This window comes from Brachyistius frenatus, unplaced genomic scaffold, assembly GCF_029030835.1.
Source record: "Brachyistius frenatus isolate BFR_SWC_R1_liver_20210118 unplaced genomic scaffold, ASM2903083v1 Contig_58, whole genome shotgun sequence".
Classification (NCBI taxonomy): Eukaryota; Metazoa; Chordata; class Actinopteri; family Embiotocidae; genus Brachyistius; species Brachyistius frenatus.
Genome location: NW_027210657.1, coordinates 2,213,968 through 2,457,947, shown reverse-complemented (window position 1 = coordinate 2,457,947; position 243,980 = coordinate 2,213,968). Strand labels below are relative to the sequence as shown.

At 40.9% G+C, this 243,980-nt stretch overlaps 14 protein-coding genes across 21 annotated transcripts; 5 read left to right on the top strand and 9 right to left on the bottom strand.

The window, feature by feature from the left end:
- Nucleotides 1-8,369: 8,369 nt before the first annotated feature.
- Nucleotides 8,370-10,938, bottom strand: LOC138625072 (RNA guanine-N7 methyltransferase activating subunit-like). Its single transcript, XM_069705754.1, has 3 exons — nucleotides 10,719-10,938; nucleotides 10,296-10,466; nucleotides 8,370-9,322 (listed from the first exon to the last, which is right to left on the bottom strand). Exons 2-3 carry the CDS (start codon nucleotides 10,463-10,465, stop codon nucleotides 8,995-8,997), a joined length of 498 nt encoding a protein of 165 aa, XP_069561855.1. The 5' UTR covers nucleotide 10,466; nucleotides 10,719-10,938; the 3' UTR covers nucleotides 8,370-8,994.
- Nucleotides 10,939-11,032: 94 nt separating this feature from the next.
- On the top strand, nucleotides 11,033-42,713 carry homer2 (homer scaffold protein 2). 3 transcript variants are annotated; one of them, XM_069705752.1, is made up of 9 exons: nucleotides 11,033-11,109; nucleotides 23,110-23,266; nucleotides 32,685-32,816; nucleotides 33,129-33,221; nucleotides 33,935-34,074; nucleotides 36,838-36,994; nucleotides 37,629-37,739; nucleotides 40,531-40,611; nucleotides 42,358-42,713. In XM_069705752.1, the coding sequence occupies exons 1-9, from the start codon at nucleotides 11,084-11,086 to the stop codon at nucleotides 42,544-42,546; spliced, it is 1,086 nt and encodes a 361-aa protein (XP_069561853.1). In that variant the 5' UTR covers nucleotides 11,033-11,083; the 3' UTR covers nucleotides 42,547-42,713. The 3 variants fall into 3 exon arrangements, with proteins under 3 accessions (XP_069561853.1, XP_069561854.1, XP_069561852.1); XM_069705753.1 differs by lacking the exon at nucleotides 11,033-11,109 and adding an exon at nucleotides 11,317-11,814; XM_069705751.1 differs by lacking the exon at nucleotides 11,033-11,109 and adding an exon at nucleotides 19,007-19,166.
- A 5,101-nt stretch (nucleotides 42,714-47,814) lies between these two features.
- LOC138625067 (WASP homolog-associated protein with actin, membranes and microtubules) lies at nucleotides 47,815-61,709 on the bottom strand. The gene is made up of 11 exons (XM_069705745.1): nucleotides 61,014-61,709; nucleotides 59,187-59,360; nucleotides 58,345-58,495; nucleotides 57,666-57,835; nucleotides 56,198-56,405; nucleotides 53,731-53,915; nucleotides 53,041-53,127; nucleotides 52,810-52,905; nucleotides 50,699-51,122; nucleotides 49,926-50,065; nucleotides 47,815-48,339 (listed from the first exon to the last, which is right to left on the bottom strand). The coding sequence occupies exons 1-11, from the start codon at nucleotides 61,593-61,595 to the stop codon at nucleotides 48,196-48,198; spliced, it is 2,361 nt and encodes a 786-aa protein (XP_069561846.1). The 5' UTR covers nucleotides 61,596-61,709; the 3' UTR covers nucleotides 47,815-48,195.
- Nucleotides 61,710-61,747: 38 nt separating this feature from the next.
- On the top strand, nucleotides 61,748-69,824 carry LOC138625068 (fibronectin type III and SPRY domain-containing protein 2). 2 transcript variants are annotated; one of them, XM_069705747.1, is made up of 13 exons: nucleotides 61,748-61,765; nucleotides 62,665-62,939; nucleotides 63,366-63,461; nucleotides 63,778-64,011; nucleotides 64,233-64,255; nucleotides 64,593-64,714; nucleotides 65,588-65,752; nucleotides 65,872-66,006; nucleotides 66,165-66,318; nucleotides 66,960-67,093; nucleotides 67,731-67,863; nucleotides 67,965-68,141; nucleotides 69,001-69,824. In XM_069705747.1, the coding sequence occupies exons 2-13, from the start codon at nucleotides 62,676-62,678 to the stop codon at nucleotides 69,248-69,250; spliced, it is 1,887 nt and encodes a 628-aa protein (XP_069561848.1). In that variant the 5' UTR covers nucleotides 61,748-61,765; nucleotides 62,665-62,675; the 3' UTR covers nucleotides 69,251-69,824. The 2 variants fall into 2 exon arrangements, with proteins under 2 accessions (XP_069561848.1, XP_069561847.1); XM_069705746.1 differs by lacking the exon at nucleotides 61,748-61,765 and adding an exon at nucleotides 62,379-62,473.
- LOC138625069 (KH homology domain-containing protein 4-like) lies at nucleotides 69,399-78,006 on the bottom strand. Its single transcript, XM_069705748.1, has 14 exons — nucleotides 77,889-78,006; nucleotides 76,733-77,006; nucleotides 76,524-76,643; nucleotides 76,339-76,412; nucleotides 75,962-76,014; nucleotides 75,607-75,812; nucleotides 74,755-74,963; nucleotides 74,492-74,552; nucleotides 74,150-74,207; nucleotides 73,691-73,926; nucleotides 73,222-73,326; nucleotides 71,655-71,740; nucleotides 71,442-71,560; nucleotides 69,399-70,988 (listed from the first exon to the last, which is right to left on the bottom strand). The coding sequence occupies exons 1-14, from the start codon at nucleotides 77,915-77,917 to the stop codon at nucleotides 70,858-70,860; spliced, it is 1,761 nt and encodes a 586-aa protein (XP_069561849.1). The 5' UTR covers nucleotides 77,918-78,006; the 3' UTR covers nucleotides 69,399-70,857.
- A 2,285-nt stretch (nucleotides 78,007-80,291) lies between these two features.
- pde8a (phosphodiesterase 8A) lies at nucleotides 80,292-126,645 on the bottom strand. The gene is made up of 22 exons (XM_069705744.1): nucleotides 125,150-126,645; nucleotides 103,903-103,959; nucleotides 100,709-100,899; nucleotides 99,459-99,515; nucleotides 99,216-99,270; nucleotides 98,926-99,014; nucleotides 98,681-98,759; nucleotides 97,772-97,912; nucleotides 96,995-97,083; nucleotides 96,796-96,847; nucleotides 96,658-96,700; nucleotides 94,314-94,391; nucleotides 94,019-94,089; nucleotides 91,193-91,357; nucleotides 87,670-87,718; nucleotides 87,323-87,458; nucleotides 87,014-87,212; nucleotides 85,430-85,647; nucleotides 84,280-84,412; nucleotides 83,276-83,440; nucleotides 83,010-83,139; nucleotides 80,292-82,432 (listed from the first exon to the last, which is right to left on the bottom strand). The coding sequence occupies exons 1-22, from the start codon at nucleotides 125,300-125,302 to the stop codon at nucleotides 82,326-82,328; spliced, it is 2,457 nt and encodes an 818-aa protein (XP_069561845.1). The 5' UTR covers nucleotides 125,303-126,645; the 3' UTR covers nucleotides 80,292-82,325.
- A 10,301-nt stretch (nucleotides 126,646-136,946) lies between these two features.
- On the bottom strand, nucleotides 136,947-140,804 carry gatm (glycine amidinotransferase (L-arginine:glycine amidinotransferase)). Its single transcript, XM_069705743.1, has 9 exons — nucleotides 140,652-140,804; nucleotides 139,545-139,763; nucleotides 139,221-139,416; nucleotides 138,911-139,101; nucleotides 138,380-138,517; nucleotides 137,777-137,941; nucleotides 137,588-137,651; nucleotides 137,375-137,491; nucleotides 136,947-137,171 (listed from the first exon to the last, which is right to left on the bottom strand). Exons 1-9 carry the CDS (start codon nucleotides 140,718-140,720, stop codon nucleotides 137,059-137,061), a joined length of 1,272 nt encoding a protein of 423 aa, XP_069561844.1. The 5' UTR covers nucleotides 140,721-140,804; the 3' UTR covers nucleotides 136,947-137,058.
- Nucleotides 140,805-144,758: 3,954 nt separating this feature from the next.
- On the top strand, nucleotides 144,759-153,554 carry LOC138625064 (long-chain fatty acid transport protein 2-like). Its single transcript, XM_069705741.1, has 10 exons — nucleotides 144,759-145,266; nucleotides 146,104-146,313; nucleotides 146,425-146,583; nucleotides 148,550-148,674; nucleotides 150,631-150,825; nucleotides 151,483-151,573; nucleotides 151,682-151,880; nucleotides 152,301-152,398; nucleotides 152,538-152,668; nucleotides 152,811-153,554. The coding sequence occupies exons 1-10, from the start codon at nucleotides 144,786-144,788 to the stop codon at nucleotides 152,985-152,987; spliced, it is 1,866 nt and encodes a 621-aa protein (XP_069561842.1). The 5' UTR covers nucleotides 144,759-144,785; the 3' UTR covers nucleotides 152,988-153,554.
- A 2,230-nt stretch (nucleotides 153,555-155,784) lies between these two features.
- On the top strand, nucleotides 155,785-160,319 carry LOC138625063 (long-chain fatty acid transport protein 2-like). The gene is made up of 10 exons (XM_069705740.1): nucleotides 155,785-156,405; nucleotides 157,095-157,304; nucleotides 157,439-157,597; nucleotides 157,817-157,941; nucleotides 158,161-158,355; nucleotides 158,537-158,627; nucleotides 158,705-158,903; nucleotides 159,293-159,390; nucleotides 159,709-159,839; nucleotides 159,920-160,319. The coding sequence occupies exons 1-10, from the start codon at nucleotides 155,940-155,942 to the stop codon at nucleotides 160,091-160,093; spliced, it is 1,848 nt and encodes a 615-aa protein (XP_069561841.1). The 5' UTR covers nucleotides 155,785-155,939; the 3' UTR covers nucleotides 160,094-160,319.
- Nucleotides 160,320-160,387: 68 nt separating this feature from the next.
- Nucleotides 160,388-164,897, bottom strand: hdc (histidine decarboxylase). The gene is made up of 12 exons (XM_069705739.1): nucleotides 164,870-164,897; nucleotides 164,547-164,719; nucleotides 164,301-164,414; nucleotides 164,082-164,204; nucleotides 163,835-163,972; nucleotides 163,601-163,744; nucleotides 162,531-162,597; nucleotides 162,230-162,392; nucleotides 161,997-162,087; nucleotides 161,803-161,901; nucleotides 161,561-161,662; nucleotides 160,388-161,232 (listed from the first exon to the last, which is right to left on the bottom strand). The coding sequence occupies exons 1-12, from the start codon at nucleotides 164,895-164,897 to the stop codon at nucleotides 160,465-160,467; spliced, it is 2,010 nt and encodes a 669-aa protein (XP_069561840.1). The 3' UTR covers nucleotides 160,388-160,464.
- A 6,568-nt stretch (nucleotides 164,898-171,465) lies between these two features.
- On the top strand, nucleotides 171,466-182,722 carry usp8 (ubiquitin specific peptidase 8). 3 transcript variants are annotated; one of them, XM_069705737.1, is made up of 19 exons: nucleotides 171,466-171,567; nucleotides 172,384-172,559; nucleotides 172,799-172,943; nucleotides 173,104-173,189; nucleotides 173,265-173,403; nucleotides 174,090-174,132; nucleotides 174,301-174,472; nucleotides 174,694-174,856; nucleotides 174,958-175,099; nucleotides 175,610-175,896; nucleotides 175,989-176,501; nucleotides 177,114-177,188; nucleotides 177,298-177,596; nucleotides 177,762-177,983; nucleotides 178,076-178,286; nucleotides 179,424-179,660; nucleotides 180,093-180,235; nucleotides 180,383-180,515; nucleotides 181,172-182,722. In XM_069705737.1, the coding sequence occupies exons 2-19, from the start codon at nucleotides 172,456-172,458 to the stop codon at nucleotides 181,328-181,330; spliced, it is 3,273 nt and encodes a 1,090-aa protein (XP_069561838.1). In that variant the 5' UTR covers nucleotides 171,466-171,567; nucleotides 172,384-172,455; the 3' UTR covers nucleotides 181,331-182,722. The 3 variants fall into 3 exon arrangements, with proteins under 3 accessions (XP_069561838.1, XP_069561836.1, XP_069561837.1); XM_069705735.1 differs by having other exon boundaries at nucleotides 178,076-178,289; XM_069705736.1 differs by having other exon boundaries at nucleotides 171,466-171,923; nucleotides 178,076-178,289.
- A 174-nt stretch (nucleotides 182,723-182,896) lies between these two features.
- On the bottom strand, nucleotides 182,897-187,924 carry LOC138625061 (uncharacterized). The gene is made up of 7 exons (XM_069705738.1): nucleotides 186,653-187,924; nucleotides 185,670-185,870; nucleotides 185,407-185,602; nucleotides 185,088-185,303; nucleotides 184,830-184,972; nucleotides 183,715-183,850; nucleotides 182,897-183,230 (listed from the first exon to the last, which is right to left on the bottom strand). Exons 1-7 carry the CDS (start codon nucleotides 187,906-187,908, stop codon nucleotides 183,042-183,044), a joined length of 2,337 nt encoding a protein of 778 aa, XP_069561839.1. The 5' UTR covers nucleotides 187,909-187,924; the 3' UTR covers nucleotides 182,897-183,041.
- A 9,088-nt stretch (nucleotides 187,925-197,012) lies between these two features.
- Nucleotides 197,013-211,889, bottom strand: mapk6 (mitogen-activated protein kinase 6). Of its 3 annotated transcripts, none has more exons than XM_069705732.1 (8): nucleotides 211,695-211,889; nucleotides 206,674-207,508; nucleotides 206,242-206,559; nucleotides 200,911-201,055; nucleotides 200,353-200,517; nucleotides 200,043-200,238; nucleotides 199,629-199,746; nucleotides 197,013-199,485 (listed from the first exon to the last, which is right to left on the bottom strand). In XM_069705732.1, exons 2-8 carry the CDS (start codon nucleotides 206,908-206,910, stop codon nucleotides 198,379-198,381), a joined length of 2,286 nt encoding a protein of 761 aa, XP_069561833.1. In that variant the 5' UTR covers nucleotides 206,911-207,508; nucleotides 211,695-211,889; the 3' UTR covers nucleotides 197,013-198,378. The 3 variants fall into 3 exon arrangements, with proteins under 3 accessions (XP_069561833.1, XP_069561834.1, XP_069561832.1); XM_069705733.1 differs by lacking the exon at nucleotides 211,695-211,889 and adding an exon at nucleotides 209,918-210,107; XM_069705731.1 differs by lacking the exon at nucleotides 211,695-211,889 and adding an exon at nucleotides 208,374-208,492.
- A 22,243-nt stretch (nucleotides 211,890-234,132) lies between these two features.
- leo1 (LEO1 homolog, Paf1/RNA polymerase II complex component) lies at nucleotides 234,133-242,793 on the bottom strand. The gene is made up of 14 exons (XM_069705730.1): nucleotides 242,699-242,793; nucleotides 241,511-241,659; nucleotides 240,557-240,846; nucleotides 240,000-240,208; nucleotides 239,593-239,697; nucleotides 239,339-239,433; nucleotides 238,923-239,071; nucleotides 238,631-238,715; nucleotides 238,408-238,502; nucleotides 238,192-238,326; nucleotides 236,392-236,527; nucleotides 234,943-235,135; nucleotides 234,749-234,846; nucleotides 234,133-234,449 (listed from the first exon to the last, which is right to left on the bottom strand). The coding sequence occupies exons 1-14, from the start codon at nucleotides 242,754-242,756 to the stop codon at nucleotides 234,336-234,338; spliced, it is 1,911 nt and encodes a 636-aa protein (XP_069561831.1). The 5' UTR covers nucleotides 242,757-242,793; the 3' UTR covers nucleotides 234,133-234,335.
- Between the last annotated feature and the right edge of the window lie 1,187 nt (nucleotides 242,794-243,980).

Genomic DNA, 243,980 nt, shown 5'->3' with positions numbered 1-243,980 from the left:
TTTCTCAGTTCTTATTCTGCCAGTGAAAAGAAACCTGCTGTATCTTAAAAGCAGCGTCTGCAGCCCAAAGATGAGGTCACCCTTAAATTGCATAATGTGCACATTCATCTGAGACAGGCGGTGGAAACGAGGCCACTTTAGACGGCTGTGAGTGGGCTTTGACGAGGAGAGTGATCCACGAAGGCTGTCAGGTGAGTCACCGGGACCTGAGAGCTTCTCCCGAATGACTGCCCACTTAGACAGCCCTTATAAAAGAAAAAAAACAAACAAGAAAATCACTTTGAGGCAGGGTTTTTTTTTTCCACCCACCACACAAAATGCTCAGAAACCAAGAGGACAGATAGTCTTATCTGTCTACCTGCGTAGTATAAAAGTATTTCAAGGTTTTCATATGAACCAATGGAAAAACCAATGAAAAACTAGCTCAATGAAAACTTGTAAGGTATTCAGAGGATAATAGAAGACAATTCCACTGAAAAATAGGCAAATAAGGAGCATATGGGGAATAACTCAATCATGTGGATGGATTCTTACAGATTACAGATCCATAACAGGGATTTGTGTTTCTGTCTGTCCGTATGTGTGTGGGCAGATATACGGCAGTAGAATGGGACGTCTTTCGCTGCGTGAGGCATGTATTTGAACACAGAGCAGAAGACAATATTCATGTCTCTGATGTTTTTGACAGCATATGACTGTACAGGACTGGAGTGTTCATGTCATACTGAAACAGACCTAAATTATCATAAGCAAAACAGAGAAATGTTTTTTAATCCTCAGTTTGCTTCTGAACAACCTGGTTTCTTCATGGAGATGAACTCTTCAGGTAAACTGGGTACTAAATGAATGCTTAGATCAAAAAGGCTCTACTACTGATATTTGTATGTTTTGTCTTGACTGGTGTTGTGGGTGATTGTGATGGTGTATAGGCAGTAATGCTTCCAGGGGCTCTAAATATGGTGGCCTCTAAGAGTGAAAAGTCGACCATCCAGGGAAAAATGATCCAAAAACGCAGTTGCCCTAATTGCACATTTTGCTTTCAAGGCAAAATGATCTTTTATACACATAGTAAAATGACAGACTATTGGGAAATTGTTTGAGATCCTCTTTCTACAGTTTACGTCTCAAGTTATTAAATGACAGCAAAATTTGAGACTATCAACATCTCAAAAGCAGCTGTGCTTAGCCGGTCTATTGGCAGCTAAAACTAGAAATATCGCCTCCAGGATGTTTGCCTCTGTCAATCAGTCAAATTGCATTTACATCCATGTCTGTCCATTCTCATATAGTGAAGACTTTGAAGAACATATGTGTTCACATGCTTGGCCATTAAAGCTGATTGACAGCAGACAATGCCTCAGAGGTTAGAGGTTGCAGCGACCTTGACCTCTGACCTTTGAAACCCCAAATCAACTCAGTTCCTCCTAAAGTCTGAGGGAATGTTTGTGCTAGGTTTGAAGAAATTTGCTCAAACTGTTTTTGAGATCCGACGAACAGACGGATGCACGTACGTGAGGACAACTCAGGAATTCATTACAGGAATTTTTTTACTTTGTATTTCAACTGTTCCTCTTTGTTGTACTGTTGTATTTTCATGCTTGCAATTAAAATGCCTTATTTATGCACTACCATGTGTCTGCAGTTGTTTAATTGTCTTCTTGCTGTGAACAATTTCAGGAGTGGACATTATGCAGTGGCGAGGATGCGTAGGTTATACAGTAATGGACCACAAGGAGATATGTCATCAATCAAATCAAACAAAAATTCTCACCCAAAAAAATGCTACACCAGATGGAAAAAGTGATCAACATTGTGTATTTAATTCCACACATACAATTTCTTTGTCAAAACTCTGAGCTTACATTACCCAATGTGCAACTTGACAGCCAACCCTCAACAAATCGGCTGTCAGGCTTGTTACGCCACAGCACTTATTTCAAACTTGAAGAAAATTTATATCACTTGAGGCAATTAATCAGCCTCATGCAGCTGCCTCTAGAAACTCAAAAGGCTTTTTAGAAACTTTTTTCACATCACTCTCTAAACAGACTTTGATGTGTAAAATTTATGGAGTTCCCCTTTAAGTTATTGCACTAAAAGCTCAAACCTATCTTGAATATTCATTTGCACCATATGAGACTATTTGTAGATTCCTTTTAGAAGTTGTTCCTCAAAATATTAGGTTAGTCATCCTGAAATTGAGGTTCAATGTGCAGCCAAACCTTCAATTCATCTTAACACTTGCATTTATTTAAAGATTCTGTAGTTAGTATGACACACCAGCAGTGGCTTTAATCCATGTAAAAACATTTCATACAGAATATTCTGGTGTGAGATCCACCTCTGGGTGTGTGTCCAGATCACTTCACAACAACATTAACCTACCGGGATGAGGGACTCTATGTGTGCGTGTGCGTGCGTGCGTGCGTGCGTGTGTGTGTGCGCATGGATGCGTGTGTGTGTGTGTGTGTGTGTGTGTGTGTGTGTGTGTCCCTACTTGTCCAGCCTGTGGAAGTTATGTAATCTGTATTCCAATGATGTAAAGACAGTTGGGTAATTAATTGCCACGTACATATATTGGACTGTGTGGTGAACATCACCACCCCTCTCGAGCCTCTGAATCACTGGGGTTAAGCTTTGTTAATGAAAACTGAAACCGCTGATCTGTGACCTCTCTCACTTTGTATTTCAGAAGAAGAAACAGAAGAGGAGGGTCACTACGGTTGTCTTGTCTCATGTTTTTTTTTTTTTTAAGAATACATGAGAATGTGACTAGAGTGACAGCAGAGATGGCAGAATGATGAAAAGTCCATGCTCACCTGGTGTGTGATAGATTCACTTCATATTGCCTGGTAAAATAATCTATTGTTCTTGTGTCTACATTCACAGGATTTGGGAGTTTTTTTAGTTTAGTTTTTTTAGTTATGCAGTTATTGATGTTGGAAACAAAAATATTCATGGTATCTAAGTAATGATAACCATATCAAAATAATGAGATAATAAGTCAAAATTTCTTGAAGTCTGACTTTGTAAATTATATGTTTGTCTTCATAAATCCAAATTTTGGCTTCACATGGACGTTTTTATTTAAAGGGTCATTTTAGGGATGACTTCTTGAAAAAGGACAATTACAGGTATTACAAATAAGATTAGCATTGGCTCTATTCTATTGAAGTTGAGTCAGTATGAACAAGACAAGGACCCTGAAACTGAAGGAGCAAAATGGAATTTGTCCATCATTCATTTTGTTATTTGTGGTAAAAAATAACCTGCCAGGAAGGATCAAATTAACAAACATTTGTTGAGGTCATCTTATTGGCAAAATGTGTTATATTCAAAGAAAATCTGAACCTGACTTTTGACTTGACTCTCTTCATATTAAAAAAAAAATTGTATAATGATGTCAGCTTGCTCCTGGGGCAAAGCGATGGACAGATATAATGTTTTAAAAGATGCTCCAGGTGATTGGAGCTTAATAGTCAAAGTTCTTTGTTTTAAAGATCGACCAGGATGTTTTGATGAAGTGAAAGACAGTATTTCTGGCAATATTCCCAGTGGTAGAAGTTTTGCACTTAAGTACATTTTTCAGGCATCTATCATTTTCACAAATGTTTACATTTCCTGATAGGACCAAAATATTGTTGTTTTTACTTCCCTACAACTTCCCTACAAGGGTGGTTAGTTATCAGCTTAAGTTCCTTCATTGCTTTAACTGCACATCATATTTTCATCTTATAAAATACAACAAATTGTCAGAATCTTTTTGTCTCGTGATTGCTTGCAAAAATCTGTGTTGATTGGATCTCTTGTTATGCTTCAGCAACTATAGCAGTTCGACTAATGAGACATTTTTCAGCTAAACTCCTCACACATGATTTCATTTAAATAACTGCTCAAAGTCAAATGAGGTAGAGGACAATAATGTAATATTTCACAAAAAGGGTGGCATGTATTTGCTCCTTCTTGCAAGAATAAATGTCCGATGTGTTTGATTTTGAACCAAGCCTCTTGAGTAATTTTTCTAATAACAACAATACATCAGTGATAGAGGACAAATTTCTGCAGAACATGTAAACTACTTTTAAAATTGGATACTCATTTTGCTGATAACTACTTTAACTTTATTTAATTTTTAACGTAGGACTTTGAATTGTGTATGTTTACATTTTGCTACCTAAAGACATGAATACTTCTTCTACCACTGAGAATATCTAGAGCCTGCCTGGATGTCCCAGTGGAGATACCACCAGATATAATCAGACTAACAAGCTCTCCTCAGCAGCAGAGTCCACTGTCTTTACATGGATGACCTGAGCAGCTGCATGATTAAGAGCTTGCAGTTGGATGAGCAGAGGACAAGATTTAATCAAACCTGATCTGCAGTAGCAATAATAAGGACCATATCTTAATTCCCAATTAAATGCATGTGCTTGGTTATTATATCTGCACGTGTGTGTTCGTGTGACAAGGTACAATTGTGAGCAGATTTGAATGCATCTAACGAAGCTGGGGGCATTTATCTCAACAAAAAGAGCAGGGGAAGAATACGCCGCCATTCACGCACGTCACACGCTACATGAACACTCTGCACTGTCTGCTGGGGGCTGGCTGGCCCAGGCCAACCTTAGCCCCTGTACTCTCCAACACCACATGTAGGTCGCTGAGTGCTGCAGGGGCTGGGGGAGGCGCTGTCTGTGTGTTTGTGTGTGTTAGTGGGGAGGCTTTAGTTTATTGTGCGCACATGTGTATGTGTATATGCACTTAGGAAGGGAGAGGGCAGAGTGATGATTGTAGTGGATGAGTTTATCATCAAGGACATGGCCCCCAGCACACTTTCTCCATTGCTGTCACATTGCATCGTCACAAACAGGCCACATGAAGCCTGACAGCACGGCAGACCAGACTGAGGGTATATTCTCATAGGTGCCTCGCTGTGCAGCTATCTATTGTTTTCCTTCTCTTAAACTCTCTGAGCCTCAAAATGTATTTCTAGTTCATTAATTAAAATCTAATAGGCGATGGACTTGATTAAAGGGGGCGCTGAAAAGGTCTGTGAGCTCCTCTCTAGCAAGTAAATTAATGAATCCTTAACTGAAACAATATTGGGGCTGAGGATTTTATTTTAATGTAGCAAAAATTAAAGAATCCAAAGGCTTTATACTTCGTCAATAAGATGAGAGCAATGAATCAGTAAGAGACAGTGAATAATCTGTGGCACCCAAAGGACAAGATTAACACATTGACCTCAGGATCAGTCTTTGCAGCTGTGTGAACTTTACACATGGTCTAGTGTCTGCACATTTCAGAGGCATGTTAATGCGTCTCAATCTAAAACAGCTGTTTTTATGTGAAATGTCACTTTTAGCACTGCACCAATTTCCTATACACACAAATTTGAAAAAGCAGGTTTGGAGCGTTCATACTGTGCTCACAGAGAACGTTTACAGCACCACTGCCTGTTGTTTTAACATTTCCTGAATAGTGATATTTCAATGTGGTTGTCTTTTATTCTATTTACTGTGATTGTAAAGTGTACTGAGACCACATTCCATCAGGTTTTGACACCATAGACAAAATTCATTGAAATATGATTTTAGCTGACCCTCATAGGAATAGCATGACAAGTCACAAAATGCACAAATACAGGGAAATACTGCATCCACTCAAGAAATATAACCCATAAATAAAGTATGTATTGTTTCTATACATTTGGTTTTAGTGTGGATTCAATGCTGGTATGCTCATATTGTTACCTTTTCATGGCAACGGCAGCTGTTTCTCCTTTTTTAGTCTATAACTCTCAACAAGAAAGCAAATGATCATATTTCCAAAAATGCTCAACAGTTTTGTTAACTGTTAATTTAAAAGTCATGTTTACAACATACACACTCTGTTCCCATGCCACCAAGTGTTATATTTTTATATTTTCTTTGCAAATAAATCCCTGTTTTACTTTCACTGCTGTCTATCCAGCATACCCCCCCCCCCCCCCCGGCCCTGTGAGGATGCAGCAATCTGGGGTGAAAATTCTCCAATCCAACCTGATTACAGTGGCGATGGCAGCGTTCTCCGCTGTGAGCCAGTTTCAGCACATCCCCCACACACTTCTGCCCTAACCTCCTTCCTCCCTCCCTCATCATCATAGCTGATTGCACTGCTGAAGTCCAAATGAACTGTTAACCCCGTCTTCAACACGGCCATAAATAGAAACCACAGCATCCATGCCGTGGTGAAACAATGCAGAGGGTTTATGCATGTGCTCTGCATCAGCGTGGCCAAAATGACTATTTGTCACTTAATTGAGATCCGCTGTGAACGGAGCGAGAAGCGCGAGCGCTGACTTCTTTAGGCAACGAGCTACATATGCCTTAGCCATTGATACATGTATCAATAATGCATTAATGATGCACGTAAATATTTTAGTTGCTTTTCACAACGTGAACCATTGATGTCGGGCCTCTTCTGTGTGATTTAGTGTGAATGCTGCTCTCCCTCCTCATACAGTACAGTTGATGAGGCCATCTGGTTCAATGTGTCATCCACTACACTGACACTACCGGCTGAATCTGATGAAATGAGGCTTCAGTAAATTCTTCAGTACTGAGCCTGCAGGGACAAACAATCATAATTACATCTTCAGGGAGAGAATTTGCTGATCCACACTTAATATATTTAGATGAGAGTTTAAGATTTGGAGATGGTTCAGTTAGGTCATTAGAACTTTATCAAAGCAGATTCAATGCTTGTCACAGCTTATCTAAATGTGCTTCATAAATAAATTGTTGCACCAGTAGTATAAGAGGGTACTCGTGGGCCTGATGGTCAGGTTATTTTCTCCGATGGGTGCCACTTGATGTTGGAAAAATCACCTCCAAGACATGGAAACCTGTTTTAACACGCTTCATTAAAATTTGATTGGAAACCTATTAAAAACCATGACTAAAGAAATGAAAGTCACAATGGCATCTGTGCAAGTTCATGAGCTTCGCAGTTAGTTACAGCTCACTAAATGTTAAATGAAACTTTTACAAAATAAAAGACTGGGGGGGAGGGGATACAAAAATTACGAGGCAGTTATAAATCTGAAACTGTAATAAATTGTCTTACAGACATTTTAATTTCAGACCTCTATTCTAAAGTAGTATGTCCAACTCTTCTTGTTGGCTCATGATCTACAGCATAACCACTGCTGGCACAACTGCTGCAGGGCACTCGGGCCCATACAGGGTTTCGACATGGGCCCTTTCACACACTGCCCATTTCTTGAAATGACCTTTTCCTTATCAGCATCAAAAATGACACCCAGCCTCTCAACAAGACAGTTTAACATAAAAAAAAAAAAAAAAAAAAATTGTGATATATATACCTTTGTGTATGTTTTATTTATTTTCTATTTTATGTATCTTTATTGAAATTTTCAAAAAACACGTTTTATGAGAAAATGAATATTATTTATACCCATCACTTGTACCTAATCAATTTGGATGCTTTGTTCTCAAAAGTTCCTAATGAGGAAAGCAGGCTGGGAAATGCTAATTCATTTGTGAAAGGACTTTACGCCTTGTAATTTGTGATAAGTCATGTGTGGGATGTTTTGGGATGAGGGGATGGTGCCAAGAAAAATATTTGCAGGAGGGCCAATCACAATTATATTACACAACAGCTTATAATCCTTTAAAACTAGTTTAATGTACATAAAACCCCATTTTCACAAGTAAGGCCATACTTTAAACATCTGTTGTGAAGAATTTGATTTTTCCTTTCATTTTAATTGAGAATTGTTTTGTCTTTTGAGTGAACAATATTTTAGAAAAAAAGGTGAACAATGAAAAAAGTCAAAAACATTCTACTTGATTTGTTTTTACCAGGGACATGTATCTGTTTATCTTTTATGCTTCTGAACATCTTAAGACCACCAACATTAGGAACCACTGCTATTAACTATCTAATAAATCTAAAGCTTGTGATGCACAAATCAAACTTTTCCTCCTGTCTACCAGGCACCTGATCCCATAAGAGTGCTCTCTTTTCCCCAAGTTTTAAATATATCTACACTTCATAATATTTACATTTTTATACATTGTAAAACAATGTCAGGGGCTCTGTGGCACTAAAACTTGAGTCACCAACCTACCTGGATTGAAATAATGAAAAATTAAGGGAAATCACCAAATTTCATAACAACTTACAGTAGACAAAAAACCCTATATTTAATGCAGATTGATGGTCAATACCTGATCCCCTTAATCAAATAAGTACTGATCCAGTATTTTTGATTAATGCATCCAATGCCTCATGTTACTCTGCAGCCTGGGATTAACATGGTTAAATATTGAACTGCATAATCTTACAAAATAGGAAACCTCCAATTAAAAAAATATATGTTTATTGACAGATGTTTTGTTCATATGTCCTTACATAGGATTTGGATGTAGAAAAATAAAGCTGCATTGAAAATTGATTTTAATTTAGAAATTCAGATTCACTGTTTGTTACAACACTGTATTTTGTAATTCATAACAACCTCATGTCAAAGCACGTAAATGTAGCGGCAACACTATCTGAACACGTAATAACTCTTTGGTGATATTTCATAATAATAATGTGATAACCACATATTAAAAAAAAATGACACAAACACCAAAAATGTTACCAGAAATAGTCAGAGTCCCAGCACTGAAAACTGCAAATATAGCATCATTAGGATTCTTAAAAATGGAATAATGAAATGTAATATGATTACACGGCAGAGCAATATGAACATATGTGGGAAAACATTACCATGTTTGAAAAAGTTAGGTGGACGTCCAACAGGAACTGCTAGTTTCCAATGTCATGTTCATTTGCTTGGTATTTTTTTTAAATTCAAATTACAATGACAGACAATACAGTCCTAACATTGGGCTACTGCTTAGCCCTTGCTTATGAGACTATGGCATTGAGAATAAAAAAATACAGTAAATATTGACAACAACTGAGAGTTTTGAGTAGAGATCAGTATCGGTCATGATGTGGTCTCTGATGATAGGAGTTGTATCCATGATGAGAGCCTGGAGGCCCTGATTGATTCCCACTTCCATGCCCCGAGTGCCTGTTTCTGTCTCCGTCTCTATCTCTGTCCCTCTCCCCGTCTCTGTCCCGGTCTCTGTCCCCGTCTCTGTCTCTGTCCCTCGCCCCGTCTCTGTCTCTGTTTCTGTCCCTGTCTCTGTCCCTGTCCTGCCATTGTTGCTGCCCACGATGGTCCCCTCTCCAACCGCGGTCCCCTCCCCAACCTCTGCCACCTCCCCACCCACGGCCTCCGTGTCCATGACGGTCCTGGTACCTTGATAGAAACAATAATTAGTATCAGTATGTTTAACAGCAGGCACTAATGTGTGCGTTACATGTGAAAAGGTAGATATAACTCAAGATGAGCTTATAAGAAATCACTTGTCACCAGAGTGAGCGCTCTAATCCTTATTAAAAGATAGCAGATTCCTCCTTTACACGATGGTAAACAGGTTTGTGGCCAAAGCCAATGACAACCTGGTTACCTGGCTATGAGCATGCAAAAGCAGTTCAGTAACTAAAGACTACTCTTTACATTTGTCCTTTCGTGTTGCTGCTCATGTTAATGTGCGTTTATATATATTGTTTATTTAAGAAGTATATTTGGAGATATATGGTTGTCCCAATTTTTTAGGCCCTATTGTTGTTAACAGAATTGTCTACAATTTTTTTTTATTGGTCAGGCTGTCATCAAAACCGTTTAACCTGTACCCCCTTAATGTGGCACACACACAAAAAAAAAAAAGCCTGTTTAAGAGGTCATGAGGAGTACAGCTCCTTTAGTTCTGGAGCAGCTTTTGTTAAAAGGTAAATGATGGTTTGTAACAACTCCAGTTTTATTTGAGTAGCCCTCGGTATTATGATGACATGATACTGACACTGTGAAAGCACAAACGGTCTACCAACAATACTCCAAGGTTAGTCTGACTTACAGTATTTGGAATAGAAAACAGGTTATTATCCGATCTGTCTCTTATAAAAAAAGATCTCCTTTTCGACCCAAATCTTCCACAACCTATGATACCAGAGGGACTATCTGCAAGCTCTCTTCATGCTGCAATACTTTTTTTTTTTTTTTGGATCAACATCAAACTACATTACATTGTTATTATTATGAAGTCAAATCACTTCTAAAATAATCACTTCGCTCTGCAAACGCTTACCACTACCATCATCACAGAGCATACACGCTCACTATGAAAACACGAGTAAACGTCAAGCTCATTAGCCCTTTACGACCTGGTTACCTGTTGTCCCTGCCTCTCTGGTTTCCTCCAGCACGACCCCTCCAGTCTTCGACGACGGGTGGAGTGTCGGCCGGGCGGTTCAGGTACTGCTGGTATTCATGATCCTCCGACGAAAACCTGTGGGCAAACAGCTCCTCGTATTTCTTCGTGTTTTCCGTGGCCTCGGTCATTCTGTCAGCACACAAAATATGTCACGGAAGCACCGGAAATCACGATAAAGCGCTTGCCAACACAGCTTTTACATGTTTTTATTCCGTTGTATGGGTCTCATTTGTGCTACGCTGCAAACCAAATACCACCCCCTCCCCCCCCGCCAATAAAAAAAAAAAAACGGAAGTCATCTAAATGCAATAGTCGTTAGTCGGGGATACAAACCAAATATAAACCACAACATCGTATTTACACACAGCTTTGAAAACGCACCTTGATGTGACAACAAAGTTGTTAGCTTTAGCTCCACGTTTATATCTGCTGCCGCGAAACGACCGTGCCGAAATTCCAGAAGTAGTACGTCGCTGAAATGCTTCCCCCGGAACAAATATAATGTAATAGGTCCGGGAGCGCGCGCACGTGCCGGTGATTGACGGCTGTTACCTGGCGGTCTGATAAAAAAAAAAAAAAAAAAAATGACCAACTGTCAATCTCAAACCTTTTAAATGCTCGTTACTGATACCAACTGTAGACTTTAAAGAGACGCACTTTGAGCTTAAAGTGCTCGAGAGTGACAAGCTAAATACATCGGAAAACAGTTATTTCGCTTAATTTGAGAGAAAGTGTCAACTGCTTCGATGCCGACCGAGTCGCGTAAAAACATGTAAGTGGAGCCGTTGGCTGTTTTTTTTATTTTTTATTTTTTTTAAATGTATGTTTTGCTCATTTTAATTTCCGGCTGAATTATTTAGTAGTTTCAGACCACAGTTTGGGTTTGAAGTCCGCCTGAAATTGCACACACACACACACACACACCGCGGACACCACAGGTTTAAAAAAAAAAAAAAAAAAGAGTGGGTGGCTGTGGAAGAAGCAGGTGGAAGCCGCTCCGTGTCGCTGCCGCCACTGCCCCTTTCATATGCAACGCAATCCCGCTTGGGGGAGGAAGAAAACTCCGCGCAGAGAGCCAACATTAACTTAATTCATCAGCGCCGATTGCTTGAAGACGGCGAGGAAGGAGCCATTCCGAAGTGGGATTTTTACTGTGCGGTGCGCGAAGAGGGAAAACAAACGAGGAAAGCGAAAAAACTTCCCGAATTAAACGGGGTTCTGCGAGACCGAGCGTGACAACCCGGCGAATCGAGTTTACGAAGAAGCGCTCTCGTATTTCAGTTGTCTCTCGGCAGCAAAGGGGGGGACTTGTTCGAAGCTGACGCACGGGGGGGTATGAACTCTTTGGACCACTAATCATCGGTGGACTTTTGACAGCGCTTTGAAACATTATTTCCCCCCCCTCCCCACCACCTCAACCAGCAGCCAATATAACCCACATTTAAAAGGAGTTGTTCCTCAAGTCCGCGGCAATGGGGTGAGTAATCCAGAGCGCGCTGCCCTTCAGAGCGCCTCTCATGACACCTGCACTGACTGAAATGTTATTTGTGTTTGTGCGGTGAAAACACGGCCAAAAAACAACAACAACAACAACAACCAACCTCCGCAGCTGCCTGGCTCACCTGTCAAGCCTCTGGATGAATTTAATTGTAACTGCCGCTGCTCCCGAGCGCTTGTCTTGTGCGTGAGGAAGAGCCCAATTTTATTGCCACATTATTTGGCAATATGGGGAATTCACGAGGACTCTTGCTGGACTGTGCTGTCTGTGTGAGATATTCAAATTGAATGTGTGAACATGCTTGATGCACATATTTCTTGTTATGAATTATTTATGATCCGAATTTCCGATGGATCCATGTAATTTCTATTTGAATGCTCCAGTTCTTCCTTATCCGCACGTATTGTGGTTTTGAGAGGGTTGTGATATGGAGGTGTCGGAGTCCAACACTGCCCACTAATAAGGAGAGATGGCACTTCTGGGAGAGTGTGTAGTTGTGCGTGTTGTCCACAGGGCTGGAGGTAGTACTCCCACAGTAGTTTGCAGGGTACAGTACATTATTTTGCCACCATAGTCTAGTGTGGTGTGAATGTTGACTCTGGCTCGATGCCATAGTTATGCAATCACAACCTCACTTCACATCTACATATTACAGAGTTTTGTTTCTGGGCTACCAGCTCCTGCTTACACACCTTTTATTTGACTTAGAAATAGCAATAATAAGAGCTCAATGAAATTTAATTTAATTCTGTATCAAACCTGCCTCTGAATAATGGAGCTCTACTTTAGGGACGTTTCCATTTGTGACATTGCGAAAACCTTGATTTATGAAAGGATTTGAGGCAAGGTGTGAATCATGAGCCGTCTTCGTGTTCAGTAATTAAGGAAAAAGTACCAACTCATGCCAGAGTGCTTGTTTTTCCAGCGTAGGCATGTTTTTTTTTGAATGGTGTAAGAAACCAGTTCAACAGTCCTGACTTCTCTCTCTCGTTTGGTGTACTCACCGAGCTGGTTTGAAAGGAGCTATGAAACCGAGCTAGTGGGTCAGCAGCAGCCAGACCGAGTCATGAGGTCACACCTACCGACAGAGACACAGCAACAAGTTTACTTTTTCCAGTTCCCTGGTTTCAGTCAGTGCCAACCAGTAGTATCACCTGACAGCTGAGTCCTGTCATGAGGGTGGAAACAAACGGCTCCTTTTGAAATTTCACCTGGCTCGCCAATCTCTGAACCCACAAACTGGCAGGGTTTCTTTCGGGATTGCAACTAATGATTTGCTTTTGTTACCCATCCGGTGTTTTCTTTCAGTGATCGTTTAAGTGCTCGTTCTGCAAATATGTTTGAATGTTTCATATCGCAAATTAGAGTCCACAGTGACGTCGCTAATGTTTTGTGTGACCTGCAGGCTAGAACATAAGGGTGCTTAATTTATTTAGCACAGAGGTATACAACCAACAATATGCACCTCTAGAATCTGAAACCTACAAATATTTAAAATTTTAGCTTAAGAAAGGATTTTAATTCATCTTGTATCAAAATTGTTGATTTATTTTGTTTGAATTGACAATTGTTGAAAATCGCTACAGACGTACCAGTTGGTTATAAATTGGCTAACTTGTCTGACCAGTTGACCAAAATGAAGACAGCTTTTACTCTCATAGAATATTTAAGTACGTAAATCAGAATTCTTTTTAACATAAAATCTACTTTTATGGAAGTAAAAAAAGTGCCGCCCAAAAGTTTTTGCACAGTGGTGCAGTGGTTAGCATTGTCGCCTCACAGCAAAAAGGTTCCGGGTTCGAATCCGGTCCTGGGCCTTTCTGTGCGGAGTTTGCATGTTCTCCCTGTGCTTGCGTGGGTTCTCTCCGGGTTCTCCGGCTTCCTCCCATCATCCAAAAACACGCACCTCAGTTCAGGTTACCTGGCGCCGCGCTAGTGGCAGCCTGCTGCAGCAGCTCCCCCCTGAGAGCCCCCCCCCCTGCTGTAGCGAAGAAATTTCCCCTCGGGGATTAATAAAGTGAAATTAAAAAAAGTAGCAAATTATTGCTTTAGAAATGATTTCATTTGTTTGAACTTTTCTATCATTGGACTGCTAATAAACTATTCATTAATAATAATTCAATGCAGATAAATCACTAATTAAATTGTTAGTTGTTAAATGTTTTGGGTTAATTAAGTGTCTTTAATTTCAGAAATTAGTTAAAAAAAAAGTCCTTTATGGTGTCCTAAAACCCGAGGTAATGTTATTAAATTGCTCATTGTTGCCTTATTCAAAAATTAATTTCAATTCAGTTAAAATTTGTTACAAAAACAAACAAACAGGAAATCTGCAGATTTTTGAAACTGAAACTTAATAATTGTTTTAAAGAATATAAACTTTTTAAAACGGGCTGAAAACGTTTCTGCAACTATCAGCTAACCAGTTAATTGTTTCACCTCTGATCATTTTAGCTTTGAATTTGTTTAACAATTTACATAAAAGAAAAGTGCAACTGAAGATAGAGTTCACACGCATGCCTAATTGTGCAATATTTTGCATCCGGATTACGCCTGGTACTTATGCAACGTGTAAATGACCAGTCGGTGCAGTTGACAGCGAGTCCGTGAGTGTGTTGGGGGGTTGGAGCTGTAGATCAGTTGTCATGTTGTTTGCACGAAAGCATGTCAAGGCCTCTTTGTTGCTGAAGCTCTGCGTTATAGATTAACTATAAATCACACGCGCACACACGCACACATGAACACCCTTAGTTTCCATCTTTCTTTGTCACTTTATTACCATAGGTATTTGATCATAATCTATAATTACCCTCCTGACCTTCAGACAGTTGTTATTGTTCCTGTCACTTTCAAATGATGTCCAATAAATCACATGTAATCAAGATTGCTGAATTAAAAGCAGGTGAGGAAATGTGGATAGTACCAGTGGAAAAGAAAGTGCCTCTAACTGTATTTTTAAGTACAGTTTTACAGTTTTACAGTTTAAGCATCCTTGGGAGTATTCCAAAATAAAGCTCAGATCTTCCGAAAGCCCCCTTACTGAATGGGCGGTCACACAGACGGCAATGCAATCAGCATATTGCTATTTAAAGTAAGCCACGCTGGGAGCAGCCCTAACACAGGGATAGATAATAATCTCCTGGCTGGCAAGAGAATGACATCTAAAGGCTTAACACTCATTGATTAGGCTCTGTGACATGTGACGTGGCAGTAGGTCTCTTGGCTGCCCGTGGCAGAAGAGGGGGCTGTAAGCCTGATCGGAGTGTGTGTGTTCCCTGTCTGCGTCTGAAGGCTGCAGTGGAGGGTTGTAGAGGTGTAGTAGGGGGACTAGAAGCAGGTCCTACTGTTAAACAATCCTGTATAAATGAAAGGGGACCGACTGATGGCGAATTGTACGTCTCCTCACCAGATGGTTGAAGCCTAGGAGGCCATCTGCTGCCGTGCTGCGCTTCTGTGGAGACGTCCTCACTTCCTTTTCCTCTGAGCCCTCAGATTAAGTTGGGCTCTGCATTCTCCCACCTCAGTGTGGTGGAGGCGGACCTGCGGTTACTGGTTTGAATCTGGCTGGCTGCCTTTGTGGCCTGGGACGCTGTATGATGCAAAAAAAAAAACTGGCACTAATTCTGAAGGTCACCTTTTAATGATGGCAGCTAAAATAGTGATTCAACAGAATTTACCACAGCAATATCAAATATGTCATGCAAAAGTAAAGTATGCATTATGACACGAACATAGTGAAACTAGAATAAAAATCAACTTATTGATTGTTGTTTTCTGATTAATCGCTTTGTCCAGTGATTGCTGGTCAAGGTTAAAGTTTCTGAACACTGCTGCCAAGTTTTCTGAGACCAGTGTAACTATGCTATAAACTTAAATCGTAAACGTTAATTGCCAAAGTGATGTATTTTACTACTGAATGCAACTAACCATTACAAAAAGTCCCAATTGTGTCTACTTAATTAAAAAAAGTTTGTCCTCAGACCTTCATGAAGTTTCCCTTACGGTGTTTCGGAAACTGGGAGAAATATTAATGCGAGAAAGGAACCAGTATCACTTATGCGAGTGTGAGGGATTTTTGTATGTGAAGGTTTTATCTGATACAGCTGTCAGTATAAGTTGTTCTCGCTAATGAAACAAAAATGCCTGAAAAACACATTTTGCAACAGCGATATCAGGTCAGCTGTGCACTTGGTCCTTACTGTATGTCGCATTTTGTTACTTTCAGATGATATTTTACCAATGGCTTTGCAGAGACCAGTAATTCTCCTGACAATAAACAATTAAAAACAACTAAAAAAAACAACAACAAAATAGAAATCTGTTTTTAAAGTGCTGCGGAGTTAAATTATGAAGAAAACATCAGATGGCAAAAAGAAGTAAAATGCGGTGGAACTGGATTCTTGCATTTTTGTTGGCCCGCACCAACGTTTCCTTCTCTCTGCACTACATGATGTAATAAATAAGAAATACCTTAAACACCCCTTTAATGGATGAATAATGCTCACCGTAACAACCTTCCCATTAAATCACTAACAGGATGAGGCACAATGCTCATGTCTGAAAATGTCAGGAGAGAAAGATAAAAGCTTCAGATAAAGCTGTCATTGTTGTTAAACCCATTAATGTCCGCCACACTCAGCAGGAAGGTTGGGAGTCCAGGTTATTGCGTACAGTATCTGAGGGCGAACTTGCCCTCCTTTGACCTCCTGCATCATTAGTAGAGCAGCGTGTTTATTGCAGTGAAAGCCCAGGTGGTGTTGTAGTAATGAACCCACAGAGCTTTCCTCTCCCGCCTGTTTTGCTCACTCGCAGACAAAACGCTGCTGTCACTAATAAGGCAGCCCTGCTCTCCAGCAGGCCTCGCAGGTACAAGTGACAGTGAGCCTCAACTGTCTCTGATATACGTATGAACAGCTTCACGCGCGCATGTGTTTGGTGTTTTGGCCTTATTTCAGACATTGTGTCGACAAACAGGAAATGGGGGGTGAAATGCAGTAAAGGTCCGGCTGGCTGGCGGTCAAACCGGGGACTTGCACCCATGTGGTATGTGCCACTATTGGTCATTTGGTATTTCATGTTCAACAATAAATTCTACTGGGTCATGAGACATTTGTTCCTAATTTTCCATTTTTATATTAGATTATATAGATTCACCTGATCAGTACCTTTTCTGACCCAGATAGGAGTTTCTCATTTTCTCTCTGACAGATATGGGAGATGTTATTCTGCCCCACTGAAAAGCCAATTGTAACTTAGTGCATTGCTGTCAAGGATAAATGCTCTCACTCAGTCTTCCTCCCCCTACTGCACTGTGGATTTTTGACAAGTGAATAATGCACCTTTTGTTACTGAAGTTCTTTGAGCAGACATAAATGCAAATTCTTTGTAGTTTTCAGTCCACGTACTGTAGATCCAAGGAAAGCATTTTAAACATATTCTGCTAGTGATATAATGATCTTAAATGACATGTATCCTGGTGATTGAGCTGCTTTATTGCCTGTCTTGTTGAGAAAACTGGATTGTCAGGAAACTGGTATAACAGCACTTGAAGTGGTTGAGTAATGTAATGTGCCCGCTGCCCTTACATTACACATGCTAGAAAGATGTCTACTGCTTCTGAAGTTGGGTTTTGTTAATACACTGTGTGTTTTGACCAGGCAACTTCCGACATTATGTATTGAAAGTGTTTGTGTGATTTACTAAAAGTTTTAGTTTTGCCTTTGTCTTCATAGAAAGATGAACTTCTTAAATCCCGGCGGCAGAGAGATTAGTGAAGATAATGTATTGTAGCTTAACAGACTCATTCAGGTCATTGTGCCCGTGGGTCTGCACCCAATAGTACCTGAATGCACAGTTGATTAGTTTAGTTTATTTATGCCGAGCCCATTTCACACTCCAAATGCGCTAGAACCCAGATATTGTGTTGATGCTGTCTCTCTGACCCATTTGGTGAGAGACTTGATAGCTTCCTTACAATACTGCAAGTTAAGAAAAAAAAAACATCCACCACGTACACACACCTACGATTTTGACTGCACAGCAGCAAGTCATGAAGTTATCTTACTTTATGTAAAAGTAACAAAGCTCGCACATATCTGCATAAATAAGCACATGTTTGGCTCTCTATAGTCCATTTACAAGCACTGCGTTGTCAGGTTCAACCTTTGCACACATTTAATGCGTAATTATACGTGTTGCCTTGTGTGTCGTGTCATACCACAAAGTTGAAGCCAGTTACATCATTTCTGTAGGAACGTGAGGAATGCAGTGCACATCTGAGGGAACCTGTCCATTTCTGTGAAACAGGCTACATGGCTGTTTTCTCTCTTATTAGACAGAGATGACTGTGATTGATGAGCCAAGTTGGTTTGGGGAATGAGCCCGGAGTGGATTCTTAAACTTGGGAATCTGGACATGGCTGTTTTCTCTTACGGAGGAAAGAAGAAGAAGAAAAAAAAAAAAACTCCAGGTGTAGCAGGGCACAAAGGCAATGTGACTGCAACCCTTTGCATTAGTATCACCATCCAAAGCCTTAGTCAAAGACAGAAGCTGCCTGCTGTTATTCACACTTCCTCTCAGGACATGGTGTCATCCCGCATCATCTTAAAATGTCTTCTTTTAGCAGCATGATAATCCTTCTCTGAGCAAACGCCACTAAACTAGTATATGGTGTTTTAGGTAAATCACAGGTAGTGATCAAACATTTTATAGTATTTAAGTAAGAAAGAGGCAGACGGGTGCAGTTGTTAGGTGTTTGTTAACTTTTTGTGATGTAGATTCATTTAACATCAGATTACATTTTGTTGATTTGCGGTTGAATGCAGAGCTTTGCCCTTCGTTTGACTCGGTCCTCAGATATCTGTCTGTATGCACATTCCTCCATTTTTTTTTTTTTTTTTTTTTTGCTGGTACACAATGCTATTGCTGCATCATCTGTGTGTACGGGCCTGAGGTGGGTGTGTAGGTGTACGTAGGCACAGACAGCGCGGACTAACGCAGACCTGCTCCCCCCACCCACACACACACACACACACACACACACACACACACACACGCACGCGCACACATGCACCTGTAAATTATTCAAAGCACCAGATGGGGACAGAGAGCACCCGACATTCAGCGGGACAAAGAAATCAGCGGTCATGAAGTCCCCAAATGTTGTCTTCTTTTTTTATCCAGTAAAATCAATCAACCTAATGCTTTTTATCTCAGAAAAGCAGATCACTGGATTCCACCAACAGTTGTGTGAGTGCATCCATGTGTTCAGCAGTGGCCTTTCACTTGTCTTCCTATGCCAGTGTGAGCTGGCTCCAGACACTGCCACAGCAAAGGTCAGCGTGTGTGTGTTTGTGTTTGTGTGTGTGTGTGTGTATATAAAGCGACAACAGTGATCTGTATAATGGGTTTTGTTGTTCCCAAAGCAGATGAAGACTGAGATTAGGCTTAAAGGGGACAGTGAATTTATTAGGCTTTCATTTCTGTGCGAACCATAATCCCAATGGAAGTAAAAGCTTTATTAGCTCATGAATATTTGCTGCCTGACTGTCTGACATTATTTTTGCCGGTATCTCCTTAGTAGTGCATTAAAGTAATACTGAAGTGAATATCCTCTAGACATGGCTCCATCTGTACCCTGTTAACAAAATGTCTAGTCATACAGGAGATATGTATGTGTCTGCAAGCTTTAACAGCCATTGTTTAAATTCATTTTGTGACTTTTTGTGTAACAATGGCTTTCAGATGACTTTGATTTGAGCACATCCCTGTGATCAAAAACTGCAATATTTGTAATGGTTTCTCTTGTGCACGAGTGTTTTTTGGCCGTGACAAGCAAAGTGTGGCTGTTCCACTGTGTCCAGCTCAGTACCTTTGTACGCATTTGACACATTTAGTTGATATCCTCTTGCTGTGAAAGTATTGGCAGACCAAGAAGACCGCATCGTGATTTCACAACAAAAATTGATGATGTAGGAAAATTGCTCGAAAATCTCTGTCCTAGCAGCATGTTTTTAACCGAGGGGGACGACTTTGTGGAGAGGAGATTAGTGATCTGTAAACATTTGTTTCAGTGGCCTCAGATCTAAAGCAAATGGGATTTTACAGAGCATGAGCCCAATAAATCATCAGTGGGAAAAATGATGGACAAAAACAGCATGCAAACAAAATACATCTCAACAAAACTAAACATTTATGGCGTGCATAGTATTACCAAGTCCACAGACGTGAAGGTTCATCGTGTAGGATTTACCTGGATCGATTGATTGAAATTTAATATATTATTCTGTATAATCACCCAAAACTAAGAATTGTTTATGTTTTCATTACCTTACTATGAGCTCGTAATATCTAGATGGGGAGCAGGTCCTCTTCCAGGCCCATGTTTCTACAGAAGCCCAAAGGGGACAAACCAAACAAGGCTTCTTTTTGGCCTTTTGTGATTTTACGTGGGTTTTGCAGTCACTGTAGATTCTCTTACACGCTTGGAAGGGAAGAGTGAGGGGAGCGGTGTTCAGATGGTTGTATTCTGCAAACTCATCTCTAATGCTACTAAATCCTCCTTTAAGGTCTGTTCAGATATCAGTGTTTTCAGCAGCAAAATTTTCGACCCCAAAGTGGTAATTTTCACAAAATCTTTGCAATCTCCTTCAAGAGGGAAAGTCAATACTTGGAGTGCTTCTAACCAAAATGCTTAATTTGGTAAAACTGTGGGTGCAACTCAGCCATGGATAGCAACATGTAGTTTCCACTAAGCATCCTGTTGCACCTGTTTTACAAGGACATGTGCATGAATTGCTCTGTGCTAATATTCAGTGTGAATCTGTACTCAAGGCACTAATATGCTTTCACTGTAGTGCTCTTCAGATGGTTGAACAGCATGTGAATCCCCCTCCCCCCCGCACCTCTCCGACGTCACCATGTTGTTGTTGCATCCAACAATTTTTTTTTCCTTTCCTGTCCTAAACCAACAATCTCACGAGCACACCCACTTAATGCAACGATTGATCAGTTGTAGATTTGAACTGTTCTCTGAGGCTCCTTTTTGTTTTTCTTCTTCTCATCCTTGACACAATTACTTCTATCACTTGTCACTTTTGGTCGGTACAACCAAGTGCAATGTGATTAATGCCTTTGAGGAAGGATTGTTCTAAAGTGTGTGCTATCGTCATTTGTACCATTCCTTACATCACACTCTATGATGAGTGGCTTTCTTTCTGTCTTTGAGTGTGTTTGTTTGGGGCATCTTTAACTCTTCTGCAATGAGATGTGTTGGATGACCCTTGGAAGACAACGAAAAACATCTTTTCAACGAAATAAAAAAATCATGGCAGTTGAACCAGCAATAAGTGCCAAGTCAAGCTGACAGAATATAAAGTAAAACTGCAAGACACCGAAGAGAAACTCAAGTGATATACTAACACTTCAAAGTAGGTACCAACAGTGAGAGACAAGTAAACTGTGCTCAGTCTGAAGGATGCCTTCACTTAATATTTTGATTCCCACCAAGATAAGTACCTCCCATCTGTCTCCCCCACCTGCATCCATTATTAAGCTCTTGAGGTATCCTCTGATCCCTCTCATCCAGCCACTCCACTTAATTATTCCTCACCTTTGGAACTTTGTTGAAGAGTGTTTCAACCCCCTGCGCTCACCTTTTGAAATAAGAAAGTCCAGTGGATAATTTAAACCTGCCAGGTCCAGTCCCTATAAAGCACTATCATTAAATAGAAGTCCAAGTGAAAAAGAAGTCCAGAGGTATGTCCAGGAAGGGAGGGAGGGAGGGAGGAGGAGCAGGAGGAGGAGCAGGAGCAGGGGGAGTGCTGTGTTTTCAGTCTGCAGTCATTCAAGTTTAACAGGCGGTCTGATCCTGCTCCTTCAACCTCATGGTTGATGCTCTTCCGAATCACAAGGGCAGCGAGCTGCTCATCTCCGGGGGGCAGATTACTTCACCCTCTCAAAGAAAGATGACGTGATTTTAAACCTTTCCCCTTCACAGTCGGTGTCGAGTTGGGTTTTGACAGCTAATTAAAAAAAATTTTCAGCTTTTCACTTGAAAATGATTGTAAGTTTATCCTTAATAGATTCTATAAGGGTTTCATACTGATTTGGCTTCAGAAAGATTAGATAGTAGAGGATGCCAAGACAACATGAGCGGTCATAGCAGTGAAACTTGGAGTCAGCTCAACTTGAGTCAGCTTGTGAATATTGTCTAAAATTGGTCACTTATGACTCAGAGAGAAGCTCAGCAAAGCTATTATCTACTCATAATTCCCATGATGGGTGGAAGGCATGTTAACACGGTGTTTCCCAGTACAATTGTAGACTGCTCTATAAAGGTGACTCCCTATTCGTTTTATATTTTTTAGGGTTTTAAATGAAAACTTTTCGAGAAAGGGGAAACGGTGTAAAGTAATTATTTACAACAAGGCTGATTAATATGGTTAATATTAACAACAGGATTATAGTTATGTTTTTCCAATATATAAATGGAGTATAACAATGGAAAATCTGTACAAAATCATATGGATATAATCCAATGGATCTTCAATTCACTGCATTTTGTTTCAGCTCATTGTGTTTGTCTTTAACTACAAATGTGATGAGTCAGAATAACATGTTGGCATTAATACAGTGCAGGGATTGTATAATTTCTGTGTTACTTTTGATAATATAATTATCTGTTTAGATCAATTTTACATCCAAATTATGTGCGTTAAAGAACTTTATCAAAAAGTGGAGATTTTGAAGTTAATATGTTTTTACAAGATGACAGTGAATCCTCTGTTGTTTGACTGTCTCACCACTGGTACATAAATATCTGCAATGTATTGGGTGAATTGGAGAAATCTTCCATCAGACAATAGATACAAGTGCGTGCACACACACACACACACACACACACACACACACACACACACACACACACACATGCGCGCGCGCACAAAAACACACCTAGATATGCGTTACTGACACCAGTGAGAGGGAAGAGGGTGATGATGTGCTAATGGCTTTTAGTTGCTATGAGGATTTAGGGTTTGTGTTACATTATCACCTGTCTGTGCTAAAGGCTCCCAGGGCTCGGCATCTCTGGAGACGCAGCACACAGTCTCTGCAGACATTTTGTGATAGAGATATGAGCTGAATTCACACTGCAACTGTGTGTGTGTGTGTGTTTGGCTTAATGTTTTGATATGTGGCTCGTTTATCAGCGGATGTTGACTTGATCTGTAGTTACATATCGTGTCTTACCTCTGATGTTGTTCCTGTGCTCTTCAGGGAGCAGCCAATCTACACTACCAGGGCCCATGTCTTCCAGATCGACCCGACCACCAAGAAGAACTGGGTGCCAGCCAGCAAGCAGGCAGTCACAGTCTCCTATTTCTACGACAGCACACGCAACAGCTACCGCATTATCAGCGTGGATGGATCCAAGGTATGTGCGTGTGTGTGTGTGTGTGTGTGTGTGTGTGCGTGTGTGTGTGTCTGTGTGTCTGTGTGTAACCACATCACGAAGAGATAATAGGAACTCTTTAGCTGCTCTCAGGAGGCACAGAACAGGAAAAGTGCAAAGCTAGAATTGAACAAAAGGAATTGTCAAGTGTATTAATGTTACACTTGCTGCTCCCACTGATCAGAATCAAGCTTACATGAGACCATCTAATATTTCTTGCACTCATCTCCATTTGTCTGGGTTCTTTAAGCATTATTTTCCCTCATCTCACTTTAATAAAATATAGGAGAGGGATCGCAGCTAAAGCGTCACATACAAAACAGCTGTATTCTAAATCTCCCTATTTAGCATTTAACAGTGTTATATAAACATTTAGGAAATAGTTTATTAGACACTATATTGTCTTGGTAAGCAGAAATAAACGTTTATTAATGTATTGGTTAAAGAAATATAACTGCTCCTGTGGGCACTTGTATGTGAAGGATAATGCAAGACACTGTTGTATTCATATGAAATATGTCCTCATAGAGTTTTATGTACATTGATAAGCACTGAAAAGCATCCTAGTGTGTTATAAACCCTGCTTGTTTTGACCAACAACCCCAAAATAGTTTTCACGTTGAAGAGACAACAATAGCCTGGGCTCGGCATTTTAGCTGCATAAAGGAGTTCAGCGATTTATTAACTATCAAGAATATTGTCAATTTAAAATTTGCTGATTAAACAGTCAATCATTTCAGTTGTAATTTCAACAGAAATTTGTACAATGACAATAGAGAAGTATTATAATCTTTACATACTAACGCTTGTTAAGTGATAATGAGTAACATTTAGCCCTCTTTGCATCTACATGCACAATACATGCAGTCAAAGTAGGAGTGTGAAGTATGTACTACACAAAAATTAGCCATATTTACCACTTACAATTTGCAAACGTGTACACGTATATTTATGTCGTTGCTCACCTTGGATCTGCTGCCGAGTTTAATTTGTGTCTATTGAGACAAGCATGGGTCAATGCAAGGCTTACAAATATGTGGAAATAACTAAAACAGTTGTCATGTAGGTTGAAATCAGAGTCTGCATCATATTAGCAAGCATCCTCTGGCAACTAAATAATAGCCAAGAGCCGCATACCTGTCGAGATGCAATTAAACTCGCTTATCTGTCATTTACTGTCATCAACAAACAGCACAATAGTCCTACTTAAAGAGCTGTAGAGGTATTAAAAAGTGGCCTCACTGGATTAACTTTTTCCTTTTTGCCAGTCGAATCCCGCAGCGCTGTTTTTTTAAACGACTTGATCTCTTTCTTTTAAACTCTGCTCCACCCATGTGTGTTGAAGGAGTTGCCTGATTCTAGACTATTTACTGTGTGTAACATTCTGAGTATCTTATGAGTTTAAACCCCCGATCCTCAAAAAGGATTTTGATTAGTCATCACGAGCATGATGTCGAGGTGAAATCCTACAAGTGATAAGAGACACCACACGAGTCTGCCTATATCCCACATACACACCCTTTTCTTCTGCTGAAACTGAAAGAGTAGATTATGTGTTTCCATGGCGATCAGAGTCTTCTCTGTGTGAGAACCGGAGGAGCATTATAACAGCGATATCCCTCTGACACTGTCAGACAATCAACCTTTCGCACAATCTTAAATCACAGTTTACCTGCAGAGCCTCCTGAGAGTCTGAATGGTTTGAAATTTGTTTGGATCCGTTTATGTCCTCAGAGCTGCACCCCTCTGTTTCGGTGAAGGGACTGTGGAGTTGGGATTACCAGCAGCTGACGGATGGGTTTCACAGGAACGCAGCATAGTATCTGAATGTAGAGAATTTGCACAGCAGGCATTTTCTACTTTCTTCTTAACAGTGATGAAAAGATGCAAACCACGTTTTGTATCTGTGGATATTTGAAAATCTACCTTGTAGATTTGAATAGGTTCGTATCTTTGATCATCTGGTTCAAATATAAAGTGCTTCAATTTTCAATTGATTCTTAGGTTGGGCATTCATATCTCTTTGCAGGGTAAAGCTTTCAGTACACTTTAAAATCCTTTGCTAAAGAGAAAATGCAATATTCCTCTATTCCAGTAACGCATTGTTGAGTCAAGCACTGTTAGCTTCAAAACAGCTCTCTTCCCACAGCTAAACAGGCAAGAGACTAATCTGTTATGTCATCAAGCAGCACTTATGCAGCTACAGGAATGACAATAACTGACAGATTACTGCAGATAAACTAAATCTACTCCTTCAAGTCACTTATAAAAAAAAAAAAACAACAACAACTGTTTTCTTTGGAAAAAAAAAAAAAAAAAAAGAGATGATTGAAATCTTCTTTATTTATGGTGGAATATATCTTATGTTTTTTGTATGCCATCTATATATTCAAGGTCAGGAGTTGTGTCTTTGCTCTCCTACTCCTGTCGTCCTCCCTGGCCTCCTGCATCTCCTCTCTCCTGTAACCTGAACAGAGCAGTGTGTGTCATAATATCTGCAGGCAACCACTACATGTGAGGTATGGGAATGAGAATTCATGAAATGCTATCTCCATTTAAACAGAGATGACTCCTGCTAATTTAGATTTGATCCTTGTTTCCAGTTAATTTAAGTAAATCAGAGTGACGTCGGTATGAGCAAAGTACCGAAAGCGAGAAAATGTTGAGTCATGTCAAATGGATGTTAAATATAGTTTCTAGTTTGTACATTAGCTGCAAGGGAGACAGGTCTGTCTGGAGCAATAGTCTGTGCCGCTGCACACACTAACTATGACAGACCGTCAACTTATATTCATCCATTCGTGATGGCCAGGCAACTCACTGATGATGATATGGCAAGCAGAGGAGCAGATCAGCAGTTTTGACTTTCGCTCATCCTGAATCGTGTTTCTCATCCAGAGATGTACTAGTGCTATGACAACACCATGAAAGGTTTCTTGCTATACTTTATGAATTATTCCAAATGTGATAACTTTGAGCTAACATGTTAAACACTGAATTTTTTATGTTTTTTTTTTTTTTTTTTTTTTTGCCTCATTTCTTCTCTCTTACAGCTCTAACTATCTTTTTTTTTTAAATTTTATTTTGTACTACTTCTGTCACAGCTCATGTCCAAAATTAATATTTTGATTCATGGTGAGCTTTGGGCCGTTGAGCTAAAAGACGTGTTTCTGCCAAGGATAAGAATTCAAATTCCCCCAAGTGACCTTTTTAAAACCCAGGATTGTTTTAGACTATTTTGCACCCTATTTTACGCCATGTGGGATTTGTTTTTCTTATTTTTTTTTTTTTCTAAATCAGGAACTTAAGTCTCTGTTTTTGATTGTCTGTAAGAGAACACTGGTTGGGTGTCTGGTTTAAGGTGCATACCACATACTGTAATTGTAATGTCTCTGGTCATATTCTCAGCCAGTGGAACCTTTTGTTGCATGTCATACCCTTCTCTCTCTGCCTTTGGTTCCTGTCTCGCTACACTAGTGACTGACAAATAAAGGCAGAATTGTCTAAAACGTAGAACATGTTATAGAGGGCAATTTGGTTTCTGTTTTTCAAATAATTTGAAAATGTCATATATTTACCTCAGCTGTCTCAACCCTGATCTGATAAACACAAAGTAGTTTTCCAGGCCAAATTTCTAATGGTCAACAGAAGATACTACAAATGCGCACTATCCTAGAATATGTTGGTATTCTGCTGCTTTGGCCAGAGCTGGAGAAAAGAAAGAAAAGGGAAGGCCAAGACATTGAAAAGCTGATAGGCGCTTTAAAATAATGTTTTAAAAATGCCTTAAAAGAGTAACGGTGGGTGAAAAACGGTCCATGCATTTGAGAGTTACATGTATTTGCAGGTATGCCAGGTTTTCAACTAGTTTAATGTACCTGCCAGTATTAAAACCAAACTTATCACCTATAATATTGCAACTGAACCCCGAGTACACCATACACCATGTTGTAGTTGCGTGCCATAACATTTTGTTCCCACTGGAAGAGGACATGGACTCTCTGCCCTTTAGTATCCGCTATGTTTGGGTAAATCATAAAAACAAGCTAGATTGGGTATTTTGTTGTATGCCCAGCTGTCAGGAGAGTGAATGCACTGGGCTGTTATAAGTCCCAAAACAATTATCTATTAGGATTATGGTGCAAAATCTGGTATGATAGTGTGAAGCTCCATCATCAGCAAATTATGGATTGTAAACAGCATTGTAACAACAAACTAGGACAGTAAATAACAATGTAATCGGAAGCATGATGTGTATTTATTAACTTCTACCAATTAAAAGGTTGCTCTGTCTCACCTGACTATCAAGACTTGAGCCTCGAAGGCAGAAGCATAATTCCAGCATGTATTGTATAATGTAATGTACTTATTGTCACTGATATTGCAAATACATTGTGTATTCAGTCTGGAGCTGGAATTATAGTTTTTGCAAAGGTCTCGGTACATCTCTGCCGGGAGGATCACCATGTGCACACACTTCAAATCTCATTGGAGCCTTGTGTGTCAAATAAACTCATTAGTTGATCCAACTTCCTATCAAGACAACATTTTCAGCCAGAAAACATGATGTGTTGTCCCACCACAGTTCAACCAAAATAACTGACCTGCTCCTTCAGGAACCCAAACGTGCGTCATTGCCACCACAGAACGGTGTTTTTGCAATCTAATATATGGTGAGATGAAATGCACCAGGTGATTAAAGCAGTTGGCAAACACACAAAAATATTTAACATTTCTTCATCTACATCACACCTCTGTCCAATGAGCAATCACATTTTTCCATTTTAGTTCAATGATAGAACACGGTGACCGTGATCTCGTCTTTTTTTTTTTTTTTTTTTTTTTTTTTTTTTTTTTTGGCTGCATTTCAGTTATAACACCACTGCCAGCTCCTCCTGCGCATCATCAGGACTTTCCATGCTGCTCATTTGTCATCATTATTTTTATTTTATATCCTGCAGGAACTACACTTTGCAAGTTACCCATGGCTATCTAGATAAGCAAGAGATTATCTTAAAAAAAAAAAAAAAAAAAAAAGCTACTATGCTGTGTGGCGGTTGTCATTTTTTTCCAACCATGACAAAACCTTCTGGTATTCAGTGCTTGACAAGTGACCACAGCTCTTTCCCTCCCATGTTCCACAGCTCCCATGTTATTTACTGACTCTGCAGATTCTGTGCAGTCTGCAGACACATAATCGGCCGCGGAAGCTTTCTCCTATAACCCCCTGGCTGTCTCTTGAGTTTCTAACTGACCCTCGGGCCATTAGCCAGCCGAGGCCTCCTGTGCCACTTGATCCGCAGCCCGGCTCCCCATCCGCACAGCTGCCAGCGTCACTCCACTCTCTCCTCCCCCTGGACTCCCCCCCTGATTCGCTTGCTCACCGAGTCGTACACTCATGCATGCCAACATGCAGTCATAGGGCCCAGGAAGATGGGGGTAACTTGAGTCCCGTATGTCAACTTGCAGATCTTTAGCTGCGATATTTACCTTGTTCCAATGATGTTTGTGACTCTATCTGCAGCTGTTCAACCATAATACAGGGTCAATGACCTGTTCAAAGAATTGTTATCAGTAAGACGGGGCTATATTGTTTTCTTTGTCAATATACACAACATACATATGTACATGTACAGCTGATGTCTTCGAATGATTTATTGTATCCAACCAACTGTTCAAAACTCCAAGATATTGAGTTTACGACCCTAAAAGACAATGGAAGGAAGAAAATCATTTATAGACCGTAATTAGGGAAAGTTTGGTGTGTTTAATCAAAATAAATGAATTAAATTACATCGGCTAACTAATCACTTGACTTCATTTGTTGCCACAACACATCAATCACAAATACCATGAAAAACCAAAAGTACAGGAATAAAGGTGACAGTTTTTCATAACAATTAGTTTAATTTTTTGTATTTAAAAATGAATAATAAAATAATAGCTCATTATCAATTAGGGCTGGGCAATATATCTGTAGTATTGATAACATAATATTAAACTAGATATGGTCTCATATTGGATATCATGTTATGGTGTTGTCTCTTCTTGGTTTTAAAGGCTGCATTCCATAAAAGAGGTATAATTTTCTGAACCTACCTGTCTGCTCTGGCTGTTCTATTGTCTTTAGCCTCTTAGTCATTGTATCTACATTACTTATGATCATTTATTAAAAGTTACATTGTGTGCATAGTTTGTAAAAGCACTAATACTAAATACTGTTAGAATATCAATATTTGGTAAAAAAAACCCGGTGATATTTGATTTTAGTCCGTATCGCCCAGCTTTATCTTTAATAATGAATTATTGTCCTGTCGTAGTTGTGAGTGATAATGTTACAGATTTGAATGAGCTTCAGGTGTTCAGGTCGGCAGTGTTTGGTTTCAGGGGTGTTAAGCTGATCATGCTGCTCATTATCCTATTACACATCACAAATAGAAGTGATCAGTTACATATTGTGGCTTTAGTTCCACCGATAGGTTCTTAAAACAAAGCTTATCCAGTCTATTTTACCAGTTTCACTCATTTTTTATAGGCGAGTATTTTACTCTCGGATGACGTTTCAGGGTGTCATATAATGTAGCAGCTCAGGTCGATCAGCCCAACAAGGTACTGGTGATTTCAGTTCAGTGATAAGTTGAAAATGACAAATCAGTCATCAGTTTGAAGAGGTAAAAATCCAAACAGAAGCTCTGAACATTGTACACAGAAAAGGATTTGAAAGGGTTTGTTGAGATGAAAAAAAGAGAAGACTGATTGGCTGAATGACAATACACTACAATAACTGATCAATTTCAAGGTGATCTGGCGTCGAGTCCATTTTTAAAAGGAAATGATGCATTTTTAATTATTATTAATTAATACATTTTTATTTGACATGTCATGTTTTCGTGGGCAAGCAGGGTAGCTTTAACGTCTGTTTACCTAATTCTTTCTTCTTCTTTTTTTTTCATCCTTCAGCAACGGTCCAGTTTTTCCATGATCATTAAAGTTTCATCTTATCTTAACAGTTCTCTTTGAGCCAGCGCGATGAGTTCTGTTAGATATTCTCTCCGTGGCATGGTGATGAGACGTGCGAGTGTTGTTGTTCAGTCTTCGCCCAGGTTCCTCTTCAGGTGGAAATTAGGTCACCTTTGTTTTGATGAAGCCTTTGAAAGAGTGATGATTTTACAATCCGATTAGCAGCACCTTGGTAATTTGCCACCCTCCTTCTAAACCCCTTAATGTTGAAAGGCTGCCTGAACCAGAGCTTGCAGTCGGGCAGTGTTTACAGTATATGACACTGCACATAAACAAAAAGCCCCTTCATCAGTGATCTCTGTCTTCAGGAGCCTTTAGCATTGTTCAGAATGGGACTCAAGCGTCCAAGAGAGTATTGATTGCCTGCTCATGTTCCTCATTCTGTTCGCTCAGTCTCTGCTTGTTGGGTCTCTGTGGCCAGTAATGATGCGGTGCAAAGTGGTTTAACACCTCAGCCACTGAAAAGATGGAGAGGGAGACAGTGGGGGCGTAGAAAAGGACACGAGTCTGTCAGCAGTTTGAATACTCAAATCCTGCGTTCAGAGCCATGTTGCTATGAAACAAGGGCTGCACTGTGATTAAACTGTCTTCTTTCGTTTCTTAATTGTTGGGTTAATTTGCATATGCCGTTTTAAAGTTCTATCTTGGTAGTGAGATTGGGTTTGTGTGTACGCAGTGATAAATTGTTGCTGCCTGTGTCTACATTCACCTGTAGCCGCTCATAAAGGATTAGACATGTCTGTACTTACAGCGACGCAATAAACACACATCAGTGAAGTCTGGCCAGGCTGAAATACTGTTCTACGAATTTATTGGTTTCTTCTGTCCCATGCCTCATGCACTAGTTACATTTTTAGACTGCAGCAGATGTTTTCTGGCATCTGACTCGCTGCATGGCCACAACAGGTGAATGTGTACCGCGGCAAATATAGAGACTGTAATTTGACTGCTTAGAGGTTAGTGGGTCAGCAGTCATCACTGCATAGTGTCTGTCCATTTGAGTGTGTCTTTGGTGCATAACAAACTGAGTGAGGTGTAATGCGTTGCGTTTCTCTGTTGCTGACCTATAAAGCTTAAGTGTAACTTGCACTGTAGGATGTTGCAAGTATTAAGCTGTGTAGTAAACAGCAGTAATACGATTGCTTGGAAGTACATCGGCTAAGATTGTGAGACAACAGCCGTCTTTGACTAAAATGATTTTGGCGGCTCGGATATTTCAAATGAGTATCATTGAATAGAAGGAAAGTCTTTTTGTGTGGTATGTCCTCACCTGTTGCTGAAAGTATTATTAGGGCCCGAGCACCGAAGGTGCGAAAGCCCTATTGTTATTCGTAAAAAACGAGTGGGCGTGGCCGAATGGCTCCCTAGCGCCCCCTAAAGAGATGCCCCGGCGGCCACATTTACCTACATGCACGAAATCCGGTGGACACGTGTATCACACCGAGATGTACAAAAAAGTTACATTGCACCATTACGTCAACTCGACAGGAAGTCCACCAATACGAGACAAAAACAGCAACTTTTAAGGGGGGATATGCGGTCCCTCGAGCGCTGCACGTTGGGGAACCGGCTTCAGGCTTATAATTTATTACATACTACAATTCTGAGTCTGTATTTTTTTTTCGTGTAAAACCAGGTGCCAGGGATTTAGTAAACTCTGTAACCAAATGCAAAACCCAGAAGCTGATGGTTTAGGTTAATTAGACTGTCGGTGTTTGTAGGTTGAAGATGGATTGTTTGATTTACAGGACACTGAAACTCACCCCAGAAAAATGTCATTCTGTTTCATGAATAGGTGTTTGTTTGTTTGGTTTTGTTTGCTTGTAATGTAGAAATTGCATGTTCCTCTCTATTTGAGCATAGTAAAGATAAAGAACTCTTTGAACAAGTTGTTTTTTGTTTAAACAATTGTGATGTATGACATTTAATTGCTTAGTACTGAAAAGCGGCTCTCAAACAGGCATATAAATCTGACTGTTTTTATGAAGTGGATCATTATAAGAAAAAAAATTGTAAATATGCTAATCATAATCAAAACTCGTCAGTGTGGGCAGAGGCTCGAGCAGCATATTACAAATTCCCTCTGGTATGACGGGAGCTTCAATAGACCATTGTCCTTCTGTTGAATTCGTGGAACTATTCATTATGTGGATTGAGCAGCTGGAAACTCCTTCTGTAATATGTCTCGGCTGAACAAGACACACAATACTCAAAAGTCAACAGCATCAAAAGCAGGCATGTTAGTGAGGAGGGTGTCCCAGTTAGATGGGCCCGCGAACGATGCTGCGGCTCTATACGCTACAATAACTCTACTCTATATTGATTACCAGCATGATCTCCCATAAGGCCAGAAAGTTAATAAGTTGTTTTATCCTAACAGGTGATCATCAACAGCACAATCACACCTAATATGACGTTCACCAAGACATCGCAGAAGTTCGGCCAGTGGGCAGACAGCAGGGCCAACACTGTGTTCGGACTGGGCTTCTCTTCGGAGCAGCAACTGGCAAAGGTGAGAGGAATCGTTTCTGTAACTCCCCATCATTTCACAGAGGCCTTCATACAGCTCAGAGACGGCTGATTTATGTATTTGTCCTGAAACTCAAGTGTGATGGTGCGCAATTTATTGGTGATCTAGCATCAGATGGGGAATTGAAGCAATCAGAAAATGATTTAGAAGTAGACCTGATCCCTGCTATCCTTGCTATTACGAGATAATTGGCTTCATGATTACCTAAAACATTTGAAGATGAAATATAAAACGGATGACATTTCAGCTTGTATTTCTACTAACAACGTTTCTATGTCTCTCTCTCATTTTTAGTTTGCGGAGAAGTTCCAGGAAGTAAAAGAAGCAGCAAAGCTTGCAAGGGACAAATCTCAAGAGAAGGGGGAGACCATGAGTAATCACTCCGAGGTAAATTATATCTACCTTCTGTCTGAAATTCTGAAGCAGTACAACACCTCTGCTGACCACGTGTTTCCTTTACAGACACAGTTGGCCTTGACAGAGAGAAGATTTGCTACTACGACAGAGAAAATAGGAAACGTTTCAGTTTAGCACATTTTTACCCACAAACACCAGAGGGTACAGAGTCTGTGTTTAGAAATAGCTTCTGGCATAATTAAGTATTCATATAAGTTCAAATATGAATCACCCTTGCGTTGAATATTGCATTTCAACTGAGCTCATTCATGCAGTGGTGTGAATTGTCATGAATGAAAGGTCAAAGGTCACCCTAAGCCACTCACTCCCTTCTACAGAGAAAATTTCAAAAAGGTAACTCTGTCAGCAAGTTAGCAGCATCGATTGAATATGTCCACGGTCACTGCTCGGTCACCCGCTGCCAGGCTTGGCTTCTGCTTGCACTCGTTCCAGATGGTAAAAATCCGACTCAGCCCTGAGACACACGAAGCTGCTGGGCCATATGACATGATAAATACTATCAACAGTTTTTCCTCACCCCTCCGCTGTCGTAGCTGACGTGTCCAGAGTGTTTACAGTGTTTCATCAAAAGACGCCCCGGGCTCTGTTCAAAGTGATAGCAGGATTTTTTTTTTAATTTTTTTTTTAGACATATTTCTGTATTTGAACCCATCAGAAACAAGTCTCCCTCTGTCCCCTATCAGGAGTCTGGACGTGAGACACCCTCGACCAACCAGGCGTCCAGCATCAACGGGACAGATGATGAGAAAATCTCCCACGTCGGCCCGGAGGCTGCTCTGCTGATGAGTGAGAACGAACGTCTCAAGAGCGCAGTAGAACAAAGGTAAGATTGAATTTAACGGAAACATCGAATATAACATACATTTGTTATTCATGTGTTTCTCCCTTTCTGATTAAATCCTGCTTTATATTTATTCACTATCAGCCTTCAGCCTCATGTCTATAGCTGCATCACAGTACTAAGATTAATGAAATATCTCCTGGTGTAGCTCTCCCACTCATCTTTCCATGTTTGCAGCAAAGCAATAAATATAATATTTTACTGACCTACTTAAAATTTAACACATTAAATCTTTTAAAAAAAAATAATATTTTTTGGTTATTATTATTATTATTATTGTCTTGAGAAAAATACTTCCCAGTAGATGATATCTATTTGCATCATGTCAGCCTCAATGTGAACAGCTGGTTCCTACAACTCCAGCTTTCATACTGTGTAACAGTAAACACTTTAAAACATTTTCTTGGCCATTTTCTGCTCTATTTTTTTCTCTTAGAATTGTTTCATCATGACCAAATAAATTAAAATAAGAGAAATTCACACTAATTAGTCTGCAGTGAACTGAATTAGATGCGTGAACTGTATAAACTTTTTTCTGGAGCAGCAAACTGAAATGTCCGTGTGTTTGGATTCTGCTTATGTAAATGGAAATGAGGAGAATTGTAATGTGTATTTAGCGATTTATAAATAAAATGTTTTTGAAAACAAGCGTAAATACGGTTCAGAGCCATGCTCTGCGCAATCACGGTGTCATCCAATCAAAATGCTCGGTCAGAATCTGTTATGCTGCACATAAAACATGCCATCATGTACATTTTAGAGTTAAAAGCTGGAGATCTGAACGTGTCGGCCCAACACATTTTTAAAGCCAAAAATTTGTACCCATGCATATTATTAATTTTACAAAAATGTCCAAATGTGTGTTAATCCCCATCAGGTTTTATAATCTCAAGCAAAACTGTATTCAAGAGGCATCATTACAATTTTAACTCCACACACAGCGGCTCTTGGTCACTTTCACACTTGTTCTGATTGTCTGGACATCAAACCGTGCTCACATGTTTTCCCTCCTCATTTTATTTCTGCTGGGATAATAACACACCCTCAACGGACTCGGAAATCATCTGATCTAATCTAAAGAGTGATGCTGCTCTGCTCCAACATTTGGTCATCTGGCCTTTTTAATCCAAATGCTGAATGTATAAATCAAACAGCAGATGTGACTCCAGATGGGATTGAAATAACCTCAGGAAATCAGAGTCAATTAAAAACTAGAGTAAATTTAGCCAGAATTAGTACTGCATAGCAAAAAAAAAAAAAAAAATCATTGACATATTTAAGCCAGATGGGAGAAAAGAAAACAATTAAAAGAAAGTCCCTGGAAATGTCTTAACACCGCAAACACACAGGTGCAGCATTTTGCAATAATTTTCCTAGAAAGGAGCGGATATCTAATTGTACATTTCAAGAAGGTTCCTGACCCGGTCAGGGAAATTTGGTACTAGTTATATGGAACACTGTTAGTGTAATCCAGAGAGGCTTTTCTAGTCATTACACAGCATGGGAAGTATACAATTATACACATATGGAGACGTTTCCAACAATAACTGATGAATGAATGAATAATTCATGGTTGGTTGGTTCCTCATATGCTGTGTATACATTTAAGCCTAATTGAACTTCATGAATTAAATTACTTTTTTCTCTAGTTGATTAAATCTTAGAGAAACAACATCTTTTCCTGTGTTTAATGGTGCACCGAGACCAAATATACTATATCTCAAATAAATAAAAAAAAAACATTTCTGTACTTATGCACACTCTCAAATACATAAATAATCAGAGTTTTATTTCAAATTGAATTAGGCGAAGCAGAAAATCTAAAGAACAAGGGTGTACAACTGTCCAAAAATGATGTTATAAAGTTTACATTCTGGAGAAGACATGGCGTTGCCGAATCGTCAGGTCAATAATCAAATCGACGCTGCACAAACGTCTCTGGAAAATGCTCCTCCCTTCTCGTACTTGTGCCATATCCACCTTTTGACCACTTCACTTCCTAAAATTCTTCTGAAAAACTAATGGAACTAAAGTGTCTTTCTTCGAGTTGGAAGGTCCTATCCAGGACATACCTTAAGAAATGATCAAGAAACTACAGACCTACTTTATGAAGATTATACTGTGTGTTTAATAAAACACAGACGAACCATTGCTGTTGAAGGAAAGACAGTCTTTTCATATCAGCGCATCAAGCTTTCAGGCATTGCCAAAGTTCTCCAGTTTTCTGGCGGCAAAATGCAATTTGGTCGGTCGCTTTCCCGTCTCTGTTGGCCTCCCTCGTGCCTTCACAACGCTTTGCGGTTTTTGTTTTGTGGAAGGAAGAGTGTCACAGCGGTGAAAGAGCGGAGGACTGCAGAATGCTGCAGTGCAAGTCTGTCCACATCTGACGGAGAGTAGAACACGTCAAACCAGCCATGCATAAAGAAGGAAACAGTGACGCATACTAAATATACATCACAACCTCGCCACCCTTATTGATGAGACAGAAACGCACGCTGCGGTATGAAAGGATAACAAACTGCAGGTTGGTATTTAGTTCATCAGGGCTTCAGCTCATTAGACCTTTAGGAATTTACCCATGTCGTCATTTTCTCCACTCTAAATATCTCCTCACAATGTCATGTACATACCAGCTAATTGAATAGCTATGACTGCAAGTGATTTTTGTCGCGTTGTGTGTCATGTCGGCGGGCGTGAGCCAATTTTTCTCCCACTAATAACTCTGCTCTGTCTCCTGTCTGGCAGCAACACCAACGCCAAGAAGTGGGAAACAGAGCTTCAGACTTTAAGAGAAAATAACGCCAGGCTGGTGGACGCACTGCAGGAGTCTTCAGCTAATGTAGAGAGCTGGAAGAAACAGCTTACTGCCTGCAAGGAGGAGAGTGACACGCTCAGGGGAAAGGTATTACAGTCGTGCACTCCTACTGTCGAGCTGTATAATGTACACAAACCAATCGATCCTGTCTGCAAAACGGGTGACGGGTCAGAAACTCTGCTGCCACTTCTATAAAAAGACAAAAACTGAATCGCAGCCGGCGCAAAATCATTCAATTCTTTGCTTAGTTAATAATTTATTTCAAATCTGTTCAATGGGATGAGTGATTCCCTTCCCAAGTTTTAATAAACCTGATGCAAATTTTTCAAATTCGAGTGAGCAGAGTCCTGTATTACTGCACATTTCATTATCTTCTGTGTTCCCTGCGCCAGAATCTGAGTCCACTATAAATAGAATCATTTTAGTTTCATAATCAGTGTGGGCTGCTTCTGCAGCTGGACTGGTGTTGCAACGGTACTCCTCAGTTTGTAACATGCTGCGTTTTTGTTTATTTGTTTGTTTGTTTATTTATTGCCAGTGGTGTTTTCAAGATGACGCCACTTTTTTTTTTTTTAAAAAAAAACTATACTCCACAAACACGCGTAAACAGATGTCTGATAGATAAACCAAATGGTAATATGCACAAAGAAATCTGTTGTCACGCTCGCCAATGACCACTTTTCACAGTAAAAACGTGCTTCTCTTGTCGCGCTGTGTCCAGATTGCGGAGCTCGAAGCCCAGTGCAATGAAGCCAACCAGGAGAAGGAGAAAAACGCTCAGCTGTCTGTTCGAGTGCAGGAACTGGAGGCTGAGCTACAGGACAAAGAGCAGGTGAGACTTGATCACATTTGTCTTGAAACAACAGGGCCGGTCTCCAGAGTTGGGTTGTCGGTAAGAGTTTATAAAACAATGCCTTTTTTGTTGTTGTTTTGTTTTTAATAATGGAGGTGGTTTGTTACTTTGTGACTCACTCAGTCCTCTTCATTCAAGTTTTGAGGTTAACTCTCCTCCCCTTCACGCCCTGAAGTTCCAGCAGCACTTGTCTCCCTCAAAAGGCGATTACGCCTCAGTAGGAAGTGATAGATTTTGTTGTGGGATTTTAGCTCGTGTACGGACTGGGCTTGTTTTTTGTTTTTTTTTTGCTTACCCAGCAAAACCCAGACCTTTATTCTTTATACAATTTACTTGTATGTAACTTTCTGTGCTGCTCATTTTCTTTTAATAACTTACTTGATATTTGTCCCATTTTGGTCCTGTTGAACTGCACTGTGAAAATAGTTCATCCTAGTCTCTCGTCGGAGAAGCAGGAAATGTTGGCACAAATACCACCAGCGCAATCACAAACGTCTGCTACATCAGTCATTAATAATCCAAACCAGCTGACTGTCGGCGCAGTGCAGCCTAATGATGCTGTTATTTCTAATGAGAACGAACCCTGTGCGGCCACGCACTCTTTTGACCTTCACTCATTTCTGGTTAAATGCTGTTTCTGACTGCGGACTAATGATGAGGACCGACTTCTGGAAACCTGAGAGTCTCCCTCCTCTACAGCAACTGCGTCTCAATACGACATGTGTGGAAACTAATTCGGTTACCATAAGAGAAAGAAATCTGCATATATTTCTGTATTTTTTTTTTCTGTTGTAAATACATGGGGGATATCTCTCCCAAGTCTTTTCAGATATAAGTAGGTAATTATTAGGAAGGTGAGCAGTAGACCCAATAGACCCGCCACATTCTGTCAGTCAAGATTTTGGTTACACTTGGTTAAACCTGGAAACTGCATCCAATCAAGCGTCACACTCTCAAACTCGTAACTCCCCCCCCCCCCCTCTCCTCTTCTCAAATAGCCTGTCCTTGAATGAATCGGTTTAAAAACTGGTAAAATAAGAGTCTCTCAGAATCTCTCAGAGCCTGAGGTGAAATCCTCACCAGGGTTTCAACTCAGGATTATTTTGATTGTTTGTTAATTTGCAGAATATTTTATGGTTTATTATATATATATATATATATATATATATATATATATATATATATATATATATATATATATATATATATATATATATATATATATATATATATATATATATATATATATATATATATATATATATATATATAAAAAGAACATCTCTGATATCGGCCAAGAAAAAAGTCAGAAAGTAATGGATGAACCGAGTCTCGATAATAGTTGCTAATTACTCCTCATAATGGTTGTTAAGTGTGAAACCAAACATGTTCACTTTACAGTCACGTTTGAACAGAGTAAATTAGTACTTCTGCACATTTCAGAAGCAAAAACAAGCAAACGTTTGATTTTTTTTTATTTGATTTTTTTTAAACTTTCAGTTGATTGTCTAATCAAGTAATTAATGAATCTTTGAGGTTGAATTCCACGGTGCTTATTACAGCTTTTCCCTGCTGCGTGAAGAGCTTTTCAGACTGAAGTAAACAGTGTCTAGGATATTCTAGTTTACCACCTGGCAGCTTGAGTATTAATAGAACATATACATCTTTTCCCAGACAGTGGTATATCTCGCTCTCTCTCAACCAAAGGAAGGAAGTACTTCAAAGAGCTGGAGCTGGTTTTGAAAGATTATAACGCAAAGAATCACACCCTCCGGGAGCACCATCATTTCCACTCCGTGCATCAGCCTCCACACACGGGCCGAGGGCCCCCCCCCCCCCACACACAGAAGAAGTCACACTGTTTGTTGAGCACCGATGCAGCAGAGAGCCCACAGAGGTTCAGTGACTCGCCGCCTTCTAGAAATGCACTTCCTCACCCCCCCCCCCCCTTCAAATTAAAAACGTGCCTATGAATTATTAAGCATTCACTGTGGCGTTGACCCACCGCGCTGGCCTGCCGTGAGCTAACGGAACAAAGCTGCCGCAGGTGCCTACAAAGGCTCGACCGATTATTGCTTGGCGTGGAAGTGCTCGTAACGGATGCTGCGAAACTGTACATGGTGCGTGCGTTTGGCTTAGAGCAACGGACGGATGAGATTTTCTCAACGATAACGGGCGATGAACTGAAGAAAACAAACGCGGAGGCGCAAGGCAGAAAAACAGAATCAAAGCTGTACAGCATCTCCAGTATTCACTCCAGTCTGCGACCTTTTTTCTTTACATTTGATCTCCTTGTAGCTGCTTTGTATTGCTGTCGTCTCTGTTTCGAGTTTGTTTATGTTTTGGGGACAGTGCACATGAATTAACAGCCATTAAAATCGTGTATGTGATTATGTTCCCAGGTTAGTGCTGGGTTTCAAACTTGGGTACTTTTTTTTGTTTTTTTGTTGTTGTTGTTGTTGGCACTACCAGAAATGTGTTTGCAGCCCAGTTACGTGTCTGGTATTACAAACTGTCAATCACTGATATAAAAAATAATTTTGCCCGTTTTATTTTTCACTTTTCAGTCTTCTCGTTTAACTCTCAGCAAAAAAAAGCGAATAAGTGTATGTCACTACATTTTGAACAAGACTATTTCAGATGCTCTCCAGTTAAATGATCCACAATGTTCTGAAGAAACTAACGTCAATTTTTTTTTTTTTTATTTTTTTTTTTTATACCGGATCTGATATTTGGATTAACTGGTTTCTAAACTTGTTATTTTCTCCAGGAACTGGAGAACCTCAGGAAGCAGGCAGAGATAATCCCTCAGCTCATGGCGGAGTGCGAGACCATCACCCAAAAACTGCAGGTACGTTTAAGGCCCCCCCCCCCCCAGAAATCCCACAACCCCCCCAGACGTCTCTCGGGTGATTTACAGCAGAGAGCTGTACAGACCTCGAACACACGTGAGGACACGATGGCCGAGACGGCGAGCTCACACACACACACACACACACACACACACACACACACACACACACACACACACACACACACACACACACACACACACACGAGCTCTGAGGCGTAAATAGCGCTTTCAGACGGAGGTAGAGAACGAAAGTTCCTGTTCGTCACTGCGCCCGAGGTCCGATGACACAACATTCCTATCACACGTCTCACTAACGCACATCGTAGTTAGTGTGTCTATTTAAAAAAAAAAATAAATAAATAAAAATAAGAGAAGCTCCGTCCCCTATTTGAAAAGGATTTTTTTTTTTTTTTTTTCGTCATCCGTGGAGCAGAGATACATCTCTGTCACGGCTTATTAGTTTCCCGGCGGTGCCGATTTCATCTGTTTCGCTTCGGAAACGGCGGCAGCGGTTTGAGCTCGGAGCTTTAATGAGCAGGTCTTCACGACGCGACCGCGGGCGCGTGGGCTGCATCGCCGAGACGACGTCGGAACAGCGCAGCTCCGCCTCGCGTCTTCTCCGCAACAAAGAGCAGCTGTTCTTCAAAGCTGATCCCTCATTGAGTAATATGAGACTTTCTGTCAAACCAGAAGTGCCAGGCTCTGTGAATGACTGTGTCCCCCCCCTGTCAGCGCCAAATCTGACATGAGCTGCGTTGATACCAACACTCATTTCAAACCTGCGCTGACTGACTCGGAGCAGGATTTGTTGGTTTTTTTTGTTTTTTTTTTTATCATCCAAGCTGTCGTGCATGTGCTGCCTGTCTGCCCCGGCGTGGAAGAGAACAAAACCAACAGCGGCATGCCTGAAGTTCCTGCGCTTTCACAAAGCTGGACGGCCTGGTTTGTTTCTGCAACAGCCAGCTGGATGAATGTCAGGGACAACAGAAATGGCTGAAGCAGGAGTTTATCTAGCCGGCTATCCAAACTGAGGAGAAGCGCAGACAAAAGGATTTCTCAAATTCCTTTTGTCTTTCCGTGAGGCCTAAAAACCAAAACTGAGCTGCTGCCCGTTTAGGCAGAAAAGCCCTTTTCCTGCCGGCCGTGTTCTTCCAATGACGAGTGTTTTCCGTGTTTTGTGGTCACGGCTGCCCTCTATTTAAAGACGACACCCCATGTGGAGATCAGGTTTCGGGAGTCAGCTGCAGGATACAGTCATGCAGGCGCAACACCCATTTAGCACTCCTATTTTAAACCCCTCCCTTCAATGGTATCTTCAGCATTAATGTGTCACTCTTGTTGCCTGCTAGTCTGAAAGACTTACTCAACCCTCCCATCGCCACACACACACACACACACACACACACACACACACACACACACACACACACACACAAACGGGTTTCCTGAAAGTAGAGATGTGGTTTGCAGATACGAAATTGTCCCCAAAAAAAAAATTCCTGCTGCATTTCGACATGTTTCTCAGAACTCAAATACGTTTGATTTTTTTTTTTTTTTTTAGTTGTACCACCATATGTTGAAGTTAAATGCTGAAAGGTAATTTAAACTGCAAGTGAAAAAAAGAATGTCTTTTTTGATTTGGCATCTCTGCCACCCGTCTTCATACAATCATTTCCTTGTATGGACACCATTTGACTTGTTTGCCGTTATGTAACGAGTTTCTTTCCTGCTACCCGTCCACAGGCTGCAGAGACGAACAACAAGGAACTGGAGGGGAGGATAGCGAGTCTGCAGATGGACATAGACGACAGCCGACAAAAGCAAGGACACGTGAAGGGCGAGCTGAAGAAGTTTATGGATATTCTGGATGGAAAGATAGACGAGCTGCATGAGTTCAGGCAGGGCCTCTCCAAACTCGGCGTTGATAACTGAGAAAAGTAGGACCGAGCTGAAAGGGTCAGGGGTCAGGTACGAAGGGTTCGCTACATGTATGTCCCCAGGGCAGGAACTATGTGGCACCCACTCCCCCAAGGTGACGTCCGTTCAAACTATCAGCTTTGGCTTCTAATAAACACTACCTTGTAAAAAAAAAAAAAAAAGATGTTTTGGATAGGGAGAGGGAGACTGGCAGAGTAAACGGAGGGAAGGCCAGCGGGCTCCAACCAAATGGCTCCATTTTGTGTGCTGGCATCGCGAAAACTCAATCAAGTCACACTTTGAGCTTACTTATCCGTTTCTGTGGGGGGGTGGGGGGGGGGGGGGTTAAAAAGCTGGTGGTGGGTTCTTAGATTCTGTCCATTGGTCTTTTTTTCTGAAGGCTGCAGCACTTCTACACAGGCAGTCTGATCTTAGAGTAGAAGAGGGGACTTAAAAGGGCTAAAATGAACAACACGCAAAGACAATGCTGCTCAGCATCCCTCCAGTAATAATTGGTGTTAATCCTTGTGGCCCCCTCAGAGAATTCGAGATGAAATCGTTCTATAAACTGTCCTCGCTGTTGCCTCTCGTCTATCTCAGGTGTGTTGGAAGACAGTTTGTCCTCATTAGATTATATGCACATATATATATATATATATATATATATATATATATATGACAAATGGCCGTGACACAAAGTGCCTCCAGGTGAGTCTAAACCTACCTGGCAAGGAGAACTGGCAAAGCGATGACCATCACCATAATAACAACTTGATTTTTTTGTTTGTTGTGACTATAAATAAACGTCCTCGCCCTAAAACCCGGTGAAAAGAAACCTCCTGCGGCCGTGTCCATCCTGCCGATGTTAAATCTGGTGAGGAATTCAAAGGACGAAGCAGGTGTTTGCATAAAAACAAGTCTTAGAAGGGAACTGCAGCCGGAATTCTTCCATCTCCCCCCGTGGGTGTTTTCAATAAAGTCCCTTTTGACTATATTTACATAAAGATGGGAAACTCTTTGTCGTCTCGGGAGCTTTTTCTTCAAAAACATCCAAAATATGAATAAAAGGAACCCCGTGTTGCCACGAGTGCAGTGTGGTGTTAAAGGACTTTGCGTGCGCAATAGTATCGCCGTTCATCCGTAGAACAAAAATGTCCCATCTCCGAGGCTGGTTGATGTGCTTCCGACACACTGGTTTTTGTTATGGTGGTGGTTATTTTTTGGGTGAGGGGACTTGGTGCTGCTCGATGGGTGACTTAATGTGAAAGTGTACTTTTCCGAAAACATTTAGACAGCATGGGCCTTTTCACTGAAACCCCGTCAGATTCTTGGTCTTTTCGTTTTTACACATGTATTTATTTTTGTTGTTGTTGTTGTTGTTGGTGCCTCTCTGCAAATAAGTGTTTCTAGAGCATACCAAGCAAATCAACCACAACCTAATGTCTCCACAGATGTACGATAATATATTCAAAATACCAAAACCGTCAGGATCCGGAGGTTTAATAATCGAGGATTTGCTTTCAGGATGGTGTCGCAGCTGCATTTGAAATCAAAGGCACGTGTTGTAGTGGCATATTTACTCTGTAATACTATGACGTTATAAGTCTACTTCTTTTTTTTTTTTTTTTTCTTCCATCACTGTTTGGATCTTGTCACAAGATTGCGATATCTCATGAAGGGAATTTTTTTTTTTTTTTTTTTTGCTTACCGTTCTCTCTCGTTTTGTCCGAACTCACCTGAATCCGGACAACGCGACGTATGATCCTTCCTTTTGAACCAATGCCTCTTGTGCACTTCTGTGACTCCTGTTCAATATTGTACAATAGAACTGACAATTGGTAAAAAAAAAATTTAGTTTAATTACAATGCTGAGTTAAGTGTCTTTTTTTTTTTTCTTTTCTTTTCTATTCAAGTAGTGGGCATGAGCTCCACAGAGGAGACCGGAGGTTTTCTTTAACCTCCACCTCACTATTGTGTATTCTGTGCAGAAAACTAAGACGTGGTTAAAGCTTACAAATATGCTGCCCGGCATCGTGAAAGTCTCGAGGCGTTTTTCCTGGATGAGAAGCCGAGAGAAGGAGGTGGGATGAACCTGCGAGCGCCAAAGCCGAGTCCCGTCGAGGCCCGAGTACAGAAGCTCCGCCACCGCACGTCTTTTTCCTCTGATGTTGATTTACACGGCACTAAATATAGCTGTAATCCTAACAAGAGGCGCACGTGAGCGAAGCAAATGAGGTGGGATTTAATCACAGTCGGAGACGTGTATCCATTTCCCGAGATCAGAACAAACGAAGCAGACAAACGTACGAGCTTGTTTGAGGACTGATTGGGGGAAGAAAAAGCAAAAAAAACCACAAAAAAAACACGCCTTAAACTCCAACATCCTCACGGCACTGAAGAAATAACTGCAGTACTGGATCAGAGGACATGTTGCCTTGGCAACTTAATCCCACTCGCTCCTTTCTTTTGTAAATAACTGTGTGAATGATGGGACGATGAGATGTTTAAAAGCAGGATTACCTTCCAACAGCTAATTTAAGTGATCTTTTTCCACCAAACAATGGGACTCTTGGAAACTGGTGTCAACAGGTTGACTGAGGTACGTCGAGGGTGGAAATGAATCAATGTGCAGCATTGCTGAACTGATTAGTTAACTGACCAATTAAGTCAATTGATTGGAAATGAACTGCTGCAGGACTGCAGCCATTTTACACTACACATGAATGTTTATTATGGTTTGATTAATCAGTTGGCCACTCTATAAAAAAAAAAAATATGGCTATCATGCAAAAAAGTCTGTAATATTTTCAAATGACTTTTTTTTTTTTTTTTTTTTTTGCTGGAACTTGACAAATTTATTCAAATGACTGGTTTTCAAAATAGTTCAATTTTTTTTAGATCAAGTTCTGGTTACAGTTTCCTTAATCTGAGGATCTTCTCTCTATTTCATACTTGTAATCTGAATGCTGACAATGACCTCCGATTGGATTCTCTACATCTTTCGGATTTGAAAACGACACTTTGGGCACCGAGAAACATTTTCTGGACCAAACAATGTAGATTAATTGATGACATTAAGAATCATTACTTGCAGCCCCTCTGAATATCTTTTTTTCTTTACTACAAAACAAAACAATAACGTTAAACTAACTTTAGGGATGGTACTGTCAGCCAGTAAAGTAAAAAATATCTCTCCACCTGTCGAATGGATTGCCCTTAAATTTTGTTCAGATGTTCTTGGTCCCTCTAGGATGAATCCTCCTCACTTTTGTCCCCCTCTTGACTTTTCATCTGGCGCCACCAGCAGGTCAGAATTTATCCAACACCTTGTTTCATCAACCAAATATCTGCATAACTGATACCGATCATTTAAGCTTCAGCTGTACTTTGTGTTTAGTGCCAATTAGCAAATGTTAGCAAGCCCACACCTCAAATAGTTCAACTGCATGTTAGCACGGCTGACTTTTTATAACCTTTAGCTCGAGGGACGCCTTCGTGAGGCTGCATTTCAACAGAGCTGTTGGCGTGACTGCGCGCTTTTATTCTCATCCAAGAAATCTATTTTTTTTTTTTTTTTTTTTTTTTTTTTGGCTGCACTGATAGGATGTCTTGTTTGAAGTTTTGGCTCTGGATCATGTCACTTTTTGGACATTTATATAATTAATTATGAATAAATAAAGTTAAGTTAAACGGGTGAAACGATAGTTAAATTAATCCTTACTCGTCTCGTATCGATTGTCACTCAAACTCCAATCGATACAATCACAGCAACAACAACAAAAAGCAGCAGCATTTCTCTCTCTGTCCATTCTCTGCTGCTCGTCGCCGTCTCCGACTCTCAGCGAGCCTCATTGTGTGTCTGTGATGAGTGGGCGAGTTGGTGAAACATCATTTTGAGAGAGAGAGAGAGAGAGAGAGAGAGAGAGAGGGGACTGCAGGCCACTACCACTGCGACTTCTTGTTGCCATAGTAACAGGCTGTGGTATTTCATGCCGACGCCGGACGGACAGGTCCTCCCCGAGGTGCGTGACCCGTCTTCCGCCTGAATCACCCGCCCGTCGCCCGCCGGACCGACGGCGGGCCGCCCCGCAAGCAGGACGGGGGACGTCTGGGAAAGTCGCTGCAGGAGAGAGGTGCGAGAGAGCGACGGTCTGCCGGCGCGGATATTACAATGTGACGCATCGTCGTGGGCTGGAAAGCAAACTCACCGGGGTTCAACCGGCGCAGATTTGATGAGACGCCTGCGAAGATGATGCGACTGTTTTGAAAAGAACAGAGGTTTCATTACGGGAACACAGCGAGCAGTCCAAACGGCAAAAAGATCTCACTCGGACGAAATTCAAATTAAAAAGATATCGTAAACCTTTTCATGTTGACGAACCGACACGCCTTCGTTTATTAAAGCACAGCAGTGCACGCGGCGTGTTTGAGCCGTCGAGCTCGTCCGTAACACGGCGGACGGGAAGTCATTCTGCAAACCGTTTAATGCTGCCGGCCACCGCGGCCGTCGTATCTTTTGAATTATACATTACAGTCGTGTGTATTTGAGAGGTTCAGGTCAGTTCAGTGCTCTGTCTCACGGGTTCGAAGGTCATAAGTATAAGGTTTGCCCTAAACAACAACAACAACAACAACCCGTCACCAAACTTCTCCAGATTCAACGACGATTGGAGACAGGCCTGGATAATTAATGGCATAATTACAAGGAAGTATTTATTTGCTAAAAAAAAAAAAAAACCTGAATCTAACATTCTTAATTTGTCACTTCATTTCTTATGGCATGATAGAGGAAGAAAAAAAAAAACCAACAAAAAAAAAAAACCAGACCAATTATAAATTTGCACCCAAACGGAGACGAATACATTCACACATTTGTGACACGAAAGGAAAAACAAGAAGCGAACAGCCTCTTAATACAAACAATAACAAAGACTTTCGACGTGTAGGCTGTACATAATGAACACTGCTGCACTGCCACGTAGCCCTCTCTTGGTTTAGTAATAACATGTAAAAAAGCTGTAGCTGTAGTGCTTGTGGGGGAGAGAGGGGGGGGGGGGAGGGGAGTGAAATAAAAGGGTTTGATCAGATTTAATTACATTCAAACTAACGAGTTAAGACGTCACAACGCGAGCTAAACGAGAACGCGTGCAGCGTCGTCGTCTGCGGCCCCGCAGCGCGGGGCTTCCCCTGCCGCGCGGCGGGCTCGCAAAAGGCCTTCAGACACAGTTGGGAGAAATTCAATCATTTACCGCGCCGCAGCAGTGCCGCTTCGCTTCACTTCGCTTCGCTTCGCTTCGTAGTGACGAGGGCCTCATTCGCCCAGTTTGGGATTTCTGCAAACCAGAAACTGCCCGAGAGGAGACCAGATCCTGATTCCGCCACGCACCGGGGTTAGTTGGACTGAGGCAGTTTTGGCATGTATTGCAACATCTCGGGGCTCCTTTGAAAAACACCCATTAGGATTACCGTGGAACTACTTCAACGAACTGCAATGTTTAAGCAAGAGTAGGCGTAATCCCGTCCTCGTCAAAGACGCAGCTCGTCGCGGAAAATTTGGCAGAAGCAATAAGCTGTAGCCGTGAAGAAGACAAGAGCGGGGGGGGGGGGGTACTGTAAGAGAGTGTGTGTGTGTGTGTGTGTGTGCGCGAGTGAGTGCGTGCGTCCTCAGCTGTCCCAGTCTGTACTCTGCGTCTCGTCCTCTTCGTCTGAGTCGGCCGCCACCTTCTTCATCCTCAACATGGCAGCTTTGATGCTGCGCTCCAGCTCGCTGTCGCTGCTGCTCGCGGCTTCCGCTCGTGCGGGAACCACCTACAGAAGCACAGGAGCCAGTTTCATACAGTTCAGGTTCCAGATCATCTCCCGCTGGTGGGATTTGTATTCAAAAAGAAAAAAAAAGCAGCAGACATTTTGACTTGGAAAAGAGAGGAGAAGAAGAAAAAAAAAAAAAAAGGCACCGGTTGTAACTAACAACATTAACACGGGCTCCGTTCTATCTAGGCCAGAATGTACCACCGCAACTAGAACAACTAAATGGATTACGGTCACTCCTAATGTTATTATTTACATAGATCTGTGTCTGCTGCTCTCTATATGGGACTTTTTTTTTTTTTTTTTTTTTTTAGTGCAGTTTCATCTACGTGCCATCGTGTACAGTATCGCCACAAACTTTGATCAAATGTGATCAAATGTGAAGCTTTAAGCGGTTTTTTTTTTTTTTTTTTTTGGACGTGCGGTACGAGGACCACATTTAGGGGAACTAATTGAGGCAAGGGCGGTTTTTCATTTTTTTTGCATTTTGCATTTGCAGAATAAAGTTGAACTTGCCAGGCCTATAACCGTGACCTTGTCCCCTAAAATGGTATTTCAACTTTATTCTCAACATTAAAATTGGATTATTAAGGTGCAAAATAAAAACATCCTCCTTTTATTTTGTTTTCTTTAATGTGGCCCTGATACACCATTCAAATTATTGCAGGAAAATGCGACAAAGATCATAAATGTTTATGACTTTTAATGGCGGCTCGCTCCTTGTCCCTAAATACCACAGATTTCAACAGTATTGTCTAAACTGACATCAGTGCAGTGAAACCGTAAACATCGCCGGGAATTTGATCATTATAAATAACTATGACTTAAAAAAAAAAAAAAAAAAACACAAATCAAACAACTTCTAATGTAACTTAAGCATCTGGTTCTGCATTATGTTCTCCGAAGAAATGCTGTCATATCCAAACATATCAGCCAACATATTAGCAGATACTGATATATCTGTGATAAGTTGATCCGGGCTGATGAAACTGACCAGCCGATTTGAGGTTGGGCTCTAATTTAGACGACTATAATGTGAAGTAAATGTAAAATTAAGCTGTTTTACGCTGGTTGTTTTCAGATGGGAGGAAACTTTGCCTAAATTGCTGAAAACATCTGCTTCATTTGTCTTTAAGATTCAATTTGGCTTCAGTTTTTCTCAATTACCAATAAAACCATCACTTGTCATCACGAGACGTCACACTTGATTCCCGCACTCGCATAAACCAGGAATAATCCAATCAAACTCTTCTCCTCAACGAGGCTGTTCATAGCTTCATATGTTTAAAAACACCTCGTCACTGTAGTCCGTCGTAAAGATGAATAAAACAGGAGGAACTGGCGACTATGTTCTCGACTATTTTCAGCTGCAGATGGATACCTTATGTTGGACCAACACATATTAATATTTGAGACACTGAGCAGGACATTTACTGTTGAAATATCAACGTAACCAGTGCTCTCAGGTGGACAAACTGTGTAATGGGCACAATATTTTTTTTTTAAATTGGTTTGGCTTTCCGTCATATTTACTGACACGACATATCTGCAACAAGTTAACATCCGTCGCTGTATGAATGTCTCACCTTCAGGGTGACTCCCTGTCGGATGGCAGACATCAGAGAGCTCCTGACGTCCTGAGCGGGGACCGCTGTCTTCGCAGCGGGGACCTTTCGAAGCTTAATCTGTCCACGCTGCAACGAGGCCAACACTTCGTCCATCGTTCCTACAGTAACACATCAGTACAAGAAAAAAAAAACACTCAACAATAATGGAAGAAGAAGCTGCACTGGAAGGAAAGAAAGTCCTCTGTAATTTTGTTGTTTTTGGTTTCACTTCTGATGGAGGGTCCAGACAAATTCACTACAAAGCAGAGTGCACAGAGCTTTCCCAACTTCTTACTGTTGTACAAAACATTAGTGTCTCCCTGGAGCTGAGAGTACATCAGCAGGACCACAGCTGAGGTAAAAGGCCTCCTCTGGCCTCCTGGGAGAAGTTGGGAATTTAGGACAGAACATGATGTGCAGGCAGGCAGGCGGGCACACACACACACACACACACACACACACACACACACACACACACACACACACACACACACACACACACACACACACTCTCTCTCTCTCTCTCACACACACACACACACACACACACACACACACACACACACACACACACACACACACACACACACACACACACACACACACACACACACACAACACTCTCTGGAACAAACAAACACAACCTTCCCTGCAGTCGAACAAATAAATGTGTCCTGCTCCATTTGTATTGCATTTTTCTTATTCATCGGCACATAATGAACTGAATTATACTTTACTTATTTTGGTCTCACCGATATTTTGTTTGAGCATGTTCTTGGCAGGAAAAGGAGGGTCCTCTTTTTCACTGAGAGGCATCGGTGTGTCCTCAGAGGAAGGCGAGGCTTTGACAGGTGGAGGCGGTATGGAAGGAGGCAGTGGTGGAGGAGGAGGAGGAGGAGGAGGCGGTGGTGGTGGAGGGGGCGGAGGAGGAGGTGCAGTCGGGCAGGTTGTTGCCGGAGGTGGCGGTGCAGAGTAGATTTGGACGGGGATGTCTTTAGGCTGCTGCTTCTTGGGTGTCTTATTGCGTGGCGTCGCAGGACGGACGGAGGAGGGAGGTTCTTCGGCGGAGGGGGAGGGGCCGAGGCTGATGATGGACAGGGGCTGTGAGGGACACGGGACTTCTGAGGAAAACATCCTGGATTGAGGGGTCTTCAGGATGTACTGGCCATGTCGCTTCTTGAAAAAGAAGGTAGAAGGAAGAGAGATAAAGGTGTTAGAAGTCAGGACGTTATCTTCTAAAATGTTCTGAGAGCGACGACGCCACCGACTACGGTTCTTTTCTTCTAAATCTCAGCGGCGCGAGATTAAAGTGACAGAAAGCACGCAAAACACATCGGTAAACCCTCCCAATCTGCCGCGGTGGGACGGTCTTATAAGACTTCAAAAGAAAACAGAAACAGATCAGAGATTCGATCGGCCGTCCACTCAGTGGTTCTTCTGTTCTGCATCAGTACGTTTTCATAGAAATCCATTTCAAAGTTCTTAGCGGCTCGTTTCAAATCCCCGATTTCTGAAATCGGGTTGCAGCCTTAAAACTCACAAGGTGTCTCCGATAGCAAAGATGCATGGCTCAGTGTTATGTGATAGCGGTTGCTAGGAAACGTCTGCGGTGTCGTCCAGACAAAGGCAGTGAAATGTGTAAAGGGTAAAGCTGTGTCCGAAGACCTTCCCTGTTTAGCGCTCACGGCCAAAAATACGGTTGTGCGACCGAACGTGGTGTCAGGAAACACGATGTTGTTGATAAGTCGGCGTCCAAATGTGCTGCTGACGAAACATGGGCACAGTACTGAAGTGTCCTTTATGAAGGGAGCAGTGAGCAACGTGATTTTGAAGCCAGCGAGTCACTAAAGCAAAGCAAGGTGCAACATTACTTTCTTTCTGCGGCTGAATTGAATTTGAGTGTCTTGACATTTCGAGGGATTAGACACCTTCACATTAACAATTTCATCATTTTCTCCCCGCAAAGAAAAACAACACTCAGCAGGCTGGACACATATTCATTCACAAAAAAAAATAAAAAGATATGTGAAGAAGTCACGATCTTTATCACCCAGTCGCTTCAGATGCAAGAGTCTCTTTCTGAGCCGTAAAATAAGATGCTAACTTGAACGTCTCTTCTTTTCTTTTTCAAACAATCATTTAAGTGGCAAATCATTCATAACCAACTTCTCAGTCACATCCTCCGAGTCTACAGCTGTAGCTCGCAAGCTCTCTCGGGCCGCACCGCGGCGCGCTGGCGTTTTCGGCTGAATACGTGCTCATGTTAAGCGGTTGTAATGTCTCCCAAGATCACCCTCGTAGTTTAGTGTGTTCGCACACCGATTAGCAATGAACACAATATCGAGGTGCAGCTGGTGAGAACGTCATTAGTCCTATGGGTCCCGGACAGATCGAAATATTGCCCTTTTTGCAGCGATGATAAAAAGTCGTTGGGTGGGTTGGTCGCAGTTGATCCTGCGGGGCAACACCAGCACGTCTCTGTCACAGGTCCGTAACAGCATCAGCATCCTTGCTACGAATGCCGGGCGTTTAACGTCAGCCGGTGACAGATCAGCTTGGATTTCCGAGAATCTCGGCAACAAACAGCTCGTACGCCGAACCGCCGCGTCAGTTAAAGGTTCTGGCAAAGCTCAAGTCCTCCCTGCGCCATTTAAAGCTCCGGTGTGAGCCAGGTCACGACAACGCCTGCCCACATCCGGAGCACATGGTCGGCCGGAGTTTCTCTGATGTCGAGGTTGAGTGGTTAATAACCCCAGTTTTAATTTTGAGATGACCTGTTAAATCAAGAGGGGATGAAGCAGGAGCCTCTGGGGTTTTATTAACCGAAGAGGTAAGCTGAGACGAGCCAATGAGAGAGCCTGACCTCTCTGAAGGATCGTAATCTGCTCAGAGTCTTCTCTCGCTCCTCGTCCACCCACAGTTTCCTCCTCTGCTCCTCCTCTTTCCTCTTCTCTCGTTTCTGCAGACAACAGAGGGAGACAGTGAGAGCTATTAGTGAGAGAGAGAGCGAGAGAGAGAGAGAGAACGAGAGAGAGAGTACACCCAAGTTTCACTTTGCATCTCTGTGGGCTGGCTTGTTGCCGTGGTGACGTACCAGCTGGACCTGATGATGCTGGTTGAAGACTATGGAGCTCTGCTTGGCTGCCAGCTGCTTCTGCTCATTGGCATCCATGCACTGATCCTAAAGACACACGCGAAAGTTACTGATTGTATCCTTAAAAAAACAACAACAACAACAACAACAAAAACATTTTTAAAAGCACGCCAGCAGTTTGACATGCAAACACGATATCAGAAATATGCTCTTCAAAGTTCATCAAAGTTAAGTAGGAGAGCATTTTCTTCGTTTCACAAATGTTTACAGGTGTATTGTTAAATATTCCCGGGCTCCTGCTCCCTGTGGATTACTGTAGGTGAGCCTCTAACTGGGGGTATTCTTCCCACTTTGCTTCGAGCAATGAAACCATTTTTTTTAATCAGACAAATAAGCATGCAGCCAGGAGTAGAACGAAATGCCAACTGCTTAAATGCCTCTGTCAGCTAAAAATAAAACAATCCAGTGAAATCATTTTTTTTTTTTTTTTTTTTTTTTAGAAACTCAGCAATAGGGGACATGAAGGGAGAGTGAAGACAATGGCACCATCTTCTTTCATTAACTTTTGCAATTATGCTTCACGGATCAATACAATCGCCCCGGAAAAGAACCAACATACCACAAAAGTGAATCGTTTTTAACGGGGCAGAGAGTGTGAAATACATCGCAGGCAGCGGCACGCGCTCACACCTTCTTGTTGCGCAGATAAGCTCGCCGGGCGCAGATGTTGCCTCTCTTGGTCTCCAAGGTCTGCAGGCGTTTTCTGAGGTGACCGACAGCTGGAGAGTTGGCATGTTGAGTACCCGTGTGGATCATGCTCCGCAGCTCCTCCGGGTCCTCGCACACGTCGTAGTACACCACCTCCTCCTTCAGCTCTGAAACACAAACGCAGCGCGCTCAGCCCGACACCCTCCTCACCTGTTCATCCCTTCAGCTCTATCGCGGTCGGCACGCAGCGCAGCGCGACGGCGTGACCCGGGTCTGACCCCGAGGTCAACCGCAGCTGTCGTGCGGCTTTCGTGAGCTTCAGAAATCGGATTATTCCCCGCTTTCGTGGTAAACATAGATCTGAAACCGCGCGCTAACAGGAAACCTAGTTTTCTTTATCGGGTTAACAGAAACCTCATTAAAATTGACTGCAATAAAAAAAAATTAAAAAAAATAGTCCTGGTCCACTTACCCGGGTTTCTAATGGCTTCTTGCGTGACGAAGACGCAGGTTGGAGAAACTATTTTTTTTGTCGCGGTATAAAGTACGTATCGATGGTAAAATGTCCTGCCTGACCAACGGTATATAATCTGGAGTTTTTGGAGTAATATGTGTAAATACGTGGCTTGTCATCCAAAAAAAAAAAAAAGTTGTGCATAACAATTTGTTTATGTCAATAGAAGAAACAAGGTGGTCTGCATTTTATGGTGCACCAGTGGTGCGTAAGAAAGAGCCTCGGCAACAACCAGAAGTCGGTTTCTAATCAAATAATTCATCTATTCAAACAAGGGCATTAGAGACATCCTGCGTCTCCTTCCCCACCGAGCACTTTGTTTCCATTATAGGCTCCATAAACTCAGAGGCCTCCTTTAATTTGCAGCATCTCATATTTCTCTTTGTCCTCCCACTTTCTTTACTGAATAGCACAGAGTAGAGGACATTCTTGCTTTTTAGTTGGGAAAATAAGACTTGAAATTCATAACGGTGAGGATACACACAGAGCAGTAGACAAGACAGCGTGTACATACGCACTCCTTGGAAACCAACATCCCATGTCCCAGGAGGAGCAATTAGGGAAATATTTACATGAACAAAATACAGTATTTCCCCAAAGTAAAGCCCTCGCGCAACATACTGAGTGACCATAAAAACAGAGGCCCCGCTACGTCGTAACGCAGTCCAACACATCGCGGTAAAAGCCGGGGAAATACTGGGTAACATGGATTTTTAAATCATATTTAACACGGTGACAAAAGGGTGTCGATGAATGAGTCAATTTCAGTAAGGAGGTCCAAATATCAGAGACACCTTTCAAGGTAACACGGTCTCATTAAAAACTACCACAAACAAATAGGTTAAGAAATCTGCCATTTTGCTGAGTCGACATCAAAATTGCAAGCATTTTAAATGGGCAATTCTTCAACTTGAGAGGGGAAAATCCTTCTCTAGCAGCAGTTTCTAAACCGTGAGACGTGGCTCCCCCGGAGGTTGGAGGGTTGGTGTGCGGACCGGAGATGTGAGGCAAAGATACTGTATCAGCTGAATAGGCAATTATTTGTAGTTTGACCCTCCTGTTAACACGGTCAGCAGTTGGAGCAAAATCAGTGGCTGAAACGCGCAGCTCATGGAGCCCATTGAAGAAGTTTGAAACCCTTGAAGCCAGATTGCTGTAATTTGCTGTAATTGTTCTTCTCACATTCTCAACTAAGTCAAATCTGAACCGAGTCGTGATACTCGTGGTTTTAGATTAAGTAGGATTTAAACAACGAACTGTAAATCAGTAGTTCTCAACTGGGGGAGGCGACTTTTATTTTGGAATCTACAGGAATTCTGCTGCAGTGCTTTTATTTTGAATATCGTCGTCACATCAGCAGTTAGCTCTGAATTTTTAAACTGCTTTAGGATTAAATAAGCCTGACTTTTTTTTTACTGCAAAAATAGGTCTTCGTATTTCATATTTACACACAGTTCAGTTTAGATTATTGATGGGCATCACCAGTTTAAACTCGTTTGATAAGAATACGTCTGCAGCTTGATTTAAGTGTCTTTTTATTTTAATGGGTTTTTAGCTATAGTTGCACTTTTTTTCATTTTTTTTCATGTTTTTAATATGAAGGCATTGCGTATTACTTTTGTGCATAACTGCACTTTTTTAGGAAAGCTATTATTTATCACAAAACTTTATACTGTTTGAGATGTTTTCATTTTCAGTCAATGTATCACTGCATAAATGAAAATACAGTGCTCAGATAAAGACAGGAATTTAAGTGAATTCCATTCACAGTCTTATTTCTCAAATATTTTGTACTTTAATCTTCTGTCCGATATTGTTATTATTCAATAAGCACTTTAAGTTCCGGAGTGATTCAAAGAGCTTTAAGTGAATGCTGCTCAAGTTTTTCAGTGGACTGAGATCATTGTTCAGCACTTCAATGTACTGTGAATATACCTTTAATCTGCCGCCGCAGAGTGTCAATCTGAGCCACCAGCAGCTGCTCCTCATTCTTCAGAACCTCGAACTTGGCGTCATACAGTTCTAGTTGAATTTCATAGAACTGCAGTTCCAGCTGGTCGACCGTGTCCTGCTGCCGGTCATCCTCGAACGCAGACCTGGGATCAGCTCTCTGGCCCTGCGCTCTGCCTGACAGGCTTCTTAGCTGCAGGAGGAAAATGTATAGTCAGCCCCTTTTAAAGGATCCTACTGGTGGCTTTGTGGGGGGAAAAAAGAAGAAGAAGAAGAAAAAAAAATCTTTTATGTATATACTGTAGATACGCTTTGACACAACTGCTTTTGAATACAATGCTTTTTGACAGCTAACTCAAATTCTGGATGCACGAGGGTCCTTGAACATGATGATAAAAATAGGCTTTGCTTTCTGCAGCTTTACAAAGAGGAAAAACAAAATCTGACGTAAAAATATAGAATTGGGATGGATAACCCGTTTTAATCTCGGAGAGCTTTCACACTGTGATGAAATGAGCTGAAACCTGTAGCTGCAGTTAATGAGCTGACACATTCAAAGCAAACTGATGTCCTTAAAGGCTCTGACTTATGTCAAAAATGAATACACACACTCGCTGGAGATGACACAAGAGCGGCAGAGATTGAAGTGATATATATACACACACACACACACACACACTAAATGTAAAGGTGTCACACTGTGACATCTGCAGGCACGCCGCTGCACTCTACACAGTCAGTGAGTTATGCCACCGGCACAAGAGTTTGCGCAGGTAGAGCTCACTGATCTCATTATAAACATTTTCACACTGCTGTCTTTGCAAAAGCCCGTGTTGATTTCACAGTGGTAGATAGTGCCAGCACCTTCAAACCTGATTTTTAAAAAGCCTAATCGGATGAATAATGCAGCAACGTGAAAGTGAAGGTGCTGAAAGTGTTTTCTTTTCTCTTCCAAGACCTCAAATGCACAGTGTGACGCCCTACAGCAAGCAATTCATTCATTCCCCCAAAAATACTGCGATCCTGACGTTAGAAGTATAAAGCCCATGTACTCACAGACACTTATAAACAGTAGCTGACACGTTCTGAGTACGTATATACACACAGACACGCTCACTTATTCATACATGCCGGTTTTTGGGGTTGTATCAAAGGGATTCTCTGTGTTTTTAGAGAGGCTTCATAAATAGATCAAAGGACTATAGCAGCCAGAGATTCACATCAGACTGGAATACCAAGTGAACGATACACCAGAGCAGGCAAGCACTGTGTCACATCTCTGCAGACTTACAACCACTACAGGAGCAGAGCTGGCCTTGGCACCGAGATCAAGGTCTGAATGATTAGTAAAGCCTTACAACGGCGACAGACTCCGATGTGCCATTATGGGAAACGCTGAATAATGTCAGAACTGCAGAAAAAGCTGTTCATGATGAGGGGAAAAAATACACACCCTCTCTCTGATGCTGTCTTTCTTGCGGCTGAGGCACATCTCTGTAGCTCTCATGTGCTGCAGGGTCTCTTTGGCCATAAGGAAGCGGAGTTTCTCCAGCCTGGGAGCCGCGGACGCCCAGGCGGCAGGTCCAAAGTGACACTTATCCTCCTCCATCTGTTTCAACATACCTGCACATGTATACGTGGATCTGTTATGTCTGTCCGCATCACACAAAAGCACATGCAGTCTATATTAAGACAAAAAACAAAATGTTAAGTTTAAGTGATGTTTGCTGTTACACTCTAAACCTTGTGTTTCTAACTTCGACTTAAACTTTTAAGAAATGGTTCTGAATGTGGAGATTCCTCAAATAAGGTGGAAAAATGCCAAAAAGAAAGATGGCTAAATTTTGATTTAATTTAAATGAAAAGAAAGGCAGTCAAATCTGTATGGCTTCACTTGTTTTTCTTGCATTCTTAGAGTCCATGTTTATGAACTCATCTGAAGTGATTCTTAACACTCGATCTCCTTTTAAAATAACAATCTGCATTTGTTTTGAATATTTAAATACTACTTAATATCATTAACATGTTTTTGTGTAGCTGCAGTGCTGCACTTTTCCCCCGGAGTGACACATTAAAGTCATTCATAAAAACATTCCTCCATAAATAAAAGAAATAAACACAGCAGTTTTTACCAGCCAGAGCCTTTGAAGTTTGTGCAAAGTAGCTGACGGTGATGTCCTGAATTGAGGCGACTGCGTCTTCCGCTTTCGTTCTCCAGTCTTCCGCCTCCTTCTCCAGAGCTGCGATTCTCTTGGGACCCAACTCCTCAAACTCCAAAGACTTCTGCAGAGCGCCGCGGTGAGAAACACGGCGGACAGATTTAAACTCGGGTATTTAATGCACACAGATGACCAGCATACAGCTGAGGTTTAGTCAAATTTAGTTTCGTCAAAAAATAACATTTGAACTCCCATTTGTACAGACTGACAATTGAATTGTGGGGGATCGCTCCAACAGAAGGTGATGATTACTGACCATCCAATGAAAATACAGTACATACAAATACTGCATTTTTACTAACAAAGAAGGCTACAAGTTAGTGATTATGCATGTTTACGCACTGTTTTTTCACTTTGGTTAAAAACTTACATTTCTGATGAGAGTTTATTAACATTTTGATATCAAAACAAATTGCAGACTGCATCCTATTACCACTGACTTTGAATAAAGTATCTATCTATCTATCTATCTATCTATCTATCTATCTATCTATCTATCTATCTATCTATCTATCTATCTATCTATCTATAACAGCAGGCAGCAAGAGACATGATTGCTTTGTTCTTTTGTTTGCTTGATGGTTGGGATAAATACATCAATGGCGACAGCGAATCTTCTGACTCCGTAAACCCTTTACCGAGGTGAATAATTGGCCCTTTAGATTTATGTTTAAGTTAGTTGTTGTTTTGAAGCTACCAGTAGCCACTCCACCAACCAAACACAGCTCCTAAATACACTGTATGTCTGTATTTACCAGGATATCCATCTTGTAAAGGCAGGCCAGCTCTCTCATGTCCCTGAAAGGTTGCAGCAGGTAGTGGAAGAATGTGGTGGCGACAGTGACCAGGTGCTGGTAGGCCTCGTCTTCTTCCTCGTAGATGCTGAGCAGCGCAACCATTCGGTCATTACTGCCGTGGCTCTGCAGCAGCTGTAAAACATGGAAGACATAAACACCGTTACATGGGCTCGCTCTTGAGTGCACAGCCTCGTTTTTGCTCTGCAAGACTGTTCAGACCTCAGATGGAAATACACAGAAGTTCTTACAGGGAACTGAATCTGAGTCCTTCCACAGGACTTCCTGCTGCAGGTAGTAGGCTTGTGAAGCCACTTCAAAATGAGGTTGGTGGTTCAATACCTCAGGGATTCCTGGAGTCACTTCTGTAACACTGACTGCTGAGTTCAAACCAATTTGTCTCCTTTGGATATCAACAAACACTTTCATGCGAAAGAGTTTCAAGCGGTCACACTTTCAAACCACAAATCTTTGACGTCAGCCTGATCAATATCTGAAAGGTGGTTATTTGAGGAAGAGGTTGGTTGAGGGAAAAAAATGTGAGCGAAATTGACATGGGGCAGACACAACTAAGATTGACCAGGTTGACTCCCTGCTGTGTTTCTGAACAATGTTTAAAAGATGTGATGTAAATTCAGTACAACACCACAAACTGCTCTCTGACAGTTGTTGTTTTTTCAGACATCTCTAGCTTTCTCTCTCCCTCTCTCTCCGGTTGTCATTATTCTGTGAAGTATTTCTCAACATGTTATTTACTTGTCAAACAAACAACTGGAGGGTCGAGTCACAAGTCTGTGCTCAGATCACTTCAATTCAAACAGCCGAGGCAAAATTCCCCGGCTGAAAAGCAAACATTCACGCCGGTAGTGTTGCGACATCTAAAGCTTCGACCGTAGCGCACAAGCAGCAAAGGTTTGCTGCGTCATGGTGGGTCTACTTGTTCGACTCTCACCACCACTGTGTGGTGCTGCTCCTGCAGACTACAGATGAGAAGTGTAGAAGAAGATAAGAGACGAGCCAAACGTTGCTGAGATTTATTTTGGAAGTGCTGTTCAAGACCACACACCTGTTCCTCTTACATGTAAACACCAGGCTTACACGGGTGAGCCTGCAACAAATCCTCCCCTCATGAAGATTGCAGTGGTCAAGGGTTTGTTGAAACGATTACAACCTCCCTTCATCAGTATAAATAGGGATGCGAGAACATTTTAGACTTTCAATAAAAAAAAAAAATTCACTAATAATGGCTTTAAAATTGAATATTAACAACAAAATGAACATTTCATGCCAATAAAAATGATGTTTTAATTATGAACGCTCGAAGTGTTTGAAATGAACAGCGAAGTTTCTATTTGAAATGATTGTCTCAGGGAGAGCACCCAGGGAGAATAAATCTATAAAAAATGAAATATAATAAACTGAAGTTGTTTTCTTATTTTGCCTTGTGAATGTGTAAATGTATATATATTAAAAAAAAAAAAAAAGCACAGTATTCACAGGAGTAATTTGTTTATTCCACTACAGATGACTACAGATTGTTGTTGTTTGTAGGTGAGGAGAAAAGAAAATGATATGTATGTATCAGTGTCGGCAGGAGTTGAAAGATATTGATATATCAGATATATATATAAAAAAAAAAAATTAATATCATGCAGACCTAATTATGAACGAAGTGCATTGATTTCATTCTCGGTGTGACTAATCAATCAAGAGTATACTTCATAGACCCATGACCCTCGCTCATTGCCAAGCTGATTGCGGGTACTTGCAGCTTGTCGCCCCCCTCACCTGTCTCAGGTGACCCTTGGCCCTCGACACCTCGTCCTGCATGGTCTTCCTTTTGAACTCCTGTAGGTTTTCGAAGTACTCCTCCACGTCCCGCTCGTCTTGGGTGAATAAAGTATCGAGAACAATCTTCCGTCCACAGATGTCGATGGCTGTGCTGAAATATTTCTCCAGTTTCCTGCACGGCGTTTCAAGATCCCTCTCGTCGTCCTCCTCGGGACCCACTGACCTCCTCCGACTCAGGAAGAGCAGGTCCCAAATGTTGCCCTCCTCGAACTCCGACAGCTCCGGGAAGCAGGCTCCCAGGACGTCGCCCACCCCGGTGAACTGCTGATGGACGTGTTTGAGGTCGCTGACGGAGAAGAGTCCGGCCCAACTCACCTGCGAGTCGTCGACGGCAACTTCGGCTTTGCGTTTCTGCCGCTGTAACGTCCGGTTGTGGCAGGTGACGGCGAACTTACACTCGATGACGCTCCACTGCACGATGAAGCCCAGTTTGAACGTCTCATTTTCCTCGAATATGTTGCTTTTGACCGCCACCCAGCCCTCCAGACTGTCTAACCGCTCGTACTCGATGCTGTTCATCTTAAAAAGAGATGTTTCACGTTGGCCTCCGAGAAGCTGTTGGCTCTGTTTACAACGTCCGCCATTTGTGTGACGTCAGCTGCCTTCACGTGCCTCATAAATATTCGGGACCTTTAAAAACTGAAACGCAACGGTTTCACACGGGGATAAATTAACAAATAAACACAAATGTAAGTACATGTTGTAACTTTGTGACATCATCTGGCAAATAAATTAAGCGTCCTACCACCTCTTGTTATTGCCACTACGCATTTTCTCCTCGGTATTCTTCCTCCTCCAAGTACACAACACGTCGATGCTGCTTAATTTTTTTTCCTTTAAATTAGTCATCGCTACAAAGCAAAAGCCTCTATTTTAGTTTGATGAGTTCCTGAGAAAACAGGCAAGTCACGATTCATATATTTCTAATCAAAAGGGTCCGAAAATGTGACATTTGGAATTTTACAAGGAGCCTTGAAGGTACCACAATATGACTCCCTGATACTGCGTTCAACTTTTACCTTTGAGTCACATGCTCGGGAATTTCCACCTATTAATATCAAAGAATGTAATACTTCTGAGACTGGAATTAGGCGTGCCCTGTCTTTTTTACAGTGTTATCAAAACTCTGATTTTGTCCAAATTGTGTGTTTCATCGACAAATAATAAATATCCTGCATGGATGTCTGACATGCCTGTGACATCTGAGCCATCTGAGTCCCATCTATTTTTGTCACAGCCTCCGGTTGAGGGTTGGGCTCTTTACAGAGTTGACTTGTCAGACACCACTATTGGTCTGAAATGGTTGTGTAGAACAGACAGGCTTCCTGACTTATCCAGGTCAAGTTATCATCAGCTGCTCATTCACTACTATTTAATCAACTGATTGCTCTGCACAGGCAAGTTACTTTGATTATATGAAGTATGAAGAGCGGAGTTCTCATGCTGCTGTGCTTGTTATGCAGCTTTTGTAAATGATTTAAAATGGTTATTGATTTATATCATCGAGAACAGACGGGGTTGATTTGTATTGGGTTGATATGTATACGAAGCTTGAATCATAAATGACTAAATGTCTATCCTCCCACAGTCACTGTCCTCATGGACCTGCATGGCTGGCTGGATGTGATTGCAGAGGAAGCTGAGCACCAGGATTTAAGCAGAGAGTTGACCACCATGGAGACCTACAATGTGGTTTCAGACAGAGGAGGGAGGACGCCCCGAGACGTTTCCACCTTCCAGAGGTTCTCCGTCGACACCAACGAGTCCCTTCGTTTTGATCCAGTTGAGGACAGCTCTCTGTCCTCAACTGGAGCAGAAGATGGAGATGATGATGATGATGTGTTTAAGAAAGGAGACACCGAGGTGGGGACACACCAACGCAGCTTCAGCCCCTGATGTGTGAATGAAACATTTTATATTTTCTCATTTAATTTGACTTCTGTTTAGTCACTTTAGTTTTTGTAGTCATTGCATTAAATTCACTTTTTCAAGAGTTTTGGTGGAAAAAAATTGCAGCAAAAATAAAAGAACCAACATCCCTAAAAATACCAAAACAATCCTAAAAGAAACACTCAATGTCTTTGTCTTTCAATGTCTGCTAAAGTCTGCTGCAGTTTCACATTTGTTATTGCTAAGTCCCAGAAGATGGAGCTGTCCACATGAAAGCTTTGTCTAACAAGTCTCAGACATGTTCAGAAAGACATGGCAGCAGAGGCGAAATGATTGCTTATATAGTTGTTTTGAATAAAAACGTAAGAGGGCTGATGATTGACTTTCTATTGTCTTCAGAGTGAGGTCGTCTCGATCAGGAATCGGCTGCAGGGGAAAGTTGCTGAGATGGAGAACTTTGCAGGTCATCTGGAGGAAATCTTTCTCACTGTCGAGGTAATACTCAAAAGTCTACTTTAGTGACAGATGGGATTTATTTTTATTAGTTCACTATTTTAAGGTTGTGTGAGTGTTTAGGTATACTTTTTTTTTTTTTACTCAAAGACGGAAATAAAGTTGTCAGATTTCCTTTTTGTAACTTAAAACTCCGTGTGCCTCCTTGAGGGCCTCAAATTAAGAATTAAATACACCCATTTGATTCATTGCTTCTTTTGATATCATCCTTTCGCTTCTTCCTCCTCTGCCCATGTGTTGACTACCGTCTAACAAATGTATAAATCCGTAACTGCACCACATATAAATGCATGTGCAGGAGAACTTTGGCCGCCAGGAGCAGCACTTGGAGCAGCACTACAATGACGTGCTGCAGACGTTGTCCCAGCGATACGACGAGAGGGCGGCTGGACTGGAGGAGGAGAAGAAGGCCAAGCTGGAGGCCCTGTACTCTCAGCTGCTGGCTTGTGGTCAGGCGCTGGATACCTCCAAGGAGCGCATTGAGACCGCCCAGGAGATCTACCGCAGCCAGGACAAGAGGCTTTTCCTGAAGGTGTCCTCATTTGGTTTCCATTGTGTTTACTTAAGCCACTCATAGAAAACGGGCAGTTTATAGTTACATACATGACGATAAATGATGCCAGGAGAGGATTTTGCTGCCGCAGTGTTGCAGCAGGTGAAAAACTAACATGCTTGTTGATATGAAATATTGATTCGTATTCCTACATTTATTTACTTTGCGGTTTAATTGCTTTCTTTGATTTTTATTGACAGACAGTTATGCCCACCATCAAAAGGTAATGACGATGCTGCTCACTGAGCATGCATGGTGTGACAGTGACTGCAGTGATACTTCAAAAGACTAACTATTACTGGCACGGGGATATGTTCAATGTTTCTAAGTCTTTTTTCTGTAGTTCAGGACTAATATTATGTTAGTAGAAAAATGTATAGTGTGAAGGTAAATTCTGGGCCTGCTTTGTCATAGAAATCCTCACTCAAGGTCCACTTACTAGGTTTTTGCAGATTCACACAGAATCATTTTTAAGTGATCCAGGTGGCACAACATAAGCTGCTTTAGTTCAGTGTTAAATCTTACAATTCAGCGCTTATTTTTGTTTTGTAATATGTTAGAATCGAGGAGTTTGCCAAAGAGGAGGTTGACCTCACGTTGGCTACAAGTCTTAAATTCAACACGCCACTCGCTGACCTGTCAGATGTCAAAACCATGATGGACTCCATCAATGTTGTTCCAGGTCTGATTTACAAACTGTTCACCCACCGCACACTGGTAAATGACTGTCAGTACGACACATACTTTTCTTGTCTATATATGCACAGTTGTGCTTTTCGACGCGTTTGACTGTCTATAAATACAAGATAGAGAAGTTTCTAGTATGGTGGTTGCCCAGAGACCATTAACTAGCAATCTACTAGTTTTGTGGTTTTATACAGTGACAGAGAGTCAATAATCAAGCGATGTTCTCAGTGAGCAAGCAGGCAGTGTTACAACCCATGTAGTGATTTTAAAAACTGTTCAATAATTAGAGATCATTTGGAAGAATATAAAAAAATAACATGGAGATTAGAAGCACCTTCATTCAGTGTAGGCCCACATGATAGGACAGAAATAGGACAGGAAATCCCTGGTCTACACGCTGGAGGTGATGGAGTCAAGTCAGCAGGTGGATGATGCTCGAAACTTTCCCTAAACACCCTGGTAGTCGTGGTGATGGGGAGGAGGCGGGTTGCACAGTACTCAGTCTGAAAGATAGAATTACAGTCATGTTAAGGACCCGAATCTGAGCTGAAATATAATCGATCAGATATAATTAAATCATAATTGTGGATGTTGTAAGTTTGACAGCATTTAAAAGCAGAAGTGACACAGACAGCAAGAAGAAACAGCAGAAATTCACCTTCATAGGAATGATTGAGTTGTGCTTTCACGAAAGGAAGGATCAACTCAGATGTTGGGAATAAATATTCAATTTCAAAGTCACTTTCCTGTGGATGAGAATCATTATCAATAAAAGCAAAAAGGTGACCGTATTGAAGTACAACAAGCTGCTACAACATGCGCTTTTTATGCATAAATAATGAATAACGTTTCTCCAATATAAAAACAGCTCCATCTGCCCCGGTAATCAACCCGCAGATGCCCAACTCTGCCACCCAGACGTCCCTGCGTGTGTGCTGGAGCTTGTTCTCTGATGACACGGTGGAGTATTATGAGCTCTACTACAGACCGGTGCTGGAGGACACACCAGCAGACAGCACCTGCGCGCCACATGGTACAACACAGGCGCTGGCTGCAGATTCATAATGCCTCATAACACCATCTGCAGTCTCAAATTTCTCTGAACATGTCATGATCGAAACAGCCGCAACTAAATTTGAGCTCTCTCTTCAGAGAGCAAGGTACAAGTGAAGGAGACCCACTGCACTGTGACAGATCTGCTGCCCAACGCTCAGTATGAGCTCTCGGTGACGGCTACCAACACCACAGGCATTAGCCCAGCGAGCGAGAAAGCCTTATACATGACAGGTAATAAATGTCACGCTCCTCCAGCTACACGAAGAGCCATTAAACTTGTGACACATAAAGTAATTGTTCTGTTGTCTGCAAAAATCACTTTGTAAGCACCCCAGACTCTCACGGTTGACATTAGAGAGAATAGGTCTGAAACATTCCTCTCTCCCCAGTGCCGTCGCCTCCGGTGATCAAGCAGAGGGAGTGTACAAGCTGTCCAGAGGCCTCGCTGATCCGCTGGGAGTCAGGAAACACCAACCCTGTAGACTCGTACACCGTGGAGCTCAGTGAGATTAGCACTGATGGCACAGAGAGCAGTACCACCGAGTAAGAACTGGGCTATTAACACACACCTGCAGTTCAACATGGCAACAAGCTCAATATTTAATGAAGATTTCCTTGAAATTTGTCATGTTTCTTTTTAAAAGAGGTCACGCACAAAGATCAAGTTAAAATTGCTCAGTAAAAATAGAACTTCTCCGCTGGATATGCAGAGCTTCAAAGGTGCAGCACCCCATGATATTTGTCTTTGCTGGCCTTCCCTTTAACAAGGCTTTTGCTTCAATACTTCCATAAACAAGTCAGTGTTAGTGCTTGCCTGGGATTTCTGAGGTCCCATGGTTATAGAGCTGCTGAATCAAGACACACTCTGTCCTAGAAAATCTATTCTTAGCTTCAGCTCCTGCAGCACTGTTAGCCTCAACCAGAATGCTGTCCTCACATTTGGGGCAGTTTTCATTTTTCATCCGGTCACTTCAGAGAGCAGTCAAACCATTCATCTGAATAATTTTGGCAAAGCAGAACCGAAATTGTCTCAACTGAAATGGGCCCAATTTACCCAGAGAAAAGTTATGAGGCAAGATGTTGTTTCAAGGCTTTACACTTGGGAGGAGGTATGGAAAGAAAAGCCATGTCATCATGAAAAGGAAGTGATATCAGCCCTCTTGTCACATTGGTTAATCCCCCAGGTCTATAGTAGCCGTGCCCACCTGTCAGTGTCTGATCCAGCTGCAGGCGGGACGACGTTACCTCATCTCTGTGAGAGCAGTCAACATCGGCGGCCCCAGTGACAGGAGTGAAGTTATTACTGTCTCCACAACAGGTGAGAAATGTCACGGATCAGACTGTTCATGGCACTTTTGGCCAGAGGTTGAAGAAGTATTTAGATTATTTAGTTTAGAGTTGCACCACCAATTTATAAAAATATCCAATTATCAGTACAAGTCTTGTATTCAAAATTCTACTTGGTAGGGGCAGAAATATCAGAAGCAAAAGTTCTCACACAACATGGCTTCTATTAGTGTCATTTACTCAATCATTTGTTTCATGACCTCTTAACACAAATTATTCACCTCTGTAATTTAAAGCACATTCTCAATCCAGTTTTCTTCCTGCCTGTAATTGCTTTCACCGAGCCTGTACGTTGTATGTTGTTGAATTTCTAGTTTTATTCATGTCAATCTTTTAACTTTAACGCTGTAAAAGAGCAAATATAGCAGCCAAGATAGTCAAGTCTAAACAAAGGTTAAGTAATCATAAATAAGGGAACCACCGCATTTGACGGTGTAGTTTTATCTGTAACACTTCATTCTCGTTCTGAATTTATTTTCAAAAATAAAGACTTAACATGAGATGTAACAAACTATAGCGATTAAATAGCTTTTGTGCGTTTTCCTACTTTCTACCAGCACTTTGAGCACATTCATATTATGCCAAACAGTGTTTGTTTACCTGTGCAGGTACGTTCTTCTACCTCCTGGAGGACACGGCCCATCCATGCATGTCCATCTCTGAAGACGGCTTCACCATATTTTATGGAGATGAGGAACTGCCGATCAGTGCTATGGCCTTGGATGACAACACTTTTACCAGGTGGAGTACACAGCGGCTGCTCGTGTGACAGAATATGAGGGACTTTTAAGATGGAACATTTGTGAGTGCAGGTATGTAGCGCGTGTTTGTTATATGTATAGATGTGTGGCCGTCCTGGGGGATCTGATTCCAGTGCGAGGCAGACACTACTGGGAAGTGGAGGTGGATCATGGGACGGAGTTTCGTATAGGAGTTGCATACGAGGACACGGAGAGAAACTCGTACCTCGGGGCCAACAGCAGCTCCTGGTGTATGAGACACATTCTCAGCCCGTCCAGGTGACTGCACCACCGTTCGCATTCAAACAGCAGCACGGCACGTTATTACCCTCCAGACTGGTGTCCCGGAGACACTGGGCCCTCTTTGGTAGTTCAAAAACATACTGGAGATGGTTGCAACAGCTTAATACTTTAGAAGTGCTCCCGTATGTGACTTTGAACAGATGAGTGACGACATTCTTCAGATGTCTGCTAGTTTTGTTTTTGTTTTTTTAAACAAAACACGAGTTAAAGTAGCCTTGTTATTTCTCCTCACATTTTTCAAATGCACTTATTCCCATTTGTTGCACAAGCCAGGGAAAAGAAACTGGATTAAACTGAATTTTCAGCCAATCTGATACCAGAATTACCACGCTGATCCTGAGGGACTGCTGTTGCAGTTCACGGAAACTGGGCCAAGACTGTATTTTTAGCATTCTGAAATTTTCCTTTCCTAAGCAAAAAATTGTGCATCCGCTTGGTGCAAAACGAAGCCCACTGAAGGCAGAAAAAGCCCACAGTTGAATATCTGTTACTTTATAAGTGTTTCTATGGCAACTCGTCTCGCAACAAAGCAGGACAGATGAATTATCACATTTAGCGAATCATTTGTTGCGGTGTATCACACAAGGCCTGAATGTGGTTCCCCATTGTGGGAATCTTCTCGTTGATTCTGCCTACGCGTAATTTAACAAATCACATTTTTCATTTTCTTTAATCTGCAGCCATTTAAAATCCTGCTGCTGCTTCATTATTTTGCATCTGCTTTCCTAATGGCTGACAGAGTGGGAAAAGGATCCCAACAGGATGCAAAAACAAGCTTTCTGATTCTGTATAGCACAGATGTTCTAAATATAATGCCGCCTTCCTCTTCTTTTAGGCATAAATACGAGTTCCTGCACAACGGTTGGAGTCCTGATTTGAGGATTACAGTGAACCCAGTGCGGATCGGAGTGGCCCTCGACTACGAGAGGGGGACTCTGTCCTTCTTTAATGTAAATCTGGAACAACATCTGCACACCTTCCACTGTAACTTCCGAAATTACGTCCACCCCTGCTTTAGCCTGGACAACCCAGGAGCGCTGACTGTGCACAACGGCATAGAGGCTCCCGAGCATACGTTCATCTGATGCCTGGTTTCCCTTCTAGGATTAACATGTAATAAACCCTGGGTTATTAGGACGTGAATTAATTTTGTTTTCAATACTTACCACAGTGCTGAGTGACATCCTCAATATAACAACATTGTGAACACCCGACTTCATAAAGTCAATAAGGGATTTTCAGTTGTTTTTATTATAGTATTCCATGGGAACAGGCATACACCATTTTCCAAGATAAGAAAAGGTTTCACTGAATTGTACAATGATTCTAAACTATCTGTAGCTGCAGCAGACCAGGTGTTGAAATTAAAAAAGGGAAAATAAGGAGCTTGTTTTTATTTAACAAAAGATGCATTGGGGGAAAAAAAAAAAAAAAAAAAAATCCCAAGAAAAATAAACAAATCATTTGTAGTTCTTATACAACTGTATTCACATCCCAAGAAGGAAAAGTCCACCCTGAATTCTTCTACACTGTTGTGATGTGCTTTATTTGTCTGGATCTAGTTCGTTTAATGGTTGACGTTAACAGATTTTTGCTGTTATTTAAAAGATTGTGCACAACTTAAGAGTCAGACAAAAGAAAAAAAGAAAAGATTAAAAAGTGGCTTGTCTCAAGACAGCAATAACAGGTGAAAAAAACACTGAAAAAAAAATAAAAATGCAATTTTCTAAAACCCCACCCTCTAAATTCCTAAAGGAGATGTAGCCACAAGATGTGTTTCATTTTAAGTCATGTGGCTATAAACAAAAACGCATCACCGCATTAAACTAGTTGGTGTCTGTCTATATTTCTATTTTTACACTTGCTATACATGTGGGCATAAATTTAAATATCCTCACCTTTGACTTAGACCAACTGGTTTATGCACCTTGTTTTGGGGTTTACAGAAAGAAATTGTGGGAGAAGCATTAAAAAAGAAAAAAAAAAAAAAAAAGAGGAAAAAGTGAAACCTAACCACACAAAGCAAAACCTACAAAAGGGACAAGAAAATAAAAACCATCTGTCCTTAAGAGTCAACCAGAAATTTCCCCAGAAATCGAAAGACTATACGAGTATTTATTGCACATTCAGACTGTTTACTATTCATCTATAGAATCTCTTGAAAGAATAATTGTGATTTAATTAGCTTAGAACGAGCCCTTCACATCTACATGAGGAGCGGGCCCCTCTTTTGTGGAGCCCGCCATGTTTCTACAGTTGCCCAGAAGGGACAAACCAAACACTGGCTGCAGTTTCACATTCTTCATGGCCAAAGGAGGTCGTCCTGCACACTTGAAAGGGGAGGGTGTCAAGTTGGTTGCAATCTTAGATTTTGCCACTAGATCCTACACAATGCTCTTTAAAGTCGTAAAGTAGATCTTAATATTTAAAGTGGTGTCATTTTGAAGAAGTGTCATTGTAGAAAAGCTTTAAAGTAAGGCATTTTGCTTGGGAAACTATTAGCAATAACATATTTGTCCTTTGTAGTAAAGGGGAAAAATAGCAAAAACACTGGTTTAGTCCTGAAACAGTGTATGACAATGCAAATGTGGACTTTTCCTCTCATGGGGTTTGAGTTTGAGAGGTGTGTTGATTTTACTGAATACTTTGGATGTGTAAAATCCAGGACAGTGGGGATAGGACTGGGCAGAGGTTATGAGTTATCGGTCTTACTGCTGCGTGTCCTCTCCTCCTCTTCATCGGAGGAATCTCCTCCGTAGGGCACTAGCCCTGATGTATCTTCCTCCACTTTGGAAATCTTTCGGCACACCGCCTCCTGAACACCTGTGAGGGGACACAAAAAATGTAGACAAGAGAAAAGTAGAAGGAAGGTGGGAGACAGAGACAGGCGGAAGAGAGAGGGGTGAGGGGGTGGGGGGAGACAAAGAGAGAGAAGAAGACAAAAAGGAAACCCATTGAGGAGCCCCATATTAGCGATGGTTTTTCAGTTCGTTTGATCCACAGCCAGGGGAGGGAAGATATCAAATGAAACGGCAGCAGAGCACACATCCATAACAGGCAGGTCCGGGGACACATGTTGAGAGAGAAAACAAGGGAAAGACAAAAAACATATACAAGAAGAGCATGTTAGTGAGTTCCACCAGTGGAGAGATTCACACAGGTCTCCACTCCTTCCCCATTGCTCCGTGGGGGGAGATGCCATTTCATGCAACAGACAACTCCACAGAAGAAATGTCTGAGTGCTCTCAGAATGTTAAGAAATACAGAAATACATACCCATTGATGCGGTGCTGCTGGGCAAACTAGCTGTCTCGTCTGTCACTGCATCTCTCAGCCTTTTGCGTGATACAGGAGCAGGAGCCACAAAGGGAGGTGGCGGTGGAGGCATCAGGATCCTGGAGAGAGAATAACATTAATATCCACACCACACAAGACTGTGTGATATTCAGGGGGAATAAAATGACGGGGATATAGGATGTATTATCAGACCTTTCTACTACTTTCTCCTCTCCAACACTGGATTGAGGAAGGGTGGACTCCTGATGAGCAGGACCCTCTGGAGAGCTGCTGGCAGGCTAAACAAGAAAGTACAGAACATTCAAGACTTATCAAAACTTTACTGTGTAAAGAAAAGCTTTGCCTCACAGCAAAACAAAAAAACAAAAAAACATTTTAGCAGGTAAAAACCTTACCAAACAGAGCTGGTTTTTTTTTTTTTTTTTTTTACTAATTATGTTTATTCTCTCACATACTCGCAACCAGAGGCCCGTCTTTTAACATCAGCTAACAGTGTCCTTGAGGCTAAATCTGTCATATGTGAAGAGGCAGTTATCCAGCAACAAGTGAAGCAAGGCAACAATAAAACTATTTTGAACACCTGAATGAAAATTATTTTAATTCAAACCTCTTCAGATGTGCCTCATAAAACTCAAAGATATGAATCTATCAGAGGAACAGTTACTTTCAGTTCTTTTTGTTGATGTCAGAAACTTCCAGATTAACAGTGACGCAGCTGAAACACATGCCTGTGATCTACAACACTGCCAGGCTTTGTTTAGTGGCCGTTAGTATTAGGGATGGTAATTTCATGTTTTAACAACACTTAATCTAACTGCTCACCCAGTCTAAAAAGAGGCTAGAGCAAAAGAGGACAGCATGTATGCATGAAAAATTAAACAAACTTGAATTGTTTTCATACAATAGTTTTGCGGAATATAATTATGTGTAATTCTGTTCAATTTTTGTGGTCTAGCAGTGATGCCGGAAGTTTGTCTGTGAACGGTGACCAGGCAGTTAAACTATTAACAGCAACTCAAACAGATCAGTTATCGAGTCACAGACATGTTAACACTAAAATGGCCTGAATATGTTACCAGTTTTCTACGGGGGACCGTTTCGTCTTCTGCACAGCTTCATACTCCAACAGGAGCGTTTCAGACGACAAGCGTTTTGTCTGCCCATTTTATTTTTTTAAATTTCATTTGTCTTAATATTTGTGTTGAATGGTTTCTTTTTTTTGTTGTTGTTGTCCGTTTTGTTTTTAATGTTGTTATTTCATACATTGGTGTGTGAAATACAAAGTTAATAGTTTGCTCTTAACTGTAATAATTTGCTTAATACAGTTTTAGTCATCAAAGAACATTTCTCCTTTGTAACTATTTCACATACAGTGCCTGTAACGGGAGATTGTATTTTTCCAGGGGGTTTAAAATTGATGTAATGATGTGATATACAATTGGGAGCCTGCACAGGGCGTTTTATTTTTTTGAAATTGACTGAATAATCGATGCCGTTCCTGTCCCGGCTTCCTGGCAAGTTGATATGCAGTGTACAGCTTGACGTGACATCCGTCCAACGTTCATCAAAAATAGACATCACGTAATTTTTTACTGAAGGGGAGCGGTGAGCTGCTTTTGACACGCTGCTGATGCGCCGCAGCACGTTTTCGTGGGATACGTTTTTTTTTTTCGAGAACGGCAGCAATCAGCTCAGGTGGTCAAATGGAAGCTGAAACACGAGATAGCTGGTTCTGGTGCAAAATAACCTTTAATCTAACCTGTTCATCCTTAGCCGCCTCCTGGAAATGACATTTGGGACTTCCTGAGTGAGGCGGCGAGTTTAAAGCTCCTTCAGGCTCCACTGTCTCACTGCTGCCTGGATCCTTAAGCAGGGCAAACCAACACAAATATACACTGATGCAGCCACAGGATTTAAAAAAAAAACTTAAAAAAAAAAAAACTCCTTAAAGGCTTCAACAGGTTTCATGTTTTGTGATGCTTGTTGTGTAAACTACCACTGAGACTGTGAACCTTTGCTGGTTACCATTTAAAAATATTTTACCTGCTTTTCTTGCTTCATATCATAAAATGAATATTTGAGGTTTATGGTGGTTGATCAGATTGAGAAAAAAAAAAATTACTATGGTGTGAAAAAAAAAAAAAGATTCACAGTTTAAAACAACTGTCAAACTCATACAGGAACATTGAAAGCATCAAGCGGTGGCAGCTTTCATTTTGGGCAATTACCTGGACAAGATAGGGATGTGGTTTCCTAGGACACACCGGATACTGAACCATTGCCTGAGAAGATGGAGGGTTTGTCGACATGTTAGAATGACTTGGGGGACCATTTGCATTACTCCAATAACCACCGGCTCCTGGGTACGCTGAATAGCCGCCAGCATACCCATTTGCTGGGTAGTTATACCAGGACCCCTGGCTAGAGTAATTGCTATTAGCTGGAAATCCTTGTGCTGCGTATGCTGAAATGAAAGTATAGAACGCTCAGTTAATAGCATATATCACATGGAGGAATAACAGGGTGTTTTGACAACTCTGACCTACTACTTCAACCTATTGTTGCGCCACTAAAGACGTCAAAGGAGGATTAATTACCACAAGAAGAATGCAGTCAGTCAGTACCTGACATTTGGTCACCCTGTTGGAATTTGCCTGTTTAGTTACCAGGTATAAATGAATACTCACATTGTGTTGAGCCTGTGGCCGTGTACACCGACACCATTTGGGTATGTTCGTCTCTCACCTGGAGAATGAGACAAAACAATAACTATATTATGAGGGACACAATTCCACAAATGCTGCATTGATTTATTGTCAGCGATGGCGTTGTGGGTAGGTGCAGAGCACTCCTAATCTATCTCTGGAGATCGGGTGGTTCACGCTACCACTTTCACTTTTGGAGGTGGGTATCAGAGAAAACAATATGCTTTTATAGTTTCACTTTCTTACACCTCCCATTAGACTGTCATTCAATTCAGATTAACTCCATAACTTTAATCATTTATGGAGACAATATTATGAGCTTACAGTTTCCAGCAGACTCTCAGTGAGTTTCTTGGCTGAGTCCAATCCAACTGCATTTGGGTGGCTGTAACACACAAAGGACCATTGTTAAACGGGATGAAGCAGACTCAGGACAGAAAAATAGGTTTTAGCATGTATATGCAAAGAGTGCTCTTAAATGGCCGTTTTTAGTCACAAATGAATCAAAACTGATACCACACAACATGGATTTAAATTTGCGTTTGCTTCATTCAATAAGACAAATAACTTCCTCATATAGAACATACCTGATGTAGACATAAAGAGGCTCAAAAGACTCCCGTTTTGACGCCTGTTCAATGTAGCCAGAACCTTTTCCCCTGAGGAACACTCGAGCGCCCGTCTCCGTCTGGATGTGACTCAGGTAGGATCCTCCCGGACCCTCGACCTTTTCATTTACGTTGAATGAAGGCAGCGCCTGGTCCACACCCACAAAAATCTTTGTGTGCACAAAACTCTGAGGATAAATAAAGACACGTGATTTAGTGATTTACCCCACACGTTCAGGTTGTTCACTGAAATTTAAAAGGAGTTTGACTGGGGGTCGAACAGCTCTGTAAGCAGATGCAGTCATCCAAGGCTTTTCACTGTAGACCAGGGATGTTATCACTGCTACTTAATTTTGGAGGCGGGTATCAGTGAAGGCAACATAGTCTTCGTTTGCATCACTTTCTTAACCTCCCTGTGTAAAATCCTGACACAGACACAATTAAAGCCAAATGCAACAATGATGAACACAGACAACATTGTCTGTATAAATAACTTTATACAAAATAATCCTTGTCTTATTTTGGGTGTTGACCCACGCTCACATACAATCCACAGGTACGCTGTTTGACTAGAAAACCTTTCATGGAATATCTTCCAACTGTTATGTGTCTCTGTCCCATGTTTCACATAACAAAGAATATGAGCAAAGCCAGCTGACAACAAACAGTATGACACTGAGTATGGACAGACCTGTTCATAAGGCAGTTTATGCAACACTGGAATGAATAGTACACCATAGCAGTTGGTGTTTAACTGCCAGAAAACCGTAGACATGTTTCATTACTGTTTGTATAAGCTTTAGTTTCAACATGGACATCACGTCTGCCTACCCCTGAATAAGGAGCTGCAGGCCGATGTCCCTGGCCCGGCACTGAGCTGGTGTTTGGCATCCGTGGTACAGAAAGGGGGTTGACGGGCCGAGGAGGCTGAGGGTAGAGTGTGAGCGCCGGCATGACAGGCACATGTTGTCCTCCTGATGCTACTGTGGCCCTCAACAAGTCCTCGGAGATGATCTCCTTTATTCTGATCACAGCCTCTAATGTTGCAGAAAAATTAACAATGTTTGGATATCTGCCATATTCAATTTCTTGCCAGACACAGAACGCTTACAACATGTATGATTAACATTAGACGAAGACAATCTCAAACTGCATGCTGAGCAGATAAAAGAAAAGTGCTACTTACTATTGACGTGCTCTTGGGATTTTCCCACGACATGCAAATATAACGGTCTTTGTCTAAAAGACAACAAATCATACATGTCAAGGACAACATTGAACTTGTGCACTCTTTCCACATTATCGCCGTAAAACTCAATTTATGTCAAATGATCGATTCTTATTACATGGACTCTGCACTCCTGAGAAATATGTTGAGATTTTCTTAGTATTTAAAAAGGGGGAAAAAAAAAAAAAAATCAATGTCTTACAAATCTTTACTATGTGTGTCGTATCCCATATGACATCAACTTTGCCCCTCTTAAACAAGTGATGTTAAACTTTAACATGTAAAATACTACTTTTGCAGGAAGAAGGCATTAAGACATGAGCGTTAATACATACCCTGCTTTTCCCTTTTCGGTGCCATTCATGTAATGACCTTTTGTTGAGACAACGGCTCCACTAAACTGTCGAATCTGAAAGAGATAAAGACATTTTAAGAGAATGTGTTTACTTAAAGCTGTTAAAGACTTCTTTCTCTCTCTCATTCTCTACTTTCTAAACGAGCGTGGTGTGTTTCCACTTACTTCCTCCTGTGTTTTGCCTTTCGTAAGAAGGTCCCTGCAGGTTAGTGGTACATCGTTGATGTCAACCTCTGTGACCACCATCTCCTCTGTAGTGGTTGACACAGGCACACTAGAAGAGGTCTAAAAGACGTGAAATAAGAAAGAAAACTATAAGTCTTCAGGGAACTGCTAAAACGCAGTTAATTGCTACAGCTTTCGAAAATGTGTACCTTTGCAAGTAACGGTGGAGGAGTCAACAGCTTTCCTTTTGCCATCAACATGGCATTTATCTTAGCTGCCATTGCTGCAGCCATTTCCACACCTCCCTGAGGCGCTGGCTTTTCTCCTGGTCCTGGTGGCTGGGAAACTGCGCTGTTTGAACGAGCAGCGCTGACGACTCCTGGTAAAGACACAGGGTGGGCTGCATTTTCACTCCTTCTCTGCTGCTGTACATCTACAGTCTGTTTAGGCTGCGCTGGCTGGTCCCAACGGCTGTTTAGGCACCTGAGAATAAAACGAAAACAAACAAAAAAATGAATATTAGATGAACATATTTGTAACAATTCAGGTGTACATAACTGCTGCTTTCACAAAACATTTCCATAATGCTATTTTTGATCAATAACCACCAGTAATGTAGACATAATGACTAAATTGTAAATTGCAAATAATCCAATAGCTCCAAGTTAAGGCTGTAAAAAAAAAAAAAAAAAATATGACAACACTTAGTGGATAATATTTCTTATCTAAAACGATATTGATTAGATTAGACTTTATTAATCCCACAGTGGGGAAATGTACTCATCGCAGCAACACGGAGAAGACAAAAAAAGTGCACGCAATATGAACAAATTGACAAAATACTTAACGTTTGTGGGGATTTTTTTTTTTTAAGCGTAAATTGCGTAACTAAACAAAAATATCTTACATGTATATTTTAGTGTTTTAAATGTCTCTCGTTGATAAAGTCTGTGTTTTGATTAAACCAGCAGTATTATCGTGTTTGTACCAAATAATAATAATAATAATAATAATAATTCTAAAGATAACATTAGGCTGTGGTTGTTGATGCTAAGGCTGAGCTCGCTAATTTATCAAGTTACGATGCAATATTTAGATGTTCGTAATAACAATACATCAATTTAAGACTGTGAGGAAATCCAGTGTTTAAGTATTCTGGTGAAATAAACCCGGTTCGTCCAACTTGTGGAGCTCTTTTAGTGTGTAAATAACGCGAGCTAACTTTTACTAGCAGGCCAGAATCGTGTCCGCTAGTTGTTTGTAAATCAGCGTTAGCTTAGCTGGTTAGCTTAGCTGTTCGGTGAAAATATGCAGCGTGGAGTTAAAAAAAAAAACCAACAACAACAAACTACACGAGCAACTTACGGTGTTTGTCCAGTCATTCCCGAAGACATAGCACCACTCCACTAAATCTGAAGTAAAAATTAAAATAGTTTCTAATGGAGTTGACGCTGAACGACGGTCGCCATCGGTCTTGCTCGTCTCCGGCGCCGGCGAGTTCTTCTGACGACTTTTGTCGCAAAGTGTGACGTAGCGGAAGAGGAGCCGTTATCGTGTTACGCGGACGAGTCCGACAGGTGGGCGAATTGTACGTCAAATATAAAAAAATATAAAAAAGCAAAGGCCACCGAGTTTATTGAACATAAAATAAGGTATAAAGTATTGAATTTATACTTTCATTTAAAATATTTGGTTAAAAAAAAAAAAAAAAAAATCCCCAAGTTTAAGGCTCACATTTTCTCTAGTTCAGGACCATGGCTGGATTTTTTTATTTATTTATTTATTTTTATTTATTTATTTATTTATTTTATACACTTTATTAATCCCCGAGGGGAAATTTCTATGTGTGTGTGTACAATGTGTGTGTGTGTGTGGAGGGGGGGGGTGTCTAAATGTCACATTAGTCTAATTGTTTTTAACTACAAACATGATGGCTGTGTGTTTTGAGCATTGGTTGCCCATGTCCTCTGAAGTTTACGCGTGTCTGCAAGATGCAATCCGCACATGAATGGAATGGGTAGTGTGAGGATGTGACAGGGTCGGTGAACACAAAAAGCAATGCTGCAACAACAAATCATGGCTACAGTCTGGAGGGAAACATTGACTAAGTTTGCGGTTACCCGTGTCTGTGCAAGGTGTCATCGCCGCTGCACAGCGACAGATATGCTGGTCAGAATAGCTGTTGTTAGAGTAGTAAACTACCATTTTAGAAATTGACCTGGAAACCTGCAAAAATGAACGTCATCAGACGGCTTAGCTGTCCACGCAATTTTATCAGCCACCGCTCACTGAGACAATTTTACGCAAAATAATGCTTATTGTTTACATCATTCAAATCTACAAGTGTCACTGATATCTTAAGTTCTGTGGTGTGCCCTCATAAGCAGGTATGTGTAATGTTTACAACACAGCTGGTTGTGTACGTGAACCTGAGGCCTAAAAGCAAGTAGACTACATCTCACCCTCATTCTTTCACTCTCTCTCACTTAGTCCTCCATTCACTTCAACAGTAGACAATACAGGGAATGAATGAAGCATGTGTTTTCTCTTTCTGTGCAGTCTCATATTTTAATATATTTATGAAATCCAACATATCAGTCATGGATTGCATGACAAAGTCCTGCAGCAGCTAATAGATTACAGACTAACTAATTCGTTGTTTATAAATGTTATTTTTCTTTTAACCCCAATATTTTGGACAACACTAGAAATGTACTATTTGTATCAGTCTGTTAATTTGTAATTATGAGGAAAGAAAGTCGTATGAAAAATTAAAAGTATTGTTTGTTGAAATGCTTAAAAAGGCTTATGTTTATGTTTACCTGACGAGGAGCTCTTGCAGCAGTGTGACTTAATGTCTCTTGTCTTGTGCAAAACCTCGAAGGTAGGAGGTTGTGGTGGATAGATGGGTCGACCAAGTGATTTTGATATGGGAGAACCATATTCTATTTCTATCTTCGTCCATGACCACAATTGTTTCTAAACCTCACTAAAGTCTTTTTCACTTTAAAAACCAAATCAGCATCTTTCCCACCCAAAGTTGTTTTTGTGTCCACTACTACCTAAACCTTAAAGACAGATTATGTAATTTTTGAAAGAAGAAATTAGACATTACCTTATTTTACATCTTTACAATGTTTAGCCACAGCCTCTCCTGTTAAACCCAAGTTTCATAGTGTTTCTTCATATGTGGCAGATTGAAAAACTGAATCATTTATCTAACTGTCATGTGTAACTGTTTGGAGGGCACTGATATCATTTGTTATGTTGCCATTCAGAGCTGTCTCAAAACTTGGAACAACAGGGAGTAGTAGCAGTCAGATTATGCTTCTCCGTATTCTTAAAAAAAAATATCCTTAAATAGTATGGCTACTCCTACGACTTGTTCTCTCCCCCAATTGAGAGCTGGTAACACTCGGTGTTGAAACTGGACAGATTCAGCGATCCATTTCCCTTGTTACAGTAGATGTAGTTGATCTCCAAGCCAGCGTCTCAGCCAGCCGCCACGTAGTTCGAGATGCATCTTTTGCTTCCATTCACAAAAACTGAAAAACTTGGATTCAAACTTGGTCCTTTCTTATCTCTCTACAAATGAAGATCATTCATAGTAACAAAACTAACTTAAAGAGGTAGGCAGACAAACTGTGTGCACATATTCAATAATTTGTAAATCTTATTCTTGGCTAATAAAGAAAGAGTGGAAAAAGATGGGAAGATAACGGACAAGAGGGTAGACATTGAATTATTGCGGGAAGTAGACTGCAAACATATAATTGACATTATTTTATTTTTCATTGAATAGTTTCTAATTTATTTTTTCCGTGCCTTCAGCCCAAAATGTGAATCAGAAGGAACAAACAAATCCCCTGATTGAGTGTACATTTCTGTCATAAGAGAGAAACAAAGATAATTGTGGTCAATACCTCTTATTAACCACCATTTGCTTAGCTGTTATGGCATTTATATACTGTTTAAAGAGGAAATATTCTTAATAAGCAACAATCTTTAACACATATATTAGTATCCTAATCTGAATCCAACCTCGAACAAAAAGCCGTTCCCTGGGTCTGTGCATAAGGATGTTGGACAAGTGGCCAAAATAGAATGATGTTTGATCAGAAATCAATGCAAGCTGGCCTCTAGGAGACTGCTTAAAGACAGTGATAGACAACTCTGCGATCCACATCCTTCTTAACCATTTAGTTCTCTGTATACATGCTCTGTGTGACCATCCCATTCACAGGTATTCAGATAGCTATCATGGTTTGATCTCATTTGCTGCAAATCCAGTGTAAAATTCATTGTCTATAAAAATATTGAGATTTACTTGAACATAACCTTCGGACTATGTCATAATAAAAACTCCAGATGTCTGTTGCAGTTGCACAGTGGGATGTACTGTATAAATATTGTATAAAATAAGGCAGTCTTTTTCAGTAGGATAAACCAGATACAAAAATTTCTGGGAGAAAAATTTTTCAAGTCCAAAATGTTTTCACATATTTCTGCTGTTGTCAAATGTCAAGCGGTTTACAGCATTAAACCAAGAGTAAGGGATTGTTGCAACAATGAATACACTCACACACTCACACCAACAACCAAACCGCACCCCCCCCCCCACACACACACACACGCACACACACATACGCACACACGCGCCCAGACACGTTAACTCCTGATGATCAACAATAACAGCTTATTCTCCAATGCAACATCCCATCCCTGGACAAATCACTGAGACGTAGACATTTCTAATATTGTTTACAGTGCAATACAAAAGTGTTCATTCAAACTGGTACTGTACTTTTGATAAGAAAATAAAAATGTTTAATATGGTAATGCTTCATATGAATAATAATTGTGAATTTTTGAGAGTTATAGTAGTATTTGTCTTCATTAGCTTTGGCTTTTCGCTCTCTTTTTAAATTCATTTTGTTCTTATTTTGTCAACTAATTCATTTATGAATTTTAATATAGAAAATATGGAACATCTAAGAAAAATTAACATACCAAATCATCTGTAATTAGATACCTATAATCATGATGTTGAGGTTGTTGTCTCTCAGTAGTGGCCTAAGATAAAGGTCCACTCCATGACCCATGAAGAAAGCATCCCCTCTCACATGTCGGATATGACACCTACGTGTCAGCTTGGATGTGTTTCTGAAGGACACGTGAAAATATTGCCCAAAAACAAACAAATAAACAAAACAACAACAAAAAAAAGCAGTGAAGTGTTCTTTCACGGTGTGGCCTTCAGGGGCTGAAGGAGAGGTCCTGCCTTGCTGCGAGCACAGGGATGGAGGTCTGAAGTGATTATATGGCCTGACGTGGACCGAACACCTTCATATCCAGATCACACTTCCATCCACTCCTTCAGTAAACAAGCAGTTTTTACTCAAACAGGCAGAAGGGAGTGCCCACGTGGTAATCAAGAGGACGAATGCTTTGCCAGGAGACCTGTAAGGACCCTCTCTCAGTCATGTCACTTGACCGGCTACACTGCGAATGCCTGAGAGGCACGAGAAGTTCATAGGGATTCTGTGTGTCCGTGTCTGTTTGTCACAGTTCTCATCTGACGGGCTTGTAAAGCCGGCAGCATTACTGCTGCAACTGCCTGTCAGGAAGTCCTTCTGTGGTTTCTGTAAGGACGGACATGTGGACGCTCGGCGTGCTACAGAAGCAGGAGAGTGAAGGCGAGGAGGCCCTTTGGCTGGCTGGGCGGGCAGGGAGAGAGACGCCCCAGCAGGAGAGAGGAGGTCTACCCCGGACATCGGAGTCCCGGGGCCGAACACTAGCAGCCTACTCTGGAGGTGGTCGCAGGCTGTGCAGCTTTCTCTCATCCAGACCTTTCCAGTACTTGAAGTTGTTGTCCAAGTGCTGCATAAGATTGGGGAGGTCTGCAAAAGCTGGAGAAGACAAAAAAAAGTGGAACTTATTATGAGATTTTATTGGAGAATTATTTGATTGGCCTTTAAAGACCTCTAAAGAATTGGAATGGAAGCATCGAGCCATAGCGGGATATCTGCTGATACCAAATACAGATTGCCAATACCAGAATAATACCAGTAATCAGTTTTTTCCCAATCTGAAAATTGTATAGCTCACTGTGTACAAGTCATTGGATTCATTTTTATATTAGGGATCACCAAGACAGGGACTGATGTGGCACCAAAAACTGAGTTGGTGGTTCACTGTAAGCTACCCGATTGGATGTAACGGCTTAATTTTACAATGAAACAGACATAGAAATGCTATCTAATGTAACTTGGACAGTCTATTGATCAACTTCATAATTGGTACAGGTATTGATCCAATCTATCAAACTGGTGCATCGTTAAGACTTGTCGATATAAAAATCTATTATGAAACATTATAAAACGATGATACTTTATTCGGTCATTAATTTAAAAACTGTTGTAAATGACACAATCAGCAGCGCATGTATGTACAGTATCTCATGTTTGTCATGCTGTGCGGTCTTACCATCCCATGCATCAAACATGTCCGTAATGAAGTAGTCTATGAAGGAAATCTGGGACTTTGGGATGCTACACGTGTTTCTGTCAAACACAGGCATAACCACTGGTAGACCTTGTCTCTTCTCCTCGTCCGTCTGTACCAGAGACGAGAGTACAAGTGATCATCAAGCACAATAAATACAGAAATGACAACAACAACAAAAAAAATCCACAGTGCAGCTGCTGTCTGCTGGATCCATCTCCACACACCATGTTATTTTTTCTAATTACCTGTGCAAAATACTCCTCTGAGATGCGTCCGGCCCATTCTATACAGAGCTCCTGAGGCCTGCATGGATTGGAGATGTCTGCACACTTAATCAGCATCCGCTTGACAAGGATGCGATTCTCAGGGGATGTCAGGATGCTTTTAGCAGATTCCTCATCATTGTTTCCCTTAAAAAAAACAACAACAAAAAAAAAACACAGACTATTAGTAGAAAGAAAATTCAAGTTCTACTTATTAGTATTAGTAGTAAACTGGGGGATAAAGTGTAGGACTGTCAGCTGATAAAGGGTTTAGTTTTCTTTAAGGAGGAGAAGTATTCAGTTATATTAGTATTAGTTACACGTAAATGAGCAGCATGAAGTCACATGACTTTCAGGCTAGTTCAATTCACTTACAATTATGTTTGACAAAAGAACAGAAAGCCTGTTTTGCTGAGCCAAAATAAGTGATGGATTTATTTTAGACCTTCAGGTCTTAAAATTAATTTTACAATTAAATGATTTGCACAAATGTGATAAAAATAAAAAAAATTCCCCAAAGCATTTGTAACATCTTTTATGAACTAAACTTAACCTCCATATCATTTTATACCAAGAACTCAAATGTACAAAGTGTCGAAGATCATTTATTGGTATCACTCCTGCCTTTAAAAGACAAGATAACTTTTAAGTGTCTGTGTTGAGCATTCCACACGAGGACGAGAAAGATGGTACCAAGTTGTAAAATTCTCTCCCCACAAAGATATCTGTACCGAGGCAACAACAAGCAGCATGTCTCCTGAACCAGTATCATCATCTCCCAAGCTCTCAAACTATTGTTGCCCTCATGCTGTTAGATAATGATTCTTCAACGCTGTGTGACAGAATGAGATTACAATAGCTGTGTTGATCCTGTGTGATTTATTTAGAAAAAAAAATGCTAAAATTAGAACTACTATTTCTACACAAGTATGACATTGAACAAAACATTTAAAAGTGTTTCAGCATGATTGAATTTTTAATCTCACCCCGTTTTCCTCCAGAGCAGCCAGTGGCTTGTTGATGCTGTTGACAAATTTGTTGACGTGTTCAAAGTGTTTGGTCATCTCAGTTGCGAGCACCATATCAATGATGGCCTGTCGTAATGTTCGATATTCATTTCTAGAGAAAGAGACAGAAATCGCATGGGTGAAGGAGGGAAAGGCACAGAGAGGAGAAAAAGAGAGAACCGGGAGAGAGATTGAGATGACAGTGTGGTAAATAGAATGGAAACCCGTATGAACAGTTTTCCCCTTCTGACTGCAGTGACAGTAGCGATGAATAGATGCTTTGTTCACCTTCCCCCTCTGAGGAGACCAGCACATGTGAGCTATTCTGTTTTGGGACTGAAATCACATTACTACCCTGCTGCTGTCAACACACACACACACACACACACACACACACACACACACACACACACACACACACACACACACACACACACACACACACACACACACACACACACACACACACACACACACACACACACACACACACACAGTCCTGCTCTCATCAACACATACGCAGACTGAGCATATCCCCGATGACACTTTGGGTCATGTCTTTATCACAAAGTATTTCTATGCATTAAATATAACGCCTCCTAATTTTACATATTGATACATACAAATATATTCTGTATATCAGACAATATTTGTTTATCTAATATCATAGAGTTTCCTAGCTTAATGGCTCAAATTGCACAAAAAGTCAGCAAAAAGACCTAACTTGGAATAAATTAAAGGAATGATTCAAACAAAAATGGAAATACAGAAACCATTTTTGCAACCCAGTGTGAGCAAAAGCTCACTATTTTCCACTATTTTTGGAGGCACAGAGTTAAATATTGGTCTTTTGAGCACACAGTGCACTTTTTTGATTGAAAATTTAATTAGATTTATAGCTTCTTTTTTTTTTTTTTAAACGATGGGTATTTTGGTCTTTGTCATACTTGTAGCTACATACTGAAACTATATCCACTTTATTTTTATAGTTAAGGAAAATGGTTAGTTTAACGAAAGGCACTACATTTACAGTATGTTTGGTGATCATGTGATCTTCAGCTGAGCTATGAACAGCCGAGCCATAAACATATTTTGCGGTTATCTCGTCCATGTGTAATCAATCTCCTACCTTTCTATGTTTTTGAAGATGTTGCACTTATCATCTCTGGTGGTGATCTGGAAGGCCAGCGCAGCATGGTGACTCTCTAGCACAGCTGTGTCATTGTAGAGGATGGCCAGCTCGCTTCCTGCGTTGCACAGGAAGCTGTTGGTGCGGCCTGGGTGGTCCACATCGTGCACAGTCGCAGCAATCAGGGCAGCCACCTCGTCAATGGGATCCAAACTTTGCTGTTGTGGCAAGCGACACGAAAAACATATGAAGGTTGATCTAATACTGGTCATCAAATTTAAAGTTTATTATATAATAAGGAGTTAAGTTTGGTAGTTTTTTTTTAATGATAAATTAAGTCAAAAGCCTGTACAGTATATATAACCTTTTTACCATATGTGGTTAAGCCTGCAGGTTGGATTAGGAAGTAGCTCTACACTATGAAAGACAGTGGAGTTAGTGATTTATTAATAGATTAATAACATTTAATGTTCATCTTAATTTAGCCCTCCCAAGATAACAACATACATGCAACGTGACCGACATTGATATATACATATTTCTATTGCCACCCAAAACACTGAAAATCCTTTATTTTGTTGAATGTCTGCAGAACTATTGTAGATTTATTTTAATTTTGAACCCATTTTGGTTCTGGGATCGAATCCGGTCCTGGGCCTTTCTGTGCAGAGTTTGCATGTTCTCCCTGTGCCTGTGTGGGTTCTCTCCTGGTACTCTGGCTTCCTCCCACCATCCAAAAACATGCACCTCAGGTTAATTGGTGGTTCTAGAAATTGCCCTTAGGTGTGAATGAGAGCATGAATGGTCTTTACGACTGTCTATAAGTGGCCCTGTGATGGACTGCCGATCTGTCCAGGGTGTAACACTACCTTCGCCCAATGTGAGCTGGGATAGGCTCCAGCCCCCCCGTGATCCTGTTCAGGATAAAGCGGCTATAGATAATGGATGGATGGAACCCATTTTGGACACTTATTTTAAAATACTAACTTAACAAAAAGCTGAGCTCAACTACTTGTAATATAAGGCATCATATTTAAGATGTATGCTATTCTAAAGTACACAGATATTTAATATAATTCCTCATTTAAAAATGTATTTGCAACATAACAGACCCACTAACCTGTTTGCAGGGACTCATTAACATTGGGTGATGTAACTTTAACACAGTTCACTGGCTAAGCCAATGAGAGCATTCCAGTAAGATCAGAAATAGTTGGTTTGGTAATCAGCTTAACCGGTCCGTGCCCTCGACCAGCCACTGAGCCACTGACACACTTGGGCAAAATCTTGACTTTCTAGGATAGAGTCGGCTCAGATGGGACACTTGACACCCATGACTGTGCACAGAGTTGTTCTTGATTGTACAAAATTTCAACATTTAGATACTGTTGTTGTTTTGGGTCCACAACCAAAGCAACAGTAAACTCTTATAAGCTCTCTTTATAAAAGGATGGCAGCCTCCGACCACATATTGAAGTGTTCAGCGATGCAATTTCACGTCAGAATCTTTGTTTTTTTTCTCAGGCTAAACATTATACTTCAATTATTTAGAAAGCATCAGTTTCAGTTATCATGTAATTTTACCTTGACCCTCTCCTTGCACAGAAAATAAGCCGTCGCATGCAACACATCCGCTGCATGGCTAGAGTTGTGGTAGGAGTTAGTGGAGTGGTAGTTAGCCTCAATCACTTGGAGCCAGGAGCGCAAAGTGGCTTCGGGGCAGTTGAGGAACTCGCAGACCCCAAAGCGGGAGAAGATCTTCATACCTAAGTAGGTCAAAGGCCTGTGGGAGGATTCAGCATTAACACACACTCTCATCTCAAGCTCTCTTTCCACACTGAAAATAAATAATAAACATCCTTCTGGTAAGCTTTAACTGTGTTATTGTCTCACCGTTTCATGGTTGCAGCTTCCAAGTTGACGATGTCAAAGTCCCAAGAGTCCTCGTTCTCCATGGTCTGGGCAATACGAGGGGGGATGTCATTGATTGACAGAGGGGTTGTCAGCTGACTGGGGAGGTGGTGGGGCTCTGTGAGCAAAAGGAGGAGACACGAAAGAAGGCATTCAGATAAAGAGCAGGAGCTTGGAAACTTGTTTTTCTCTACTTCTGGATGAACCCAAGGAAGAAAAAAATTATTTTAGTTTTTAATGACAACGGAGCTAGTAAAAATGAGAATAACTTTACATCTATAGCATAGGAGTTTATGACATAGCCTGCTGTATACTTTCTGTAAACTTACGTTTTGTGGAAAAGATGTATTCATTTCCTGACAATCTCCGTAAACCATCCTGTGAGCAAAAAAGACAGAAACAGAATGAGAACGTGATGAGGAAGCATAAAAATAAATAAATAAATCATTCATCCTTTTTTTAAACTCAGCTGAGTGTTGGGAGCATCAGCGTCACTTCTGTCACAAAACTACGAGGGCCTTCAAAATATGTGAAATTGTTTGGTTGTATTGGATTTACTTCTTTGATTGAGACATTTACTCTTACATCTATTCTAATATAAAAGTAATCTGTGCCACAAAGAGCACCAACACAAATACAAACATTAGCTTGGACTTAAAAGAAAGCTGAGTGAGTTTCTGTGACCTGAACATCAATATCCACCATCACAAATCTTCAATGAATCACAAAACAAGATGAATGACAGATCAGATTTAAACACAAGTCAGGGGGAATCTCTATCAGAAAAGGCGACAAGAAAATATGTTTGAGTATCTCATAACACCAGGAGAATCTAGACAACCTAATTGGCAGCTTAGTTTGTTTTTATAAATACTACGGCAGCCTGAAAAAAATTATGCCATAACTAGAGGTTCAGTTGTTCATTTTCAAATGGTTTTCCAAAAAACAGAGAACAGGTAATCGTATTCATCATTTGTCAATGTGATTTAAAGAAAGAAACAGGAATTGGATTATGTATCTGTCTCAGTGCGTCATTACTCCTTTTTGACAAAGTTATGGAAGAAAATGTATTTTGACTGAGGTGAGAGAATAAGAATGCACACAGACCTGGATTTTCCTGATTTTCCATATTAACACCTTTATAAATATTCTTCCATCTGTGCTATGACAATTTTTTGGAAGCCATATTATGCTGACACCTCATATCGTTTCCCCATCAGCTCACAGAGGAAGTGGAGGGATGAGGAAACCAATGTGCAGTTCAAAAGATAATTACCATATTTATGAACTGTAATAGTTCTGTCAGAAATGACACCACGATAATGTATGTACATATGTCAGATAATCTAGAATAAATGATTTCATAATGACATTTGTCTTCCCCTGGGCATCGCTGCATGCTGTGACAGCAAATGGGGCTTATGGGGTAATGGGGTAACACTTCATCACCCAAATAATCAAACACGAGGTGAGAAGTCTAATGATCTAGCTATTCGAGGACTGTGATTTGTACCAGCTGTGTATGACAGACTGCGTGTTAAGAATTTGAAAGGACAAATATTTTAACAGCCATGGGATGGATTGCCATGAGATATAGATATTCATGTTCTCCAGAGGATGAATAACACTGGTGATCCCGCTGCCTTTCCTTGCCAGGTCAAAACATTTATTATTATTAAAAATGCATTTAGCAAGACGGCGAAGGTGGCTACCTGCTAAACATCAGCATGTTAGCATTGTCACAGAGGTGTAAATCTTCACCAACTTCACAATTAGATTTAATTATGATTCACCTGTCAACGATTTGATAGCACCATAATCTGTATATAAAAATTGACGTAGCTTCTGGGCCTTACAAATGAGGCCAATGTGGAAGTGACTTAAATTGCAAGAGCATCAAGGGCCACTAGGGGTTGACTCCAAAAAGGGTTTGGCTCCACAGACTCTATTTAACTTGTCTAATGAAATATAAAGTCAATATATTTTTTTCTATGAAGCATGGTGTCATTTACGTAAATCACTTCTTCTTGTGAGTTTTCTGGCAATCCAGCTTTAAATAATTCCATCATTAATTAACTATATATTAGGACTCAAAAATTAATTTTGGGGGCGTGTCTGTTTGATTGACAGGCCTGTGGTACACTGTTGGTTGCCGCTTGTATTGCATAATGCATCTAGTTGCACCTTGATGTAGTTTAGAGTTCCCTTGTGGAGCTACAATTTACAGATGTCCTCTAAATGCCTCACATGCAGGCTATCGGAATAGACTACAGTTAACTAATGTTCCCTATCGGTAGACGCTAGGTAGGAAGTGAGGATCCAGTGGCCACTCAGTTACTCACTAATCAGAGAAGTGTGTGGCCAAAAAATGTTTTATTTGACAAGAGAAATATAAAACATTCTAGGTGAGCCACCCAGGTAGAATCTACATGCAAAATGCTGGGTAATAATTGTATGTGATTATATTCCATCACTGCATTAATGTTAATCTTCCACGTATGTATTACGATGCATCCTAAGATCAAAATATTTCTGCACCTCATGTTAGCAGGTTGATGCTAGCATGTAGCTCTAACACAGCGTCACAGAACCACAAGCATCTTAGTTCTGTTTTATGTCTAAATTGATCTCTCAAAGAATGACAGTCAGAAAGCAACACTTTCTATATATATATACATGCATACATATATACACACATATATATACACACACACATATATATATATATATATATATATATACACACACACACACATACATACACACACACACACACACACACACACACACACACACACACACACACACACACACACACACACACACACACACACACACACACACACACACACACACACACACACACACACACACACACACACACACATATGTATATATATATATATATATATATATAGGTTGTTGGTGAGAACATGGGTGTGTCACAGAGTGAAATGTTTACTTCACAAGTGCAAAGGAAGAGGAGACTGGCTCATCTTTGACCCGAGCATTGTCTCATGGTAGCACTGCCTCTGTACACACTGGCTATTTTAAGACTTTCTCCCCGAAAGATGACAGCTCCTCTCTTAATGTTCACTGGGTCTCCTGAGTTTGGACCCAGCAGCCTTTCAACAAACTGGAAACCAATGCCAGGAAAATACAAATTCAACTGGGCACCTCATAAACATATATGAGCGTACATAAATAATCACTGAAACCCAGATGAACAGTTCATGGCTTTCTGGTTCCATCAACCTTCATCACTTATGCAGAACAAATCTTCCTGGTGAAGGACTAACACCTCTGTGTTTCCACCGTGTACATGTATAAGTAAAGCCATGCTTATTCATCTGATCCAAAGAACAGGATGTTTCCAGGCCTGCGGAGTTGAGAGGAAAAGGTTCATGTGAGTGTGACTGTGTGCAGAGAGTCTGCACAGAGAGAGAGAGGAGGGAGAGGGGGGAGAAAGAAAGGGTGGGGTGGGCTTTCCTCTCCAGCCTACAGGAGCACAAAGGACAATCTAACACTTCCTCTGGGGTTGTTGCCAAGACTGCCAACTTGGCACTCTTTCTACTTCTGTTCTTCACCACTGCTGTCTGTTAATCTCTCTCTGTCTCTCTCTCCCTCCCCCAAATATGAACAGAAATCCTTGCAAAAACAAAACTCCAAACACAAGCACACGCCTGACTTTTTTTTCTTTGTTTCAACATATCACAAGCTTCCACAGCGCATCCTTCATTGATGTTCACTTTTTATCATAGAGAAGTCGATTCATGCATAGCAGACAGAAACTGTTTGGATGTTTTGGACTTCTTGAAGGACCTTCGTGTTCAAAAAGGATCTGCCGCTTACCGTCATCAGCCCCCCCACGAGGTCATTTGTGTGGGGATCTTCATCCTTGGTGCCCAGCTGTGGGGAGTAGAGCTCAGTGGTCCTCAGGATCTCCAGTACCCGATCCAAGGCCTCTGCCACGGGCATAGGACTGCTTTCCTGCGCTGCATTGATGATGTTGATTACCTGGGTGATGAAATGACAAAGGTATTACTATTATTTGTGGTAGTAAATGTAGTACTAGTAGTTATAGTAAACTACAAACTAGAAAACATATAGTTAATAAATAATATTTTTGGAAACGGAATAAAACAAGTTTTGATAACAAACAAAAAACAAGAAAAATTCTGATAAAATAAAATAAAATCAGCATAACTTCTCCTATAAAAGTGTGTTTTAAATATATACACATTTAGCCAGCTCCATTTTATTTGGGTCATTTCAAAGCCTCAGGGTCCAGACTACAAAGACTCTGTCCCCTGTAGTTTTAGACAAACACACTTACAAAGGGACAAAAAGGTCACAGATACAGTTGGGCACCCCTGGGAAAATGACCTATTTTGTAAATACAACCCCCTTGCAGCAATTACACATAAAACATGGTTTCATTTGAAATGTTAATCCACCTCTTATTTCATAAATTTACAAACTGCAAAAACAGAACCATAAGTAGTAAAAAAAAATTCTCACATTGGCACGTGAAAACATTGGGAGCTCCTACTGGATGACAGTAACTTGTTAGGCCTGAATTGACTCATTGGATTGGTAATGCAGGTCATTATTTATCAATATCTGTATATATATATCTTATCTATTGAATTATAAGGGTTAACTGATGATGACTCCTAAGCTTAATAAATATTCTGACTCTCCAACAATGGCCTCCTAAGCAGCGGACTGATGAAGCTAGTTGATGTCTACAAAGCAGAAAAAGGTTATGGAAACATATCAAAGCACTTCTAACTTACATGTCCTAAGAAATCTAAGAACCCTCACATGACTGCAAAAGCAGCAGGAGGAGGGTTTGAGACACAGGAGTGATGGTGCATCATTCCACTGTGCCGAAAACAGGTTTAACGTGGACGATTCATCAGATGGAAGCCCTACCAGTAACTTCATCATAAAAGTTAACATTGTATGTGGTATGCAAAGCAACATCCTAAAAGTCCACATTCTTTGAATCAAGTGCCGTGTACAAATGAAGTTAGAATTGAGCTCTTTGGTGGCGATCACTAAAGGTAGAGGCGAAAAGAGGCATCATTTGACGAAAGAACACCTTGCCAGCTGAAATATTCTGCTTTGGGGTTGTGTGGCAGCCGGTGTCACAAAAACAAAACGTGTGCAAGACAGACTAAAAATATCTCAGAAATTGAAAGGACCTGCAAGAAAGAGTGAGTAAACATTTTTAAAATCACAAACAGAAAGACTCCCAGCTGACTGCAAAAGCAATTAAGTTGTAATATCAAGTTTGTGCACACTACTACGTCTAAATATTGACATAGTTATGTGCACAAAGGTTTTTTTAAATTATAATTTTTTTAAAATTATTTTTTATTATTATATTGTTACTGTACTTTGTATTTTATTTATTTTAAATGAGAGAAAAAAAGTGCAATAACATTAAAAGAATGGAGGATGTAGTTATTTATTTTCATGATAAAAAAATTCAACACACCTACCGTGTAGCAAAAGCCAAACCATCAAATACAATGTAAAAAAATAGTCTTGAAAGATACTGGAAGCAAGTGAAAAGAGGCAAAAACGTCAGCAATGTCTTCACACCTCTTAAGTCCTCTCATTTACCATCTTGCCAAGGGTTAGAGATGATCAATGTCACTTATCTGCCCTTTAATATCAAGCTACAGTGGGGAGATGCTTAGCTTAGCTTAGCATGAAAACTGGAAAAAGTTCTTGGTTCTGTCCAAAGATTAAAAACAAAAAAAAAAAAAAAAAACACTTTTGAAAACCTCTAAAAGTCATTAATTCATTCAATTATCTAATCTGTACAGTATATTTATTTTTATTGAAGTAATTCAAAAGAACAAGGCAAGCTTTTCCTCCCTGCAGTGAGTCTTTAGTGTTAGCGAAGCCAAGCTGTTGCTGGTTTCATCATAATGAATGCACAGATAGATCTTCTCACTGAACTCTCACTGAAGAAATAACACAATAATATTGAACCGTTTCTTTAAGTAAATAGGCAGATGCAATAGTCTAGACTTCAGATAAAAGCATGAAAGATGGACCCTGTCTCTAAAATTAAAAAAAATGAATTGGTAAAAACAAAATTGGACAATCTCATAAAACTAAAAGAGACACTTTTTACTTCAGCAGATGAACTGAGAGGCTGTGCCGTTCAAACAATGGGCACCTATGGCGAGGTCAGAAAGCGTGTGCAAGAACACAAGTTCTAGCTAATTCGGTTACACATATACACACAGTACCAGCAGTTCTATCAGTGCTTTATTCTGTGGAGGATGACGCCTACAGGGACTGACTGCACAGTCAAATGATACAGCAGAGGAACTGCAGTGTGTCATATGACCCATCCCTGGGGACTTTCTCTGTTTCTGACTATCCACGCTGCAGACAACATAAACCACTGAAATAGCAGGTCACTCTGGTCCAACATGCTTTCCTTTCTTGTGCATAAAATTAGGCATTTTATCTCCTCTTGACGCAGTGGGCCTGGCATCTCCACTCACAGCGAGACGCTGTACAAGCAGTGCTCATGGCAGTTGTGGCAATTTTATAATCCAAGAGTTCAGTCATGAGATACAAAACATCAGTACAAAGTGCTAATCATATGATGGAGGCTGGGAGGGATGATGGGGGAAGAAATTAACCCACCTTAGTGATGGGAGCCTCTATGGTCATGGAGTGGATTCGGGCCATAGACGAGTGTCTTCGCTGTGAGCTCCCTGACAAGACAAAACAAAACAAAACATCCCTGTATGTTAAACTTGACGTTGAATTAACTCAATTCTGAAACAACAAGTTCAGCTTCAGTTTTCCAACTACTTTCTAATGAGTGTGTTTGTGTGTGTATCCAATCAACACTTGATATAAAAAGACAACTGGGAAGGTTTCACAAGCTGACAGGAAACACCCAGAGTTTCCATCATCTCTCTCCCTTCACTCTCACCATCGCTCCCCCGAGACGTTGTAGATCTAACGTCCAGAGAGCCTTTCCTCCGGTCTTTGTGCTTACTGGATTGTATGTCTGGGGAGAAGAGCACACCTCACATTAACATGTGCATGGTTCAGGTTTGTTGACATGGCTGGCTTTGGCCCCACTTCACAGTGTCCTGGGCTTCGAGGGTGAAAAGTCTCAATCAGTCCAACCAAAATGTAGCCATCTGTTTGTTTGTTTTTAATCACTTTAATTCTACTTATTAACTTTGTGATTCTCAAAAGGTTTGTTTAAGGTTTGGACAAACTTAAGAATAAAAGTTCCAAAAGTGAGACCAGAGTGAGACCAAGATTCACCCAACAAAGTAAAATCTGATCATTTTATGTGATATTAACTAGCTACTCTTGAAGCTCTCTTGACTTGCCTGCACTTGAACTACCGCGTCTTAAAAATGCATATTGCTTATTTCATATTTTAACTCTATTTGTGTTTCATTTTATGCATTTTATCTGTTTCTTATGCATCTAATTTATTTTCTATATTTTTAAATGTTCCTTTGTATCTGTTTTTATGTGAAACACAGCATGTACTTTTCTTGCTGTACAGCCCTTTGAGCTGCATTTCTTGTATGAAAGGTGCTATACAAATAAAGTTTATCATTATTATTATTATTATTATTATAATTATATATTCTGCACATAAAAGAAGCTACTGGAAAGACCCCAACCTGGGAAAATTGGAAATCAATGAATTCATAGATAGAAAAATAGTTTATATTATAATCTTTATTATTGTCAGATCAATATGTCAAATGTATATGATAAGGCTGGTGTTACGCTATAATTTTCTTACTTTCAACAATTCTCATAAAAAGATCACAACCAGTAATACTTTCTGACTTTCACATGGCACTCAGCCTGACACCCATTAGTTCCTACTGGGGATGAACATCTTTAAAAGCTGGTCAATAATAATTACTATCACTTTTTTTTTCTTTTTAAAGAAAGGTTTAGAAATTTTCTAAAACAGCTAGACTTTGTAGTTTTTGATAAATGTTTCTCACACAGGACTAAATAGCACATTTTCTGGGGACTATTTCCAGCTGCAGGTTAATACACATTTGTGAGTATTTTACAGCAGCAGGACTGTGTATGTTGCATTGACTCAAATCGTAATGAAGGGACATGTTGTCTACTGCTCCAATGTAATTCACTTATGGGTTTTGGATAACCTTTGACCAACAGAGGTATATCAGACAGACAATAATTTTTGAATAGTATTCACTTGTTTTTTGCCTTTGTGGGCCTTTAAACAATAATAAGAACATTTTAATAAAGTTTATTTTCATGACTTTATCAACCTGTCATCCATAAATTTGTACATTAATTTCAAGTTTCTGCCTTAATTTAGACTTTACTTCATAATATGACTCAGACCTGAATGACTAAATCTGTGAATACGAAGTTTAAAGCTATTTTTACTGTAATAAAGGTTTTCACAGGAGTGGGTAAGTAACATTATTTTTGTTTTTTGTTTTTGTTTGAGTTTTCACAGTTCTGCAGTGGACATACTAAGATCTCTGTTTTTTTTTTTTTTTTACTATTTCTGCATACATAATGAACCTTTAGAATCTAATCAGAAGACTTGTGGAGACGGGTGTTATATAAAAGTTACTGTGAAATATACTGAAATATGATGTAAAACTTCATTAACAAATAGCAAGTTTTCAAAATTGTTTCTTTTCAGTGAGCTTCTGCCCAGGACAGATATGATCCCTGCTCTGTTTGTCTGTCAGAAGTCAAGCTGTTGCATTTTGAAATCAGTTGCAGCTGTGAATTGACTTTCCAGATGATACCACAATACAACAAGGAACAATAGTCCAGTTTAACAGTAATAAAAGCTGTATAACTTTTCGACAGAATTCCTTTCATTTGAGATATTTCTCAGTTAGATAAAGCAGGACTGGACTGGTAGACTGTTTAAAATCAGAGTCATGATTAAAGAAAACAATGATTTTCTGACAAGGTGAAATTCATTTGCTGTCAGATTTCCAAAGTTTCTGACTTTAAAAGCTCCAATGGACTGCAAATATTCAGTGCCAGCTAACATTAGCAATGTGAATCATCTCCATACAATATGTAACACTGGAACCGGGAGCTGTGCTTCGTAATATAAAAACTATATTCTATATTTCATTTCTGTTATTTTTGTAAATATATTGTATTGTGTTCAATCTGATCTGTTCTTATGCATTTTATTATTATTATTTTTTTTTTACAATTTAACATGTTTTTATGTGAAGCATTGAATGTAATTGTCTTGCTTCCAAGAGAGAGAATTTCAGGATGTTTCTCACCTGTCTGAGACACTGCCTGCACACGATCACTGGATTTTTCACTCTGCACGGACACAGGAGAAAAGCACATTGTTAAATGCAAGCCAGAAAACTCCTTTCACTCATTATCAATCACTAAAAACTGGAAACACATCTCACCTTATTATTATCATTTAAAGGCCTGTTGATAGACACATAGTGTCTGATTTTTCTGTGAATTACAAAAGCATATTAATACATCAGAAAAAAATTGAAGGGATTAGATCATCATTCATTCATATATTATTCAGTATAATTATTCAGTAACTGTTAAGGTGATTTACATTCATCAAGGCTGCTTCAACATATTGTCACTCACCCTCCCCGTCCAATTACAGGTGTGATCTTCACATTTTGCTGAATGCTGTCTCCATTCTTCTTTTTGGCATAATAAATCCCCTGCCACTCCTGAAACATAGCAAGACAGAGAGACACAAAAATCAGACACAATAACATATTTAGCAGCATATTTATTTAACCATTTATCATTAAAAAAAATTGACAAATATAAGACTTTAAAATGTAATTGTTGGTTTAGACTGAGTGTAGCCTGGCAGTGAGGTGGGGAGGGTCAGAGTATTTCAGAGAGCAGCAACTTGCTTTAATGGGTAGGGGGAGCGCTCCTGGAGTCCAGCGCGCTTGTTTCATGTCTCCCCACCTACCGACTGCTTCAGCAGCTTAAAAAGACCCTTCCTGCTGTTAGCCTGTCTAGGACTGACCTTCGCTCTCTGTGTAGTAAGATTACAGCACAGCCATCAACCGCTGTTCTTATGCACATGAAACAGAGTTGCTGGATGGCCAGCAGTGCAGACTTACAGCACACGTAGAGGCATGTGCATGCATGCATGCACAGACACAAAGGCAGGAGCAGATATCTATGGTACTTATAAAAGTAATCTGATTGTGAAGCAATAGTCTGCGGTGACAGCTGTATTATATGCCAAAACTATGTATGTAAAAGCATCACCAGTCATAAGGAAGCGATGCTTTATTTCCTAATTAAGTCACTGTTTGAGATTCTGATAAAATAGACCACATTAAAAGTGGTGTTTGGCCTAAAATGTATAGTGTAGATGATTTAATGAATGCATCTTACCTTTCCTTTCCGTATACAGGAGTTTATTGTTTCAAGGAGATCAGGCTTATTCTTCTCACTTTTAGGCACTTCTATTATTTCCTTCCCTATTAGCTCGCCTTGTTGGTAGCCCATAATGGACTCATAGGCAGGATTCACATACTGTGAAGGAGAGGAAACAAAAAGGTTCAGGCTTCATCTTAGAAGGTGATTTACTATTTTTAAGTCTGAACACAACCAGTTCAGACATAGTTAAGCTGATGACCTCGAACGACATGTGAATCCTGCCAAATATAACAGGCTGTATGATACAGGATTTTTGTGTTGATGCCGATTCCAATTTTAGGAAGAAAAAAAGTCCAGAACCAATCAGCCAAAATTTGTCATCAGTAACTTGAGAGAAACATATGTAATCAAGGTGGGATTTTTTTTTTTGAGTTTAACGAGGTACTTAATAGGCAGAAACAAAACAGTTTATATTATAATTATAAATAACTATAAATAGAAAAAACCAAATAGAACAATTTCTGAATTACTTCTAGCATCTTATTTTGTGAGAAAAGTTCAAATCAGAACAACATAACGGCAGTACCAATATATCTGTAAATGGCTAATATTGGCTGAAACAAATTGGCCTCAACCAAAAATCAGTAAAGGTCTTGTTTTCAGAGAAGTTTACATATTTGCTGCTTATTTCATGGAGGTTATAAATATATAGTTTATGTAAGAACACAGGCTGCAGTGTTTTGTGCCGTTCCAAATACAGAGAACACAACTATCACTACCGAGATCTGAGATCACAAGACACGAACAGGCACTAAAACAGGAGAGAAGGAGAGAAAAAGAGAAGAGGGCAGAGGGAGAGAAGGAAAAACACACTGTTGAGCACAACAATGAAAGTTTAGAGTGAAAAGTTTATTAAAAACCCACCTGAATTACTTGATCTTCAGAAGTGATCTCTATGGCCTCTTGGCTTTGTTCTAGAGCTGTGAAAATAGCATTGCCCGCCCTTGTGTGGGGAGACAACAGCACCAGAATTATTGTTAACATATGCAACAGTGTTCAGCTTCCAAGTGGACATTTATTGATTTTTAGGAGAGATTAAAATTGGGATTTAAAAGTAGGATTGTTGAAGTGTATTCAGGTTTAGTGCCACGATATTGCACGAGACTGACCTCAGTTTGAACTGTGCCCGCACCTCTCCATGCTCCAACTGTAGCAGCTCATTGTAGCAGGCCATCATATTGGCATTTTCCACATATCTCTGAGAGTCAGACCAACATCAATCAGTGACAACTAAAATATAATTTGTAACAATGATTCATGCACAGCCAACTCAGTGCATCCAAAAAAGGATTCACAATCTGGATTCCTGCCTTTTATTGAGTGTTGACAGTTGCAATATAAAACATATCAAATACAGGCTGCAGAAGACATACACACATTCAGGCACGATGTGGCTCACCCTATTAAAGCCGGCATTGATCAGTGGCATCACAGAGGCTTCCTCTCTGTCTGGCCTGAAGAAGAGAACACGTGTTAGCACAGCTTGTTTGGAGAACATCGGAGGGTTGCTACATATGACATGCTGCAGGCCTGCAGACCTCCACTGAGTCAGGCATTTTCAATTCTGACAATCCTCCTAATCAGGAGCTACTTAAACAGACAGTGAGAAAAAGAACAAAAAAGGGAGCTAGAGAGTACGTACCTTTTCACAACGGCGACTATCACAGTGTTTTCTGAGGAGTTGACCGCTCTAATTGACCTGAATGTAAACAGAGGGAGCCTTTTAGGCAGCGAGCAGGCTGGTGGAAAAGCTCATGGCATCAAATCAATGTATTTTTCAGTTTTTCACGCTCCGATTCTCCCAGGCAGGCAGAGCCCACTGGTGGAGCTCTGTGAGCAGGCCGAGGCCTCTGAAAGAATGCAGTGTACAGGGCCACTCATCCGCCTGTGGTTTTCCCCAGCCAGTGGTCATAAAGGCCCTTTAGTTCCCCATCGGTGCCTGTGCGTGTACACTGAACATATGGATTGGCCAAAATGAATAGGGTTAACATACACGCTGGGCAGGGCAAATGAATGTTTGTAAATGTGTTTTTGGTTTGGGCAGAGGCTAAAGATAGAGAGTGGTATGGGCAGGCACCGCTCATTTCTCAGTGACATGACTCCACTAGGTAGCAGTGGAAGCTGGGGAGCCCGAAGTGAGCCGGCTGTTTGCCCCCACAGCAAGTCAAAATCAAAAGCATTACCAAATGTACTGTAACACATGAAAAGCTGCGCTATAATTGGTCCAATCGGGATCATCTGGTCTAATTCGGGTCACTGTCCTTGGATGACAGCTACTAACAGAATTTGAGCTCAACTTTATCCTATACATCAGTGTCTACATCCAGCAGCACTGTTAACTCACAGATCCGCTGTTGCGAGGGTGTACAAAGTAAAACTGTTAACAAGCTAAATTAACTCGGCTTTAAGACCTGAACACACAAGGACCTGTGACTTAGTGGGTGTAAAAACTAGTTACCAAACAAGTGTAAACAGTTTGCAAAAAGTGGCTTAACTAAAGAGCGAAAAGTAATTCAAAATGCTGGAAACAGTGTGTTTACTGGGTAAATGGATAAAAAAGTAGCTAGCTAAAAGTAGTGGATATAAATAATTGAAATAACTACCAGTAGGCCTAATGGATTAATGGCTGTATAAATGCAAACTTGACCACACTGACCTACCAGTTAAACATTGACAACTCACTTGTATGAATTTTGTATTTAACAATGTCAACTCTCCTATAAGCAGTAGTGTTGGCGTTAAATGGCATCTAACTTATTATCGGTGAGGAGTGTCAGGATGGAGGAACACTTCATCATCTAACAAGGCTGTGGGGGAACACAAGACAAAACACTGGACTATACATCCTCCCAGAGAAACAACACGAAATAGATGACCGAACAGCTGGCTTACCGGCATAGTGCTTCAGCGTCAAAGTGTCTGGAATGTCTGTGGTCAATGATGACGAGGTCATGATGCTTCTCCAAGAAGCATTCAAGAGCCGACTCGGGTGTTCGCGCCATGCTGCACCTGAAGTTGGCCTTCTCACATGCCCAGCAGAAGCCATTACTCTGACTGTCCTCTTTGGCAAAAACTAAAAGTACCTGCAAAAAGAGAGATGACTGAGCACATATATCCAACTGAGTAATCTATATTTTCAAGTGACCTCATGCAATGTCATACTACTACTACTACTACTACGACTACCAAAAATATAGTGCTAAAATCTGAGTTAAAGAGGGTGTCTCAAAGAGCTATAATACACAAGGGGTGTAAGAAAATATCTAAACAGAGTGGATGAAAACAGTGAAAAAAGCTAAATTCTAAACATCTTACATGCAGACAGGTATTAAGAAATGCTTTAAAAATGCAGTTAATTTGTTTGCGTGAGCGCTACACACGAAAGGTCCACAAACTAGTTGTTAAAATGGCATCACTGGCATTTAGGAGGCCAATCTTTGGAAAAGTCAACAAAGACAGAGGGTCTTAAATTGAACAAAAACCTACAGTCACTGACAAATACCTATCATATACAGGACTGTGTAAACTAACTTTCATTGTTGATTTATACATCCATTATTTTTACAACACATCAGTTATTTATTTAGTTTAAAACATCTGAAAAAAGGGAAAAATGGCTATCACCATTTTCCTGAAAAGTGACATCCTGTCAACAACGGCATGCACAATGCAATTATTTTTGAAAGGAGGTGGAAATACTTATTGTATAACAGGAGAGAGCTACTGGGTTAATTGATATGTAGCTGTGTTCTGATTAAGGAAATTGGTAAAGTAATCACAAAAGATGGGCCCCCGCTCTGCACTTTAGGATTAGTACAGGAAAATATACATGAGAGAGCCACAGTCAGAGCTCGGAGTTGTCAAGTCATCATTGTTGCATTTGTGCTCATTTGCGCCTGTCGTCCTAATCAGCCTGCAGTGTGACCTCAGGCCTCCAGCGGACAGGCTCTGATTGATCAGGCTCGGCTCGTACTCGGGTGCGTCACAGATTTTATTGTCCACTGCCATGATCTATGACACAATTAGTCGAGGTGGCCTTGACTGGCTGCGGTCCCTCCCGCCCGTCTGCCAAGGCTGTGTCCGAAAGTGCTGCTGCTACTGTCAAACCAGTCACTGAGAGCTCTCTCTCTCTCTCCCTCTCTCTCTGCCACCATACTTTCATACAACCCCTGACTTGCGTAAATACTGGAACAGAGATTTAGGCCCGCCTCCAAGAGCAGCGCTGCACTAAGAGTAGATTCATGAGTCACCCTCTTAAACAGACGTCATCTCCCACTGTTGGCAGGAAGCAGAATGAACGTAAAGACAGGAAAGCTTGTTCTGCAGTTTTCAGTTTGCATCACACCTGTGAGGTTGGGTTAGGACACAAAGACCTGACTTTGTTGGGAAAACTAAAATTACTGTCCTCCATACAATGACGGGATTGGCCGTTTTAGATTTTTTTATATTAACGCTGATAATTGGTTTGGCTTTATTTAAGTCCCAAAACATAGCCTCGAGCGTGAGGCAGCGAGCCTTTATGCCCGACAGAAGTGTTGCTAATGCAAACCATATTCCACATATGAACATTTTCCCCAACGAGCAGCAATAACTGTCCGGCCAATAAATACATCACCTCAGAGTCCTGCAGCTATGTTCGGTACGCACATGGAATTAGATCAGAATTCCACATTGGGATGTTGGTAGAAAAGTCAACATTCCCGCAGAGGTGGAGGAACGGGGTAAGATAGGTCGAGATAAGGTCTTTTCAGCTGCCTGTGTGCAGACTGGACAGATATGCCTGGCTCAGTCATAACACACCCAATCACAATAGACACACACAAAAAAATCTCAAAGCACATGCGAGCATGAAGAAGTGAGAATTTGACGTTTGTGCTCCAAAGAAACAGATGGACACGGCAGAGAAAGTAGCAGAGACAGCAAGAGGGGAAAAAAAAAAAAAAAACTAGTTTGAAGGGGAGTAGTGAGCATTTTGGCAGCGTCTGATCACTCTGTCTAGAAAACATCATTGTTGAAAACAGAGAGGGCCCGGCCAGATCCTGTGAACTGCGAGAGAAGAGGAGGAGTAGGGAGGAGGAGGGCATGACAGGATCAGCTGTGAGTGACAAAAACAGGAAGGGGATATCTCTCTACCTCGTTTTCCTACCGTGGTCACACTAGAGCGCATCAGACAATGAAGCCGAGGCCGAGCACTCATACATGGCATTAAATTACAGGACCACTAATGTATTGCTTTTCTTCAAGTCTCGCTGACTTCACATCATCATTGTTAGACTAAGTTTAGCAGTTCTGACTGATTTTTTTGTCTTTGAAATCAAGAAAAAAAGACTAAGGATTTCTCAAAGCCCAAGGTGACATCTTCAAATGTCTTGTTTTGTCTGACTAACTGTCTAAATCCTCAAATCCTCTTTTAACTCTAATATCTAAAAAAAGAAAAGCAGCATATTCTCACATCTGGAAGCAGCAAATGTTTCACATCTGATGTAAAATGTTGGGCCCTGCAATGCACCCTGGAAACAAAGCACATTCTCAAAATACATTCAAAATTCCTAAAAAGCTGACTTTCCCAACTTTTCACACAAGAAGCAGCACATGCCAACAGAACGAGCACAAACTGTATAATGAAGCACTGAGCGTGAGAGAATGTCCTACTGCAGGGACCAAACTGGTCCATGGATCCTCTGTGTAGTTCTTCCATAACGCGCATTGTCCATTATGGTATGTTCTTCTCTGTCATAAATGTTTGGCCTTGTTGCCTAGACAACGATGGGCTGCATTGCACACAATACGTCCATTAACCGTTTTTTGTTCTCCCCCTCCTCTTCTTTGAATGTTTGTCAGGGGATTTTTTTTTTTTCTTAGAAATTCAAGATTAGTTCCACCGCAAACAAAAGTAGGTGACGTTGTGAAACGCTAATCCTAGAAAAACGCTGCCAAATGTTGACAGTCACACCAAGTTTAGCTTTACAGCTCGGCTGAAAGGCCCAACATGATATGGACGTTCCCAGGACAAGTCTGTTGTTCCGTGAAAAACATTATTACATTCAAGCAAATAAACATGAATCATTCAGATGTTTTTACGATACCTGAAGTGGGTCTTTAAATAACTTCATTGGTCCAAATTGCACCTCTGTTAATGTGGTCTGAAAGACAGAAAGACAAAGACATGGATTATAAAAAAAAATATATTTCACCAAAGGGATATTTTCTAAATTTTTTCATATTTCCATTTTAACTCATTTGGGTTCCCAAAAATCTCCCTGTTGAATGTATACTAGTAATAATAAAAGCAAAATCTACGAGGGTTTTTTACATTTCCTTTTCTGCTGAGCTTATAAAACCCAACATGTAAAAAAGTATTGATAAATGAACCACAGTCTTTAGGTTAGGTTAGGTAGTTACTTTATTAATCCCCAAGGGGAATTTTTTTAAATTTAATTTAATTAATTTAATTTAATTCTTTGCAAAAAACTGAGGTTACATAGATGATGAAGATGACAAAATACTGAAATGACAATAAAGCAATGTTTACATAAAAATAAATAAATAAAATCTCATGTTTCATATGGTATTTCCATTTCCATTATTTCCAGAGTTTAGGACCAGTTAGATCCCAGAGAGACCTCTTGTCTTCAGATATATAAATAGATAGACTTCACTTTTTAAAATTGTTTTTATCATTGCCAGTGGTGGAAAATTACAAAGTGCATTTAATTAGTTACTGTACTTTCTGGTACTTTGACTCCACTAGTGCAGAGTTGTGACCAAAAAAAAAAAAAAAAAAAAAACAGACAGACAGATTTTCAACTCATTACACTTTCCTTACATGAGCTTTCTCTTTTCTGTCTGCAAATAATTTAGCTTCCTTCCTGCTAAATGGAACCCAGCTCAGGGGTTAGTTACCATAGCAACCGAGCCCCTTGCGGACCGCCATCCCTCTAGAATTCCTCTTCTGCGTAAACAATCTACACATGTGAGGAGGAATACAGAGAGGAATTTTAAAGTGTGCCGGACCGCCGTAAATCACTTCTTTGCTAAATTGTAAGCCTTTTCAAAGCTCCGTGAAACAACAAAGAGGGGGGGGGGGCTGATTAGCCATCGGTTGTAGTCAAATTGACGTCATCATGACACTGGGCCGTTTGTTGGACTCTTCCACGAACAAGGAGTATGGAATCAGGATGGCTACAAGCTGATGCTCTGTGATCATCTGATCTTTCACAGACACGAGGACCTGGTCACATGATAGCACTGGAGAGACAGTATGCATGTTAGTGTGTGTGTGTGTGTGTGTGTGTGTGTGTGTGTGTGTGTGTGTGTGTGTGTGTGTGTGTGTGTGTGTGTGTGTGTGGACATATACATGCGTGTATGTGTGTGTGGATATATAACGGGGACTAGCATATGGAAATGCCACAAACCAGTGCTCTAGTTTTCCTGTTGTCAGATTTGATTTCAGTTATTCTAACCACTTCTGTCAGAACAAATAACTCCGTCCTCAGCTTTATTAGTTTTGATTAGAGATTCAAACCACTCATTTATTTTTCCCGTGGAGGTGAAACAAAAACGTCCTCTCTTCGATACACTACTGCTGCGTAAATGTCACAGACAGTGGTCGCACAAAAACATACCACACATGAAAATCATGTTTCCACTGCCATGCTGTGTGTCGGTGAGCTCGCTGAGGTCAGACCCTTGACGTATAGAGTTTTGCCCACAAAGCCTCCAGCTAGATGCGGCCCAGCGAGAGCAGCACACAGCACTCTGTCTCCATCCAGGGAGACTTCCCTCTCTAACTGACAATGACACAACCAATGCAACTGCAGCTGAGGTTGTGTAACTCGAATTGCCAGCCTGACACACACACACACACACACACACACAGTTGAACCAGTCTGCCATCCTCTCCGGGCAACGTACTCCTCTTGTACAGTACACACACGCACACACTGCAATGAATCATTCAGCCGAGCATTTGCATCTCGCAAAAATCATGCTGGCACTCAACCAGAGGCAAACAAAGCAGGGGAAGTGAGGCGAGCAGTACGGACATGCTGCGCACGTCTACGTAATCCACGTGCCGCCCTCTCGCTATATGCTGCTGCGTTGTACCAGTCACCCTGGGATCTGTGTATGTGTGCATGTGTGTGTGTGTGTGTGTGTGTGTGTGTGTACTCCTGTTAATTAGACAACAAATTAGTTGGGCAGGAGGGCATAGTGCAGATGCAGTTGTGCTCTGTGAATGAATGATAAATGAATTAAATGCCATTCATTCTGTTCCTTGTAGTTTATCTTGATTGATTTCAGTATAATAATTTGGTTATGATGGAATGGTTTTATCATGTTATCTTTCTACAAATTTCTGCTGTCCATATATTGATTTCATTAAAAAAAACTAAACAAAGTGAACTATATTAGACGTGTATCAATATCAGTCAAATATCCTTTTTAATTCTTTAATTTCAACCATATCATCCAACTCTGCTGCATTTGTAACATCTAAAATTCAGTTTCCAAGACTAAATTAACCCTTACAGAGCCCCGCTACAAAAATAAGCTGCAGGCCCATTTAATACTAATTAGTAATTACATTGTGTTAGTGTGACAAAACATATTTGGGAATATCCACCATGTAAGCACAAAATAAACCAGAATATTTAAGCCCTCTCAACTAGATTCTTACTGAGATGATAATGCTGTCTTCCTGTTGTTATGCTGTTAGGACAACTTTGACATCATGTTTTCTGGTTGTCTGTCTGTCTGTAAGGGCTTCCATCTCAGGATCATGAATGTGATATCTCCAGAATACCTTGAGGGAAGACATTCTTTAAATTTGGCATGCATGTTTACTTGGATTAAAAGATGAACTGATTTGATTTTGGTGGTGAAATGTCAAAGGTCAAGGTCACTGTGTCCTCATGTCTGTCTGATCCAAATTTCAAATATGTATAATCTTCTGCAAGGGACTTATAGGAATACTTTTTAGCCAGGGATGCTGTGGCTCTAAACACTGAGTCAGCAGCACACAGGCACTGAAGAAATGTAGCATAACAGACACCTTGAATTAATGTGGATCAGAAACATCATGGCACAAGGTCAGAATTTACACAGAAACTGATTTGACCTGATTATAACAAACTAATTGTCACACAGTGAACCTGCAGCCCTCTTGCCCTCTGATGTGTCTGGAGCCTCAGAACAGATACCCGCTTTGCCATATTTCAACAATTAAAAATGAAAACCCCAAAGCCTGAGTGCATTTTAATGATTCAATGAAGTGCAGTGAAGTGACATTTTCCAAACTGACAGGTTTGAACAAGTCTCGCGTCATGTGATATCACACCTTTCTTGGTTGTTGGGGCCACATCAGAGCTGCTGGGTGTCTGCAGTCATCTCGAGCAGCCGTCAGGGCAGTCTGCAGTCTCCTGCTACTCTCATTCAATACACCTAATGTATTTACATACATCGGAGTTGCCTCTGACCCTATATCCTGCTCCCAGTGTATCCGGCCCTATAGATCTCCTCCTCCTTCTTCTCCAGCTTGCCAGCTCTTCTGTCTCAGATTCATAGACACACACACACATGCACACTTCACCATACACACTGGGAGAGTGGCTTTCCACTAAAGTGAAAAACAGGAAATTGGATGACATTGTTCGGTGCGCCGACGTCAGCAGTGAGAGATAGAAAGAGTAAACAGCTTCCTCCACCCCAGAGCTGGGACCAGGATGCAGGGAATCTTGGGATGCCTGCTCTGCTTGGGCGTCTTAGGAAAACGTGCATGGCTGCCCCGTTCTCCAACAATCTCCTCATCTCTCGCTTTAACACAGCTGACATCTTTTCTCTACCTCCCACTCCTTGATATCCCTTCAGTTCAGGAGTTTGTCCCTCCTTAAAACTTCTCCACGTACGCTTAAGAAATATATTATATGCATAGCTGATCAAGCTTTAGCAACATCAGACAGAGTGCCGGTCGCTCAACACGTTGTTGGGCTGCCTTGTATGTGTTTGTGTGTGTTCCTGTCCAAAAGTGTGTATCAAATGGAGATGAATCAATGTTCTTGATTAGGTCTGATTAAGGGCAGCAGTCACAGCCACAGGTGTGGATGCACACTATGTACCAGACAGACAGACAGACAGTCAGACACACTAACTCTCACACACACACACTGAGCTAAGTGAGGGTTAAATGGCACCGAGTGACACATCAACCTCAACCACACGCTGAGCCACTCAGATAGTAGTGTTAGCTGCCCATGCTGTGCGTGTTACCTCAAAGAGAATTATTCACTTTCATGTGTGGACCCTCACATTGGCTGCCCATAGATCTGCACTGAAGTCAATGGTAACAATGGGGTTTCAGACCTGCAACCACCTCTAGCTCAAACAAATCAATGACCAGCCTGAAAAACACCAAATTCAGCTCAGCTAAATCAATTTCAGCTAACTGTGACAATACTGATGCTTCTCTGACCTTTAAAAGAGTTGGTTTAGGAGATACAGTTTATTTTTATAAGCCAGCAACAATGTTATTCAGAATATGCTACTATTCAGGACTAAAACAAACACATCAAATCTATAATTTTTCTCATGTTGAAACTTTGTGTTATTTATTGCCACAATTAGCAATAAACTACCAAACCGCAAAGGGCCAACAGCACAGGACACATCTCCAAGTCAGAGAAGATAAAAGCAACCTGATCAAAACTTACTAAAAATATATATGCTATGCAAGCAGCAACCACAGTGACTGAAAAATTAAGCCAATGTGAAAAAACTGCAGTTCCTCAAATGGCCACTTGAGGCTACCTCCAAAAGCGAGTACATCCCCCGTGTTAAAATAATTAACTTTAAAGCAGAAATAAAAGTGTTCACAACCAGGTACAAAACAAAAAATATATATAATGGCGTAAATTTTTAGATATCTTATTCAATTTAACGGTATTACAGTTTAAAGATACACAGAATTATGGGCGCAACTGCTTTGAGTTACAGGTGAGTATCGTCATATTTGGCTTACTGCCATCAAGTCTTTACCATTGACTGTCAGTCAGAGTCATACGGGTGGAGACTCTCCGCGGTGCTAGTTTCAGCAGTCATGCTTCGTTCAGCCCATCTTAGCTCCACCCATGCACTACCTCTTTGCCCATTTTTGGGCATTTAAACTGCTCCTCAGTTAAACTGAAAAAGTAAACGACAGGAAAGTGCGCCACAACATGTCAGATAAAAAAATACTGGGCACTATATACAGTATTGTGCAAATGTTTAAGGTACTACAGATATTTAGATGATGATCCATCACACAACACTGTGAGGGTGTAATTCATTCTGAAGCATGATGACAGGTGCAGATACACACCCATAGTCATAAAGAGCTATCTTCAGTTCAAGTAAGCAGCAGTACTGTATATCGCAAACACACTATATAGTGACAAGTGAGCATTTTGGACACAGCATGGTGGTGTAGACAATACCGATCTCTATGTCGCTCACATGTTTTATATTATATATTTAAGCCTTCTTAAATTATTTTAACATATTACTTGAATTGCACTTTTAGCATTGCTAATACTGATTCTATGTGTTTTAAATCATATGTTAAATTCATTCCACCCTGGACCTAAAATAAAAAATTTATTCCGCTGTATGTGCATTTTTATGCTTGTGGTTGAAATGACAAAGACATTAAACCTTGAATAGCGATATGAAAATTATGAGTGTGATGAGATGCGGATGCTTCGCTCTGACATGCAAACAAAAGAATGGAAGTTGCAGGTCTTTAGACTGAATTAATCAGATGCACCGTTATTTCATAATCTTTAATCCCCATTTAGTTTTGGGATCAGTGTGAAGCAAATGATGATAAAGTGACAAAATTATGATTATGTGCCAGAATTCAGAGCTGCATGTGTTGGCAGTTTGAAGTATGTCTTTTACTAGTTTTCCAAATAATCAAAAATATTTCTTATTTAGGGCTAGCAATAGAATTTAATGTATAAAACGACTGCTTCAGTACAGGTGCAGCAGAAATCCCACACATATTCAGTGATTCAGCCAAAACTCTGAAGACTGTAACATAACTTCCCACTTTACCGTCGCTTCCTTTCCTTCCATGTCCTCCCTTTATTTCTCTGCACATTGCTTTCCATTGCCCTGAGAACACTCAAACACCTACACGCAGGGGCTCACATAAAAACTCTCTGCCTCTGTTACCTGGAGTTTGTTATGTACACATTTCTAGAAATATGGCTCGTGGATCCATTCCGTTCCATAAACCACTTGACGGATAAAACAGTGTTGAAAGCAGTTTGGAAATCAATCCAGCTTCATCTGACACGTTGTCACAACAGTGGAAATGTGCAGACAATAACAATTCATTAAAAAGTCTAAATAAAACAAGCACTGTGCAGTATTTCTATCCGGTCTTTCTATTCTCACTGCTTTAATACTGAAGAGAAGAACAGCAAAATGAGTAGTGGGTGAAAAACAGTCACCGTCCCCCACCCGAAAATACCCAAACATTCATCTAATGTGTTAATGTAATTGCAGTTCATCCGTTTAGAAATATAACTGCAACCATGTGTATTCTGGCTCCGTCCACATGTCTTATCCATGGTGACCAAGCCCACAGTCAGCCAGGCAGAAGACTTTAGTTGAGTCACTGGCATGGCTGAGGGAAACTAGGCCACTGTGGATCGGTTTGTCCCAGAACATCCTCGCTTTCTCTGTATTTCTATCTGTGTCTCTCTCCCTGTCTGGCAGAACGCACTACGGAGGAAAGACCAGCCTCCTGCAACAAAAACCACCATGTCCAGTAAGGAAAAGAAATCCACTGTGTAGAACTAGATGTTTTTTAATTTGCAGAATATCTCAGGATTTTTTTCTTGTTATGCAGCATGTGTCAGATGCAATATCATGAGATGAACGATGTGCCTCCTTTTATTTACTATGACAATTGTTCAGCTGTGTGCACATGACAGAAGCGAAGAACTCGCACAGTGAATCACTGTTCTTTTTTAACAAACTCATGTATATTTTATGTTCTTTTACTCTCCTCCTTTAATGATTGTAATCGTTCCTGTTGACACATTGTCATGCATAGATTCTTTAGCTACAAAACACATGACCGTTTTGCTTTACTTACTTTGAAATCAAATGCATATTAAGGTCAAGCTAAAACTAATAATTATCAATCAATAATCATCAAAGTGAATCAAACTGGAGTCTTAAAATATCTTCCTTTGGAGAGAATCAGCGTACAAAAAGCAAAAAGAAGCAAATACTCATTTTGAGAAGCAGCGACATTTAAAAATTCTCCTTAAAAGAATTGTTTTTAATGAAATAATTTAAATGGATTATCAACTAATCTATTAATATAATTCTATCAGCTGCAATTTGAATATTTTTTTTCTCTCTTCATAATGTACTGTTTCACTGTCTTTCATTGGTTCTCACATGCATGTTGATGCTTTTTAATGGAGCATGCAAGTTTTCAAACCAAGGGGTCAAACTGGAAACTGAATGGACTAATACCGAAATACTCAGATCCACTTCGTCAAGTCAAAGCCAAATGATACGTAGCATGAAAACCATCCTCAGCCATCAAGAGTAATGTTGAGCCAAAGATGCTTTACACTTACACAGAATCAAAATGTAAAATATAAAAAATATTTAACTTTCACTGACTTAAACTGAGCAGACTACATTGGATATACTCATCTTGTCATCTGGATCTGAAGAGGGGAAAAGGTGGTTTTGATGTAGACTTGAATTTCCACAGGGAATTTTTGATTACGATTGAGCTGAGCAATGCAGCCCAGCTCACTTCCTGCTTCTGTAACTTTGCTGCAAATTTGATTTGCATGTTACAGTTAAATGGTTTTCATCTCTACAGTTCTGTTAGTCAAATACCTCAATGATATTTTGTTTTGCATATGTTAAAGTTAAATCTGTGTAGAAAAGTCAATTTTGCAAAAACACAAAAAGGGAAGTTAAAGACCAAAACTTAGTTGAGCTTTGGACTGAATTGTTGCAATGACCCCAAATGAGTCCATAAAAATCACACACCTCATGCTACAAAAAGTAATGTGCGCCATCTTTGCTCTGTCATCTCATTTTTACAAGTAAAAGTAAAATCTGCACTTTTTATATATATATATATATATATATATATATATATATATTTATGTGTTATGTTTTAAATCTGAATTCACAAGAAGCTTTAGATTAAAAAACAAAAAAATGTAAATCTTGAAAAGGAGCCCACAAAGGTGGGACCACTGGAGGGGCTGGGAGATTCCAGCCAGGTGCTAAATTAAAGATAAATGCAATGATTATTTTAATCAGTTAATTTATCAATCATACATCTTAAAAATGACCATCATAATTTCAAAATGACATTGCGAAATATGTAGTTTTGTCAGGCCGACAACTCAAAACCAAAACAGAAAAAAGTACTAAATTCTCTAAAACCCACTGAGCACCTTTTACACTGGCTTCGGGAACAGGAGCCCTCAATCAGGCTAACAAGAGAATTACACCTCTTACATCTAAAGTTTACAAGATATCTCCACCAAGCCTGAACTAACAATCTGCAGTTTACTGTCACACATCCAGCCACAAATTGGACACCCACCATCAAGCCTTATAAACAAAGACATCATATCTGTCAACATCACAATTGTTATGCAACTACTGACAGGTGGCAATACGGCCTGCAATATGAAAGACTGAAAATTTGTCACATTCCTCCTCATTCTGAAAATGTTGCTCCTTGTTTCAATTCATTATGGCTGTGCTGTAAATTCCCCATTACTGTCAAAAGTCTGGGCAGTTTGAACAGAGCACAGGGCAACGAGACAACTGAATTTGTTCCTAGAGTGCAGTGTTACCTCAGCAGCAGCTGATTTACAGTAATTGTTGGTAAGTTAAGTAATAGTAAGTGAAGGTAAATGAATCATTTCAGTAATGTTAGCTCATTGGATTCTATGCATGCTAAAGTTGCTCAATGGAAACGGCACCGTGGATAAAATTCAAGATAAAATAAATATAATTCTGAAATGTAAATTCATTAAAACTGCACTTTAAGATTCTAAAAGTGTCAAAAAATTATTACCTTTAAGCATTACAAACTCTGCAAAAGAAATCACTTTCATGTACTGCAGTATTGTGAACTACTTCTCATACATGCCGTCCCAATGACAGAAATTTCTAATCACACATGCGCACATACACATTCATTGTTTTTGGGGCAGCGCTTCTAGAGTACGCCCTGACCTTTATTCTGTCTGCAGTGACATCTCTTCTACCTCACCAGATAGTGCGGAAGCTCAGGCATACATCAGGAATGCGCGTGCACACACACACACACACACACACACACACACACACACACACACACACACACACACACACACACACACACACACACACACACACACACACACACACACACACACACACACACACACACACACGGAGGGAAGACACCGAGTAACTCACAGGAGACTGAACTTGTCCTGGAATTCAGTCCCAAACGCCCTCGAATGACGTCTATGGTTTAAAAATACAGAGTTTGCAGAAAATGGATAGGTTACTTCATCCTTGGTGACCTGTCCCTGTTTCTCACTGGTGTTCCACACATTGCGCCTCTCATATCACAGAAACCTTCAGATTATGTAAACTGCTAGTCCAGCGCAGTCGCTGTCTGTTACAGTTCGGCAAAAAGATGAGACGTAGATATTTAATACCTGCAGGTCTGAACTGTACTGTACACAAGAACACTCAGAGACTCAGAAGACATACAGAACACCTTGAGAACAGCTCTGGCTCTGACAGAGAAAATCTGTGACGTGTTTCCACATTTCTGACTAAAATAAAATGTGTATTTAGATTACATGCGTACGTCTGTGACATCAGAGTACATGCTGCATTCCCAAGGCTCATGGCGCGCCCACGTCTGACTGCATACACCGTGTCCATCGTGGCACAAGTGTGTATGTGATCTGTGTGTTACTGTGCCAAGGAGACACCTGGCACAGGAGCTGTTCTTGCTGTCGGGCCAAGTGACGAAGGTTAGAGACTTGGAGACGAGGATCAAGGGCAGGAGAGAGGTGCTTTCATCAAACATGGACAGAAAGGCATACTCTACGGCTGTTTGTTACATCACTGCATGTAACTGGGATTTCTGAGATTTTAACTTAAAAGACAGATGAGGTTGTAATGAGATCACATCTGTCCTCGACTTTTATGCATCTCCTGTGGCTGCATTTTTCAAAATTCATCTTACTTTCCCCTCTTCTTCCTTTTCAAATTGCTTGTATGAACTGTAGACGGAGTGTGTCCAAACTATAGCGTCACTCATTATCTGGCTTTTAAATCCTGATGATTACAAGCAGCACCTATCGACTTTACAGCAGCAAGCATGTAGGTTAAAGAGAAAATGCAGCTTTGCAGAATTGTACTTTCATAAAGCTGGGACATATGTTGAAAAACTGCTATGGTCAAAATCAAAGCAGCAGAGCAGTTTGTAGCGCAGGAGTTTGCTTTAAAAAAAAAAGAAGAAAAAGCTCAACCCTCAAACCTACAGAAAAAAGATGTTCACAGACTTTGTAGTCCACCTCGTGAGGAGTGACCTCAACTTCACAAGTAAAATGGATGATGGTGACCCTTTATAAAGAGACACGTAGATGACGTTTGCTGAATGCCAACAATGTGTGTAAATTAATTAAAGACAGAAGACCGATCCATAAGAAGCCGAGCACTTTCTCCAATGTTCACCTTCAAGATATTTCTGTCCTTATCCAGATTACCCTGAAATCCCCATAAGACCTGGACAATCCTAATCTATCCAGGGCTGTGGGGCAGCCCCTTACTAAAACCTCCCCTTCTTCCTCGGCCCCCAGATGCTTCCTTCAATACCACTTTTACTGCTCTGTAGGCTGCTTCACTTTCCCTTTCATTCACACCTACTCCTCTGAAATAACACCTCCATTTTACTATATACAAACACCCAAAAGAACACTTTGAATTAATGTCTGTTTTTTTGTTTCACTGTGTGCTCCTGCCGTTAGCAACTGTAAATCCTTTAACAGCCATCAGAGTGTCAATTTCACTGTGAACACTGTGCAGCTATTGATCAGGCGCAGTCGTAGTTTTCAGTCTCCGTCTTCTCTTAGCTCAGTCTGAGTTAGGTCAAAGGCCAATAAAGCAGAAGGGCAAACTAAAGGAGCTTGAGAAGCCGAAGTTGGACACCGCCTGGTTGACTGACACTGCAGTGTACTGTAATCTTACCGGGAACCTTTCCATTTCAGTCAGCTCCTCCTCCTCCTTCTGAGTCCAGCCAAATGCATGACAACAAGACAAGCAGAGTACAAACACCAAGCTACATAAGTAAGAGTTCATCAGGCAACGATAACTGTATCTTAATTACTTCACCAGCCCTGTGGCCCAAAGAGAGGATTAGAATTAGCAATACGTCTGCACCACCCCTACTCTATCTGCAACTCTGCATGGCTCCACCTCTCAGCTTATATGTTATTGAAAATATCAGAGGTGGTTCTCCAGGGCTCTTCATATGTCTGGGAAAGCATTATATAATCTTCGGACCCCCCCCCTCCCCACCCCACCCCACCCCCCTCCTCTTCTTCACCTGCTAAAACAGGAGCACTGATGTCACTGTTGCATGAGGGATTAGTGAGTGACACCAGCTGGGGCTTGGCCCACAAACTATACTTGATTTAAACAGATACAGACGCATATACACACAGACACAAACCTGGAGAGAGGACAACTGCAAGCCAATACACACATTAATGGAAGTTTGTCAACACTTAGACATAAGGCCTGAAGTTTTTGCAGACACTGCAACAACAGGTTTAACTGGGCAGACAGCCACTTCCTGTCTGAATAAGTCTGATATTGCCATTAAATCATATTGTAAACCATGTTTGTCTTTGCATCCAATCATCTTCTCTTACTGTACGAATTGTTAAAAGAACTTCAACTCTGATTTCAGTAAGGTCCAAACTATTTGGATGTAACACCCAACTTTGAAACTGAATCCACTTTGACTAGCTGAAATTTAAATACCATTGCACTTATTACACCGAGTAGTTTACTTTGGTTAGAATCTCCCTCTTTCAAAACAATCCAGAGAAAATCCAGAGATGTCAAATATTTCAGGGTTATACTGTACATTCAGTGGTATTTGAATTCCAACATGCATTTCGGTAATTTTCACATTTCACAATGAAGTAACCTCTGACAAAACTCAATTTAAGCTTCCTGCTTACCATTTGAGAGGATTTCTGTTTTTGTGCAGAAATCATTGGGTAAATGCCTCATGCTAAAACAAAGGGACAACACATCTTTAACTATGGCTATGAGCAGATGTGAGCAAGAATAAAGTAAATAATAAAATCAACAAAAAACAATAAAATATATCACGTGTGTTATGTGTAATGCAGAATAATATTTCATATAGCCACTATCAGCTGTTGTGGCTACTATGCACACAGTTAAAACAGAGAGCGGTGAGGAATGTACCTCTGGTGCAACAGGTATAATAAATGACACAGGTGCTTCTGATAGACACACAGGAATGTTACAACTATGGATTCACTTTCATTGTGAACATACAAGTCTGTTTCACTGTCTTTCATTGGTTCTCACATGCATGTCGATGCTTTTTAATGGAGATTGCAAGTTTTCAAACCAAAGGGCCAAACTGGAAACTGAATGGACTAATACCGAAATACTCAGATCCACTTCATCAAGTCAAAGCCAAATGATACGTAGCATGAAAACCATCCTCAGCCATCAAGAGTAATGTTGAGCCAAAGATGCTTTACACTTACACAGAATCAAAATGTAAAATATAAAAAATATTTAACTTTCACTGACTTAAACTGAGCAGACTACATTGGATATACTCATCTTGTCATCTGGATCTGAAGAGGGGAAAAGGTGGTTTTGATGTAGACTTGAATTTCCACAGGGAATTTTTGATTACGATTGAGCTGAGCAATGCAGCCCAGCTCACTTCCTGCTTCTGTAACTTTGCTGCAAATTTGATTTGCATGTTACAGTTAAATGGTTTTCATCTCTACAGTTCTGTTAGTCAAATACCTCAATGATATTTTGTTTTGCATATGTTAAAGTCAAATCTGTGTAGAAAAGTCAATTTTGCAAAAACACAAAAAGGGAAGTTGAAGAGCAAAACTTAGTTGAGCTTTGGACTGAATTGTTGCAATGACCCCAAATGAGTCCATAAAAATCACACACCTCATGCTACAAAAAGTAATTTGCTCTGCCCCATGACAACTGTAAGGGATAGGTCAACTGAGGGTACAGTATATCCTCAGAGAAACAGACGGGACACACTCTGGAGAGTTTTGCGTCATACCTGTGTCCATTAAAAACAAAGACGGAGACAGAACTGCTGGCTTAATGCGGCGTTCAGCAAGGTGAATGAGTGTCTTGCATGTTTACTACAGCCAACAAGCTGCAGGCCTGTTCACTTAAACCCAGTGAGGCTCTTGTCTGCTCAGCACTTCTTTAGTGAAGAAAGACCGTGAAATGAAGTTAAAGCCTTATGGAGCATTTTGATTCTTAAATATTTTTAGATCAGCTGCCAAATTTCACAATTAAACACCCATTGTATTCATAATTTAATACTAAATCTACCAGTTTATGGTGCTTCGTAACCCAGGAATAGTCTCAACATGCTGTATACAACCGTTCCCCAGTGTATACTGACTGCAAGGACACTGGTGTGATGGAGTGTGAAAATGTCCAAAGTACTCCAGTAACCAGATGCTGTTAACACGGCTGTTAGCATTGTTAACACGGTGTGTCGTGCATGGTTACAGACGTCCACAATCACCACATAAGGCTCTCTTCCAGGGGAGATTAAAAACATGCCCGTGGACACTGACACTGTGACACGATGTAAGACGGATGACTCTCAGATGAACTCTTCCTCCGGAGGAACAATCCTGGTGTGTTCTGTACATGGTGTACTTTTCATAACCGCACATAAATGTGGGATTAAGACCTCCAATTTAGAGTGTCTGCACGTCATATTATTGTTAATATGGCTAACATCAAGTGAACAAATTAACTCAGAAGTTTTTCCACACTACTATAAGCGAAAGAGAAAACAAGAAAATGGATCACAGCGGGTCAGATGGCCAACTGGACAGATGGCACAGAAATTTGAAATTAATCCAGAAAAAAAATTATAAATTTGCAACATTGTGACTCGATCCTTAAGGAATAGTTTAAGATTTTCGCAAGCAGTTATTCGTTCTTAAATTTCATTGCCAAGAAAGTGAAGCTAAAGGTAACAAAATCCACCTACCAGCACCTCTAAAACTCATTAATTAACATGTCACATCTTGTTTTGTTTAATCCACACAAAAATTACTTATAAAAAAGACAAGTTTGACCTTTATGGCGACAACTTCAAGATTTCAGGAAGTCATTGTGCTAGATGGGGAAAAAGTTCACAGAGCCACAGCTTTACAACTTCATGCTTTGGTTGTTGTGTAGATTAAGTAATGACATATTGTGTGTTACTAATTGGCCCTTATTGGCTCAGACTACATAAATTCAGCCCAAATGTGAAAATGTTTGTCAAATTTCAAGTGAAATGCCTGAATATGAACATCCGGGATGACAAACAGGCCTTTTGGTGGTGGCTTTTCAGCATTTAGGACACCACACAACACCCCAGCAAAAAGTCTAGCATGCCAGGTTGGTTTTTTTACCACTTTAGTTTGACATATTCTACCTCACGTTCTGTGACATCGATCAATAGGATGCAGAGTGCATCACGCATAGTGCCTCTGGAGCATGATTGGCGAGTTCTTGACCCTCCTCCCTGACGACACAGGAACTCACACACGAACATCCAATATAATTGTCATACATGTGGTATTGCCAGTCTCCCAACAAACACAAGGCAAGAATTTATGGCACCTTTTCCCTAATCATTCCTAATCTGACGTAGTTATCACCGTGAAGGACAAATATATCATGGAGTGTGATCCGGGATTATGGGGGTGGATATGTGTTCCCAAAGTGTCAAACTAGCCATTTAAATGCCTTTTGGCTGTTTTCTGTATGACAAGTATAGAGTACTATTTTTTATACAAACATAAAACTAACTGAAACTAAAAGGATGCAAAAATCCGTTGACCCGTCTGCCATGTCTCAACTGAAGTCAGTGAGGAAAAGGTTAAATGTGATCAATCTAATTTTCTATCTCTGCTTTGTGTTTTATGTCTGTTTCCATTTGCAAAACTATTTGACAAATACCATGGATGATTGATCAATGCTCGACATCGCAAGTGTTTGCAAGATACTTGAACAGTCAACAAACTACAGGCATTTCAAAAAGCACCGAGCAGACAGAAAAATAACTGTTTGATATGAACAACCATCTCCTGTTCCACCTCAACACTCACACTGGCAGTTTGCCCTGAACGTCTGGATGCATGGAGCAGGAAGCCACGTTTGAAACACGCATCAGCAGCATGACACCGTGACCCCTGCAGATGCTCACAGCTTTGAAAGCCCAGAAATCGGGAGAGGCGCATTCGAGGAGGAGCTTAAAAAGGCCACCAGTGGACCTGGGCCCACTCACATCTACATTCCAGTGAGCTTCTGAGACAGAACAGAGAGCGCTGCTACAAAGTAAACACTTGGAGTGCCTTATTTTGGAAGAATACCATTTCAGTAATCTTATGAAACTATCACATGCTGACCTTATGATACTAAATTCTTAACCTGGAGGGGGAGCAGAACAAGCTTTGAATGCGGCCTTATTTGTTAAGACTATTTAAAAAACAATGGGAGGTTCTGTTTCATAAGTACATGCACCCAATTGACACCCCGCGAGTGAGCGAGCTCTGAAGAGACCCACTGTATCTGCTCTCAAGGTGACAAAGGGACCTATCATGTTGTCCTAATTTGATTTCTACACAGAATCAACGTTCACAGTGTCAGCAGTGGCAAGAGTTTTGAGTCATTACATCAACTGTTGGGGCTGTTTACTGACTAATTAGTTTACTGACTAATTCTATGAAATGAAATATAAAAATACTGAAGTAAAACTCTTGGACGTCTCATGCTGTACAGAAAGAAGGGTGATAAACTCTGGAGTTGTCGATACATCAATCAGTGGACTGCGGTTGCTCCCTGGGACCCATTTTGCTTCCTTTCAACTCTTTCTGCTCATGTGCCAGTGGAGAAAATGGACATGGCAAAAAAAAAAATTTAAAAAAAAATTACCTCCTTACCGCCCTCCAGATAGGTAGTGAAATACAGCGACACTACAAATTACATTTTGTTTAAAGGGCCCCTATTTTAAATTTTTACAGTGTTTTATTTGCATTCTTGATAACCATCCGAAGATATCGTTGTGGTTATAAATAATTTAAAAAAAAAATTAAAAAAAAAACTCTTTATATGGGTTTACATCTCCTCTCTAAAGCTTCACTTTGGAGCGCTACCAAGAACAGGCTGTTTTGTGTTTGTTTCTTTAAGGCATATTCATATCAGTGACCTTCTCTTCTGATTGGCTGACTCTTTTCTGAGTGACGCAAATTCAAGCCAATCACAGGTTTTCTTCAATCTTGTAGCTTCCTAGCTGTGTGACAGAATGACAGTTTTACATTTTCTTCCAGATAAAAGGTTGAACAGTGAGCCGTGCTGACGGCAAACATATGACATGAGTGTTTCAGTGACATCACAAAACAGCACAAATGCTGAATAGGGGCTGTGTGCCTTTTTTTTTTTTTGTGGACTTTGTGTTTCTCATTTTCACAGTATTTATGTAGCACCTCAGCCTGATTCATAATCAAAAAAGAAATGGAAATATAAATCCATTACATTATGGGACCTTTAAATAAAATATAAGAACATAATGAAAAGATAAAGTCATATTTAACAGCTGTCTGAAAATAGTTTTCAAAGTTTCTTTTCATGTAAGGGATTTGAAAGTAGGACAAAAAAAAAGAAAAATGTTTCAGTCAATAATTCAACCCTCTTTGTACTTCTTAACATATCAGTCTCATGTATGTTAGTTAAATATGAAGCTACAGTCAGCGGCTAGTTAGCTTATCTTAACATAAAGACGAGAAACAGGAGGGAACTGCTAGTCCGGCTGTGTCCAAAGCTAGAAAATAAAACCACTAAGCTGCACATCTAAAGCTAACTAATTAACACATTTCATTTTTTGTTGTTGTTTGTTTGTTTAAAGCATGCCTTAAAACACCTGAACTTTGCTCTAGTGGGATTCCAACTGCTACCTATGGCAGTGTGCCAGGTTTTAGTGCCATGCTCTGAGCTATAAAAGACCACTGCACATATACACATGACATCTTTGATAGACGCAGATAAGCACAGTGCATCATTTGATCCATACAGCAGCTGTAAAGACAAAGACAGCAGTACAGGCTATTGAAGGCAACTGAACGATAGCACTTCTACGAGTGCACAGAGGGAGACTGCTCCAATTGTGTATTAAATCAAGAGATAAACATATTAACTTTGTGCTTTCAAAGTTATATAGAACAAGAGAACATAGAACAAGAGGAAGAAAAAGGGGAAGAGGACATCAAGTTTGATGGCCAAAAGAAAGAGAGAAAGAAAAAGAGCCAATATCAGTCTCCGTCTTCTCAGCCAGCAGAAAAAGCACAGTGGATTAATTCATCACCATGCTAAGCCTTTGCCCTCCTCTGGAATAAATTACCCAATGACTCTCAACTTAGACTAAACACACACACACACACACACACACACACACACACACACACACACACACACACACACACACACACACACACACACACACACACACACACACACACACACACACACACACACACACACATACACACTACTGGCCAGAGAGAGCGCACACATAATCAGTGAGAGAGAAAACTGACAAATGCAGAGGCTGCCCAGGTCAGCGCGTATCATATCTGACTACACACTCTTTCAAAGTAAGTCGTATCACATGAGGTGTTTGGTTTGGAGACTTTAAGTGAAGTGTTTCCCAGCTGACAGAAAAAAAAAAGCAACCTTGTGTGCCACCATGTCACTTCTGGGAATGGGAGGGTTAAATGGGGGGAAGTCTGAGGTATGGCTGAGCGATTCCACCACTTATGTTAATGCATGCAGAGGCTGGAAATCAGGCAGCAAGCAAGATGGCATTACTCTCTAGATACTTGTAAGCTTAGCACCTTTTATTGCTCTTTTCCATTTATACAAAGAGGTAACAGTAAAGCTGATTCTACGTTTGCTGTTCAAAGGGGGGGTGGGGGGCACTTGATTTCCTTGAGTGGGGGCAATCAGCCTGGAAAAGTCAAGGCCAGATAAATGGTGTTGTGTTTGGCTGAGGTCTTTCTCTGTCTGTTTGGCCCTATACACACACACACACACACACACACACACACACACACACACACACACACACACACACACACACACACACACACACACACACACACACACACACACACACACACACACACACACTATCACAGGACCTTGTACTTGAGCCTTATCATCGCCAGAACAGCCCAGATGGTAACGTACCCTTGACAAAGACTCCCATCACACTACCAAACTTCAATTGAATGTTTCTCACACTGACTGTAGATGCCTGCACATGTCCTCTCTCTCTCTCTCTCTCTCTCTCTCTCTCTCTCTCTCTCTCTCTCTGGCTTTCTCTCTCTCTCTCTCTCGCACTTTCTCTCCCTCTCTTTCTGTGTGTGTCTGTCTGTAAGCAAAGATACAACAGTTTTAACATTTTCTTAATTGAGTTTTGTAACACTCTTGACTTGTGCTCTGTGCCGTAGCTATGACCAGCTGTGTGTAGATGTGGATGATTTTTATTGTCCTTTAGGAGATAAATGCATATGCTCCCTTCAGAATCACAATGATTCATGCCAGGACAAAACAAACAACAATAAGACACAAAAAGTATTTAGAATTATGCCAGTCTAATATGCTTTTTGCTAAGAGTAGAATTAATGACTTTATCTATTATTTATTAATTTGCCAATTTAATATTTAATATTTCCTCATTGTTTGGTCTACAAATGATGAAAAATCATAATTCCAATGGCAAAAAGTGTCATTTTCTACTAGTTTAGTTGGACTAACAGTCCAAAACTCCAAAGATACTTAACTTTACAATCATATCAAGCAAATCCTCACATTTAATATGTAAGAATTAGAAGAATATTTTATTGCAAAAAAAATTGCTGATTCATTTTCTGTCTTCCAACTAATCGGTTAATCAACTAATCATTTCAGGTCTACTTTCTACTGTCACCTGGTACGATCTGGTGCAGCAGCTCTACAATTAAAACAGTGATATTCCTCAATAGGTCTTTATTCCAGGATATATTCTAAATGATACGTAAGAAATTTAAAAAAAATTCCCCTCGGGGATTAATAAAGTAACTACCTAACCTTAAACCTTAAATTGGGTGTTGCAAAAGGCCTTATTAAATCTAGATGGTGCAGGCACACAATTCCACGACAATCAATGGATGTTGTTGACCACTTTTATGGGAAGAAATGAAAAGAGCAGCGGCGGCATGCATTACTGAGCCTTGAATGCATCACAGCAAGCTGATGTACACATTATGTGCACATTATTTTCAATAAGAGGAGCTTTAACACACTTTTCTATACGTTATGGTAAAATTAAATCCGGATCCTAGCGGAGGAAACCACAGAGGATGTTAAAAATGACACCTCACAGACCCGGGATTAACAATTTCCAGCTGAAGAAGATTTGTACACCATTAGTCTAACTCAATCAGGGGACTAATTCAATCAAAGGCACAGTGGGCGTCTTGACGTGGGGGCATCTGTCACACTGACTTCTCACTGCATCCTGCGGTGACATTCGGCCACAAAATTCAGCTTGACAGAGGCCCTCAAATAGCCTGCGGTGTGTCACACAAACGCACACATTCTCATAAACACACAGATACACTCGTGCGCAAGTGAATTCACAAGATAACACTTTTTTTTTCTTTTTTTTTTCCCTAACGGACGATTTGTGTTTGCAGACGCCCGCAGTTGTGCATCCAAACATTACCGTGCCAGCTTCCTTTGAGTTTATCATCAACGTGACTCTCCTGGAGACTTCAGCATCATTATTCTTCATCTGGAGACAGAATCACTGTTTTCCTTGATTACGGCGTTTTCTACCGAAGGGATGATGCCTTTCACCAGCACGCATAAAAATCAAGAGCTTTCCTTTTTTCTTTTCCAGCAAAAAAATACCTTTCTCACCTCCAAACACACGACTCCCTTTTAATCGGAATAATAGTAACTGTTATGTGCATGTGAAAGGTCTTACACAATATGAAAAAAAAAAAAAAAAGGTCAAATAACAACAGCATCATCCTGATTAGAAACACCTAGTATTTAGCAGGCACAGCCCATTTTGTTATATTAAGTGCAATTATTTGCAGACCAATACACAAATGGGACTGTGATTTTTTTTCATCGCAATGATGTAACACACTGATGACAAACTTTTTGCTATTATGTCACAAAATCCCTTTCAACACCCGACTCCTACTTTCCATTCAAATGTCCTGGTCCAAGCTTTACATGCCTACAGTTAAATGCTTTTAAGGTTTAAGCATGAAACAAAGTTTAGGCCTAAATAGGATCCCCGAAGAGAGGACGTGCTCTTCAAAAGCAGCAGAGGTGAAGCAGAGGCCAAAGCTGTGCCAGCTGACCAGATGTCGGTGCTTTCTGCTCAGATTTTGGTTCAGTCAGAGTGAACACGTCATGCGAAGCGACTGAAAACTGCAACAAATGCTTGCTCCATCCTGAAACTACAAAGAGAGCCGGACCTCAGGTCAGTGCGAAGGGCCTGTGACCCCACGACCTTCCACTGACTGTATATCATGGCCTATTTCCTCTAAAAACTGTAGCGCACAGCATAGAAATTTGGAGGGAGTTTAAATGGAAGTAATGCAATGTATAGTGACTGTGCCTGTTTTAATGCCATAATAGTTTTGACCTCTTAGAGGATTTACTGTACATCTTGATATTTCTGCTGAACAACTTTGTTTTGGAGCTGTGGTTGTATAGTGTTCTCATTACAGAGACTTTTTGCAGAACAACTTAAGAGGCTTCTGCATGTAAAGCACACAAACACACACACACACACACACACACACACACACACACACACACACACACACACACACACACACACACGTAAACCCACATTTCTCACTCACTCTCACACACATTTGCGGTGTCTGTAAATGTAATGAATGTAGATTCCCTCACCTTGCAGCTAGGGGGTTTTAGGGGTAGTCCAGAGGCAGGATTTCCTTGATGCTGAGTGGTATTAGTCTGCTGGGGTGAGTGGGAATCCTCGGACTCTTTTCCACTGTGGTAGACCACCCTATCAGAGATATGAATACTTGAAGCACAGCCCATGCTTCAACCCACTTCAGCCTTTTTGCTTTTTGCGCAAGTGCTTTACTTTGAGCCTACAAGAGTGTCATTCGCCCTCTCAAATGTGTTTTTTAAGGTCCACTCTTCCTCCTAGGGTTTCATCTTTTGATATATATAATATATATATATTTATATATATATATGTATCATCTAGGCCACAGCAAAGCCGGTTCTCCAATTTCTCTAACACAAGGCATGAATAATATATCTTTCTAACCCCCACCCCCACCCCCCCGACCAGGAAGCTGATTTCCTCCCTCTGTTTTTCACATGAAGTTAATTGGAGGTCTTCAATCTAAGCAGCTGTCTTGTCCTCGAAAACTTGGATTCCGTTATTCTTCAGCTGCTCAGATCCCCATGGACGATTTGTATCCCTCACTCCGGCTCCTCTTCTCGCCTTCTTCGTACCACATCACCATTTTCTCATTTTTCCTTAACTTCACTGCTATCAAGTAGGCCTAAAACACACCATGCAGTCCCCCCGCCAGCTTTCATGCAATAGTTTTATCCATTTTTTGTGGCCGGGATTTCAAGTGTAGTCGTCCTCCCCCACGTCGGAGCCATCAAAAAGGATGCCGTTTCTCTCTCTCTCTCTCTCTTTTTTTTTTTTCCTTTTTTTTTTTAACAATCTGGTTGCCCACTTCGGTTCAAGACACGGGCCATAAACCGGTTCTCACGACACTTTGCTCCAGTCCTGAGCGGTTCATCATCAACAGGCTGAAAGATTCACACCGCACACTGTTATTCTGGCCAGTCGCTCCGATGTCAGACACCCGTCGTGAAACATAATGCCATGTAGCCCGACACAACACTCCCATTTATCAGCCCAGATTCACCAATTTAGGAAGCGGGCAAATCTTGGTGGATGGCTTGCAGTCTCCATTCAAGCATACGCTGCCCGGCTGAAGATGATCCGCCTGATATAAGAGGTCCAAACCCGGGTGCAGTTGGTTTACAGCGTTACCAGGCTCGGCGATTTTCTGTCATTCTGCCGGAAAAAGAGAAGGATGTAGAGGCTGTCAGACTGCAATGTGTGGAGGTACCACCTCTGGAGAATGCAATCGCTTGAGAGACACACACACAGAGAGAGAAAAAAAAAAAAAAAAAATCTTTAAAAAAAAAAAAAGAAGAAAAAGAGACCGCTCCGTGTCCACAAGTTTCGGATCTGGAATCGGGGACGGCAGGATTATTTAAGGTTGACGAGCGCGGAGGTAAGGCGGAATCGAGCTACATAATGCTGATTTAATGTTTGTCTTTTCTCTGCCTTTTTCTGGCGTTTGCCCTTCCAATTCTTCAGCACTGCTTGACAGCGGCACATCCAATAAAAGCACCCGCAAGGATTGACCTACAGCCTTTACTGACGTTAATGCAAATGAGCTGCGCGCAGCTAATCGGAGCGCTGCTCGGCGCCGCTGGGTGGTCCTCTGCTTTCCGTGGGAACTTTGAAAGCAGGAAGAGAGCTCTCTCAGACTAACACTGAGCTGGCTGCAGGTAGGACACTCTCTGAACTTTTGTTGTGTGTGTAGAAAGCACAGTGCAAACTGGGCGGAATGTGATTATGGAGAGTTTTTCACGGTTTTATACTGAAAAGCAAGCATAATTTACAGTAGTAGTTTTTGAACATCCAGTAAAAGATGTACAAAAATAATTTTATATTATTATTATAAAATCATGTTACATATAAAATGTTTACAAACATATAAAAAGTTTGTAAAATATACAGAAAAATAATCGAAGGGGCTTCACAATCAGAAATGATTCAACTGCATCTATTCAGCTGATTTTATTTTGAAATTATTATTGTGTTAGTTTCCTGAGTTATTGGAGTAAGGCTAATTTTTAACAGGATAGCATTATTGTCATCATTTATTAATGTGAAAGTTACTTTAGCAATTGATTTATCAATAATTTTGTGATTATAAATAGTGAGAAAATTCCTCCCGAATTCCCAGAGTCCAAAGTGTTACCTTTAGAAAGCTTCTTTCATCCAAGCAGCTATCCAAAATGTTTAGTTTACTACCAATTAATATTAAGAAAAGCAACAATTTCTCACAACATGCGACCATGTGTTTGTCATATCTGTTTAGTTCTCCTTATAGATACGTTTCATAACGTCAACATTTCTGACATTGTTCATGTTCACAGTTCAACAGCTTGTTAGCAGGCTGAGTATGTGTCAGTCCTTCATTTCTTCAGCGACTCAAATTATATGGGAGGGTTGGTACACCGATTAATAATACATTGTAATGTTTAGGTATTTATTTACAGTTTGATATCCCTGAAAATAAATACTTAAAAAAACACGAGTACCATCTACCAATCCCGCCACATGCAAAACAGAAAAAGTCTAGAGGAGTCAAATGGAGTTGTACCATATGTAACAACTCTGAGGTGGACATGATAACAACGGGACAGCCATTAAACTCTGACTTAGGTTTTAATCGAGATTGTGAGAGAGGTGATGACTCGAGTCTGTATGAAGCAGTTGTTTATCATCTCCTCTGTATTCAGTTACATGACATCGCATCGAGCACTTTTCCTCAGGAGAAAAGATATTACTGAAAGCAGGTATGATATAATCCAGCACATGCTGTAGTCTTCGGGCATATGGTCTACCTTGTCTTGTGTCGTGAGCTTTGACTGCAGCCCGTGTTCTCATCTTACTGTTATTGATGAGCGGCAGTCATTGTATGTATGAATTGATTGTATGTATGAATGCACATAATTTAATGCTTTAGTTGCCATATGGAAAGAGGGCATGAGAAGTTACTCTCATTGGGGTGTGCCGATCGCAGAAGGAAATGTTTTTATGTGGAGCTTTTGTCACCATGTCAAGACCAAGAAGTCGGACGGTGTTGTACTTCACTGCACTGACATGTATCGTGCAGTGAAGTACAACACTGGCAATGATGCAGATCAAGATGCTGCTGCATGTGGGCTGAAAAGAAATTGCATTTCCATCAAGCTGGTTGACTTGTGATACACAGAAACGGAAAGAAATGATCAAAATCTGAGACAGAGGCCGAATTATTCTACTTTTCCTTTAATCCAGCCAACAGCATCTTCCCGCTAGATCCCCTCCTCTGTGGTAAACACCCATCTTTATAACTCCTCTACTTTGTACAATACATACTTTCTGTTATAGAGCTCAAGTCTTCAGGGCCAAGCTAAGATAGATAGACCTGATAACAGAATTACGTGTGTTTTCTTAGACATAACCAAAGAGCCTAAGATGCAGAGTTGCTTTCCCCATCACAAGTAAACTGACCTTAACGTGTAAAATTGGTGGAGTTCCCCTTTAACACGTGTCAGATGAAGAGAACAATGAGCTCCAGCAGACGGAGAGCTGCACAGAGCTGCAGAACTGTATGATAACGCCAGACTAACGTGTAACACTAGCAAACTTTCACATTACTGAATCAGTCTTAGTATCGCTAGTAATCGCTTTTTGGAGCTTTAAGCAATATCTCATATGAGAGTTTCATTTCTTTTAGGCAGGAACTGAAAACAAAACCCAACTTTTAAACAACAACTTTATATAAATCTATAAATCACTTCCTCAAATGGTTTATTGCCTTCATAAAAAATTTAAAAAAACCACTGACATTTAACGCAGCATTAAATACATCGATGTTAGCGATTTGACAGATAACAGCACAAACATGAATCCAGTGACAGGTCAAGTTCGTCATAACCTGTATAAGAAATATTTTCGGCATTATTCACGAGGACATGACATGTTTATACTGTTGTCTTCTGCACTTCTGTTCTGTCTGTGTGTTTGGCTATCAGCTGTCATGATTGTACTTTGTGCTGCTACATCTTTTTAGGCGGGCCACTGAGTAAAGTTTCATTTGTTAATTTGTTTTTGTTTAAATGTATTGTCAAACTGTATGTTTTCACTAATAAAATTCCATTTGCATTGAATAACTGTTGGTTTTAAAGCGACGATGTGCAGTTTGACTGTCTGTGCTCTGTAGCCGATATACCTATCCAAATAAAAATCACAGCATTGAATTGTTATATGTAACTTCTCAGTATATGTATTAATATATCCGCCTGCAGTAACACAACAAAGGACTTTTTTTCATTTCCTCCTAACTAATACATTTTGAAATAATCAACCCATACACTGTGATTCCTGTATTCCCATATCTTTAATCAAAATTAGTTGGCTGATTTAGTAAGAGAAAGTATTCCTCACCACTCCCCCAACAATCAAATACTTCAGCTCAGAAAGTAAAAGATGATATCACCCCTTTTGTTGACAGAAACACATGGATGTAATAGTTTGATGTACACATCAACATTTCATTGCAGCATTTTATTAGCAAAAGAACACCCCAAATAATTTCAACCTTATTTTGATGTGTGATGGGATATTGAGACCTCCAACGTAATAATCCTACATATCAATTGTGTCCAAAAAATATATATATCCTCCAACAATTACTGATATAGCGCCACTTTTATTATGTTACTCCTGTCATCAATGTTAGCTTTTTAGCTTTATCCGAACAAGGCTGCTCATGCCACTGGTGGGCCGACTTTAGATCCGTTGTATTGGAAAATACAAAGAAAACTAATGTACAGTCATTACTGAAGTAATGAGATTATTATGGCCAAAGATTCATCAGTGCATGCTTCAAATTTGACCTTGTAAAAGGTCACAGACAGGCTCAATGCATAAGCAGGTAAAACACGAGATCACAGAATCTACAACAGTAGAAATCCATCCAGTTTGGGCATAAAGGTTTATTGTATCTAATTCTAATATTATTTTGTTTTATTGTGGTGCTCTTCATCACTTCCCATAAAATGAAATCTGTTGGAGCAGTGTGCGTTTCAGTGTTTTATCTGATACTTCCACAAGGGGACGCCAAAGGGATCAGTTGTACATAGTAAATGAGCTCTGGTTTTTTTTGACAAAATATTTCTTAGGATGTGAAATCAGAAAAATAAATCAGAAATAAGATATTTTCTCTGGGCCTGCCTTTTATCAAGAGCAAAAAAATTCGAAATTTTTAGGGATGTTCTGGTTGTCTGGAGATGTATAATTTCTTCTGTTGCTCTCTGCTGTCACCTACTGCAAAATAATGCTCCAAAAGAAAGTCAAAGTGGCTAAAAAAAAATTCTGAAGTCAGTAACACTTTTAAATTGAATCCAATTTCATGCAAATATTTCACATAAAATGATTGTTTTGGTGCTCATTCTGTAAGAATATGATAATTGGCACACAGTTTGCAAAAGTATTTCCATTTTGTCAAATTTGAACTTTAAGTTTCTACAGACCAGCCTGGAGATTATATCAGACAACAATGCGGAAAAAAAAATTTGAGATACTTTATTAGTGTCTATTGAACAGTTTGAGATTTTTAAACATTCGTTTGCTGCGTCTCCAGACACAACACAGAAAACTTCATCTGTTTTTCATACTGAACTGTGCCCATGCTGCTGTATCATGTCTTGTCTGCACACGTTGTACTTGCAGGATCTTCAAGATGTGGTTCCCGGCCACAATCCTATACAATAACTCTAATTCAGGGACAACTAATTCAAAGCATCAAATTAAGGCCTGTGCGTGATTCTTTATTGACAAAAAGTTGTCAGAATGTTTTGTGCTGTAGGTCAGTGACACTTTGCTGAGTGAATGCCGTGTTTTTACAGTCGTAAAACATTAATAGCTTAAATTTAATTTAATTTAATAGCTTAAATTAATTAATTATTGATCATTAATCCAAATTCAAACACAAAAACAAGATATGACTTCCTGTCATCCTTAAACCAAGTCTTCATCTAAAAAACTGAATGATTTACATTATGGGGACTAGATTTTTTTTCCAGCAAAAATGTAGTCCCTATAGTTTGACAAATATGTATCTCCACAACATGGGTTACACACTCAACGAATGTCTTATTTGGACATTTGGAAGCCAAACAGACACATTATAACACAAATAAAACAACTATAATTACAAAAATGTACCTCATTAACCCTTTCAGCCCTAGATTGGGGCCCAGGGACTAAACTATTATTAAAATAAGGACATATATACTGATATTTATACATCTGAACAAATCTCACAAGTGTTCCCTTTATTATTAAAAACAAATTTGTATTATTATTTTTTATTGTGGTTGCAGAGATACTCTTTTTGCAATTTTTGAGCAGAAGCCTAAAAAAATAGGTGTGTTTTTAAAAGGTTAAATAACATGCTGATGTAATTGAAATGAGTTGGGCATTATACACTGGTGATAGTTCTTTAAAAAGCTTTAACTCCTTTTATATGTTACCTTGAGCCTATATTTAGACTGTAAAACCAAGGACAATCATAGAGTATTTTTTTTTCTGTTTTCTTTAAATGCAAATCATGATTTTTCTGATTTGTCAAACAAACATGTAATTGGACGTAAGTTGCCACATTAGTATGTTCTTCTTCATATCTGTTATGTAACACATTCATCGGCAGACTGCAGTCACTTTATTTTGAAAGGTACTACCTACAGCAATATTTTATTACATTATGACATTAACTGCCATGTGGAAAAGTAAATACAGAAGTTACAGTCAAGAGAGAGGGTGAAACAGGAGATTGCCCAGCCCTCTTTCAGGCTGATTATGCTCACATATTTAAGTAGGTTTAAATTTACTCTGCAAGTTTAAACCATGATCAGTACATCAAAGGAGAGTTTACAACTTGTGTGTGCTTGCTGCCACAGGACAAATTTACTAACTGCTTCAGTGGATTTGTATGTAAACCCAGTGTGTTTTCTCTTTCCTCTTGTCTTCTTCTGCCAATGTTTTATGTCATGATAGTGATGAAATACTTTGGTCTCAACAATAAATTTGCTCTACACACAAGTGTTGCTGGAGTTTAGACCTCATCAGACTTTCTCTCTTCTTCATGCACCTTGGAAGTGGGTGAAGTTTTACCTCGTGTGTTTGCTCTCTCCCCCAACATATCCGCCTATAACCACTCAGTTAAAAAGGAAAGTGCTCACCTGTATGCCATGGTAAGGCAGGTAAAACTTTAACAAATACTGTTTGTGTAGGACCACGGTGTTAGGCAGGCCAAACAAACGGGACTATAAATTAGTCACATTACTGAGTTTCACCTGTGCACTACTGTCTTGCATTATAAGACCTTGTACACATTGTTTTCTCTGCTACAAGTGCCATAACTGTACTTTCCAAACCTGCTGGTCTGCAGACACCCTTTACTCATCACCCAAATGCAATTTTTGTATTTTAACATTTTACACGAACCTCTTTGCCTCCCAAGTTTATGTGTGGCTATTCCTGTCTCAATAAACTTCACAGTTGTTGTTAATGTTGGAGTAGTAATACCATGTAATACTTTTAAATTTTTTTATTGTTTCATTGATACTTCATTTTATACAGTAGTGGATGTAAAGTATTCCAACAGTTATCTGTTCTTGTACTTTACTCAGTAACTCCTCAATTTCTCTGTGTGGGAACATTTACTTCTTCATAGATGTCTTATATGGATTTTTTTTGGTCCAATATGGGCAAAAAAAGACATATTTCTGCTCTCCTTGGCTGTTCTGGAAATATTTTTGTACAAAGTCACTCATAGTCAGGAGGATTCGAGGAGATGACTGCTGTTTCCCTGCAGACATTGAAGCCTGATCATTACCAGATCAATTCTACTGTTTGAAGACAGTCACTGAAGCAGCTGCACAGTTGCACAATTAGACAGCTGTACAAACAAGCCATCCATCTGCACAAGACTACACAGAAGAAGAAAAACAACACAAACAACTGAGCAGCTTTGGGCAAACCTATCCTGATACACGGTCACCTTTGATGGAAAGCGATCCTGAATGTGATTCAGTAGCAGTCATAGGCTGCTGTAGCCTGATAGCGGTCACCCTGTAGGTGATTGATCTAAGACACATTGTGACAAAGGTGGAGTAGTTAAGTAGGCTGCATGGTTGTCAGATGACAAATATCAAAGAGCCGTACCTACTCAAGATGTTTTTATGAGCAGGGAACGGTTTCTAATGAAGTCATCAGGTGTTACTGCGGCTTCTGAAAAAGTTAATTATATTCAGGAAATTGTCAATTCAGACAAGAACAATTAGGTGACTCATGAAGTTGTTTGTCACCAATCAAAGCTGCTTACTCAAAGGTCTTTTAAAGATCTTAAGTGTCGGGCTTTGGTCAGATTTCATACAACTCTACAGTATGTAGCCTGAGTTTAAAGATAATGCTCTCACCTGATAACAACTAACCATGAAGTTTGAAGCATTTAAAGTACAAGTATTTAGTTTGAATGTGACAGGCAAGTCTGGTCTTCTGAACAGCGGTGTGTATGTTCTACCACTAGATGGCAGCAGAGTGTTCATCATCAGCGGTCACGACTTTTTTTATTTCAACGCAGTTTTTCTGGTATTCGTGTCATTTTGTGATTTCTCATTCAGTTGATATCAGAAAACAGATCACTACATTGATCTTGTAGCAGCATAGATTAAACTTTATTGTCCAAGGAGAAAATCAATTTGGCCAGAGGAGCCTGCAGAGGTGAATACGCCCCTACGTCCCTTAATGGGAATTTAAGAGATACTAGTGATACAACATTGTCAATGATATAACAGCACCACTGGCATGAAAATATTTATATATTGTGAATTTTAAAACTGTTAATTTGCCTTTAGATGTAATTAATTTATCGGTGGTGATCAAATTTGAGAAAGTTATATTTGAGCACAGTAACACCTTGTTCATTATCATCGTTCATTCATCTGACTGGCTAAGAGTGAGTAAAAACTTTATAATTTATAACGCTTATACAGTATTGAAATAGAAAATAGTTCTAATTACCTGTAAATAGTGACACTGTACACAAACCCATTCATTTGACAGAATCACATATATTCCCAGAATCTGCCTTCAATTTAAAAGTAATACATACAGTAACTACAGCAGTTACTATTAATATGTTTTATATTTATGGTATTGTCACCATTTCTATTTGCAGTTGTCTGTCCAGTTTATTCTGGATCCTGTGGATTATCACCTGGTCACATCGACAATAACACACACACACCCATGTGCATCCAATTACTGCTACCAGGTCTCCAAAAAATAACATTGCAAAACATCTCATCAAAGATTTGTTTTTCGCTCTTTTGTATTTCATTAGATTAGAAGGAACGTTTTTTTTTGTCATTTTTACATTTTCGAATAGATTTTTACACTTTGTTGATTTTACTCAAATAAAACGATAGCAAGACCGCCAAACAATCTAATCGAAGATTGTGATTCAGCCCTTCACTCAAGGGCTTGTGAGACAGAGGTAAGATAAATCACTCCCTGGGAAACAGGAGAGTTAAGATCGTGTCCACAGTAGCTGGTTTGGGGAAGCGTTCAGTAAAGTGTGATGAAAGGTCACTTCAACACCAATCTGTGACTAATGGTAAAAAGGACACTGGAAAGAAATGATTAGCATTACAACTACTGATAATCTAAATGACAAAGAAGTTTTGGAAATTAAATCCCTTACTCTAAATTATATCCCTCCAATCTTACCTACAAGCATTATAAAGAATTCTGTTGCTGTTTATCACAAAAACTAAAATGTTGAAATGTTTTGATGAGCATTTTATATTATTTTTGCATATTTTGTGTTATGGCCTGGTTCTTGGCCACAGCAAAGACAAAGCACACCAGGGATTTAACAAAAAGAAATGTATTTTTATAATCAAACTTAACCAAAAGATGCATATGGGACGAGGCAGACAGGAGCTGATGACTGAACAGGTTGCAATCCAGGAAGCATGCAGAAGTGTACTCTGCATCGTGACATGTTCAGCTAACGTGTGCAATGAAGGAAAGTGATGTCTTAATGTCTCTCTCATGCTTGTGGTGACTTAATGTGGATTACTTACAAAATGTTGTCATAATACAAAGCGACATACTGTATATTCATTACTGTCCATTTAAAGTACAAGTACAACTGTGCAGAAGTGAAAATTTTAAACCTAATAACTGTTGAAATGTTTGCTGTTTCAGGTGTAAATCTCTGTGGTAAGGCTTTCAAGGTAAGACAAGAAAAGTGGGGAGTCCAGTGAAGCTGAACTGGAAAAAGGCTGGAAAAATGAATAGCACTGTAGTTGCTAGCTCAATATGTTCCACTTGTGCATTGACGGCTGTCATTAACTTGGTGACTTACAAAGATCTGTGTCCTCTGTGGTTGAAGGCTGACTGTCTGACACAATGCCCTAAATGTTTGCTAAACAGTGCTTGCATGGACATTGTTTGATTCTGGCCAGTGGATTAGATAATCAGAGACTTGGATGGTTTAAGTTTTTAGTTACCTGTTGTCATTGCGGTGCTTCGGGCGGCGACTTCATTTTGACCGTATGACTCCATTCGCTCCCTACAAAGCCGACCTACTCCACTCCAGTCTCATTGGTTCGTTTAAAAACTTTACCTCTGGGCCACGTCACCAGCGGAAGGGTAAGTGGGGCCTATGGTCAGATAAGAACAAATGGTCTTTCTTCCTTTCCCTCAGTAATTAACTACTTTTTATTACACTGCTTACTTCATTAACATCTATAGATCATTAAAAAAAAATCATTCCTTATTTCCCACAGTAAGTAAACAGTTACAGGTTTTTCAGGTCGTAAAATACCCTAGAGCAAAGGATTATACCAAAACAAGTCCTTTTCCACGGTAATTAATCAAAGAATACAGACCTGTTGGAGCAAGTCATAAAACGGGGCGTGGCTTATGGAGTCATAAATCTTTCCTTATCTCAATAATCATCGATCTAACAGGTGGTCGGACACATCTCCCTCTCTTGTGCAAGGAACTGCTTTCACCGAAGTAAAATAAAATATATCAGTACTTTTTGTTTTTACTATGATATGGATTAAATGTTGGGATTTGAAATGCTGCAATATTTTTTCCAATAATGGCCAATAAGCAGTCACATTTATATTGATTGTAATATATAGTATAATACAATGACACACAACTCCTTTTAATTAAATTTAATAACATTGCATAATACAAAACATCACTTGCATTCCTCTGTTGAGCCACAACTTCCCTTGAATTCATTGTTTCAAAATAAATATCAAGGCAGTTTAACATGTTACATCCCAGCCTATATGCAACAAATGAATTATAAAACATACAACTTTCAAACACATCTTTCATTCTTAAGTCTTTTTTTTTCTTTTCCTTTGCACACAAAAGCAGCCAAGCAGTTGAGTGAGAATTACTAGTAGCATATAACTGGCCCAGATTTGCAATAGGAGAAAACAGCAGAGGCGAAAGGTATACAAAATCTGATATGAACCGCATACTTTTTAAGTAAATATATAAAAACACTTTGTTGGGAAATCCAATAAAGAGTATGAAAATAATATAAACAGAACTTCTTCTGCTCAATCAATTGAAATCTTTACACAATAATAAACTAGTGATAAGATGTTTCAATTTTTAGTGACCTACATAAAAGTTTTACACCTTTCTTTAAATAAAAAATATTTTGGAAAAAGACAGAATGGTGGTTTCTGAGTTTTGATGAGGAGGTAGCTTCTCTCCTCCTGTGCCCGAGTTCGATGACATTCACATACCAAATTGTACCTTGTCAAGTGGTGCGTGCAGCTTTGATTGACTGGCTATAAAGATGCATCAATCGGATTTCCGGACTGAGGCTTTAAAATTTTCAAAGCTCAATAAAAACCGTCTATTTCTGGCAAGGTTAGTGGAAGTAGGACTGCAGGGTACCACTGCGGCGGACATCAGTTGTCCAGCAGTGGAAGCCACCACCCAGGGAGTTGGCATGGCGAATGTTCACCTTTATGGTCTTGATACCTGCATTTAAAAAAAAAAAGAAAAGCATATTTATACATCATAAAACAGCACAGGGGTTTCACTGCCTCAAAACTGTGACTGCAATCCAGAGCATACATATATTCCTCATAGCCTAAATGAATAGGATAATCAAAATATCTTAATGCTTAATGTTAGGTATTTTAATCCTAAATGATGTAACAGGAAGGAATACATGGACTCACCGAGGTTCTCAAACATTTTCTGAATTGTGGATTCATTGGCGTCGACCATGACACGCTTCTCATCCAACATGAGGACGTTCATGGACAGCCATTTGGAGGACATCCACAGTGGGTGGTCTGCACAGAAAGACCCAGAGAGAGAGTATCTTTACTTTAGTAAAAAGGCACAATGTTTTTTTTTATTATATAAAAAATACAAGTTTAAAAACCCACCGTCAGGAATCAAAGGTGTTGGAGGTTTCACAACAGTCCAGCCGGCCTTCTTGAACATGTCAACCTGAAGTAAAGATAAAGGGCTGTGGTGAATGTTTGGCATCGTGTTGTGGTGTTTATTAAATTAAAAGATCCACAACATGGCAGTACAGCATGGACTGAGATATAAGAAGTAGCCTTTTACAGTACCTGGCGACATGGGCGATCAGGGTTTGACAGCACCAGTCCTGGCCCGATGATGTTGAAAGTGGCATCGATGTGCATGGGGTTAGGGTCCTTGAATGAGATGATGTGAATCTTGTAGTCTGGGGCCAGATGACGACGCATCCACTCAATGCCCATGTAATTTGTAACCTGCGAAAAACATCATACACCAAGAGGTTTGAGGGATTAATGTAAGCTGTATGTTCACATGTAAATTGTTAAAGCTCTACAGTGTAGCATTTCTTTTAATCCGTAGTAAATAAAAGGTTGATTTGTGTTCACACCCTTATAGAAAAATCATGGGAAACGTGGTTTTGGAACATTTTCATGGTGTGATGTATGAAGCTCATGTCGATTCCCATGTGAAAACTTTCCTACATAGTTTCTTCATGTTAACATATGTTGCAACATGTAGTGAAAATGTGTCACAACATGTGATTCCCATGTGGAAAACTTTCTTTTTCTGTAAGGGAACACACAGAGACATCTATTTGTCATATTCAGCTTTAGGTAAACTGTCATTCTGCATGTTGTTTTGCTTGTGACTGATAGATGCCACAGGTTTTATAATTTGAACAGCCCTCATACCTGACTCCTCTGGACGAAAAGGTCCCTCCCAGCTCGAATAAAATCTGCAGCATCAAAGCAGGGCTCATGTTCTGTAGTCACAAACTTCCCCTGGGCAGCCAGCTTGTGTCTGTCCTCCACCGTGCGAATGGGGTAGTCCTGAATGACACGTCAAAATGATGATTTACCCCCCAGCAACTAAGCAGTAAGGTCTAATCTCTTGCCACGTGCAGTGCAATCAAAAAAACATGGGGCAATGAGCTCATTGGTGATATGAATTATACAAATAACCCAAACCCTTCAAAAGCATTAGTGTGACACAGCTGGACACACACATGAAGCATTAAACATGTGATGCCTTGAGCTTTTACCAGCAGGTAATGATATGTCATAAGATAAGATAAGATAAGATAAGATAAGATAAGATAAGATAAGATAAGATAAGATAAGATAAGATAAGATAAGATAAGATAAGATAAGATAAGATAAGATAAGATAAGATAAGATAAGATAAGATAAGATAAGATAAGATAAGATAAGATAAGCCCTCACCTGATCGTACAGCTCATCAGCCATTGTGGGTTTAGGAGCAGTGGTCCATTTGGCACCTTTTCTGAAGTACTCCTTGATCAAAGGTCTGTAGGCTCGGTACTCAAAGAAACGAGCCCTCCAGGCCATCGGAGCCTCAATAATCTCATTTCCCACAACCATGAGGATGTCTCTGGGCATGGCAGCATACATTCCTGCAACAGATTCAATACAGTGAGCTGTATTAGCACTGTTATCATATACAGATAAATGCAAGACCAGCAGTGAAAGACATACTTTGATTATTTCAGCTTTATTTCTACATTATCTTTACCTGCTGATGAGAAGTCTGGAGTTTTGTATTCTAGGGACCAGTCGATGGGCTCTGGCCTCCTCACATTGACGCCTTCATGACGCAGAATATTACACATTTCTTCAACCTCAACAACAGCTTTTTTCAAGTGGTCCGCAGGAAAAGCCTGGCCCCCATGCTTCTGGTAGAAGGGCCAATACTTCTCATATGTGTTAGCCTGTGGAGTAGTTTACAACATGTCAGCTGGCAGTTAATTTGGTTGCCTCACTGTTAAAATCTGTAATATTCTTTACAACATTTCCAGTCTGCATGCTTCAAACAAATCATCTTGACAGAATGACTTACTTTCACTTCCACAGTGAAGGGAGGCACATGGGCATTTTCAGCACGACCCACAATCACCTCCTCCAGAGGGTCCCATTCATTGTAGCTGCACACAGGACATTCTTGCTGAGCAGGCTCAGTAACATGTTCCTCATCAACTGCATGCTGTGGCTGTGCAGCTGCTGCACTAGAAGTGCTCTGGAAGACCCTCTGTACCCATCCAGTGACTGACCGGCCAAGCTGAGGATTGGAAAAAAACGCACTTTTAAAAACAATTTGGGGCGCGGAAACGGCTTTCAGTTTTGTGCTGCTGTAATTACAAACATGGAGAAATGCTTTTGTATAAAATGTGACAAATTGTAGCTGTAATAGACCTCAAAAATACAGTCCATACATATTAATACAGGCTGTGTATCAGCCATAAACAAACAAGCTTTATGTAATTAACATTGCTGTTTGTTTGTTCACCTCTTTTTTATTGTAGTGCAAAAAAATGAACTGAAATTATAGCCAAATAAATCAGCTGTGAAGGTTTCTCATAAACAAAAAGGTTAAATCAGATACAGTAAAATGGTGTAAACTCGTAAGACAAACGGTGTCCTTCAGTGAGAAATGCTTTCAATAAGGTAGATTAGTTTGATGCTAAAGTACACATGTTAAGCCCGTTATCGCCACAGATAGGTCAGCGTGTGGCCTCTGCTGGCTGAAGACCAGCTCCAGTGTCACTGAGTTTGAGAGCGCATCTGTGCCAAACAGCTGTTCGCTGTCACTCAGGGACCACATTTTTTTTTTTTTTTTTTTTTTTTTTTTTAAATCAAATCAATCCTTTGGTTTCTTTGACGTGTTCAGTGTACCGAATTCACGTTTAACTTAAAAACAAACTAAAATTGCTTTTTTTTTTTTATTTTTACATTTTCAGAAACTCAAATGCTGAATCAGCCCAACAATTAATCAATAAATCCATATGGCTGATCTAAAGTGAAGCAGCTCAGCAAAGCCTAGTGAAGGTCAGATTTTCTTTATTCACTCTGACTTACATGTGCTTTTAAACAAAAAAGTATTTTTTTCCCCCCCCTCCGTTTATGAAAAATAAAAACATAAGACATATGAAACCACCGTAATACCAACCATGGCTCCGATCAGATGGGCAGCCTCGGCCCCCCTGCTACCTCCTCTCAGACATCTTACTCGCAGCATTGTCCAATGTAATAGTCAGTGTGTCAGTGAAATAAAACGGCAGCGCAGGATCCACCTCTCGATTTGCTCATGAATGAGGACGCCTCAGCGCACAGCCAACTTTATAGGAGTGTGAATACGTGCCTCTTAAAACCATTGGTCGCCTTCGTGTTGGGGGGCAACGTGACTTGAGAAAAAGCATTTCTGAAACACAATCCCTTATGCCAGCAAATTCTTATCAACCGGAATAGTAGCTTTGAAAGTTCCCAAGGACGGTTAGAAAATGCATCGACAATTATTTCCATTGCAAAGAATATTAAAGCAGCCACTCGGGAACTGTGTTTTTTTTCTCAATAAATGAATAAAACAAAACAAACTGTATAACAGTGAAAAACTATTGCGGAATGTCTTAGCATTTCTAAATAAAAGTTTTAAACACAGGTTTCTGGAGAAAATCTTTGCTTTTGCACAAAAAGGCCAAAACACACAAAATTGAGCCTTTTAGTGATTTATTTGAGTTATTCAGCTATTAAAAAATAAAGATTGTCTAAACGTTTTTTTTTTTTTTTTTTTTTTTTTTCAAATCTCTGACAAATCTATTGTGTCAGTCACAAAAAAAGACCACTGATAAATTTAATTTTAATAAAGAAGCAAATTGAAGCTGCTACATAACGGGAAGCTCAAGACAATTACTGTATACTGTCTGTGACTGCGTGTCAGAATCCAGCTGGTCCTGCTTGCTTACTCGACAAGTTTGACTCCAGTATGTAGGCTATTAACATTAACTTATAAAATGACTCGCTTTGTTAGGGACCATTGCCAAACAAGAGCACAGAAAAGGGTGAAAAAGGAGATAACATAATCAAAAAGATAGACCGGCTTGTGACACCACATGCTTTGCTGGACTGTGCTCACAAGAGTTTCACAACCCACACACTCCAGTGACCGCTGATATTACCTCCCCCTCTGAAAAAAACCTCTGGCTGATGCCCAAGGTTGAAAGAATATGCAAAGAGGGTACCTTCAGCTCCCAGTAGCATCTTCTACCAGCCCAACAGTCACAGAGAGCACTTTATGGAATCAATGTATTTTTATTCTAACTTGTATTTATCAAATCATGGTCACTAGGTGGTAGAAAATCATCTAAACAAGCAGATGAACAGCGCAGGGACCTCCTGGAGTCTCATGGTTATAGCTGCCTGGAAACTGACAAAACTTCAAGAAGGAAACTGTCCGGCACATAAACACTCTGGAAACCATGTGTCCTATTTACACTTTATTTTTAAATAATACTAATATATATATTTTTTTAATTCACATGTTAATCAGTGATCTTTAGAGTTAGTATTGTTAGTTGACTTCTACTACCACAACAGGCTAGCTGTTTCCCCTTTTTTCCGGTCTTCATGCAAGCGAAGGTAATGAGTTACCAGCTTTAGCTTTATTTCCTTGACTACTGTGCAAACGGTGCCAAACCTTTTATGTTATGCTAGGGAAGGAAGAAAATTTGGATATTTTTCAAAACGTTGACTCGTTACTTTAAGGCTCTTATCATGATGTTGTGATATATTTCACGTTACCAAGTATTTTGAAACATGTCAAATAGCAGACCATAAAAATGAAATGTTGAGCTGAAAAAGCTGCAGAGTTTTGTGTTCAGTTTTGGCACCAGCCACTATATCACATAACAGAGTTCCTTAAATTAAGATGAACATCAAAATACTAATCAATTTCAGTTAGCTTGTAACAAGTGGGAAACTTTACCAATTTCAAGTTTGTCTGACTTGAAGGGTTGAAGGGTTCACATAAATGAACGTGGTTATTGCATAAAAGCAAACCTCACAGTGAGGAAGAATACACATTTAACCAAGACATACATATCGATGAAGCGGACACATTATTTGTCTTCCAGGCTACAGTGTCTTATATCAATTGTTTGCACTGCATGTTTTACTTCGCACGCTGCCTGCTTTCATTCTGGTTTGTTTACTTTTTCTTGTAGAATATCTTGAAATGTTGTTTTATTGTTGTTTTAATTCCTAATTTGAAATGTGTCTGAAGGACAACACTTGAAAATCAGCCACTGGCTACCAATGGCACAGTAATGTTGATGAATGAGCGTTGTTCATAAAAATGCCAGACCCCTCGATCTCATCACCATCTGTCCCGCTAAACTGTCCACCAGACCCTAACACCTACATGCAAACCGACCCCTTGTCAATATTCTGGGTCAGTTTACCTTCCCAGGCTGTAAGCTCACTGTATACCAGTAGCCTAACAAACATCCCAGTACAGTGGACGTCGGACAGCAGGTATTGAGTTGGACACCTGCTGCATGTTCTGCAGAGAAAAGTTGCATACTGCAATCTACTTGTCCTTTTTATACAACTTAAGGGCTTCAGAAATCTAACCTGTCTTAACCCTGATGCTAATATGGCGTCAACAGGAATTTAGAAATTGACATCTCAGTGCAGATGTTGTGGCAAAGAAGAACTGACCCTTCAAAGTCCATCAAATTGAGATGGTTGGAAAACAGATCTGGCTCCTGTCAGCCTGACTGAACATTGATCAAGTTTTATTTTACAACAAATAATATGGAGACTTTAAACACATTATTCAACTATGTTAACTAAACAACACAGAATATCATGTTTTTATGTTAGAAAAGCTCTGTTTTAAATGACTCTACACTGCATGTGCTGATCCTGAAACTGATGCGCTGACGCAGAAAAATTATACATTTCCTTGTCCTAGCAAGTTAAACACATAAATTAGCTTTACCTATTTGACTATGTTTTTAAAAGAAAAAGTGTAATGCAGCAAAATAAGTGTTTTTCGAAACCACAGAACATTATCTAAAATTTCAAAGGAGATCCCAACGCTGATGATGCTTAATATGTTAGCCCAAATTTGATCATTTTAAACAGGATGCTGGTTTGTGTTTAATAAACAGTGATGAGCTTCATCAGCAACAATTGTCTGGTTGAAGTGACTAAAAGTGGAGCACAAACAAAGAAAAGAGTGCCATCTGCAGGAATTCAAAACTGCTTCAAAACAACTTTCAGAGAGGAGACAGTTCTTCTGGTGTCAACAAACACTGACTGACTGATTCTGTCCGAGTATTGAACTTTTCAACTTTTTAATTTGTGTGTTTGTTTCTGAGCCTGTGAGTGTATCTATATGTATATAAAGCCAGCAGGATTTTTCAATCCATAATCCAGACATGCTTGTCTCATTGCCACCTACTCAATATAACTAGAAATATTTTCTAAATTTATTGTACTACAAAGTATAACTTTGAAGTGCTTATAAGCCACTTACTGTTTTGACTATACCATACTTTAGACTAGTGTCTTTTTTTTTTTTTACATCCATTTGACAGTTACTAATTAGATTAATATTTTACATGATAAACTCATAATATACAACAGTGTTGTATAAAACCAGTGGTTTACAACCTACAAGGATCAGTGAATCGAGCCCCTTTCCATTTTCCAGTCATTAGCAGGTCCACCAAAGTGACATTTCATCTGTAAACAGCACCTGATAGTTTACTTTAAAACCCTGTTAGAGGTCGAATGAGGTATATATATATATACTATATATATAAAGGAGCAAGCTTCAGTACACTTAGACTGTATAAAAACAGCAAAACAGCTAGTCCAGCCCTATTTTAAACGGCACCAGCTGACCCCAGACAAGCTGCAGTGTTGTTTACACCTTAAAACCTCTAGTAGCTTTTTCCAGACCAACTGACCTCCAACGTGACAGATTTGCAGAACCTATTTTCTGTATGCTTTAACTTTGTCTTTGAGTGTCAAATAAAGTTTGAAGAACACTTTCTGCTCCCCCAGCCCCCTCCTTTTTTTTTTTAGTTTTTTTTTTTAGTTTTTTTGCAATAACAAAGCTGCAGCTGAAAAGCATTCCTCTCAGCGGTCCAAATATTTTGCCTCTTCCATGAATTTAACATACTTTGGGAAAACGCCCCGCCCCACTGAGCAAAATCCCACAACATCCCCCATTTTACAGAAGCAGGAGCTACACTTTTTTTTTTTTTTTTTACAGGCTTTGAACGAGGGGATCACGATGGAGATTTATTTACTTTCAGTCATTTTAGCAAGTATCCTCGTCATTCCATTCGCCCTGAAAACGTGTTCCCCTTATGTTTGGAAGGATATTCAGTACTTCGGGGACCTGGTGAGGATTTTAGTGAAGTTTGTTTTGAGGCGAAGAAGGAGACCCTTCTTCTTCGTTTTGGACCGTTTCCTGGAGCAGACCGCAGCGCATCCACACAAGCTCTTCATTGTGTTTGAAAAGGAAAGCTACACGTACGCGCACACAGATAAAAGGAGCAACAAAATTGCCAACGCGCTCCAGGCTCACCGCGGGTACAGAGCCGGGGACAGCGTCGCGCTTTTCATGGGGAATGAACCTGCCTTCGTGTTCACCTGGCTGGCCCTGGCCAAACTGGGCTCCCCTGTGGCTCTGCTCAATCACAACATACGCACCAAGTCCCTGCTGCACTGCTTCAACTGCTGCAAGGCTAAAGTGTTGATAGCAGCCTCAGGTATGCATCCGTGTGCTTCCTTTTAAAGTGGCTACTTTCACTTTACACATAAAGTTGAGGCACCCTTACAGAAAAAAACAACAAACACATGAACTTCCCGTGTTTTCAACACGGGGCACATATGATCACATGTATGACACATGTTTACCACAAAGTTGCAACTTGGGTGCCAAACTCATCATTTTACAGGTACAGGTCATAGGTTTGGCATTGGGCATGCGAAGGACTAAACAAATATATTTTTATTTGAATACGATTTTCTGAACCCCCACACTAAGTAAACGCAATGAGCATAAAGGCACTCGAATTGGAAATCATCTTTCATCGGATTGTAGAAAAGCTTCTGTCCTGTAGTGGTGACTTTTTAAAAGTAGAGCCAATAAAAATGTGGGACAAAGGGGCAAGCCATAAAAATGCTGTGCAGTCCCACATCAAGTGAGACACCTGGTCACCCTTGTTGAAAAATATGATAACAGGGGGAAAATATGTGAAGTATTCACATGGCCTTCTCATTATATCATGAAGATGTTCCAAAATCATGTTTCCCATGTGGGCAAAATACATGTTTCACATGTGCACAATCACGTGATCTAATGAATTTTTGCACAAATTCATGTGTTTTTTTCTGTAAGGGAGTGAAAAGACACTTTTAGCTTTTGACCTATGGGGGACACAAATTATGAAATCCGTTACAATATCAGAAGTGCATTGATAAAGGTATGCTGTGCAGAATTAATTACACTATTGCTGAGTTGCAGTGAACTATGGAGATTGCTCTCACATGGTAATCTAATCGAAGACTTGTATTTAATGAATGTACTTTATGTCCCTTTCCAGAGTTGAAGGAGGCGGTGGAGGACGTGCTGCCCTCGCTGACAGAGCATGGCGTCACCGTCCTCCTGATGACCAAACACTGTGACACACCTGGAATCGAGGGCTTCTCTGAGAAGGTGGACGAGGCATCAGACGCCGCGCTGCCTCGATCCCTCAGATCCGACATCACATTCAAAAGTGCTGCAGTGTATATTTACACCTCTGGAACGACAGGTATCAGAGTGGCTGCATTCATCTTTTTGTTTGCCAGTGTTGTGTGATGATCTGTCTCAACGACAGCAACAAGAACATATCAAATGCCTTCAGTATACTGTTGTATTCCAGGTCTCCCCAAAGCAGCTGTGGTCAACCAGAACCGCCTTTTAACAGCTCTGGCTGTTTTATCTTCAAACGGTGTGAATCCCAGTGATGTCATCTACGTCAATCTGCCTCTGTACCATACAGCTGGATTTATTATTGGCTTTATTGGCTCCATTGAGACAGGTGAGATGACCGAGGGGTTTCTACGATGGCCCTGTGTGTTCTCAGAAGTAACAAAGAGCAGAATACTGGCAGTCACTAAATTAATAAATAAAAAGAAGTCGAAAATCTGTATCCACACTGGCAACATGTGAGGATAACTGGAAAATTCAATAATAAAGATTAAAAAAAAAACTTAGCAGGGACAAACAGCATATAAAAGAGACTATAATACAAGCTATTAAGTAAATAAACTTACAAAAAAGTTAATAGGAGCAAATAGCATAGGAAGAGCAATGACCATATTAACTGATTTTGGAATTAATGTTTGAGAAAAGTAATGTAGAAACTTGTCATAAATAAGTACAGACAAGTCCTCCAACAGTTATAGAAAATATCCCAACAAAAGTTACGTCTTTTTGGACTCTGTCTGTAGTGTGTGTTGCTTTGCTCTGTGATAAAAATCTCTCATTGAAGGGTGTACTACTTCACTGAACTGGAATCTAAGAGAACATACATCGTCAGCCCACTGGGGATTTTTCATCTTTGTTTCTTATGGTGCTTTTGCCAGTTCCTGGCCTACTTCTAGCAAAAATTGGAAGGTCTTGGCCCATTGTTCTTCCTGTGATTTGCCCCTATCAATGTTTTATGAGCCCCCCTTTTATCCAACGGGGCGGGTCATTCTCAGGTAGACTCAGTTATGTTGTTACGTGTATTATTTCCGTATGTTGTGACAATGCTAATGATGGCTTAACACTGAAATGCGTCCACACTATTTTTCTTTATATTTCTACCTGAGTAAAAACAAAATACGACTTTGTGAGGTCTGTGTGAGATTCCTCACAGATGGATGAATCCTTTACTGAGCTAACAAGGAGTTGTGATTTTGTTCTTACATCTCAGACTATGTTAAATAACTGAAAGATTTACTGTGTACAGTGCTACCACCACTGTTGACCGCGGTAGACATGAGTCAGCTGTGTTGTGACTTTAGAATCATTGTATTTCAGGCCAAACTGTTGTACATTTAAATTCAAGTTGCAGAGCAGCAATGCCAGGTTGAGCCGTTGTCACACATTACTGACATTATATAGTGTCTTAAAATGTGATAATTTTGACATCTTTAGATCAACTGATTGATTAAGAGTTTCTTTGTGTTGTTAAGATAAAAAAAAAACAACATGAAAACCTTTCTGGATTAGATGAAAAACGCATCGTCACAAAGTTTAAAACAAAGCTGTTAGCCTTTAACTCGTTAGGATGTCAAAATATCATAAAATCATAATTATTGACTTTGATATCTGACCACTTAAATCTGTACAGTGTTTCCCTTTTTATCAAGCTTCATCAGAGCATGCAGGGAAAGGCAGGTAAAAGGAACTTCCAGAATTACTGACCTTGTAACATGCAGGATGCAATAACTCAAGTAATGCACCAACTGCACGTACTGAAGTTCATGCAGATTCATGACGGCCAGTTGCAACACCTTCAGGTTCACACATGACCTAAATATGAGGCTGCTGCTGCTGCAAAACTATAAACTAAGTTCAAAGTATTTTCTATGGCATGTGACACAGAAGTGATCCCCCTGCTCCTCCTCTTCCTCGGGTTATCCTGTGCCCTGGTGGAGTCCAAGAGAAAGAGTCTTTTGTCACTTTGAACCAGTAATCTGAACAGATCCTTTTAAGCTGCTTTTTTTGTTTCCCTTCTAAATAGTGTAACACCACTGTTGTATGTCTGGATAAGCAGCCTTAGTAACACACTTATTAGAAGATATTCAATACTGGCCAGAACATTCAAGGTTATGTTTTGCAACACAAAAAGTGAATTTTTTTTTTTGTCTTCAATTCAGTCAATTCAAAGTGTACAGTAAATGTCATGTAAACTTACTTGGATTAGTGTAGTTAATACAATAATGGAATTTGCAGATCAGTTCACAAAAACAATTAAAGTATAATCCATTATTCTTTTTTCCTGTCTTATTTTGAAGGGTCAACTATTATTCTGAAGAGGAAGTTTTCTGCTTCACAGTTTTGGGACGACTGCAGGAAATACAACGTGACGGTTGTCCAGTATATAGGAGAGGTGATGCGTTACCTCTGCAGTACACCAAAGGTAAGTAAATATTCCTCGTAAACTGTTTATTTGTTGAGTTTCTACCTTTAATTTTGAAAGATCTCGACCTCACTATTTCAAGTGAGATTATGAAATTAGCATTATATAAATAAATAAGATAAAGTAGTAAACTAAATTAGAATAATTCTCACTGGTTTCACTGGCAGGATAACAATATTTCAATGCCATGTCAATAATATTTTGCTGATTTGAAGACAATGGCTGTGTCTCAATTTACATACTTACAAACTTACACCTGACAGTGTGTATGTTTATTGTGTGCATGAAACAGAGGACACAAAAACATATTCATTTTTAAGTAAAATAACCAAATAATGCCAGCAGACATGTTGGCAAGCGAAGCATTCAAATTTTAGGGTCATTTCCAGTAGGTGCAGTGTTCAATTTGAGGTGACAAAACCCCGTTGAAATTCATGCAGGACACAAGTGTAGTGACACAAATGTTTAAGTGTACTAACAGAAGTAAGCAAATTGCGACACAGTTCATATTTTTTTTCACCAATTTTAAGTATCTTTTACTTCCCTTTAAAATCACTTGTGTAAAAGCCTCTGCAGCCGTGTCCTGATCATGTGACAGTTAAATCTCTCAACTGAAACCCAACCAGTGGTGATCTGTAATGGTTGGCAGGGGGTTAAAGTTCATGCTCCCTCTTACTCAGGAGGCAGAGGAACCTGAATAGACTGCACAGACTGTAACTAAAAAGAAAAATGTAATTACAGTGAAGTTGTGAAGGAGCTGTCATGACGTTATAAGTAAAGTGTTGTGTGACAGCTCATTAAAAAATATTGGTCCAACGTGTTGACATATATGTTGATGTAGATATATTTTTCCAGCCCTATTTAAGGATCGTTATTTGTTTAATGCCAGTTTTTCATTAACTTGAGACGGTTTAACTCAGACAAGTTCCCACGGGGTTCTTGGCATGGCCCTGTGGGCCTCTCCTCTGCCGCCTTAACTACTACAAAACTTATTCTTGGAGACAGCTGCTGAGGCAGAACACCCTGAACCGGCTCCAGCAGGCTGCCATTGGGACAGAACTAGTCAGAGATAACTTTCCAAATCTGTACATTCCCACAGCACAGCACAGCTGGCTTACCAAAATAGAAATCGTTAAATCTCAAATATCGGGTTCCAGCTTTCTGCGTCAATACCTGTGGGGATTTTAAGCAGCAAAAAAATTAATCAGACATTTTTAAAGTCCCAGAATGAGTGCATGCCTCTAGATTTCTGTGCATCCTCCTAGTTAGGAGCACTGTAAACATTCTTTCTTCATATATGCCATTCAGAGTATCTAATTACATCACATGAAGTGCAGTCTCAATTTACTGCGTGACCCTCCACGAGTCAGAGGCGGTGGTTTGTCTTTATCTGGTCACCTCTAGGAATAGATGCTGGCCTTTACTTTGGAAGACCATATTAAGTAACTTGGCAACCAAATCTTCTTGTACTAGTTGATAACTTTAGGGTCAATTTCATCACAGTAAATGGTATTTCTTATGTATTATTTGTGCTGTATGTAAAGAGCTGAGTATTCTGAAGTCAAACTGAAGTAGTGACAACTGGTTTCTGGTGTCAGATTCTTACATATAGACAGCGCTTAATCAGAAAGGCACACAATTATAAATTATGGCCTAATTAGATGGCTGTCTGTTTGTTGTAAAGCATAGGAGTTAACATTTGTGTTTGTGTAAAAGTGAGTATTATCACATTTTACTACCCCCTTTTAAAATGCTGACACATGGTTTTTGGTCCCATTACCACTATTTATTCTGTACTGCTGCAACATTGACTGGCGACCTGTCCATAGTGTACGCTGCCTCTCATATTAATGCTACTTTGACTATTTCAGTTTGTTTGATATGGAAGCATTTATTTCTGTACTTGCAAAATGTTTGATCTGTTCATTTCTGATTTTTTTTCTGTGAAAATTGCAGAAAGACAAAGACAAGGACCACAAAGTAAGACTGGCAATTGGCAATGGAATCAGAGCTGAAATATGGAGAGAGTTTCTCAATCGCTTTGGGGACATTCAGATAAGAGAGTTTTATGCCTCCACTGAGGGAAATGTGGGTTTTGTCAACTACGCGGGGAAAATTGGAGCGATTGGACGAGTCAACTTTTTTCATCGGGTAAGTGAGATCATCCAAAATCATGAACTTTTTTTAGATTTTCAGGTTGTGTCTAAATTAGCTCAACTCAACTTAATAGCTTTTTCTGAACTTTCAGTGGCGTCCCTCATTGATCCATTGATCCATAGTTCAACTGCTGAAGATGGTCTTATTCTATTTGCTGATTGTAGTAGAGGACCGTCAGCTTTGAAAAAGCTCACAAATGGACCTTAAATCGAGATTATTTTGACCACATGTTTAAACACTTATTGTGGCTTAGATCGTTTTCTTAAGTTTAAAATTGTTTATTCAGCATTATGATTGTATATTCTAGTGTGCTGTGTCACGGTCCGGTTCAAAAACCATGACTAAACTGAGGACACGCAGGTTGAAGGCCAAGCAAAACTACTTTATTCAAACTTGAACAATGTTAAACCCAAAAGAACAAAGGAAAACACATGATGTGTGGCAGTCAGTTAAGTCAGTAATGGGACGGACGGACGGACGGACGTCTGTCTGTCTGTCCGTCCCCGATCCGTCTGATGGTCGGCTCCAGCCTCCTGCAACACAGAGCTGGAGCGTATAGATCAAGAACAGGCAGGCCATCACAGTAGACAACAGTGGCTTATTCTGTCGGTATAAATTATAGTGTGCACATATCTTTACTTCCTCCTGCAGAGGCTGTTTCCCTATACTCTAGTCAAGTATGACACGGAGCAAGATGAACCGATTCGAGATGCTAATGGCCTCTGCATGGAGGCGCCCAAAGGTGAACAATGACTGCAGTTATTTACGTGAATGACACAGCTGTACAAATCATTTAAAATCTTATCTCCGAGAGTTTCAAGCTTAGCTTGGCTTTTTCTTTTCTTTTAAGGTGAGACAGGACTGTTGGTGTCAAAAATCACAGACATTGCTCCTTTTGTCGGCTACGCCCAAAATGAAGAGCAGACGGAGAGGAAAAGACTGCGTGATGTTTTCAAGAAAGGAGATCTTTACTTCAACACTGGAGACCTCATGAGGATCGATCAGGACAACTTCATTTACTTTCAGGATCGTGTAGGTGACACATACAGGTACAGAGCTCCTGTGCACTGAGTTAATTAATTGTTTCATACTGCAATTTCAGCCATATTATTCAACCACAAATGAGACTTGTTTTTCTAGACCACTAATAGAATTTTTTTCCTTGTCTTTATTCCCCATCTTTTTATTGATTTTAAGCTGCTAATATGTTCACAACACATTTACAACCTGTACAGTAACGACTGAAGGGAGTTTTCCAAACCCACAGAAATACAATAATAATACAGTTAATACCTTTCCTTTTGACCATCTTCGGAAAAGGCTTTGAAAAACTGGCCATTCTTGTATTAGTTATCCAGACTTTTATTGTACAAAGAGAGGATGTGTTTTTCTCCCACATTCATGGACTTGTAAATTGTACTTTTGCCTTCGGTGTAAAAACAAAAGTTGTAACTTGTTTGAGTCAACAGGTGGAAAGGTGAGAATGTGGCCACAACTGAGGTGTCTGACATCCTGACGATCAGTGAATGTCTCAAGGAAGCCAACGTTTATGGAGTCCAAGTGCCAGGTGATGGTCATATCCTCCGGACATTTTACTTAACAGTGTGTTTAATAGAAATTTGAATTCTAGATGGCAGAACACATTAGACGGACATTGATTTGGTAATGAATTATCTAATCTTTTTCTATTTTGTGTGGTAATGTAGGGCATGAGGGGCGGATAGGGATGGCAGCGGTCACCGTCAACAAAGATGCCCAGTTTGATGGAAGTAAAATATACAACCATGTGGTCAGCTACCTGCCCTCATATGCACGACCTCGATTTATAAGGATACAGGTAATTTTATTACACACCTAAGTGCATTGCACTTTTGTTATATTTTGATATTTAAAAATCAAACGTTGTTCAAAATAATGTAAATAACAAAGTCTGTGATCAATGTTCATCCCATGAGTGAGTGTACTTTCCTTCTGTCTAGAATGCTGTGGAAGTGACAGGGACCTTCAAGCAGATGAAGGTGAAGCTGGTGGAGGAGAATTTTGATCCAGGACGTATCCAGGACCCTCTTTACATCCTAGATGATAGTGCGAAGAGCTACGTGCCGCTGACAACTCTGGTCTACAGCTCCATCATATCAGGAAACATTAAACTATGAGCAGGCTCCAACTGTGCAGTCTGGCTGCATCGGTACTTTTAATAATTAACTTCCAGCTCAGGGACACAACAGATTATTTTAATAATACTAATGCCAATGTTTGTGTAGTATTTTTTATTTAAGCAGTACATGGAAATCAGTTTCATATAAGGGTTTATATTATAGGGGCTGGAGTCAAACTGCAACAGCAGCGGTTTAATTTTATAAACGATATATTTACTCTGACGTAATGATATAAATAGTATATTTACTAGAATGATTTCAGATTTCTAGTATGAGGACTCCTGTTACTTAGTGTAATATTGGTGTTGAGATGTGTTTAGGGATGTTGTCTTCCAGTGCAGTAAATACACAACATGGAAAAACAGTGTCAGTCTTCATAAAGAACTAACTGTAAGTTAGTGGCTTTCGGACTTTCCCTTATTTATAAAGGAATTCAGTTTTCAGAGATGTGAGTAGCAAGTGATGGTTTATGAATTACAAAAATATATAGAAAGAGGCCTAATATGAATTTTATGTGCTACATAATGTAAATATACATTTCTAAAAATTAAAGTGATTCTTACAATTAAACCAGAGCCAGTTTTCACATTTATGCGTGTTTGTATTTCACTCATTATAGTATAAGAATTCAAGGACGAATTTCACATGTGATTGGCTTGGAAAAGTCACAAGGTGGAGACAAATACTCATGCTACCAGAGCCTCTGTCCCCAATGTGGTTGTAGTATAGAGTATCATATACATGCCATCATAAATGTTGTAAAAATGTTGTGTAAATCAGTGCTAGCAACTAGAAATAACAGAAATGTGTTCAAATTCATGTGCATTAATCTGCTTCTATAACAGTCCCCACAGCCCCTGGAAATGTTTTCCATATGACTGGAACCTGGATTTGCTCACATTCAACCAGCAGATCACTGGTTAGGTCCAACACTGATGTTTCACAGTAAGTCCTGGCTCGCTCACAGTTAGTGTTCCAGTTCATCCCCAAATAAAACTACTCTTGTATGCCGAAGCACTAACATGTAATAGAAGGGCCCGAACCTTAAAAGAGAGTACCAGACTGATAATAATGGGCTCTACATACCTTTTAAAATGCACAGTTTTGTGTTTATTTTGTACTGACAGTGACAACCTATATCTGTTCACTGCCCTATAAACTGCTGCAGGTATAACTTGTACACTGTCAAGTTCAGTTAGCTCTAATCAGGCTAGTTCAAAAGTCACTTTTTCACTGTAAACAAAGGTAAAATCATCGAGGCACAGGAAACCAGACTAAACACACAATAATAGCCTTAAAAATAGCCTAAGAACAATGATTTTTACACTGACCCCTGCCCTCTGGAACCTTTGAAACCATCTCAGCCATTGCATTGTTGGTGGGTGTAATTATCGTGCAATATAGCCTATGTCTGAGGTGGTTTTATTCTTTTGTAATCTGTTTTCTGCTTTAGATGAAAAAAGTCTCACAGGAACTCAGTCTTTGATTTAAAAGCTGTAAACGTTAACAAGCCTTTTTACAATTATACTGCCTCAGCTAAACAGGGCCACAAAGCAATAACTTCAGACTGTACGTCATTCTGATGTTTTAAAAGTAGGCCTATAATTTGCTTAATGTTACAAATGGTTACATGACAGTCGAAGTAAGTGAAATGATAGTTATGACAAATGTGTTGCAGTAAGTGTACAACACCCCTATTCTTTGTAAGGTCTTTTAATGTGTCGCAAGTGCAACAACAACAAAAGCATTATACGCAAGTCCTTTTCGTACTTTTTGTACTTTTTCTCAAATTTTTGTTTTTTGGTGAGATATTGGATCATTTATTGAACTGAAATCATTTGAGAAAGTTTAGGAAACAGAATCACTATTTAATGGAGCTGTTAACAACTCAGGCATTTGATGTGACTGCTTCGACACAATGCATTTTGTAACACGTCAGAACCACTGGTTTAATCTTTAACAATCTTGTTCCATTGTGTCAAATCTTAATCTTAATCTGTAAAACAAATTGAGTGGAGTAGATACTGTGATATTCCCCTCTGAAATGTAGTGGAGCGGAAATATGAAGAAGCATAAAATGGAAATACTCAAGTAAAGTACAATTTGCCTACCTCAAAATTATAGGTATGCAGTAGCCTACATGACAACATGTATTTGGCTACTTTCCACCATTGGTCTCTTTGTAGTTGTTTTAAGACCTTTTGCATCTGTTTATCATTGTTTTGTGCCTCTTTGTGGTGGTTTGTTAGGAAAAACAAGAAATGTTAACAGTCATTAACATATATATTTTTTGGGGTTAATCTGGACTCTGATTATCTGGACTTTGAGTCTGTAATACTAAGAAAGTTTTGAGTTTTATGACACATTAAACAGAGCCTCTTGACCAGTTTTTATACACCTTAGCAATATTTTCTTTCCTAGGAAGAAACCCGCCTTCCCGCCTTCCTCTGCCTCTGATTGGCTGACCTTGATATCGTTATCCTAACTCTAAACCAATCCTTACTTTTCATGCCTTAACGTAGTCAACCTAAACACCGACGGCAACGAGTACTAGCCAATCAGAGGCAGAGGAAGGAGGGTCATAGCTTCACCATTCAAAGAAAAGTTGGTTGCCCAAATCCCGTTCAGTGGTTCATCATGTTTATTTACTACAAATTAAAGTAAATCACTCAGACAGGAGTGAGGCGAGCTCCACCCCGCATACCTTTGCTCCTCTGCCAATCAGTGAGCAGACAACCGAAAACCACCAGGTGGGACTTCTTACAAAAGGCATTAGCTGCTGTCGAAAACATCTGCAACCTCTTTTGTTTCACCCGCAGAGGAGGAACTCGTTCAAAGTTCAAGAGGCGTAAACGGGATAGGTCTACATATAGCTGTTATTCGCTGCAGAAAGTTGAACCTTTTAACACTAGCTGCAGGAGGGAGACTTTTTTTCCCCCCCTGGTTATAATGATTGCATATATTCTATTCACCTGTTTGGCAATTTTGCCATTACTGGTTTACTTGCAAAACCCTTATTTTTTGAACGATTGTGGTTACGCAATCACTGGATTTAAAATCGGCAAACGCCTGGCCAAAATCAAGAAGAAGTTTTCCAGTATTTTGGATAGTTTTCTGGACCATGTGGCGACGCATCCTCATAAGACGTTTATCATTTTCGAGGACAGCTCCTACACTTACAGCCAAGCAGACAAAGAAAGCAGCAAAGTGGCCAGAGCTCTGTCGAGGCATGCCCACCTGAAGCAGGGCGACACGGTGGCACTCTTTATGGCCAACGAGCCGCAGTTCGTGTTTATGTGGCTGGGCCTGGCCAAGCTGGGATGCACAGTTTCTCTTCTCAACCACAACATCAGATCTAAATCCCTGCTGCACTGCTTCTCCTGCTGTGAAGCGAAGTTCCTCATCACCGGTGCAGGTAAGATAGGAAACTCAAAGTGAGACAGACTTATCTGTGATATGTTTATGAAAAGAATTTCAGGTTTTCTGCTGTATTTAGTAGTGGTGCATAACGGGACTTCCCTTTCTAAGTCATTCATATTTCGACAAAAAAAACAGCATTTAATTTCATATAATTTAATTAACACTTGTCCAACATACAGGAGTCTGGTGCAGGAAGGAAATTATTGCTCTTTGACAAATTATCAATGATGTTTAATTGTTTTTCCCTGCAAAAATTAAGATTTTAGCTGCAGGGTGTTTAAAGTTTAGCCTGACTGAGGCCAAGGCTGATATTGATATTTAGGAGTTTGTATATAATCTGATAATTAGTCAAATCATCTAATACTGTACATTGTGTGGTTTAAAATGTGAACAAATATGGAGACACCGCTTCTAAAATACCTCAAACTAGGAAGTTCAGAGATGACACATGCACCAATACCAGTATTTATGGGCTGAGCTCTGAAATAAGGGTTACTGAAGGCATGAGTCAAAATCTTTTTTTTTTTTTCATTTTGTGCTGACGTAGTATGTTAAACTTGAAGCTTTGTTTTGCTTCAGTCCCATGATTCCCCACATCCTTTTGGATTATTTTTTCCTTCTTATTGTCCTGTACTGTCCTCTTCAAAGGCTTCACTAGCTCTCTTTTGCTTCTCTCTTTCTCAGACCTACAAGGGCCCATCGAGGAGGTGTTGCCCACTTTGAAGCAGGATGGCATCCGTGTGTTCATCCTCAGCGAGCGCTGTGATGTGGACGGCATCGAAACCCTCTCTGATAAAATTCAGCAGGCCTCAGACGAGCCTCTATCGCCCGAGCTGAGGGCCAACATCACCCTAAAGAGTCCTGCGCTGTACATCTACACCTCAGGAACAACAGGTAATCTGACGGGTTTATCTGACCTTGGCTCTCTAATCTGTGTTTGTGTTTCTAGTGTGTGGGGGCCTTGTGTGACAGAAGTGTGACAATAGAAATATACTACATCTGCTTCTAACAGCTGCATTATCTTTCAGGGCTTCCCAAGGCAGCGGTAGTTAGCCATGACAGGATGTGGAGGGCAGGTTTTCTTCAGCGTTTTGCTGGTGTGCGCTCCGACGACACCCTCTACTTATACCTGCCTCTCTACCACACCGCTGGTTTTATCATGGGGCTTTGTGGAGCCATAGACCACGGTAATGCATGAAACACCACTTACAAATGATACTACAAGTACAGATTGTCATCCTGCATGCTAATAATACCAGAGTTTATTCAAGGTTAAACCAAGAGGTATACGACCTTAAAAAACAGGCCGCTTGGCTCTGATTTTTACTGTTTGTGTTTCAAAGTCCTAAAGTTCAGATTACAAAGTTTACGGCACTGAGTTGAAATCTGTGTCTCTTCATTTCTAGGCCTGACTATTCTTTTAAGACGCAAATTTTCTGCCTCCAACTTCTGGAATGACTGCAGAAAGCACAACGTGACTGTCATTCAGTACATCGGGGAGGTTATGCGCTACCTCTGCAACGCACCAAAGGTAAACATCAGTGTAATATCACATTTTTATTTCTAACAATACTCTCATATCTTTCTTTGCAGTTTAAATCATTTTATTGACATTTGCACGACCAGCTAGCACCAACTTCAGTCAGATATTTTGCCGTTAAAGGTCAACCTGATTTTTTTTAATTTTTTTTATCCTTGTCTCACCTCTCCCTCGCATCCCTCCCCTTCCTCCATCCCTCCTTTTTTTTAGAGAGACAATGATAAGGATCATAAGGTCCGGTTGGCTCTGGGGAACGGGATCAGGGCGGAGACCTGGGCTGAATTTTTGGAGCGATTTGGGGACATTTGTATCTGTGAATGCTACGGAGCAACTGAGGGAAACGTTGGCTTCATCAACTACGTTGGTAAAGTTGGAGCAATCGGCAGAGAGAATTTTTTCTACAAAGTAAGTGGAATAGATCCTGTTTATTTGTTTAATGTTTCAAAATTTTAACACCATCGTCATGTTGGTTAAGTTGGAATTCTTTGTCCATTTGCATAATTACAATGTCCTGTAAATAGTATATATATACACAGCAAGATTCTTTATAGAACTAATTACAATTTTTTTTCTAAATTGTTTTCAGAGGGCGTGTCCATATGCCTTCATAAGGTACGACACAGAGAAAGAGGAGCCAGTCAGAGACTCCAGAGGATTTTGCATTGAAGTCCCAAAAGGTGAGCCCAGAAAACTAAAGCCCCCTCCTTACCTTTTAAGCTCTTTTACTAAAACGGTTTGTCGCTTTCACGTGCAGGAGAGACTGGTTTGTTCGTGGGAAAAATTGGAGCGCAGACTCCTTTCAGCGGCTACGCCAAGAACAAGCAGCAGACGGAGAAGAAGAAGCTAAGAGACGTGTTTGAGAAGGGAGACCTCTACTTTAACAGCGGTGACCTTCTGAGGGTCGACAACGAGGGATTCATCTACTTTCAGGACCGCATTGGAGACACTTTCAGGTCTGTGGGTGACTGAAAACATTTCTTATTGTAGGTCAAATTGTGCTAAAGGCAGAACATGACCTGGATGAGTGGTTCCCGTCAGTGGGTGAATGCTATTTGAATGCTTTTGAATTTTTGAAAGTGAAATGGATGGAAAATAATGTGTATTTCATCTCTGGTAGCTGAAGTTAGAATGAATAACAAAACATTATATTTGAATGACCTTAAATTTATGTGGCAAGATTTCAAACAGACACGCTCTTTCTTTCCTTGTCGTTAAAATGTAATGTAATCATCTCAGCATTTTTTTTTTCACTGTTGTCCCTGATTGATTGTATTTAAATGACAACAAACTGTCTCAGTTATTAAACAGTTATGCATTTACTCTGTTTGGTCATCGAATACAGGTGGAAAGGAGAAAACGTGGCAACCACTGAGGTGGCCGATCATTTGATCACAGTGGACTTCATTGAGGAGGCTAATGTCTACGGTGTGAAGGTGCCAGGTAATAATAACATAATTAGTAATTATTTCAGATTTATTAAGGACATATTCCTTAGAGAAAAGGTATCGGATTATTTCATGACCATTAGGGTTGTTTAAAGGTTTAATAAGGCTTCCTGGACCTCTACAGCCTTCCACATGCACATTCATCTTTTATCAATGTAATCATCCTGCAAATACAGTTAAAATCACAAATGTAAGCGGTAATCATGTCCTTGAAACTGCCTACCTGTTTTGCTGTAGCATGACACACATAAAGAGCTGCTTATACTCGCATCTTGAGACGAGTTCCCTTTTTACTTTGACCTTGACTGATTAGGACACGAGGGAAGAATTGGAATGGCAGCCCTGAAGCTGAAAGAAAACATGGACTTTGACAGCAAAGCTGCATATCAGCATGTCAAACACTACCTACCCAGCTATGCAAGACCACGCTTCATTCGCATACAGGTGAGCAAAATCCTGCTGAATTCAACTGCAAAATTATAACACAAGCAACCCTTAAATAAGCATTGATTTTTCTCTGGCAGGATACACTGGCAGTGACCGGGACCTTTAAGCAAATGAAGGTGAAACTAGCAGAGGACGGCTTCAACCCCGACGTCATCACAGATCCTTTATTCTACCTGGAGGACAATAAGGGCTACATACCTATGACCAAGGAGATATTCAACTCCATCACAGAGGGAACACTCAGGCTCTGAATGTGTTTATTGTTGGATTGTCAACCTCCAAAAGTGGATTTAATTTTTAGGAGATACAAGAAGAAAAATAATGATAAAGAAACTGTACATTGAGCATGCATATATATACACAGCACATATCATGAGCTACTTTAGATTCCGAGTGGAAGGTTGTATACAGAAATTTGTGATTGAAATACTTATGTTTACTAATTTCATTAAAAAAAAAAAAAAAACATGATTGTAAATGAACAAAGCAATCCCATATCATTGACACTGTTAATTGGTGACATTGCATTATGCTGACTCAGCACGAATACAGCCCCCCCCCAGAAGCAATGACTTGATTATCAACAGCGGGTGTAAACTACCATGCATTGTTTTCAGGATCACTACAGGAGCGTGGGTGCAGTGGCAGTTTCCAGTGGGGGAGGAGAGGGAGCCACAGGAGATGACGGCATACAGTTCATTCTCCTGCAGGTGGAGGACAGGTGTTTTTGAGTTGCCTGTGAAACCTTCAGAGGGCAGCAGAGCTGGTGCCGACCACACTGCACCCACTGGTTGCAGAAACTGGGCACGCTGTAGAACTTGGTCAGCTTTTTCAGGACCTGTTTGCCCAGAAGATTTGAGGGCATCTCTGTGATCTTAAACATAGGAGCTGATCCTGCTGTTGATGACACGGGGTGGCCACCTGCAGCATCTTTGAGACCAGGCCTCGTTTCAAAGTCGTAGCCAGGCCGCGGCCCGATGCAAGAATAAGGCAGAGGCTCGCTGTTGCAGCTAAGAGAGCGCATTGGTCTCCTGGAATGATTCCAAGTCTTGTCGATCCACAGCTCCACTTGAGCTTTCTCCAGTCTGGCAGCAGCATCCTCGTTCTCATCAGACCTGGTGTCTAAGTTGAGGTCTTGTTCAGCTCCTATTACTTCATCTTCCCCTGATTTTGTCTGGCCAGCATTATTCAAAGCCTGCATCTCATCCAAGAGAGTGGAGGCTATTTTAGAGATATTACCCCAGTCCTTAAGGATGTCATCTGCAGTAGTGAACTGTGAGGTCACTGTAAATCGGATGATGTGCTTGTTGTGAATCTCTGCAGGAATGAGGTACATGGTGCCCGACCGGGTCAGTCTCCTCAGGAGCTCCTCGGTCAAAGCATTTCCTGCCTAAAGGAAGAAAATATCCTTAAATGACACAAAACATTCTCAAATGTTTCAGGGCCAAAAAACTTCCAATCAAAACTAAAAGCATTTTCTGCAGCCTCAAGTCAAAGTCGCCACTCTTTTTTAATGAATATAATATTTTCACCTCTGCTTCATAAAACTAGCTGAACTGAACGAAAGACACTCACCTTTGAACATGGTACAACTTGGATGTTTGTACATCTCAATAATGATAAGCCAGTGCAAGAGGTGTTGCATAACAAAGATAAAACTTAATTCAACATGAACATCTTTATAGTTTACTGCTTGGTGCAAAATCCATGAAACATACTTTCAGACAGAAGACCACCAGGCCGAGATGCCTCTCGGCAGGAACCTCAAAATTTGGGTCACTCTTTATGCGAGACTCCAGGAGCTTTGCCATCTCGATCCCCTAAAAACAACAGGAAAAAAAATAATTCTAAAATCTTACAGAGCCTCACGTTAAACACACTTTGTTCAATGGAAGGCATTTTATATTATTTGACATTTATGGCTGAAATTGTTTCAAGAAACAAGATGAATGCCACTTACATGTCTGATATGAGCCTGCAGGTTTTTCAGTCCAAAGGAGCGCATGACAAACCAGAGTTTGAGAGAACGGAAACGTCGGCTCAGGGGAATTTGCCAATGCTTACCAACAGAGAAAGCAGTTAAGTTTAGTTAATGCATGACATTGCACTAAGATAGTTAAATCTGTTATTTGGTTAAGACCCAAGATATCATACCATAAAGTCAGTGGCAGCCTGTGAGTTTTCATGTCGGAGATAAAGGGCATCCACGCCGAAAGTCTGTATGAGCTTAAATTTATCTTTAACCCTGAAGAAATAAAGTTAAACCAGCTAAGAATTCTTCACGTTGACATCGGTTTAATCGGTTTTTAATCCTACTTCAACTTTAAGATGTAGACATGGATCTTGTTGAGGAAGAGGTGAGATAAGGTGTTATTGTTCTGACTCACCAGAAAGCTGTGCAGTCAAAATGGACCATCATCCACTTGGAAGGGTTAAAAACAAATGAGTGTGCAAATTCAATTCCCTCCAGGGACCAGCGCAGCTCAGGGCAGAGGTACGCCGAGCCGGCATACGCAGCATCAACATGGAGCCACAGTCCCTCTTCTTCACCTAGGAAAAAAAAAAAAAAAGTTTATATGCAAGTGATGTGCTTCTAATGCATATCAATGGAACAACTCAATGTCTGACCTTCAAACTATGTTAAAAAAAAAACAGACATAATTTTGGAAGTAAAAATTGAAGACGCACACACTGGTCCCAGTTCAGAGAGCTTGTCGAAGGCACACACTCCTGTCGTTCCCAAAGTTGAACACAGCTGAACAGGAGAGAAATCAAAATCCCCAATGAGATGTAACATTTAATGTCAGTATTGTACTGTGTATATAATTACTTTTAAAACCATATACCACTATTTCCTCACGTTTTGGCATTATAAATAGTAAATAATCATTTTTTTCAGTGTTACAGACTATTTACCACACTGACACACAAAGATTACTTTTCCATATTTTCTTCCAATCTTTGCTTTTTTTTGGAAAATACTAGATAGTTTTTCTTTTCATAAAATAATCTCATCAATAAGTTTGGGAAAGAAATGTCTCTTTTAACAGTGACAAACAGCCCCTAACTATATAATGCTTTTATTAAACAAGTCAAAAGCCAAAAATGTTGGTGCTGGATTAATTTGATCTTTTGTCGTATTTTCTAACTTTCCCTTTAACATTAATAGGCCATGACATCTTTATGAAGATAGGATAAATGAAGTGTAGTAAAAAGTACAATACTGCCTTCTGAAATGTTGTGGAGTACAAGTACAACGTAACATGAACATTTAATCATTTAAACATTTAAACATTTAAATCTTCAAAGTACAAAGAAGTATAGCACTTGAGTAAATGTACCGAGTTACTTTATGTAACTTTTTTTTTGTAAAGTCTGAAGCAAGAGCAGGTTTAAAGGTCGGCTGGGTGAAAGCGCTGCAAAAATTCAGATTGATGGGAGAGCCATAGCTTTCATAATCTCCTGCAATGAGGAAATTGTCACCCCAAAGAAGTGAAATAATTTTGCTTGTCCACTGCAGTGGATTGCTTAAGTACTGCTTTGTAAATTGCAGCACTCTGTATGATCAGTCATGACCTTACATTTCATACTACAACAGTGTATGCCTTTAAAAAAAAAAGGTAAATAGTGTGAATCCTACTGCACACTATGTGATGTCAGCTAAAACCTAGAAAACACTGGTGTGATTCTTAAATTCTCCACACAAACACCCCTGTTAAGCCATAATGTCCACCGATCACTAAGTGTCAAATACATACCATGAAAGGGACCAGTCCCCTCCTCGTGTCTTCTTGAATGGCTTTTTTCAAAGTGTCTCCTCTCAGAGACAGCCGCTCATCAGTGGGCAGAAACCTGATCTTCACCAGAGAGATCAGACCGGCCTTCTCAACCGAGGAATGAGCCTAGAAAAGCAGTTGTACGTCAAATCAAGTTTCTTAGTTTATTTCCTTTGACTAATGGGAAGTTGTTGTACAAGAAGTGGCGACAATAACCTGATCAGAAGCGTAGGCCACCAGTCTTGAATTTAGGACCGAGTCATCCACTTCCTGGTCAAGTTCGGCCCGTAGCTGCAGAATTTTGTCTTTCCTTGCTGCCAGCAGTGCAACCAGCGTGCTCTCACTGACTGTGCTCTAACAGGCAGGTCAGGAAGAAGAGAAGGACAATGAGCTCCCGGTAACCACAGAGACTACTCTATAAAGGTTTTGGGTTTGAAGATAAACAAATTGAGGTGTTGCAAACCTGCAGTATACCTCCACCTCTGCTGTCTGGATGATGATGCAGGAAGAAGGAAGGGAGCCCAAGAGCTTTACACAACCAGTCCATGACATGCATTTCCAGTTCTGTACATGCTGGGCTGGAGGCCTGTTTACAACCAGTAGAAATAATCAGGATTGTACTTCATTGTTGTGATGTCTTTGATTGTTTTCTGGTAAACTGCGGTGTGTGTTGTCCCCTTACCCAGGTGAATCCAACACAGTTGATGGCATCGGCCAGCATATCCCCGAGCATAGAGGGCCATGAAGTCAGACAGGGGTAGTAGGCATGCATGTGAGGGCTCTGCCAGTGAACCACCTGGCAAAAAGATGAGAACGTATTTACTTCCTTGCCATTAACTGCATTTCAAAAATGATTTTAGTGAAATTAACAGATAGAATTCATTCAAAATAGAATTTCCTGCTATGATAGGTGAGAGTAGGAACTTACGCCCGGCATGATGACTTTCTCAATGTCACTGAAGATATTGTCCCAGTCCTCCGGCTCTGCAGGTGCAGCGTCTGGAAGAAGCTCCTTCATGTAACCTGGTTTCACATCTGGAATGACCCTCCTCTCCCTGATGGAGGCCATGTACAGTGTGATATAGTCCACCAGCTCCTTACCTGATCAATAATAGATACTGTAACAGCTGGGATAATATTCAAGTTACACGTATTATATATACGGATCTGACCCGTTGTCATTATTTGCAGCGAAATGTAACATTAACAGAGTCAAAATGAGTCAGTGTAGGAAAAGGATCGTGTGATTACCTCTGCGATTGTATTCCTCTGCCTGCATCTCTGGAGATGACACCTCTTCAAGTTAATTTTTTTTTGTGCGCAACAGGTGGCCGTAGTGATGCTGTATGTATTCAGCAGCAGAGATCACAGAACTATATAGACTCTGTGGTGAGGAACACACCCTAGTTCTGTGACGTATTTGAAGCACCAAACAAATGGCCCCTATGTTCTCGTCATCACCCATTTATTCCACATTTGTACTGAATATTTACCCTGCTCTCTTGGCGATGATGTATTAATTTAAAACCTCTGTGAAATGATTTTGGATTTAGTGGAACAATATTTTCAACAGTATAACAGGAACCAGGCAGTATTTTAAAAGGGGACGCCAAAACCAACCATGTTAAAAATCCAAAGACTTACAATATGTGCTTGGATAGCACAAATGTCAAGGAGTTAACGAAGCTACTACCAGGTACGCTCTTGACTCGTCCAAGAAGTCTGAGGGTTATCATCCACACAGGGTCTTTTGGCATCCTGCGAAAGAGAACAGGCTCTGAGACTCTGAAAAAAGATTTCACACCGCTGCTGAAAACACTGAGTGTCACAAGATGTGTTTATTTCCGAACCAATTCCTACTTGCAAGAAAGGAAGTGAATCATTCAGTAGACTCCTGATCCTGAGTACATGGCTGACATCAACATGTCTCAGTATGGGATACGTTTTATTGACAGTTTTAACACTTTCTGGAATTGTAAGGAGCGCCTTCAACCTGTGAACTCATGTGAACTTCACTGGATCCAGACTTCTCTGCGCCAACGTCAGGCCACTGGAGTGCCCTATCAAAACATGATAAGGGCAAAGGCAAGGGATCTCTCCCCCCACGCAGCACACACAGGACAGAGCAACAAACATGGCAGTGCACACCAATTCAAATGACATGGTTGATTCAATAACACTCGGTCGTCTGTTTTGAATACTGTTGCTCCTTTGAAGGTCAGAAACAAGTTGACTGTTTGAGTCTCCCCGTGGTTAAACAATAACAAGGTGAGAGAGAACAAGAGAAGTTGTCGGGCAGCTGAAAGAAAGTGGCGGAAAACTGGACTCCAGTTTCACTGTGATAGATACAAGGAAGACATGACTTCCCTCAAGAATATTGTTCTCCACTATTGAGCAGCTACTCAACACCAAACCCCCCCCCCACCCCCCCACCCCCGTCCCGCAGGTTTCGGCATCAAAATGTGAAGAATTGGGACCGTTCTTCAGAAACAAAGCCACTTCAATTAGAACCAGTATTCCTGCTGATGTAAACACTACGAACTCCAAAAATCATGTAACACAGATACAACCATGGACAAATGTACTTGCATCACATTAACTGAGCTTTGTAAGACTGTCACTGGGTGTAACCCCTCCACTTCCTGTATTGACCCGATACCAACAGTATTTTTTAAGCAGGTATTCAACAGCATTTCAAGTCATGCCCTCCAGATTATAAACACATCTCTTCAAACAGGCATTTTCCCAGATGCCTTCAAAACAGGGATAAAATCAGAGGTAACAAGTCTGGGTGTAATCTTGGACTCAGATTTAAGTTTCAAAACCCACATTAACAAGGTGACGAAAACTTATTTTTTTCTATCTAAGGAACATCGCCCGGTGCGGCCGTTTATAAATCAGACAGATGCTGAAAAGTTGATTCATGTCTTCATTTCTAGCCAACTAGACTACTGTAATGCACTTTTTATTGGCCTATTAAAGAAAACAACAGAGACTTCAGCTCATCCAAAACTCTGCAGCTCGAGTGTTAACCAGAACCAAGATGAGAGAACACATCAGTCCAGTTTTAGCTGCTCTGCACTGTTTACCTGTAACACAGGTTTGACTTTAAGCTCCTCCTCCTCACATACGAAGCTCTTAATGGGGTCGGACCGAGTTACATGGTTTTATGTGAAACACTGCATGTCATTTCTCGCTGTAAAATACTTTCTTTCTTGAGCTGCATTTCTTGTCTGAAAGGTGCTATACAAATCAAGCTTATTATTATTTTGGGAAATATTGTATAATATTCTCTTTCTCTCCTAATACCACAGTTAGGCCTGAGTCTGGAGTCAGCAGTCATTTATCTGAGCTTAGCAGAACGACTGGAAACATTGGGAAACAAGAAGCTTGGCTCTGTCCAAAGTTAACAAAATTTCCAGACTACAACCTCTAAAGATCAACAATTAACTAATCTCTTTTGCAATTGGTATATGATTGCCGTTTTAATCACTGGACTGTACTTGACTTGGAGCCATAGCAAACAGACTCCTGAAACTCACCGGTCAGGGCCCAAGAGCATTAAGCATACATTTTCCTGCAGTGCGTGTTGTGTTTAGCTGAGCTAAAAGTGAATGATATAAACTTTATTACACCATGAACGTCTTGGTAAAAAAAAAAAAAAAAATTGATACAATTAACATTCATGGCTATTTCCTCGTCTCATGTTTCATGAATGCATTACAGAAGTTTACTGTGAGAGCAAAAGCAATATTTGTATTTGATGACGACTTCACAAACCAATTGAAAGGTGAAATACTGAGGACATTGTGATGTGGAAAAACATAAAGCCACGAATGAACACACAGTAGAAGGTCAAAAAAACATATCATGAGCGCATTGATGTCACAGCTTATCGCTGCCTTTCTAAACGATGACAAAAGCTTGAGCAGCACCTGGACTGTTCACACACTGTGCTGTTTACTCTGTTTTGTGCTTGACATGTGACAGCGCTCATGTGCATCGTTGGGGAAACCAAAAGTTGGATCAAAACAAAACCACAATTCAAGCGCAGAGAGAATATGATGAGAGGGAAACAATTTTCTGAAACTAATAATGCACAACAGGATGTTTATCTAGGCTTTTGAAACAGAGCCCACGTGAAAAAGATCTGCATGAAATTATATATGATGTAAAATGTTGTGAATGGTTTCTTTAATACCTGATTATGGCCCTTAAAATTAAGTTGTTTACTTTAATAAACATATGATGTTGGGCTATGAAAGGAATGATAAACATGTAATAAAACAAGCACAAAATATAGACTCCATAAACACACACACAAGCCGGGCACTGGCTCATAGGAAAGCCAGATTTACTCAGTAAATGTTGAGGACAAATAAATCAGTGACCATTAACACAACATCACTCACAATTTAGGGGATAATCTGACAGCGAACAAACACAAACATTATGTTATGATTACCAGATTTACAAGATATCTTGAAAAGAGCATCAACCACTGACAAAGAATTGTCAAGCAAAGCAAAAACATCATTAAACTAACAGCTAATATATGGTTAGTGTGGATTTGGGTCAACTGCAAGGTGGCACCCAATACATATTTTACTTCCTTATTTATTCATTTTGTTTATTTTATTTGTTGTGTTTTTATTGTTTATATCCATTCAACCCTTTCCTCTGTCCAGTCCTCTGTCTGCTTATTTAAAATCTGTTGCTAGAAACTTGGGAGTAATGTTTGACTCTCAGTCAAGCTTTGAAACACAGATAAAAAAAAAAATGGTCCAGTCCTGCTTCCTTCAGTTAAGAACCATCTCCAGAATCAAACCCATACTGTCACACTCTGACCTGGAAAAAGTAATTCATGCACTCATTTTCTCTCGACTCGACTACTGCAACTCCCTCCTTTCTGGCATAAACCAAGAATCGATCTCCCGCCTCCAACTAGTCCAGAATGCAGCAGCTCGGCTTCTTACTGGTCTTAACAGACAACATCACATTACTCCAGCTCTGGCCTCTCTCCATTGGCTCCTGGTTGGTTTTAGAATTGATTTGAAGATTTTGTTGTTCATCTTTAAGGCCCGCCTGGGTCTGGCCCCAAGCTACATTATTGAAATGTTAGCCCCATATGAGCCAACTTGCAGCCTTAGATCCTCCGGTGGGGCCCTTCTGGCCGTTCCAAGGTCAACACTTAAATCAAAAGATGACCGTGCTTTTGCCATTAGGGCTCCTTGACTTTGGAACGACCTACCTGAGGAGATAAGGCTTGCAAAATCATTAACTTCTTTTAAATCACTTCCTAAAACCCATTTTTATAGAATTGTTTTTAAGTGATGTCGTCCTTTTATGCAGTTCTTTTGTTCCCCTGTTTTTGTTTGTTTATTTGATTCATTTATTTATCTGTTTGTTTTCTATTCCATTTGCTCTTTTTGGTTATTTGTTTGGTTTTCTTGTATCCATTACCTTAATGGTATGGTCTTTTTTTGCCTCCTGTTTTCCTAAATGTGTACCGGTATTGACGTTATGTTTGACTATGCTTTGCTTCTCTGTAGAGCACTTTGTAAACTCTGTTTTTAAAGGTGCTATATAAACAAAGTTAATATTATTATTATTATTATTATTACTGGCAAACCGCTCGCTGAAGAAATTGTCTGTCATCGTGTGAGCGGCAGGTACTCCGGTCTTAATTAAGAAATCTGAAATTAGCTTTTGTGTCGCCATTTCGTTTAGGTGTGCCCTTGTTTGTGGTCACATAACCCCGACCTTCGACCTGTCTTGTCTGACCTTAAACGTAATTTCCGGTCGTACTAAAAATGCGATTCTAAAAATTCCCTATTAACTATTTACTGAAGTGAAAATATCAGTATAGAATGAACATAACCAAAGAATATAATGTATACGTTTTTTATTAAAAAAAAAAAAAAAGTAGTTATGGCGTGCATCTCCTCTATCTTCCGCTAGGGGGTGCTGCAGCACACTGCGCCCCTTTCTTCCCTGTTTGAAACCTTTCACCTGGTTATTATTAAAACTGCAGAGTTAAACAGAGTTTCACTTAGATGTTGGAAGGAATTTGTATAGAAGTAGGGTCTGGACCGTTGTTCTGCACAGTACAGGTGCATCATTCATAAACACTGAATACAGGTGATACATCGCACACACTCTTCAAATTAAGTTTTCAGTTCAGCACCTGCAAAGATTTGGGGTGTGCATGCTAGTTTTAACCTTTTTACCCAGCAGTGTCAGTTTAAATGTTAATATTCTTTTCTGTCATTTGTTTCCGTGTATTTCTTGTTCTGGATTGAAACAGCCAATAATGTAAAAATTACCATGTAAGTTGCAGTTTACATCCATGTCTGTCCAGACTCATGATATATATAATGAAGACTTTGAAGGAATTTGGCCAAAAAAAACTGATTCATGACAGCTGAAAATTCTTCAATTATGGATGATGCTGCAAAAACAGGTAAAAAAATTCTCGAAGCTCGATTCCTCACACACATCTTCAACCCGACAGCAAAGAAGATCTATTCGGTCACCACAGTTTTGAGGTGGACACCCAAGATTAGTGTCACCAATTCAGAATCCAACTTCATGTGAAATATTTCTCCTTCTCTTGAGTTATGGTTTTGACTAATGGCCAGAAAAGGGTTTTTGCAGACCATTATGACGTTAGTAAAGTTGACCTTTCACTTTTTGGAAGAAATGTCATCACTTCATCATTTTAACCTATTAGAGATTTGGGTCAAATTTTGTTGGTTTTGTGAGGTCACAGCAACCTTTGATTTTGCCCACCAAATTTCAATCAGTTTATCCTTGAGTCCAAGTGAACATTTGTGCATTTTGAAGGAATTTCCTCAGATGTTCCTGAGATATCGCCTTCACGAGAATGAGAAGGACACAGGACAGACAACCTGAAAACATAATACCTCCTGCCAAGGATGTTGCCGGTGGAGACAGTTTCTCTTTTTCCAACACATTGCACACATAATATCTGCTTTGGACTATTACATGTGTTACTTCAGGTTTGCTTATAAAGTAGCCAAACAAGTTCTTTCAATCTGAGCAATAACATGGGACAGAGACTTTTGATCCCACTGAAGGCCGGACGTTGTATGTAATGACTAACGGTGGGAGTGGGTGTGGTACAATGAACAGAAATAAGTGTTATGTGATATGGAGCTGAGCTTCGCACACTGTGACTATTGTGCTCGCGGTGTGCATTTTACATCTGACAGTCTGAGCCAGATGAAAGCGGGTTTAACCATGATTGTACAAATGAGGCTTGATCTCTGTGACATCAAAGTCAAAAGTGCTGCTTGTTGGGTTTTATTCTGAGGCTTTTATTCAAATAACGTGAAAATATTGACGTGACATCAGAGCCATCATACAGAAAACAGTGGGATTGATAATTCAAACCAAAAGTCAAAGGCAATTCACAGGAAGAGGATTTGGCCACTTAGTTCGATGTGAGTAGAGGCAGAACAAACACACCGACTGATGGGACTGTCTGTGAATGAAGGTGAAAAAAGAGGAGACAGGAACTGAGCCTGTATATTGAAATGTTCCTTAATGGTGGCAGCAATTATACCAGTAGGTGATAATACTCCAAATAAAATATTGTGCAAAAATATTAAAGCATTTAATAACAATAATAATATTATTTTCCTTTTCTTTATCATTCTTATTTCCCAACTTGGACTGGAGGGTTGATTTATTAACTGTCAGTTTGAAACCTGAAACTGGACGGTGGGAAGAGCAGCAATAGTCCTGCTGTGTGTGCGTGCGCAGAAAATAACCACCGGAAGGCGGCAGTAGTGCAAAAAAAAAAAAAAACTCATGAAGAAGAGAAAGAGAGAAAGCGGAAGCGGAAGAAGAAATCACGAATCAGCTGTCAAAAAAAAAAAAAAAAAAAAAAAGTAGCTAAAGTGTAAGCAACGGATCAGAAGGAGGTAGGTGTAAAAATAACAACACCTCATCAAACAATCCACCTCGATATATGCGTTGGCATCATTACTGGAGGACATATCGTTACTGTTGACCGTCATTATAGCCGTGACGACCTGCTCCTGTTGTCAAATAGCTCAGCCAGCTAACTGCGTGAGCACGCAGTTAGCTGGCTGAGCAGGTGGGTAACAGAGCTAAAGTTCACACGTGACCCGCTAAACTGTGTTTATATTAAGTTGATGGTCGGTATATGTAGCCAGGACACTATTTCACGTCGTCGTTGATGTTGATGTTGACGTGTCCTGCACCGGCTAACTATTGTTGGCTGACGGAGAGAGCAGCATAATGCGATAAACTACAAGTGAGTTATCGACATGTCATCTTTATACCTGCATATCTGCATTCTCACCATGTTTGTGCTCCGTGACAGCTGACCGTCTCTGAAACTCATTAATTCAGCCGTCATGTTGCAGATAACATTGCGAGCTAACAGTCCCTTTAACTGGATCTGTTTTTGTTTTTGTTTTTTTGACTTTGGTTCATTTACTTTCACTTTCGTCACGGTCTGTGCTGATGAACTGGTGTGTTCAGGTGCTTTAAAATACATCTTAAAAGATCAGGAGATGGAGTCGTTTTGGTGTCCAAGCTTGGACTGATGTGGTTGGCTTGTATTGCATTTATGTTCTTTGGGATGTTATAGATCTTAAATTATATTTGTCTTGTTTATATCTGTGGAACTTGTTCTTAATTCGTGCTGCTGCCTGTCTTTTCCCTGTTAAATAAAGGTTAAAAACAATTTCCTGTCATGAATATTTTTCCAGAGATGTCCAGTGCTTGTGTGCAGCACTGACTGGTTGTCTGCCTGCGAGCTCTGACTGAACACATCCGCAAAGATGCCTGCAGTATCCACCGGGGTCAAGGAGCTGTATTTGTCCACATCTCTGGGTGACCTCAATAAAAAGGCAGAAATTAAGCCAGACAAGACGAGCACCAGAAGGTAACGTTAGGTTTCATGTTTACTAGAATCAGTCCAGTGTGATATATTTAATTAGATTCTCTGTAAAAGACACGACCTACACAAGGGAGCTGTACACTTTAATCTGCCTTTCTAATAACTGCAAGTGAGGGGAGAGAGATGGGGATAACATGCAACAGAGGTCCCCTGTCAAACTTGAACCAAGCACACTGCAATCATCATGGTGGTGAAAGTATTTTCTTCTACTTGCTGTGTTGCAGCTATGTTCAGAGTGCCTGCAAAATCTTCAAGGCGGCTGAGGAGTTTCGTCTGGACAGAGATGAGGAGAAAGCTTACGTTCTCTACATGAAGTATTTAACAGTGTATGACATCATCAAGAAAAGACCAGACTTCAAGAACCAACCGGTATATTTAATAATTGTACATTTGTAACTTTTTACAACGTTTTTATTGTTAAACTAAAGGTGTAGGAGTTTTAATGTGAAGGCTTGTTGACCAGTGACTATTTATAAGGAATTACAGTTAGTTATTCCTGAGTAAGTCTTCTCTTTTCCAATGTACATAGGAGTATTACATGACCATGCTTGGGCCAACCAGCTTTAAGAAAGCCATCGAAGAAGCTGAAAAGCTGTCTGAAAGCCTTAAACTCAGGTTGGTTGTCTCAGATTCTGTCATCCTAGCATATTTCTTTCTGTTTGTCTCTGCTAATCTTTATACTTCTAACAGGTACGAGGAAGTTGAGGTTCGAAAAAAACTTGAGGAGAAGGAGAGGCAAGAGGAGAAGAAGAGGAGGGAGGAAATAACGGAGAAAGAAAGTCGGGGTTCTCCAAAGGCATCATCGGCAAACAGGAAGGACAGCAAAAAGGTAGAGATGGCAAGAATGAAATATACTCCCGAGGTGTCTCCTTATTAAGACAGTGAGACTTACTCTAGTCTATCAAATCAAAGCCAAGTACAGTGACTAACCTGCTTTTTCAGTTAAGGTGTAGTTAATAAAGTGCATAAATAAATCACTCCCACAAAAAAACTGAACTACACTGAGTACAAAAGTTTTGTAAGTGGATGTTTAGGTTGCAGTTATTGGATAAAAGGGATTAAAAAAAAAAAGAAAAAAGGTAGATTTTAAATTAAATCAATTTTTTATCTTTGCAATTAGACATAAAATGCACCTTACAATATTAATGGACATGATGGGTTCCATTTGAAATCACAATCACTAAATTCACTCAGCTTGAAGTCTATCGGTCACATCGTACCAGTAATAACACCATCAGCTTCATCAGTTTAAAATTATGGTATTTTTATTTCACTTACTTATTTCAAGTAAAGTTTATTTTTATAGCAAGGTTCCACAGCCAAAACAAATCAAAAAGACTTGAAAACAAATGAGCGATTTAAAACAAATTAAGCAATAAAACAATTGAACATTAAAGGAATTAAGAACAATATCAAGCACCTAATATTTTGGCCTTGATATTTATATAACCCAAGGAAAAAAACAAACATTTTTAATGTATTAATGAGATGATTGTTATTGTGTATGTGTGCCAGGTAAAAGGAGAGCAGAATGAACTGAAGAATGTAATCTCAAAAGGTAATAATAACCTTGATAACCCATATGTCTGATAAACGTATAGTTCTTTCTGACATATTTGTAAAGTCCTTCTATAAATTTGCTGCCATTACCTTTGTTTTTGTTTTTTAATAAATACAGTTTGTACAGCTGTTTTGCCTGTGCTGATTTTATGACTTTGTCTGACAGCTGCGCTCCCAGCCGGTGGGATCACGGCAGAGAAACTTTTCCACATGATGAAGGACCAGACGATTACAATAATTGTCATGGATGCCCGCAGCTACAGAGACTATGAGGAGTCTCACATTCAGGTGCCTGCTCAGAGCTGTGTCAGCGTGCCTGAGGAAGCCATTAGTCCAGGGTGAGAGACACGGCCTCATACCTGACTGTTTGTTTTTATCTCACACTGCATGTTTAGTTTATAATCATTTTTTTCTCTTTTTAACAATAAAATGAATGAAATTATCATTTTATTTCCTTTTAACTTGTTTTTGTATTCCCTCTATCGCTGTCATTAACTGTTAAACACTAAAAGAAATAAGTCTACTTCTTAACCGGACCCTCTGAACTCATGAATTTCAGAATCACTGTGAATCAGATCGAGGCGAAGCTCCCTGATGAGTCCAAAGAGCAGTGGAGGCGGCGGGGATTGGTGGATTATATTGTCCTGCTGGACTGGTTTAGTTCTATCACTGACCTTAAACTGGGCACCACCTTGCAGAGCCTCAAAGATGCCCTCTTTAAGGTAACTGTGTTGGGGGGGGATTGGCACTGGATGGTTTAAAAAAAAATAACAACAGCACAATTTTCCTGTGAAGTACAATAATGTGTTTGCATGCTGCACAGTGGGACAGCATCACCATCCTGCGTAGTGAGCCGTTGGTGCTGGAAGGAGGCTACGACAACTGGTTGTTGTTTTATCCCATGTACACGACCAACGCTAAAGTTCGACCCCCGAGACAGACTATCATGAACACTCTCCCACAATGTGAGTATCCCCAGCACAGCTTGCACCTCACAGCTTTAGCTCTTTTTATTTACCAGGACCTGGGCTTTCATTATTTTATTGTCAGAAATAATTCAAGCAAATGAATAGAGGAGTAAAATAAAGTGGAAAATAAAAATAAATCTGTCTCAGATTTGATCAAGGTGTCATAGACTCAGATTTTACATTTATCATACCCTAAAATACACAATCCACCAATCAAATCTCTTAATGTAATAAGTACATACACTATTTTCCAAAGCACATTTTTGTCATAATTAATTATGATGAATGCTGGTACGTTGTACCTACATCGCACATCATGATGAGTTATTCCAGCTCAGAACCTGCATTTTTTTTACCAGCAGCACTGTAAACTCTTGTGGTGAAGTACAGTGAGATAAGATGACAATAAAGCCAGAGCATAGTTTTAGAAACTTTTAATCTTGTATTACTTATAAAGTTTTGTCGTACTCTCTCTTACGTGTTCATTTTCTCGGATGTTTTAAACAGTGAACTTTAGCTACCCATCTCTCGAGGAACCAAAGCCTCCAACCGCTCCTCAACGAGAGCCTGAGGTTCCACCCGAGCCTCAGGAACCTTCAGCTCCTGTGCTGCTCAATGGCGTCGCACCAGCAGAACCCCCCACATCCAAAACTTCCATGGTTGCTGACAGGTTGCCAGATTCCATTGATTCCCCTGCCACAGGCTCTACAAATACTGGGCTAGAGCTTAGTAAGATGGGCCCTGCAGCAGGTGCATCCAGCCAGGGACCCGCAACAGCCAAGGCCTTCCCACAGGTATTGAATCGACCCAGACTGTTAAACCTCTGGAGAAAGCACAACATTAAGGACCCCAAGTGTGTCTAAACATGACTTTTCTTCTGTCCCAGTTTGACCGTGCCAAGAAACCGTCTGGCCGGGTGTCGGATGAACCCAACCCTGGCCAGAACGGGTCAGCGAAGGACTCCACCCAGAACGGCCCAGTTGTCCCCGATCGCTCAGTCAAACCTTCTTTCCCCTCCAACTCTGCTCTGTCGAAAGAAGAACAAAGTCAGATCCACTCCGAAGCCGTGGCAGTGATGGAGAAGGCGAGGCAGGAGCAGGAAAAACGCATCCAGGAGCGTCGCTTAGATGAGGAGAGGCGGGAGAAGGAGCAGAAAGAGGAGTTAAAAGAGAGGCAAGAAAGGGAGGAAAGTGAGAAGAGGAAGGAGGAGGAGAAAAGACATCAGGAGAAAAAGAGACTAGGAAGGCAGAAGGCAGAAGAAGAAGAAGAAGAAGAAGACAAAGGCAACGTGGCATGGGACGAGAAGGAGAGGAGGGGAAAGGAGCAGAGCTCTGACACACCTTCGAAGAGCATGTCTCTGGATTCGCCTGCTCCCAACCATATTGTTAATGAAATTAAGGTGAGTCCTTCTTTCTGTCAGTGCTTCAGTTTCATGTTCCATTTCAACACTGTGCCCATGAAACTCCCAAAAGAAAACTTTTTAAAGATAAAACATTTAGTGTTATAGCTGTTCTATGATGTTGGTCTTCAGAATGCATATTTTATCCAGATTTGACTCAGACTGCTGCTCATCTGCAGCTTTGGGTCCCCACACTTCTTCTAAACTATATAATTACACAGAATTACATTACAGAAATACCAAGTCGAGTTAAGTTTCCCTTTCAGTTCTCTTTGCACGCTTTCTCTCTCACGCTCACCCACTGGCTCATATTGTCCACATCTTTTTCTTCTTCTCTGTCGCACGCTCTCCTGTGAGTCAGTTTTACCTTTGTCACTGTCAATCCAAGTGGAGCATATGACAGCCCCAAATCATTAATTATTTATGTAATGGTTGCATTTTACTAACAAATTGTTAAAGTCTGTTCATTGTTATATTTGAAAAAAAAAAAAAAAATAAAACTAGCGACACAAGTTAGTGTTTTAGGAATTCTCAAATTTGCTGCTTTTTATCAGAAAGATTAGAAGTCCTAAGCTAAATTTACATTTCTTAAAAAGTGTGTTTATTTTACAGAGGGAGCCCCTGACCAGAGCACGGAGTGAGGAGATGGGTAGGAGTGTGCCAGGGCTTCCAGATGGCTGGATGAAGGTACAAGATGTTTTAACCTGAAATATGCCGAGTCATTGGAGTTACTCAATATGACAGTGAAATGAAATGACACCTCATGCTTTTCCTGTTCTCCCGCATGTTTGTCTAGTTCCTTGACACGGTGACGGGGACCTACCGATACTACCATTCCCCGACCAATCGTGTCCACCTGTACCCTCCTGAGGTCACCGTTCCCCAGACCCCTCCCTCCACGCCACCAACACTCAAACAGAAATCGCCACAACCGGCTGAGTCAGACACCAACTGCGAACGGGAGCGGGAACAGTCCAAACTGAAACGCTCCTACTCCTCCCCTGACATCAGTCAGGACCTGAGAGAGGAGGCCCAGAAGAAGGCCGCTGCCCCGACCACGGCTGCTGTCATACCCACCATCAACAGAGAAACCAAGTAAGACACACGTTTTATAATATTTGTTTTGTATGTACCTGGTATGATTTGTTTTGGTCCACCAGTCCCATTCACTGAGCCACCAAAAACTCTCTGTATATTATAAATGATCATCTCTTCAGAAACATACCTGGTATTCTCTGATGGTGCCCCTCTCTCCTCCAGACCTCCCAGTGCTAAAGTCTATTCTAAAGTGGAGATCGTGCGGCCTTCAGCAGCCAAAATCCGCAACCTGAATCCTACATTCGGAGGTCAGGGTGCGTCGCTGACGGGCCTTCGTAACCTCGGCAACACATGCTACATGAACTCCATCTTACAGTGTCTTTGCAACACTACTGCCATGGCCGATTACTTCAACAACAATTACTACCTGGAGGACATCAACAGGTCAGGTCCCAGATGAGTTGAATTACTTTCCATAAAGGATCTGAGAGGAGGGAAATTTATAACGATTCGTATTTGTTCTTTTCCTCTGCCAGGTACAACATTCTTGGCCATAAAGGGGATGTGGCGGAGGAGTTTGGTGTGATCATGAAGGCCTTGTGGGCCGGTCTGTACAAGTTCATCAGCCCACGGGACTTTAAGATCACCATCGGCAAGATCAACGAGCAGTTTGCCTGCTACGACCAGCAGGACTCCCAGGAGCTGCTGCTGTTCCTCATGGACGGACTCCACGAGGACCTCAACAAGGTAGTGCGCGGACTTTTATTCAAGGCTGCTACGTAACCACCAGTGTGGTATACGTGAAGTCTTATAACGGTTTCAGCAAAACGAAATCCATTTACATCTAAATATGCTCACTCTGAGTTAAATATTGTGTAAATAAGCATTACGTAATGCAGCCTTTTAAAGCATGGCTTTCTAAGGCTTGCTTTCTAGTACCCCTGTATGTTGTTGCACATGTTTGCCTGTTAACAACAAAAACTTAGTCTGTTTGATCATTTTCCTTCTTTCTGTTTTTTCACTGGGTTTCATTTTGATGGCAAATTAGAGAGTAAGTAAATAGCTGTGTGTCCTTGGTCCTCCTGCAGCAGTGTGAGTGTGGTGTGTCTGCATCTGTCTGGTCTGATGCTCCCGTCAGAACCTCTGCATGTAGACCCAAGACATGCTCATTGCCTGTATCGACTTATTTCTACTGGCTTCATGTGCATTTGAATGGGGGAAAGGACTAGATGAATTAGTACAAAGACAAAAAAAACAACACGGCATAACATTTTTTTTTTTTTTTAGCTTAACTTTTATGTTTTTAAAGTTGAGCTGTCAGAGAAGATAGTTTTTAAGGACAGCTAAGAGAGACTGTCAAATGTCTCCACCTGGGGTTGAGTTGTAGTAGAACACCACACACACACACACACACACACCCTTTACTTTATCCATTCTTTCAAATGAAGAGGACAGGGTGCAGATTAGACTGTAGCAGCTGGTGACTTGCATTTCTCATGACTCACTCTCCATCTCATCACGTCCCTTTTGTGTGATGTTCAGCCCTGTCTGCCATCCAGCCGGCCCAGTCCCCTTTCTCTCGAGGGTAATCGATAATTCAGTCACTCTAATTAATGAGATGTGAATTAGCAAGTGTTGACCTGCCACTCATATCTTCCTGCCTATCATTCTGAGAGTGAACTGCATGCTGATGAAGCTGAACGATATTAGATAGGTTGAATACAAAGAATTTCCCTTTCGGTCTGGAGTTCAGTTTTTCTGCAGTATTATACTTATGGCTAATATATTCTGTATCTGCCATGAGTTATGAAGGAAGGTTTTGCTAACCTAAAGTTGCAGCGGTGCCAGTGTACGATCATGTATATTTTCCACCTCTCTCGTCAGGCGGACAACAGGAAGCGGTACAAGGAGGAGGAAAACGACCACATGGACGATCAGGCGGCAGCCGACCTGGCCTGGAGCAAACACAAGCTGCTGAACGAGTCCATCATCGTAGCGCTGTTCCAGGGCCAGTTCAAGTCCACCGTGCAGTGTCTGACCTGCCATCGCAAGTCACGGACATTTGAAACCTTTATGTACCTGTCGCTGCCTCTGGCCTCCACCAGCAAGTGCTCCCTGCAGGTCAGTCAGATATTAAACATGTCAGGAGTTTCAAACGGTTTCTGATAACCTTGTCAGCAGCTTGACCCTTTATTGATGCATGTAGGTGGTTAAAGTGGTTTGAAAACATGTCAATTGAGTCTTCAGTTTCCTTTGCATTCATCAGATTTGTTGTTGAGGGGAGGAAGAAATGCTTTGATGTCGTAGTAAAAGTGAACATTTGTAAACCATCTTCACCTCAGACTGTATACTGGAAAACCATTAAAATGGTTAGCCCATAAACCGCTCTGACGGATGATTATAATGTTCATGAGTTTGACTGTAAATACAAAAGAAGTCTCAGAAAAACTATGAAAACCAGAACTAATTAAAAAAAAAAAAACTAGGTTATGTAACTTGTAGTAGTTATTTGTTTTGTAATAAATAATTGAAATATGTGCTGCTTTCTGGCAGGATTGTCTGAGGCTGTTCTCCAAAGAGGAGCGGCTGACCGACAACAACAAGGTGTTCTGCAGACACTGCAAGGCCCACAGAGACTCCACCAAGAAACTGGAGATCTGGAAGGTCCCACCCATCGTCCTGGTGCACTTAAAACGGTCTGTAGTGACAGATGCATTTAACATGATGTCGACCAAAGTTGTGATGAACTATTTTTAATTCATTTTTTGACACTTTAAAATATTTCCGAAAATGTAAACTGTACTGTAGTATTGACGTTCACGATCTTTTCTTTAATTCTGCAGGTTCTCCTACGAGGGGAGGTGGAAGCAAAAGCTGCAGACATCTGTAGACTTCCCGCTAGACAGCCTGGACCTGGCTCAGTACGTCATTGGACCCAAACAGACCCTGAGGAGATACAACCTTTATGGAGTCTCTGTAAGTAGGAATGAACGTTTTTATATAATAAGAATCATGATGCTTAGAATTCAGATCACAATTCTCTCATCTTATTTCCGGATACAAGTTTCTGGCCGTTTTACCTAGTACAGCAGGAAACATGAAAACATAAAACGAATATGATGGTGCCTGATGTAAGACCGGCACATAAACTTTGGACAACAGAAAGGGAACGCTCTTGTTTTTAGCTTGAATACAACAGCTTCATCGAACTGACACTGAAAATGAAACAATCCACTTCAGTCTCTTGTTTCTTTCTTTCTTTATGCCACCTTTGAATGAGTACTTTTGCTGTGCGTTTCTGCTGCTCTGCATCAAGTTTTGTAACACCACGTTGTCATGTGTTGAGGGAGAACATTGGAGCGCTTGTTTCGAGGCAGCTGATGACCCGAATGAAAACGCAGCAGAATCATTGTCATTTAGAAATGAGATCGCACAGAGGTGTGAATCAAGATCTCGAGTTTAGGCAAATACAATCCAGGTCCAATATGTGAAACCAATAAATATGCCAACAAGAAATTTGTTCACAAGTACACCATCGTTTTTGGCCTTAAGACTGCAATTTCCTAAGTAACACTTAATTATGTCCACGTAGCCGTTAAGACGAGTTTAACTTTCTTCTTCTCCACTACCAGAACCACTATGGAGGTTTAGACGGCGGCCATTACACAGCCTACTGTAAGAACGCCCTCAAACAGCGCTGGTACAAGTTCGATGACCACGAGGTGTCCGAAATCTCCACCTCCTCCGTCAAGTCCTCTGCAGCCTACATCCTGTTTTACTCCACCCTGTGATGGTGCTGCGGGACATGAAGAGGAAACATTACACCAGGGCAGCAATGCTCAAAGCCTAGAGGTTGTTTTGTTTTTTTTCCCCCCTTTTAAAATCACAGCTCTAAGGACCTGATGCACGTAGTTGCGGGTTAACCTAGTCGTGTACGTGCACGGTAGGACGCACCCGAGCGAGTGGCCGTGAGATCCCGTCTTGTCCCGGACCGGAGAACGGTGCAGGCACACTGCAATGCTTCAGCTACTAGAGGACATTATAGCTGTTAAAAACATGCCGTCTGTTCATATTACTGATCATCTAGAGACTAAACGGAGGCTTCTTTTAATCTGACTCTTATGCCTATGGTTGTTTTGGGGCTGACAGCAGGTTCAGACGCTCTTCGCTCTCATTTCTCGGTGTGGAAGGCAGTATCGCAGAACTGATCTTCAGCTTTCCTGCACCGTGTACACGCAGGATTAACAGTTAGATGGCTCGTACATACTTACCAATGCTGTTGTTGCACATTCAAAAATGTAAATAGTCGAGGGCAAGGTGTCTGTTAAGTGACCAAACTTTTTTTCTTTTTTGAAAGTAGCAGCCATCACAATATCACCATATTCATAAAGACAAACCATGTGTTTTAGAGGTTTAGCCATCTGATGTTTAATATGATACGTGGGATGAAAGAGACTGGGTGATTTTTTTTTTGTTAATTTTTTTTCTCCTGAGGAGAGGAGGGACTTGAGATTGTTGCTTGTTCATATTAGCCACATACTTGCACTTATACAATATGCAATCAGTTTAAGTTGTTTGTGTACAACACATCGTTTATCTGGAGACATTAATACTCGGAATGCGTTAAAACGATACTGATGCTGAGATCTTATCCGCCTTGCTCAGTCCAGCCGGTGACAGAAAACTGCTTCTATAATGTTTATTCTCTGTTAAACATACTTAACTCTTACATTATAATAATCAAACACAAACACTATTTAGAGGAAGAATTAACGGGGTAGGTTGACATCCTCCTTCGCTTGGTTTTGTTTTTAGAAGGTTTGAAATGTGATTTCATTTTTGTGAAGAGTTCTGAGCTGGAGAGACATGAGAACTTGGCATTCACTTACATAAGTGCATCAGTGTCAACATTTGCTGCCTCACTGACTGACCAACAGACTGACAAGAGCAAGCACAAAGTAAAACCTGGTATTTTTTCTGAATGGACCAGAGATCTGAAGTGGCAGGATTTGACACTCTACTTCCTGATTACCAGTTTTATTGCCTAGCATGAGATCATAATCGTTTCACTTGTACATGTTGATTTTATTTCTTAATGCTCAAAAGAAATTTGTTTCAGATATAACGATTATATTAACCTCAAACAACTCGTATGACTATTTATTAAAACTGCTTCAAATTAGTGTTTGTGTGCGTGAATCGGCGAACGTGTCCAGTGGTGCCGCGATGGACCGATCTATCATCCTTTATCTTCTTGTCCCCTCATTCCTGAAGTTGGAAGACAATACTGTGGACAAAAACTGCACACAAACATGGATATATTACTAGGACACAAGTCGGTACTAGATCTGCCAATTTATTTTGAATAGGTATGGAGAAGCCGACAGGAACACGAGCACCAGAGATGTTGCCTGAATGCAAGTCAACTGATGAGGAGCAGACTCGGTGACAAAGTTCAAATCTGCATTATTTGAGGATTTGCAGTTGATCTCAGATGAGAGTTCAGAGTCCTTGGATCTTTGGTTTTTGGAAAGGCTTGCAGCTGTAGAGCAGCATGTAGGCGTTGGGAGATTGCACAAGGCTGTCCCGGACCTCTCTGACAGTCGAGTCGTCAAAACAGTGCCAGGCCCGGGCCGGGGCGTTGTGGCACAGAGCCGTGTAGTGACCCATGTTCAGGTGACCCGTGTGGTTCTAAAGAAGGAAACGGATGCTTTGCATTATTTTCATTATTCCTTGGTTGAATTCCTTCTTATTTTGGCCGTTTGTGCAACTATTATATATATATAAAAAAAAAAAAAAAAAAATCGAATTAAGACCATTGTCGCAATCTAATTTTAAAGCACATCAATTGGAAAGCTTCGACTAGGATTCAGCCTCCGCAAAACATTTCCTTACTCCGAGAGAATACATGGAAAAAACGTAGAATAATGTACTGCATAGAAAACAACCCCTCTATCTCCCCCCAAAAAAACAAAAAACAAATGTTAACTCTTGAAGATGAACAACAAAACCATTGATGAAAAATCAGTGAGATTTCGGTCAGTTTTTATGTGTAATTGTCTCCCAAGGGATTTTCCAACAGTGCACAAAAAAAAATTAGAAAACTTCTAATTACACCTTCAACAACCAACAATTAATTTACCAAGTTGTAATACATGTCTGTGTCTTCACTCACCACAACAGCATACAGGTGGTATGAAGAATATGAGGCGGACTGTACTGAGCTGGATACAAACGGGGTGAGATCGAGCTTCATGGAGAAAATGACGTTAGTCCTCAGTTTCACCTGGTTCTTTCCTTTACAACCAAACCTGCAGAGGAGATAAAGGTTCATACTGATTTTATAAGATTTACAGGTAACGGCACCCACAGCGTCAGCTCTGCTGTATCTCCAGAGTATTTGGACGAAGTAGCGTTACATAATAGAATACATAACTCGCGTAAGAGTATAAATTAAGCACGACTCTCCATAGTGACCTTCTGTTACTCTTGTGTTAAAACGTGCTCAAGGCACAGGTCATTTCTTGTGCTTGACATTTAAAGGGCCGTCACTTGAAGTAACAGTCAAGGCATCTGTGAATTCAAATGTCATCAAGTTAGCTTTTTAACAGCTTCCATATCAGCTCATTCTCTCTCATTAACGAGAGGGATTTAACCTGCAGTATCTCCAGTATTATCATGATACTCATCACGATGGTAGGAGCACAAAAGCTTGTAATTTCATTGGTGAATGCATGCATCACCATCAAATCCCCAAGATGAATTAGAAGAAAATGGATATTAATCATTTATGAGAACAGACCAAAATCTCTGTGCTGAAAGAGACGATTCTTTTAATGGTCTTGATTGAGCTGACACTGATCGAAGCAAATTTGGTGACATGTTATTGATCCTAAGACTTCACTGCAAGTCATACATTAAATGATGAACACGAGAAAGTATTGTGAACTCGTGCTCTGAAGTTTAAGGGTGAATTCTGTTATAAACTTTCAAGCCAAAGTAAATTGAAAGTCCTTAAAACTTTTTCAAAGATGTACATTTACAAATGTAAATTTCTGTGGTACCTTGGCAAACGTTCATCTGTCAGAAGATCATGTGATAAGACTGAAAGCTCCAGACCAGCTACTGCACTAAGTGGATTTAGGTAAGATTCCTCTGTCGATGATGCTTGTAGTATGAAATTGTAAATGTCCCGTATTCATTCATAACAACTAAAGATTCATCAATTAAACATGCAGCTTTTCGGCAAAGTTTTACCTTAACAGGTGATGATGATGTGTTTCTACCCACCGTTTCAGGTGCAACATGAGGATCTCGGGAGGTTTTTCCAAACAAGTGAGGACTGTTGTTTCTCTCTTCAGCCCACACACTGAACACAGCACCTGCTCTCCTCCGGTCAGGAGAGTTTGCTCGAAGAACTGCGACAGGCAATCCTGCACAACGTAGAGAAAATGAAGGTGAGGAAGCACAGAACAACGAGGTCAAGGACACTGAGATCTAAGATGTGTACAGTCTGGGAGACGTTTTCCTGCAGCTGTTTAAAGCTACCTGGATGGAGCACTTGATGATGTCTGTAGGAATCGGCAGTGACAGCACAGTGAAGGTTTGTGTGCTGTGTGCCTGGTGATCGCAATGCATGCAGATGGTCATGTAGCTTAGCTGGCCCTCAAACAGATGTGAGACAATGGTGAACTCGGAGGCACACTTTCTATTCTGCTCTCGTCTCGTTTGTCGTGTTGAGGAGCGCATCTGGCGCTTTGCAACCTTGGAAACATACAAACACGTAGTTATTCTTTTATCTAGGTTCAGTTTGCCGCGGGGGGGTGAAGGCTACGCGGTGGTGTAGGCGGGGTCGATGAGGCCGCACCTTCTTCAGGTCATCGTGGAGTGTATTGAGGAGAAAGAGCAGCAGTTCGTGGGCGTCCTGCTGCGAGTAGTTGTCGAACTGGGGGAGGACGGAGCCGAGCACGGACCTGGCCTCCACGGGGGCACAGCTGGAGTTACTTCCCAGCCACATCTCCTTCAGCAGACGGACAAACACCTCGGCGACCCGGCACTTAGACCTGCAAGAATGGAGGTTAATCCTCAACATTCACGCGTGTCGGTAAAAGAGACAGTGGGTGGTCTTACTTTGCCAGCTCTTTCTGCGTGTCCTGATTAAGGAGGTGCTCCACCAGAGGCACGGTGGAGCACAGACACTGTAACACAGCATTTAAGTAGCAGGAGTTGCCAGAATTGTCCAAACCACACACTCCTGGTCCGTTGCATCTGGTCTGCGACCTCACTGCAGAGCCGCAGCTGTGTTTCTCTTTTTCAATCACCTGTCCGCAGCTGTTCGTGTTTGTCCCGCAAGAGACAGAAAAGACAGAAGTGAAAACCATCCTCATTTCTGTACAGTGTTGCACATATTATGATTGAATATGGTCACAGCATTAAAACCCCTAAATATGTTTTCAATAGTTTAAACAATCAGTTTAGCACAAAGTTTACTCATAAAAAAATTCATAAAATGCCAACATGAATTATAAGGTACACCAGAGACAGAAATAACAATTAAAGTACAAGAACAAGAAATTTTTTTTTAAAAATGGCAAAATGAAAACAGGCTGCTCAAATTGAATCAGTACATGCTCTCAAATTAAAGTATATTTTTAGAAGAGACTTAAACGACTGACTGACTCAGACGTTTAGGAATAGTGATTTATCAAGCACAGATGTCTGATATCTGATGGCAGAATACTGGAGATTGATAGCACTTGCTTTACTTCCTGTGCAACTGTCTTCTAATTAAATGGCCCAAGTGAACACTTTCCTGAGAAAATATAATTCCACATTTCATTTGCTGTAGATGAATTTGAACCATGATGATAAATTGAAATCAGCTGAAGCTGCACTGAAATTAGATGAATTTAATTTAATATAACAGAGACCTCCACTGTTGGTCTGATAGGCTACAAACATTTATAGAGCTAAAAAAAAAAGAAGAAAGTCTTCAGTGTACCGTTGCCTTGGTTTACCTTTTTGGTTCTTTTCCGTATACTTTCATACATCAAATATTGTGACAGCTCGTATTAGCTTGAGTTGAAGTGTTGTATAAAACAAGAAAAACTAACCTTTGCTTGGAAAGATTTGTCAAACTCGTCTCTTGGTATGAACAGCTGTTCGGTCGTGGTAGAAGCGGCACCGTGACGCTGCTGTCTGCAGCCAGCTGAGAGACCAGAGTCCTGGTGAACTCTGTCAGGTGGACCTGCCCGCCCGAGCCCTGGCTCTGCAGAGTGTGGAGCACAAACGTGTTGATGCAGATCACGTGTAGCGTCACCCAGAGGCCCGGGAGAAACACGTCCACCACTGATCCTTTAAGGTCCGACAGAGCAGACAGAGCAGGTCCGGTCCAGCCCTGCAGGTGGGCTACGAGATGAGACATCGAGTCCTCAGGTGTTCGGTGGTGCTGATGTGGCATGACGGGTGGAGAGGAAGAGGATGTTGGGCTCATGTCTGGCCTTGGAACAGTTGGAACAAAATGAATATCGACCCCTAATCCAGAGAAGACGTCTGTAAGTCTGCCGTCCATCCAGGCCGAGCTGTCCAGCTGAACCAGGTGTCTGTGGCTGCAGAAAGGTCTCAGCAGGTGTTTGACCACCTGCTCCACGACAGGTTTCCGACTCTGCCTCTGGAGCTGCTCTGGACAGTACAGATGCATGTTACAGATGAAGCCCGAGCTCATGTCACAGAGGAGGGCAAGATGGAGGGAGCAAGGACTGTGCTGGTAGGAAAGTGCGTATTTCTTCACAGCCAGGTTGGGCCCAGGTGTGTGTAGGGCCTGGTAGCGCCTGGTCACGTGGCCACAGAAAGCAGAGAGGGCTTCCATCTTGTCTCCATCCTGCAGCCTGGTCAGAGACAGGAGGTTGGTCTGGAGGCTGTTTCTCTTCAGGAAACCCTGCCATCCTTCAAGTTTTAGAATCAGCTCGGAGCTAAAGCTGCGGTTCTCCCCTACAGACAGGCCGCTTTGCAGAACTATGGAAAACCACGTTAATGACTCGGCATACTCCTCCTCTGAGAGATCCGTGCTCTGCTCTCTGCTCTGGCTGTGTGACGGTCGGGTAGCTCCTACCTTCACACCAGCAGCTCTCCTGATCAGCTCCCGGACGGCCTCTCTGTCCAACACCTCCAGCAGTAGCTCTCTGGCCGTATAGTGAACCTGGCAGGTGGGGCTGGTCTGAGTCTTGGTGAGCGGCTTCACTTTCCTGAACCTGAAGATATTTGGTAAACAGAGGTTGTCCTTCTGCATATCTTCATGCGCCTCGTCCACTAGGTGGCACTCCTCTGACATCCAGGTGCACTCCTTCACTGACAAAGCCCTGGCCTTCATCTTATGCTCAGTCAAAGAAAAACCCATCCCAAGGTAGAGACCTCAGATCTCAAACCACTCTGAAAGTGAGTCACAAAAAAACAGCACTGCTGAGAGCTTGAACTTCATCTCTGTTTGATAAAAGCAGAAGATAACCAGAACGGAGTGCACTCGAGGTGCTTCTTTTATCCTATTGGGTGTCTGACAAACTGAGTGTACTGAACATGTATGTATGAGCGTGTCCATGCTCTCCCAGGTGAAACACTCATGAGAATCTGGTGTTGAAGTTAATAACAGGAGCCAGACAACAGTGTCCTGGCAACGTACAAACACAACACTTTAATCACAGAGAAACTCTCATGACATGTTTTTGTCCTCTTGTGTATTGAATTCAGGGTTTGATATCTAGCAAATCATTTACAAGCTAAGGGAAAGCTTTACAGTGTCAATCTTTCATTGTTTCTTGTTTTTTTTTTTCTTTTAAATGCACAGTCAAGTACATTTGATTTAAATAAGCAATATCATAAATTTAAAACTCTCCTCCACTCAAAAAAACTTAGACCAGAGTAAAAGTGGAAGGAACCTCAGTGAGAGCATCAGAGGAGAGATCCTTCGTTTCAAATGAAATCAGTTTAAAGTCCAGCAAAATGCTAAAATAGACAAATTATTGAGTTTTATGTATAGATATACCTGTATTTAAACTTTCTTTGTGGGGTCTTGCAGTATTAGAAAGAAGTGTGGTGGAGCTTTGTGTTGGTGTGGCAAACAACAAAAACTCCCCCTTCATAAAAAAAACTAACAAAACAAAAATAAATATTTCAAAGTGGATAGTAAGTATAGTGTTTTACTTTGGCACAACCAAAAGAGATAATTTACTACTTAAAAAAAAGTCATGAATCCTATAATTCAGCAGCTTCTGTTTTCCTCTTCCACACATCTAACGTTCCTGTCTTTGTTTTTATCTTCCTTGGCAGCCAATAGAAACTGACCTGGAAGCTGCACAATGCAACCACGGCCACATCTGTTGACCAGTGAGCCGCGTAAATGAAGCTGGATAAGGCCTTGCTCAAGGGCGGCAACGTGCATCAAGCCACAGGACAGACTAAGGTAATACAAGACGTAGCAACACCACTTTAGACCTGCGGATTTAAGGGAGATAATGTCACCTCCTGCAGGCAAAGAAAATTATAGTTATCACACTTTACAGCAAAAATATTTTTAATCCAGTAATAAATATGAATTGGTCTTCCGCACTGTAAATAGCCAACAGCCAAATCTACACATACAAATCCTGGCAATTCATTAAAAAAGTTTCACACTTTGCATGAATGATAAACTATAAAGTCTGCAGGAATTAATGTTAGTAAATAATAAAAAGAAAAGAGTCATAGATTCTTCAATTTAAAATGATTTTAATAAGCCATCAAGCTATGCACCTTGTAGATGTTTAGGGAGGGCCCCACATCCTCTCCTCTCCAAACTGACCAGGGCGAGAGTCGCGTCTGTGTTCGACCTGCTTTCAGTTGGATATATTTGCAGGTTTAAAATTGAACATGTAAATCCCCAAACAGTTACATACATAAATAATAACAATAAAGGAACCGCACTCATTGCACTCAGCTGTTACTTTGTTCGCCTGTCCCCAAACTTTTCAGACTGCGTACCGCTACGTATTAAACCAAATTTCCCAATAACTGGATTTCTCCCTGCACATAGCAAAGTTTTTTTTTTTAATACATTGATATTCACTGATTTATCCTTAGACTAAATAAGGCTAAATAACAACATGAGGCTCCTGTTTTAACATAAAACATTACATTCAGTAATCGGAGCGCGCAGAAAAATCACTCAAAATCAGCAGGAAAAGCCACATAGAAACCACCAACTGTAGAAAAACAGCTGCTTGCAGTTTCATTGCAGTCACTTAAAAATGTCCCTTATTCTGCTAAAATCAGCAACTGAAGAGTCTGAACCTCTGACTGTGTCAAGCTAAAAATAGCATTATTGTCTGGCACACTTGACATGACATCAACCTAATTTTATTTTTCTTTCTATATAATAACTGTTGTCTGTAATATAATGAAATTAAATGACAATTTCAAATGACTTTTACGTTCCAGCAATGTTACACGTACCACAGTTTGGGGATCAAAGGTCTAAACTGTTGCGACTGCTACTTTTCTTAGCAGTAGGTGGTGCAGGTTGGAGTAGAACTGCAGATCCAGAGTTGCAGGTGTGAACCCACGAGTTCCAATTTTCTGGTTTAAAAGTACTTCGGCATCAATGGTAGTGGTGTTGTTGTTTCACAGAGCTTCTTTCATCAGCATCGATCATTTCAGCCAAATTATTCTGCCAACATTCTGTTTAGACAAAACATGTATTTGGCTTCTGCAGATTTGATCCGACACTCACAATTTGTAAACAGAAGTATCTGCCTGACGCTTTTTTTTTTTTTTTTTTATCACGGATGATTTTCCAAGCTTATCTGGCTGTGAGACGCAGATAATTTGGCAATGAGGACAAAAAGAGGCGTTTCATCATGATGTAAATTACAAAAGTAGTATCCAAAGTAACCATGATCATTTTAGAGCAATCCTGCTGTTGTCATTCATTTTAAATTCACCTGGTATCTTACCTGTACCTTCCAAAAGCTTTTTGTTTTATTTTTTTGAAAACTGTCATCCATTGTAAGCAAAAGTTTAAAAACTATTCGAAACATCACTGCAGAATCATGTGATGCCAACGCTGCGTATGTCTTCTGTACAAAAATAAAACTAAACAAGTGGATGAACGAACAAACATTAACAGCATCTCAGTGGCAGTCTCTTTTTTTTCCACAGTAAACATCCTGTTTGTGCTGCAGCACCGGCGTGTCACCATTAAGTCTCTGCCCACCATCATTGGGGGTGGAAGAATCACACAATCACCTTGAGGGCTCTGGAAGCTTCTCTTGCATAAATCAGATCCACTTTTAAGATTAAAATATGTTAATCCATTAATATCAAACGGCATCGTCTCTCCTTCGGTGTAATTTCTAATCTAAGAGTCTATTCATTTACTCAAAGAAACATTACAGAGTATCCACTGTTCCAGGGTGTGCTTTAGTCTGAAGTGGCCGGTTCATGTCACCCACACAATGAGCGAGAAACACACCACGGTGATGATTTTACTTCATGTAGGAGTCTAAAGTAATAAATATGTAGGCACTAATTAGCAGAACAATGCCTCTCAAATTATCTTCGACAAGCATTTTTCCACCGCTTGAGCTGTGTTTCTCTTTTGATGCCTTGTTAGTGAAACTAATTTTGATGTAAAAGTTAGAAAAGGTGGCCACAGAAACAACATTTTGGTTTCTGTTAAAAACAAAAGAAGCTCTTTAAAAGCTGCTGCGGGTGGAACAAACGCACGCAATGCCAATCCATGCAAAAACATTTACCAAATGTAGATTTAGTAACAGATTTTTAGTTTTCTTTTACTGAAGTCTTGTCTTGAAAAACAGCGCAGTAAAAGAAGTAAAGTAAAGATGGGATCTTGTAATTTCTCGTATGAAAAAGTTAAATCGTTTTAACAAGTAAAATCTTTTGGACATCTGAACATTGTTTCAAGGGGGAAAAAAATTGGCTAGTTACTAGATTATAGTGGATTAGAAAGCACAAAAGATTTATTAGTAGAAGTATAAAGTAGCATCAAATGGAAATTATTAAGATGTCTGTGTTAGTAAAACAGTTCCTGACACTCCCTCATTTGTTTTTCTCATAACCTGTGAAACATCACATTAAATCATCTGACTAACAAACCACGGGGACGTCTTGTAATGACGTCTCGTCACGCTCTGTCTCATCTCGGCCACATTGTGACGGGTCCGGATCGGCCTACAGCCACTGATTATCTGCATTTGGCACACAGGTTGGTTATTTGTGTTCTTGGCGCTTTTAAATTTGTTATGAAGAATCGGCAAAAGAACACCGAGTCACTGAATTGTGCTGTACGACATAAGTGCTGATGCTGTACTCTGGTAGGTTTAGTCGCACACGCACACAGAGAGAGACACAAACACATGTTCTTTTATGAGGAACAAATTCTCTTCCCCTCTCTTCAGCTGTACTCTTGAACCAGGATATTTATGAGCACTGCAAAGGTATAGGAATGAAAAGGCAAAGTACAACAGCGTGAACAGAACTGTGTGAAACTGCATGTCTAATTATATCTGTGGTGTCTCTTGGGAGATCTGTGGAAAATACATGAAACTACGCCTCTGCCAGAAAATACACAGGACCGTACATGGTATCTGGATGTGTGCCTTCGTCGTACACTGACATGTCTGTGTACAATGAGGGACATCCCGCAGCGGAAAGGACTGAAACCTGAAGCGGCTCTGTTTTGGAAAACACAAAGAACTCTTGTTGTGGGAGGAATGTATGCAGGTTTTCTTGTCAGCAGTGCTTAAAAACTGTACACAATGTTGAAAATGACGACGGATCATTTTTTATTTCTTCAGGTCGGTCAGCCAAACACCGTCAGACCTGAAGCCATTTCCTCATAACTATGTGAGTACAGTGAAGTGATCTCAAATGTTATCCAACTGTGTTGTTAGTGGAAAACCCTGGAACCCCTCAAAGATGATAATGTTGTAAATCAGGTGGAATAATTCAATTAATATTTCACCAAAAAAAAAAAAACACGATTGAGTCACAGCCAAAAGGCGCCAGACAGACTTCCAGACAATGTCATATAAAGTAAAGAATTCAATATTTCCAATACACTAAAGATTTTATCCTGCAATAACTAACACCAGTAACTTAATGCTACTCTCTTCTAATGAAGAGAAATCACACAGTCTCTTCAGGAAAAAATACACGCAAAGAAAAGCCTTAAGCTTACTAAAAGCTCCGTCTTCTGTGAAATCATGACCTCAGATTGTATAATCAATCATGAATGAGGTCAATTGACACGGTCTAAATCTGTCGCTTTTCCGGTGCCTAAGCCCTTCTGTCCGACACACTCTGTCAGAGCGAGCTGCACAGTCGGGAGGAAAATCTGATTAATTTATAATAACTCAACCTTGTTACTACAAGATTGAGAGCTTAAGCAAAATGTAATCATTTGATTGCACAAGACAGCAAAATGTCATATTTTGTGTCTTCCATTTATTATGCTCACAAATGAAAAACTGTTTTATTATGGAACCTCTTCAGCTAAATTGCATGTCTCTGCATAATGAATGTTATTCACCAGGAACAGCTGCTGCTACTTCGCAGACAGAGGGAACATTGTGTTATGAAGACATGGTGAATATTGAAAAGCTTTTATGATTTTCTTTGAATGAGGGTACAAATTATTGTTGGCCACTGTTGTTTATCACGTCAGCTCCAAAGTACTTCAGCCTAATTGAGTCAAGTCAAAATGTATTTATATTGCACATTTAAAACACAACCAAAGAGCATTCGACCCAGCCTCCTCTTGTAAATGATGTTTCTGCAGTCACAGTGAACTTTGTAGTACCCAGTTTGTCTTAAAGATGCATTGTGTAGATTTAAGCCCTATCTTGTAATACCACTTTGTATGTTTCGAGGCGATAGTGAGTCGCTCTGAACCACCAAGCAACGAACGGCGAACTTGGCAAACACATTAATACTGCCTTATAACCTTTAGGAGTTATCGCTACATCGTCTACGCCAGCATTAACCGCTGTCTACTCGCTAGAAGAAATGTTGTGAGTTCGGCGTTAAACTTTGTTCCTTTACTCGCCAAGAGCCGTCGCCAGCGGTGGAGAGCAACACCAACGCGGACTGGTTTTGCTTCTATTCAACCAGGAGTTTCATTTCTCCCTCTGATGTCGGACCGAGTGCAGACCAGACACTGTAGTGACTCACTATCGCCTCTTGAGGCGGGGGGTGGGGGGGGGGCTGGTATTACGAGATGGGACGGGCTGGAGCCAGCTGCACGCTAACTTCGGTGGACATCTCTGCAACACAATACATCGTCTTATACATAAAATGTCAAAACTGCTTTTTCCTTCACATTCTAGTTGAGCCGAAAATCTTATTACGCCTTTTAAAGAAACGTTCGCCTGCCAAATACGTAAACTTAAAGACCGGTTTCTGTGATCGTTCCTTTTGTCTACACTGGTTGTGTACAGATCCTCTGATCTCCATTGAGGAATCTCTAAAGCAGCGGCTCTCAAACTTGTATCTGTCATGCACACCGACTGCAGGTCATTCCCCCTTCACAAGCCAAAAATGTTTGATGCCCCCCCCCCCACCACCACCACCCCCACCACCACCACCACCACAACCACACAATAACATCACTGGAAGAGCAACTATTGAATGTAGCCAAGCTGAATTTTATTAAATGATTCAAGTCAGCACGATAGATAGCCTTCTCAATTTTTTTTTTTTTTTTAATTTATTTTCCCTACATAAATCATAATCATTCACTCCATATTTTATCCCCGAAGCGACATGTCTCCCACTTTGAGAAGCGTTTTTTTTTTTTTTTTTTTTCTAAAGAAAGCAGGGTTTGTAAGTTTGATGCCAAAACGCTCGTCGCTCCCAGGTTTCATGAGGTGAAAAGTATAAGGTCAGGACACTCTGCAACTTTGACAGGAGTTTCAGACTGCAAGTCCCTGAGAGGTGATGTCTATTTATGAAAGCACTTTGTGTTCTAACTATAGTATCCTGTGCAACTCTGGTCTGAATATGGACATACATTTTGACACTGAGGAGCCAGAATGAGCAGCTTCAAGTTGGAGCAGATAACTACCGGGGGGGGGGGGGTCGTACTTTGTCTCCCAAGTTCCTTCAAGTGCACTGTTAGACTGCTGGAAGCAGGTCATCACATCTGAACACGTTATTTCAGTGCTTTCTATTACAGGAAACACTGTAAATGCTTACTCCAGCGCCTGGTCTGTGCAAAAAAAAACCAAAAAAAAATCGTGTGTTTTAATTGGTCTCCCAGGAAAGAGAATAGCATTCATGACCTTGAATTAGGAGGTGATGCGTTAAGCTACCATCAGCTGATGGGTGGCGAGTTGAGCTGCTTAGCTTGGTACGGCTGGATTTTTATTTTTAACCTTACAACACCTGACGGGCCCGGGGCATGGGGAAGACCTCATAGGGTGAGGCATGAGCGGCAGTTAGGAGAGCGGCAGGAGGTAACGTGAGAAAGTGAGACATGTAGGTGTCAGACTGAGGAAAACGACACAAAACTGTCTGCAATTGGCAGAAGGAGGTGTGTAATGAGGGGGAAGACGGTGGCGTTGGTCTCGTGACGGGGCTGACGGAGACGCCCGCCTGGTTGCTGAAGCGAGTGTTGAATGAAATCAAAAACAAACGCGTGCTTCTGCGGAGGAGAGAATGGAAATGTGGAGCGAAAGAGAAAGCTTTGAAACGAGCTGGAGAGGGAAGACGTGCGGACGGAAGAGAAAATAGCTCGTATCTGTCCTGCGTTTGGCTTTTAGGCACTCTTCCTCCTCCTCCTCCTCCTCTTCTTCTATCACTTGACGCACATCAGGTGCCTCCGGTTTGATCCGAGTATTCCAGCAGGGTTCATCGCTGAGGCTGAGGATTGTGTTGTTACCAGGAAAGCAGAATAACAACACGGAGCTGACCTAATCTTTCCCCAGCAGGAAGCAGCAGCGAGAACACCGAGCCCAGCTGTAGCCGATTACTGAGACAACCAGTTCCAACCTTTGTACTACAATTTCTTCACCCCCCCCCGAGGTCGGATTTGTTTAAAGTACAGGCTCAGAGAATTATACATAAAAGAGTTTGTCTCGTGTGGTCAAACATTTATCTATTAGGTTACAGGAAGAGTATTTAATGCACACGTAAATACATGTTGGTACGGAAGCAATTGATGTCACCTAAAGATTATGTTGATTATCTTGTGCACAAAATATATGAACAACTAAAATATGATGTGTTGTTATAGATCACAGCAGCCCAATTTGGGGAACCTTCTTTGTTTTGGCCCACAGAGACATTTGACAAGCTTGTGCTTATTCTTCACTGCTGTAAAATCCTTAGTTGTGTCTGTAAATTGTGAATTTTCTGCAGCTAAAAGTACTTAATTAGTTTTACACCAATGCATTAAATTCCATTGACACACAGACTAGAGGAAATGTAAAAGAAATTGGCCAAATGACTGCTTTGGATAATAATTTCTGCAAAAGAACAAAATTGCTAATGTGCAGATTAGAGAGTAGTCTTTTAATTATTTTTCAATTTTATTTTACATTTAAAATATTAGTTTATCTATAAATATCACATATAATGAACGTAATTTAACATGACAAACATATTCTTGGCCACGGTCATCCATCCACATTTATTTTTGGCTCCTCGGGAAAGAATTTGGCCACTTCTGTTATTGAATAAACACCCCACCAGTGTAGTTAAAATTGGCCGCATCTCTTATTTGGAGTTACTAATAATATGTGAGCCAAAACGGAGTAGTTTTTCTCATTGATTGCTACTTATTGCACCCCCGGAAACCACGTTTGGGTAAATTCTCAACAATCCTGTGTTCTTGATCCCAAAGTTGATTGTCAAGGTGACTTTGATAAATGTCACAACCCTACAAGATCCCATTATGTCCACATCATCGGATATCACTCAGTTCTCACGCAAGAGAGAAGTTTTGAAATTCAGTTACGCAGTCTGTGATGGGGCCTTAAAAAGGAGCCAAGCTTTGTTTCTGCATCCGTTCAGCTGACGAGAGAAAGACGTCGGATCTGCAGAAGAGGCAAAATGTTGCAGCCGTGGAAGTTAAATGTAAATGTGTTATGTAACGCTGCCCGTTTCTCTGCCGTGTTTAATACCCAAAGCAGGTGGAAATGTGTGTGCCGAGTTAACAGCTCTGATATACGGCGCTCTCAGGCAGAGAGCCACATTTAGCTGCTGATTCAAAGCTTGTGTTCCCGACACGCGCTGTGAAATCCAGTCTGCCTTCGACATTAAAAGCAGAATGTAAACGTGTCAGCACTGTCGTCAGCACTTCTCCCCCAACAGGGTTGTCGTCGCTGTTGCCGTCATACAAGCGGAGTGACAAAAACGCCAGTAGACTGGGTGCGAGGTCAGAGAGCCATTCCCGATCACAAATAAAGAGAAGCAGACCCAAACTCTTTGCCAGTAATTTTTATTTTGAGATATTTTGTAGAACAGGGGAACCAATGATTACAAAAAAAGTCCAGAAGTGTTCTACATGCTACACCTTAACCTAATTCAACATGCTTGCCTGGAAAAAGTACATAGAAATTTAACAAAAAAATGTACAATTAAAACTGACGTACATTATACTCACCATTAACTTTACTTTGAATGTACCTTTCTCTTTCCTCCATGCGCGCAATTTTTTTTTTTTACATTTAGATAAAAAAAATTAAGACTTTTAGGCGCTTCTTTAAACCATAAAAAGTTTTTCTACTAGACAGAACGCACCTATAAATAAAAAATGAGGAAAAAGAATGATATCCATTAGAACAATATTGATGGAAAATGGAAAGCCTCAAGTTGTTTTTAGAACATAAACACATGAATTTGCATCCTACCTTAAAACAAAAGGAACACACTTGCACGCCCGTACGGTGCCGAAATGAAACTGGAAGTCTGTCCAACTCCTCAATCTTCAATAATCACATTGAAATAACACATTTTTGATAAAATAAATATCGCACATCTGCTAGAAATAAATAATGATTACCGAAACACCTCACTAGGTTAAATGCTAAAGTGAGACAGATTTCATCTACGCGACCACTTCATGTCATGGTATGAGGATGGTCATGTGTGTAAAGCACTAGTGCGGCTTCGAGTGTCTCTCGCGGCTGTTACCTTGAGGTAGATAACACATTTACATTAACGCCTACGATAATGGTTGCTGCTGGCATCATGTGTCAGATTTACAGTATGAGAGGGTTATTAAGGAAGCGTTCTTTTTGGGGGGGGGGGGGAAGAAATGTCACAAAGTCGGAAAATAAAACTTAAAAAATGAAAAAGGACACCCCATCCCATTTTTCTTGTATGCATCCCAGGAAAGGCTGTTTGAAAGCACTTTGAAAGCCCACGGCGATGTTGGCCTCTGCCATCCTTCCTTACGTCGCACCAAAAACAACCAAACTTCCTCTCATAAATCCTCTCTTTTCAGTTGATCTTCCTTCTTGCCACCTCTCTGCTACTCTTTCATCTACAGTACTTAAGTGTGCGAGTGACCTGCCAGTTAGCAATGAGGGCGTAGACATTAACCCATGAAGGCCTGGTAATAAAGGCTCAAAATTATGACTCTTTAAATATAATGATAATAACCACCCCTCTCAAATCTTAAAAAACAAAACAAAACAAAACGAGTAATAATTAAAAGTAACCATAATAAAAAAAAAAAAGGTATGAAATGATTCAAGTACAATAATATACCATATTATTATTATTTTTTTTTAAAAACCAACTGCCTAACTTTTGCACTGTGAGGGAGGATATATATATTTCTTCTTTAATTAAGATGCTTGAAGATGCTGCTGTACGTTTTGTGGGCAATTTGTGGCGAGCATTTGACAGCGCAGGGGGTGAGGGACGCCTGGATGGATTTCAGAGGCAAGTCATCGGTGCCGTCAAAGCCAGGCAGGGCCAGAGAGTCCAGCTGCATATTGAGCACAATCTCTGTGTTGGTATCGAGGAAGCTCTCGTCCAGCTCTCTCACCACCGAGGGCTCCACCTCCGGACCGGCCACGGTTTCTGCGACCCCGTCTTCCTTCCGGCTGAACAAGCGGTCCAGGTAGCTGGTGTAGGTGCTCTCCTTCTGGAGGTGGTCCTCTTTGTGAACGTCCCAGCACGCTTCGTCGATTAAACAGCCGTTCTCCCCGACTCTCTCCCCGGAGCCGAAGCTCTCCCAAGGGTGAGCAGGCCAGACGCATTCCCCGCCGACACCGACGCCCAACCCTCCTCCTCCACCGCCTCCCAACTGGGCGAGGTTCACCAGGCACTTCTCTTCCTTCTCCTGACTTATGGACTTGGACATCGAGTTTGAGCGTGGCGTCTCCAGCTGGGAGACGGAAGAGTTGAGCTCGTTCAGGAGGCCCACCTCGTTGAGCAGGGTCACCTCCTGACAGGGCTCCGGCTGCAGGCTCAGTTTGATGGTGCTGGCAATGAAGGAGTCAAAGTCGAAGCCCTGGGTCTGCTGGCTCTGAGGCTTCTCGGTCTGGTGTTTCTCCTGCGCTTTGTCCTTCTCCACCGGACTCTGGGTCTTCTCTGCCTCCTGAAGTGCTATCTGGGCCTTCACCAGCCCGTTCTTCTCACACTTGCTCTTGGCCTTGCGGTCTGCCTTCTCCTTGCTCTGCTGCTCCTTCCAGTTGGAGAGGTCGATGATGAGCTTGGGTTCGTAGTAGTGGTTGACTTCACTGTCTCTCCAGATGAGGTTGTCCAGGTAAGAGGGTGACACGGCCTTGTAGTTACAGGTGTGGCTGCATTGCAAGTCACAGTATTTGTTCTCGTGGTGGTCGTCCTGCCAAGATCGCTCTGGTGGGAACAGAGATGAGTAGTCGAAGGACGGCTCATCCAGGAACTTCTCCCGATCTCCATCAGTGTATTTACGAGGGTCCACCTGAAAATAAACAAGACGCATTACAGCATCCGCTCATACATTTTAATACATTATGCATTCAAAATGCATTTTGCAAATAGACAAAAATAAATACAGAAACTCGTTGTTTTAACGGGAGTGTGGCGATGTCCGTCTAAACTCACCTGCACCTCCTCCTCGTCTGTTACATCAGAGAGTGCCCTTGGGTCAACCTGAACTTCGTCTGGGTCGTGGGTGCTGTGCAAATGCCAGTCAGCCTCTGAGAGTTGACTCTCGTGATACCTGATAGAGAATAAAAAAAAAACGTGACTTCAGTACGCAGAACTACAAAAAAATAATTTAAAAAAAACTCGAGTATAAAGTGCAACTTTGCAAACAAACTATCAAACTAGTCCAGAAAACAGAGAAACACGCTCTTTGTCTTGTCGGGTATTTGCTTGACCATATTATTACTGCTGAGTTTGCAAAGAGCGAAGCAAACTATTCTCCACTGAAGCTCACGAGAGAACTGTGTGGGGTATCATAACTTTAGGTCACGGAGAGCAGGTGTATGAGAGTGAATAAGTGAGCGAGCGCACCTGTCCCAGGTGTGGCTGTGGCTCTGGTCCATGAGCAAGATGTCATCTACTTCGTCCTCAATGTGGAAGGGATGCAGCGAGACGGGTTCGTCCAGGGGGAAGGAGTAGTCAGCCATATAGGGGTGGGCCAGCGCCTCCTCTGCAGTCAGACGATCCATGGGGTTAAAGGTCAGGATCTTCTCAAGGAAATCGAGGGCTGCAGAGAGAGAGGGAACAACGAGATTGTCAAGTAAGAAACGGGACGCGTGATGTCTGAGGGATCTGACCATAACGCCGTCCCTGGCTTCTGAATGTAGAGCGTGGCACTCACCCTGCGGGCTGACGTCAGGCAGCAGCTTGGCCAGTGGTGTTTGAGGCTTGGACATGTCATTGCGGATGAAGACGGGGATGACGCTGTGGAGCTCCTGTCTGTCTTCCTCTCGCAACACGGGGATGGATTCCAGGATCAGCTGCATCTGCTCCAGTTCGTGGGCTCCTGAAACCAGGTGGACAAACATTGGGTACTTTCATAGCAGTTATACAACAATCGACATCTGCGCGTTTGAGCCAGGCTGAGCGAGGCGGATCACGAGGACATATTTGCCTTGTGCTCAGCTCGAGGCTGTTTTATCAAACACAAGCAGCCAGTCTCTCCCGGCTCCAGCTGGATTTACAAAGTGGAGCAATAAGGATGATGAAAGCAGATGACTCTGGGCCTATACCCTGTCTGTTCTAAACAGACACTTTGACAAGAAAGATAGACGCATGCCGTATCAGACCTCCACATTTACCTCAGAGTCACCCAAACTGCTTCAAAGACTGCTTGCTGGTATGTTCGTTCAAGAAGCGCTAAAGTGAGTCACGCATAAGAAACGGAGTCAACATTTACCTGCAAACAGGGTTTTCCCTGTGAGCATCTCGGCAAAGATGCAGCCGGCAGCCCACATGTCGATGGCTTTGGTGTAGTTGTTTGGAGAAAGCAGCAGGCGAGGAGATCTGTACCACTTAGTGACGAGACCTTCAGAGAGATGGCCCTGTGATAGCGAGAGACGACACATGAATAACTCCGAGCGCAGGAAAGTGTGACTTCCACACATTTTTTTTTTCTTCTTCTTTTTTTTTTTTTTTTTCCAAAAGCTGCCTCGTTTTCCTGAATGAGCATTCATAAACAGATCCGTCCTCATTCACAGCGCCGATGCTCATAAGTCTGCTGTGGCCCCGAGTCAGTTATGTGACTACCATCACTTCATGTAGCGCCATGTTTGCAGTACACCACTGCTCTTACTGAGAGACCCCCACCCCACCCCCACCAGCCCTGCGCTCCTTGACAGACCTGCTCTCGTTGGTCACGTACGCAACGCAGCACGGAGACAAAGACCCCAGAGAGAAGAGAGGGCGATCAGACACGTGTAGACCTCGTCAGCAGTCTGAGAGAACAGGATAATCCCCTGCTGCCACACCAGCGACACCAACCTGCACGCCACTCTCAAACCGTGCCGGACTAGTCACCGGGACCGAGGACACTGAACACAAAGGAAACTGACCTCTCTCTCTCTCTCTCTCTGTGTGTGTGTGTGTGTGTGTGTGTGTGTGTGTGTGTGTGTGTGTGTGTGTGTGTGTGTGGGAGTGGGGGAGGGGAAGTGGTAAAACAACACCATTGCTGCTCCCCCCCCCCCCCTCCTGAGACACACCCCCCACACACACACACACAGTGGTAGTTTGTGGTGAGACCAAGATGGTCTGCTCACGGCCGAGTGAGGCTCCTGTTTCTGCACCCAATTTAGCGGCAAATACTTGATGTCACACTATCCCGAAGTGTTTTAGTGTTCTGCCAGCCCTTGTTTACGATGGACCTATAAATGACACACAGACGGTGGATATAACTCCGTCGCCCAGGTAGCCAGCTGCCAGGTCGAGGGAAATTAGAAAGTAGTATTATTGCGCACGGACGGGTCACACACACACACTTGCAAAGGCTGTCCGGCGCCCCTTCTGAGAAGCAGCTAAGCCAAGCGGATTGTGGTCATGGTGGAAAAACATATGCAACCAGCTTAGAAGAGCAACGCAACAGGGATGTAAATTAGGTTAGCTCTAAAGAGCATTGGGTCGTTGCGTAAGGAGAATTATGTGCGCTGTGGACTCTGAACCGAAAGGAGCAGCTTAAAGTTACCAGTTGAGGGCATAAAGTGCATTAGGTGAACGGGCCAGCTCGCCTCTTTTACTGATTTCTAAGCGGGCCACTCACAACAAAACCAGACACGCAGGAACTAAAGCAACAACCATCTCAATAACTCCGGCAGCAGTTGGTGAATAACTTAACCACCCGATGTAGATCGTATTGGGCTGACATTTAATGACTCATAACAGGCTCTCAGTGCACCAGGCTGCAGTTAGTCACAGAAACCCGAAGCAGGTCTGATCAGAAGTCAGTAAAGGTGATTGTTGTGGAATCAAAAGATCATCACCAGCCCAGCTTCCATTTCCACGATAAAGCTGGTGACTGACGACAAAAGAACAATAGATTTTTCTAGCTGACACTGAATGTATTTTAGTCTTAAGCCACCAAACATGAATCCTTTCACTGCTCAACAAATGGACTGTAAGCAGGGGATAAGCACAGCTTTGCTGCAGTCCCACAACACACTCGACATATGGACCAAATTAGTAGATAAACTAATTTATTTCAATCTATGGCACGACACTATAATCGAGTACACTTTTGGTTGTTGCAGATTAAACGACTATCGGTTTCAACAAAGTGCAGGATCTCCTCAAACATGGGAACATAAGTGAAACCACCGCTCTGAAATACATTAAGCCTAAAGTCGACTCCCCGGCCTTTTTTCCCTTCGATTCTGTAAAGCCTGGTGCCAGACAGGCTTGTTGCTGGCTTCACAACTGGGTCAAATATGTGTGTGTGTTTCTGTAGTTGTGGTGAGCACGCTCGTGTGGCAGAAAGAACCTCTGTGAACTCTTCTTCTTACGACATTCCTGAAAACTTTGCAGTTATTATTTCTGCAGCATCTCAAATTACTGAATTTTACAACAAGCCGCAGGCGAGTACAAGATCCTACATTCAAGTTTACATTAATGCAACTACACTGACTTTCAGCAGCATGCAAATAAACCAATATCTACAGCAGTAAATGATCTGCGTGTACCTGAAAAGTTTGTCTTTCTAGTCCGATGCTGTTGTTACTTTGTGAAGCAGTTCGTGGCCTTGGGTATTCTTGTTTAAAACTAAAACAGCATGTTTAAGCCCAACCAATACTGCTGGTCTTATATCCACTATGGTCTTTCTTTCTCCTGTGGAAGGGTGGGCCACAACTGGAAATGAACACAGGCTTTGGATCAGCTTCAGATAAGGCCCTGAGCAAAGCCCTCATAACAAGACAAAGAGCTGGCTGGGAAAAGGAGGGGAAATCAGGGGTGGAAAAGCTGGAGGAGTGCACGTGAATTCCTGTCATTCTTGAGACTGAGCCACCACGAGGTCCGAACCTCAAAGTTCACACAGGCAGAAACAGCATGACTTTTCAAAACAGTGATAGTAGGACACACGGTTACCTCTTAATACAATACTTAAAACAAAGCCGTGCCGGATTAATGAAAGCCCAGTGGGAACCATGAGGTGTTGTGTGTTCTTTATTAACTCAAGCATTATTTAAAAAAAGTAAGAATGTGGGTGGAAAAGGTGAAACAAAATGACTTGAGCCTCCATCAGTCCCGCATAAACCCATATACCATGTCACTGAAACTGTGCCAGAAACTGAGGTTCACTGGGAAAGCGCTTCTTTATTTAGAAACGACGTTATTCAAATAACATGCACTCAGCCACCCAGCTGCTCCGTCTCACTCTGCTTGCTAGAAGTAGAGTTTGGTTGTGAAAGCATATTTGCCCCCGGTGATTCTGCCATCATGTCCAGCCAACACTGAAACCAACAGTTTTTTCTAACGCCTCCACACTCCACCGGGCACCACAGGGTTGATGGGTTGATGGGTTCATATTTAAACAAGCCTCACTTGGTTTGAGACACCAGACACACACATCAGTGGTATGAAAAGGTGGTTAGTCAACATGCCCGTTCTACCTCCCTATGGCTGGGTATCATTCAAAAATGCTTAATCCCATTACAGACACCTTGGCTTCAAAACAGGTTCTTGAAGGATACCTTTTTCAATGCCAATTTGATCAAATTACATTACACGCTACAGTAGAAATAAAGTTATTTCTATAGCTACAATTTACAGGTTCCACCTGAATGCTTCACGCACCGTCTCTTGGTAGACTCAACAATTTACCAGCGTTTCCCAGATGCGGGCTAGCTTGTTCAGTTACGGTGATGAAATTCTTGCGTAGACAGAGGGAAACTTGTGTTATATAATCAAAACGTATTAGAATAAATGTAGCCCAGGTATAAAAATGTTGCACCAAATGACCAAGCATTTTTTTGGTCCTACATGGTGTCAAAGCAATTCCTTCGAAGTCACAGAAGAATCGAAGTTCGATATCCAGCGATAGACCCCGCTCTCCTCCCCCCACCAGTGTTAACAAAGTACAGACAAACTAAACGGACCAACATTGCTCACTACGGGGAGATTAAAGCCTGTTAAAGTCAGCCTGACTACAGGGTTTTGTATCCTTGACAAAAACTCAGCAGCAGTGGTGTGTTGCAGTACTGCTGCAGACAATAGTCAAACACGGGAGCGCTGACACCAGGCAAGCAGCCTTTCAATACCCACTCACATGCATGTTTGCCATCAGAAAGAGGTACTTGTACAGAGGGAAAACACCCACATGGTAAACCCAGATACAAGAAGGGTGGCTGACACACCCTGAACTGTGAGAAACTCTCACGTCTTCCCGGCAACTATGAGTCTTCCTCTTCCTGTTGCACAGTGACCTCATGTCTCCACCGAAGAAATGACTCACGTGAGAAAACAGAAGTCAGAGCTGAAAATGTGTCCAGACTACCGACGTGTACTAGTGGTGGTGTGCTTGAAATAAACAGGTATGGTAAACAAGTGTGTGTGTGTGTGCGTCTGTCTGAGAATAACGGATGATGTGGCAGGAGCCCGGCTGCGTCGGGGATATGAATGAGGCTGTCCCAGCCTGAGGGATCGTATCACGTGAGCCCACTTCAAGACCCTCCGATGACTAATCTGAGACACGTGTAAGCATCTGACTGCCTCTGCAAGATCCAGCGACTCCAGAGAGAGAGACAGAGGGGGGGATTGATTTGCCAACCTAGATTTCCTCACATCACACCACCATATGGCCATCGACTAGAGTTTCCTCATCCCTTTATGAAAGGAGAGGGACAACACAGGCCTTCCACCTGGCTGCAATTAGACAGGCCGATCCATTATTCTCTCATGCTGAAGACCTACTTTATTGCTGCCATTACGCTGCTTCACTGAACAAAATACAGGTTTTATAGAGAGCCTTAAAATGTGTGCAATCGACATTTGGTGTGTCAACATCTGGCTTTCAATGCCCTGGTTTATAATATGCTTCTTTCTAACGAGAAAAAAAGGGAAAACCCTGTAACACAAAGAGAGCAGCCATTTCTGAGACCTACTTTTCTTGATTCTACGATACGCACGTATGTGTGAAAATGGAATAATGACCTCCTGTGAATGGAACCGAAGGTAAACATGCACTCTGGTATATAAATAAACCTTTATACATCTCAATGCAGCATGTCTGTAACAGATCTGCCTCAAGCCCCAAACATCATCATTACAAGCTCATGTTGGCTCAAGCTGAACTGCGTCTGCTTGCTTTGCTCATGCCATTTTCACATCTATCGCGTTTCATTCAAAAGAGCCATGTTTTCATACAGCCACTCATTCATACTTAAGCTTAGGAAACAAGCCAGTTTTCTATTGTAATTATATACACTTTGATACCGTGGAAGAAATAGTTCCTGTGGTTTCCCGAGAAGGGAAACAGAGGCGTTATCTCAAGGAACTACATCCTGTGTTGTTTACTTCCTGCTGTGAAAAACTGCCTCATCCGTCAGCATTACCGAGCAATAAACATCTAGCGGCAGAGCAACAGAGCCAACATCTTTGGACAGAAAGTGTACGAACGCTGCGCCGTTTGCTCTTCTTAGAACTACAGTCTATGCAGAGTTGTAACCACTCATCATGAAATCCTTTTCTAAATGCTCCACAAACACAAGACCGACTGGTGCGGCTGCTCAGAGACGGGTCCCACCTTGTGAGAGTAGTGGGGGTCCATGATGCGGGCCAGCCCAAAGTCCCCGATCTTGAGTACCAGGTCCTCGGTGTTGACAAACAGGTTGGCAGGCTTGAGGTCACGGTGCAGCACATTGGCAGAGTGGATGTACTTAAGGCCCCGGAGGAGCTGGTACATGAAGAGCCGGGCATGACCCTCGGACAGAAGGCCCCTCTCCAGCAACTGACACAAGTCTGTCTCCATGTACTCTTGCACAATGTAGACCGAGTTGACTTCGGTCAAGGACACCACATCCTCCGTCAGCCTGCGACCACTGGGGCCCAATGTCTCAAACACCTGGGGGGGTAAAGAAAGAAAGAAAGAGTCACTCAAATTGAACATAAGATCACCCTATTTTCTTTCAGATAACATGAAAAAGTATTCGTTGCTATTTTGAGCCTTGCAGCTTACTTTGACAATGTTGTCGTGGTCAAGGCGCCTGATGATCTTGATCTCCCGCAGGGCGTGCTTCACACTCTGCGGGTCGGTCAAGATAATCTTCTTCACAGCAACCCGCTTGTCACAGTCGGTGTCGACTGCGGAGAACACCAAGCCGTTCCCTCCGTAGCCCAGAGGCTTCAAGTCCATGTAGCGAGAACCCAGGTCGAAGCCGTGGATGTTCATCAGTGACTCAAATTTCTCTGCCATGACGACTGCTTTTAGGCTTTTACACCTGTTCTCTGGTCCAACTTTAACACCAACAGAGGAATTTATCGGACAATTCCTCCTCTCTGCGCTAACCGACCCCTGCACAGATGACTACCGAGTCCCCCCCCCCGTCTAGCCGTCACTGTCAGATGCGGGGCACTAATGTGTTGTCATACTTTCTTTCCATCTTGAAGTCTGTGTGTGGATATATTGAACTGAACAGCTCTTAATAAACTAGTGTTTCCAGACTGCAATGGAATGGACTTTGAGACCAATTAAAAAGCACTGAGACTAAGTTAAACTATAAAAGCACGTAGTTGCATCCTCACAGTGCAGATACATTCAGTGTATGACTGGTCCTGAGCAGCTTCATGTGAAATGTGCCTAAATGCACTGGTTATTTTTTTTAATTTATTTTTATTTATTTTTTATTGTATCTATATGTTTGTCTAAATTTCCTGGCAAGTCACCTGATCTATAAAGTTGAAATGAGTCTGGCCTTGAAGTCTTCAAAGGAAACTTTCACCCTCAGTGATCAGGTGGCTCAAGCTCGCCACAGTCGCAATCAAAACTATCCTCCATTTTACTTGGGTATAACCTGAAAGACAAGAGAAAAAGAGCAAACAAAACAACAAAAAAAAGGGTGAGAAATGACCTATATAGTACCAACATGGAAAGGAGTTTTGACGTCCATAAATGTAAAAAAAAAAAAAAAAAAGGTTCTTTCCATGTTTTGTGGAAATACAGTCATACCGCCCTCCCCCTTGTTAAGGCTCAGATATGTTGGGGGATTTCACCGACAACCGCGTTGTTCACCGGCTTTCGTTGAACCGCGGAGTCATGGAGAGAAACGAACCCTTCCCCCGCCCGGCTCAGCCGGTTTCTGGGTATCGTTCAAATTACGAGATAGCCCACGGGGGTTCATTTAAAAAAAAAAATAAATAAAAATAAAAATAAAAAAAAAGGTACATCTGTATGGGTGTATATACAGCACACATTAAAAAGACAAATAAGACTTTATTCTGGGTTCATATCGGCCTTCAGCGGGTCTGTCACTGACTGACGGACGGACGGACGGACGGACGGGGGAGAGAGGAAGGAAAAAAAAAAAAAGCCACGAATGGAGGCATAACGGTGTCAAAGACCTCCTCCGTCGACTTGGTTTTAATTCACAACCGTAGCCACCCGGCAAACATACACAGAAACCACATTATATGAAACGGAAAACAAGAATTTCAACACAGCGTTTATTTCATGAATACGAAGCAGAAGAGGAGTCCGCCGGCGGTGCGAACAAAGGAGCCGTTGTTGGCGGAGGCTCCTGACTACGTGGTACGAGCTTCCCTCACAAAGCCGACGTCGGTTTAAACCGCTCGATTTCGACAGCGAATCCGCAGCGAAATAGCACATACTTTTAAAAAAAAATAACAGCGAAGCAAATCGACATCTAACGCACTACTTACAGTCCGTATTCGTCGCATCGGTTCGGTGATATTTAATGTCAAACCCGGACGAGGTTTGAGTGCGCTCCGCAGCTTGAGCTCTGCGGATCTGTTGCAATCGCCATTTAGCCTGGGCGGAGCTATGGGGGGAAAAAAAAAAAGGCAGCCATGACGTCAGAAGGCTACGTTCAGGGGTTGTCGGGAAATACTCGACGACGGAGAGAGCCCTTCACAGATGAGACGTGAAGATGGCTATTTGCAGTAATGGGGGAAGTGATTTTTGGCCTATTACGAATACGTTTATCAATTTTATTTGAAATTACCAACAACTCGCTATTGCTGAGAGTTGAGTTCAAGTTTTGGCAAGTTACCTACAATAATCACTACCTGTGAAGAATATTCTGAAGCCTCTCTGGGGTTCATTGAGTTCATTATTCAGATTATTAAAAAAAAAGAAAAAAAAGTGCTAGTTTAGATGCTGTAACCTTGTAAAAGTTTTCCATATTTTGTCATGATCCCAGAAATATGATACACCAGTCACTGTTGAATCCGTCTTGTAATTCTTTTGCCAATTTTTCAAATAGTTTTAGAGGGATAATATAAATGTAACCCAAGTACAGTCGGCTATGCAGTTGATATGCCAACAACTGATTGAAGTTGTGTTTTCTTTTAATTGCATGTATAATTAAAGTCTAACACAAAAGCCACAAAAGATGCATTCAACACATCAGACAATTGCATACTGTAACACTGTATTTGAGAAACTGTACTGTTGTCTCAGGACAGAAAACACTGCGGAGCCAGTCGTGGATCTTGGAGCTTCGAGCAGTGTTTGAACGCAGCACGAGTCATTCAAAACATTTGTTTGAAGTTGAAGATCACGCAACAGCGGTACGTTCAAAATCCAGCTCAATGTTTACAAGTGTAGAGACGAAATAAAAAAAGATCTTTGTACAAACGGCAATCGTGGCTTGCAGTAAAAGTAATATGATAATCATCGTAAAGTCATAATACGTTTAAAACAAACTGTTATTTCATTCAAGGTATTTTAGGAATAGCCTAATGGAAACAAACATGTAAAGAAAGGCAGAGATTATTTTTTGCCTTTCTCTGTTATTTTGCATCATAAAAAAAGAAGGCCCCATTATGAGGCCAAAACATTCTATACCTCTCCTATTTTATAGCTTTTGTGGAGTGCTGAAAAAGGTTTGGTTAGGCTACAAAAATGCCATTACAGTTGCTTAACCCCATCGTTTCTATTTTCTTTCTATTTGCCATTTATTATTTCGAATTTTTCTAAAATGTTGTAAGGCGCAGGAGAAAATTCAGGCCCATCTTGCATAGGTTAGTCTTGTCTTTCTTCATCCATGCGTATTTTTATAGCTTGTTTTGTTTTTTTTTCTTTTCAAATATGTTGTTTTCTGGATTGGTAAAATGTGGGATTTTTTTTTCTCTCTAGGCTGCTTGTTTTTGCCTTGGATGGGAATTAATGTTGTTTTTCAGATTATAGGACGCATTTGTATTATTCGTGTCGGTGAGAAAAATCCCTCGGACAGGTCACTCACTGCGGCTTGCGGATTTAGAAAGTCCATCTGGCACCAAGATGCGCAGAGTGTTTCTCTTTTCGCGGGGCGTCCTCACGTCATACGTCCAAGAGGCTTAAACATCCCGAGCAAAACTAAGTAAAGCGATGAAAGAAGGCACTATTTTTCTTCCCTCATTCACACTGCGGCTGGCGTCCCATGCATTTAAACTGTGGATACTGTGAATGGATGAGGGGAAGGGTGGGCGGGCAGGCAGCAGCATCACAGCCGCAGCAGCCTACATCACCATCCGCAGGCAGACCATGTGAGAACCCATGTGTCCGAGAATGCAGATGCTTCTCACAGGCCGGGATGGGCTCTGCGATGGAAGACAGAAACTGCATGCGTGCTGAGAGGGATGCGACAGAACCGGAGAGCAACTCTCTGACTCGGTAATGACTCAGAGCAGGAGAGAGGAGTGTTGACAAAAGATAGGCTGCGTTTGTATCTGTGATGTCGTACTTGTAGTTTTTGATGATTTTTTTTTTTTTTTCCCATACCTCAGTGTATCCAAAGACCTCAAGTGTGTATTACTTACTGGGGTTAATTCGATTTTAAAGAGAGCAGAGAAAAGGAAGATGTCATTATTTCAGCTTTTATTTAAATTTTATACTCGACCTTCAGCGTTTTTTTTTTTTTTTCAAAATAAACTTGAATAAAACTATTTAAAGATGAGTTTCTATTTTTCACTCATTGTAAGCCTGCAGTTTTGTAGACATTGCTGAAATCATAAGATACTTTATTGATCCAAGATTTGATTACCCAAAGGTCAGAGGTCAAGGTGGCATTTACTTTGCTGTGAGGCACTTCAGTAGACCAGATGTTTTCTAATGAGACATTTTGAACCCATGTCCTCCTGCTGAGGACTGAGCTGCCCCTCTTCCATCGAGCCAAGACACTTTCCATCTTCTGCAAATCAGAAACTACAGAGACAGTCTGAAATGTCATCATTAGAGTTTATTATTATGATTTGTTTCACTGGGCTCCAGTTCCTTCTAACAGGACTCTGATAAAAGCCATTCATAATTAAGAATCAGATTATTAAGATAAGTTACTGGTTGCCCCATGAGTGCTCTTTGCCCTGTTTCATGTAGATCCATGAATGGAGGTCATATGGTTTAGTCACAGACTGCATCTTACACAACGTAATGTCTCACAGTTCTATTGTTATTGGCAAGACGTGAAAAAAAAATCGTCCTCCTCTGTATTTTATATTTCAGCCTTTAACAGTGTGTCTCCGCCTGGGTCTGTCCTGCAGGCCTCCGTTCGTCCATCGTGAGACAAACACTTGACATCAAGTCTTAACCTGACACACATGTAACTTTATAATTTACTTGATATTTTATCTGTTTCTGCCACATACAGTCACAAACAGTGCTGCCTCATCATCTATGGTCCAAAATAAACCCTGCACTGTTGCAACCCATGAGTCTTGTTTGTTGGTCACAGAGTCTCACGAGTGTCAAATGAAGTTAAGTACACACCTATGTTCTTCTACTGGTGAGAGTGATATGACTCCTACATACACACATACAGGCATACTCAAAGCTTTACAGAGCATCTGAGTGGGTCACAGCTCCAGTCCTATATCTGTCCTGTAGCTCATGACAACACCATCATCTGTTCTTTATGTGGCACCTGTTTCTTTTCTTTATTTTATATTTTCTAGGCTTACATTCAAGACAAAAACAGAAACAGCTTCAACATCACTCACTTTCATGTCTGCTTTGTTTAAAAATAAAATCTTCTTGCCACTTACCGAAGTTGAAATTCTCCTGAGACGACAGGAGCAACATGGTACAAAAGTTAATAGTCCAACCGGGAGAATGTGTAGATCCCACACTGCTAGTCCCAAAGACGGACAGGTGCAGAGATTCAATATAGTCCTGTATTTGTGTATGTGTGGGTATGTGAATGTATTCTCAGAGCCTAGGCGGTGTGTTATCCTACTCCATGTGCCTTTGGTTGTGAGGTGGAGCTCCATGGAAAGTTAATATAGGCCAGGCCTGGGAGGGGAGGAGACTGCTCTGTGTATGGCTTGGCCTGTCAGTGTGTCAGACCCACTAGAGTTCACTGCCACCACCTCTCCCAGTCTCTGCAATTCACTCTCTTTCACAGTTATCCTCTTCTGTATTTCTTTAAAAAAAAATAAAAAAAAAATCTTTAATTTAAATCCTTAAATTTCAGATGTTATTTTTTCACTCCTGTGTTTTGTAATAGTACAAAGAGATATTCTTCTGCCTGTGTGGAAAAAGATTCTTGCTCCTGGGTGAGACACTCGCCAGTCCAGATTAATTTTCTTTGATTAGAAAAACCCTCCCAAAACACATGAAAAATGCACACTTGTAGATATAAATGTGACAGTTTTTGTAAATCACATTTTGCACCTTAACATACACTGGTTTTTTTTTTTTTTTTTACATTTTCACAGATTGTTTGGCACAGAAGAGAGCCTAAATAACGTCTGCACAGAGGACTCTTATGTACTTGCAGCTCATCCTCTGAAGGAGAGTCTAGGAGATTTATCGCTCAGTTTAATGGTCAGTATCAGTCGGGGGTTCATGAAGATGTGGTTTTACAAATACCAGAAAGAGCCTTCCTCTAGATCTCTACGTTGCCTGTTGCCCTCTTGCCCCACAAATCTGATTCCTTCTCCCAGAAACCCTTGTCTGCTCTCCTCTAACATCCAATGGGGTGTGCTACTTTTCTGCCTGAGAGACTGGTCCCTCTGGCAGCTCTCCCTCCTCCTCCTGCCATGAGCTGCCTGTCGTGCGGCACGTCTTGGCGTCTGGACAGACTGGCATGTTTGGACTACGGGAATGTTTGTTTGATATTCAAACCAGACTGCTGCAGGGTCTGCACCAGCTGTATATCATCAAAATATTTAAATAGACCTACCGAATGTGGACATGAGGGCTTCTGTGAGATGTGGGTTCTGTGCTGTTTGCCTGTCTGCCTGCGATGACAGACAGCACGGGCAATCCCAAACTCCTGGATGTGTGCCGGTAAAACACCGTTACATAAGACACCTTAAATACGCAATAAGGCCTGTTGTCCGAAAGATCAGCAGTTACAATGACTGATTCTGATCTCTGATGTTTCTGCTGTCCTACCTGCAGAGTCTCAGTGGCCGTTATATAACAGTCTGTCTCAGTGGACCTAAAGCCATGGTGCAGAACGGATGAAAACAGGGCATGAATTCTTACATCCTCGTGAATGACCATTTGACCCGTACAGGAGCCATATTCTCCACACACGGCAGATACCATATAACTCGGGTATTTCGCAGCGATGTGAAAGAGCCGTGGTACACTTTCTCCCACTGTGTTTGTGTCTCCAGTGCAAGGGGCAAACATGTTTATGTATTGATGTCCCTCTGCGGTGACATGTATACGTGATAACTCACAGGACTTCTTCATTAACTCAAAGTGAATTGGATGTTTCATCTGTGTCTGGATGTTTTTCTCCTCTTCCTCAGCACCCAGGATGTCCATGCAGTGTGTAAAGGAACACATCTTCACACACTCCTGCATGACAGTTACATTCACATGCAGGACAGATATGGAATCTTATTCAGCTGTTTGAACGAATTACTCCAGGAAGGAGCGTGTTACTGGGATGTGATGATTACGCAATCCGCAATAGTGCCACCACCACTGGCCTGGAATTAGCCTGCTGTTTATATTTATTGGATGACAGATCAGAGAAAAGACCATCATCCGTGGAGAGCGTGCAATGTTAACAACTTTATCAATTATACATATTAATGGAAACAAATATTAGAGCAGAGAAAAGTGTTTCCTCCAGGCAGCAATCACCTTCAAGACATCAACAAAGATTGTCTCATGGTTCTCTGTAGTCATTTTGTATTCTAAAGTGACAACATGCTAATATGCCTCATCATTATATCTATTATATTACCAAAAAGTGTGTCAGATTTAAATATCTGCCATGTTTTAAAGGCAGATTTTGAAGAACAGCAGGAATCCTCCAATCAGCATGTCTGCGGAGCTCGAATCCTCAACCTGTTTTCCCAGCATCCTTTCATTACCACATTTTTTGGGAATTGAGAGGGGAAAGGAGGGGAGAAGACCATGGGCCTTTTCTTTGGTATCCTCTCACCATCTGCGAGTGAAGCATCCAAAGACATATAGGGCTCTGTTTCTGTGTATGTGTCTCTACGATGTGATGTAACCCGTCGTGTCTGCTCTTCATCCCCCAGACAAATGACAAAAGAGTAAAATTCTCAGGATATTCTGAAAAGAAACAATAAAGTGATGTGGCAGGTGCATTCTGTGTGTGTGTGTGTGTGTGTGTGTGTGTGTGTGTGTGTGTGTGTGTGTGTGTGTGTGTGTGTGTGTGTGTGTGTGTGTGTGTGTGTGTGTGTGTGTGTGTGTGTGTGTGTGTTCAATGTGACTGGATTTGTTTGTATGGGGTCAGAGATAAAACTGCATGTTTGCTTGTGATGTAAGAGGATCAGAAGCTTTGGAATCCGGAGGTTTCTTAGAAGGACTAATACACAGACCTTTCACTGTTGGGTGATCGTGTGTTTAAATACAGTCAACAGGTTCAGATCACAAACATGTTCATCACACTCACTGTTCTGGCCCTCCGAGATTTGCTTATATGGGGTTGTTTTTGGACGGCACCACCATGAATTAATTAGGTGTAAGACAAAAAGAGCAACCGCCGTCTTTTAAAAGGTTGAAATAAATCCCCTAAAATGTATTGCAGTTTCTGGTGTATCACTTCCGAAAAGTATGACAGCACACTTTGAGTGGAATTTTTTTTAAAGTTTTTTATGGCAAAAAAAAAAAAAAAAAAAATGAGGTCAAGTTCAAAGCTTCCCGTGGTTTCTTCCGTAGTACTGATGGGGGGGAAAAAAAATCATGGTAAAGTTCACTGGTCAATGTCTGAAAGAGACCATAAAACTCACTCAGGACACACTGTTCACAGCATTACTGTAAGAGGTGGGAGAAAAGATAGCAAGATCATGATTGATAGATGTGCCTTTAGACACCTGACTTAAATATCTGTTATCTACAGGTGTGGTAATAATACAACCGCACCGCTGACCTCTCTCTCTTTTCACTATCTAAAAGGTCTTATTACTCATAATATTTGGGTTTCAAATACAGTCAAGGACATCCTGTGTCATTCTTATCAACTCTCTGCTGTCTGTACATATTTCATAACTCCTGCTTTTATCTTCCTTATTCTAATCTGTGCATGTTGTTGGTCCTGTATCAGATGTTTTCTGTGTTTTTTGTCAGTGAATGACTAATTGTGTGTTAACGCTTAAACACAGGGGTGAAAGAAGATGTGTTTATCTGTCTGGACTTTCATTTATGTAAGAAGAGGTGATGTTTATGTTTCTTTTTAGAAGACGTGTCACTTCATGTTCAGCCATTGCATAAGATTTCTTCTTATCTCCCCTCTCAGACTTTCCTTCAAACAGACACGTTTCCATTTTCGCACTGCTCACCAATCCTCAAAAGCCGCAGTATCGAGCCTCCAAACTCACATCAGGTCACACCGCCGGTGTGTATAGGATCGATTGGCCTCCTCTCAGAGTGTGTGTCACTGAACAGCAGCACTCTATTTATCACAGACCGATCACAGCTGAACCTGAAACTCACACAGATTGCTCAGCGTGTTGGCCTTCATCCCTCCTCAGTTTCCCATCAGTTGAACTCGGGACAACTACAGAGTGGATGGTGCATTGATAAGTAGCAATAATGGGCTCCTCTAGGAAACACGCAGCCAACAGTGCTAAGATTACCAGCCTCTTGTAAATGTGGCAGAAGTCAGTGAATAGTGCTGCAGCTGCTCTTACTGCCCTGCTTCTTTAGCCCCCCTGCTCTGGCTCTGTGTGTCTGTCACTGCACATCGATGCAGCACTAGAGCAGGAGGAAAAGCACACAGTGTTCAGCTCTATCAGCAGAGTAGCAGGGCTAATGGGGAGCCTGTGTGGCCAATCTGGGCCTGATCTACCCAAGCTGTCACTGGCATCCGCCCACCCCTGCATATACATTTTTGGATTGAAGGGTTTCTCCATGCTTTGCTTGGATTGGCTATCTACATCTCTGGGAGGACAATGCTGGCCAACTGGGTCCTTATCCAATGTGAATCCGCCCAAAGATATGCCAGGGTTTGAAAGTCCATATGGCTTTTTCTCCAGTGACCGTGAGCAAAACGTTGAAAATGGGATTTTCCAGTCACACGACAAAGCAGGTCTATGTCAGTTTATTGACTGGCCAGTGCAATGTATCAATCATTAACTTGTAGTACTATGGCATGATGTGAAGGTGGAAAAATACTTGCGGGTCAGCTGCAGTACACATCCGTCCTCTATTGGAGTACACTGAACTTAGGTTTGTTTTACAATAACATGTAATCCTGTACCATGGAATGCTACAGCTCTCGGATCCACTGAGGTGTGTGTTCACTGGGTAATCTGGAGACTTGTGTACGTGTGTTTATGTGTGCATGTATTTTCCCAGCAGCACTATACGCTCCACAGTACACCCTAGTGTGGGCCGATGGGTTGGTGCAAAGTTTCTCAGTGGATGGGTCATTGCAGTTCAGTTCATCTCCACTCCTCTGCAGTGCTGAGGAATATATTGCATAATAGAAAAAAATGCAAATGAAATAGGATTAGGGTTCTTCTTTGCATCTCTTGAACACTTCTTTGCAGCCCGCATAACTCTTTATCAAGAAGGATTAGATTGGGCGATAGGGTAGCGTACAGTTCACCCAAAAATCCCTTTAAGAGCGCATCAGACTTTGGGATAGAGGGACAACATCAAGTGGTTGCATAACAGCAGATGACAGAGAAGGCCCTGCCGCCGTTCTCCCCTCTGCATCCTGCTGAACCATTTCTATTTCTGTCTAAATGAGCACACTCCTTGTGATGTCAGAGCCTAAATCCATCAGTAATGATGAGACAGCTCAATACTATGTTTTGTGTGTGTGGATGTGGACATGTGTGAGTGGACGTCTTCTGTTTTTAGCTGCTAATAACTGGGTGAGCGTGTGCTTTCAGGCTAGATCAATTCTTTCACCCCTGTTAAATCTTCTCTCAGATGCTCAAGAATGTACCAGACATTACAAATAGTTTGCCTCTTCTTTTCCATATTCAAATCAGGATTTTTTTTTTTTGATTGCAGTTATGTAAAGCCTGTTTTGTGTACCTTGAATAGAGCCCAAGTTGTTTCACTGAAATGAAAAAGACATCCTGACTGCTGAAGGGTGAACTAAATAAACTACCGGCTTCTAAACTTTATTAATTGAAATATAATATGTTGTAGCTATAATCTGCACAAAATGTCGAAAGGTGACAACTATTTTTGTGAAACAGGTAACCTGGGAAACTTTATTTTTCGTACAAATTGTTTGTGCTGTTACATAATCTTCTCTAAGACACGATGGAGCAACATTAATTGGTGTGACAGAAAAAATAGACTTGATTAGGCAATCTGAATCCAATGTATTAACTTTTCTGCAGCAAGACAGTTAAGAGAGGAATCAATGACCAATTTTAATCACACGCGAGCAGCTGAACTCTGCAGGCTGTGGGCTCCTTTCAGACTGCAGAGGAGAGGGAAGCGACAGAAGTGTTAGTTACTTAGTTAGAGTTAGTGCACGAAAACCAAATAGAAATCCAAGTTGTGAGAAATCATCACTTTCTACTCTCACAGGTCCACATGCAAATCACTCAGTGTTAATGCTTTGAGATTCTGTCTTTCATCATCAGGCCCCTGACGAACTCTGTTCCTCTTTGAGTCGTTTCTCTCTTCGCTCTACTCCATTTTCTTTGTTTTTTTGTTGACATGTCAGGATAATAGGTACATGTTCCACCTTAATTTGCATCTGCTTAAGGCATTATGAAAACTATTCTGGTATTCTCCCTCCTAATGGTATCAAATTTGGAAGGGAAACAAGCACAGACACTTTCTGTTTTGCTCTTTGTGAGGGCCTGAGGCTCTGTTAGTATGCCTTCTGCTTCTCTGTGCTGTTCTCGCAGACTGTTCATCAACAAATATTGCCTTTCCCCTACAAGAGAGGACAGTGAGAGTGTCTGAGGCCTCCAGACAGATTTAATGAATACATTTACGAAGAAAATAAATGGGAAAGTGTCCATGTACGGAGCCAGATGCAAATCCAAGGTTGACAAAAACAAAATAAAGGAGAAGGTGGGAAAGCCGTGCCAAAAAAATTAAGATTACTGTAACCGCCATCCAATTTTGTGTACAGAGAACCATCACCTCACACTACAATTTCTCTCAGCTCTACGGAGCGTCTTAGCATCTTCAATCTCATTGTTTTGATCTTTCTGATAAATTAATTTTGTTTTGCTTTTTCTCACCACTTGTCATGGTCTTCCTCAGCATCATCATGGCAGACAGAGACAAAGTTAACAACTAGCTGGTGAACACAGTGGAGCATTTAATAGCTAGGCTGCCATTCCCTCAGGAGTTGGAGACCAAAACCCAAGCTGAAAGTGTCAGTATCAGTGTAGTGCAAGTCACTGAAAATGTGTAATTAGAGACAGTTACGTCTTTACCGAGGTGCTCGATGTCCGCCAAGGCCTGGGCCTCTCGTAGCCCCTTGGTGGAGATGGCCGGTGACAGGAGCTGACGGTTGCCCTTGTGAGACTGATGTCATGGTAAAATAAATGACCCCTAGTCTGGGTCTCGCTCCTGCCTGGACAACCCTGTGTCCCTGATCTCCTTCACCTAAGCATTGCACTCGCATTGGCATGCTACGAGGAATGACAGACTTCACGTCAGTTCCACAAGGAGGGCGTTGCAGGTCTCTGTACAGTGACATCGGGCCCTGCCCCACCCCCTCCAAACCATAACATCCTCACGGTGGCGGTTCAGCTCTGGTTACCTTCTGTGCATCACCGGGTATCCACCGACCCTCCTTTCTCAGAAGGGGTGCAAACAGCTGTAGTCTGAGTTGTCCTTTAAACTTTTTCACACAAAACAAAAGTAATGTGTACAAAGTCCACTTCAATTTCAGTAATTGTGTTATTTATTTTGAAAAACTCATTTTACTAGTTGCCACCAGGAGTAGTGGATTTACTTTTTCTTACATTCATCAGGGGCAATTCTACTCAAGTTCAAATAAACGCTAATGTTGCTTGAGTAGATAACTCGATAACTTGTCCTATCAGTCTGGTGATTTGTTAGGCTTGTGTTGGCATATTACAAAATATAGCGTTGCTACAACTGTTTGTATCGCTTCAGCGAGCTCAACCACCACCACCGTTGTTGAAATCACATTTCATAACATCGCTCTTAGCCCAGTCCACTGTCTGCTGATTGGTTCACTGTGACATGCATATTGCCCTCACCGGGGTTCTGTCAGCACGAACAAACCACAACCAGCCAAAGTACAGTTTCCCACGAGTTTATTCACACACAAACAACTACAGTGACTGTGTGCTCTCCTGCCCAGCCTCTGAGCACACGTCCCACGTCCTTTCCCCAGCCAACCTGCTGCTCAGTGTCCCCCACGAGTCCTCCTCATCCGGTGTCCTACCGGGTGCTTTTATGTGGAGAGAGACAATCAGTGATTCACTGCAGCTGTGCTAATTAAGCCTTTTCCAGGCACTGTTCCCTGAATCACTCCCCCAGTCAGCCCCACCTGCAGCTGAGCCAAACCATGCCCCACGACCACATGACCTTTCAAAGGGGCTGAGCAAACAATCATGTTAGCAGGGTTATCAGACTATAATCACAGGGAAAACTGAACCGTGAGCAATGGGCGGACGAAGCTAAGTTGACATCACCCTAACACTTGACATGGAAGAGGTATCGTAGAAATTAGACTACAAAGTCTTCAGCTATAATACCAATACATATTATACAGTGTATCAACATACTCAATGGTTGTTTTTTTTTTCATGTTATGAGAACTTCTGGAGTAACTACTAATGAGAACCTGGGGGAGTCAATGAGAGACAACAGACACTGAGCTGAGTTCAGTGGGTCTGTGGGCTCCTGTTTACTTCTTCTTCCTGTGTGGTGATGGTGGATGGAACTAGTGAAGGTGCCATACTTACAGATTAAGAGCCAGAAAGTGTGCAGCGGTGGTCTAACAGCAGCTTCGCCATCCTCTCTGCCCATCAGGCGGATGTGAGCAACCAACCAGAACTCGCCCATTTTACTCACATGCTGAAACGTGCCACTCACGACCGAGTGAATAATCTGTTCTGTCGGCACATGCCTACACACTGACCTTTACAGGCGCAACGCAGTTCGCCAAACACCACGCAGAGTAAAAAACACATTCGCGTACATGCTCTGTCCATAACAATGCAGCCATGCTCATATTGATGTCCTCAAGCTGCAGTGAAGGCTTCAATGGTCAGTTATGCTGCATCATGTATTCACTCTCAGAATAGACTGAACTGCACAGTCTTTAATTTCCTAAAGAAAAATGTTTGAGTATTCACACATCCTTGCTGATCTCCTTTAAAGTTTAAAAAAGGAAACTGTTTGGGTTTTATATTTCATGATCAAATGTATATTTATCATTCAATATCATATTCTCTGACGGCATTTTGGAATTTGATGTACTATCTCTGGTGAACATGTCTGGCCCGGTCCTTTAATGTTAGCATTCAACCAAAGGTCAACCCCTTAATGCTAGACATGATGACAGCTGTGTCACTTTTCTGTGTGCTACACAAGCCATAACATATTGAATCAAATAGCTGACATCATACATCAGAGACATTTTCAGTTGTGAAGCAGTCTTTATAATTAAAAACAGACATTCTAAGTCTTTAAATGTAGAATTTGTATTCTATGTCATTTTCCCTTTAACATTAATGAAGTGATAAGTTTTATTTTACCTTGTGGTTGATATCAGACAAAAAAAACTGTCAAAATTTTGCAGAGTAGGTCACTGACCTCTGTGACAGAAGTATTAACTGCAGCGATAACCATGTAGACGTGAACAGTGAATCATCCTCTTGGAAACTCATTAAAGTTCGGTGAAATTGCATTGTGTTGAGATGAACTGATAAAACGTATCTATATATCCTGTCTAGCTCTCATCCATCTCTGCAGGAGTGTCCCAGGTTAATCTACAGCATATTGCATTGCAGTAAAAGTCATTCCTTAATGGTTTTGAACCTGAGCCACCTCCACAACTAGGTCTTTGTTAGCTTATCATTTTGTTTCCTGCCTTTACTCATGAGGTTAACCCACTTTCAACAGCACCACAATTTCTTTATTTGGTGCAACACTAACTTGTCTGATCGAGCAAAACAAAATAAGTGCCAACAGCTAGTATTATACCAAAATTTGTCACACTGGCTTCTTCACCCAGGAGCTCGCAGTGATAAAAGTGTTCTGGCAAAAAAAAAAAGAACAACGTGAACACTTAAACTTCTTCAGATAATCAAACAGCTCATACTGTTTTTGTAGCAGTGTTTGTTCCTCTTGTTGCCTGATTCCACTTAATCCTCCCTTCTTTTAGGGTCTTCCATCACAAACCTAATATATAATTTGTTTTATTACTATGGCAGTGATGAAACAGAAATTTGACTTTCACTGGTGTCCACAGTGTTGTTTAGATCTTGTTCAAGTTTAAAGAAGTTTCACAAACAAATGGAAAAAAACAAACATTTATTTGAGGATGAAATAAACCAACTAGTGAAGTAGGTATGATTTCACTGACAGTATATTGGCATGTTTTATATTCTATTATCATTTATATTAAGTGCTTTAAAGAATTATGAATTGTTATGATTTTAAAACCTTCCTTTAATCCTCTTTTATCAGCACAACAGAAACAACAAAGAACATACATTAACTGCTGCTGTCAAAACTATGAGACTCATTTCTTTCTCTGCTCTGAGTGCTGATGTTCCCATGTGCTGATCAAGCAGACACCTCCATCCTCTCTTTCCCCCAGCTCCTATAGTTTTGTCTACTATACAGCACTCTGCACACTGAGCACTGGAGAACCTTTAACCTACATACCATATGAACGAGGAGAGGCCAGTTATTCTGAGGAATAAAGAAGCGTAATTACCGACCGGCTGTCAGACAGATTGGCACAAAAGGAATCCAGACAGTAAGGCAGTGAAACAGAAAAGAAAGAGAGGCCTGAAGAAACTAATGAGGGGCATTCAAGAGGGAAGAGGGGGTTTTAGCCAAGGAGACATGTTATGGCCGAAAAGAATGTGGTCTATCTGATTAGTCTGGCAACCAGCCAAGGAAAGGAGGTGTTGAGATAGAAGTGACAGGGCAATATCAATAAGTGACACCAACTGGAAAGCAACCATGGCGAATACAAAAAAGCACTTTCTAAGAGATGACTGAAGAAAAAAAGAAAAGAGTATATGAATGGATGAATGGTGAGGCTGTCTATTTCATCACCTCTTTTCTGAGAACTAAAACCACCTATAAAGCCCTACCTATTTTTTAACAACTTTACATTTGCAACACACTGTTAGAGAAGATAAGAGGAGGGGAAGGCTGCATGGGCGGTGACCTGCTGCACGTCATGTTATCATTGTGGATGGACTCAGTAATCACAAAGGAAATCAAAGCCACGTTTGAGAACAAATTAGAAAAAGTAGAATAAGCATAGATATAGATGTGATGCTTCCTGCACAGTTCAGCAGGACTGTGTGAAGGATCTTAGTTCAGTGTGTCAACTGAATACCAAAAATGAAAGCACAAGCAAATTATTTTCTGTAGTGCTTCTCAAAGAAATGATTGCGCAATGGTTGAGGTGGAGGCATTGGGTTTACTTCAGTAAGTGAGGAAGTCTTCGGCTCTGGGGAGGAATCTGAGTCCTCAGCAGAATGTGCTGCTCTTCCCCTGTACGCTTGCAGTGGGGATTCCTCACTAAGACAGAGACTAGACCTCCCAGCATGCAACAGAGCAGGTTCGCATTTGATAATTTAGTCTGTCACTTCCCTTTCATGTGGAGGGACATGCAGTATGTACTGTAGGAATAGTGTTGCACTGAAAAGGACACCCAGTGGTGAATAATTCCTTTAATTAACATGTTTGTGCAGATAGTCTTAGGGCTGCCTTTATTAAATGTAATATGCGGAGTTTAATTTACAACAATGTGCCATGTTGTTGCTGTGGAGTCAAAACTTTATCTCATTGGGTCTTTTTTGTGCTCTTACATTAGTTAGATTACATAATGCACTTCTTCACAGCTGGAGGATAATCATAATAATATATTTTTTTTTTTAATCCAAATTTAAGAGAAATAAGAGACATTTTCAAATATTTCACCCTGTAGTAGTGTAAAATATTATTTTACCAACTAAATGGTATGTCATGGTATACATATATGCATATATGCATGTGTAGCAGTAATGAAATTTCCCTTCTGAGGTACGGTAGGACTAGACAGGCCTTAGGTGTGTGTGTGTGTGTGTGTGTGTGTAGGTCACACATTATTCTCCCCTCACTCACTGGCCACAGTCATCGCCCTTTAGTGACGCACTTTCTTTCTGCAATTTGCACTGTACATTTTTTATTTATGTCTGTTGTATTTTAATATAGTATTAATAAATGATATTTTTAATATTTGATTACATTTTCAATGGTTGTTTAATTGTTTAGTTAACTAAAACAGTTTGTAATCTTTGGGGTAATTCTGTCCAACATTCACTGTCACATGTATCATTATAAAAGATCTGTGGGCTTTAAGCTGGGTAGATCTAAGCTTTAGTGTTATCAAAAAGGTAAAAATCAAATCTGGTGGTGTGGGGCCACACATGCAATGGTATGATATTTGATACACAACTCTGTGTCCATTCAAATTTTGACCTGACGATGATGTGACTGAAACTTAAATACATTTTTGGTTTGGAGTCCGTGTACTCTGATCATCATTTAAAAGTTTGGAAGTTTATGTTCCTCCAAACATACTTTAAAAACCTACAGTGTTGACCTCTTTTATTGCTGCTGTATTGGCAATCAGTCTAATGTGAACTACAAGTACATTTGTAAAGGTGATTTGATTCTTCAAGTGGTTTCTCAAAATGTGTTTACATTATATTGATTTCCCTCTCGAGATGTGCACCTCCCCCTTACATATACTTTCTCATTGTTTCTTACTGTTCTGAGTGAGTTACCTGCAGTGCGTGTGTGTGTGTGTGTGTGTGTGTGTGTGTGTGTGTGTGTGTGTGTGTGTGTGTGTGTGTGTGTGTGTGTGTGTGTGTGTGTGTGTGTGTGTGTGTGTGTGTGTGTGTGTGTGTGTGTGTCTAAATGTGTTGACCCGTGACTGTTAATATGATGTTGAAAGAGTAAATCCCTCCACAGAGGTATGTAACCTCACAGATCAATCCTCTTAACTGATTAAAGCTGTACCAGAGGTTTCACTCCCCGCAGCCATCTACAGGTCAGCCGCCTGTCGTTATGGAACAAACTGGCATCAACGCTGATTAGGATGATTACAGGTGTTTCCACTTTGACAGAAACCGTGTCAAACAAATGAACGTTAACAACTGAAAATGTGATATTATGCACTGTGCAAACATTAGATTGTTTTGTGTGCATTTTGAGTGCAATGCTCCAAAAAATGAAAGAGACTCTCTGTCATCAGCCGTGTCTGAATGACGGTGCATCACTCTGAGAAACACTAAGTGATGGTTCATTCATGTCTTTCGACAGGAAATGGAAACTTCGACCAAATTTGTTTTCACCAAACTCTACTTCAGTCTTGACCCAATTTGGACACTTCAATCATCAAACTATTTCCCCCTGTGTCTGCACTTATCTGCTGTGTCTCAGTGGAGGAGACTGAAAGTGGGTCAGACCAAACATACGAGGGGCCCTGAAAAGAGGCTGCCCAGCAGGCTAGACCATTGTCCCCCTCACCCTAAGGTGTGTGTGTGTGTGTGTGTGTGTGTGTGTGTGTGTTTGGCCTCTCACTCATGCACTGGGTGTTCTCATTCAACTGATGCTCTATTTGTGGAAGTATCCATGGTGATAATGATTTGCAGTCATGGAAAAAAAGGTGGATGGACAAGTGGACACGTCTATTTGGCACACATGGGTGAGACCTCTGCTGTCCCTGCAGGTTTATTTACCTATTCAAACAACTGTGGCGGAGGGTGGGGGTGGGGGTGAGCGGGTTGAGTTTGATAAGGGTTATGAGGGTGAAGGTGGTTAAAAGGTCACAGAAAATCACTGGGAAAAAGGAAATAAGGAAACGGGCGAGTACAGAGAGGATAAGGAGTAATGACATGACAGAGCTCCAGTCAGACCCCAAGGGGAACTTTGGGTTTGCAGTCAGACATGTCGCTGTATATTCCCAACATGACTAAAGCTGCTGCGTTCTGCTTTCCTTGCTTTCGTACAGTATAGGCTGTTGCATAACCGGCAGCCTAAGGCGCTGTTTATGAAACATTTACGGTTACAAGCACAGTCTAGAAATCCAGAGAGGAAAATCTCAGTTGTTTTTTAATATTGGAAAAGATGTCGGACTCAACTGCTGATTGAGCACCACCGCAGCAGATACAGCGGGAGAGAGACATGGGGAATTGGTAAAACAAGTTGAAAGCAAATGTTACAGTGTTACTACAGATAAGTGGAGGGTGCACACACACACACACACACACACACACACACACACACACACACACACACACACACACACACACACACACACACACACACACACACACACACACACACACACACACACACACACACACACACACACACACACACACACACACACACTTAGAGTCATAACGAGACTTTATAATCCCCTCTCTGTTGGGGGCCTGTTTTGAGCAGAGAAAGGGTGTTAGCTTCAGCAGAAACCAACTCTCGGTTGCAGCAGCACTCTCAGCAGTCCACAGCGGGCTGATTTCATCACTGCAGTCCAAAAAAGACAACAGAGACCGGACCATCAATCATCAACTATCTAAATAAAAAGTGTCCCAAAGGGAATATAAACATTCACTGTGGTGCTACGTGCTGATGAAGAAACAATATGTTACTGACTGACTGACTGACTTTTATGGTTGCAAATCTGTTCCTCAGGATCGAGGAGATTATTCCATTATGACATACAATGGAAGTTATCAAATGCCTGCTTGCTTTGTTCGCATTACGCAGTGACTAACAGAGTAACTATTTTCAGATCTCTTCATGCGTCTAAGTGTTGCTCTGACATCAAGGACTCTAAATATCTGTGTTATTATGACAGTTATGAAAAGTGGTTGAGGACAAGCCCAGCTGCAGAAAAAAAGTTTATAAAAACTCTCTGTTTCCCAAACTACGAAGTAAAATGAAGCTGGTTTCCATGACATCCAGAATCTACTAAATCAAATCCAGAGATGGTAGATTAGTAGATTAGTCATTCACTGTATTATCCTGCTTTTCATACTTTGTCTTATCTAACCAGGGTGGATGAGACAGAAGGTAGACAGCAAATGAGTCAAGAGAGACAGAGAGTTTGCTTGGCTCTGTGCTAGAAGGGTGGTTAGATAACTGAAGGTCAGAGTATACTGTGCGGTGAGTCGCAGGGGGCTCTGAAATACCGCAGGGAGGGGAGACTGGGCCAGCTCTCGGCCCACACCTGACCTCGGCACCTTTCTCGCGTCCTCCCCTCTCCTTCAACTCAATTTCTTCACCTCCTTCTCCCTTTGTCCAAAACACACATTCTTTTCTGCTCTTTCTTCTCTCAGTCTCTTAAACATCATTGATCTGCTAATGAGCCAGTGAACAGACTGAACAGCAAACAACCACAGCATACTCAAGCTGTACAGCCAGGTTTGGTACCATGATTCATAAACTCTGAGTCATTAAATGCATAAAAACAATTAAAATGCATGAAAACGTAGTGACAGTATGCATGGCCTGTTGATCATGTAACTGTTGTCAGATTTCAGTTCATATTAAAAAGCTTTTAGACTACTTTGTTCCCTTGTACAGTGACACAGCAAAAGCAATTCTGGCTACAAAACACTGTTCAAGCTCACAGAAGTTTTTTTGTAGTGATCCCGACTAGATTTTTTGAAGATACCAAGTATGTCAATTCGGGAAAATCTGTATAGAACCATACCAAAATTATTTTTTTCTTATGGATTCAACCTGTTCTCATTCCCAGGGCTGTTTTGTCAAAGCTTTTGGCATCAGAGAGATAAGAACAAAGTGCCCTTCTGCGTTCGCACTGTGACTACCTGGGTTGAAGGTTGGGTGGAAAAAAGACAAAGTCCTCATGGAGGGAACAAACGGTTACCTGGGAGCCCAATGTTCGAGTTAATGAGAAAGAAAAATTCAACGTGGATTTCTTTTGAGTACATAGGGATGTCATGAGAAGAGCATTAGAATTATGAAAATCCGACAATGGCAATGAAGGCACCGATAAAACGAAGGGAAACTTGTAGAGCTACTGGACCCCCCCACCTCCTCATGAGAGAAACAAAATATTATGTTATTTACTGAACTTGTGTGCCCAAAATCAATTTTTGCTCATGATCTCGATTCTGCTACAAAAACCCAAAACCAATTTATTAATGGACCATCGTCGATTCCAAAATATCTGAATTTGCTGACAAAGAAGCAAATAGAAGCTCTGCTGTCATAGTGGCCCTCGACAGAGCATTAGCAGTTCTCCTGATGAAGCTGCATCAACCCCCCTTATGTCAAATTACTTTTTTAAACTTAAACCATGATCTTTTCCTCAAGCTATAACCACATTGTTGAGGCACCTTCCTCGTATCTCTGAAATTCCAGCGGGCTGTAAAAAAAACTGCAGTATTTGACGCTTTGGGATGAGAACGGTCTGGGACAGCCATAAAAAACATGAACTTCTGGTTTTGAATATTTTATTCCGTGTAAAATTATATTGCTTCAACATGAAGCAATACACACTGATGAAGAATATATATTTTACTTTTAGACCTTCCTCCCTTATTTGGAGGAAGGCACGAGGTCTTCAAGGTCAAAAATTGATTTATCAACATTACTAGATGACCAATTGCAAAGTGGAAGCACACATTTTACAATCATAACCCTTTTACAGCTCATAACGCACATATTTCCAGCATGACGGCCACCTATTTGGGTCCCTGCTATGCCAATGCTGAAGTCCCATGATGTCCCCCATGTGAAGCTGTTTACACAAGAAGCAGGCATGAAAGGTAGGTCAGGAACTTGTCACATCATTGTTTCCTCTATGTGTAATCACACGCCACCTTTTAAACATCTCTCACATGGAAACCAGTGATATTCAAGTAATCCAATCGTTTACTTAATTAAAGTACAAGTGGAAAAATGTAAAAATGCTTTATCAGCAGTTTCCGGCGTGGGGCTCCGCCCCACCAAATGGTCACTAGGTAAATCTGAAGGTTATAAGGTGACCAGTGAAGGAGAAAAGTTCTGCTGTAAAACTGTAGAATGTAAGCGCTCAGGAGGCATGGTGTAATCTTAAAATAAAACTTCATTTGAATATTGCTAATGATTGTTGTCAGATACATACAGTGTTGTGTAGACGAATTATAAAGTACCATAAAATAGAAATACTTCAGTAACATCCCCTAATTTTACTTTATTATAGCACTGCAGTATATAGTGTCTCCTTCTACCCCTGTGAGCAGCCAATGTCATGTGCGTGGGTTTGCCTGCGTGTGTATTTAGTGTCCAGATGGACGGCTGAACACAGATCAACTCTTTTAAAAGGACACTGAGGCACAGAGCCTGTAATTGTCATACTTTACTTATATATGAGCTCACAGCCTGGCAGACCAGGTAGATATATAGATGCAGATGGATAGATACTGTAGGTAATGGGATCGTTATTATGGTGCATTTGGGTCGAAAAACCCTATTTGTGTATAATACGGGAGAAGAATGGTCCTGGATCTGCAGAATCCTTAACACAAAGGGTCACCTTGATTTTTTTTTTTTGGGTCTGTTTTTTTTTTTGTGTGTGTGTGTGAAAAGCTCAAAGATAATCTGTGTGCAGAGGAGCTCACAGTTGAAGGTAAACCATGTTTACAGACTAAGCCCTGTTCCTTCGGCAGAACAAGCTGACCCAAATCGTTGAGGTCAGGAGGAAAAAATAAATAAACAGATGATACAGAATTGTTACAATCGTCTTTGTGTGTGTGTGTGTGTGTGTGTGTGTGTGTGTGTGTGTGTGTGTGTGTGTGTGTGTGTGTGTGTGTGTGTGTGTGTGTGTGTGTGTGTGTGTGTGTGTGTGTGTGTGTGTGTGTGTGTGTGTGAATTACACGCACCTGCTTGTGCGTAAGGGAAAATGTTACTGCAAAGACCCTCACGGCATTCTCTGGGCCAGTGTCATGTGTGAGTGTTTGAGGATCCTGTTGTGAGAGTAGAGTATTGTGTTTCTATTTTATTTATTAGTCTCTTATATAAGCACCAGCAGGGGGATGAGACACACTGAGACAGGGGTAAAGGGCACCGAGCTCTGAAATACAATCAGGGCAGACCGGGTTAGACTGTTATTGAGGTAGTTTATAAAATTTATAGAATTAAATGAATGAAAGAGACAGAACAGGCAGAAAGAAAAAACTTTGTTATGTAGATAAAGATTCAGAACAATTCCTCCTACAAATTCCTCCAGAAACAATAATATATTGTAAATCCAGTACAAAAGGGTTGTAAATATTCCCTATTTCCATCACTGAAAACCCCAAAACTTAATGGCTGCAGCCTTTGCATCTCTTTCGATTAATTTTATGGCTACAGATGTGTTGATTTGAACATTATACAGTTTCAGTTAATACCCCTTCTTCTCTAAAGATGATCTGGAGGGGGCAATATTTTAGTTTAAACGTCATTTTTATTGTATTTTGAAGAAGTATATAACAGAACATTTATTTAACATTAACTAAGACAGTGTTTTACCTCAAACCAACAAAAAAAAGTCAGGAGAGAAAGATAAGAACAAAATTAGCAAAAAATATGAACAGAAGAATAAAGAAAGAGTTTAAGTGAATTTGGCTGTCACAATAATAACATTTAATCTACTGATTAACTGTCACAAATGATTACAATTACCAATTTAATAGTATTTTTCTGTTTATTTTATGGCACTATTATAATATAGGTCTAACCACAAATTAATAATACTCCTTAACACCTTGAACATATAAACTAAAATTACATTTCTGTTTGCCTTTTAAGGTTGCACACAGCAGATTTAACAACATAAATATACAAAACCTATTACTGAAATATACAAAGAAATTACTGACACTGACAGGGAACCAATAATCAAACGAAACAATATACTATAGTTGTGCTATTTCCCCACTCATGTCAAAACATAGCAGAAGAAGGAGGCTAAATAGGATGATGTCTTTTATACAGATGAATGTAAACAAGTAACTTTTATGCAAAATGATGCAGTCAGCTGAAATATTTAATTTAATCAGGCTATTATGTAACAATTGTGACAGGCCTAAACGAAAACAAACCCTGCTAATAAGCAAATTTTACGTAAATGGTCAGCAAACTTTTGTCTCCGGGAGGAGATGCAAAATATGAGTTAGTTAGTTAGTTGTAAGTTCAATACATTTTGAACTTAGACTATAAAGTAATATCATAGATATAGTTAATTGAATATTAACTGAGCAGCCAATAAAACAGGTAAACATGTGTTGTATGCGGATACACACACACTTAACACGAGCATCAGTGCAGTCAAATGAAAACTAATGAAAACACATCGCTGTTTACTTCAAGTAGCACCGTGCCTCATACTGACCCAGCTGCTGTCTCCTTCAGGCCTTAATTGGCAGAACGGGTGTCCACTTTGCTTTACAAGTGTTTGTGCTTTGCAAGGTTCCGGGAATAGAAAACATACCCTTTCTGCTGTACTGTGCTCTGTTCTGCCAACGTCTGTGCTTTCTTTACAGCAAATGTGACGTTACAGGGTCCAGGATCAGGCCGGACGGTGGGAAGACCGTGGCACGACTGAAGCTATACAGAGAGAAAGAAGAGATGAGGAGGGAGGAGAAAACATCAACAACAACAAAAAAAAGAGGGTAAAATACTGCAGCCCTCCCATCTGTCTCATCCTCCTTCAGTCAGTGCTGACTGCGTAGCAGAGCCTCCCCCCTCTCCTCTCCTCCCCTCCCCTCTCCTTACTGTGTGGAATTGGGTTTACATAACCTACTGCAGTCTGAGATAACGCAGCACACCACAACCGACGGCACCTTCCCGACAAAGGCAACAATGACACACCACATTTGCATCAAGTAGCATTAAACATTCATAGTATGTTCTATATATAGATTAGTATGTGCTGTACCGAGCAGTACTGCTGAGAGCTGCATGAAGACACATGTACAAGCATCTGCACGCACACACAAACACACGCACGCAGGCCTGTGCCGAGTAAATGATGGTAAAGCTAATGCTTCTCGATACAACTCGCCTACAGCAACGAGCGGTTCAGCTGCACAGAAACTTCATTCCAACCAGGCAGCTTTGTTATTAATTTTCAGAGAACCGGGATCGGATTGCAAAAATCTCTGAAAATCTCTTTTAAACACTGCTGTCCTGACAAAACCTCTCTCTTACACAAGCCTGCACCATGTGAACCGTACTGCAGAGCTCTTTGATAATTGTTCTTCCACTGACAGTCGTGGCCACGTCAAAACAGTTTGTGTGTGTGTGTGTGTGTGTGTGTGTGTGTGTGTGTGTGTGTGTGTGTGTGTGTGTGTGTGTGTGTGTGTGTGTGTGTGTGTGTGTGTGTGTGTGGCACAGAGGCTGTTGTCAAGAGAGAATGTAGATATTTTATGTAACACTTACTTAATCACTTAGTTAGTGTTTTAACAGTTTTGTATTCTGGGTGGCTCCAGCCAGTTCTGTCTGGACAGGGCCGGGGTAGAGGTCGCATTCGAGGGTTGTTGTCTGCGTCTGGGAACCCGGTCCAATGCTTCTGTGCGTCACTCTGGCTGATGAACTTGAATCGGTTACCTGCACTGTTGTTCTCTACGTTCTCTTCAGACTGTGGGGCTCAAAAAGGGATCAAGTCACAATTCAACACACAACCTGATTTGTTCTCTAACAGCTGGAGCACTGACGTACCCAGCTGGACTGAACACGGGATTGAAGGTCCAACTGCAGCTTCAGGATTTTAATTACCCAAAGGCCAAGCTGAGTGGTCATTTCCAAATATAATGTTCAAACTGTTGCGTAAACTAGAAGGGCACTCGGGTGTCCCAGTCATGGCCAATAGTCCACTCTTATATATGCAACAACTGTGACGATGTTACAATTGTACCAGCTCCAGCTCTCCCCTATAAAAAAAAAACGTTGTCTCCGATTGCTCCTGATGCACTGCGTGCTTGTCTGAACAAGTACATGTGGATCCAAGAGGATTGATGGTACCTGTTAATGTGGATTTTGATACGGAGTCATCGTATTTCTACGTATTTCAAATACAAGTAGTGTATCCGCCCTGTTATTCAAATCCACTGCAAAATGTAATGCCTTCTTTCTCAGTTCACGCCACACTCCTCCACCAAGTTTCATAAAAGTAGTGCTCGTAGTTTATTAGTAATCCTGCTGACAACCAAACAAATAACCTACATCAAAAACATCAACTCCTTGGGGAGGTAATTATTATTATTATTAATGATTATTTGGGCTTTTAACAAGTTGAAAAATGTAGTGACAAAAACGGATATTAACAAGGCAAAAAATTAATATATATATACATTTTTTTTTGCCCATTTTGGTCCAAACTGAAATATCTCATTGGATCTATTTCCATTAGGGTTAGCTCAGGTTCTTTGTACCAAGAGGTCCATGAAGTGCTAATTTGAATGTTAGCATGCTAACGTACTGGTTATCCAATATGGTGCACACCACTGCCTGCCTGCCATAGACTCGTGTGTATAATACACGTGTATATGACTATGGCTGCCTGCTTCATCATGTTAGCATGCCAGTTTTAGCATGTAATGCAAAGCATTACTGTGTCAGTTTCTCAGAGCTGCTGGCAGGGCTGGAGGCCATCTTGTTCCTGCAGATAAAATGACTGCATTTGAACTCGGGTAAATCTCTCATTAGAACACCTTACTTTGCGTACGCTGCAGTGACTTTAGTGCGGACTGGAGCTGGTGAGTTATTTGGAGAACGTTGGTAAATTGCATGGACTGTAAATTGTACCTTCTACCAATAGTCTGGATGGATGTGATGCATTCAGGGGACATCTGTTGTAGCAACAATTCCCCCTCTAAACTGCATGAAAACTACAGATTTGTACCGTAATGTGTCGTATAATGTTTTTTCTTTTTTACTAAATTGCTGTAGAAAAAAAGTGCCATTCGGGAACTGGTATCGAAGTCGAGGTATCTGTACCGGTGTCGAACATTTTTGATTGACACCCAGCACTAAACAAAGGTAAATACACCAAACCAGAAACATAATGGAAACCGTTGAATACCACAATGTGTGTTGGACACTTTACCAGTATGTCATCATGTAGCTGTGTCTGAGATGTTTAGCTGAGGTGGGGTCAGAGTGTAAATATAGGTTTTGAAAAGGAGGGGGTACTGATGTCAAGTTGACTTTATTGACTTTTTTTATGCAGACATTTTGACTCCTCATTGTAGGGAAAGCTCAGGTGTATTAACGATGGCTCAGCTGAGTGTTCCTGTGAGCCATGACAGTGAACCAGCATGCAGAAAAGCAGGACCTCCCCCTATTGGAGCAATCATCATTGATACACTGAGCTTTACATACGGGTGAATTAGCCAAACGCTTTGTCTATACCGAAGGCGTTCCTGCCAATTTAATTCTCAGTTGTGCCCCTTCTCCTTCCTCTGAGCTGGCAGGCAGGTTGAGGAGGATCTTCTCTCACAGTACAGCTCCTTTGTCTCATCTCCCAAATCCTCCAATCTCCTGCCTCTCCTGTCAGGTGAGTTTTGTTGGTTCTTTTAGCACCACCAACCCCCTCCAACTACATTCTCCGGTTCTGTCCTCAAGGGCATTTTTTTCATCCACATGAATTGCTGGAACTTCAAAGCTCACCGTCTTTTCCACAGCTCAATGATGTGCTTTGTTTGCTATGAGAGTAAATGAAAGAGAAATGGCATTCGCTATTAACCTGAACTAATTGAACTCACTGAACTAAGCAGTATGTTTCATAATCTCACAACAGTGTGATTCATGCATATGATTCATAATGTTAGAAAAGATAAGGGGGCCTCCAGCTTTGGTTACATAAGACAACCAATTGTTTATTTCTCACCTCTGCTATACACAACATAAACAAGCAGACACACAATCTCACAAACACTCTCACCCACACACTGGTCATAAGAAAATATACAAAACAAAATATGGTTGTTTATATGCCATGTGGGCTGAACACTGATAATACAGTGGAATGATAACAAAAAAAAAAAAAAAAAAGATCATTCGTCATCCTCGTCCTCCTCTTCTTCATCACTGATGACATATTTCTTAGCCTTTTTGGTGACCATTTCCTCATCATCTTCGGACTTTCTCTTGCCGGATCCCTCGCCCTCCTGTGCAGAAGGAGGACAGAGATGACACGTTGAAATGAGGTGTCAGCAGAAGACGTTTTGTGCCGCCTTCCCGTACCTTCAATTTGTTGAGTGCAGTTGCAATCATTAATCTATTCTTGACACCATCAACTCTTTTATTGGACAAACAGTCTGCGCAGAAGTAAATTAATCTTATTTGAAAGGTGTAGGATTCCCTGACCTGTTCTCACGTAAGGAAAATGTGACAAGTTGGCTTTTTAACCTCTACAGTGTCTTGCCTCACACTGCCCCCTGTCTGTCCACCAGCACACTGCACGTACCTCATCACTGTCCAACTTCTTGGCCTTCATCAGCCTCTGGGCTTTATCATCATCGGAGCCTTCATCACTGTCTGACGAGTAGATCCTCGCTCGCTCCTCTGCATTGGGGGCAGAAGAAGGGAGTATGTAATGTCAGAAGAGGGAATAATTTAAACAAAGTGACTGCAATGAATATAATATATATTCCTGCTCACCTCTGAGGCCTCCCCCTCCCTTGTATTTGCTCTTGATGGCTGCCAGGCTGATCGCCTCATCGCCCTCCTCGTCGTCGTCATAGCGATCGGGCTCCAGGTAGCTGCTGCTCAGGCCTCTCTGGTGCTGCTTCTCCCTCATCCTCCTCTGCTGGGACTCCCTGCGGATGGAGGCTCGCAGTCGCTCCTCCTCTTTCTGCAATGAGAGAAACCAGTTGGAATTATTTTAAGCAATGATTTCTCTTAAATTGTACGTTGGCCTGTTGACATTCAAGACAATTTTTTTTTTGAGCTGCAACTTTATTTTTTGATCATTATCAACAAACTAAAAATGTTTTCTGAAATATTTGGGAATGGGATGCAAGACCTTTAGATATTAGGCTCCATACCTGTGGAACCAGCATCCAGTTTCAGTTTGGGACTTTGGACACTATGTTCAAGGCAAAGCTGAAAGCCTTCCTTTTTAATACAGTTTATAATCAGAACAGGCTAAAATGACCGCGAACCTGCTCTTATCCATTTTCTCCCATGATTCCCATGCATTTACTACTCCTGCATGTTGTTTGAACATATCTTTTTAACATGGACATTTCCTTGATAGACATATTTTAATATGGTTGGTCCTTTCTATTTGAATTGAATAGAATTAAAAATGCAATTCATTCATTCATCTGTTATTCATGTTTTTCCTGTATTTTGTTTCTTATCTACCTCCTTTAGTTCCCCTGTCTTGCTGTAACAATGCAATTGCCCATTTAGATGAATAAAGTTCTCTATCTGTCTATATTAAATGAACAGCTCAAGGCAGAGTAAGAATGTACAAGAGAAAGGGGCACCTGTTTAGTTGGGCTGACGGCTGGTTGGCAAAAACCTGTTCTAGGCATCTGCTTCCTGAACAAGCTGTACTTTTGAAGAAAAAGCTGCTTTGTTGATTCTTTCCAACAATAGTTAAGATGTTAACTGAAAAACAAACAACTCGCAGGAGTGGCTGCAAATAATGAGGAAGGCCACGTGTGGTGGTCATTATCAGGAACTTGGAGAAACTTTCATCATATTGGACTTAACATTCTGACTGGAAAGAGAAAATGTGGGCATGTGAGAAGGCGTATTTGTAAGATCAACAGCTACAGTCTGCTGCACATCTATAACAGCTGCTTCAGGTGAGACTGAACACAGTGCAACTCTAAACGATGCTATCAGCAGTGCTTGTTTAGGTCAACAGTAAATCCACAAGCAGACAAGCTGACACACCGTTTCCATCTCACTGACCACTGCATGACCTCGTTATGTAAACACGTCGGGTCACGTCTTTATGTAACGGAGCACGATGCTTGTCAACAACTGGCCTCAACTTTTATTTGGGTCTCTGTGGTAACAAAGACGATTCTCAGACACACCTGAGGAAAGAGCAACAGGCCAGCGCAGGGGGACAGACTGTGAGCGCGTGTTTACCTTGATCATTTCGTTGCGATGCGACTCAGGATCGCGTCCGGCCATGGGAAGGATTCGGATCTTCTGCGTCTTGGAGCATCGGTCAGCCAGGGACAGGGTCATCTTCCTGTGGGTGGCGCTGTCTGTAGAGTGCGGCCTGAAAATACAGAAGATGCACACCACCGATGTCAGATTTAAGGTGAATGTTCATATTCCGTGGCATAATTTCTTAAAGCACATTTCATTTAAACAAACTTGTGTTTTATTTGTGATCTTTCTTTTTTGGATTGTTTGCTAAAAAAAAGCTAAATTAACACATAACTGGCCAAAAAACATCTGTATACACTGCCAAACCTGTTTTAGCCCACAGTCATTAAACCTACCATGTGAGGTTTTGACTATCACCCTGGAACAATGTTTTTATGAGTGGGCTGCTGCATTTCTATCTTGTGCGTGCACATTGCACTCTCTCCATGTGAAGCATATTCCTGCCAACAGTTTCACGCTCTTCTCCCTATTGATAGTCCTTCCCACATAACGCACCCAGAAAGGTAACAAAGAGCCAAAAAAAGACAAATTAAGTTGCTTTTATAGTTGATGGAATTCCTTCAGCAGATAACTGCAAAACAGGTTGTGATTTATAGTCAAGCATCAGATTTCACCTGCTGATGTCACCTCAGCAACACAGGACAATTGTTGTTTATAATAAGGGCATGTCGTGCTTTATATTCCTTGTATTTACACACTTCAATTTACTTTTTGATGACACAGTGACTTAAAGATGAATAGCACTGGAGCTGCCTCTAGCTAGCCAGTTCACCTCAGGAGACTACTACAGAGATGTTCTCCTCAGCTTAGAGACAGAGAAACCAGCTCAGCTGAATGTAAAAAAAAAAGAAAAAAGAAATAAGAAATAAGGTTTTGCAAATGTTTTATGTGGAAAGAAATTGACGAAATACGCCCTCTTGCATCTCATACATAGGTTTGGACCTAGTCTTGTTGTGAAGCTTTCTGTTTAATGTTTTGGTACCACAGTTGTTTCAACAGAATCCGATTTTTTTTTTCTTTGCATAGATAGACATTAAAAAAAAAAAAAAAAATGGCTTCAAGTCTAATGTAACATGCAGTTAATTCAGGGTTCTGCTCTGAGACCACTACAAGCCTACTGAATGTTGCTGTGAATGAAAGTAGTGTCCAAATTGCTTTGATATAATTTTTAAAATTTCAAAATTAAATTGAGCTTCATTAATTCAGCTGTGATTACTGAAAAACTAAACTCTGTCTCCATCCCCTGACTGCTTTTGTTTCATTGATTTTTGAAGTGGCTTGAAGCTCCTTTTAAAAGAAAAAAAATAAACTGCCCCCTAACCACTTCCACTCTGAGCAGCTTCAGAACTAATCCTAATCAAAACTCAGATGATAATACTCAATCAGAACAAAAGCCAATGTTCTGTCCGGCAGCACTGGGGGCTGTTGTGCAGTGAGGCAGGTTTGGCCGGTGTCCTACTGGACGCATGTGGTCTGAAAAGACAGAACATCCAGGTGGACCTGGGGGCAGTAAGAGGCTTACGCAAGGTGATCCAGGGACTTACAGCATAAAGTACCTTTCTGAATGGAGCCTGAATGAAGGGAGCTATTGTTGTTGTTTGGAATTAGAGGTAGCCCGGGGCTTGTTTCGTGCATGTTTGGCTGTCAGGGAGCCAGACAGAGGAGGAGTATCCTTGGCAACTCATGATTTATGCCTCGAGTGAAAATGTGTGTCTCTGCGTGAGAGTGTGGTCCTCAGAGCGACCGGTCAACGAAACAACAGAGGCATGTTACCTGAACGTGAGCTTGGTTTTGAACACAGCCTGTCCCTGCAGTCCAGTACCCTGTCGGATGAACAGGTGGTTGTGGTCCCCCTGAAGAGGAGCTTTGTACACATCAAACACTTCGTTCCCCAGGTGGAGGGACATGCTGCGGCAAGAAGAGGACACTTAGAAGCTCGTCGTGTTCACAGCGTTACAACCCCGACATCCAGGGAGACCTGATACACACCTGCCGTCAGACCATTTGACAATGCGTGCGTTGCTCTCTCGTGTTTCGTTTCCCTCCTCATCTCTCTTGACTCTCCACCGGATTGTATTCTCCACCTGTAGGAGCAATGAAGAAAATCTGGTGACAAAAATCTAAACTTTTCAAACAAGCATCATAGAAGATTTTTAGGACCCGACGTGTTTTCAGTTTATTTCATTTTCCGCCTATGCAGACAAGAACATACCTTCAACTTGAGCCTGGTCCTTCCCTCTTCATCCAGCATTTCCTCATCTTCAAATTCATCCTCATAGTACTGAGGATCAAAGGGTCTATAAAGGCAGATTCGATGAAAATTCAAATAAATTAACCTTAAAGCTACACAGATGCTTTATGGTCATTAAGATCCAACATGTTTCCCTTTCCCATCTCCTTTTATATAATTTCTGATCATTTCCCTACATTTTAAAAGGAGTTCATAGACCATCATGTTCAATATGTGTTGTTATTGTATATATTTACAGTGCTGAGCTTCTGACCTGGGCTCCACAGACAGGAAGTTGGGCAGCTTGACAAAATAAAGGTCAGATCCCAGGTCAGTGCTGACTTTTGGGATCTCTACTTCAATACGTGTTTCGGGTGCAGGCTCCTCTTCTGCATGATCCCCATCCATGCCATCCTCTGTATCCTGGACACACACACACACACACACACACACACACACACACACACACACACACACACACACACACACACACACACACACACAAGAATGTTGGAAAAAAGAAAAAAAAAACTGTGTATGATTTAATGACCCGTGATAATAGGGATCGGCTCAGAGAGGCTTAGCGAGAAGCTCTGAGAAAAAGAGATTTGGGAGCTCTTATGAAAAAGACTGCACGATTAAAGAGACTTGATGATTAGTGCAGGAAAGAGACAGAGGACAGATAGATACCAGGGGCTGTCCCGGGGTCGGAGGCTTCTCTGCATCGCTGTCTGAAGAGATGTCGTCAGCCTCTCCAAACAGGTCGTCTGCTGCCGTCTTCTTTACTGTGGAACAGAGTGGAAGAGGGACTACTATGAAGTATATACATGCCATGAAGATGTCAAATTCAGCTACAACTACCAGAAATAAAACTGAATTGTAGCTGCTGCTCTGAACAAACAAGGTCGGGTTGGCAGTGAAAATATTTCTTTCTGCTTTCTTACCTTTCTTGGATCCGATATCACTGTCCGAATCTGAATCAGACGCAGCTTTTGCTTTGGTTTTCAGTCTGAGAAAATCATCTTCACTGTCACTGCCCTTTGCAGACTCTGAAAAGTAAAATCACAACAGTATATTTTTCACATGACAGCATTGGTTTAAAGTGCAGGACACATGAGCACATTTTTCAGTACAAGTAAATGGTTCATTACCATGTGCAGAAAGTCTAAGCGAAAAATTAATCTCATATTAACCTCAGTTCTGAGCTAAACCTCAGAGCTTGGGATAAAATGTTCGCATATGGCCCTAATCCACGCATTCTAATGTGTGAAGATTAACACGGGAGGCTGGCTCACGATCTGGTTCACGTGCCCCGCTTCTTCCATCTTTAACACCCGACCCCCAGGACTACCTGACTTCCTGTTCCTCGGCCCCTCGTCGTCGGAGTTCTCTCTTTCTTCGTCCGAGTAATGACGTTTCTCCTCCTCATCCTCCGACTGGTCGCTCTTAGCACCTCCTTCCCACTTCTCGTCATCTGATTGGTTCTCCCTGCCAGAAGCTTCCCCGTCAGACCGAGGGGTCCCCGGCCCCGATTGTGGCGTCACAGGATCACTGTGCACACTGATTCCAAACAAACATATAGACAGAAATGCATCAAGAAAATCTGGTCCTCCGAGAGAAAAACCAGAGCCACATTGATTAACCCTTAAACTCATTGTTGTTGTCAAAACACTGTAACATACCTCAGGTTGCTAGGAACTTGAATAAATAGGCAGATTAAGCCATATATTAAAGTAATACTGCTGTCACCCTTGCAGAGCGTAATATTAACAAATCGTCTGGTGTATATATACGTTTCCTACAGTTTTTGAAAACCAAGATATAAACCAAATCTGACGTTGTTGTGGGATTTGTTGGCTATCATCTCCAGTTTTCTCAGTGATGTACATCCTGCGTGCATATTCGTACCTTCTGTCCGATCGAACACTGCCCCTCCCAGAGTGAGGACTTCCAGCCCCCGACATCCCGCTGCCAGCCGGGCTTCCTACGTCCGACCGGTGGCCCCCGTCATCCTCGTCTTCGTCCTCCTCTCGATGGTCGCGCTCTGAGCCGCTGTGCTGCTCTACGTCCGAGTGATCGTTGTCCGCCTGGTCGGAGTGCATGCTGGCGTCCGACTGGTTCCCTGAGCGTTCGGACTGGTTGTCGCTGCCGCTGTGTTGACTGTGCTGCTCATCCTCGCTGTCGTCTCCAAACAGATCCTATCAGGTGGAAGGAAAGTTGGAAAGTTTAGATCATGCACAGACCACCGTCATTACTGTGACCCTCCACCCCTTTCCCATCTGTACACACACACACACACACACACACACACACACACACACACACACACACACACACACACACACACCTTGACTGTGAGACAGATGTGCATAATGATTGCAAGACATTCAAAAGCCAATTAGTAAATCAATTTTTCAATGAGCGTACATGCACCACTCCAGTATACTTTTCAAGTTTTATTGTTCACACATTTTACAGAATCAAAACTAAGCAGGGAACTATTCTTTTTTCTTGATAACAATGAAATGTTGAATAAAATGACTCGGATCGCAGTGTAAGTCAATATGTTTTGGTCAGCTTGTTTCCCGGGGCCCATTTTAATTTTTTCCCTAGGCATTATAATATGTAACAGAAGAACATAAGACAGAAACATTGATTAGTTTCTCGCCTTCATATGCTTATGACTCCTCAGAGGTCACAGTTAGCTAAAGACCAATAAACATGATTGTGGATTTGAAAACTGTAACTAAATTTACATTACTAGACTAAATGATTGATTAAGTGGATCTTGGATCAGGGTCACGCTGGCGGGCAGAGCGTGTCTGAATGTTGTATAAAAGACCTAAAAATTAAGGCACATACCTTATTTATACTGGGCTTCCCTGCCTCCTGGCCTTCGTCGTCATCATCATCATCCCGTTCCCTGTCACTGTCGCTGCCGCTGCCTGAAGCGTTGCTGGCAGACCGCGGTCTCTCCGGCTCCGAGTCTGAACCGGAGCCAGAGACAGACTCTGCAGAGCAACAAAGAAGATGTGGTTTTCTTCTGGCAAATGGCATCGTTCATCACTTCACACAGTACCTGATCACCAATCATTATTTTCAAAACGCCACATGAAATTATTGATTAATTCTATTCTTATTTTTTTATGTAAATCCTTTTAGAGGGATTTACCCACGTTGCCCATCCTCAATGCAAACTGAGAATAATGTTCACATGCAGTGTAAGAAATTAAGGGAAACAAGACACCTCAAGAATGCCCTGAAAAAACGGGATCGAGGTGCAAAAATTGCCTCCAAAATTGCAAAAACCTGATTATATTTACAAGTTGTCTCCTGATTTCTCTCACTCATACATTTGGTATTCTTTACACATAGGGATGATTGCAGACTTCCCTATGTGTAGCACTGGAATTGATTTAATTTACTCCTGTTCACACAAGTTGGTAATTACTGTGGTCATCTGGGCTTAAAAACAGTAACTTTATGCACTGATTTAGTGGCTGTTTTTTCTTTCCTTTCTTCTTCTTCTTCTTAAACCCCCAACATTTTGTCAACACCCCAATTTTTAGTAAATGACGTCAGATCAAGTCTTGATCCACGATTTTGAGCGTTGCCTTCATTTTTTTTTTTAATTTTTTTTTATTTTTATAACATACATGCACAGATTCAATTAAAAGTTGTGCTGTACGTTAACACAACACACGTGTCTGTTCATGTTCATTGTTTAAACCATGATGTAAGCTCAAGAATCAAACGGAGAGACCGAACATGCAGTTTAAGCCAACTTGTTGCAGCAAAATGAAATAAAAAAAGCCAACTAAACGAAGGAAAGAACCAACGTGTCGCCGTTTCGCTGAGCTAACGTGTGGAAATCATCATGAAATCATCGTTTGTATTGATTTATCACGCAACCCGGTGTAACGTTCAAGTTACACTATCCGCGACCATTGCTCGAGCGGAGCTAATTTACGTCATGAAAACCTGGATACAGCGGATGAACCAAAGTTTACAATCAAACAAGCCTTGCAGCGGCTCAGAGACAGACATTACCTCGCTGATCGTTGTCGCTGTCCCCATCACTACCGAACAATTCATCCATGTCCGCCATTTCTTCTAAACTGTAGTAAAGTGTACCCTAAGGGAAGTGATAGCAGCGCTTTGAGGAAAGGTTTTTACTTCCGAGTCAAACTGAGGATGACGTGCTGATGTAGCGAGTTCTATCAGACACAAGGGGGCGGTATAAACCACAATAAACTCTGCGGCCGTGTTAAAGTGAGTTGGACCAATTATTTTTTTTATTTATATAGTTCTATATTTCTTTTTAAATTGTATATATTCATTCTAATATACAAAATGTTATTAATATTATATATATTATGTATATCATTCTTCTTTTTTTTCTTCTTCTTCTTCTTCTTCTTCTTCCTCTTCCTATTATTATTATCATTACAGAAACATTACAGGATGTTTTAGTTATTAAGTCCTAATGCCCATTTTAACAACCTTTCTGTCTTTGCTTGGTATGTTTCTAACCATTTGCACTGGACTGGATGTTGGGAGCCATTTGACTTCAGCTGTGACCCTTTATTGGTGTTTCACTTGCCAGATACTAAAACAGGGAATCTCACCTTTCTCTTTAACAAAGTCTGTGCAACAAAACACCTATTCTAGATGTGCTATGCTTCTTTGAGGTAGAAGGCACTGTGTTAAATTAAAGAGGTTGACTAAAGCCATGGAGATAATTTTGACACCCAAGATAAACCATTTAAACCTGCAGCCAAGTGGTCTTCCTCTCACATAAGAGATGGTAATCAGCTAAAGGATTACTATCACTCATCTGGTTTCAGAAATAAGCTAAGCTAGTATGTTGCCGCACCCACATCACTTCACAAAGTTTCTGTGTTACAGGTGAGGCATCTTCTTACAGAGCACATATTGTGTGAACCAAGAGGGTACATGAAATTCTATACCCACTATTGTGTAACACAGTGTAGTAAAAAAGGAGGACGAGCTCTTTTTTTATCTATAAAATTAATGGATAAGTTAAGGTTTTAGTGAACACAATGTACATTGATGTACTTGTATGAAAAGGGGAGAGGATTTATATGTGGAAAAAGGTTAGGGTTAGTCTTCACTCTGGGTGCAGCCACAGACATAACACTGGACAACCTGTATTTGAGTTTTTGTCTTTTGTGTGAATGAAGTCAGTCTTTTTGGTCAGTTCTTCCTCATTGAAATCTGTAGACTGAAGATAAATGTTGTTGAATGTTGTGCAGATTGCAAAATCCCCTGAGCCAAACCAGTGATTTGGGGCTATACAGTATAAATTACA

Excerpts from the sequence above, each read along its gene's own strand:
- LOC138625063 (XM_069705740.1), top strand. The coding sequence starts at position 155,940 with ATGATTGCATATATTCTATTCACCTGTTTGGCAATTTTGCCATTACTG. Across the intron at positions 156,406-157,094 it reads GTTCCTCATCACCGGTGCAG|ACCTACAAGGGCCCATCGAG; the intron begins GTAAGATAGGAA and ends TCTCTTTCTCAG. Across the intron at positions 157,598-157,816 it reads TTGTGGAGCCATAGACCACG|GCCTGACTATTCTTTTAAGA; the intron begins GTAATGCATGAA and ends CTTCATTTCTAG.
- LOC138625069 (XM_069705748.1), bottom strand. The coding sequence starts at position 77,917 with ATGTCTTCGGGAATGACTGGACAAACACC. Across the intron at positions 76,413-76,523 it reads AAGGCAAAACACAGGAGGAA|ATTCGACAGTTTAGTGGAGC; the intron begins GTAAGTGGAAAC and ends TATCTCTTTCAG. Across the intron at positions 71,561-71,654 it reads GAGGAGAAAGTAGTAGAAAG|GATCCTGATGCCTCCACCGC; the intron begins GTCTGATAATAC and ends TTCTCTCTCCAG.
- mapk6 (XM_069705732.1), bottom strand. The coding sequence starts at position 206,910 with ATGGCAGAGAAATTTGAGTCACTGATGAACATCCACGGCTTCGACCTG. Across the intron at positions 206,560-206,673 it reads ACCACGACAACATTGTCAAA|GTGTTTGAGACATTGGGCCC; the intron begins GTAAGCTGCAAG and ends TTACCCCCCCAG. Across the intron at positions 200,239-200,352 it reads GCCTGACGTCAGCCCGCAGG|CCCTCGATTTCCTTGAGAAG; the intron begins GTGAGTGCCACG and ends CTCTCTCTGCAG.
- LOC138625064 (XM_069705741.1), top strand. The coding sequence starts at position 144,786 with ATGGAGATTTATTTACTTTCAGTCATTTTAGCAAGTATCCTCGTCATT. Across the intron at positions 150,826-151,482 it reads GAGTCAACTTTTTTCATCGG|AGGCTGTTTCCCTATACTCT; the intron begins GTAAGTGAGATC and ends TTCCTCCTGCAG. Across the intron at positions 152,669-152,810 it reads CTCGATTTATAAGGATACAG|AATGCTGTGGAAGTGACAGG; the intron begins GTAATTTTATTA and ends CCTTCTGTCTAG.
- leo1 (XM_069705730.1), bottom strand. The coding sequence starts at position 242,756 with ATGGCGGACATGGATGAATTGTTCGGTAGTGATGGGGACAGCGACAAC. Across the intron at positions 238,716-238,922 it reads TTCCTGTCTGTGGAGCCCAG|ACCCTTTGATCCTCAGTACT; the intron begins GTCAGAAGCTCA and ends CTGCCTTTATAG. Across the intron at positions 234,847-234,942 it reads GGGAGGGGGAGGCCTCAGAG|AGGAGCGAGCGAGGATCTAC; the intron begins GTGAGCAGGAAT and ends CCCCCAATGCAG.
- hdc (XM_069705739.1), bottom strand. The coding sequence starts at position 164,897 with ATGCAGGCAGAGGAATACAATCGCAGAG. Across the intron at positions 164,415-164,546 it reads AGAAAGTCATCATGCCGGGC|GTGGTTCACTGGCAGAGCCC; the intron begins GTAAGTTCCTAC and ends TCTTTTTGCCAG. Across the intron at positions 161,233-161,560 it reads TGGTGGTCTTCTGTCTGAAA|GCAGGAAATGCTTTGACCGA; the intron begins GTATGTTTCATG and ends TTCTTCCTTTAG.
- pde8a (XM_069705744.1), bottom strand. The coding sequence starts at position 125,302 with ATGGGCTGTGCTTCAAGTATTCATATCTCTGATAGGGTGGTCTACCAC. Across the intron at positions 99,516-100,708 it reads GACGCTGAAGCACTATGCCG|GTCAATTAGAGCGGTCAACT; the intron begins GTAAGCCAGCTG and ends GTTTACATTCAG. Across the intron at positions 85,648-87,013 it reads TGTGCAAGGAGAGGGTCAAG|CAAAGTTTGGATCCCATTGA; the intron begins GTAAAATTACAT and ends TTGCCACAACAG.
- gatm (XM_069705743.1), bottom strand. The coding sequence starts at position 140,720 with ATGCTGCGAGTAAGATGTCTGAGAGGAGGTAGCAGGGGGGCCGAGGCT. Across the intron at positions 139,102-139,220 it reads TCCAGACTTCTCATCAGCAG|GAATGTATGCTGCCATGCCC; the intron begins GTAAAGATAATG and ends AATCTGTTGCAG. Across the intron at positions 137,492-137,587 it reads AACACCTTTGATTCCTGACG|ACCACCCACTGTGGATGTCC; the intron begins GTGGGTTTTTAA and ends CTTTCTGTGCAG.
- usp8 (XM_069705735.1), top strand. The coding sequence starts at position 172,456 with ATGCCTGCAGTATCCACCGGGGTCAAGGAGCTGTATTTGTCCACATCT. Across the intron at positions 174,473-174,693 it reads GAGGAAGCCATTAGTCCAGG|AATCACTGTGAATCAGATCG; the intron begins GTGAGAGACACG and ends CATGAATTTCAG. Across the intron at positions 177,189-177,297 it reads TTCCAGATGGCTGGATGAAG|TTCCTTGACACGGTGACGGG; the intron begins GTACAAGATGTT and ends ATGTTTGTCTAG.
- LOC138625068 (XM_069705747.1), top strand. The coding sequence starts at position 62,676 with ATGGACCTGCATGGCTGGCTGGATGTGATTGCAGAGGAAGCTGAGCAC. Across the intron at positions 62,940-63,365 it reads TTAAGAAAGGAGACACCGAG|AGTGAGGTCGTCTCGATCAG; the intron begins GTGGGGACACAC and ends TATTGTCTTCAG. Across the intron at positions 64,715-65,587 it reads CTCCATCAATGTTGTTCCAG|CTCCATCTGCCCCGGTAATC; the intron begins GTCTGATTTACA and ends ATATAAAAACAG.
- LOC138625072 (XM_069705754.1), bottom strand. The coding sequence starts at position 10,465 with ATGACCGAGGCCACGGAAAACACGAAGAAATACGAGGAGCTGTTTGCC. Across the intron at positions 9,323-10,295 it reads CAGAGAGGCAGGGACAACAG|GTACCAGGACCGTCATGGAC; the intron begins GTAACCAGGTCG and ends GTTTCTATCAAG.
- homer2 (XM_069705751.1), top strand. The coding sequence starts at position 19,093 with ATGTGTTCAGCAGTGGCCTTTCACTTGTCTTCCTATGCCAGTGTGAGC. Across the intron at positions 36,995-37,628 it reads GTGACACGCTCAGGGGAAAG|ATTGCGGAGCTCGAAGCCCA; the intron begins GTATTACAGTCG and ends CGCTGTGTCCAG. Across the intron at positions 37,740-40,530 it reads AGCTACAGGACAAAGAGCAG|GAACTGGAGAACCTCAGGAA; the intron begins GTGAGACTTGAT and ends TATTTTCTCCAG.
- LOC138625061 (XM_069705738.1), bottom strand. The coding sequence starts at position 187,908 with ATGAAGGCCAGGGCTTTGTCAGTGAAGGAGTGCACCTGGATGTCAGAG. Across the intron at positions 185,304-185,406 it reads TCCACGATGACCTGAAGAAG|GTTGCAAAGCGCCAGATGCG; the intron begins GTGCGGCCTCAT and ends TATGTTTCCAAG. Across the intron at positions 184,973-185,087 it reads TCATCAAGTGCTCCATCCAG|GATTGCCTGTCGCAGTTCTT; the intron begins GTAGCTTTAAAC and ends TACGTTGTGCAG.
- LOC138625067 (XM_069705745.1), bottom strand. The coding sequence starts at position 61,595 with ATGAACAGCATCGAGTACGAGCGGTTAGACAGTCTGGAGGGCTGGGTG. Across the intron at positions 53,916-56,197 it reads TCTGCGGCGGCAGATTAAAG|AGCTGAAGGAGGAGGTGGTG; the intron begins GTATATTCACAG and ends TTTGTGTTTCAG. Across the intron at positions 48,340-49,925 it reads GACAGGGAGTCACCCTGAAG|GTGGTTCCCGCACGAGCGGA; the intron begins GTGAGACATTCA and ends GTGCTTCTGTAG.